Below are 243,429 nucleotides of genomic sequence, written 5' to 3' on the forward strand. Positions count from 1 at the left end.
GCGCGGCCAGGAGCTCGGCGCGGGCCTGCTCGGGGAAGAAGCCCTCCCCGGCCATCTCGTCCCGGAAACAGTTGACCACGTCCTGCTTGTCCAGCAGCAGGAAGGGCACCACGGCCGCCGCCTGCCACAGCGGGTGCCCGCGCACCAGGAGCGCCTTCAGGCTGGCGCGCAGCTCCTCGTCGGCGCGGGCCCGGTGCGCGCGGTCCGGGTGCGGGGCCGGCGTGCGGGACGCGTTCTGCAGCACGAAGCGCGTGACCTCCGCGCCGCCCGCGCTGCTGAGCAGCACGTAGACCGCGTTGTGGAAGCGGTGCGGGCGCTGCGGCTGCAGGAGGCCGTGCAGCTCATCCAGCAGCGCCGGCGGCATCAGCTCCACCTCGTCCAGCACCAGGAGCGGCGTCTTCTCCTCCGCCTCGGCCCGCGCCACCACGTCGGCCACGTGGCGCGCCAGCTCCTCGCGACAGGCCTGCGGGGCGCGCGCCGAGGGGCAGTGGTGCCGCGCGTGGTACTGCACCACCAGCGCGCTGTCCTCCAGCACCGCGCGGAAGTGGCGCGCCAGCAGGCGGCCCACGTGGCTCTTGCCCACGCCGCTGGGCCCGTGCAGCGCCAGGAGCAGCGGGCGGCTGTGCACGTGCGTGGACAGGTAGTCCCGCAGCAGCGCCACGAGGCGCCCCACGGCCGCCGGCTGGCCGAACACGGCGCGCTGCAGCGCCTTCTCCAGCCCGTCCAGGTCGTAGCGCAGCGCGTTGTCGTCCAGGTTCTCGATGGCGTTGAGCACCTGGAAGCCCACGATGGCCACGAGCAGCAGCAGGCAGCTCTGCGCTCGGCTGTGGCGCTCGGCGCGCGGCCGGCAGCGGCGCGAGGAGTCGGGGTAGAGCACCACCCGGCTGCGCCGTCGCTTCTTGCGCGGCGTCCTCGAGGCCAGCTCGGTGGGGCCGTCGAAGGTGAAGAACTGCGGCTGGTCCGCGTCCGCGCGAGACACCGGGGCCCCCGAGTCCAGCCCCGGGCCCGGCGTCAGCGGGCGCCGCTTGCGCAGGAGGCACACGCGGCGGCGCAGGCGGACCACGGCTCGCAGCGGCGCCATCACGCTCGGGCCGGGGGCGCGGGGAGCCGCGGCCACGGGCTCCGGGGCCCCGGGCTCCGCGCTGGGCTGGCCGCGGTCCATGGCGCAGGGGCGGCGCTCCGCATGCAGGTCGCCCTCCCTGCAACAGGAAGACGGGAGGGTCTCCAGACTCCCGCCCGGTGACCAGCACCGGGGCTTCTCCCCGAGAGAGCTCACCCGGTGGGCGGCCTGGCCTGTTCCGCCCGCGGGGCCAGAGGGTCGCTCGGACCAGGAAGCAGCTCCCCGCGGGGCCCCATGCAAATCCCTCGCGTCCTCCCGTAAACAGCCGGGCCCAGAGGAAGTGGCCAGGGTGGGGGAGGGGACGCCGCTGGGGCGGCTTATCCGGCAGCCCCCCGCTTCCTGGAGGAGGAGGCCGGGCGGCCGGGCGCCCGATTAGGGGTGAGGATGGGTCACAGCCGGACTCCGCCCCCGACCGCCGCTCCGCCAGGGCCCTCCGAGGACCAGCCGCTGAAGCGCTGGCCGAGCACCCCCTGGAGTTGGGACGCCCCACACACTCGGGGAAGGGTGGGTCTGGCCGGAACTTCTGCTTTTGAGACTGAGCCCCAGCCCTGTTCCCAGGCTGAACCCAGGCCTCCCAGCCCAGCGCCCCCCAAGATCCTCCCAACACCCCTCCGTGAACACTGATGGAGGTGCGGCCGGGAGCCCCCCGAGGTGGGAGACGGACAGCAAGACAGGAGCAGGAGGAAAAGGGAAGAGCCACTGAGATAGCTGGAGAGAGGCGGGGTGCAAACCCCTGGCCCCCAAACCACCCCATACCTGCAGCTGCGTCAGGCCAGGCTCCTGCCGGACCCCAGCCCCCCAGGGCAGCCCCTGCCTGCGCCAGACACAGCCTGCGACTCAGGAAGCAGGAAAGGCTGGCTTCCTGGGAGTCGGCGGGTCAGGGGCTTGGGGCCAGCTCAGGCCGCAGGCAGTGGCACCTGCGGGTCCCCAGGGAGTGTCCAGCGCGGAGGAAGCCGGGGAAAGTTTCCGCTTCTACGCAAAGGAAGTGAGTCAGAGGTGTGTCCAGGGCGGGACTTGGGCTGGACGGAGGCGCCAGGCGGGGAGGCCGGGCTGGCTCGTCCTGGTCCCCTGACCAGTGGGTCCCACTCCCCTTAGCCCTGCGGGCCCTGGGCATGGCCTCCACCGGGACCCTGGGGGCACTTGCACCTCCATCTGCCTCCAGACACCGAGCACCCAGGACATCTCTGGCCCCCGACCCTCACAGGCGCCCGGTGGGGGAGGGGAGCCCACATCCCTCCCTGTTCTCCCCCCCAGCCCTTCCTTCCCCTTCCCTGACCCCAAGCGGCCCCCAGAGCAGGGCTCATTTCCTGTTCCCCCTCCCTCCCTCCCCACTCAGGTCACTGCCCTCTCGGCCTCCCAGGCGCTGACCTGCTCAGCTGGCTGCTCCCTGCAGGCACCCGCAGTACCCCCTCCACCTGGGGGTCCCCAGTGCCGTCCACCCAGATAGATGGGGCCTCCCATTCCTTCCTCTGGGCTGGAGGAGCCCAGCTTCATGGACACGTCTGTCCATCTTGACCTTGAGCCTCAGGGCACCCAGGGGTCCAGTCTGCTCCCCGACTCCTCCCTTAGCTGGGCCCACCTCCCCGATTCCCCGAGATGGAAGCAGCCCCCACAGAGCTGCCCGCGCCCACAGGGCCTGCCTGCGCCTGGCCCCACCCCCTCCAGCCACTTCTCCCACTGGGTCGGCCCATCCGTGTACAAACATGTATTTCTTTTAATATTTTTTTCATTGCAGAGGAAGGAAGAGGGAGAGAGAAACATCAGTGATAACAGTCATGGATCGGCTGCCTCCTACACCCCCTACTGAGGATCCAGCCCCCAACCCAGGCCGGTGCCCTGACCAGGAATCGAGCCCTGACCTCCTGGTTCATAGGTTGATGCTCAACCACTGAGCCACGCCAGCCGGGCTAAACATGTATGTCTTCCATCTTAAAAATCCACACACAAGCAAGCCCCGGACCTGCCCCACTGTGCCTTTGCTGTCCATGGCCCCTCCCCCTCCCTGCAGAGCTGCACCCGTCAAGGTCACTGACTTCCGTGGACCAGGACCCTTGCGTGTCACTGCTGGGGGGGCAGTGTCTCATCTGGGGGCCTCCAGCCACGCCCAGACCTTCCCGGCGACATGGCCCACAGAAATGGACAAGGTCGGACCCGGTGCTATAGCTACCCCCACCCCTCGGCACAGAAACGCGCACCCACTTTTACCAAAACGCTTTTATTTACACACGAGTCACGGCGGACGACGCGGACCCTCACCCGCTGAGTGCACCTGCGCAAGGAGCACACCTTTCCCAGGGTAAACGGAGGCAGCAGGTGGGGCCTGGGCAGGGGCACCCTCTGCCTGGGGTCCCAGTACAGTGGCCTGTCCACTGTTAAACACGCAGGAGTCCTCAGAGGGCCAGGCTGACCAGCAACGCTGCTAACCAGTGCCCCACGCCAAAGCCCGGCCCCATGGCGAGCAGGGGGCTCCCCCGACTGCGCCCGCAGGCCCCACAGTGCACACCCGCGCGAGGCAGAGCTCACAGCCCGAACGGTCCGGGCCCACGCACACGACTGTCGGGTCAGGGTGGGCTGAGGCGTGGAGGAGGCACCTGTCCAGGGGACCACCCTGGGCCTCAGCGCAGCCACCACCCGCCATGAGCACCGCTCTGCCTCCAGGCGACACGGGTCCCGACGATCCCAGGCCATGGCCTCCCGGGGAGGTGTCAGAGGCCGGCCGGGGCGGGCACGGCAGGGAGGGGCAGCTCCAGGGCCGGGGGCTCGGCGGCCGGGGCCGGGCTGGGCTTGCGGTGGTCCAGCTGCTCCAGCTTCTCGCTGAGCTGTGAGTAGAGCTCCTTCACCGCTTCGCCGCTCTGTGGGAAGCACAGGGTGTGGGCAGGCCCGGGCGAGATCGGGGCCCCCCAGGGTGCGGGGCAGGGGCAGCACCCACCTGGCCGCTGGGTTCCAGCACCTTCTGCAGGGCCTGCAGCCTGGTGGGCGCTACACGGTGGTGCAGGTGGAGGAGGAGCCGCAGCACGTGCCGCTGCACGTTCTCCTTCCTGCGAGAGCCAGTGGGTGGCTGCAGGGCTGCCCGCCCCCCCGCCCCCGCCCGCCCAGCACTCACCCTGCCCAGCGGCGCCCCCGTACCTTGGGGAGGCGGTGAGCAGGAAGCCGTCGAAGAGGCTGCTGCAGAAGTCCTCCAGGGCAAACTCCTCGGCCAGCAGTGCCAGGTTCCCCGTGAGCAGGTGCAGGAAGATGTCGCCGAAGGCCAGGTCGCTGAAGGTCTCCACTGCGGGCACAGCAGGGTCAGCCCGCCCTCGCCCACCTTGCTGGGCTGACAAGGGCACCCCCCTGGGCAGGGGCACCCTCTGTCTGGGGTCCCAGTACAGTGGACTGTCCACTGTCAAACACCCAGCCCTGAGCCAGCGAGGCCATGGGCCCGCCCGCCCGCCTGTGGGAAGCTGATGCTCCCAGAATCCCCTTCTCCCTGACGCAGCCTGAGCTTGCTCAGGGTCACTGGAAGGGGTCCACTCAGACCACGGTCTCTTCTTCCCGCTCACACCCCACCCCCACCCATCCTCCCAGGGACGCGGCCTCCTCACTTTCGGGGGCTCCCTGATGTCGGGGACCTGAGAAGCCGCACCCCCTTCCTTAGGGTTAAGGTGCCTCCCACCACCTGGAAAGGACTCTGACAACAGGTGATGCGGGCAGAGGGTCTGAGAGCAGAGAGCAGAGCTCCTCGCTTTTTACCACAACTTCCAGGAGACTGCACTTGGGGGGAAGCCAGCTGGCTGCAGGAGGCGGGGCAGTCACAGGGGGGCGCGGGGGGGGGGGCCATCACGGGGGGGGGGGGCAGGGCGGCTCGGCGACCGCACTCACCGAGCCCGGGCAGCAGACGGAGGAGTGCGTTCTTGTTCCTCTGCTTGGTGATGTGCAGCACGTAGTAGAGCCCCACCTCGCAGGCCATGCGCTGCTCCTGCAGGAACCTGGCGGGAGCACCCGCCTGAGGAGCACGGCCCCAAGGAGCGCCCGACACCGGCCCCCAGGCCCCAGCCCCAGCCCCAGCCCCAGCCCCAGCCCCAGCCCCAGCCCCAGCGGTACCTGGTGAAGCTCTCGGGAAGGGCGCTCGGGTAGGCGGCCGGGGCCCTCTCCTCTGCCGGGAGCTTCTGGTCCACGTTGAAGGCGTAGTCGTCCACCACGAAGGACATGAGCGTGGGCAGGAACTTGGTGATGAGCTCCACCTCCTGGGGGACCGGGAGCTCAGCCGGGCACAGCCCCGCCCGCCGCCCCGCCCACCTGCCCTCGGCCTCCAGCCCCCGGAGTCCCCTTACCATCCTGGGCTCCTTGAAGACCTGGCTGTCGATCATGTCCCAGGCCCCCTGGCCCAGCGCCAGGAGCCTGAGCAGCAGCAGCAGATCAGGGCTGTCCTGCGGAGAACGGGCCTCAGCGCCAGCTCCCCCGCTGCTCAGTGGGGTGCTGGCCGCCCCGGTCCCCTCACACGCCCTGCCCCCGCACCCGAAGGCTGCCTGTGGCCAGCGCGGCACACTCACCCTGGGCAGCGTCTCCTGGCCGACCAGCTCCTGCAGGTGCCGGACGGTGCTCAGGGACAGCGTATTGATGGCGAAGGGGTCACACAGGATCATGGACAGGTCCCTGCAAGGAGCAGCATTCGTGGAAGCTGCGGGCCAGGGAGGGCGGCCCTCCACGGGGAGGGAGCCACCCCTCTGCTCTCCTTCCCCACAGTTTGAAGCCTGTCTCTAACTTAGGACACTGAGGAGTCAGAAAGTTCTTAAGGGAATTAAGCCATGTTTGGTTCTGGGGGCCTGACCCTGCCGCGTCCCAGAGACATCACAGGCGGCCCACAGCTGCAGAGCCCGCCGGGGCCCGGCCGCAGTCCTGTCTCCACCGTGGGGCGGGGTGCCCGGGCCCCCTGGACACGCTGGAATCCCCACCACCGCAGACAGAGCGTGCTCATCTGGACAGTGGGCAGGACCCGGGGGGGGCTCCACCAAGGGCCAGCCCTCACCCCAGGACTTGCTCCTGACCCTTCTTCACTCCGTCGAGAAACCCCTGCAGCTCCCGCGCCCGCTTGCTGTCCACGAAGCGCTCCCGGATGCAGGCGTCCAGGCACCAGGTGAACTGCGGGAAGCAGGTCAGCGCGTGAGGGGGCCCTGCTCGCCCTCGGCTCTCGCTCCCAGGCCTTGGAGGGTCAGGGCCCCGCGTCACCTCGCCAAGACCCGGCTGAGGGCCAGGACCTGTCCCAGGAGCAGGACGCAGAGGCAACCAGGACTGGGTCCCGCCCACCTGCCCGGGTGTGGGAGACGATGTCTGAGTTTATTCTAAAGGCCCCCTCTCTGGAGGCCCCACTGTGGGGCCTCAAAGTGACCCCGTCTCGGCTGCCCAGCACCCGAGGGGAGGAGGGCGGTGCAGAGCCCGGGTCCCAGAGCAGCCTGAGGCCCGAGAGGGGAGGCCCAGGCCCGGAACGCCTGAGGCTGCAGAGGCATCCAGGGGGGCGCCCCAGCACTGGGGGAGTGAGGGGGAGTGACGGACGGGCAGGGGAGGAGCTGTGGCCAGGGACGGCCCTCCCAGCGATTCAGCGGGGGAGGCAGCAGGGCTGCGCAGACTTGGTGGTCAGGTGGGGGCAGCCCGAGCCGAGGTACCAGGGCCTGCAGCCACCAGGGAGGGGAGACCAGGGGGAAGGGCCAGGTGGGCGGGCACCTTGTGGCACGGGTCCACCGAGCAGATGTCGCCCACGTCCAGGTCGTGCAGGGACATGAGCAGCTCGGCGCGCAGCGTGCAGTAGTGCACGTTCCGCGTGCGCAGGAAGAGCGTCCGCAGGAACTGCAGCACCATGTCGTACAGCTTCACGTTCTTCCCCACCATCTGTGTCAGCTTCTGCACCACCTGCCAGAGACCCGGCCGCGTGTCACACACGCCTGGCAGCCCGCACGCCGGCCGCGAATCCAGCAGGTCACCCCCGGCCGCGTGTCACACGCCTGGCAGCCCGCACGCCGGCCGCGAATCCAGCAGGTCACACGCGGCAGGTCACCCCCGGCCGCGTGTCACACACGCCTGGCAGCCCGCACGCCGGCCGCGAATCCAGCAGGTCACACGCAGCAGGGCTGAGGGCATTTCCCAAACCTGAGAAGATGCATAGATGACTGCCTGGGGGGACAGCTGAGGGCATCTTAGTCTACGTGCTATTGCCTCCTACTGGCCGAACACCTGAAGAGCCGTAGGCAAATTCTGCTAATCTGACAACACCTCTGTACACTAAACCTTGTCTTTGATATGTGTATCTGCTTTAGGACAATCTGTGTTCATGAAAATCAAGGGTCCAGAGAGACAGGAGAACTTGGTTCCTTTAGCTAAGTCTTCTCTGGCTCCCCAAAATGCCTTCCAAAATTATGTTTCGTCTCTGGACTCTAGTCATTTACACGCAGCCCTCCTCCAGACTCCTGAACCCTTCTAGATGCCGAGAAACACCACCGGCACCACACGACCCCAGCATCACTCAGGGCCACGGCGGCACTCAGGGCCACGGCGGCACGCAGGGCCACGGCGGCACGCAGGGCCACAGTGAAAGGAAGGGCCACACGCCCCTCCTACTTTGGGCTGGAAGTCTCCTCTCACCGGACCCTGGTCTGTGTCGGCGGCAGTGTTTCTGGTTCGTAAGGAGGTGAAGCCCAGGCCAGGCCCACGGGGTCCCTGGAAGGCCACCGGCCTGTGACCTCGGCTCCACCCAAGGCCCTGCCCACCCAGTGACGTGGGGAGACGGCCCCCCACCGAGGATGGGTGAGCTTTGCCCTTGGCCACGACCCAAGTCCCTGCACCCACGTACTGGGCCCCTCAATGCCACGTGCCAGCCCTGACCTGGGTCCGCCCAGCCTCAACTTGAAAAGGGGCACAACCTGGGCCACAACCAGGGCTGCGAGGCACCCACCCCGCGGGCCCCGGGGCAGCGGAACGTGCAGGAGGGGCCTGGCGTGGAGGGGAGCGAGGAGGAAGGACGGGAGACGATGGCAGACACAGCCTAAGGCCCTGCTACCCCAGGACGGGCGGGGGGCGGGGCGGGGGCGGGGCGGGAGGGGCAGAGCGGGAGGCGGAGGGCGGCGCAGACCCTCTCGGGAGGACCATCAGACCATGCCCTACCTCCCACCAAACACACACACTCCAGGTGAAAGCGGCGTGAGCGAACTCCACGGACACCAGCGCCACTCTGCCCGCCTCGGGCCGCCGGTCCCCACACGGGCCCCCCTCCTGGAACCCAGGCCGGCACCTTAGCGACCCCACCTCACAGGAAAGGCCTCTCCACGTGGCTGCCAGCCTCCAACCCTCCCCCGCTCCCCCGCGGGCCCTGGGCTCTGGCCACGCGGCCTCCATCGCCCTCAGCAAGCCCCGCCGGCCCTCGGCCAGGCCCTGCTCACACCTCCCGGCTCCCCCGCCACTTCCCGTCCTCACCGCCCTCGCCGCCCGCCCAGCCCTCAGTGGCCAGCACATGGCAGTCACTGCGTGGCGTCGGCCCCCCATGAGACCGAGCGCCCCACGCAAGCGCCCTAAGCCCCCGGGCTGCTGAAGGGCCCAGGCCCCTATGGCAGGCAGGCGGCACTGGAGAGATGTCTGTCCAAGCAACTGATGAGTCAAGTCCTCCCAGAGCAGAGAGGACACGCTGAGCGAAGGGAACGGGCTGGCCACCGGCAGAGTCCAGTCCGACACCGACAGGCCCACCGGGCGGTGAAGCCGTCCCGGGGGCAAACCACCCGCACACTGGGGGACACTCGGGGGGGCCGCGGTCCCCCCCACCCCCCCCCCCCCCCCGCCGCCTCACCTCGCCCTGGCGCCGCGTCCGGGGGGACGGGCTGAAGAAGTTGTGCAGCACGGACAGCTCCGCGCTGAAGAGCGCGCGCTCCTTCTCCAGGATGTACTGCTTCAGCAGCGGGGACACCTCGTCGCCGAACAGCGCCTGGTTGTCCTGCCAGATCTGCCGCTTCACCTCCACGGCGCAGGCGCGGTACAGCTCCTTGTCGGCCATGACCAGCTTCAGCTTCTTCTCGGGGACCTAGGGGACCAGCAGGCGCCCCTGAGCCGCGTGGCCCAGCGTCTGCTTCCAGGCCGGTCAGTGGGGCCGGCCGCGCGGCTCAGGGGTTGAGCATCGACCCACGAACCAGGGGGTCACGGTTCGATTCCCGGTCGGGCACAGGCCCGGGTTACGGGCTCCATCCCCAGTGGGGGACGTGCAGGAGGCAGCCCATCCGGGACTCTCTCTCATCATTGCTTTCCTATCTTTCTCTCCCTCTTCCTTCTACTCTGAAATCAATAGAAATATGTTTTTAAAAAACCGGACAGATCAATAGGCCTCAGCACCACGCCCCCTGGCGGGAACCTCCGGGCCAGGCTGCGGTGCTGCCCGCTGGCTCTCACCTTGGGCAGGTGTTTCATGACGCACATCACCACCGGCTGCAGCGAGGGCATCTTCACCAGAGAAAAGCTCTTCTCCAGCAGGTCTTCCAGCTTCTTGTACCTGGGAGACGCGGGGGGCAGGGGGCTGAGACGCGGCGCAGGACCAGTCGGCTGAAGGCACAGCATCCACAGGCGGGACCCGGGGTGGGGGGGGGGGTGAGGGGGGCAGTAACCGAGGGGACCGTAAGTGCTGCGGGCCGTCCCCGCGGAGGGCGCCGCACTGCCGCCTGCACCCACCTCTCCTCCGCCTTCCCCTCCGCCGCGATGGCCGACACGCGCTCCAGCAGCTTCTCGCGCAGCTCGTCGAACACGGACTGGTGGAACTCCAGGCGCGGCGTCCCGTGCAGGTCCAGGAAGGGCAGGGCCGACTGCAGGGAGGGCAGCAGCACGCCGTTCTCTGTCTGGGGAAGCAGAGGGTGGGCGCGGGGTCGATGCTGCTCACCCGGGGCAACACAGAGAGCACAGGGGCGGCCCCGTCTGGCCAGGCCCCCGGACGCGCCGCCGGGGAGACGGGAGGCAGCGGCGAGGGTGTTCCCAGCGGCGCTGGTTTTCACGACAAAGCCGCCCAGACGTCCGTCCGTGGGCACTGGCTCGGGGCACCTGGTCCCTCCGCCCCGGGGAACGGAGCAAAGGGAGCAAAACCCGCCCGCGGCCCCCGCGGCCCCGCCCCCACGGCCGGGCCCCGCGCCCACCCACCTGGAACTGCTCGATGGCCTTGAGCGGCTCCGTGCAGTTGGTGAGCGTCTCCTTCAGGTCCTCGCCATTGGCCACGCCCAGGTCCTGCAGCCCCGCGAACAGGGCCGAGGCCCCGGTCCCAGGCCGGCTCGGCGCCCCATCCCCACCGCGCTCCGCCGGCGCCGCCGCGGCCGCCGCAGGCCCCCCGGCAGCCCGTTCGCTCGGGCCGCGGGGGCCGCCTGAGCTCCTCTCCCCGGCGCCCTCCAGCTCGGCAGGTCCCTCCCGCAGCGCGACGCCGCTTGGCCCAAAACCGCCCCCTTCCGCCCCGCACCGCGGGTCCCCGGCTAACCAGCCCGGCCGGGAACGCCTGCGCCGCGCGGAGGTTCCTAGGAGAGGAGAGGGCCCGCTGAGCGGCTGCACACGACCGCAGTTGGGCCCCGCCCGGCCCCGCCCACTTTTCATGGCCCCGCCCACCGCCTTCCTCGGGCCGCCGCTTCCCCCGCCCCGCCGCGGGGTCGGGGCACCGGGTTGCCGCCCGCCCTCGGCCCAGTCCACCCGGCTGGGCCCGGAACCACCTGCGAGGGACGGTGTAGAGGGCGCGGCGGGCGGGGGCGGGAGGAGGCGTTTCTATGAACCGCAGAACTGACATTTTTGCCGGGTATATTTTTTATTATGAAGAGTCCTGTCGCCGCCCTCACAGCGGCCTCGGGACGCGGAGAAAGGATCTCATTAAGCGCAGAGACCTAGACGGAATCGGGAGGGCCCGTGGGAGGAGCTCGCGGGTGGCGTCATCGCGAGAGCCCTAGGGGCGCGTCAGCTCAGTGTCGCCCCAGCCCTTCCCCAACTTCCGCTTCCGGTCCGTCCCACCGCCGCGGGCTCCGCCGGCTCCCGACTCGGGCCTCCCGGGGGCCCCGCTCCCGCTATGTCGGGGCTCCTGGGCTCCCCTCCGGAACCGGTCGCGGCTTCTCGCTGAAGCCCCTGCTCGTCCGTCTGCCCCGATCGCTCGATCCCACAGTCACCCCGTTGCCTTGCGGGTCAGGCTGTTGGGAGAGCTTTGGGAATAGGGGGCGTCCGTGCTGAATCCCGCGAGCCTTCGTTTCGGCCCCGGGCCGGACTGTGTTGCTGAAAGCGTCCAGCGGTTGGCCCGGCTCCCCGGACCCTGCCTCCGCACGGGCTGCTCTGCCTTGGGCCTGCGCCCCCCAACCTTCCACCCCCACCCGCGACCAGGCCGCCTGGAATCTGACCTTTGGCCCTCGCTCTAGAGAAGTGTCCGAAAAGTGGGGTCTCGGTTATCTAAGTATTTTAAGGCCGCCCCTCCTCCAGGAACTCAGGTTTGAAAGATGAGGCCACGCTTCAGGGGCATGTTTCACTAAATGGACAGATCTGACCTAAAGCAATTCAGAATGCAGTGGCCACTGTGGGAAACCTTGGAGATTCCCAAACTTTTTTTTTAATTGATTCTACAAAGAGGAAGTGGGGGAGAGAAATGTTGGGGTCCAGCCCCAGCAGGTCCAGGGTTTCCCAAAGGTGTGGACGGAGTCGGCGAAGAAGGAATGACACGGAGACAGGGTTCAGATGACCAGCATGGCCAGCTTCTCTTTTTATTCTCCTGTTACATCTGTATTTATACCATTTGATCCTATAAGCATGCCTCTATAGTCACATCATGGTATGTTTTGGGTCCTCCCTTAACCTTCTACAGTTCCTTGTTTCATGTCCGTAGTTTCTTATCTGACCTTTGCCAAAAATCCCATCTCCATCTAGTTCTATTCCAAAGGTTAGGGCGTTTGTTATCTCCATTCCAAGGTCACTACTCTACTGTTCTGTTAAGCTACAAGGAAGTAACTGAAGGAGATTATCCTAAGTAAAGATTATGTAACTTAGTGATTGTTCGTAGTTAAGGTGATTAACTACCCGCCTGGCACTTAGTTGAGGGGTTTTTACTGATTTATTCCCTTCCTTAGTCCTGTTAATCCCTATCTCCAGGGAAAAATCCCCACCTGGGGGAACAACCTTTCTCGGGGAAGGGGGTCTGGTTATAACACATAGTGCTAAGAAGGGGAGCAAACATATTAAGAACAGTATGCCATATACGCCAGGTCCCTTGAAACATACGCTGTGCAGATGTTTCTTCCCTGCTGCGACTGTGTCAAGCAGCGAGGATGGACCGGCCTCCGGCAGAGAAACAGCAGTTGGCTGCTTCCCGAACTGGGGACGGAACCCACACCTGGGTATGTGCCCTGACTGCGAATGGAGCCTGTCCAGCACTCAGGACAACCTCCAACCACCTGAGCCACATCGGCCGGAGCCCGACTCACTTTCTTACAGTAAGGGCGCTGAAACTGGCAAAGATGAGAGGGATGCCCATTTCCAGCGGTAGTTTGAGGCTTACAAACATTACCTAGAATCTGAAGTTGCCTCTTTGCAAAATAAAGTCTTAGCATTAACAGGGGCAGTTGAGCTTTTAAAGGGGGGGGGAGGGGCCCTGGAAACAGACACTAGGGTGGTGAAGGCTTGAGGCGAGGGGTGAGGGGGGTCTAGAAAGGGTCAATGGAGAAAAGGGGACGTACGTAATGCTTTCGACAATACAGATATTTAAAAAATGAAGTCCCTGCCCTGGCTGGTTTGGCTCAGTGGATAGAGCATTGGCCTGTGGACTGAAGGGTCTCGGGTTCGAGTCAAGGGCACTTGCCAGGATTGCAGACTCCATCCCCAGTGGGGGGCGTGCAGGAGGCGGCCAATCAGCGATTCTCTCTCATCATGGATGTTTCTATCTCTTTCTCCCCCTCTCCCTTCCTCTCTGAAATCAATAAAAATATATTTTTTTAAAAAAAAAACACTTTAAAAAAAAATGAGGTTACTATTGGCATGTGTTGCTGTTTTTAAGGAGGGGTGGCTCCAGCGCAGCGCTGCCTTGCCCCTCACCCTCACTCCATGTCTCAGGGACCAGCTCTGAGCCCTCGGGCCCTTCGTCCCCGGCGCCATCTCCTGCGCCAGCTGACCCTCCTCTACCTGCTTCCTCGCCTCCAGCCTCAGGCGCCATTCTCCGAACGTCATGCCCTCCGAGGGTCCCCACCGGCCTGCGATTTCCTACGCTCCCTGCACTGGCGCTGAACGGCCAGCCGTCGCCGGGAACCCCGCGGTGCCCCAGGAGCCTCACAGACTTGCCGAAGAGTCTGACATGGACATTCTGACCACCGGCCGGGGCTCCTGGTCTGTGTCAGCCAGTTCACTTGCTCGTCTGTGAAGGCGTGCTGGGCATCGGTGGAGGCGTGTTGTAACCATCCGGAAAGGGATCGAGAAAAACAAACCTTGTCCGGCTGGCGTGACGGCTGGTTGAGCACCATCCCCTGCCACTTTGACTCCCAGGCAGGGCACGTGCCCAGGTTTAAACACGTTGTTGGTAAAATCCGAGAGGCCTGGCTGAGACCTCGGGGGGCAATCCCAGCGGCCTTTCCCGGAGCCTGGGGATCGGGGCTCAGGTCTGACTTGCAGCCGGAGCCCCAGGAACCCGTGCGTGACTGTTATCATCGACCTCAGCTGTGGGTGTTTTTCTGTTTTTGTTTGTTTGTTAATTCTCACCTGAGGATAATTTTCCATTAAATTTTACAGAGTGGAAGGGAGGGGAGGGGAGAGAGAGAAACATCAGTGAGAGAGACACATCAATTGGTTGCTTCCTGCACGTGCCCTGACCAGGGCGTGGGGGATGGAGCCTGCAACCAAGGTATGAGCCCTTGACCTGAATTGAACCCAGCACCCTTCAGTCCGAGGTCTGATGCTCTATCCACTAGGGCTGACCTCATGTGGTTTTTAAGAAAATTCTGGCCCTGGCTGGTTTGGCCTAGTGGATAGAGCATCATCAGTGTGTGGACTGAAGGGTCCTGGGTTCAATTCAGGTCAAAGGCACATGCCCAGGGTTTGGGCTCGATCCCCAGTAGGGGGCGTGCAGGAAGCAGCTGATCAATGATTCTCTCCCTCTCTGACATCAATAAAAATATATTTAATAAAATAAAATAAAAAGGCCAGCATGGAGTGGGAAACCATGTCCACTACAGATTTAATTTGGCAAGTGGCTTGCTCGCATCGAAGATGAGGCACCTGAAAGAAAAAAACTGTTAAAGTTCCTCCTTTTCGGTCCAGCCAATGAAGGCCCCTATCCAAAACCCTAGTTTCTACTATGATGGCAGAGAGCCCAGACACTGGAAAAGGGACTGTTACAAACGTAAGCGCTCCCAGGGGCCTGCAGCCCCCAGCCTCCCTCCTCCCCAATTCCTGGTGACGGGGCTCAAACACCACAGGCTCTTCCCGCCCCGCCCTCTTCATCTGCTCCGAGAAGCCACCCTGCAGATGGGGGTCCTCTCCTTGGCCTGTGAGAGCCCCGCCCTCGCCCCCGAACGCGCGTTACAACAGGGCCCAGCCCTGACTTCCAGGCCCCTCCGCAGGGACTTCCTCGCTCCTGTTCCGCGTGCTCGCCTCGCCCGCACTCACCCCATTGCGCCCTTTCCTGTTCCCGAACCAACCTGGTTGGTGAGGCGACACCCGTGGATTCTGCTTGGCGCCGACAGAATGCTGCTGCGGGAGGAAACGGAGCACAGCCGTCCGAAGCTCCCCGTCCCAGGTCCCGCCAGGCGCACGCCCTGCCTGTGCTCCGGTGGGCGTGCCACAGACCGGGGCTGGCAGTGGGAGTGGGCACGGGAGGGCTGTCCTCTTGTCACCACGGGCATCGACCCTGAGGTGGTAGGCCCTCTGGCCGAGGCTGTGAGTCCTGCGATGCCAGACGCTCACAGGCCCGGCGGGCACTGCCTGCTCTGCCCGCCTCGCTGGGTTCCCTGTTGCTAAGCAGGCCGGGCCCTGACCCAGCACCTGCAGTCCCTCCAACCCCTTCTGGTGAGCCTCCATCCCACCAGCCCAGTCCCCACCCCGTCCTCTGCATGGGCCTTGGTCCCCAAGCTTCGCTCTGCGAGGCACCCCTTCCTGCAGCCCAGCACGCTGGCGCCCATGCTTGTGCGCCCTTCCCGCTTCTTCCCCAGGAAGCCCTCCTCAGCCCAGCCTTCCTGCCCTCCAGCCTCTTGCTTTGAGCCCTCCTAGGGTTTGCTGGCGGGGCAGCTATGGGTGGGGCTTCCGGTCCCCCCACCCTGGGCCAAGCTCCCAATGCCAGGGCTCCCACAGCTCACTGTTGCCCCTTGGCCAAGCTGGTCAGGCCCAACAACTACAACTGATTGCCTGGGGGGGCTGGGACTCAACTCGACCCCCAGCTGGTTCACCCCGAGAGGTCCCAGGTGAATGCACTAGGACTCCCTGGGCCCTGGCCTCCCTGCAGAAGGGTTTATGGGCCCCATGGGAACCGCTGCTGCCGTCCGCCATGGGGCCTCCCCTAGGTAGGAGGGCAGGCTGATACCCTGATGGCCAAGCTACTGCAACAGGACAGGCCCTCACCGGGGAGTCCGGTGGCTGTGGCTTGGCCTGCATGGCCCTGGGCAAGTTGTGGGTCTGTGGGCAGGGGCTGGGGTCAGGGGGGCCAGGCCCTGACCAGGTGGTCCTCTGGGCCCTCCTAGTGGCTGTGCAGCTGACCTCACCTCAAGATGGCAGTTCAGGGAGTCTGGCCCCCAGCTCTGCCAGTTTCTCAGCTCAGCAAGCAGCCTGGCTCTTGGCTAGACTGGTAGCCTGCCGGGCTCCCCGAGTGGGGGTGTCCTGTTGTCCCCAGAGGGACCCCTCCCATACTGTCTCAGGCCAGGAAGTCTCAGGCTGCCCCCACCGTCCTGGAGAGGAGAGCAGGTAAGGGGAGCAGCGGGAGCCCCTGCCAGGGAGACAGCTTCAGGGCAGCCAGGGCACGACAGCTCAGCTCGTAAGCACCAACAGCATCTCTATGTAGCTTGGTGGGCAGGTGGGGGCCGTGGCCCTCCTTGTCCACAGCGCACAGAAGGGTTAGCCGGCCAGGAAGGTGGGTCAGAGGTGCCCAGAGGGTTAGAAGCCCAGGCTGGGGGCCCCGGGCTTCAGAGGGAGGCGGGTCCGGGTGATACCTGGCCGGCCGCTGTGTCCAGTGGGCGCTACAGCGTGCAGAAGGGGCCTGTTTCATGGCGCTTGGGCCTTCGCACGCCCTGGATGACCACTCCGGGCGCCGAGGGGAAGCTCGCGTTATAGCCATCCTCCACGTGGTAAGCGGCGGGGCCGGGGCTGCGGGCTGCAGAGGGAGAAGGCAGGAGCCCATGCGGCTACGCGCTCGCCACTGCCCAGGCCCCCCCGCCCCGCTCCCCTCCGAGGTCTCCTTACTGGAGTTAACCCAGGAGGCTAACGCGCGCGAGCGGCTCAGGGAGAAGGCGGGCGGGCGCAGGCTCTGCAGGCGGCACCCGGGAAGGATGTCATAGGTGTTGGGGCTGGGGCGCTTCTCGCCCGGGGGCGGCAGAGGGTCCTGCCACGAGGGCCGGGCACTGCGACCTGCACCCCGGGTCCGCAGCAGCCCCAGAGGCGCGCGCGACTGGGCTGCCTTCGGGGCAGGGCGGCGGCCCTCGAAGCTGATGGCTGGGAAGGCGTGACCGCTGAGCTGAGGGTAGTCGGCGAGCGATGGCCGCTGAGGGCAAGGAGAGGGCTGAAGCCCCGCCCACCGACCCACAGGCCCCGCCCACAGGCCCCCTGCCCCTCCCTCACGATCCCGTCCCCTTCCCCCAAGGCTCCTCCCACGCCCCACCCCGCCCAAAGGCCCCTCCTGCCCCGTCCCTCACAGCTCCGCCTCCTCTCCCTAAGGCTCCTCCCACTCCGCTGCCACAGGCCCCGCCCCTCCTACCAGGCCCCTCCTAACCCCGCCCCCTCTTCCCAAGGCTCCTCCCTCTTCGGCCTCACAGGCCCCGCCCCTCCCACCAGGCCCCTCCTGCCCCGTCCCTCACAGCCCCGCCCCCTCTCCCCAAGGCTCCTCCCTCTTCGGCCTCACAGGCCCCGCCCCTCCTACCAGGCCCCTCCTGCCCCGTCCCTCACAACCCCGCCCCCTCTCCCAAGGCTCCTCCCTCTTCGGCCTCACAGGCCCCGCCCCTCCCAAGGCCCCTCCTGCCCCGTCCCTCACAGCCCCGCCCCCTCTCCCCAAGGCTCCTCCCACCCCGCCCTCACAGGCCCCGCCCCCGCAGAACCTCCGGGCCCGCGCCCCACCTTGGGCCCGCGGTAGCAGTCGGCCTTCTGCCTGAAGGGTCTCTCACTCTGGAACCACACCGTCTGCCACGCCCCGCGGCCGGCGTCCTCTGCAGGGGGCAGTGTCATTGCGGAGGGAGGCTGGGGGTGCGGGCCCACGTCCAGGACCCGGACCCGAGCGGCGCTGGGGAGCGCGCAGGGAGGGGCACGCACCGCGGGCGGGGTGCTTGCGGCCAATGCTGAAGTGGGGGTGCGGGGATGTTTCGCGCACCGAAGCATCGGGCACCTGGTACGTGGTGGGGCCGGGGTAGTCCAGGTCCTTCAGGATTGGGGGGCGTCGCTCCAGCCCTGGCAGGAAGCAAGCTCTGGGCCTGGGTCCTCCCAGCAGGTCCCACCCCCTGCCCTGCCCCCTCAGACCAGACTGGCCCCCCCACTCACGCGGCTCCTTCCGGTCCCCGGTACAGGTCAGCCAGGGCTCCCGGAGGGGGCCCACGTGCGTCCTGCGGCCCTCTGGGACCTCCTGCACCGCCGGGGGCCACATCTTCCCGCAGGCCCAGGGGCAGGGGCCCCACCATCCAGCCTGGGGCCTGCAAGAGGGCAGCCTCCGTCCACGCACAGCCGGCGCCCAGCCGCTGCAGCTGCCCACGCCCCGCCCCGCCCCGCCCCCCAGCCTTCGCCCTCGAAGTTACCGGATGGGCTCCCGTCTCAGCGGGCCGTGGGTCCAGTGTTTGCCTCCATTCATGTAAAAGTTTGCCAGGAATTTCACAGCCTTCTGGTCAAAATTCATTTGTCAGTGTCTCTGGCTGCCTTTCTTGGGGACCCCACCAGGCTCTGTGACCTCAATGACCTGTCATGCCCGTCCCCCCCACCCCCACCCTGTTGCCGGGAATTCCAGGTGCAGCCCTGGAGGGGCTTTGGCCATAGGATCCCTCCCCCTCCACTGACCTGCCAGGTGGGTCACCCTGGGGCACCTTGGCAAGTAGGATCCCTGGCCTGCCTGGCTTAGTCTCCTCCCCCTCCTTCCGCCCCCCTTCCTGCCCCAACCCTTCTCTTTGCTGGACTCCACTCTAGCAGGGGTTCTGGGTGGACCGACTCCAGCCGTAGATAGGACAGGGCATGGGCGCTATGCAATGCCCAGCTGCACAGGGCCAGCTGGGAGGAAGCATCAGGGAGGCCTGGGAGGTCAGGGAGCTCCCTGGAGAGGAGGTCCCCTGGAGATCCAGGCCTCAGAAAGGCCAGGCAAGGCCCCTGGATCTGAGGGGCCTGTGCTGACCCCAGAGGCAGTCTGGCCCCGGTCGCCTGGGCTGAGGTGTGGGAGCCTGCATCTGCCTGGGGGCACGGAGCCAGAAAGCGCACAGATGAGGGGGGCTGCCCAGGCCGAGGTGCAAACGAATAATGACCCCGACTGAGTGTGAGCCCATCTGGGCACCACGCCCTCCAAGTGCCCTCGCAAGCTGACCCGCTGGCCAGCCCCAGCCCTGGCCTTGGCCTCACCCACCGGCAGGACCTGGTCAAGCACATCTCCTCCCCTGGGCCCTGCCCAGCCTGACTGTCCTCCTGTCCGGACTCCTCCCGTCCGGCGCGGGGCCTGCCTGGCGTGGGAGGCATCCGGATGGAGACTCGCTGGGGAGACGGGATTCAGCCGGCGAGCGCTCAGCCAGGCTCTGGGCCCTTGGGGTGCACAAAGTAACCTGAGGGCAGAGGCCACGGGTGTGTGTGAGCAGAGCCCTGGCGTGGGGCATTGGGCGGGCTCCCGGTTCTCTCTGGCAAGCACCGCCAGGGTGGGTGACATTGCGCGCGTCTTGGGCTAAAGGCCTCTCATTCCTTAGGAGACGTTCCTACGAGTGGAGGCAAGGGGCCCCGGTGTGTTCCCAAACTGCTTTCCAGAGGGCACCCACCCGAGGAGTGTTGATCTGATTCAGATCCACACCCCCCCCCCGCCCCCGTCTATACGTTTATGGACTCCCCCCCCCCAAGACCTCACATTCTGTGTGCATTTTTCTGTTGGGAGGCTGCTTTTCCATAGTTTTGTCATGTAAGGCTTTTTATACTGATATCCTATCTGTTCGTAACACTTGTTATAAATCCCCCCCACCCCCCGCCGTTTCTAGCCTGCCTTTTAGTACTGCTTATGCCGTTTTTTGACATGTCCTTGAACCTGCTCATCTCTCTCTTATATTGTGTTTGTATCATTAGAAAGTCCTGCCTTACCAAAAGGAAAGAGTCCGGATTTGTTTAAAATGGAAAACAGCGCCAGCTCCAGGGAAGACGGCCCCTCGCCGCGGGACTTATCACCGTGCCCCTGGAGCTTCCGCGCCTCTGGTCTGAGAAGGGGACTTGGGGTGCACGGGGTTCTCTTAGCCTCACCCTGGGGGCCACTGGCCTCCTGAGGGGAACCCTGGCCCCAGGCTCCGGCAGGGCCAACTTGGAACCTGGCTGCAGCGATAGTCCCCGTTCTCTGGACCCTGAGGTCCTCGGCATCACTCCTCCCAGCTGCTGCTGTGGGCCTGGTGTTCCACCTGTAAACCGGGCCCTCCCAGGGCTGAGGACGGGCCTGGCCAGGGCGTGCCCAGGGCTGAGGACGGGCCTGGCCAGGGCGTGCCCAGGGCTGAGGACGGGCCTGGCTAGGGCGTGCCCAGCAATGGGGCTTCCTCACAATGGTTGTCAAGCAACAGAGACTCCTCCCAGCGAAGCAGCTGGCCAAGAGGAGGGACCACACAGCAAAGGTGTGTTGAGGCAAGATGACAGCTACTCAGAAACACTACCTCTTCACGCCGGAACCCCACTATGTGCCAGGGTAAGCACTGGACGCCTGCAGGGGGCTGGGGCGCGGCTCAGGCCAGCGGTGAGGGCACCCCAGAGTGGGTCTTCAGGGAGCGGGCAGGACCAGGCCTCCCCTCCCTGCTGGCGGTGTGAGTGCCATGGCAGGTGGGCAGCATGTCACGAGCAGAAAGCTGGGGCCAGCCAGCAGCGGGCGGAGGCTGGTGGGAAAATGCCTGATGCTCACACCATAGTGCTCCACACTCTAAAGACGAGAGATAAGCACCCAGACGCCAGGCCGCCTCACGGGGCAGACCCCCTGTAAACCCCGACCACGCTCTCCGTGGAGTGTGCGCACCCACACACCACGCTGTGCTGTGAGCCAGGAAAAAGGGGCCAGGAACCAGACCTAACTTCCCAGTAGTTCTGGGGGCCAAGGTGGGGCAGGAGAGCCTGAGGAGGGAGGGCTCTGAACCCCCACTACCCCCGCAGCCCCCCCCACCCCCGCCCCAAGGTATGCCCACAGCACCTCCCACATGGTTAAGTGTCACTCAGCTCCGCCCTCACTTCCACCAGCAGCCCTCCTGCCTGCCTCCCAAATCCTGGTCCTGTTCCCGGACTCCTGGCCTCCTGGGTGGCAAAGTTCTGAGGCAGGTCCCTGCCAGGCCTTCCTGTGGCACCACCTCGCTGTGTGCAGCAGGCCTCCCGGTGCCTGGGCAGGACCCTGTCGCCAGCCCCGTCCGTGCGTCCAGGCATTCCGTTCCGTCGCCTCTGCCATCTGTCAGCCCCTTGCTGCCGTCCGATGGTGGTGGCGACACAGCCTGTTCGGTGCTTGGCATGTGCTGCCCATCCAGCCTCGACAGCCACGGAGCCCCCCGTCTCTGTGCCCTCCATCCTGAGGTCCAGGTCGGGTACCTGGCCTGGGACTGACGGGCTGGCTCCTGCCCTCGCCCACTGGCCCTGCCTCCCCCTTTCTTCTCTCCCCACCCCCAGCTATGCCGGCTTCTACCCGCAGCTGCGCTACCAGGTGGGGAACACCTACGGGCGGACCACGGCACAGCTGCTCACAGACCCCAGCGTGCAGAAGAGCCCGTGCTCCGTGCTGTCCCCCATCTCCAAGCCCAAGTTCGTCGAGGACTTCAGCAAGCCCCAGCCGCCCTTGATCCCCTGCCGGGACCTGGCCGAGCCCTACATCCCCCACTACACGGGTGAGCCGGGGCCCCGCCGCCCGCCCCTCCGCGACTCCAGCCCCGCTGCCGCTCACGCTGCCCTGTCCACAGGTCTGAAACCCTTCAAGAACTTCGAGGTCCTGGGCCAGTTCTCCCCGCAGCTGGCGGAGGCTGAAGGACTTCCGGGCGAAGAGAGCGCGTGCTGGCAGGTCCCACTGCCTCCGGGCTTCATGCCCTACCCACCCTACCCCCCGTGCCCACCGGGCAGGAAGGTGGACTCTGGGGACCTCGGGCACCCGGGCTTGCGTCTGGCATATGGGGAGGAGGCCTGGAGGCCCACCACCCCCCTCCGAGAGACCCCTGGGCAGCACCAGGTAACGGACACTGGGACCAGCCTCACCCCAACAAGACCCGGGTGGAGGTGGGGGTGGCGGTGGTGACCCACCCCCTCCTGTCCCAGCTGTACCACTGCAGGAGGGATGAGTGCCCCAGCCCAGGGCACCAGCAGGTCGAGACCCTCGACGTAGCCAGGTTCCACAGACTGCCCCAGCTGGACCACCCCAACCTGATTCAACGCAAGGCCATCTCAGGTGGGTGCTGGGCCTGGGCGGGAGGACACCCAAGGCCCGGGGGCCCAGCAGGAGGGTGAGAGCAAGGGCTGCCCACGTTTCTGCGAGGCTGGAAGTGCCCAGGAGCACATGCCTATCTGGCCCCAACATGGAGGTGCCCACGGGACGGACTTCCCGGGCACTGAGCAGTGGGCGGTGGAGGGGACCGGAGGTGGCACCAGACCTCTTCCTCCCCAGGCTACGCTGGCTTCATCCCCCGGTACGCCTGGGTGATGGGGATGAATTACCAAAACGGGGTCACACAGGCCATGGACGAGTTTGACAAAAGCCAGGTACGAGGACAGCAGCCCTGGGCCCACCCCCTGGGACTGGGTCCCCACCCCCAGCAGGGTCAGGGCAGCCTCCAGACCTGGTGAGGAGGGGATAAGACCCCCAAGCATTAACCACTCAAATAATGTCAGCCCCGCCCACCGGGCACTTGCAGCTGGCTACCTGGTGGGGGCAGCCCGCCGGTCACACCTGCCCTTTCCCCAGTTCATGTCTAGAAACCCCATCTGTGCCCTGGGCAAGAGGCTGCCCCAAACGTATTGGCCCAGCAACACCATCTACAACAGCCAGGGCCTGATACCCTTCTACATGGGGTTCATACCATGTGAGTGCGGGGACCACTGGGGCGGGCAGGTGGTTGGGGCCCCTTCCCCCTGCTGCTCCACAGGCACAGGGCCAGCTGGGTCTCCCTGGAGTCCCTGAGGGGGACGGCCCAGCACCCCTTCCCCAGCGAGAGCCTCTTGTGCAGTCACAGAGAGACCACCTGCCCCAGGTTCCCGGGGCCCAGGGCAGCCGCAGTGCCTCAGCCAGTGCCCCTGGCCCGGGTGAGTGGCTCAGCGGGCCCTCCCCTCGCAGACATGCAGGACCACTACGGGATGACCTTTGGCAACAGCACCCGCCAGGCCTACCGGAAGGAATGCAAGAGGAAGCACCAGGCACTATGAAAATGCTTTAATGGTGTCTGTACAACTCAGATGTCAAGACAGGAAGGAGAGCAGTGCACACAGTGAGACAGGATCATGAGGACAGGCTGAGAGTGAATAAAGAGTTCTCACGCTTCCGGTAGCAGGTGCTCTAGGCCACCTCCTCCTCGGCCTCCTCTTCAAACTCGCCCTCCTCCTCGGCCGTGGCGTCCTGGTACTGCTGGTACTCGGACACCAGGTCGTTCATGTTGCTCTCGGCCTCGGTGAACTCCATCTCGTCCATGCCCTCGCCCGTGTACCAGTGCAGGAAGGCCTTGCGCCGGAACATGGCCGTGAACTGCTCGGAGATGCGCTTGAACAGCTCCTGGATGGCCGTGCTGTTGCCGATGAAGGTGGCCGACATCTTCAGCCCCCGCGGCGGGATGTCGCACACGGCCGTCTTCACGTTGTTGGGGATCCACTCCACGAAGTAGCTGCTGTTCTTGTTCTGCACGTTGAGCATCTGCTCGTCCACCTCCTTCATGGACATGCGGCCCCGGAACACGGCAGCCACGGTCAGGTAGCGGCCGTGGCGCGGGTCGCACGCGGCCATCATGTTCTTGGCGTCGAACATCTGCTGGGTGAGCTCGGGCACCGTCAGGGCCCGGTACTGCTGGCTGCCCCGGCTGGTGAGGGGGGCGAAGCCGGGCATGAAGAAGTGCAGGCGGGGGAAGGGCACCATGTTGACGGCCAGCTTGCGCAGGTCGGCGTTGAGCTGGCCGGGGAAGCGCAGGCAGGTGGTGACCCCGCTCATGGTGGCCGACACCAGGTGGTTGAGGTCCCCGTAGGTGGGCGTGGTCAGCTTGAGGGTGCGGAAGCAGATGTCGTAGAGGGCCTCGTTGTCGATGCAGTAGGTCTCGTCCGTGTTCTCCACCAGCTGGTGGACCGAGAGGGTGGCGTTGTAGGGCTCCACCACCGTGTCCGACACCTTGGGCGAGGGCACCACGCTGAAGGTGTTCATGATGCGGTCGGGGTACTCCTCCCGGATCTTGCTGATGAGCAGCGTGCCCATCCCGGACCCCGTGCCCCCGCCCAGCGAGTGCGTCAGCTGGAAGCCCTGCAGGCAGTCGCAGCTCTCAGCCTCCTTCCGCACGACGTCCAGGACGGAGTCCACCAGCTCGGCACCCTCCGTGTAGTGCCCCTTGGCCCAGTTGTTGCCGGCGCCACTCTGACCTGCAAGAGAGGGCAGCGGGTCACTCTGTGGCCAGGCACGTGTCACCCGTAACCCCTGGGCCAGAAAGGCCAACCATCCTGGTGCGAGGTGACACAGCTCACCCTACAGGTAAAGCAGGTGGACCCCCACTAAGGCAGCCGCCTGCCTCGTTAAAAATTAACTCCGGGGTTGAGCTGAGACGCTTAACAATAAGCCGGCCCCTCCCACTCGGCCCTGCCAATTCCCAAGGACAGATGAGCCGCCACCGAGCTCTCTGCGGGGCGATTACATCGCCGCTCGCCCCGCCCGGACAGCTGGGCCTCCCTCCCAAAGCGGCTTTGGGCGGCGGATTGAGTGACGCGCAGGGGAGGGAGGCCGGCCGGGGGCCCCGCTTCCGCGCCAGGTACAGGGGACCGGGACCTCCCTCTGCGGCGCCGAGGGGGGTGACCTTGGGCGCCCCTTGACCTTCCGGTCCTCCTGGCCACCCAGCCGCCGTCCGCGACTCACCGAAGACGAAGTTGTCCGGCCGGAAAATCTGCCCGAAGGGCCCCGAGCGCACCGAGTCCATGGTGCCCGGCTCCAGGTCCACGAGCACAGCGCGGGGCACGTACTTGCCACCTGGGGGGGCGGGAGGGCGTCAGGGCGGGCCCGGCCGCGGGGGCGGGGGGGGGGGTGCGGGGCGGGCAGGGGACGCGAGGGCTCACCGGTGGCCTCGTTGTAGTAGACATTGATGCGCTCCAGCTGCAGGTCGCTGTCCCCGTGGTACGTGCCCGTAGGGTCGATGCCGTGCTCATCGCTTATCACTTCCCAGAACTGCGAGACGCGGGCGGGCCGGGCTGAGTCACGCCGGCGCAGCCCGAGACCGGCCCCGCCCCGGACGGGCGCGGTCTTCCCCTCCCCTCGCCTCCCCTCCCCCTAGGCCTCCCACTCCCCGCTGCCGGGCCGGTCCCCGGAGGACCCGCGCCGGCGCCCCCGCCCGAACTCCGGGTCCGCACGGGCCCGCAATGCGGGGGCGCCGCCCGCCCGCCGCCATCTTTCCCGTCCGCCCGGCCCGCCTGGGAGGTCCGCCCGCGCTGGGCCCCCGACGCCCGCCCCTCACCTTAGCGCCAATCTGGTTGCCGCACTGGCCGGCCTGCAGGTGCACGATCTCCCTCATGGTGGCAGCGGCGCGGATGGAAACACAGAAGCAGGAGCCGAGCAGCGGGCGCGCAGAATGCTACAACCGACGCTCCGCCGCCGTTTATATACCCGTAGCGCCCGCCTCCTCCAGCTTCCCATTGGGCTGCCAGAACGAGGCTGGCCAGCGGCCTCGTTTGATTGACTGCAGCCCCGTCAATCGAGCCGCCGAACGCCCGCCTCCTCAACTCCGCTCGCTGTTTATTGGCCAGGCGAGGCCCCTGCTCTCGCTAGTGCAGGACCCCCCATCGCGCTGCGGCGCTCAGCCCATTGGGTGTTTCAAATGATTGATTTGTCCCCTCATTGGCTGGCCCCGGAGAGCACGCCGCCAGGCCGGCGCTATTGGCCGCGCGGGGCCAGCGTCCTGGTAACCGCCGCAGTGCCGCGGGCGCGCGCGGGCTGGAGGGCGCGCGCGGGTGCCGGGCCCGCGGGGCCGAGGGCGAAGGCGGGCGCCGGCGGGAGTCTCGGGCAGTACCGACGGGGCGGCGGCCCGGAAGCCCCGGTGGGCGAGCGCCTCCGGAGCGCCGCTGCCTGGGGCCGCCGCGTAACGAGGACGTGCGTGGCCCCGGCGCCATCCTGCGGGGTTCGGAGCCAGGCCCGGCCGAGACGAACAGGGCTCGGGGGCCCGGGGCGGCGGCTCCGGGACGGGCGGCGGGGACAGTAGGGTCTCCGCCAGAGCCGCTGAGGGTTCGGGCTCTGCGCCCCTCCCCGCGCTGCGCCCCTCCCCGGGCCATTTGCCCGCTAGGGCGGCGGTCAGGTGAGGGAGCACGTGGGCCCCGCGCGGGGGCGGGGGCGCGGCGGGGAGGGGGCAGGGCGGGTCCCTGCCCGCAGCCCGCAGCCCCGAGCTTGTTGTGGAGACTGCGCTGGCCCGGCTCCCGTCGCCTTGGTGCCTCGGCCCCAACGCTACGCAGCTCCGTGGAGACTAGGGCGGCGCCCAGACCTCCCCGGGCGCTGGCGCGGGACCTGCCGGCTCCGGCTCTGCTGCCCCGGCGGCGCTAGGCATCTAGGCGGGTGCAGAAGCTCCCCGGGCGCCGAGCTCGGCACCTAGCAACGGGCGGAACTGGGAAAACAAGGCCTGCCCCCGGGTCACCTTGCGGCCCCCAGCAGAGAGCGGTCCGGCTGTGCAGGCCCGGTCCGGACCTCCCCCTCCCCGGGCTCGTTGCCCGCCCTGCGGGGCCAAAGGGGGAGCCAGCGGGGACATCCCGTATGCAGGAAGCCCCCAAGGCGCTGCGGTGCTGACTCGCATCCAGGCCGCACTTGGGCTTCAGCTCCGGGCCCAGAAAAGCAGCAAAACCAGAACCAGCTGCATTGACTAATGACCCCCTGGCCGCACCAGGCGATGGAGGACGCACCTAGAGCCATGCATCTCCTGCAGGACCCACCGGGCCCCCTCAAATCCCCAGCCCTAGAACAAGCCCCTTACCGAGGGCTCCGCCTGCTCCCCGCCCCCCCTCCCTCCTCCCTCCTCCCTCCTGGGCGCCAGGGCCCTTTGGCCTCTGTAACCCGCTTCCTGAGCCCATTTCCTCCGCGGCTCACGGCTGCCTCTGTGACTTTGCAAATAAACTTTCTCCTGGAGGTTGAGTCTGGCGTCTGAATTCATTCTTAACCAAACTCGAGTACGGAGGTTGCTGAGTCAAGGTCTGACCCGACTCCAATCACCGGCGACATTCTGGTGCCATTTTGACACCCACACAACCAAGGTTTGGCGGGCCCGCCGACAAATGCCTTTACTTTTATCTGCTTATGTTGGGGGAAGGGGGGAGGAGCAAAACTTCGGAAGGAAAAACGTTGAACACGTGGTTGCACCTTCACTGTGTCGCCTTGACAGCCATAGGCTTGTCATACTTAACATTTACAGAAGAAAAAGCACAGGTCACACCTTAGATGGGCCCTGCACGGTTTTCTTGGGGGTGGCCACCGGGCCTCTCTGGATTCTGAGTTTGTTTTTGTTTTTGTTTTTTAATATCTTTATTGATTTCAGAGAGGAAGAGAGAGGAGAGAGGGAAACAGTGATAACAGAATCATTGATCGGCTGCCTCCTGCATTCCTACTGAGGATGGAGCCCACAACCCAGGCATGTGCCCTTGACCGGGATCCGAACCCGGGACCCTTCAGTCTGCAGGGTGATGCTCTATCCACTGAGCCAAACCAGCTAGGGCTGTTTTGTTTTTACTATATTTTTGTTGATTTCAGAGAAGAAGGGAGAGAGAGGAACATCACTGGTGAACCATGGATCTGCTGCCTCCTTTGTGCCCCCCACTGAGGATCCAGCCCACAACCCAGGCCTGTGCCTCGACCAGTAATCGAACCCCGACCTCCTGGTTCATAGGTGGATGCTCAACCACTGAGCCACACCAGTTGGACTGTTTTTTGTTAGTTTGGTTTTTTTCTCAACTTCTTACCCTCCTTGGTCCCCCAGCGCAAGGGTGTTGGGGGCAGTGCCTTGCCACTCCTCTCGCTGGTGGGCATGAGCTCTTGGCCTGCACTGCACACAGCGGGCAGGAAGTCGTGGCACGCTGCGGGATCACAGTGTTCCCTGCAGCAGCTTCCTCTGTGGGTAGGCCGTTGGGACAGGCGGCCCATGGGGCATCACCCCGAGCGTCCCCGGGGGAGGGGTCTGCAGCTGGCTCCTCAGCCCTGCAGGCACCAGGCCCAGAGAAGCAGCTAAACCAGACCCAGCGGTTCTCAACCTGTGGGTCGCGACCCCTTTGGCGGTCGAATGACCCTTTCACAGGGGTCGCCTAAGACCATCCTGCATCTCAGGTATTTACATGACGATTCATAGCAGTAGCAGCATGACAGTTATGAGGTAGCAACGAAAATAATTGTATGGTTGGGGGTCACAACATGAGGAACTGTATTTAAAGGGCCAGAAGGTTGAGAACCACTGCCCTAGCCGATGCCAACCAGTGTCACTGACTAATGACCCCCTGGCCGCATCCATCAGTAGAGACCAGGACGCTGGGCAGACACACCTGGAAAGCTGATGACTATTCTAGTGGGATTCACCCCTGTCGAAGGGCAGTCAGGCCACGGGGGCCTCAGACCAGGCCTGTCCCCACAAACAGGCCAGGAAGGTGGGCTGGGCTTCTGTTGACCACAAGCCATGGCATGTGAGGTGTGCAGGGTCACTGCCTGGACCCTGGGTCCTCCCGGTGCCCTGCCAAGTAGCCAGCTTACCTCCCAGCAGCGTGGCTGGCCCTGGCTGCAGCAGGGAGGCCACTGAGAAAGGGAGGCGTTCAGATCTCCCCCCACACCCCCCGTGAGCTAGGCAAAGCCCTCCCCAGGCTGCGTGGCCTGAGACCCCACTGGGAAAGGCTCCCTCTGGCCAGTGCCCACAGGGCTGGCCGCTCAGTATGGCACCCCCACTTTAGGGGAACAAAGGAGTGGTGTGTCGCCCGCCCAGGAGTGAGCCCCAAGCTCTTCCTGGCACCAGGTCGTTGGCCTTGCCCCTCCCATTGCCCCGTCCAGGGAGAGGGACCCTCCCTGTGGTCCTCGGGCCTGAGCCTGAGGACTGTGGCTGCTGCGGTGGCCGGGCTGGTGGGCCCTGCAGGTCTCTCCCTCGGCCAAGGGTGTTCCTGCCACGGTGGGGAGCCTTGAGCCGGTGGGGGCCTGTGGCCAGGGGGGAGGCTGGGCGCAGGGGACCCGGCGGGGCCGTGGGAGTGCGGGGCGCCCGGCCCCCGGCAGCCAGCAGCTGTGGAGACATCCACAGGGGTGGCTTTGTCTGCTGGTGGCCATGGTCCCAGTGGGAGGGTGTGTTACCTCTTGGCGGGGCAGCAGGCAGACAGTCATTTGTGGCCTCAAAGGACCTGGCGGTCAGCCTTTGTTGGGTGGCCTCACCTGCCCCGGAAGGAGAGGTGCACGGGGCACTGTCTTCCCCCTCACTGCCTCCCCATCGCCCCGGGGAGCTGGCCAGGCCTGCCTCTCCCCAGGGGACTTCCATCAGAGGGCCCGGGAGGCTAAGGTCAGACCCAAAGGAGTGTCCTGGGGTCACAGAAGTGGGGGGAAGCCAAACTGGGGTGCACAAGCCTGCTCCAGGGGTCGTGCTCCCACCAGGCCCCCCATGGCTTCCAGAATAGAGGCCACTCCCCTTGGTGGGGTGCACCCAGGCTCAGGAGGCCGAGGAGCTTGTTGGAGGAGGGGGCCAGGGCTCCATGGAGGGGGTGAGGGACAGAGGACTTGGGGGACATGGGGGGGGGGCGGTGCTGAGGGAACCTGAGGGCCAGAAAAAGGACTGGACCTTAAGTAACAATGGCTGGCCCTGGCTGGGAGCTCAGCTGGTTAGAGCGTGGTCCTCATACACCAAGGTTTGGGGTTTGATCCCTGGTCAGGGCACACACAAGAGTAACCAACGAGCCCTGGCTGGCTTGGCTCAGTTTCTATCTCTCTCCCGATTCTTTCTCATCACTGATGTTTCTATCTCTCTCCCTTCCTCTCTGGAATCAATATAATATATATAAAGAAGTAACCAATGAGTGCATCAGTAAGTGGAACAACAAATCGATGTTTCTCTCTCCCCCTTCCCCCTCAATTCAATAAATTAAAAAATTCAGTGACAATAAAGTAACGATGGGTGGGCCTGGGCCATGGCCTCCCCCATCTTCCTGACCACGCCCACCCCCCCAGTCCTAGCAGCACCCCTGGACCGGGAGCCGGGACCGGCCCCAGCAGCTGACTCCGACCAGGCTCTCCCCGCTCAGTGCACGGGCTGGGGGCGAGGGCGAGGGCCGGACTTCGCGAAGCTTCCTTTCCGCTGGCGGCTGGGGGTCAGGCTGGAGGGGCAGGAGGCCCAGGAGCCTCCCCGGTGTCTGGTGACAGCCGCCCGCAGACAAACCTTCCTGTGTGGCAACCGGACGCGCCGCCGCGGGGAGGGCAGGGAGCCCCGAGGGCACAGCCCCTCCCGGCAGGTGCCGCCCCAGGTGAGGGGCGCAGCGCCCGCCTCCCGCCGGGGCAGGGGCGCTCACATTGCGGGTGGAGCCTGGGCGGGCGCAGCACCTGCTTCCGGTTAGGTCTCGGGCTGCGCCACCCCGCGACCCGCAAGGCCGTCCCGGGGGCCCTGCCTGCAGCCCTGCTCCCTCTCCGCCCGGCGCCCGCCCCGCCCCGCCTGGAGCGAGGAAAGCAGAACCGGGGGGGAGGGGGCAGGGCGCCTCGGGGTCACCGGTCCCCACCTCACTGCCCTGCACACCTGCGGGCTGGGCGGCTCGTGGGGCTGGACGGCGGAGGACTGCCTGCGCCCCTCCCCGCGCGCCTCCTCCAGGCGGCGGGCGTGGGAACCGGGCGCCCCTCCCCGCACCCGCCTGGCAGGGCCCAGCCTCCCGGGACCTCAGATCGCCCCGGACCCGGGGAGCCTTCACGCTCCCGGCCGCTCCTTGGTGTCTGCTGTCCCCCGCGGCCGCGAGAGAAGGGGTTCCAGCCCAGGGCGGGGGGGGGGGGGGCCCTGCGCGTCCACACCGGCTCCTCCGCGGCCCGGCCGCTAGGGGGCCGCAAAGACGCTGCTCCCCCCCTCCCCAAGGGAGGGGTAGGGGGCCCCCCCGGCAGGGCCGTCGGGGAGAGAAGACACCCACACTCGGGTCCCAGGCGTTTATTTGCGGAGAAGGCGAGCCCGCTGACTCCAAGTCCGCAGCTACGGGACCCCCGGGCGCCCCGCGCGCAGTGCGGGGCGGGGACCCCTCCCCGCTCACAGCCGCTGGGAGGCCAGGACCTCGGGGTTCTCGTAGCAGTGCGCCTCCTTGGCGGCGGCGGGCGGGGGGTTGCAGGCCCGGCAGGGGCAGCAGCGGCCCACGAGGCGGTCCCACGGCTCCAGGGAGCGCAGCCAGCGGGGCAGCCAGGCCCAGGAGCGCAGGGCGCGCGGCAGCCAGGCCGGCCGCCGCCGCTGCAGCACGTTGATCAGCGCGACCAGGAGCAGCAGCGCCGCCACCGGCCCCGCGACGCCGGCCAGCACCGCGGGCCCCGCCAGCGAGAGCCCGAAGGTGGCCAGCGGCAGCAGCAGGAAGCTGAGCAGCAGGTAGGCCACCGCCACCCAGCGGTAGCGCGCCGTCAGGTCTCCGAAGTGCTTGGCCAGCGGGATGGGCAGGCGCAGGACGGGCACGACGTACCACAGCAGAATGCCAGCCACGTTGAAGAAGAAGTGGATGAAGGCCACCTGGGGGCAGGGGGCAGGCAGGGACGTGACTCGGGTCCCCTGGCCCCCCAGGCTGCCTGCCCCCCCCAAATGGTGCTGAGTCCCAAGTCAGCCTGGGGTCCTGCTCCTGGGCGGAGACGGGCCACCTGGGAAGGCAGGGTCCAGCTCGGTGTGGGCATGCGCCTCCTGCACTGCCCCCGCTTTTGGGGGAGCACCTGCATGGCTCCCACTCCCTTCCCCCGGCTGCGTAGCTTGCCCACGCCTGGTGCCCAGTGACCCTCATCCCTCGGTGGGCTTGGCCACCAGCCCTGGGCTCTGGCCGGGCTGCTGTGAGGGGAGGTGCAGGGCCCTGCCCGCCAACCCCCATCCAGGGGCTGCTGGACTGAGGAGCCGAGCTGGTGGGCACCGTCTGGAGGGCTCCCTGGAGGGAGGCGGAGCAGGGCCCGCACTGGCGGGTCCGAGTGGACAGGTGGGAGGTGGCGGGGGCCTGGGCTTCTCGCCTCCAGTGGGCAGCAGCCCAGCAAAACAGGACATTCGGAGCTGCCTGTCTGGGCCCCCAGGTGGGGGCAGGGAGGAGGGACACTCGGCCGGAGCAGTGGACCCTGAGAGAAAGCAGGACTGGATGGGACGGGAGACAGGGCAGAGCTGGGGCCGGGGGTGCTTCCTGGAGGCCTGCGGTGCCCAGCACAGGGGGTGCACCTCTGAGGGGCACAGCGTGTCATCCGGGGGACCTGTTGGGTGTAGGTGATGGGGGCACATCTGGAGGTGGTGGAATAGGGGGCTCCAGCCATGCAGGGCCAGGAGGCCTGGAAGGAACAGAGCCGGGGCACAGGGTGGGGAGGGGGGGGACAGAGAGAAAGGTGCAGAGGACATCCCAGCACTGCACAAGGTAGCAGGGGAGGAGAAGCGGGACTGGGGGGTCCCCGAGATGCCCACCGGGTCCCTGGGGCCCAAGGAGATGGCAGCTGGCCTGGGCAGGCAGATGGAGGTGGGTCCCGGAGAGCTGGAGCCGTGGCCAGCGCGGGGCAGGCCTCAGCTTCCTGTGTGCAGGGCTGGCTGTGGGGACTGGGGTGCCGGGAGGGGAAGGACGGGGGGCAGTACCTGGAGAGCGCTGGACAGCATTTTCGGGGGGCTGGCCAGAGCGGCCAGCAGAGCCGTGGTGGTGGTTCCGATGTTGGAGCCCAGTAAGAGGGGGTAGGCCCGCTCCAAGCTGATCACCCCGACCCCTGGAGGAGCAGGAGGTCACGGCGGGGCCCACGTCCACGCCCCACGCCGCCCCCCCCGGGTGCCGGCCCGGCGCTCACCCATGAGCGGCACGATCGCGGCCGTGAAGACGCTGCTGCTCTGCAGCACGAAGGTCATGCCGGCGCCCACCAAGATGGCCAGGTAGCCGCTGAGCCAGCCGAACGGGAAGGGGAAGTCTGCGGGGGGAAGCGCGGTCACCCCCCGCCCGGCCTCTCAGCCTCGCCTGCGCCCCGCCTTGGGCCCTTGTCCGGTCCACGCACCCACCACCCACCGGCGTTGATGACGGTCCGCACGGCCTGGGCGATGCGGCCACGCAGCACGGAGTTGAGCAGCTTGACGATGAGCACGAGGCAGGAGCAGAGCACGAGCAGGGAGCCGGCCAGCAGGATGAGGCCCACGGCCAGGTCCGAGAGCGCCGTGCCCGAGAACAGGTGGTGGCCTGGTGGCGGGGCAGGGGAGCAGAGGGTGAGCAGGGCGCCGTGGCCCTCGCGGGGCGGTGGGGGCTGGGGCGGGGCCAGGCCTCACAGGGCAGCTGCTCCCCGGTGGTTGAGCCATTCGTCTCAGGGCAGGGGCCTGAGGTCGCCGTCCCGCAGTCGCTGCTGTTTCCTGGGATCTGCGGGCACAGGCAGGCGGGCTCAGGGCGGGCTCGGAGCTGCGGGGCTGGGCCGCTGGGCGGGCGGAGGGCAGGGCAGAGGCACCTCACCGTGGGCTCCCTGGCGCCACACCAGTGCTTGATGAGGCTGCTGTTGGTGGCGTTGTGCGTGGCGCTGTTGGCAATCGCGTCAGCGTCCAGCTGCAGACAGAGGGGTCGCGGCCCTGAGCTGGGCTCTCAGGAACTTGCCGGGAGCTCACACCATGGCAGGGCCCAGAGCCCCCTCCTCTGTCCCCTCCGCCCAGGCCGGGGGCCCACAGGGCCTCCGAGGGCAGCCCATCCACACCTGCACGATGAGGTGGGTGAGCGGCTGCGTCAGCACCTTGAGGATGTCGGGCGCCTGTGTCCCGGGCTGCAGGCTGACGGCCTGCAGGGCCAGCTCGCTGAGCCTCTCCAGCGGGGCCACAGCGGTCTCCAGCGGCAGCAGGATCAGCACCGTGAGCCAGTTGAAGATGCCGTGCACCGCCGAGCCCCCGAAGGCCCTGCAGCCGGGGGGGGGGGGGGGGGGGGGAGGGGGCCGGCGGGGTCAGCTAAGGCTGGCTCCAGGGTGGCCCCGGCCCCGCCCTCCCGGCCACTCACCTCCGGAACTCGTCCCGGTCCCCCGACTGTGCCATGGAGACCAGGGTGCTGGTGATGGATGTGCCCACGTTGACACCCATGATGATGGGCACGGATTCCCGGACGTGCAGCACTGTGGGGGGCGCATGTCAGCCTCCCGTGCCCCCCCGACCCCCACCCAGGACAGGAGGGCACTCACAGTTGGAGGCCACCATGCTGACCACGATGGAGGAGGACGTGCTCGAGCTCTGGACCAGCACCGTGACCAGCACCCCGATGACCAGCCCGGCCACGGGGTTGGACAGCACCACGTTGTCCTTGAAGATGTCCCCGGCCACCTTGCCTGTGCCCGGGGGAGAGGGGCGCTGAGGCCCAGGCCTGGCTGCCGCCCCCCTCCCCCCGGCCCGGCCGCCCCTCCGGCCACTCACTGCCCAGCAGCTGGAAGGCAGAGCTGAGGATGTCCAGGGAGCAGATGAAGAGGTAGAGGCTGCCCAGGAGCCCGCAGGCCTTGAGGAAGCCCAGCAGGACCCGCCGGACCCTGCCGGCCACGCTGAGCTCTGCGGACACAGGGCGGGTTCCACAGCCAGCCCCGTCCACCCTGCCTGCCAGCCCACCTCCTCACCCCCACCTCCCCCCACCCGGGCAGGGCTGGGCAACCCCCCTCCCTGCTCCTTTGCAGAATGGCCAAGCAGACAGCCCCGGAGCCTCCCTACGGCCTCGCTGCCAGCAAGAGGGGGAAGAGGGTCCCTCACTGGGCAGGAAGGCAGCTGAGTGCAGGGACGAGGGTCCCTGGGGTGCTGGTCTGCGGGGTGGGTTTCCTGTTGGACAAACCCCCTCCCTGCTCTCCCCCCCAGGGCCCTCTCCCTGCTCAGACCCTGGGAGCACAGCCCCACATGGCCGGTTCCCGGGCACCTCCTGACCTACCTTTCCAGGACTGGCCCGTGTCCTTCAGCTGGGGCAGGGCCCAGGGGTCCACGGGCCCCTCCTCCATGGCGGGGGCAGGGCTGGAGGTCCCTGCCGGGGCAGGGGCAGGGGCAGGTCGAGCCAGGGACCGAGCTGTGTCCTGTTCACCCCCAGGTGGGGGCGGGTGGGGGTGGGGAAGGCCATGCACAGGGGCCTGGGGTGAGGGACAGAGGCAGGAAGTGGGAGGGAAGAGGGCCCTGACCAGGGTCGTCCTGAGCCCCTCCCGCCTCCCCAGAGCCGTGGGTCCAGGGCTGGGCCCTGATACCTGTGTTTCCTAGACTCTGGTCCACCAGCCCAACCGTGTCCAGAGTCGGGGGGCTGACCTGGCCACCGGGGAGAGAGCTCCGCATGGATTCCGGGCAGGGACAGACCCAGGCCCAAGCCCGGATCTGCGGGGGGGAAGGCAGGTCAGACCACCTCTTCCCTCTGCGCCCCCCCCCCCCCCGGCCCCTGGGTCCTGCTGGCCGGGGTGACCTCCCGTGCCCGCCCCACCCCATGGCTATAATGACCTCAGGCGGCTGTCAGGAAGCCCAGTTCAGTTCGGGGGCAGAGTTGAGCCCCGCGGCCGGCTCCCTCGCTGTCCGGCTGGCAGCAGGCCTGGTGGGTGGCCCAGGGCAGAGGGTGCTGAGGCTCGGCCGGAAGTGGCTGGGAGCCTGGAACCCGGGACCTCTTCTGCCAGGTGTCACCGAGGCCATGGCGATGACTTAGACTTTGGCATCTGATACCAAATGGTGCCATCTCCTCTCGATAAGGGCCCCACCCCCGAGGAGGGGGCAGGGCAGGGAGCGTCGGTGCCGGCTCCGCCCCGGGCTCCCCCTCAGCCCGTGGGGTCTGAGGCCCCCACCCAGCTCTCCGCCTCAACTCCCCCTTCCCCAGGCCCGGTCCTGGGGGGCTCGGTCACCCTCCCTCCTGCTGGCACACAGGCCGGTCCCTGTCCTGGAGGTCCCCCAGCCCTGGCTCCCGTGTTCCCCGCGCCCCTCCTGTCCTCGAGGCTCCTACCTGTGTGGGTAGTGAGGGGCACCTGTGGGGAGGAGACACAGGCGGGCTCAGCCGCAGGTCAAAGATCCACTGGGCGCCCACATGACCTGCCGTGGGCTGAGCCGCATTAATGTTTACCCAGGAGCGAGGCCCCCGGGGGTACCCCGCGGAGCCCAGGCACCTGCCTGGTCCAGGTCCCACTGTCCCCCGGGCCAGGTCCAGGGCATTGTGTGGCTGGACTGGCCCTTCGTGCTGGCCCTCCACAAGCCGGTGCCCGGGTGACACTGTGACGGGGACACTGCCCGCCCGGGACGGAGCGGTGTGCTGAGCGCTGGCTGGGGGGCCCGGGGGCCTGGGGAGGTCTGCCCGCGCCCTCAGACCTTATCTGGGTCGGCTTGTCCCTGCCCGGCAGATGGTGGGAGGGAAGCCCTTTGTACTAGTCGGGCGGGGAGGGCCGGCCTGGGGTCATCGGTTCAGACCTGGCTCGGGCCGGGCTGGGCCAAGCTCTCTGCAGGCTGGGTCCGGGGTGGCCAGCAACGGTTAGGGTGTCAGCTCCCCAACTGCAAGCGGAGGGAGGCGGGGGGGCACCCCCCAAGGCCATGCTCTGGCCCGGCTCTCCACCCGACCCCGCATGGACCCCGAGGCCTGGCCCAACCCTCTCTCCACAGCTGAGCCCTGACAGGCCCCTTCGCTTGTGGGGTGCCTCCTCTTGGGGTCACTCCCCTTCAGCTCCCTCAGGCCAGGCCTCCCCAGGGGCCTGCTGCCCCGCACCTGCCCTGCCCGCCAATCCCCGAGCTGGGGGACTTTGCCCAGGAGCGGAGCAGGTTTCTGAGTCTTCTCAGCAGATTCCCGTGTCCCGCCCCTGCCTGCCACCCAGCACCCGGGCGCCTGGCGTGCCTCCCGGGGCTCCGCGTGCAGCTCCTCCCCCGGGCGGGGGTGTGGGAATGTGGTAGCCCAGCCTGGGGGTGTCTGGGCCCATAGCCGCCAGCAGCTGCTGTGGCCCCTCCACTGGGTCTGTGTGTGGCCACTGGGGGGCAGAAGGCAGCTGAGGGCCAGGCAAGGCCCGGGGTGGGCATGGGCCTGCTGGGCTGTGTGACCTCGGGCAGGTGCCCGCCCTCCCTGGGCCTGGACCTGGCCCTCTCCTCCGACACTGTCCCAGTTGGGACTCCCCTCACGGAGCAGACACGGGGCAGGGGTTCAATGAGCTTGTTGAGTGAAAACTCCAGACTCCCTTGTGGGCCAGGGACGCAGGGGGCGGCCCCCCCTCCACGCCCGCCGGGACCTCCGGGAGGGGTCAGGGAGGAGAGGCGCGCTCAGCAGGGCCGGGCTTGGGGGCCCGGGATGCCCGGCGGACCCTCCGAGCTGAGTTAGGTCTGGGCGGGGCTACAGACTCCAACAGCAGCCCCCACCCCTGCACCCAGGCCAGCTCGGGGCCTGGGATCCCTGCGGATGGGCCGGGCAGTCACCATGCCTGGCGAGCCTCACGGTCCTGTGGCCACAGCCCCCGGCCTCAGGCTGTGGCCCAGGTGTCCGTGGGGGGCGGCACCCGGGACCCTGGGTCCCCAGGCTGTTCTGGGCGGGCTGCGCCCCGGCGGAGGGTCCGAGGCCAGCGCCCTGCCAGCAGCCGCCACCCTGTCCCAGGGGCCGCCGTGGCCGGAGCTCAGACCCCGGGGCTGCCCGGGGGGGCCCAGCAGAGGTGGCCGCAGCCCCAGCAGCAGCAGCTGGGCTGGGGGAAGCGGGGCTGGGGGCCCAGCGGGGGGCAGAGCACGGCGGGCTGCCGAGTGACCGCCGGGCCGCCTTTGAGGGGCGCAGGGGGCCGGGGCTCCACGCGGGGCGGCTCCCGCTCGGCCTTGATGGCCAGGAAGGCGGCCAGGTCCAGGTCCAGCATGGCCACCCCTCCGCGGGGCGTGGGGGTGCTCTGGCGGCACTGCGGGCAGGGGATCCAGCGCTGCTCGTGGACGGGCGCGTCCAGCCTCCGCACGCACGCCTGGCAGAAGGTGTGGCCGCAGTACAGGCGGCGGGGCAGGCGCCCGGCCAGGTCGTAGGCCGAGTAGCAGATGATGCAGTCGCCTCGCCGGATCCCAGCGGCTATCCCCTCCTCCGAGGCCGGGGGACCCTCTGGCTGCAGCATCCTGGGGGAGGCGTGCGGGGAGCTGACAGCCACCCCGCCTGCCTCTGCCCCCGTCCTGCCCGGTCCGGGCCCTGGCCCGGGGAGCCCACCCCAGAGGACAGGAGCCCAGGCCGCTGCAGACGCCGGGGTCCGGCTGCAGCCTGGGTCCCCGGGGCCAGTGTCCTGTCCGGCTGCCTGACCCTTTCCCATGGCCCTCCTGCCGGGCCCCAGGCCCCACCACCCAGCCTGCCAGGGCCCAGGCCTCCTACCTGCATTCGCTCTGCGGGGCGACTGTGCCGGCCGGAGGGTGGCCGGGGGTGGGGGGACCCAGGGCGCCCTGCGGCTGCCTCCGGGGCTCACGTTACGGCCGAGCCGAGTCAGCAGGAAGGCAGGTGGTGGCTGTGGCGGGCGGGCTCCCCTTTCAGCCACAAAGCACCTGCAACTGGATCCACCGGCACCCCCCCGCCCGCCCCCCCTTTCGTGCCCAGACCCAGCTCCACGAACCCCCAGCCCAGGCCTGGCTTTGCTGCTCCTCCAGGCCCATCTTCCCACCTGCTTCACCCAGACCCCCTCCCTGCCCCCTCCTCACACTCTCCCTCTCACACTCCCCTCCCAGCTAGAGCAGCTTCCTGGTCTTAACCTGATGGGGCCTGTTCATCTCCGTTCAAGCATCGCCTCCTCCAGGAAGCCTGCCAGGACCCCACTGGCCCAGAGCCCTGGGGGCCCTGCTCCGCCCAGTTCAATCACAGGGCGAGGGTGCGTGTCCATGGGGCCAGCGTGTTCATGCCGGCCCTCATCCTGGGGTGGTGCCCCGTCCCGAAAGGCCCCAAGGGGGTCCCCACACAGACACATGGACACCCAGAGGCAGCCCTGGACACTCCCATCAGGGCCACCGCCGCCGGGGCCCCCTAGGGACTGGGACACAGACGCGGCAGAAGGGGGTGAGTAGAGAAAGGCTGAGACGGGTCAGGACCCCCAAGACCCCCTCCTGGATGGGAGGAAGCCAAAGGCCAGGGGGCCCCTCGCCCCCATCACTCTGGCATGTGCAGCCTCTTGCACTGACCCGACAGGTTTCTGGGGCCGGCCTGGGTGGGGGCCGGCCGTGGGGCAGGGGCCAGGAGTCTGGCACCCCGTGTTCCCGCACAGTCAGGCCAGTGACATGTCTGTCCACACCCATGCGGCCAGTCACCATGGGTCAGGCAGGCACAGGACCTGTCTGTCCTGCGGGGCCAGCTCGACTTCCTCCCTCAGCTCTCCGCCCAGCCCCGGAAACATCGGGGTGCTGGGTGCCGGCCTCCGCTGACTCCTCGCCCCGGCATCCTGGCCTCACCCCGCAGTGAAGCAATGCCGGGCTTCGCCGCGGAGCTGCCCGCACGCCCTCCGACAGGCATGCCGTGCTGCATGCAGACAGGGAGGGGGGGTTGGGGGGCTGGACGACGACAGGGGCTCCACAGGGCCTCCCCCAGCCAGCACCTTTGCGGCCCGCCTCCTCCGGGGAGCCCAGGCCCTGGAGTCTGGACAGGGCGGAGCGGCGTGGCCTGGCGCCCCAGGGCAGATGTGCAGGAGTTGGATGTTTCGTGGGAAGAAGAATGCCCGGGGCGTGACTCACAGTGGCGAGCAGGGCTCGGTCCCGGCTGCCTGAGCTCCCACTCCCAGGACCTGCCAGCACCAGTCCCACCCCCTCCTTCCCACCAGCCGGGTCCTCCTCCTGGGGGCCTTTCTTGGGGCTGCGTTCCCCAGATTCCAGGCACCGCCTCCTGTCGGACCCACAGATTGAGGTGTGTCCTCGCTTGAACCCAGGCCTGGCCAGGACCGGGGACACACGCCGGCCCCTGCTGCCCAGCCTCAGGGCAGACCCGTGACCTGCAGTGCAGGTCAGAGCCTTGAAGCCGTGGCTTCCCTGCTCCCAGGCTGTGTGCCTTCCAGCCTGGGGTCCCCTCCCCGAAAGGAATCGCCTGAAGAAAGCGCACTCTGCTTTATTACCCGGCTCGGGCCTTGAGGGAGGGGTCGGGGGGTACCCGGCTGCCACACGCCAGCGCCCAGGGCCCCCTTTCCAGAGGCCCGAGCTGAGCTGCTGGCCTGGGTGGCACGCAGGTGTCCCTGTCTAGAGTGGGAGGTGGCCGGCACCCATGTCGATGGCCCAGCGGGTGCCTCAAATGTCCATGCGCTGCCAGGGCCGCTGGAGCAGAGTCCGGCCGCAGCCCGGGACGGGCCGGCTAGGAGACGACGCAGCAGCAGCTGTGGCAGCGGCAGAAGCGCGGGCAGTGGCAGCAGGAGCAGCAGGGGCAGCAGCAGCAGTGGTGGGCGATGTCGTCGCCGCGCCCGATGGGCGGCAGGCCACTGTAGGTCAGTCCCGCCGGGCGCCCGCTGCAGTAGGGGTTGCCAGGCTGCTGCCAGGACAGCTGGCCCTGGACAGGGGCGGCCCCCTTGGCCCCCTTGGCGCCCTTGGCCCCCTCGATGGGCTGCAGGAGGCGGCCAGGCTCCAGGGCGCAGGCACCCCCAGACAGAGGCTGCAGCTCTGAGGAGCAGGGGGCTGCCCCCAGCTGCTGCTCCAGGTCCGGCCGCAGGTGAGCCCGGGGGATGCTGATGTGGGTGTAGGGGTTCTTGACCGCCATTTCGTGGGGGTCCATGGCCCGGCCTGGCAGGGTGGGCAGAGCAGACTGTTGGCTCGGTGGAGGGACAGTGCCCACCCAGGGAAAGCCAGGCTGTGGAGATGCCCGGGTGCCAGGCCTGCGTGTCAGTGTGCGCGTGCCTGGGCTGCAGCAAGCGTGAGGGCCCGTCTCCAGCCGCCCCCAAGTGGCAGTCCCCTGGGGGAGCTGGGAAAGGGTAGGGGGGGTCTGGAGACACAGCAGAGCTGGCCCTACCGGGGTGCCCCAGAGCAGGGAGGGCCCAGGACCCACCTGGAGTGGCAACCGCAGTCTGTCCTCTGGTCCTCCCAGTGCCTGTGAGCTGAGCGGCTGGCGGCTCCCTTTTCCCTCCTGGGGAGGGGCGGGGCCATGGGCGGGCCTCAAAAATGGGGTTCCTGAGTTCCCAGGAGGCTCGAGCTCCTCCAGCATAGCGGGCACCCACCCTTCCTTCTCGGGGGCGGTGGCCACGGCCCGGGCTCTGAGGGGCACGGCCAGCCGGGGTGACTCAGCCTCGACACATGCCAGGCACGTGCTGGGCCCAGGAAGGAGGCCAGGAGGGGAGCTGGGGTCATCCTCAGGCCCCAGGGGCAGGTGGCCATCACTCGCCCTCAGAGCCCCTGCTTTTCGGTGCAGCACAGCCTCTGCCCCGGGCGAGTCCAGAGCTGGTGGAGGCGTGGGCTCCGGAGGGCAGGGGTGGGGAGCGTCCAGCCCGGGGGCCGTGGGTGCCCGCGAGGCCACTCGGTCTGGCCCTGCCGGGGGGTTAGGGGGAGTTATTGACATGTCTGAGCGGGCAGAGCGCGAGTTCTTCAGCTGGCGATCTGTGTGGCCGCGCATGACGTCATAAATACCAAATGGCTCCTCGGGAGAAGGCGCCCGCCCGACTAAGAGGCTTGCCTTTTAACTGATAAAAAAACTGATTTACACACTTTTGCTGATAAAACTTATCTTGCAACTGGCGACACGCGCTTCCTACCCCCAGTGACATTCTAGTTCCCTGCTGAGACCAGGGTCCCTCTGCGGGGAGGGGTTCTGGGGCCCCGAGTCCCCCTCCAGCGCCCCCCTCGGCCCTCGAACCCCTCCCGCCTCGTCTGGAAGGTGGCACTGAGCACATGCCATGCAGGGTGGCTGTGTGCGGGGGTGACAACAGAGGGCAACACTGTGAACCCCAGCACGGGCCAGCTCCCCCTGGGGGACCCGGCGCAGTGGGGTGCGGCCCGGACCCGCACCCCCAGTCCTCGGTGGCCGGGGGAACCCCCAGGAAGGGCGGGATCAGATCAGACGTGGCCCAGGGGCCAGGGTGGCCTGCGTGGGGCCGGTCGGACCGGTCGGGACACGAGCTCTCCCGATGCAGCATCCGATCCCGAGGGGACCAGGCCCGCGGCCTTGAACTTCCCCGGCCCGGAGCGGAGGCCCGTGCGCAGGCGCCGCAAGCTCCGCCCCCCGCTCCTGCAGGCCCCGCCTCCGCGGCGAGGCGGCCAGCCCGCATGCGCGACACAGGCCGGAGGCGGCCGGTGGGAACTTCATTCCCCAGAAGCCTCAGCGCTCGAGGGTTTCCTTAAAGACCCGGTTCGGGGTCTGCTGGGCCCGGACCGTTCCGAACCCGCCTGGGGCCGCCCCAGCTCTGAACGGCGGAGCTCGCGAGGCGCGGACGCGGGCGGTTCCGGCGGGGCCTGGAGGGGCGGGGCCTCGCTCCGGGGGGCGGGGCCTCTGCGGGGGCGGGGCCTGGGCTGTGCGCGCCCCGCGGGTCTGTAGGGCAGATGCGTGGAGTTCGAGGCAGAGGCTGGGCTCGCGCGTGTCCGCTGGCCCCGCTGCCTCCTGGCTCCCGCTCAGGCCAGAGCCCCCTGAGGCCGTCCCGCCCCTCCCACACCTGCTCCTGCGGCCTGACCGGAACTGAGGCCTAGACACTGGCCGACAAGTCCCGCCCCGGGCCCCTGGGGCCCTCCTCCAGCCTGATGTGCCCACGGGGCTCCTCTCCGGGAGCACCGACCTCTGGGCGCGTTGCCCCGAGGACCTGGGCACCCAGGTGCGGCCTGGCCCACGCGGAGGTGCCTGTGGCCCGAAGGGGCTGGGGCCGTCCAGGTCAGAGGCAGGCCCAGCGCGGCCACGGGGCGGCAAGCGCCTGCGTGCGGTCCGCTGTCCTCCCTGCCACCGAGGGCGGCCCCCCCCCCCCCAGGCCCAAGGGGAACAGGGAAGCCGGCCTGGGGAAGAAGCAGAAAGGAATGGGGCTTCCCGCGGGGTGGGGTCAGGCGAGCACTCAGCAGGTGACGGCCGGCACGTGCACGTGCCGCCCGAGGGATGCGGAAGGCCACCCCGCCCTGGGGAGGTGTGTGTCGTCTGTCCAGCTGTTTGACCGTCCACATACCCCGCCCTCACCCACACACCTGTCCAGCGTCCTGGCCTGGGGGACTTCTCCCAGCTGGCCCTCCCCCGCCCACTCCTTCGGTACCTGCGCCCCTGCCCCCTCTAGGCCGCACTGCCCTCAGCCTGCAGCGCTGGGCAGGTGCGGGTGCACCTGGAGCGGGACCCCAGGGCGCTCACCGGGGCCTGAGCGGAGGGACAAGCAGAGAGCCTGCCTCGGGGGGCGGGGGCCACAGGCGGCCCCAGGCTGAGCTGGAACCAGCTTTCCGGGGACCACCCCTGGGTCCCGCTCCTTCCCCCCCACCCCACCCCCCGCCCCGAGGCCTGGGCTGAGAACAGATCTCCCTTCGCCATGGGGGTCCGGGCGGGAGGCTTGGCCAGGACTCCGGTCCGCCAGGCGGGGACGCGGCGGGGGGGACTGGAGGAGGGGCGACGCAGGACTGGCACCCGCACGCGGTGCGCGGGCGAGGGGTGACCCCGGGAGCGGGCGCCGGGCCCTCGGCGAATCGAGGGGCGGCCGAGAGCCTGGCTGGCCCCGCCCCGCGGACCCCGCGCGGGTCCCCAGACGGGGGGTGGCGCTGCGGGCGCAGGCGGGCGCCGCGCGCACTGCGGTCCCCGCGCCTCCGCCGCAGAGCGCGCCACGCTCCGCACGCACCTGCCGCCGCCGCGCCGCGCCGAGCCCGCTCCCCGCGCCCCCGGGAGCCGCCGCGGCCGCGCCATCGCCCCAGGTCGCCGCCGGAGCCGCCGGGCCGAGGCGGGGGCGCCGCACTCGGGCCTGCCTTTGAGACAACCTCCGCGGCGGCGCGCGGCTCGGACGCCAGGCTGGGGCAGGTGAGAGCGGGCGCGGCGGGCGGCCCCGGGCGCCACTCGCCCTCCCGCCGCGCGGCCGGGGGCGGGACTGGGGCGGGGGGTGGGGGGGCTCCGCGCCCGGAGAGGGTCAGGGTCAGAGGTCGGGCGCCGGGTCTTTGTGCCGGGCGAGGGCGGCGGGCGCTGCGCTCACGCTGTCTCTCACCTGCAGCTCGGGCCTGGTCCCGGCCTCCTCCCCGCTCCCGCCACCGCCGAGCCTGCGGCCCGGGCCCGCCCGCAGCCAGGGCCCCGGCTACCTGCCTTCCGTGGGCACCCTGCCCTGGAGCCATGGGGCCCACCTAGCCCCCGCCTGCCCGGATGGCCCAGCCGGGGCGCTGCTGACCGCGGCTGCACGGAGAGCCCACCCCAAACCCCCTCGCCGGCCTCCGCCGCCGGAGACCCTGGGTGAGGCCCTGGGCCGCACCTGCAGCCCCAGGCAGCCTCCCGCACCCCTCTGCCCCTGCCGGCCCCCACCCCCCCCCACCCCTTCCTCCTCCTCCCCGGACTGGGCCGGAGAAGCCACTGTGGCCACCGGGAGGGGCCCTGCCCCCCCAGCTCTCGCCCATCGCCCCCAAGAGTCCTCGGGGAGGCTGGGGTCCCCACCAGGCCTGGCGGGACCAGGATGCTGCCCCTGCTCCTCCCCCCCGGCCCCACCCCACGCCCCCTCCCACCTTAACACCCTGTCTGACTGGAGACAGCCGGATGCCGGCTGACCCTGGGCCCGAGGCGGGCAGCGGCTGGCCGGGCCTCCTCATGTCCTGCCTGAAGGGCCCCCATGTCATCCTCAAGATGGAGGCCATGAAGATCGTCCACCCCGAGAAGTTCCCCGAGCTGCAGGCGGCCGCCCCCTGCTTTGCACCTGCGCCCCGGCCCACCCCAGCTCTGGCACCCAAGCGCGCCTGGCCCTCAGACACGGAGATCATCGTCAACCAGGCATGTGGGGGGGACATGCCTGCCTTGGAGGGGGCGTCCCGCACCCCGCCCCTGCCACGCCGGCCCCGCAAGGGCAGCGCGGAGCTGGGCTTCCCCCGCGTGGCGCCCGTGGACGAGGTCATCGTGAATCAGTATGTGATGCGGGCGCCTGGCCCCACGGCCTCGGGCCCCCCCACCGTGCCGTCACCCGCCGCCGGGGAGCCCCTGGAGTGTCCCACCTGCGGGCACACGTACAACGTCACGCAGCGGCGGCCCCGCGTGCTGTCCTGCCTGCACTCGGTGTGCGAGCAGTGCCTGCAGATCCTCTACGAGTCCTGCCCCAAGTACAAGTTCATCTCCTGCCCCACCTGCCGCCGCGAGACTGTGCTCTTCACCGACTACGGCTTGGCCGCGCTGGCCGTCAACACGTCCATCTTAAGCCGCCTGCCGCCCGAGGCGCTGACCGCCCCGTCTGGTGGTCAGTGGGGGGGTGAGCCCGAGGGCAGCTGCTACCAGACCTTCCGGCAGTACTGCGGGGCCGCCTGCACTTGCCACGTGCGGAACCCGCTGTCCGCCTGCTCCATCATGTAGTGCCCGCCCGCCCGCCCGCCCGCCGTCCCTGCCACCGCCTGCGGTCGGTCCTCGCGCTGCAGCTTCAGGGACCGGCCCTGCCCCATACTCCCTGCCCCCTCACCCGACACAGCTTCTGGCCCCCACCTGTGTGGCATTGTCGCTGCAACAACTTTGCCATTAAAACTCTGCCAAAGTTTGCATCTTGTCCCTGGCCTGCAGCCGCTGCTGTGGCCTACACGCAGGGCCAGGGTGGGCACCAGGGACTGCAGCCCAGACGGGGCGGCCCAGCACCGCGTGGTGTCAGCCTGCTCCGCTCCCTGGCCAAGCCGGGCCAGGCATGCCGCTCAGGTGATGGCCTGGCTGTGTGCATGTGTGTGTGTGTATGTGTGTGACCGTCTCACACACCTGTGCAGAGCCAGCTGCCTGTGTGCGCCAGGCAGGGATGTGCAGGCAGGTGTGCAGAACGGGCCCAGCTGGGCGGAGAGGACGCTTAGTGTGCAGTAGCCACTGGCCGTGGGGTGGCCAGATGGGGGACCGCCTGACCCCCCTGAGGTCGTGTGGGAAGGGCTCTGAGCCAGGCTGACCGGGGTGGGCATTTCTGGCCAAGACGATGGAAGGGAACAAGGACCTAGGACAGTGATGGCGAACCTTCTGAGCTCAGCGTGTCAGCATTTTGAAAACCCTTACTTAACTCTGGTGCCGTGTCACATAGAAATTTTTTGATATTTGCAACCGTAGTAAAACAAAGACTTATGTTTTTGACATTTATTTTATATATTTAAATGGCATTTAACAAAGAAAAATCAACCAAAAAAATGAGTTCGCGTGTCACCTCTGACATGCGTGTCATAGGTTCGCCATCACTGACCTAGGAGCTCCGGTCTGGCCCTGGCACGACCTGGGTTTGGAGGACGCTTGGGCGTAGCAGGGCCGCTGGACAGGACAAGGGCACGGAGGGCGGCACTGGCGGCAGCGGTTCCAGCGGCTGCGGCTGTTTATTGAGAAGCGTTTCCCGGGCAGGCACCCGCACAGCACGTCACCAAGCCCGTGAGGCGGTGCCGGGACTGGCTGGGTCCGTCCTTCAGGTGAAGGTCCCGGCTCGACAGCACGGGCTGCCGCCGGCGGGGGGCCCGCACCGCGCTCCGGCACCAGGTCCTGGCTGGGCCTCTGTCCCTTGTCATTGGGGGCATGTGCCCGCCCTGGCCACGTGTGGCGCCCCCTTGGGTCCCGAGCTGGCTGGCAAGGAGGCCCTTTGTGGGCTGAGTGTGCAGAGCAGGGGCCTCTCCTCTCGGCTGCCCTGACCTTCAGGGAACACACATGGGCTCTTATCTGGGACACGGGCAGCCCCTGCCAGGGCCCCACCCTCTCCAAGGAACGGACGCACTGCCAGGCGCTGTTCACGTGTGTCCTCAGCCTCTCGCAGACATGCTGGGTGCGGTGGGGGAGGCCGTCAGCGTGGTGCCTGTCCCCGAGGGGAGCTTGGGGCCCTGGCCACGATCCTCTCCAGCCCGGTCCTGGGGCCCCATGGGCTGCTGTCTGGGCAGCAGGTGGTCTGGAGTCAGGGGCTGCAGAGGCTCCTGGGTGACCCTGGGCCCAGTCTTGGGTCTTGACGGAAGGCGAGGCCTGGTCGGCCTTGGATCCTTTGCTTGGTCATCAGCTCAGGGCAAGGTGCCCCCCAGCCCAGGCCCCAGGCCCCAGGCCCACAGGACGGGGCCGGCTGCGCCTCCAGGCGGTGCAGGCAGAGGCTCAGTGGCCGGCGCGTTCCAGCAGCACGAAGAGCAGCCCCAGCAGCATGAGTGGCGTGAAGACCAGCAGCAGCCCCAGCAGCTCGAGGCCCAGCAGCCCCAGCAGCACCAGGCGGCGGGTGCAGGGCCCCCGTTCCCGCAGGGCCCAGAGCCGGGCACCCAGGCAGGGCGGGCAAGGGAGGAAGGGCAGGCAGCCCTGGACGCCCACAGGCCCCGCCAGGAAGCGCAGCTGGTAGTGGTGCTCCAGGGAGGCCCAGGCCCCCGGGCCCCGGTGGGGTGGTGCGGGGGGCGCCGGGCTCGGGGGCCGTGGGGGCCCGTCGGCCTGCAGCAGCTCCTCCTGCAGCCGGCAGATCTCCCACTCCAGCATGGGCGTCTTCTGGCGACACAGCGGGCAGCGCACGCGGCCTAGGTCGGCGCTGGGGGCCGAGCCCAGCAGCTGGTGCAGGCAGCCCGAGCACAGGCTGTGGCCACAGTTCAGCAGGGCCAGGCGGTGCCCACCGGGCCCGTAGGGCTCTGTGCAGATGGGGCACTCCTCCTCCTCTTCCTCCTCCCCTGTGGGCCCAGCCCAGGGGTGGGCTGCCGCTGTGGTCCCCAGCAGGGGCTCGCTGTCCGGAGACCGGGCACCCCCAGGGGTCCCCAGGGCCTGGCCGTCCACCCTTTCCTCTGCCAGCACTTGGCACAGTGGGTCCAGGTGCTCAGGACCCGGGGAGGCTGAAGGCGGATGGGGGAGCCCCGAGCTGAGGTCAGCGGGGCCATGAGTAGGGTCCCCGGGGCAGGAGTCAGGATGGGGGGAGTGGGACCCCAGGGCGGCAGTGGGGGGTGGGGCCGTGAAGGTCACTGTGGCCCTCGGGCCGGGTAGCGTCTGGCACTGACCTTGCAGCAGCCACTGCCTCCTTGGGCTCCTCGCCCCGACGGGAAGTGGACTCCCTGGGGCCTCAGCACCGGGCCAGCTTCAGCCGCTCCTGGGCCCACACAGGCTGTCCCACTGGGTCCGCCCGAGCCCGGCACAGCCACCGCTGACCCGTGTCAGCACCCGACTTAGACGATGGGCTCCAGGCCCGCAGTGTCGGGAGGCCGGCCTGCCCAAGTGCCCCAACAGGAATTTCCTTGTCCCGGAAGGCCCATCCCAGGTGGTGACAGCACCTGCCTGCCCGCCCCCTCCTGGCTCAGGCCACACCCTCTTCCTCCTGGGCCTCAGGCTGCTGCTCCCTGGACTGAAGGAATGGTCCTTACCCGCCTAGCCAAGCACTCCCCACACCCTTCCTTTCGGGGTCCTCTCCAGACTGCCCCCTGCCCCGTCAGAGCCAGGGCAGGGCTTGTACAAGGTGGGCAAACAGCCCCACCCACCAGGTGAGAGTCAGACACCAAAGTGTTGCAGCCACAGTGCTGAGCCGTGGCCCCGTGTCCCCGCCAGGGCGGCTGTTCCTGTCCCAGGAGCTGTGGGCCCACCCCCGCCTGAGGCATCGGCACAGCATGAGAACCAACAGGCCAGAAGCAGCACCTGGGCCTGACGTTTATTGCTGAGTCTTCGTGGAACCAGGCAAGGATGGTGACTCGTCCCACAGGCCCGGGAACCTGAGGGCTGGGGTGCGACCCAGGGCAGAGGAGGGGGAACTCAGCCCTCCCGGGGACCCTGCACCCCCAGATTCCTGTGCCGTTTGGAATCTGGCATCTGGGGGAGCTCCCTGGCGCCCATCAGGCTAGGATGCCTTCCTGGGTCACCCCCTGAGCAGGACCTAACTGGGGGCCAGTGGGAAAGGCCAGCTGGAGCCAGGGACACGGACGCGGAGTGTAGGCCCCGACGCGTGCGGCCGCACAGGGGAGCTGGCCGTCGCCCACCTGGGGTCAGGCAGGGCCAGCGCGAGGGACCGGCCGGCCGGCAGCTCCTCAGGCCCACGTCTCGGTCTGAAAGCGCAGGGTCCGCTGCAGCTGGGCCAGGTAGGCGGTGGCCTCAGGGCCCGAGAGCCCCCCCTCCTCCCGGAAGACAGACTCCAGGGCTTCCGACACGTCTGCGGGCATGTCCTTGGCATTGCTGGGGAGACAGGCCGGGCGGGCTCAGTGCCGCCTGGTGCCCCGAGGGCTGTGCCCGGCCCCACACCCAGGCTCACCCCGCGCCCAGGCTCACCCCGCCAGGTAGAAGCAGGCGCCTTGGCGGTCCAGCAGCTCCCACACCAGCGGCCCTTGCTCCCGGAGCCGGTGCTGCACGTACACCTTCCGCTCCTGCAGGACGCAGGATGGGTGGGTGAGTGCGCTCTAGCCCCGCCCCGCCCCCACCCTCCGCGCACACCCACCTGCTCCCGGGAGAAGGCTGTGACCAGGGTCAGGCAGCCCCTCTTCTCCAGCTCCGTCCACTCGGCCTCCCAGTAGAAGTCCTGGTCCCGCCAGCGGCAGCCGAAGAACAGGAGGTTCCCTGGGGAGGGGCAGGGCCTTGAGCCTGGACTTGCCGCGGCTCAGCCCGGCCCCGCCGGGCCCTGCACCCTGTCCACTCACCGGTCTGGCCCTGGGCCACTCGCTCCTGAACGGCTGCTCGGAAGGGGGCCACGCCGGTGCCGGGCCCCACCATGATCACAGGCGTGTCTGGGACTTGGGGGAAGCTCAGGCCCCCAGGCCTCACCCACAGGGGCACCCGGACAGGGCCTACGGCGGGAGGGAGGTGGCGTGAAGAGGCTTGGAGGGCCAGGGCCCTAGCTGAGCCCACCCCTACCTGCTGAGGAGCAGGGGTCACCTTGCCCAGGGTCCAGGGACGCCAGCCACGAGGAGCAGAGGCCCCGCCGGGGCTCCTGGAGGCGGGTCCGATACTGCACCACGGCCACGAGCACCTGCAGCCTCTCGGGCTGAGCCTGGGGGAGGCGGGATGGCGGGCAGGTTGGTGGGGGCGGGATGGTGGCACCTGCCCATCCTGAGCACCCAGCCTCGGAGGGTGAGCCTGGGGAATGGGATGTGGGTGCCTGCCCGCATGGCTACCTGGCACGCCCCCAGCCCGATGCCCAGCCCCAGCGGACGCTCACCAGCAGAGAGGAGGCAATGGAGAAGGCACGCGGCCGGATCGGGGGGATGAGGTCCAATAGGTAGTCCGGGGGGATGGCCGCCGCCGTGTGCGGGAAGTCACACAGCACCTGCACAGACACGGCCTCAGCAGGGCGGCGGCCAGCAGGCCACGGTGGCTCCGGCCCAGGCGGCCCACGGCCCCCCCTGCTGCCCGCACCTCCAGGGTGGTCCTCCGGGGCCGGTGGCAGTACTCGTGCAGGGCCTCCTGGCCGGCGGCAGAGCTGAACTCCAGCAGCTTCTCCCGCTCGAGCGCGTCGGGGGACAGGCAGGCCAGGAGCTCGAAGAAGGAGCGCCGCGGCACGCGGGCGATGTCCAGGTGCTGGGACACGAGGTGCCGCACGGAGCAGGGCTGGGGCAGCCGCTCGGGGCAGGCGACATCTGAAGCAGGGAGAGGTGGTGGTGGGGGCCAGGACCTGGGCGAGGGTGGGAGTGAGGGGGGCGGCCGGCCCGCACTCACCTGGTTCCCGCGGCTGCAGTGTGAAGTGCTGGTCAGGGTCCAGGCCCAGCACCTGGCAGAAAAGCTGGACGTGCCTGGCCGTGTTCTCGGGCTGGATCAGCACCACGTCGCCGGCCACAAAGCTGGTGGGAAGCCAGGGAGGGTGTGGGCGGGGGCGGGGGGCTTGGGGTGGAGGCGGCCACAGGAGAGGAAGGCCAGCGTCCAGAGGGCTGGGCCTGGGGCTGAGGTCGCCGCAGCCGGGCTGCCGGGGGCCTGCTGAGGCTCTGGGAGAGGGCCAGGGCCCTCACCACGGCCGTGCCCCCCCCCGCCCCCCCCCCCAGGTGCACAGGACGGACTCCGCACCTGAGGCCCGAGTCCGCGATGTCGAACTCAATGAGACGCACGTCCTGGAAGTGGGAGGGGCCGGTGACCCGCTGGTTGGTGACCATGCGCGCCAGGAAGGGCCGCTGCTCTGAAGGGGGGCTCGGGGGGTCTGCCTGGGCCGCGTGCGGCTCTGACGGGCACGGCCCCGGGGCCTCCTGAAGGAACCGCAGGGTGAACTTGGAAGGCAAGCTGGGGGGGGGGGGGGGGGGGTGCCCGTCAGACCCGCAGGCCTGGGAGGCCCCGGCGAGGCGGTGGCCAGGCCGCGCGGGTGCACCCGCGGGCCCCAAACCAAAGCCCACACTCACGGGACTCCAGGGGGGATCACGCCGAGGTCAGGGGGCACGGGGTACAGCCCCAGCACCTTCTCCCACAGCGAGTGCAGCCAGGGGTCGATGGCACCATCGGGCCTGGACAGAGGGCACGACGCTGTCTGAGGGCACTGCTCAGGGCTGCCCTCCCGCCCGGGGGGGGGGGGGGGCGCTCGCTCCCTGGCACACTCACCCCAGCTCGTGCTGGTCATCGCCCAGGCAGACAGGCAGCAGGGCGGCGCCCCCCAGCTGCAGCAGCCGCCGGTGCAGCTTCTTGGCCACAAAGTTGAACCTGTGCAGAGAGGGAGGTCGCTGCGGGCACCGGGCGGGAGGTGAGGGGGCGGCCCAGCCAGCCATGCGGGCAGCGGGGGCAGCCCCGCGTCTCCCCATCTCCCAGGGTCGTCTGGCCTCGGTGCAGCTCCCTGAAGGAGCCCTCCCGGGGACGCCGGAAGCACGAGGGGCACAGTCACCATGTCCCCCTTTTCTCCAGCCCGAGCGAGCGCCTCCTCCCACGGCCTGGCTTTGAGGCGTGGGACCCCCTCAGCCCTAACCCTGCTGGACGGTCAGGGTTCTGACCCGTGACCTGCTGCCACTTGCAGCCTGAACGTGAACCCTTGGTGTTCACTTGGGAAATAACCCAGAGCGACACTGCCCCCTGCTGGGACACGCTCTGTCCTGAAGACGCTGAGAAAAACGGGAGAGGGTTACACTGCCGGCCGGAGTGGTGGCCACGGGGGCTCCTGGGCCTGCGGCCCTTTGCACCCACTGCCCATCCCCCGTGCCGACCTCTGCACTGTTTGCAACCAGCCGAGGGTCTCACGAAACGTGTTTCTATAAAAGCGGGGCAAGAGCTGGCTGTCCTGTCCCCTGTGAACGCCTGGTGCTGGGTGCCGGCAGCCCTGGAAGTCCCCTGGGTGCCCGACCTGGGCCCCGTGTCGCACCCCGCCCATCCACAAAGGCGCCCACACTGGGGAGCCCCGGTGGGGCGAGGGCCCAGGGCTGTGGCCCAGCCTGGCAGGAGCCCGGGAGGCTGGGGTGCCTATCCCTCTCCCAGGACAGCCCCCCGGCCAGCAGCCTGGCGCCCCGCTCACTTGGCGTAGGAGGAGTCCCCGAGGCCCACGACGGCGAAGTCCACCTGGCAGAGGGAGGTCGACGGCAGGCTCTTCCGGAACAGGAACCTCCAGAAACTCTGCCGCCAGAGACCGGGGTCAGGGGCGGGGGGGGGCTGGTCCGGCCTCCCCAGGGCCCGCTCACCCGCCCCGGCGCTGACACGGACCGCCTGCCATTCCCTCAAAAGGCCAGGCATGTGCAAGAGGCAGGGAACTGCGAGGAGGCCGCCCCAGGGCCGCTGTGGGGCGTGGGCTCCCCTCCCGCCGGGCTTCTGGGGGGGGGGGGCAGGCTGGCGCGGAGGGAGGGCCACCAGGCCTCGCTGGGCGGGCACTGTCGCCACCCGGCTCCTCCCTGGGTCCCTGGAGGCTTCTCGTCTCTTCACACGAGAGGCCCACGTTCCGGTCCCCCTGGGGGCTGAGCCGTCCTCACCTCGCCCCCCTCCGCAGCGCCTCCCTTCCTCTGGGCCCTCCTGGTGGCTGAGCCACGGGAGGGCGGGAGCTGCGAGGGCGAGGACCAGGGTCTGCAGAGCTGCGTCCGAGGCACAGCCTCCAGCACTGACCCGGCCCTGCCGCACGGGCCTCCCCCACCGAGGCCACGGGGTGGGCCGGCCCTGGGCCTGTGGAGGCACAGCTTTGCCCGCTGGCCCTGGACCGCCCCTCTCCCCAACCCCAGCACTTGGCTGCCTGGCCCCGCGGGCACCCTGCCTGCCCAGCCTCCCAGGCGCTGGGTTAAACCCGCGGAGAACCTCCCAGCGCACTTCCTGCGCGACCAGGGGAGGCGAACCCCTTTGGCCGAGGCCGGAGCACGCACACCGGCCCTCCCCGTCCAACCGGCTGCGGGAGAACCTGGGCTGCCACGGCGTTCCCCGGATCCCGGAGCCTGAGCTTTGTTCTGAGGGTGGGGGGCGGGGGGAGGTCACTGCTGGGGAGTCGGCGACCCTCTCAGCCCTGCTGCCCCCACGAGGACGTGCGTCGGTCGGGAGGCCTTTGGGTGCCCCGTGGGCCCTTCCTGGCACCCGAGGGCTCGGGCCGAGACCTGTCCTCGGCTCTGGGACGGTCTGTTCCTTTCCCTGACAACCTCCTCCCTACGTTCTCACCCCGCGGCTCCGGGAGTGAACTCGGAGCTTTAACCTCTCCTTCCTCTTACGTTTTGTTACTTTTGGAAGAACGTCTCAACTCCATCTTTACCAATTTCCCCGGCGCTCTTTCCGAGCCTGCGTCTCCCGTGCGGGCCGTGGGGCCGAGTGTCCCTCTGCGGGGAGCCCGCCCGCGGCTCTTTGCTCCCCTTGGCCCGCCCCTCACGGGGTCGCCCCTGCCGTGGGCGCTGCTCTGTGGCCTGTTTGTACTTAAGAAGCTGAGAGCAAAGCCGGAGCCGGGGCCTGCGTCACCCACCCTCGTCCCGGCGTGCTCATCGTCACCTTCGCGCTCTTGGCTTCCCACGCTGAGCCTGCGCCTCTGCCCTGACGGCCCAGGGGGCTGATGGGAGGGCACCCACCCCTCCGGCCCGGGCCCTGCGTCTCCCACCCCACCTCCCCTCCTGCCTTTGATCCCCGCCAACCTGCCTTCTCTCCTGTCTGAGGAGACCCTGTGCTGGGGTCCTGGAGACGCCCTGAGTCTCCAACATCATCCCCACCCCATCTTGTTCCTTCCTCTTCGGCCACTGTTCCCCACCAGCATGTCCCCTGGCCGTGTCCCTCCCATCTTATAAAAACCTTCCTTTTCACCCCTCAGCCCCAGGCACAGTCAGAAGCCTTTCTGGGTTCCTAAAGGACTCTCTCCACCCTCTCCCTCCCTCGTTAGTTGCCTGTCACCCTCTTATCCAGCCTCCCTCCCCGAGAGCCTTTGAAAGGGCTCCCCCCAAGGTCACCAGTCCCTTCGCTGATAAGCCCCACGGATGCCTCCAGGCCTTATCTCGCTCCATTTCCGCGCAGCTCTGAGCAGACACCTTCCTCGGAAGGCACCTCCCTCCAACACCCACCTCCACCCAGGACCCTGGCCGGGGCTCCAGAGCCACCTCACGTCTCCACCTGCACGGTCCCAGGCACGGGGCCCTGGCTGGTCTATCTCCCCGTGGGCGACTGAGCCTGAATCCCTGTCTGGATCCCACCACCTTCTTTCTCATCTTTGAAACCTGTTTCACTCTGTGTCCTGTCGAGTCTACCTTAACGTCTCTGGGATGCGTCCACTTTTAGTCTCTTACCTGCGCCGGGTACCCCCACCCCCGCACTGTCCTTGCTCTCCTACAGCCCCCCACCCCCCGACAGGTGGTGGTTTCGTTATGACTGTCACCTGTGAGGCCCGCAGCCCTTCACTCAGTCCCCCTGCTCACCGTGACTCTGCTCCCTCCTCCCCAACACGTGCCTCGGCTCTGTCATCCTGAACCCCTGAACCCCGGTTCGCTCTTCCCAGAGGCGGGGTGTCTCTCTCCTTTGCACGGGCTGCCCGCTCTCTCCTGGGGCCTGGGTAGCCCCCCTCCCCAGGACTTCGCCTACACCCACTCTCCCCAGCGGCTTGTACTTCCTGGCCCGTCACCGCCTGGGAAACCCATTGCTTCTGCTTTGCCGTTGTCTCCGTGCGGGTGGAAAGTGGCCACTGGCTTCAGAGCTCAGCTCCTAGCCCTGGGTCATGCTGGAACTACAACGTGTGCCCAAATGAGGGCTAAAGATCGGAGGGTGTTCCCGGAAAGTCAAACAGTTTCGAGATACACGTGAGACCCAGGCGAGATCACACAGGGCCCGGGACAGCAGGAGGGGAACGATGGTGCCCTGGGAAGAGCGTATCTGGGAGGAACCCAGAACCCCGGCCCCTCTCACATCCACAGCTGCCGGGCAGCACTGCTCTCAGACCCCCCCCAGGCACTGACAAGGGGGTGAGGGCCAGGGCAGGGGTCTGCGCCCGAGCACGGGCGCCTGGGGCAGCCTTACCTTCATGTTGTCGGGGGGGTCTCCTTGGCCTGTAGTTGCACAAACAAATATCACCAGGGGCTCGTGAATCAGATTCACCTCAACAAGGAGACACACGTGTAAGACCTCCGGCCGCGGTGACCAGGCAGCCCTCCCGGCCGGGGTGGGGCAGGCAGGGCGGCCCTTCCTACTGCCCCGCTTCGCTGGCTCTCCCCCCGGCGCCCTGGCTTCCCGGCGGGGCACTGCCGGCTAAGCCTGCCGCTTCTGCTTTGGTGGCTCCGCGGGTGGAAAGGTGGCCTCTGGCCTCACAGCTCAGCTCCTAGCCCTGGACCGTGCCCTGCAGGCGGGGCACAGGGACTCGGGGAGACCCGCGGCCGCCGGCCCCCTTCCCCCGGGCCCCCCGCCCCCGCCCCCACAGGAGGGGCCTCACGCCGAACGCGGCGCCCCGGCTGCCCGGTCTCCCCGCCGAGGCCCAGGGAGCCCTCACCACCGGGTAGGAATCCAGGGCTTGCACCCGGCAGTCCACACGCCGACGCCGGGCCTCGCGGCCCAGCCGCTCCGCCACATCCTCGGCCGTGCCGGTCTGGCTGCCGAACAGCACCAGGAGCCGTGGGCTCGGCATCGGGGGGCGGCGGGGGGGGGGGGGGGGAACACGACCCGCAGATTGCCCCGAGCGCCCCGGCGGCCGGGAGCGACCCCGATTTCCGGCTTCCGGCGTCGCCCGGAAGTGACGCGCTGGGGCCGCGTCCGGCGGGGCATGGCGTCCGAGCGGGCCGGGCGTCCGCTGGCGGCCGGTGCCGGGTCCCGGGCTGGGGTCGGGGGGTCGGCGGCGCGCCGGGGCCGAGGAACGGGGCAGGCGGGGCGCTCGTGGCCTCCGGTTCGCAGCGGCGGGCGCCGGCGAGGCCCGCGGGGAGAGGAGGCGCGGCCCGGCGGGTGAGACGCTCGGCCGGGCCCGGGCCCGCGCGCCGCCGGCGCGATGCTCTTCTCGCTCCGGGAGCTGGTGCAGTGGCTGGGCTTCGCCACCTTGGAGCTCTTCGTGCACCTGCTGGCCCTGCTGGCCTTCTCCGTGCTGCTGGCGCTGCGCGTGGACGGCCTGGCGCCCGGCCTCTCCTGGTGGGACGTGTTCGTGCCTTTCTTCGCCGCCGACGGGCTCAGCAGCTACTTCACCACCATCGTGTCGGTGCGTCTCTTCCAGGACGGGGAGAAGCGGCTGGCCGTGCTCCGCCTCTTCTGGATCCTCACGGTTCTCAGCCTCAAGTTCGTGTTCGAGATGTTGCTGTGCCAGAAGCTGGTGGAGCAGACGCGGGAGCTCTGGTTCGGCCTGATCACGTCTCCCGTCTTCATTCTCCTGCAGCTGCTCATGATCCGCGCCTGCCGGGTCAACTAGCCTCGCAGAGGGGCGGGGAAGGGAGCTCTCCGCAGCCCGAAGGCTGGGCCCAAAGCTGAGGGCCAACCCCGGAAGGGTGAGGACCCGGTGTCTCCCGCCGCACCCGGAGGAGAAGTCTGGGTGGGACCGCACCTCCAGCTTGTACCCCGCCGAGGGCTCTGTGCCAGTCAGGTCTGAAACTGCTCAGCAGGGAGGAAAAGAGCAGCCCTGGTCCTTCAAATCGATGTCCTGTGATTTCATGCGTTGAATAGCAGCATCTGAACGGAGACCTTGCGGAGGACCCCAGCGTGACAGGCCTGCACTCCTCCGGCAGCTGGAAACTGCGTGTAAGCAAAATGTCCTCGGGGGCTCAGTGTTGTCCTGGATCCTGGGAAGGTAGCCCGTGTGCCAAGGCTGCAAGGCCGGCAGCATCACTGACCCCGGAGCTCACCGTCCCGTTCACCCAGACAAGACCTCCTTCGCCGTTTGAGCTCCGAGCGTAAAGCAGCTTGTATCCTCCCCTTGCCACCGGGGAAAGGATGGCCCTGTCTTCGTCCCAGCCAAGGCCCCCAGGAAGGTGTCAGACAAGCATGATCGGACCGGCCTGGAGGTCTGTCACCTGAGAAGAGAACTTCGCTGTAAAAGCCCTGTCCCAGGACATTGCAGTGTCACCACTTTTCCCGCCACCTGGTGGCCAGCACTGTCAGCGCACCTGCGAGGGGAAGAGGTGCAGGCGGTCTCAGCTCCCATTCGTTGGCCTGAGGTCTTTGGTTTGGTACCAGTCAGGTGCCACATGAGGACCTTTGCTGAGATAAAAATAAAATAGAATGTTTTGCTGAAAGGCAGTGGTGGCCTGACCCATTGGGAGTGAAATCGAATGAGCGCCGAGACGCCCCCTCCTGTGTGCTGTGGGTGGTTACAGAGCTGAGGCTGTAGGAGGGCTGGGACCTGCTGGAGCTTGGGGGGGGGGGGGGGGGTGCCGGTTTCCCTCAGAGAATTCCCACTTCCTGCCTTGGGAGCCGCATGAAGACATGGGGTAGGCCGGTGTTGAGAGCCGAGTGAGTAGTTTGTGGCATCAGAGCCTTGGCATCCTGCCGGTGTGTGGTCTTTGTGGACCTGGCTGACACTGTAGAGAGCGTCCACAGGTTACGGCCTGAGGCCCGTCTTTGTACTGATCCTTAAAGGGGCGTGAAAACAGAAGAACGTTTGACAGAAAGCCAACGTGCCTGCCGTGTACAGGGTCCCCGTGTCGGCGCTGCCGGTCTTGTGGGTAAGATCGTTCTTCGTTCCAGGGGGCTCTGCTGAGCACTGTAGACTATGTAGCAGTCCCCGGCCTTTCCTCGCTAGATGCCAGTGGCATCTCTCGCTTGTGACAACCAGAAGTGGGTCCGGGCATTGGCACGTCTCCTGGGAGAAAAGGCTGTCCCTGGTGAGGACCAGCGGGTTAAGACGTTTACTGTCTGGCCGTTTACAGAACAGGTTGGTGGGCCCTTGTTGTCGTGCAGCGCTGTGACCTTTCGCCGAGGACGTGTGTGTGTGTGTGTGTGTGTGTGTGTGTGTGTGTGTGCTGCGGGGCCGCTGAGATGCTGGAGCTGGAGACAGGTCTGGTCTGGTCTGAACCACAGCTGCAAAATGTTTCCTACCCAGGCATGACCTAACTTGTGCCCAAGCCAAATACAAGCTGAACGTTTGGAGTGAGTTTCCTTTTCTGTTTGTTTGTTAATCTTCCCCTGAGGATATTTTTCCATTGATTTTTAGAGGGGGGAAGGGAGAGAGAGACGAGAGAATCATCAATGCAAGAGAGAGACACATCGATTGGTTGCCCTCGCACACGCCCCCACCTGGGCAGGGGATGGAGCGGGCGACCGAAGTACATGCCCTTGGCCAGAATTGAACCCGGGGCCCTTCAGTCCCCAGGCTGACCGCTCTTTCCACTGAGCCAAACCACCTAGGGCTGGAGTGAGTTTTCGATTCTTGTTGTTTCTAGGTTGCCTGTTTTGTTGTTCCCGTTTTATTCTGTTAGTTCGGAATTAGGGAGTTCTGTTGCTGTAGAAGTAACGAGAATAAGAAGGTTTACTTTCCTTTGGAAAGGTGATTCACCGCCACGGCCTCCAGAAGCTGAGGGGCGCCTCAGGGTGGAGCCTGCCCGGGGCCTGGAGCTCCTCCCCTGAGGACTGCTGCTGGCTGCAGGCGGGTGGTGGAAGGCAGGCGACACCTGCTCCCCAGTTCCCCCTTCTCCCCTGAGTCCAGTGGACCCAAAAGGACGTGGTGGGCCCATAGGGCAGCGGTTCTCAACCTGTGGGTCGCGACCCCTTTGGGGGCCGAACGACCCTTTCACAGGGGTCGCCTGAGACCATCGGAAAACACATCTATAATTACGGATTGTTTTTGTGATGAATCACTATGCTTTAATTATGTTCAATGTATCACAATGAAAGTGGGGGTCACCACACACGAGGAACTGCATTAAGGGGCCGAGGCATTGGGAAGGGTGAGAACCACGGCCATAGGGGAATACGCTTTCTCATGGCAGGAGGGCGGGGAAGCTGTGTCCTCAGGGTCAGCGGGGCCCCCCAGCCTTGGGATGAGGGGTTCAGTAGTAGCGTGGGGAGGTAACAGGGCGCACACACGGCCTGGCTTTTGTGGCCCTTCGGGCGTGAGAGCTTGTGTAGGGGAGGAAGTCTGTCCGCTCTGGTGCCTCCTCGCAGCTCCCACGCTCCTGGACGGAAGTGTGGGTGGGATAGCGCTCCTCCCACTGGTCTGAGCAGCACAATCAAGTCCTGAGGAACCGACTCCTCAGCCCTGGCGGGGGCCCCGCACTAGCATCTCCGCCAAGTCCCGCGGGGACGGAGGGCCGCAGGCGGGCAGGCATGGACCAGGCGGGACTGGTGTGCAGCCTGGGCATCGCCCACAGGCGCGGGGCGAGCCTACGGGTCCTGGTCCCGGGCAGGTCCTCCCTCCACGCGCTCTCAGGGGGGAACAGGCGGGCTGGGCTGGGCTGGGCGCTGGCACCAAGAGGAAGTTACCTGGCCGGGCCAAGGTCGACCGCGACACCGGGCCCCGGGGTCCAACTACCGAGGCCCGCCAGGACCCCGCCCCCGCCAGGCTCTGCCCCCGGGGCACCCAGGGCGGGGCGCAGAGGCGGAAGTGAGGGCCGCCAACGAGCAGCGCGAGGCGTCAGGGGCGTGTTCAAAGGGGCCTTCCCCAATGGGAGCCGGCGCCGGCGGCGGACGCTATCCAATGAGATCCTGGGAAGGCGGGGTCCGGGAGAGCCTTCTCCAATCCGCTCGGCTAGCCATCCTTTCCTGCCATAGGTGGGGCTGCCGGGCGTGGGGCGGGTCTCAGGGCGCCTTCCCCAATGGGCGACGGTCGCGGGAGGGGGCGTGGCCGCTGCGCGAGGCCTACCGGCGGGCGGCTGCCGCAGTTCCCAGCGCGCGCTGGCTTTGGCGGCCGCTCCGCAGCATGGCCGGCCTGGGGCGGCCGGGCCCGGGGCCCCGCGCCGGGATGCCCGCCTGGAAGCGGGAGATCCTGGAGCGGAAGCGGGCCAAGCTGGCGGCCCTGACCGGGGGCTCGGCGCCGGGGGCCGGGGCGGACGCGGCGGGACCCGCGGAGCCGGCGGGCGAGCGGCTCGTGCTGGCCGATAGCCTGGGCCCGCTGTGCGAGAACCCGTTCATGCGGCTCGAGTCGGAGCGGCGGCGCGGAGCGCGGCGCGGCGGCGGCGCGGGCGCGGGAGCGGCGGGGGCGCGGCCGGTGCAGCAGCTCCTGGAGCTGTACCGCCGGGTGCCGGGCGTGCGGACCATCCGCGCCGACAACATCCTCATCATCGAGTCGGTGCCCGGCTTTCCGCCCGCCGCTCCCGACCCCGCCACCGGCCTGGCTGCCCGCATCCGCGCCGCCGAGGTGCTTGTGTACGAGGCGCCGCCGTCGCCGGGCCGCGTCAGCCGTCTGCTCCAGAAGTTCGACCCGCCGGCCGCGCCGCGCCGTCGCGGGAGCCCGGAGCGCAGTCGCCCCCCGCCGCCGCCGCCGCCCCAGCCGCCTGCCCTCCGCCCGGCCGCCCCGCGCGTGGGCGAGCGCGCCTCCTGCTTGGAGCCCGAGCGGCGCGGCACCGGGCCCGGCGCCCGGCGCAGCGACTTCTTGCAGAAGACCAGCAGCAACTCGTTCACCGTCCACCCCCGGGGCCTGCACCGCGCGGCGGGCGCTTGCCCGCTCCCCAACGGGCCCGCGGCCCCGGAGTCCCCGGCCGGCGCTGCCAATGGCATCGCGGGCTCCGGCCTTGGGCCGGGCGAGTACAAGCCAAAGGTGGAGTCGGGGGAGCCTCCGGCCCGCCCGCCCCCCAGCCCCGGGACCCCCAGTGCCACTCCAGCCTCGCCCCCGGCCTTGCCCAGGCCCAGCCCTGCCAGTGCCACTCCCAGCCAGCGCCGCTGGGTCTCCTCGGCCACCAGCGCCAATGACTCCTTCGAGATACGGCCGGCCTCCAAGCCCGACATGGACACGATTCCCGCGGGGGACCTGCAGGCCCGGGCCCTGGCCAGTCTCCGTGTGAACTCCCGCAACTCCTTCGTGTTCGTCCCCAAGCGCAAGGCCACCGGGGCCCCTCCGCCCCAAGGGAGGCGGCCTGTGCGGCTGCCAGAGGGAGAGGCCGTCCGGGCCTCCCAGCGCCCGCAGCGCGGAGCCCAGCTGGTGTCTGGAGCTGACGGTGCACCCGTGGGAGAGAGGAGCCCCTTGGGGGTCCCGGAGGGGGCCTGCCCCAGGCCAGCCACTGCCCTAGTGGACCAGGCTGTCAGGTGGCAGAGGCCATCCTCGCCGCCCCCATCCCTCCCGGCGGCCGCCGCCGAAGCTGAGCCTTCCCAGGGCTTCGGGGCGTCCGGCTTGGCCAAGAATGGCGGGGAGCCCGGAAGGCCAGGGCTGCCCGTCACCTTCATCGATGAGGTGGACTCGGAGGATGAGGACCCCCAAGAAGCCAAACTGCCCTGCTCGGGGGCCAGGGGGCCTCCCCGGTACCACCCATCGGAGCTCCTGCACCAAGGTGGCAACACCTTCACGGTGGTGCCCAAGAGGAAGCCAGGGGTCCTGCTGGCCAACGGGGAGCCCGGGCCACTGGAGGCTGAGGAAGTGGAGGTGGACCGCCTGTCGGAGCCCCCTGCTGTGCTGGGGACCGGCCTGAAGAAGCGTTACCCCACCGTGCACGAGATCGAGGTGATTGGCGGCTACCTGGCCCTGCAGAAGTCCTGCCTCACCAAGGCTGGCTCCTCGAGAAAGAAGGTGCGTGTGTGTGTGTGTGTGTGTGTGTGTGTGTGTGTGTGTGTGTGTGTCGGGGGGGTGGGCGGGGGGAGGTCGGGGTCACCAGCCAGGACACCTGGCCTGGGAGGGCGACAGCTTCAATGGAGACCAGAGGAGAGCTGGGGCTGGGGGATCCCTGACCTGGGCCCCAGTAGAGCCCCAGTAAACCAGGGGCTGTGGGCACAGCTTGCTACTCGGCCCGGAAAGGCTGGTGTGCAGGGTCGGTCCAGCCCGCGCCTGTGTTGGTTCTGAGGCTTTGCCTGGAATTGGCGGGCAGGGCTGTCTCCTGAGGTCCAGCTTGGAGAGCAGTGTGAGCCTGTGGCTCCACCTGGCCACCAGGTCACAGCGGGGTGGCCCCGGCATGACCTGGACTCCCCGCCGATTCAGGCAGCAAGTGCCAGGACGGCAGGGGGAAGGGGCGGGGGACTGATTTGCGAGGGGCTGGAGCCCTGCCTCCCCGGTCAGCTGAGGGGCTCTCAGCCCCCCAGAAGGCACCCAGCCCGCGCCCGGTGGGACCTGGTCTTGGGAGAGTGTTTCCGGAGCTCCTGGTGTGCAGGCTTAGTCTGAAGCGGGGGGGTGATGCTGGGAGAGGTGAGGACACCCCACCTTGTTGGGGGCAAGGGCTGAGGGCAGAGACCCAGTCCAGGGCGGGAGCCTCATTCCCTAAGCCTTGCCCTGCCTGGTGGCCTGGAACCCTCTGGGCACAGGACTACGTTCCTCAGATTCTTCTGGTCACTCGATCACCTGCGTCGGCCCGGAGGCAAATTCCAGGCCAGCTCCCGTGACCCTCTGGCAGGCAGCGGGCAGTGATGGCCTCTCCCTCAGCTGCTGGGCTCTAGGGCCCTGAGGCCCCTCTGCTCCAGCCAGTTTCCCTGGACAGGCCCCCTCCTCTGTCCGCTGCCTGGCGTGGCCTTGGCACTGCCTCGCCTCTCCTCCTGGGGCCATCCTCCCCTCCTTCCCCGTGAGGGCACCTGTGCTCCTGCCAGCTCCCAGGGCTGGGTCAAGGCACCCACGCCTGGGGCCACAGGGCATGATTCCCCCCCCCCCCCCTTCCCCATCCCCTCCCTGCTGTTCTCCTTCCAGTAGCGGAGGATCCACCCGGTAGCCATGGCCACCAGCCCCACCCATACTGGCAGGCCCTCGCTGCCCCTCCCTCCTTTGCTTTCTGACCCTTGACCTCCACTAGAACTGGAAGTGAAAGCACTCCCTGCTCTGTAGATGACAGTGAGGTCATGGGCTCATGGGTGGTCCGTCCCCAGAGCTGTGTGGAGCCTGGCTCCTGCCTGGGGCTGGAAGGCTGCCGCCTGGAGCCTGTTCAGCCCACCCCCAGCTGGACACAGAGCATGGGGGTCACTCGTGGGTGAAGAAGGGAAGGCCGGGGCCTAGGGCCAGCAGGGCAGGAAGAAGTGACCAGAGGAAGCACATCTGGGCTTTGTGCCATCCTGAGGGGTCCTGGTCCAGATGGATGATGCCAGGCGTGACCGGGTGGCCTGGCTGGTGCCCTGCCGGAGCAGCGCAACCTGCTGGCAGCGACTTCCTGCCTGGGATGCCCCAGCTGCCCTGCCCAGGAAGGGCCAGGCTGATGGAGGGTGGGGTGGGGTGGGGGGTGGGGCTGCCCAGCTCTCAGAGCACCCCATCAGCCTTGAGCTGCCCCTATCTCTTCTGTCTGTGGTCCCTGGGGGCCCCTCCAGGCCCTGGGCCCCTGGCCTTGTCCTCACCTTGACCACTCCAGCCAGCCTGTGGTTTGCTCACTGCCCTGCTCCCTCATCCCCTGCGGGGACACGTGGGCTGCAGGCCCGGAGGACCTTGGGGCTGACCGTGCACTCTGACCCCCAGTGGCTGCTGACCTGGGCAGTGGAGGGAGGTGGTGGTGCCTCTTCCAGGGCCGGTTTGGTGGGTCTCGAGGGGACTCTTGGAGCAGCAGGGTTTGGGGAGCTTGCCCCTGGCTGGCACCTCCCTGGAGGGTCCTGTGCCCTTGTGTGGCTTCAGAGGGCTCCAGCTCTGCCCTGGGTGCACCGGGAGGCCTGCCTGGCGGGCACATGTCCCCACTTAGTTATCTCTTTGCAGAATCACAGATGCTCTATCGCTCTCCCTGAGGGACCAGGGGTGGCTGCTGCCGGGCTGGGCTGCGGCCTTGATCCCTCACCCCGCCGGCCCCAGGCCACGGGTGGGGCTGGCCCTGAGTGCTCTGCCCACCTCCCATGGGATCCCCTGGCCTCCACTCTGTGAGGTGCCGCCAGGCCAGGCTCCTGCCTGTCTGCTGGCTCCATTCCCTCCTCTTTCTCTCTTCATCTCCTCACCTGCTGGTCCTCTGCCCTCACCTCAGGCTGGTGACCGCCACCCCAACACCCCCACCCACTGGCGTGGCCTTGGCCCTCAGACCCGAGGTACCACTGCTGCCACCTCCCTGCCAGGGTGCAGCCCACACCCTCCTGCCATGTGGGGTGGGATACCAGGTGCCTGGCTTTGCCTCTCATCCACCCTGCCCACCCCACCCAGCTTCCTGCAGGTGTCCCCCTAAGATCGCCCTAGAACCCAGACCCGGGGGCAGGTCTGGACCCTGCTCTGCTCAGCTTCCCCCCCTCACCCCCCCTGCCCGCAGGGGATCGGCCCTGGGCTAGGGCTGCACTGGACTCAGGGGCAACCCTCCAGCTGTGGGAGTTACCTGGGCTGGGTGGGGGATGGGACCCAACAGGTGTGTGGAGAGTGAGGGTGGGGCCCTCATCCCAGCTGGGGCTGGTTGAGCCCAGTCAGCGCAGAGTCCAGGGTGGCTGTGCGTGGGTGGGCGGGGCCAGGGGCACAGAGGCCCAGTGAGAGTGGGAGGGGGGTGAGCCGGGACCCACCTGCCGGCTGGCTGCGGGCAAAGTCCCCAGAGACAGGTGACTGGGTGTGTGCAAGTGCCAGCCCCTCACTTCCCTCCTGCCTCCTGGCGTCTGGGGGTGGCCCCCAGCAGCATGAGTCACGGGGCATCCTGTGACCTGAAGACAGGCACCCACAGAGGGGGGGCTGGTGAGGATCCTGGAGACCGGAGGGGCCTGTGAGCACTGCCCCGCCCCCACCCGGCCAGCCTGTGCCAGGCTCAGGCCTGCATGCGCCCAGCCCCCAGCCTCCCGCTAGGAGCCAGTCATGTGGACTAACGAGGGCAGGCTAATCCGGCCTGGCCTGGCACTGGTCCTTCCTGTGTCCTCAGCAGGGGGATGGGCTGGAGGACTCAGGGCCTTCAGAGACAATGCCATGTTCCCAGGGTGCCTGGGAGCCCTGGTCCCTGCCTGGGGCTCCTCCTAGGGGATCTCTCGGAGGGCTGGGCGCCATCCCCAAGCCGCCTGGCGGTAGGTGGACATCTGTGGGCTCTGCTGATCACCCGAGCCAGGCCTTGCCCTTGGCTCCCAGGGACAGGAGCAGCAATCTCACTCCTGGCTCTGCCCTTGCCCCATGTCTGTGGGTGGCTGGGCGAGGGGCAGGGGGCCAGGCCTGGACTTGCCCAGCAGGTGTCTGTGAGCCAGGCTGAGTTGGGGAGCCCAGAGCTGGGTGGGCGGGTGGGGTGCCAGCCGAGCAGGGCTCCGAGGGAGGAGGGGGGAGCGGGCAGTGTGTGTGCCCTGGTCCTGAACGCTGGTGGTCCTGCCTGTGTCCCTGGGCCCCACGGCTCTGTGCTGGGGGCCGGCTCCAGCTCCGGCTCCTTCCAGGGGCAGAGGGGAACCTGAGCTGGCTGCTGGTGTCCTGTGCCCGGGAGTTTAATATTTCGAGCTCCAGCAGGGCTGCTTCCATCTGCTGCGGGCGGGTGGCCGAGTATTCATTACCGACCGGGCGGCCCACCGTGCCCAGCAGGCCTGGGGGCTTTCAGCTCTGGTGTGAATTCTGGAGTCTGTGAAGGGGGCAGGGAGGACAGGGCACTGACCCTGCACTGGCGCTTGACTGGCACTGACTCAGTCCGTAAAATGGGCGACGGCACCTGGGGCTGCTTTCCTGGTGCTGGCGTGTGGCAGCCCCTGGCTTTCTGGCCCTGGGGACCCGGCCTCGGGTGCGCCTGGCCTTGCCCAGCAGTGTGGTCCATGCTGAGTCGGGTGGGTAGCATGTCCAGGTGCCCACAAGCTGGACCTGATGACCTTGGCTCTGGAGGGAGGCCCCAGCCAACAGCGGCTTTTCTAGGAGCTGAGGAGGTGGGGCCCCGGCAGCCTGCCCTGGACTCTGCTCCTGTGCGGGGCCAGCGAGTGGGAGGAGGTGTGGCCAGCGCTCTGCGCCCTGAGAAGGCTCCCTCTGACCCTGTGAGCTGCCTGAGGCTTCTGGAGACCCCCAGGGTGCTGGCTGGGCCTGGTCCCTGGGGGGTCACTTGGGGTGAGGTGACCCTGGGCCTGGGGGCCTGCAGACTTCAGGTGGAGGGTCTTCTCTGATGAGGGGCCTCCATCTCTCAGCCTCTGAAGGGCTGATGGCATGTCCTGCCCAGCTCAGGTCTGACAGCCCCCCCTGCTCCTGGGGGTCACGGTGCCACTGGGTCCAGCGGGAGGACCCTGGTGGCCAGGCATCTGGTGGCGGCGCAGGCCCTGGCTGATGTGCCTTCTGCCCCCAGATGAAGATCTCCTTCAACGACAAGAGCCTGCACACCACGTTTGAGTACCCATCCGAGAGCTCCCTGGTGCAGGAGGCCCAGGCGGAGGCCGAGGGCGAGGAGGAGGAGGAGGAGGAGGAGGAGGAGGAGGAGGAGGGCAGCTCCGGCCTGAACGGGGCAGTGGAGAAGCCCCTGGCGCTCTTCCTGCCCCGAGCCACCTTTGTGCACAGTGTGGCGCCCGACAGCCCTCGCCTGCCAGACGGCAGCTCAGGTGAGTGCCTGCCGGGCCAGGTGGACAGCCCAGTCGGTGCCTGGGCCACGTCCACACGTTCATGTGTCCACGTGTGCCCTTGGCCTGCAGGCCTGTCCAGCTACACTCCAAAGCACTCCATGGCCTTCAGCAAGTGGCAGGAGCAGCCTTTGGCCCAGGCCCCGGGGGAGGTGGAGCCCTCACTGAAGGAGGCCATGGTGAGTGGGGCAGGGAGGGGGCCCAGCATCGGGTGGAGGCAGGTTTCTAAGGCCTGGGTGGCCCCACTGACCGCCTTCTTACCCCTCAGCTCACCCCCGCCAGCCACAGCGACCTTTCGGACTTCCGCAGCGAGCCAGCCCTGTATTTCTGACGCCAGTCCCACCAGGATGGCCAGGCTCCACCCTCATTCTGCAAACGCCCTTCTGCCCTGCCAGCTCTGCTCCCCCGAAGCCCACCCCTTTCCTGGGGCCTCAGAACCATGCCTGGGCCTGGGCCGCCAGAGGCCACTCCTTCCCTGGGGGTCTCGCCCTGCAGCCATGATTTGGGGGCAGGGTCCTGCTGGCAGCCATGCCCAGTGACTGTTGGGTGTGTCCAGGGCAAAGGACTGACTCAGCTGCCTGTCCCCTGAAGGACTACAGGCCCCTCAGCCCCCGCGCCCCCACGTCTGAGCTCAGCCTCCTTTGTGATGAACGGAAGTCTGTTCTTACCTCTGATGGACTCAATAAACAGCACTGGACCTGCCGCCTCCTCGCATGGTCCTTCACCTGAGAACGGGGCTCGGCTCCACTGGGGTGCTGGCAGCGGAGAGGAGCCCACATAGGGTGATGGGGCCCAGCCTGGACCTCTGTGCCTGGGGGGGACCCCCACACCTCGTAGGGCTGCTTCTCACTCCCCACAGCCCGTTGCCCTCCCAGCACTGGCAGTGGGCCTGCTCTCGGGCTGGACTTGACCCAGGGGCCGGGCCGGCATGCCGTGGGCTGGGTGTTGTGGATGTTGGGTATGCAGCGGTTTCCCTGAAGGGCCAAGAACCTGGGGAGGGACCAAAGGGAGGGCGCCTTGGAGCTCCCGTGGGGTGGGTGCTAGCAGCTGGCAGGGGAACCCAGCGGGTCCTGGGAGGTGAGGGAGATGCAGAGCTGCCTGCTGGGTGCAGCCCCAGGCTGGGCTCGGCTGCCTGCCCAGCTGTATCCGGGAGCCAGGGCCACTTAGTCCACACCTTGAGTGGGAGGTTGTCCCCCTGGGGAGCCCGGGCTTGGGAGGGAAGAGTGTTTTCCTGGGGGGGATAGGCCTGGTGTCTCTGGACTCTCAACCTATGTACTTGGCAACCTCCCCACTCCCCCCGCAAGCAGCCGCGGGACCCGACGGGCTGGCAGATGGACCCAGAGAGGACGAGGGCTGGGCCACAGGCACCTGCAAAGCCAGAGAGGGCATGCCTGGTGGGTGGCCAGGGACGGTGGGGAGCAGTGAGGCCGTCAGGCTGAGCAGGATCTGGAATCAGCTGAGGCACAGTCCTTGCTGGGCGACTGGAACCCAGGACATCTCCCTAGGTCAGGCCTTATGCAGACACCAGGGTGCCAGGAGCAGCACCAGCAGGCAGAGCCCTCGGGGAAGGACAGGCTGCGTGGGCTGGAGTCAGGGGAGGATCACAGGAGATGCTCAGGGGCACCCTCAGCTCTGTCTCCCAGGGCAGAGGCCCTCCCCACAGAGGAGCCCCACTCTCCTGACGGAACACAGGCAGCAGGGGGCGTGGTTCTTTATAAAAACAACCTTTATTGACAGTCATAGGCCACTAGGGCAAGCTCTGAGGTGAAGGAGGGCCCTGCCCGTTTGCCTAGCCTGGGCACCTGCTGGCTGGGGAGCGTGAGGGGACTCCCGAGAAGCCGAGACTAGCTGCAGGGCTGTCCTGCAGTCCAGGGGGTATGAGGATTCAGGCCCGAGCAGGGCTGACCCAGAGCCCGCACCCCCACTGCCTGGGTGAGTGCATGGACTGGACCCTACGGGGGAGGCTGTACCCAGGGGCAGTGGAGGCTGGGGGCTGCCACCTGAAGGCAGCTGCTGCCATGAACAAGGCGTTTTGCAGACAGACTTGCTGGGGACGGGCCGTCGGGGAAGCAGTGGAGACGCCCTGCCCACCTGCAGCCTGGTCAGCTCTCCTTGCCTGCACTGCCCTTCTGCTCCGAGGCTGTGGCCTTGGTCAGGTTGCCCGCCTCCCTCTTCAGGACGCTAAGCAGAGTCTGCGAGCTCTCCAGGATCTGGGGACAGACACACGGGGTCCTGCTGAGAGCTCCCACAGCCAAGTACCCCCAGGGCCCGGCCCAGAGGCAGCCCTGCCACCGCCCACCCCAGAGTCTCTAGCCCAAAGCCCCTCCCTCACACCCAGGAAAGCGCGTTCGCTCGGGCCCCTGCTGCCACTCGCTGCTCCGGGACAGAGCACGAGGCTCCACGGACAGCCACACCCTCACCCCCCGCGGGCCTGGCCCGGCCACTCCTGTCACTTCTGCTTGGGGGGCCCCGGCCCCGAGCCCACCTTGAGATAGGCGGCCTCCGTCTCCGCGATGGTCCGGTCGAACTCATTCCGAGAGGCGATCTTGCGCGCCAGGTTCTCGTTGACTCGGGCCAGCTTCTCGGTCAGCTGCCGCACCTCGTTCTGCAGCCGCTGCTTCTCCTCCTCTTCCTGCTGGATCTGCCGGCACAGCTCCTCGCGCTTCTGGCACAGCTCCTCGATGCCTGCGGCGCGAGGGGCAGGCTGTGGGCGCGGCAGGGGGGCGCACCCCACCCACCCCGGACCCGCTGCTTCGTAGGACACGGGGGAGGGCGCCTGCCACGAGCCACGCCGACGACCCGCCTGCCAGGGACTCGGGGTTCAAGGCACCGCACGAGACCGCCGGGCCGGGGCCTGCAGGCAGGACGGGCTCGAGCCTTAAGTTTGGGCTCCCTCCGCCGACGGCTGTGCGGGGCCAGGTCCCAACGGCCCCGCGCCGGCCACCCCCGCACCGACAGGACCACAAACGCGGCCGTGCGCTGGGGCCGCCAGCCCGCGCCCCCCGCCGCCCGGGCGACGCGCCGCTCACACTTGACCAGCTCGTTGTTGTAGTTCTGCAGCGCCGCGCCCTGCTGGGTCATGTCGCCGCCCGGCCGCCCCGCCGCCCAACCGCCGCCGCCTGGCGCCGCCTGCTACGTCATCGCCGCGCGCGCGCCTGTACGTCATCACCGCGCGCCTCATGTGCGTCATCACCGCGCGCGGCGCTGGGCAGCTCTGGGAGGCAGTGGGCACAGATGGCGGCGGCGGCGGAGGGGCCCCCCGGGCCGGCCCAGGAGCTGCGCGGGGCCTGGAACACCGTGAGCACCGGGCTGGTGCCGCCCGCCGCGCTGGGGCTGGTGAGGCCGCGCGGGTTGCCGGGCCCCTGCGCGCTGCCTGGGGCTGCGTCCGCCGCCCGCCGCGGTCCTGGCTCCCTCCGCGGCGCAGCGGGCCTTCCGCAGCCTCTCCCCCGCCTGTCCCTGCCCCCCCTGCCCCTGCCCCGGCCTCCCCACCCGCCCCCGGCCTCCCCACCCGTACGCCGTGCTCACCGCTGTCCCGCCCGCTGCCTCCCAGGCGTCCTCCCGGACCAGCGGCACAGTCCCGCCGAAGGAGGAGGAGCTGCGGGCGGCGGTGGAGGTGCTGAGGGCGCACGGCCTGCACTCGGTCCTGGAGGAGTGGTTCCTCGAGGTGCTGCAGAGCGACCTGCAGGCCAACATCTCCCCGGAGTTTTGGAACGCCGTCTCCCAGCGCGAGAGCTGCGCCGACGAGCCGCAGTGCCTGCTGCTGCTGCTGGACGCCTTCGCGCTGCTGGAGAGCCGCCTGGACCCCTACCTGCGCAGCCTGGAGCTGCTGGAGAAGTGGACCCGCCTGGGCCTGCTGATGGGCACCGGCGCCCAGGGGCTGCGGGACAAGGTCCACACCACGCTGCGGGGCGTCCTGTTCTTCTCCACCCCCAGGACCTTCCAGGAGATGGTGCAGCGCCTCTACGGGCGCTTCTTGAGGGTCTACATGCAGAGTAAGCGGAAAGGAGAGGGGGGCACGGACCCTGAGCTGGAGGGGGACTTGGACAGCAGGTATGCCCGCCGCCGGTACTACCGGCTCCTGCAGAGCCCCCTGTGCGCGGGGTGCGGCAGCGAGAAGCAGCAGTGCTGGTGCCGCCAGGCCCTGGAGCAGTTCCACCAGCTCAGCCAGGTCCTGTGAGTACTCGTGCCCCGTTGTTCCCCACCCCTGCTTGCTCCCCTGGGTCCCGCTGGCCTCTGCACAGAGCGGGCGAGCTGGCCGAAGTCTGCCATCTGTCCTCATGGCCATGGCCGTGGCTGAGGGAGGCTGGCCAGGATCCTTGTGCTGTGAATGTCACACTTCCTGTCCTGGACGCAGGCGTATCTCTCGGTCATTCCCACTAGCCCGGCTCCACGCTTTGCTTGGTTGAGTCTGCAGGACTCCAGGTGCCTGCGGAGTCGGCCTCTGCCTTGTGTGGCTCCGGGGGAGGGAGACGTGCGTCCTGCCCGGTGGCTGCGAGAGGGTGACTTGCTGCTTTTCTCTGTAGCACAAGTTGGAGGTGAGGCGGCACTTGGCCACGCAGGTGCCTCTCCAGTCCTTTGAAGAGGAAAGGCCTTGCTGTTGGAGCCGGGTCCTGGTGTGTGGCCCTCCAGCCTCTCTGGCCGCTCGGGACGATTCCGTCCCGTTGAATGAGGTGGCAGCAGGGTGGCCGACAGGCAGAGTCTTGTAGCTGGAGCCGGGGAGTGCCCTGTGCTGCCAGGTGGGGGGCCCTGAGGGGTTCGTCCCAGGTGACGTCACACAGATCAGTCCTTCTCATCTCTTCGTGGGTCCCTTGGCCATCACAGACAGGCTTTGGGCTGAAGGCCCCCATCAGTGGCAGCTGTATGTACATGGCCGTGGGGGCCATTTCTGGGAGATGAGGTTTGACCCCGAGAGCCACACATGCTGTTGGCACGGGACGGCCAGTGTCCCAGCCCAGGCAGCGAGGCCAGCTGGGGAGGGTGGGGTGCCGGTGCTCTGTCCTCCCAGCGTCCCCGGGCACAGTGGCGGCGTCCCTGCCAGGAGGGTCGTGGGGAGGTGTGCGCTGGGGGTGGGGCGTGTGCGTGCGTGTGCTCTGCACGCCCCACAGGCACGGCTCTCCTCCAGGCACAGGCTCAGTCTGCTGGAGCGGGTCAGTGCCGAGGCCGTGACCATCACGCTGCACCAGGTGACCCGGGAGCGGATGGAGGACCGCTGCCGGGGCGAGTATGAGCGCTCCTTCCTGCGGGAGTTCCACAAGGTAATGGCCCCCTGGGGCATGTCCCCTGGACAGGCGAATGGGTTTCTGGCAAACTGGACACGCTGCCAGAATGTGGGGACCTGATGAGCCGGCCTCGCTTGGGCTGAACGGGTTGAGCTGTCCTGGTGCCAGGTGGAGGCAGTCCTCACGGGCTGCTTGGTGCCAGCATGCTCAGCGGGTCGGTGTGAGTCGCGTGGCTGGAGGCAGCGCCCGGGTCTGGTGTGTCCCAGTGAGGGGCCTCGGGGCGCCCACACTGTTGGGATATGGTCTTGGACTCTGCTCTGGGTTTCGTGGAGGAGCTGGGACCAACCATGAGGTCACCCAGCTGCTCCCACGTTCTAGTCGTCCTCCCCACCATGTCGCAGTGTCACTCCTGCCGGTGCCGATTAGCTGCGATCGGGGCGGGTGCGAAGCAGCTGAGTGGTCTGAGTGGCCGTGGCCTGGGGGCCTGGCTCGGGAAGCCGTGCTGCCCAGTGCAGTGTCGGGGGGTCTTCGCGGGGTGGGGCGTCTGTGGGGTGCGGGGGGGGGGGTCCTGGTGGGTGTGGCGGGATCTCTGGTAGAGATCAGAAACGCTCACTACACCTTGAGCGGCTGCACGTGGGAGCTGGCTGCGTGTGGTCCCTCTCGGGTGGGGGTCAGCCCGTCCTCTGCCCCTGGTCCGGCTGCTGTTGCGTGTGGAAGGGGCAGGGGGTGCGTTGATGGTGGGCCTACGACGCCCCCTTGGGGCCGTCCCCCTGCTGATCTTGATGTGCTTCCGGCCCCCAGAGCAGGCGGCCTTACGGGGGCTGCCGACAGGGAGGCTTGTCCGCCTCTGCTCCGGGCCCCCCGCCCACATGTGCTCTCCCAACAGTGGATCGAGAGGGTGGTCGGCTGGCTGGGCAAGGTGTTCCTGCAGGACGGCCCCGCCCGGCCCGCGTCCCCCGAGGCCGGCCCCACGCTGCGCCGCTGGCGCTGCCACGCGCAGAGGTTCTTCTACCGCACGTACGCCGGCCTGCGCATCGAGGAGCTCTTCAGCATCATCCGAGGTCGGCCGCCCGCCGGCCCTGAGGGTGGTGAGGGCACCTGGGCTGCATTGTCCGGAGCAGAGCTGTCGCCCTGCCGCCCCCCCGCCCCCGCGGCTCCCCGCTCCAGGGTGGACTCCCCAGCCCAGTGTTGGGCTTTGGTGGGGGACTGTGCCTCTGGTGGCCAGCCCTCCCCCGTGGCCTCACAGCCCTGCTCGGGCCCAGCTCTCCAGTGCCCCGGCGGTCTGCCCTGCCGGGCAGCTGCCGTCAGACCTGTGGGCACGTGAAGGGTAGCGTAGCTCCGGTGGGTGTTCCTCGTCTCAGGCGTGGGCGTGGCCGCTCACCCTCCAGGCCCCGCCGCCTGCGTGTGCGTCTGTGTGGGTGCGAGGGCCGGCCTCTCCCTGCAGACTTCCCCGACTCCCGGCCGGCCGTGGAGGACCTCAAGTACTGCCTGGAGAGGACTGACCAGCGGCAGCAGCTGCTCGTGTCCCTCAAGGCTGCCCTGGAGACGCGGCTTCTCCACCCAGGTATGGGCCGACCCCCCATTGACCTCCGGGCCCAGAACCGGAGGCGAAGAGTCCACTCTCCCAGCCACCTACAGGCCCTGGGGGGAGGTGGGTAAGGAGCAGTATTGGGGGGCTCTTGGGGGTGTTGGCCTGGTGGTGGGGTGGTGCCCAAGTCCCCGGAACAGACTGCTTGCTGAGGGGGGCGTGGCTCAGATCTCGGGCGTGCAGTCACCTGGCCCCTGCAGATCCCCTGGCTGGCCGGTGGCCACCCTGGGTGCTGCCGTCACCCTCAGCCTCCTGTCTGGGCTGTAGGCGTCAACACGTGTGACATCATCACCCTCTACATCTCGGCCATCAAGGCGCTGCGCGTGCTGGACCCCTCCATGGTCATCCTGGAGGTGGCCTGCGAGCCCGTCCGCCGCTACCTGAGGTGAGTGCTGGGGCTCCCCCAGCTCCCGGGGGCCCTGCTGCTCAGGGACACCAGGCCCCGCCCCACCCCGGTTCCAGCACAGAGAGGTTCCTCCTCTGACCAGGCCCCAGGCTGATGGGCGGAGCCAGTCCGCAGTGGGGGACAGACTCGGGAGGGGCCTGAGCAGGGCGGGGCTGGGGCTGCGGGTGCCTGCTGCTGCCCTGACTCGCACCTGCAGCCTGCGGCCTGGAAGGGCTGGCCCTGGTCACCTGGTCGTCTCACTCCTGCCGCTCCCACAGTCGTTTGTTTTACTTCATCCTGTTTTGTTTTTTTGGGCCAAAGCCTAACGCTTGTCTCTGACCTGCGGGCGGGACTGGCTGTGGGGAGGGAGCAAGCACCGAGGGGTCAGGGGGAGGGGGAGGGGGAGGGGGAGGCCCCTGAGGCCCCTGCGCCCCTGGCAGGACGCGGGAGGACACGGTGCGGCAGATCGTGGCCGGGCTGACGGGGGACTCGGACGGGACCGGGGACTTGGCCGTCGAGCTGTCCAAGACGGACCCGGCGAGCCTGGAGACTGGCCAGGACAGCGAGGACGACTCCGGGGAGCCTGAAGACTGGGTCCCCGACCCCGTGGACGCTGACCCAGGTCCGCAGCCCAGCCCCACCAGCTTGGGGGGCGGGGGGGGGGAGCCTGCGTGCGGGAGGGTCTGGCTGCTCTGGTTTCCAAGTTGTTGCCACATGGCCCTGAGGCTTGAGGGGTCAGAGGTCAGTGGCCTCCCAGCCCGGCGCCCGTCCTGCCTCCCTGGCTCCGCGGGGGCCTGTCGCCCTGAGGTGCCGGCAGTGACCCCCCGTCTGCAGGGAAGTCCAGCTCCAGGCGGCGCTCCTCGGACATCATCAGCCTGCTGGTCAGCATCTACGGCAGCAAGGACCTGTTCATCAACGAGTACCGCTCGCTGCTGGCCGACCGCCTGCTGCACCAGCTCAGCTTCAGCCCCGAGCGGTGAGCGCCAGGCTGCGGGCGCAGGACCCGGGCGGCCCGTGCGTGGGCTGCTGACCCGCGTCCCTCAGGCCAGGCAGGGGCTGCCCGGGAGGCCGGGAGTGGCCCGCGGTGGGGGCGCCGGCGCCGTCCTGAGCCCCGTCCTCCTAGGGAGATCCGCAACGTGGAGCTGCTGAAGCTGCGGTTCGGCGAGGCCCCCATGCACTTCTGCGAGGTCATGCTGAAGGTGGGCGCCCCTCCCCGCCCCCCCTGCCCGCCCCGCCCCCACCCCCACCCCCCCAGCCTCTGGTGAGGCCCCCATGCACTTCTGCGAGGTCATGCTGAAGGTGGGCGCCCCCTCCCCTGCCTCCCCCCACCGCCCCCACCCCCGGCCTTTGGTGAGACGCGGCCCCCCCCCCCCACCGTTCCCCCCAGGACATGGCCGACTCCCGCCGCATCAACGCCAACATCCGCGAGGAGGACGAGAAGCGGCCCCTGGAGGAGCAGCCGCCATTCGGGGTCTATGCCGTCATCCTGTCCAGCGAGTTCTGGCCCCCCTTCAAGGACGAGAAGCTGGAGGTGCCAGAGGACATCCGGGAGGCCCTGGAGGTCTACTGCAGGAAGTACGAGAAGCTGAAGGTACTGCCCGCCGCGGGGCTGCCCGCCGGGGAGACCTGCCCCCGGCCCAGGTCTGCCGCCCGGGGCCTCCGACCCCCAGGGGGCTCCCACCGGCGGGGCTGTAGGGCAGGATTTCCAGTTCTCGGCCTTGGAGCCCGTGTGCTGCTGCCGCCTGGGCTCAGGTCCTGTGTGCGATGGGGCTGCCCGGCCTCCCGCTCGCTGTGGGGGTGGTGGAGGGACTTGGAGCAGCGCTCGGCCGCCACCCCAGACGGGGACTCAGAACAGCAGGATTGTTGCCTTCGTTCTGGCTCAGGGTCCCAGCCAGGGGTCACAGGGCATCGCCCCGAGTCCACAAGGGCCCTCCTGCCTCTCCTGGCTTCTGGCGCCTGGTGCAGGCGCCGCCCTCCGCCGTGCGGCCCCCCGTGGCTCCTCCCGCCCCGTGCCCAGATCTCCCTCTGAGGGCACCAGTCACTGCTAGAGCGATGCCCTGATTGCGTCTGTAGTGACCCCACTTCCAAGTGCGGTCGCCTCCTGAGGCCCAGGGTCAGGGCGTCCCCTCTCTTAGGACCCCAATTTGGGCCCCTAAACGCGTGCCTTTCTCACATGCAGCAGCCCCCAAAGTCTTACTCCTCCAGCTCCCACTCAGTTCAGAACCTCACTAAACAGCAGCTCAGAGACCCGCTCTCAGCATCAGCTCCCACCCGAGTCAGGTGAGGCTGAGGCCTGGGCACTTCCTCTTCCGCCAGGAGCCCTGAGCGGACGGGCTGCCTGCCCGCGCCCGTGGGGAGGGGGGCACACGCCCTCGTTCCGACAGGAGCACGTCTGACGCCGGGCTCTGAGGCTCGAGGCTAATGGTGGGGTGCCGTCCTCGGCTCACGGGGGGCCCCTGCCTCTGGCTCTGCCTGCCGAGCACTCGTCCGCTGTCTCCCCTTCAGTCCAGGCAGCCTTTCCCCGGGGAGCAAATTCTCAGAACCTGTGGCCTCCCCCCGGCGTCCACGGCAGAGCCGGCGCCCGCACGTCTGGCTGGCTGGCTGGTTGCTTCCACCGCACAGCCAGCTTTGGGCCCCACTCGGGCTCACAGGCGTGCCCTGCCCGCGGGGCCCAGTGCCGGGTTCCCTCTTCCGCCCTCGGCCTGGGAGTCTCAGCTCAGCCTCCGAGCTCAGCACCTGCAGGTCTGCTTCCACCCAGCGCCACCAGCAGGGCCCGCCCCTCCCCTCCCTGCTCCACGGCATGTCCCTCGTTCCCGCAGGCTCACGGCGGCCTGCACTGTCCGTGTGTCTGGCACCTGTCCCTCCGGCAGTCCGTGCAGTGTGCAACTCCGTCGCTCCCCACCCCCTCCGTGGCCACGCCCTGTGTCAGCATTTGTTAGAGCAGCGCCCCCTCCCGGGACCCTGACCTGTCCCTGTGGCTGCCACAGCAGGGGGTGGTCTGGAAGCCGGGTGACCCCGAGGGTCGGGCCCTGTGCCCTCGGCTGTGGGAGGGATCGTGCCGGCGCCTCTTGGCTTGTGGCCACGTCACTGTCTTCATGTGGCTTTCCCGTGTCTGTGCCTTGTGTGTCCTTCCTCTCACGAGGACACCGGTCATGTCATGTGAGGCTCCCCAAGATGAGCTCGTCTTAACCAGTCACACGGGCAGCGGCCTGTGTCCAAGTTGGATCCTGGGGTGCAGCCACCCGAGACCCAGCTCGGCCTCCGACAGCGTCTGTGGCTGGTGCTCAGTTAGATGGGGGGGCCCAGAGCCCCGCCTGCCAGGCTGCCTGGGGGCGGGCGCCCGTCAGGCCTCTGTGCGCTGGGCCAGGTCTCGCCCGCCCTCCGCAGGCCATGCGCACCCTCAGCTGGAAGCACACGCTGGGGCTGGTGACCATGGACGTGGAGCTGGCCGACCGCACGCTCTCCGTGGCCGTGACCCCCGTGCAGGCCGTGGTCTTGCTGTACTTCCAGGACCAAGGTGAGCGGCCGCACCTCGGCCGGCCTGACGCTGTCGGGAGGGTGGGCAGGATTTGGGCGGCGCCTTCCCCACGGGGCCTGGGGCTGACGAGGCAGAGGTGGGGGTCTGGCCCCGCCCGCCCACCGTGCCTGGCCGCCCGCCCCCAGCCAGCTGGACCCTGGAAGCGCTGAGCAAGGCGGTGAAGATGCCGGTGGCGCTGCTGCGCAGGCGGATGGCGGTGTGGCTGCAGCAGGGCGTGCTGCGCGAGGAGCCCGCCGGCACCTTCTCGGTGGTGGAGGAGGAGCGGCCGCAGGACCGCGACAACATGGTGCTCATCGACAGCGACGACGAGAGCGACTCGGGCATGGCCTCGCAGGCCGACCAGAAGGAGGAGGAGCTGCTGGTGCGCGGGCGCGGGCTGGGCGGCGGGCGGCGGAGGGCGGGGCCGAGGCGGCCGGCTGACGCGCGCTGTCCCCCAGCTCTTCTGGACGTACATCCAGGCCATGCTGACCAACCTGGAGAGCCTGTCGCTGGAGCGCATCTACAGCATGCTGCGCATGTTCGTGGTCACCGGCCCCGCGCTGGCTGAGATCGACCTGCAGGAGCTGCAGGCCTTCCTGCAGAAGAAGGTGCGCGACCAGCAGCTCGTCTTCGCTGCCGGCGTCTACCGCCTGCCCAAGAGCTGCAGCTGACGCCCCGGCCCCTGCCACGGCCTCAGGATGGACAGTGGCCCCTGCCCAGCCCCCATGCCCCTGCTGCTTCCCCCAACACCCCCCCCATGGCCTGTCCTCTGGCCCCACCCCTGCCTGGTCCCCAGAGAACAGAGTAAAGCAGCTGGTTCTCGTCCCTCCCTGTGCCGCTGGCTCTGTGGGCCCCTCGTGACCTTCGGACGCATCTCCCTCCCCTTGGCGGCCCCCCTCGGAGCAGGTGAGGGAGGGAGCCCCAGGGGAGGCCAGGCTGCACACCTGCGAGTGGGCTCTGCCCGCAGCAGTTCTTGCCCGTGGCCATGCCTGAGGCCCTCAACCAGGCGGAGGGAGCAGGCCTGGCTTGGGAGCCCTCGAGCCACCCCACCCGCCAGCCTCCATCTCCAGCCTCACTCCTCTGGCCTCGGGAAGGAGCCTGCAGTGCCTCCCTCAGCCCGGCCTGAGGGTCCAGCCCCCGAGTGCTGCACAAAGAGTCCCGGGCCGCTGCGGGGACTTGTGGGTCTAGGACCGTCAGGCAGGCAGGTGGCCACACACCCCTGCTGAGCCGGGACCTTCCTGCATCCCCAGCGGGAGGGGCTGCCTCCAGGCGAGGGGTGGCCGTTGGTCCCGTCCCACACTCAAGGCCAGCGGCCGCAGGAAGGCCCCTTACCTCCACCCCCGACGCGTGGCCAGGGCGCACCTGGGCCCGGCGCACAGTGCCAAGCAGGAGCCCAGCGCCGCCTCCCCGCGCAGCGCCCAGAGGAACCTGCGGTCCCAGGAGGGGGAGGTGCGGACGGGCCAGGTCCGGCCTCGGCTGCCCTGGGCACAGCCTCCGGTGCCAAAACAGGCAGGACCCGCTCGAGCCTGCACTGCCCCACAGGTGACCAGGTCCCTTCAGAACAAGGGTGCCCACTGTCCAGGCCTGGAGCCGTCGCTGCCCAGACAGCCCCGTGGGTCCCACGGGCCACCTCTGCACAAGGCCGGGCCAGGTGGCATTTCCGACTCGGGACCCCTCCTCTCTGAGAACTCTGCCTGCCACGGGCTCTAGGGGGCAGGGTGGGGTTGGGCTCAGAGCTCCAGCCTTGGACGCTTCCTGGGCCCCTGCCTGTGCGGAGCCGTGGTCAGCAGAGGGCTTCCCGCTCCGAGGCCCAGCGGCCCTGAGTCTCCCGACAGCATCTGCTTGGCACTGGACTGGGTGCGCCTTTGTCATCCCAACCAGGATGCAGACCTGCCGGACCGGCCTGGCGGGTGGCAGTGCCAGCCCGGGCACAGGCCACCTGCACACCTGCCCTGCGTCTGTGAATGAGAGCGGTATCACCCGGTGTCTCAGGTCACAGCATCACTCGGCAGGTGTGGAGGTGTCAGGAGCTGCCAGGAGGTCCCCAAGGGCAAGAGGGGGAGCGCCCGTGTCGGGTCAGGGAGGTCCCAATGACCCGGGGCCAGCTGGAACCCAGCCATGCCTCCCCCAGCCTGTGGGTCTGCTGTGGGCGGGCACTTCCTCCTGCTGCCTGGGTGTTGGCGGAGGGGCCAGTGTAGGCGGGTGGGGAGGAGGCCAAGGTTAACCCCGACCGTGCCAGCCTGCAGGCGGGTCCCCTGGGCAGTGCTCGCCTGGGCTGCAGGGGGCTGTGCAGGGACCAGACCCTCTGAGGGGCGGGCAGGCAGCCCCAAGTGGCAGCTCTGGCTTCAATGACATGTTTAAGCCGGAGCCCAGGACACTGCCTGCAGCCATTTCTGAGCCGCCCACCTCTGGAGGAGGGTGGCCTGTGGGCAGTGCCTCCCACCTCCTCTGGGTGATTGGGGACCCACTGTGGGCCCTCCAAACCTGGGCATCACTGGGGTATGGGCCGGTCCCTCCCCCAAACAGCCAATGCGAGGGCAGTGGGCACAGGGCCACTCCCTGGCCATCCTCAGCCCCTGCTTGTCCGGCCCTGGCAGGAGGGCGGTGACCGGTCACCAGGCCCCACCCGAGTGGCTGCCGTCCTCCTCAGAGAAGCGCCTGGGAGCCGCTGTGTGAGCTGCCCGGTCCGGGGGGCACTGCACCCCCGGCCCAAGTGCAGGGCCCGCCCCTCCCCCTTTCCCATGCAGGGCTCTGGTCCCTCCCCACTGCCCCTCTAACCTGACGGGGACCCTGAGGGTGACTCCCAGGCCCATCCACCCTGCCTGCCCCACCCCCACCCCCAAGGGCGAGCGAGGCTCAGGCTGAGGCCCTGCCCCCACCCTCCCTGCCTCAGGGCCCTACTGTGAGGTCAGCGCCTGCCGCTGAGTTCCGTCCAGAGGTGTGTGTGGTCAGGCTGGAGGCCGGACATGGCCCCCTGGCCGCAGCCTGACTTCTGCCTGCTTGGCAGCCCCCTGGGCCTGATATGCTGGTCCCTTTTGATCCCGGCTGCAGGTGCTGCTCCTGCCCCAGCGCCACCCTCGCCAGGGCCCCTCCTTGTCCCAGCGGGCCCATGTCCCAGTCGATGGCCACCAGGGTTGGGGGTGGCTGGGGGGTCCTCACGGGGGGCTGACGATGGCCCCTGGGCCCCGGCCCCCTGGCCCCTGTCTCTGCAGCTGGAAACCACTGCGACTGCAGCCTGGGCCTCAGCCGGGAGGCCCTCATTGCCCTGCTGGTGGTGCTGGTGGGCATCAGTGCCAGCTGCTTCTTTGCCCTGGTCATCGTGGTGGTCGGCGTCATCCGAGCCAAGGGGTGTGTGAGCCCCACGGCCGGGGGGAGGGCCCCCCTGCCTGCCCTGGGCCCTGGGCCCTGGGCCCTGGGCCCGCCAGGAGAGGGGCCTCCTGCCCCCAGGACAGGATGTCACAGGGGCTGGGCCTGGCGTTCCCAGACTGGGCTGGGGGAGACGCGGGGGGCGGTGGGGGGGCACCTGGGCTCCTGGAGCGCAGCCTGTTCTAGGATTCACACCTGCCTTTGTGCCCCCAGTGAGACATGCACAGGAACCATGGACAGCAGGTGAGTGTGCTGGGGGTACCCCTGGGTGAGGGTGCGCTGCTCCCTGTTCCCTGCTCCCTGCTGGGGGGCACTGACCAGTCCCTGGGGCCCAGTTTGGTGCAGGAGGACCACCTGGACCTGCAAACGGTGCACGTGGAGTCCCACCACATGGACGCCAACCTGGAGCTCTCCCCAGAGGACCAGGGCCTGGTCACCATTCCCATGGACCCTGCCCAGGCCCTGGAGGAGCCTCTCTGCCCACCGCTGCCTGAGTAGGCGGTGGCCGCAGGGGGAGGGAAATGAAATCCTATTTACTGTTCTGCACTGTCTTCTTCATGCCCTGTGGGCATTGCCTCTAGTCGGGGAGGGTCTTTGTGCGCCTCTGTCCCCACCTCTGTGATGGGGTTGGGCCGCATAACTCCAGGCACCTGGGGGTCCCCCTCCCCATGGGCTGGGAGCCACACCCTGGTCCTCTACTTCCCCCAGCGGAGCCTCAGCCCAACCCTGTAGCCGGAGTGCCTTGGGCCCCGCCCAGCCCAGCCCTCAGAAAACCCCGGGGCAGGGAGGGAGTGGAATCGGCTATGATCATTCCCAGGTGTCCCTGCCTGACCCACACGGTCTCCTTGAGATTCCAGGAAAGTCCTTGGGGTGGGGTGGGGCAGGCCTGTCTCCCCAGCCTTAGGGAGCAGCCTCCCTCCACCGCTGGGCCTGTCTCCCCCCCCTCTCAGCATCACCCCCTCCAGCAGCTCCCCAACCCCCGAGCCCCCACATGTGCTCCTGCAACACCAGTCATGCACTTGGGGGAAGAAACATCCCCACTTGGGGGTGGGGCTGTGTATCTGCACAAGGGTCACTTCACTGAGCCCCGCCCTGGCAGAGACCCGGTGAGGAGCCGGGCACACTGGGTCCCATTGCCATTCGGTGCGTCGCCTCCCTGGTGGCTGTTGTGGGGTCCGGTTGCTCAGGCCTCGGAGGAGCTCAGGGTGTTGGGCGACGCAGGAGGCGGGGACACCTCGCCTGAGCCGCTTCTGGCTCGGAGCCAAGAGGAGCCGGCAGCTCCGGGACAGGTGGCTGGCAGCGCTGGGCCCTGGCCATGTGCCTAGCGCCCGCCCTAGGCCGGCCCGGCCCTGGGACAGGAACTGCCGGCGTTGGGGCGGGAGAGTTAATATTTGTGCCGCACAGAAGGGACCGACGGGCTCCAGGAACACAAGAGCGGAGCGGCGGCCTCTCTCGGCAGGTCCCACGGCTGCCCCCATGCCGAGCCCCTCTTCCTCTTGGCCGCCGCTCTGGCTGCTGCTGCTGTGGCTGCTGCTGCTGTCGCCGTGGCCAGTCCGGGCTCCAGCACCTGCAGCGGCCACCCCGACGGGGACCCAGATGGGAACCCCAGGCTCCCGAGCCTGCCCGGAGGCGTGCGCGTGCGCACCGGGCGGCCAGGTCAACTGCTCGGGGCGCGCGCTGTCCGAGGTGCCCGATGGCCTGAGCCCCCGCGCGCGCGACCTGCTGCTGGACCGCAACCGCGTGCACACGCTGCCGCCCGGAGCCTTCGTGGGCGCGGGTGCGCTGCTGCGCCTGGACCTGCGCGAGAACGGCCTGCGCTGGGTGCACGCGCGCGCCTTCTGGGGCCTGGGCGCGCTGCAGCAGCTGGACCTCGGCGCCAACCAGCTGCAGGCGCTGGCGCCCGGCACCTTCACGCCGCTGCGCGCGCTGCGCAACCTCTCGCTGGCGGGCAACCGACTGGCGCGCCTGGAGCCCGCGGCGCTGGGCGCGCTCCCGCTGCTGCGCGCGCTCAGCCTGCGGGACAACGAGCTGTCCGCGCTCGAGCCCGGGCTGCTGGCCGGCCTGCCCGCACTCCGCGCGCTGCGTCTGCGCGGCAACCCCTGGGCCTGCGGCTGCGCGCTGCGCCCGCTCTGCGCCTGGCTGCGCGCTCACCCGCGGCCCGCGCCAGGTGAGCCCGGGGGGCGCTGGCGGGACGGGGCGGCCGCCGCTGCGGCCCGGCCACTGCGTAACGCCGCGCCCGTGTCCCGCAGAGGCCGAGACGCTGCTCTGCGTGTCGCCGGGGCGCCTGACACTCAGCCCCTTGACGGCCTTCCCCGACGCCGCCTTCAGCCGTTGCGCGCAGCCGCTCGCCCCGCGGGACCTGGTCGTGATCTACGTGCTCGGGCCCCTCTCCTTCCTCGCCAGCCTGGCCGCCTGCCTGGCGCTGGGCTTGGTGGTCACCGCCTGCAAGGGGCGCCGCCAACTCGCCTTCGCCCGCGCCCCGCGGAGACCTCCGAACCCCAGCCCGCGCGGGGCCCCGCCTGCGGACTCTGGGAGCCCCGCCGCCGCTGGGATCTGAGGGGGCGCCGCTGCCCCAACCTTCCCCCACCCCTCGCGCTCCTCCACGCTCCTTCCAGGCGTCAACAAGCAACACAGACCGAGCTGTTCGTGACATTCTTTTAGGCATCATCACTGCACACACTGGTCGGGGGAGCGGTGCGCTGCGCTCCGGGCTCTGGGGGGAGGTCAGCGCGCATCCGCGCACAGGCTGCAGGGGAAGGCACGCGCGCACTGGGACACGGACGGCTGGGCCTGTACAAAGTGGCGGGCAGGGCTGAGGGCAGCCCCGAGCCAGCGATGGGAAGCCGTCCTGGGCTGCATGCCGGAGGCGGCGAAGGGAGGCGCAGTCAGTCTGGAGGAGCAGGTCGGAGGCAGCGGGAGCCCCAGGGAAGGGCTGCCAGCTGGGGAGTCGGGGTCTGCAGTCGGGGAAGGGCAGGGCCGATTGGCAAAAGGGGTCCAGAGGAGAAGGGGGAGGTCAGAAGAGGAGAGGGTGGAGCCGCGGCTGCTAGGAGCCGCCAGGGGCCACAGGCCCCCACTGGGGCACTGGGCGTGGCTGGGGAGGAAGGGGGCTCGGTCTCTGCTCCCAGCCTCTCTGCCTGGGGCCAGGTTCGCCCCTCTCCCTGCTCAGACCCAGGCCCTGCCTCTGCCCAGCCAGCTCAGCTCTGGCGCGCCTGGTCCAGCGGGGCGGACGGACGGGCAGGAGGCCGGGCGGGCAGTCTCGGGCGTGTGGGCTTCCCTCAGGGCTTCCCGAGCAGCAGGACCCATCAGTGTCCTTGGCCGGGCTAATGGGCAGGTGGGCGCCTCCGGGGGCCTCACACCACGGTGCTGACCGAGGGATCTGAGAGGTTGAGCGGGCCCGTGATATCAGTGGGATGGTACTGCTGCAAAATAGAAATACACAGACAAGGCGGCCCATTAGCCCGACACTCGGGGGCACACGCGGGGCCTGGACGGGTGGACCAGCCGGCCGGCCGGCGGGCAGGCGGGCGCGGCCTGGGGGAGGCTGAGGGTGCTCCTCCCCCTGACCCCGTCGTGCTCCGGGACTCTGCGTGGGCCAGGCCGCTGTCCCGTCCGTCTGTCTGTCTGTCTGCGGGGGAGGGGGGCAGAGGAGGGCGGGCAGGGCGTCTCAGCTCTCCCTATGACGGGCACACATCTGCAGCTGGCCCTCCTCCCTCTCAATAGCGCGTCGCGGCAGCACTGTGTCTTTTTGGTTTTGCAAAGCGCCGCGTCCACCCCCGGTGCTCTATAAATAAGAACCAACAATCAATACCCGCTGGCCCCGCGGCCACCAGGGACCCCAGCCCTGAGCGCCCAGTGCCACCCTGGCCCGGACCGGCCACAAGACAGGGGCAGAGGATCTCAGCAGCCGGACCGACCCCCCATCCCAACAGAGCCCCCCGCCCAGGCCTCCCTCCGAGCAGGTGCCCAGCCCGTAGCCGAGTGGGAGCTGGGCTGCCCTCCCCCGCCCGCCCGGTCTCCCCAGTCACCCCGGCAGCGAAGGGCCAGGCCCAGATGCCATAGGGGGCCAGAGCTGGCCTGGGGGGTGGTCCCTGATGCCCAGGGAGGCTTGGGTGAGGCCTCCTATGGGAGTGTGTCCGGAAAGGCCCTGTGAGTCTCTGAGCTGCACCTGAACCAGGTGGGGGGAGCCTGCCTGCTCTGGGTGGGGGTGGGGGAGCAGGACTCAGTGACGCCCACCAAAAGCAGCTATCGCCTGTGGGACTTTTGTGCTCCTTGCAGCTGCCTTCCCAGCGTGCTGTCTGTGGGGGACACCTGCACCTCTGGACTGCGCACCCCCCTCCTCTCCCTGCTCGCCTGGTGGTGCCCCTGGCTTGGGCAGCCCAGCCTGCGCTCCAGCCCCACCGACTCACTACCTACCCACCAGCCCTGCACCCAGCCCCTGGGGAAGAGCAGACAGGCCTCATGGGGGGGGGGGGTTTGGTGCCCTCTGGTGGCTTCACCTTGAATTCACATTGTGCCACGCCCTGGCTGTGTCCTGGGGGCCTGCCCCTCATCCTGTGCAGGGGGCAGGATGCCAACCCACTGCCACCTTGGAGCAAGCTCCTGTGGGCTCAGTCCCTGCACGGCCCCCTTCCCACCTGGGACCAGGGTGTGCCTAGCAAGACTGGGTCCGTTTGGGAAGCTTTTGGTCCAAATGCGCAGAGTTTGTGGGGACAAGATGCCCAAGGCGGGAAGGCAGGGAGCCCTGGGCTCAGGCAGAAGGCCTGGCTCCGACGTGGCCTGGGGGTCTGGAGCTGAAGTGGGGGTCCCCAGGGAGGCCTTCCCTTCCTGGCCTCTGTCTGGGGGCCTCTGTGCCCCACGCTCTGGAGCCCACCCCACCCATCCTCACACTCTCTGGGGGCAGCCGGTACGCCTCCTGCGGGGCCCCTGCTCCGCCTGGGGTGGGAGCTGCCCGCTCTGGTCCAAGCCACTACCTGCCTGAGGGTCCCCTGTGGCTGGGGCCTGTGCCAACTCCAGGCCCCAACCGTCCACCCAGAGGGAGCCAGGCCCCGCCCCCAGCCGCCCACACAGAGACCACATGGAGGGATGCAACAGGCATGGCTCTGGTGAGACAGGTGAGACAGGTGTCTGGGTGGCGGGGCCGGCAGCCAGACAGATGGACGGATGGGACGTCACAGCCACCCCACCACGGAAGTCGAGGGCAGCGGGCCCCCGGGAGAGACCGAGAAGCTGATGTGACAGTGAGGTGGTGCGGCCACCTGAGGTGTGAGGAGCCCCGGACCGGGCGGCTCTGGGCTCCCAGGGCCCCGGGCGTGGCCCCGAGACGTGAGGCTGACTGGCTGACCAACAACATGACACAGCTTCCAGATGGCGCGTGGCGTCATGGCATGGGGGGACTAACGCAGAGACACATGGGGACGAGGACCCGTGAGGGCCAGCGGGGAAGAGGCCCTGAGAGGGGCCCAGAGAGAGAGAGAGAGAGACCTAGTGTGCTGAGTGAGTCGAGATGAGGGCAGAGGCCACAGCGGTTGGGATGGGGTGGGTAGGGTGGGATGAGAGGGAGGGGGAGGGCACGCCTGATGCACGGGACACAGACACGCAGGGGCGAGAGAAGAGTCGGAGACGGGACTGGGCGTTCTTCCCCTTACCGTGTCTTTGGAGGACCTACGTCTCTTGAAGCTGGAAGCCAGGGTGGAGGTGATAGCCCTAAATGTGGCTTTCTTTTTAGGGTCGGGCTCTGCTCTACCACTCTTTCTATCCTAAAATGAATATGTATAAGCGATTAGACAGCTAAGGGGGACGGCCACACCTGCCCTCGCCTGCTCCTTGGGGGCCGCTGGCCGGCCGCTCGGGCCCTGCTCCTGCCAGCCTCCTTGCACCGGGCCGCCGGACCCAGAGCCGGACCCGCGCAGGCGGCCTCAGCTCCTGCCCGGGTCGGGCCTGACCTTCCTCGTGCTGGGGCTAGACTTGGGGGGTCCCGTGTGGCTCTCTTTCCGGGAGGTCGCCTGGCTCCCTGGCTCTCAGGTGTCCCAGGAGGAGGGGCCCTCGGAGCACGGGAGGACCTGCCCCTCAGGCTCGCCGGCCATCCTGACCCCCGAGGGCCCAGCAAGATTCAGGAAGGGGCCGCGGGGCCAAAGGTGGGCGTCCAGATGGATTGGAGCGATAGACAGAGGCAGCTCCCGGGACCCTGGCCTCGGGTCTGATGGCCAGGCTGGCCCTGTGCCCGCCAGTAAGAGCAGCGACCGGGTCCTAAGAGCAAGAGGGGGCAGATGAGAGGTGGGGGGGCTCCAGCAACCACCCCCCAAGGCCCTCCCTCTCTGCTCTGCCAGCTTCACCCCAGGACACAGACTCTGGGGAGGCACCCAGAGAAAGAGAAGAGATGCACAGACTGACCTTGGACCGTGGGCAGGAGCCACGGCCTCTGCCAGCCCCACTGCCTGCCCCGCCCCAGGTGGGCATGGCTGCCCCTCACGCAGCCTGCCCCCTGCTGGCAGCAAACTCCCACAGACGCGGCCTGGGCAAAGGCAGGGCCAGCTGGACCCCTATGGAGCACAGGACATAGCAGGCAGCAGGAAGGAGGCCCGGGGTGCTGAGGAGGGGTGCGGGCGGCGAGGGCGGAGAGGGCAGATGCGTCTTAGACTCACGTGCTACACCCAGGTGGGTCCCTGTCTTACCCTGCCTCAGTTTGCCTTCCTATGGGATGGGCGCTGGCGGGCGACTCTGGAGACAGAGAGGCCAGGCAGAGGCTTGGAGCAGGGCACGTGGCCTCCCTCGGCCTGGCTTGGCAGTGGGCAGCCACCTGCAGGTGGCCCCCTACCGACGCGGCCCCTGGCTGTGGCTCCTAGCTCCAGGCCTGCTCCCACGGGCTCCGGGAGCCAGGGCCAGCGCGCCGGCCTGTGGGGATGGAGGAGGGCTGGGGCCGGGCTGGGCCGTGGGCACCAGGCCTCGGGGGGTGGCCGCCCTACCTGCAGGTTCTTTCTCCACACGTTCACCGCCGCGAAGGCCAGCTGCATCTGCTTCCGGCGCGCATCCTTGTGTCGCTTGTAAGCGATTTCGATGAAGATGAGGAAGATCCCCGCCACGATGCCCCCGGCCACGAGCATGAAGACCCCTGTGGGCCAGGCCCCGCGCCTCAGTGTTGGCTGGCTGGGCTGCCGCTCCGGGGGGACCCCCTCCAGTGTCTCCAGGGGCGCTCAGGGGAAACGGGGAGACGCACCTGCCATGTTCTCGAAGGTGAGAGTAGCAGGGGCATTGCTGCGCGAGTCACACTCCTGGTACCGCACCCACGTCTTGTCCAGGTCTTCCATGAAGCCGTTCTCATGGGACCTGGTGGGCAGGCAGCAGTGGGGCTGGAGCCCGGGCGGGGCGGGGCTGATTGGGGGCGGGGTCTGGGCGAGTTGGGGGCGGGGCCCGGGCGAGTTGAGAGGAGGGGCGGGGCCTGGGCGAGTTGAGGGGAGGGGCGGGGCCTGGGCGAGTTGGGGCGGGGCCTGGGCGAGTTGGGGCGGGGCCTGGGCGGGGCCGCCTCTGCTCCGGATCGGAGGCGGCGGCTCTCCGAGAGCGAGGAGGGGCGCGGGCGAGGCTGACTCACTTGAGGATGGACAGGGAGACGTTCTGCTTCCAGGGGCTGTCCTTGCGCATCCCGATGCCGAAGCCGGAGCGGAAGAACAGCTCGCCCGTGGTCACCAGGTCGCACTTCTGCGAGGCCTCGAACTCCAGCACCGCCGAGTCCCAGATGAAGGCGTGCAGTTTGCTGCAGGCAGGGGCGGGCGTCACGGGAGCCCCGCACAGTCGGGCGACCCTCGACCCGCACGATCGCATGCCGTCCCGCCAGCCTGAGCCTCCTATCTGTCCCCACCCCATGGTTCCCACCCGCTGGGACCCTCGCTTTTCCTTTAAGGGTGGACGCCTGCTGGTCCAGTCCGCCCCCACGTGTCCCGCACGGCCCCGCCCCTCACTTGTCCCGCACGGCCTGGATGGCCTCGGCCGCGCTCTCGTAGTTGTGCTTCTCCATGTGCCGGTACATGGTGCTCAGCTCCACCTGCCGCCGGAAGTAGATGTCCACCGAGCTCTGCTTCACCGTCGCGTAGATGAACTTGTCCGAGGGGTTCCTCAGCTGCGGGTCAGAGGCGGGCTCGCGGCTGCTCCCCAGCCCCACTCGGCGACCCCCGCTGACCTCCCGCCTCCGCCCCCGGGAGGCTGGCCTCACCCGCGGGTCGTTGATGCCTGTGATGCGCTCCTCGGGCCGGTCCAGGACCAGGAAGGCCGCCAGGTTGGCGGTATAGGAGGCCACGATGATCATGGCGAAGCCGGCCCACACCATGCCCAGGATGCGCGCGGAGAAACTTCGGGGGGCGCCTGTGGGCAGAGACCGTCAGCGATGCGCGGGGCCGGTGGGAGGGCGGCGGCGCAGGACCCGGCGGGCGGAGCGGGGCGGGGCCTGACAGCCTCACCTTCGCCGATGCCCGAGTTTAGCAGGACGCCCCAGGAGAACCACATGGCGGAAGACAGGGTCAGCGCGTCCTCCTCCTCCTCCTCGCTGTTCACCTTGAACCGGCCGAAGGGACTGCGGGGCGCAGAGCGCGGGCGGGAGAGGGCGGGAGAGGCAGCCCCGCCCCGCCCTCGCCCGCTCCGCCCGCCCCGCAGGTGGAGGGTCCGGCCCCCGGCCGCGCTCACCTGAAGCGGTCCAGCAGGTACAGCATGACGGCCACCACGTGCACCGACAGCCCCACCAGCAGCCACAGCGTGCTCTGGAAGGGCTGCATGAACGAGTCCAGCGTGCTCCGCGGGATCTCCTGCGGGCGGGCGCGCGTCAGCGTCAGCGTCAGCGTCGCGGGGCCTCCCAGGACCCCCCTCCCTCCCGCCCGGGGCCCCTGCCTACCTTCTTGACCAGAATGGTCAGGCCCTGGTACTTGAAGGGCTTGGAGAACTCGATGTACTGCGCGCGCTCATTGTTGATGGTCAGTGGGGCCACGATCATGTCCGCCTGACCGCTGAGCAGCTCGCCCATCATCCCGTTCCACTCCTTCTTATTGCTGTTGTTCACCTGTGGGGGACACAGCCGCCGGTGGGGGTGCGGGCGCCACTGGCCCCACTCGCGAGTCAGGCTCCCGCCCTAGTGCACCTCCTGGTCGCCCGCTCCAGACTCCGCCCAATCTGAAGGCCCCCCTCGCTCAAGACTCCGCCCAACAGGGAGGTCCCGCCCACTCCAGATTCCGCCCAATAGGAAGGTTCTGTCGACTCCTGGCTCCGCCCAGACGGAAGGCCCCGCCCACTCACGACCCTACCGGTAGCAAGACCCTTTGCACCCGGAAGGTCCTGCGCGCCCCCCGCGCCCCCCGCGCCCCCTGCGGCCCCGCGTACCCGCTCCTGCGTGCCGAACTTGCCGTCGGCCACCAGGTGCACCTCGTAGGTGAAGTTCATGGTCCGCGCCAGCTTGATGAGCAGGTCGATGCAGAAGCCGTAGCAGCACTGAGGCACCGTGTGACGCGCTGCGGGGAGGAAGGGGCGGTGACCACCGGCTCCCCTCCGAGCGGCCCGTCCCCGGTGCCCGCCCGGCCCCCGCTCACGGCTGCCCGGCGAGGTGTCGTTGGGCCCCGTGCAGATCACTTTCTTGACAGGGTCCCCGTTGACGGTGGACTCCTCCTTGCACGTGCCGTCGCTCATCGTGGGCTTGACGTACACGAAGGGCTCCTGGTGGATCGTCACGATCTGGGGGGAGGCGGAGACCGGGTCTGGACCACTGCCCTCGGCGGCCGCGGGAGGGTGGGCGGGGGCGGCGCTGTCCTCTTCTCAGCGCCTCCGAATCCCAGACCCTGACGTTTCCCCGTCCTGCTGCTGCTCTCTCTGGGGCCACCAGCCACCGCCAGCGTCACCTCCCCGCTGCGCTCAGGAGGGGCCCAGGCTCAGCACCCAGAAGGCACCCGGCCTAAAACAGCGCCTGCTCTTGGCCGCTTGCCCTTTGGGTCTCGGCTCACAGGTCACTCCCTCCGTAAAGAACCGCTGGGATGTCCAGTCTGTCCTGGGCACGGTCTCTGACCCCTCAGGGATGAGGAACTCCTGTCCCAGCCCAGAGCCTGCCCCATGAGGACAGGGTGCTGTCCCTGACCTCCCCTCAGAGCCCGCACCGGCCCCAGGGCCCCAGTCCCTGGTCTGACTGCTCAGCCTCCCCAGCGGCGGGCCTTGTCTGGCCATCCATCCTCCCTCCCTGTGTCCCCTGCTGACGCCACCCTCGCTCCCACGCCTGCCTCTTCCCCGGGGGCTCACTGGGGCTCAGGCTGGGCTCGCCCCTCCCCTCCCTCCAGGGGCTTGTGGGCTGGGGGTGGGGAGGGCAGATCCGGGCGGGGGGGGGGGGGGGCGGTATTGAAGCGGAGCCCGCGGCGCCCTCTGCTGGGACCTGGAGGAGCCTGGGCCGCGGGGGCGGGCGGGCCCAGTCAGGGCCAAGGGCAGCACTGGCTTTTCCCCAGGGGACTGCGAGCCCCTGAAGGAGCTCGGTGAGTTTTTAAACTTTCACCGTGTTTTTTTCTTAAACAGCAATACATGTTTCTGCTTTTTAAAAGTCAGCGGAGCCCTGGCTGGCGCGGCTCAGTTGGTCTCATGAACGGAAATGCTGCCGCTTCAATTCCCGGTGAGGGCACACCCAGGCTGGGGTTCAGTCCTGGGTCGGGGTGCACACAGGAGGCAACAGATGGATGTTTCTCCCTCTCCCCCTTCCTCTCTCTCTGAAACCACTAAGAACATATTTAAAATAAATAAGTGAAAATCAGTGGGGAAAAAAGTAAAAAGCTGGCAGCCCAGGTGGGACCATCTGACCATTGGTGTTTTCAGACTTTCCAACACGTGGTGCCTGGACTTCAGGGGAAGCCCACTGGCCTATGGAGGAGGGTGTGCCCTCCCCTCAGGCAGGTGCTGGCCAAGGGCTCGGGTGAGAGGCCCTGTGGGTGGGCCCAGGACACAGGCAGGACCGAGGGCAGGGCCTGGGACACTGGGAGGAGGTGGTTGGTGATCTAAAACACTGGCCTGGCCCTGGCTGGTGTGGCTCAGTGGATAGAGCGTCGCCCGCTGCTGAAGGGTTCTGGGTTCGATTTCAGTCAAGGGCACATGCCCGGGTTGCAGGCTTGATCCCCAGTAGGGGGCGTGCAGGAGGCAGCCGATCAATGATTCTCATCATCGATGTTTATATCTCTCCCTCTCCCTTCCTCTCTGAACTCAATAAAGACATATTTAAAAATTGGACCTTCAGGAGAGCCTCGCAGGAGGGAAGGGCCAGGAACGAGCCCAAAGTCTCTGGGTAGCATCAGGCCAAGGAAGGGCAGCTGTGAGGGATGAAGCCGTGGGGGGGGGGGGGGGGGGCGGGAGGCGCCCAGAGGCCCAGGGAGAGTCCCGGGGGGAGTGGCTCCCACAGGGAGGCCAGGGTGGAAAGGACAGTGTGACCGGGCGTGGCAGGAAGCTGGCGTGGGGCTGGCGAGGCTCTCCCACAGGGGAGATGAGGAGTGTGGAGGTGGCAGCCCTGGCACCAGAGCTCGGACAGAGCGCTAAGGCTGCATGAAGCCCACAGGGTGCCACCCCTCTGCCCTGTGTCCCCCAGCAGCTCGTCCTCAGAGAAGTCCTGTCCCTCACAGCTTCCCCGGATTTAAGTGGGGAGAGAGCCACGGGGTGGGGGCTGGCAGCCCCCCCCCTCCCCCCTGCCTCCGGGCTCCCTGTGCGGAGCCAGGTGTGTGCTGGCGGCCAGGTGCTGTCCAGTCCCCACTTCCTTTGGGCACTTTGTTGGCCGCCCTGTGCCCTCCTCTGGGTCTGAGGGGTGGAGGGAGTGTCCAGGGTGAGGGTGCTGGGCGGGGCGCGGGCCCCACCTTCAGCCTGGTGGACATCTGGTACCCTCGGGGTTTCTCTGTCTCTCCGCCCGGCCAGATGATCTTCCGGTCGTTGGGGATGACCTGGGGGTGGGAGTATGAGATGGAGGGTGGCCACGCAGGGGTCTTGGCCCCAGGACCCTAAGGCCCCAGCCCCCACCCCCTCATGACCCCCACCTACATGGGTGCCGTTGTAGATGCCCACTTGCACCAGCTTGCGGTTCTGCAGGTTCATGATGCTGTAGTTGGCGAACTTCCGGTCACCGTCCTCATTGAACTCCACGCGGCCCGTCACCCCTTCCGCGTACTTGGAAGACATCAGCACTCTGGGGGGCAGCGTGGGTTCCACTTGACTGCTGGGGGCCTCCATTCCCGGCCTCCCGCTCAGCCTGACCCCGCCTCCCGCGCAGCCTGACCCCGCCTCCCGTGCAGCCTGACCCCGCCTCCCAAGCAGCCTGACCCCGCCTCCCGCACGGCCTGACCCCCCCCCGCCCCCCCCGCCCCGTTTCCCCTAGCAGCCTGACCCTGCCTCCCGCGCGGCCTGACCCCCCCTTTCCCGAGCAGCCTGACCCCACCTCCCAAGCAGCCTGACCCCGCCTCCCAAGCAGCCTGACCCCGCCTCCCGTGCAGGCTGACCCCGCCTCCCGCGCGGCCTGACCCTCCCCCGCCCCCCCCCCGCCTCCCGTGCGGCCTGACCCCGCCTCCCGCGCGGCCTGACCCCGCCTCCCGAGCGGCCTGACCCCGCCTCCCGCGCGGCCTGACCCCGCCTCCCGCGCGGCCTGACTCCGCCTCCCGAGCAGCCTGTCCCCGCCTCCCGAGCGGCCTGACCCCGCCTCCCGCGCAGCCTGAGCCTAGCCTAGCGGCTCCTAGCCGCTGCCCCAGTCCCGCAGACCCTGAGCTGTGAATCCCGCGGGTGGCGCGCAGGTCTGCCTGCACCTGGTGGACAGCACACCATGGCCGCAGAGCAGCTCCTCGAGCCAGCCCGGTGCTGAGGGTTCTCTGTGGGCTCGGATCTATCCTCATAGCCCTGTCCTCGCTTTACTGCCAGAAAGGACACAGGGTGAGGTCCTGTCTGTCCGCGTGTGCATGTGGCATACCCAGCGGGGCCATCGGTGTGCACACGTGATCCTTGGTATGCAACCCCATGCACGTGCGTGTGGCATGTGTGCTTCATGCCTCTGAGTCTGTGCACATGTGTGTGCACGCGTGTACATATGCCCTACATCTGCAGCTGTGTGTGCTCCTGCTGTGGACACGGTGGGCTGTGGCTCTGCGTGTGCAGCTCAGTGCTTGCTACTCAGGGGGTGGGATCTAGTGATGGGCTGGGCCTGCCCACCTGAGGGCCGCGAATTAACTCCTGCCCACTGCGGCTTTCTGCTTGGGCCTGTGGCCCGCCCTGGCTCTCTCCCTGCAGGTTCGGGTGCCATCCCTGGTTCCTTTACTGAACGCCTGGAAGCGCCCGGTCCCCACCTGCTGCAGGCTGTCAGCCACCCGGGGAGTTTCAGGGTTGGTTGCAGTGTTAAAAGCTGGGGGCAGGAGCTGTGGAGGCAGCGACAGGGCCGTGGTGTGTGTGGGAAATGGGGGGGATGATTATAACAGGGGAGCAGGGGGTGGAGGGGAGGAGTGGGGACAGAGGGACCTGGGGTAGGTGACTGTGTCTGTAGCTTGTGGGCAGCCGGCTGAGCTGGACCAGCGGAAGAGCCGCTACTTCCACCTCCTAAGAGCCCTGTCCGCCTCCAGAGCGGCCCCGCCCACTCAGAGAGGCCCCGCCCACATCTCAAAGAGCGGTCCGCCCACTCAGAGAGGCCCCGCCCACATCTCAAAGAGCGGCCCCGCCCACTCAGAGAGGCCCCGCCCACCTCTTGAAGAGCGGCCCGGTTTTCCAGATGTTGGTGTTGCCCACGCAGCCCCGCGGCGGGTCGGTGATGTTCTCCTTCTCCAGGAGCTCGTGCACCGCCTGGGCCACCACGCCCACCGCGTCGCTGATGTGGGCGGACTCGTTCTTGCCGTTGATGAGCTGCAGCCCGATGATGCCTGGGGCGAGCGAGGGCTTAGAGCCCGTGGGGAACCCCGTGTGGGAACCCCACCCGCCGGGGCCAGAGGGGCGCAGCACTCACCGTCCGGGGCGTAGCGCAGGGCGTTCCCGGAGATCTCGCGCTCCCCCACCAGCCACACGTACCCTGACCCCGTCATGTTCAGCATCGCGGCGGCGCGGTACACGGTGGCAGCGTCGTCCTCGCTGTGGGGCAGAGGGGGGTGACGGGCCGGGACTCCCGCCCTCCCCGACCCGAAGCTGGCGGGCGGCTCCTCTCGGTTCCTAGGTCCTCCTCCTGTCCCTGCCCCTCCCCCAACCCCTCCCCTGGAAGGCCAGCCCTGCTCCCCCCCCCAGCCCGTATCTGGGCCAGGGGACCCCACAGAGGTGAGGCGCAGACCCTAGAGCTTCCCAGGCCGCTCTTGCTGGCCCCCTGCCCTTGCCCAGCAGGGTCAGGGGAGCCAGGGTGGCAGTGGATCATTTTCTATTGATCGCTCAGCCACCCGTTAGGGGGCACTGTTCTAAGTGCTGCACAGGGGGCAGGCATTAGTACTATCCCTGTGTCAGGAGGGGAACCTGAGGCACCCCGGGCACGTGAGTGGTGCTGAGTGGCTGAGTCAGGCCTGTGCCTGAACCGTTCACTCGGGTGCCCCTGCTCCTGTGACCTCCTGAACAAGCCACACGACCTCTGGCTCCCATGTCCGCACTGGAGTGAGGGGCCGGGGGCTCTCCAGGTTGGTCGGGTGCTGGGGGGACCCAGGGCCTGGGAACTGCCCTGAACAGCACAGCGGAAGCCACAGCGAACAGGAGGGCTGCTTCTCCCTTCCGGAGTCTAAGCAAGCAGCCGTGCCCTGCCTGCCACCCGGGCTGGGACCACTGGCCAGGCAGAGCACGGGCCCCGCCTGGGGACACACGTGCTCCTGAGACGTCAGGGCGTCCTCATCCCCATGGACCTGGCCCCTGGTGGGCACTGTTCCCGTGTGTGGGCAGCAGGTGCAAGGGAGGTGGACAGATGCCCGAGGGCTGAGCTGTTGTCCCATGGCTGACCGTGGAGACCGAGGGGGCCCTAGGCTGCCGAAGGGGTCTGCCCGGATTTCCTCAAGGATTAGCTGGTGAAGGTCTGAAAGCCTTCGCTCTCAATGACAACAGTAGCGCCCAATGGGAGCAACGCCGAGCAGGGCGGCGTCACACTGTGGCCTAAACCAGAGCATTCAGCCACGATCACCGGCAAAAACAAACTGTGCCTGTCGGGACGCGGGTGCCCGCAACGCCTGGCAGGGCCTGTGCCGGGCAGGTGGAATGACACACTAAGCTGGCATCGAGTAAATGGTGCATCAGGAAAGCAGCTGTAGACAAGCCTGGCCGCGCCATCACACTGGCTCATGGAGACAGCCGACTGCGGCAAGAACAGTCCCAGCCAGAGAAGGAATGTTTGGAACTGAATTCTCTGCACTTGGTAGAGAATTGGTAAAAAACAAAAAGTAAGATTGGCTTGATGAGGTTTCTGTACAAAATGCAGGAAGCAGGAGCCAAAATGTGTCCGGTTGGAGCGCCAGGGTCAAGAAGACTGGTGCTGGCACTGCCCAGGGGACGGCCTTGCCGCTGGGCTTCTGGGGCTGAGGGTGCTGGGGCTGGCCTGCCCTCTGCGGTGGGACTGGCCTCTGCTCCAAAGAGGCCAGCGTGTGAGGGGAGGGACCCTGCCACTCCTGCCAGCCCAGAGGCCTGGCCTGGGTGGATTCACGAGGGTGCTGGTGGGTGGTGGTTGCTGTGAGTGCTGAGCCTTGGTGGGCAGTGTACCTGCCTGTGAGGGGTGTATGCATGTAGGTAGCATGTGGTATGGTCCATGTGATCATGCACACAGCACACACACACATGTGTGTGCTACCATGGAGTACATGCATGTACTTGCATATAGGTGTGCACATGACCGTGTGCCTATGTATTCATTCGTGTGCGACGTGCCTGCATATGCACACATGCAATATCTTGTGTGCACATGTGATGGTGTCTATATGGTGCCGGTGTGTGAGCATATGCATGCATTAAATATGATGTGTATGTTGCACATACACATGTCTATAGGTGTGTGCATGTGATGTACACACATGTATACCATATGTGCATGCTGTGTGTTTATATATATATATGTGCATGTGCAGTCTGTGAGAAAACACGGTGTGCATGTGTGACAATTATGTGAATATGTTGTTCCTGTGCACACATGCATGCATGTGTGTGCACATAGGTGTGTGTGTGTGTGCGCGTGTGTGGTGTGCGTATAATGTATATACGTGTGGTGTATAGGGTGTGTGCTTGCATGCGTGTGGTGTGCACATAGTTCCCGTGGGTGGCTCTATGTGGGTAGTGCATGTGCCGCTGTCCGCTGTGACCATGTGCCCTTCTCTGGGCGGACCTTTGTCGGAGCCACAACTGGCAAACTGGTCCTTGACCCTGGGGCCAGTGACACAGGACAAGACCCTCTCAGGGCGTGTCTGGGGCCTTCCCCTTCCATGCCTGCAGCGCGTGGGCAGGGTCCCAGTGACCAGAGGGGAACAGTGGCGAAGCCCCCCCGCCCCCCGCTGGGACCTGGGTGGGGTTCCGTAGATTGGCTTTGCCTGTGGCTCTCTGGCTCGTGTCCTGGTGGCCACTCTGATTACAGTGTGTGGATGGGGAGGCCTAGGTGGGTGCGACCTTGGCCTTTGCAAACATGCGCCACTGTTGAACAGCTGTGTTTTGGGGTCACGGCTTCCTTGGTTTGCTCTGACCTGGATGAAGGGCCTGATCTAGTCACCTGTCCACTGGCCTGTCTGCCCATTGGTCACCCACCCAGCCACCCTCCACCCACCACAGCCTCCCGATCTCCCTCCAGCCCTGTGACCAGTGAGAAGTGTCACGAATAGGGAAATAAAGGAGGGGTCCAGGCGGGACTTACTCTGGGCAGGACTCTCCCTGGGCGGGGCTTGTCCTGGGCGGGGCTTTCCCTGGGCGGGGCTTGTCCTGGGCGGGGCTTTCCCTGGGCGGGGCTTTCCCTGGGCACGACTCTCACTGGGCGGGGCTTTCCTGGGCGGGGCTTGTTCTGGGCAGGACTCTCCCTGGGCGGGGCTTGTCCTGGGCGGGGCTTTCCCTGGGCGGGGCTTGTCCTGGGCAGGACTCTCCCTGGGCGGGGCTTGTCCTGGGCGGGGCTTGTCCTGGGCGGGGCTTTCCCTGGGCGGGGCTTGTCCTGGGCAGGACTCTCCCTGGGCGGGGCTTGTCCTGGGCGGGGCTTTCTCTGGGCGGGGCTTGTCCTGGGCGGGGCTTGTCCTGGGCGGGGCTTTCTCTGGGCGGGGCTTGTCCTGGGCCGGGCTTGTCCTGGGCAGGACTCTCCCTGGGCGGGGCTTGTCCTGGGCGGGGCTTGTCCTGGGCGGGGCTTTCTCTGGGCGGGGCTTGTCCTGGGCGGGGCTTTCCCTGGGCAGCTAGGTCCAGGTTGGGCTTGCTCTAGGTGGGTTTCCTCAGGGAGGGGCTGTGTGCCCTCTTGGCTTTGCCTGGCGGGTCTTTAAACCCTTCTCCGAAGCCCTCCCCACGGGGCCCAGGGTTGGATGGTCAGCGTGGGCAAGTCACTCGTGACTCTGAGACCCATGTTCGCCACTGTAAGGGGGGGGTTTAGCACCCTCTTTTTGTACCTCTGTGGGTGGGAGTGGGCGGTTTCTGCTTCCAAGCCCCGGAGCCCTGGTCGGCCCTGCCCTGTGACCTGCCTGGGCAGCGGGCACCTCGCTCTGTGCCCGAGGTGGGCTGACTGAGTGTGCAAATGCCCCCCGCCTGGGCCTCACACTCTCCTGCAGGCCAGCAGCTGTGGGGCGTGCCTCTGGGCCGATGGCCCTGCTGCTTTTCTGCCCTGGACCGGAGCCCAGGAGCATCTGCGCGGGGCAGGCAGCGGGTGGGCCCAGCACACACTCCTGGCGGCCCCTGGGCTCTTCTGGGGGCCTGGACTTTCCCTCCCCAGAAGGCCCAGCCACTGGCAAATGGGGAGATTGTTACTGTCGGCTGGTCCCTGAGCGGGAGGTGTGGGGCCGGGCCCTGCAAGGACAGCCTGGTTCACTGTCCCTAATGCCCCCTCCCCGGCCGCCGCCTCCAACCGCTCCAGGCCTGTCCCTGCCTCGGGCCTTCCCGCCTGGGCTCACCGGACACCCCATCCTCAGGGCCCCTCCCTGAGTCCAGTCCCAGAGTGCAGTGTTACCCCATCGGCCTTCCTAAGGGCTGGAGCTTGTCCATACCCCACCCCAAAGCCCAGCTCAGGGCGGTGGCAGTGGTGACTGGGGAAGGGAGAGAGAAGGCAGGAAGGATGGACGGAGAGAGGGCGCCCCACCTGCCAGGTGGCCAGGTCCCCAGGTCCCCAGGCCCCCGTGGAGGGGCTCTCTTTGGCAAGGGCACTTGGGAAGCTGAGGCGCAACGGTGCCCTCAGCCCCGCCCAGGGGCAGCCGGGGTGCAGTGGGGGAGGGGCCGCCCAGCCTCACCTGGCGGAGAGGATGATGACCCTGGCCTCCAGCTCCCGCGCCTCCATCAGCAGGGCCGTCACGTTCTTGGTCCCCGGGTCAAACTGCAGCACCTTCTCCGCCTGTGGTGTGAGCAGGAGCGTTAGCCGGTGGCCGGGCCGGGGACATAGCGCCTCAGGGGCGAGAGTTGGGCCGCAGCCACTAGGAGTCCGAGGCAGCTCCGCTAGGGCTGCTCGGCCTGCACCTGCCACCTGCCCTGTCCACTCGCCTTCCTGCCGCCTGGCCTGGCCTGACCTCGCTCGTCCTTCCTGCGCCTGCTCGCTGGCCTGCGCTGCGCCTGCTCTCGGACCTCTCTCTCCACCTGTCACTTGGTCCTCTGTGCGCCGAGCATGCAACCGGGTGGGCCGAGACGCAGAGAGCGTGCAGCGGACGGAGCCTGGACGAGGTTTGGAATGCAACTGGGAGCAGAGATGGGGCGGACTTGGCCCAAACCACGGGAGCTGCTCTCAGGCCCGATCCACAGGCCCCTGCAGAGTGGCCCGGACCCCAGCAGGCAGGCGGGCGGCTGGACGGACGGGCTCCCTCCTGGGTTCCGCGAGGAAACCCCGGGGGTCCCAGAGATTCGCATGCACCTCCCGAGGCGGCTCCTCCGGCAGCGGCCGCTCTCACGCAGGCCCGGCCGCGGCGATGGGCCGGCCAGGGACCCAGGCTGCCGCTCCTGCCCTCTCCTGCCTGCGGCTGCCTCTCTGACCTCGCTCTCCTCGCTGCTCGGCCTGCGCTCGCCTGGCCTGGGCCGGAGACGGCCTCTGCGAGGCGCCGGGCCGGCCCCTGCGGTGGGTGGCGTGCAGTCCATGCATATATACCTTGGGTCCGCGCTTGTTGTCATAGGACAGTTGGTCGAGGTTGTCATAGTTCCTTTTTTTACTCTGATGAATAATGTGCACAGAGAAAATATGCAGACACAGAAGAAGATTATAAACGGTTGAAAATGACGGCGCTAAAGCAATCACACCACCTCCTCGGGCGTCTGCAGATGGGCACGTACCTGGAGCTCGCAGACACCTGGGCCCCGGGCGGGGCCGGGGCGGGGCGGTGCTGGGGGCGGGGCCTGGGCGGTGCCGGGGGCGGGGCCGGGGCGGTGCTGGGGGCGGGGCCGGGGCGGTGCTGGGGGCGGGGCCGGGGGCCACTGAGGCTCCGGCACGAAGCTGTGCTCTCGAAACCAGTCATGCGTGGGAGAAAGGGCGCCCCTGTTCCCGCCCATGCCGCACGGATCCCGTTGGGGGCCCCCCTGCCACCCCCCGCCATGCACCTGCTGTGCCCCATGTCAGTCCTGAGTGGGGGGTGAGCCGCCTCTCCCCGGGCCCTGCCCTGACAGCCCGCCTCCCGCACCCTCCCGTGGGCCGTTCTAAGGGGTCCGTGTTCTGTGCTCGCTGACTGGGGTGCACACACCCACTGCCCTCTGGAGAGCGAGAGGGGTTTGTGTACACGTGTGCACAGGGGTGGCAGGCACGTGCCTGGGAGCGTGAGCCTGCGTCAGCCACAGGGCGGGTGTGTGTGTGTGTGTGTGTGTGTGTACGCGGGCACATGCTTGTGAGCTGGTGAGTGAGGTGCCCGAGTGCCCGGCGGCCGGAGGGGAGGGTCTGGCGGGAGGTGTGGAGTGACTGGGTGGGCCTGTGAGGGTGGGCACGCGTGGCTGGTGTGGGGGGTGTCTGATGAGTGTGAGTGTGCCCCGGGCATGTGAGTGTGTGTGGCCCTGGTGGGCTCGCCCGGAGGACCTGCCTGCCAGGTGTGGGGCGCTGTCTCGGGGGTCCCCCAAGGCCCTGGCAGCCAGCCCTCCCTCCCAGCCTCAGCCGATCCCCACAATAGGAGCCCCCAGGCCCTCTGGGTCCACTCTCTGGCTTCAACCCCCACCAGCACCCACTATTCCCTCAGGGTCTCTGGCGCCCGGGGCCCGGGGTTGGCACTAAGCCTGTGACGCCCTCTCCGACTCGCAGGGGACATGCTCCCCCACCCCCTGGCCTGCCTCCCTCCCTGTCTGCCTCCCTCCCTCTCTGCCCAGCGTGGCCTCCACCCCCCGGGCCGGGGCCCAGCGCTGAGGGCCAGGCTCTGCGCTGGGGCAGGCTCCCCTGGGCCTCTGGTGAGCGCCAGCTGGCAGTGGGCGGGCAGTGAAGAGATGGGGGTCACCTGGACCCCCAGAGATTGCCGCAGCCCTGCAGCGTGGGGGCGGGGCTGGGGTCAGTGTACCCCAGAAGCAGGTGTCACTTTGGTCTCCAGGCGGAGCCAGCCCTGTGGGGGGAGGTGAGACGAGGGGGCTGGGGGCCTGGTGGGGGTTGGGGTGGCTCGTGCCCGGGGACAGGGGTCTGGGGAGGGCGATGGCGCTGTGAGGTGGAGGCTGCGGCGAGTGGAGGGAGGGGACATGAGTGGGGGGCAGCAGGGAGGTAGCGGGCCCTTTGGGAGGGGTGTGGCATACGAGGCCATCCCTGAGCAGGGCGCCCTGGGGGAGGCCGCTGGGGAGGGGGCAGGAGCGCCCCAAGTTCTGAGAGTGGCTGGGGCGAACTGCAGGGGCAGGAGGGAGGGTCCAGCCGGCGACGGGCAGTGGACCCAGGAGGGGCGGGCGGGGCGGGGTGTTTGCGGAGCTCCAGGTGGTCCTGCCTCGCCCGCAGGGACGGACACAAAGGAGATTTGGACTAAATGGCAGAAGCGAGTGAAATGAGCCGAGGACAGGCCGGGGCGGGCGCCGGACGAGGTGTGTTGGCCATGCAGGATGGAGAGAGAGACGGCGGGCAGCGCCCGCCCGCGCCCACCTTGGACTCGCGCTCCTCCAGCAGCGTCTCCAGCCGCTTCTGCGCCGCGCGGCCCTCGTGGTCGTCGCTGACCAGCAGGATGATGTGGTTCCAGCTGTAGACGCGCATCATCTCGAACCAGACGCTGGACTGGTGGGAGTAGGGCGGCACGGTGCGCAGGAAGCTCAGGTGGATGCTCTGAGGGCGGGTGGGCGGGCGGGCGGGTGAGGGCGCGGCTCCCCCTGCTCCTCCCTCCTCCCTCCTCCCTCCTCCCTCCTCCTGCACCAGCCACACGTGCCCAGCAGCACCTCACGGTGCCGGCAGGTGTGTGTGGGATGAGCCCCCACCTCCCCACAGCCAACCAGCTGCCGCCACTGGACGACTTGGGCTCAGAAAGTGCTCCGCAAGCCCGACTCCCGGTGGCGTGGCTCAGGGGTTGAGCACCAACCTATGAACCAGGAGGTCAGGGTTCAATTCCCGGCCAGGGCACGTGCCCAGGTTGTGGGTTTGACCCCCCAGTGTGGGGTGTGCAGGAGGCAGCTGATCCATAATTCTCTCTCATCATTGATGTTTCTCTCCCTCTCCCTTCCTCTCTGAAATCAATAATATCCTATATTATAAAAGGCTAATATGCAAATCGACCGAACGGCGGAACGACCCGTCGCTAAGATGCGCACTGACCACCGGGGGCAGACGCTCCACACAGGAGCTGCCCCCTGGTGGTCAGTGCGCTCCCACAGGGGGCGCTCCACTCAGCCAGAAGCCAGGCTCACAGCTGCCTCGCCCACCTCCTCAGCAGTCGGACATCCCCCGAGGGCTCCCGGACTGCAAGAGGGTGCAGGCTGGGCTGAGGCACCCCCCTCCCCCAGTGCACGAATTTCGTGTGCTGAGCCTCTAGTATATATATAGTGCCCCCCGACATTGGGCCTCTCGACGATCCCCACTGGGGCTTCCCCGGGGCCTTCCCAACGTCAGGCGACTGGGATCTACCGGGGAGGCTGTGCCTGCTGGCCCTTCCCGGCCTGACTCGCCGGCTCATGATCTCCAGGGAGGGAAGAGGGAAGGGGCTCCCCCCTTCTCAGCCGGGCCCTGGTCTGTCCAGGCAGCACTGGCAGCCCCATTGGTGTCTCTGCGACCCACCGAGCTTGTGGTCCTCTGAGACCTCCAGATTGTTTTCCACCTGCTCCCCCTTGTGGCCTGGGGCAGTGCCTTGGAGCCCCAGTGCAGGAATGCCCCTTCAGCCCTGTTGGTCTTCCCAGTGGTTAGAGCGTCGGCCCACAGACCAAGACGTCCTGGGTTCAATTCCTGGTCAGGGTACATGCCCTGGTTGTGGCTCGATGCCCAGTGCAGGAAGCAGCTGATCAATGAGTCTCTCTCATCATGGATGTTTCTATCTCTCTCTCACTCTCCCTTCCTTTCTGAAATTAATAAAAATATACTTAAAAAAGAAAAAAAGGATGGCCCTTCAGCTCTCGCTGGTTTGGCCAACTGGTTAGAGCTTTGGCCCACGGATCCAAGGGCCTTGGGTCCAATTATCAGTCATGGGCATGGACCTGAGTTGCAGGGTCCCGGCCGGGAGAGAGGGGTGCGGGAGGCAGCCAAGCAGCATGTGGCTCTCACGTGGGTGTTTCCCGCTCTCCCCCTCCTCTCTCCTCCTACTCTCTCTGGACATCAGTGGGGAGGGGAATCCTCGAGGGTGGGTTATAAAACAGGAACAAGAGCGCCGTTGCCTCTGTCCGGCATGCACCAGGCCCAGGGCGGCACGGCGGCAGCTGGGGTCTTGGAGTGGGGTCGAGCCAGGCCTCCAGCCCATGTCAGGCACCGCTTGGCTGCACATTGGGACCAGGAGTGGGGCCGGGGCAGCTGGAGACGTGGCCATGACGCTGGCCTCACGCTGGACCAGAGAGGGGGCCACGGTCTGGATCTGGGCTTGGGGCATGTGGTGGGCGGGGCTTGTGCCCTGGGAGCCGGCCCCCCATCCCTCCTCTCCCTCTCCCTCCCCCCTCGTCCCCCCTCCTGCTCTCCCCAGAGGTGTTTCTCCTCTCTGCAGCTGGAGGCTGGTGCCCAGGGACGAGGAGGCAGGGGAGGAGCCCCACCTCCCACAGTCCAGGGACCTCTGCTTCCGGGCTATGGTGTCTGACCCTCTCAGCGGGCCTTCCGCCGGGTGTGTCAGTGTGTGTATGAGCCTGTGCTGGTGTGAGCGTGCGTGTGAGTGTGCATGTGAGTGTGAGTGTGCTGGTGTGAGCGTGCGTGTGAGTGTGAGTGTGCATGTGAGTGTGAGTGTGCTGGTGTGAGCGTGCGTGTGAGTGTGAGTGTGAGTGTATGAGCCTGTGCTGGTGTGAATGTGCATGTGAGTGTGAGCATGCATGTGAGTGTATTGAGCATGTTCTGGTGTGACTTTGAGTGTATGAGCATGTGCCAGTGTGAGCGTGCATGTGAGTGTGAGTGTATGAGCATGTGCTGGTGTGAGTGTGAGTGTGAGTGTGCATGTGAGCGTGTGTGTGAGTGTATTGAGCAGGTTCTGGTGTGACTTTGAGTTTATGAGCATGTGCCAGTGTGAGCATGCATGTGGATGTGTGTGAGCATGTGCTGGTGTGAGCGTGTATGTGGATGTGTATGAGTGTGGGTGTGTGCAGGTGTGAGAGACTGTGGATTTGGTTGTACCCGTGAGTGTGTGTGCGTGCGCATTGCTGTGCATTGCATGGGTGAGTGTGTGTGGGTGTGGGTGTGTGAGCTTGCACAGCTGCATGTGCTCGTGTATCGCCCTGTGTTCCGTGAGCCTGGGCCCCTGGTCTGAGCACCTGCCGTGTCCCCCCGCAGGCAGCTGCCGTGGCCCTGGGCATGGCGCCGTGGGAGCCCTGGGCGTGGCGCCGTGGGAGCTCTGGGCACCGTGGGCCTCAGCACAGAGCTCAGCACCGGGCGGCCCAGGGCGAGGCTCACCTTGTCTGAGTAGATGGACATGCGGGTGGTCAGCCCCAGCACGGGGATGCGGTAGAAGCCGGCGGTGTAGGAGACGGGGGTGGGGGTGAAGTGCTCATTGGGAGTCGGGGGGTGGCTGACGAGGATGGCATAGACCTGTGGGTGAGGGACAGCGTCAGTTTGAGTGTGGGCGGCCGGGCCCTGAGCCGGGGCCATGGCCAGCAGGGGAGGGCCGGGGGCGCCATCTGTGCGCACACAGCACGGGGTGCACACCCACCAGGCAGGACCCAGAACCCCCTCTGATATCAACAAATCACAGGGGTGAGGCAGAGGCAGAGCCAGGCTGGGGTGGCGCTGAAGACACACAGGGAGGCGACAGGCCCTGGCTCACGCCGCCCCCTCCCCAGGCCTCTGGCCGCCCTCACACTGCAGGGGCCGCCTCCAGTGTGTGCTGAGAGGGAGGGCGAAGGCCCCACCCGGCCATACAAGTCACCCCCAGAGTGTGCTGGGAGGCGGTTGGTCCCGGACGGGGCGGACAGCCACCCCACACCCTGTCCCTCATCCGGCTCAGGGCTGGCGCTCCAGGGGCCGGGCACCACTGAGGGGCCGGGTGAGGAGCTCCCCGAGGCCTCCAGGGGCAGCTGGGCTCCCTCAGTTTGAACGAGACCCAGTGCCCAGGCTCAGGGGTCGGGGAGGGGGGCAGACGGCTGGGCGGCTCCACGCTGTCCTCACATGAGAAGGACCCATGTCGCCCGGCCCGCTGCTCAGGGGTTGAGCGTCGACCTATGAACCAGGAGGTCGAGGTTCGATTCCTGGTCGGGGCACAGGCCTGGGTCGTGGGCTCGATTCCCACTGGGGGCGTGCAGGAGGCAGCCGATGGATGATTCTCTCTCATCATTGATGTTTTTCTCTCTCTCCTTTCCTCTCTGAAACGGAAATAAATAAATACGTGAAGGGCCTGTGCCTGTCCCAGCTCTGCCTTCCCCTCTCTGAGCCACACAGGCCCCTGCTTCTGCGAGCGGAAGGGTGGTGTGCACTGGCCCCCATGCAGGCAGCGGCGGCCGTGGGCTCACCTGGCCCACGGGGCGTGCTCAGCGAGGGACAGCGATTGCTGTCACCTCGGCGCATGGGGCTGGCTGTTCTCTGGGGAGACAGTGCCCAGACAGCAAAATTGTGAGCTGCAGGGGTGACCCCCAGAAAGGGCCCCACCTGGACCCCTGACTGCTCCCCCCACCCTCCTGCACAGAGCGAGTAACGGAAGGAGCGCCCCCGGGCGGGCATAGGAGTGGCCATGAAGGAGGGAGGGAGGGAGGGAGGGAGGAAGGGAGGGAGGGAGGGAGGGAGGGAGGGAGGGAGGGAGGTTTCTAGCACAGCTCTGGCCCGGCTTGGGCAGGTGAGCTGCTGGGACTGGCCCCCCTCCCTGGCCCTCCCTCCTCCCTCCCCACCCCATTGCACCAGAGGTGCCCGGTCAGTGTTGGCATCGGCGTGTGTGTGTGTGCGTGACATGAGGGTGTTTGGGAGCGTTTGCCAGGGGTGCGTGTGCACACTGTACCCCAACGCCTGTGTTTAACGGACATGTGGAGGGGTCCCGGAGCCTGGCGTGTGTGAGCAGGTGTTTGCGTGTGCCCTGGGTGTGCCAAGCAGCGTGTGGCGCATGCGTGCGTGTGTCTGCGGCGTGGCGTGGGGGCAGGTGGTGTGAGTGTGTAATGAGTGTGCCCTGCGACATGAGCTGGTGTGAGTCCCTGCCCCCTGCAGACACGGGTGTGTAGGAGGCAGGGTCCAGAGGCGGCCCTGCTCTTACATAAAGGGCTGCAATGCGGCGATCCCGCGGCCTCATTGGCATTCAGCGCCCGTGCCCGGCGGATGGCTCCCAGCGCGCCACCCTGAGTCGTGTCCTCCCCCGCAGCCTGGCTGCCTGGCTCCCCTGCTGTGCCCGCTGCCTCCCCCGCCCCCAGCCCCGCTCCTGCCCTCCAGCACCTGGCATTTCCCAAAACAGGCAGACCTGTGGCAGAGGCGGGGAAGGAAGGGAGGGAGGAGGAGAAGCCGGAACAATGATGCCCCGGGCGCCTCTGCTGCGACCCGGAGCCCCCACCCCCACCCCCGGCCACACACACACACACACACACACACACACACACACACACACACACCCCAAATGCCTGTCACACGGCTGCACACGCTGGTCAGGTCCTGGAGCCCTTCTGAGGGGTCACTGGCCACGGTGGCAGGTGCCCAGTCGGTGCCCAGATGGGGCGCCGGCTGCCAATGAATCCAGCCCTCTCCGGCGGGAGGTAGCCGATGGGGGTCCTCTCCGCGCCAGAAGGAGAAGGGCTGGAAGGTGGACGGAGCTGGGACGCAGAGGGGCTGGAGGAGGTGGGGGTGGGAGGGGGGAGCTGGCGGTGGGCGGGGCGCACCTGGCTGGAGATGAGGTCCTCGCACACCGACAGGGCCATCTGGATGGCGTTGGGCTTGTGGGTGACGGAGGTGGCGTTGAGCTGGATCTTCCAGGCGCCGTGGCGCTTGTTGGCCTGGTTCACGGCCTCGCGGAACACCTGCTCGTGCTTCCGCGTGCTCAGCACCGCGCCGATGTTCACGATCTTGGGGTCGCAGGCGGCGCGGGCGAAGGAGCAGGAGAAGAGCAGGGCGAGCGTGAGCAGACGCATCGTGCTCATGGGCGGGCGGCGCGGGCGCGGGGCCCTCGGCGCATCCCCGGCCCCAGCGGGGCGCCCCGGCCGGCCTGCGCGCACCCGACCCCGCGGGCGGGGGGCGCCAGGTCCCCGGGAGCCTCAAGCCCAGGGCGTCCTCGGGAGGCAAGGGGGCTCCCGAGCCCTCGGCCGGAGGGGACCGTCCTGGGCGCTCGCGGGTTCAGGCTCAGCGGCGGGCGCTGTCCGCGGTGCTGACGCGGGTCCCGGGGTGGCTCCCGCCGCCTCGCGCGCCGAGGCCGGTGCGGATCCTGACGCGGCGGCGGCGACTGCGGCAGCTGCAGAGCCTGGAGCGGGACCCGCGTCTCTGCCCCTCCCGCCGCCCCCGCTTCCTAACGCGGAGCTGAGGGGGCGCCTCCCGCGCCGGAGCGAGCGCTGCGTCTGCGAGCCTTTGCCAGCGCGGGGCGCGCGGGGGAGCGAGGCGGTGCGGGTGCGGGTGCGGGTGCGCGCGCTCCGTGGAGCGGTCGCGGGGACAGGGCCTGATCTCTGCGCGGCCTGCGGGGAGCTGAGTGCAGGAACCTTCCCGTGTCACCGTGCGCAGCCCCGGGTGCCAGGCTGTGTGTGTGTGTGTGTGTGTGTGCGCGCGCGCGCGCGCGCGCGCGGGCACGAGTCCTCCTCCACGGTGATATTTCGGGACGGATTCTGGGGCTCGAGACCCAGGGGTGCGGAGGGGCCTAGGCCACGTGCCCCGGGAGAGGGTGGGGGGGCTCTTCTCCAGAAGCTCACACAGGGGAAGAGTCCCCATCTACCTGGCATTGTGCCTTGGACACCCCTCCCGCCCCCCAAAGGTTGGGGAGAATGGAAGGATGACAGACTGACTGCCCGGGTGGAGCTGGGCCTCCCAGCAGAGTCGGGGGTCTGGCCCCATCCCCGTGGGGGGAGCCCAAGGCCAGAAGTGGCGTCGGCAGCAGGTGGGACTAAGGTTAGACTCCAGGAGGCACTGCCCAGGAGGGACCTGCGGGGCAGACCTGTGTCTTCTGCTTCCGCTCCCCCCCCAGGGCCCCTCCTGATTCACTCCCCACCACCCCCGTCCTGCCTCTCTCCAGAGCCCCTCGCCTCCCTCTGGTCCCCGTGATCCTAATTCTCTGTCCCCTCCACTCCCAGGCCTGCTCCCCCATCCCTAACCTAAAGGATAACTGAAGCTCCGCCTCTGCCGTGACATCACCGTTTCCAATAGCAACTGAGGCTTTTGCATTCCCAACAGCAAAAGCCCCCGGTGGGACAAAGCGGGCTGTCCCTACTCCTCAGTGACGCTCTGAGCGGGGGCGAGGGGAGGTCCACGCCTGGTCCGCGGGCACCCCCTCCCCTCCCACCCCCTGCAGTTCTCACCACCAGGCTGAGCCCCGAGCCAAGCGCGGGCGGGCGGGAGGCAGGGGCTGCAGCTTGGCGGCTCCCTCTCCAGCCCTTTCTCCTCAGTGAGGGGAACCCAGGCCTGGGGGCGGGTGGGCCACATCTCGCTGCAGCCCCACAGCCTCTGTCTGGGATCGAGGGTCACAGTGGGGAGACCCCCAGCCCCCAGCCCTGAGGACGCTTACTGTTCCCGGGGCTCACAAGAGGGCACGTGGGGTGCGCTCAAGGGCCCAGAGCTGGCGCTGTCTCCAGAGGCTCTGTGGCCCTGGCAGGTCACAGCCTGGAGGCTGCCTGCGTGCAGGGGGTGGACGGCCAGGGGTCAGCCAGCACGGGGGGGAGGGGGGGGCTGAGGCCGCGCTGCGGGCCTGTCTCCTCCACCCACCCCCACTCCTCCAGTGGGAGCTCCACTGACCTGGAGCAGCAGTTTCTAAACATCCAGGAATCTGCGAGCTGGTTGTCATGCAGCGGGGAGCCTGCAAGTGGCCGGTGGGAGTGTTTAGCCAGGGAAGCGGCCGAACCCCGCACAGCAGGGCCCTCTTTCTGTCAAAACGGGTTGGTCAGCACCCCTCCTCCCTCCCCAGGCCCGGGTGCCGCAGCTTTTGCCTGGAGCCCCTTGCAAGGTCCCCAACACCCAGGGGAGGGTGGAGGCCGTGCCCGCACCAGGTCATGGGCTCCTTGCAGGAGTGCGGCTCCGTGTTGAGATGGAGGCTTCCTCCACCCCCATCATGGCTTGGGGTGAACTAGAGAAAGCCTTTAAAATATATATATATGTATATTTTAATTGATTTCAGAGAGGAAGAGAGAGGGATAGAGAGGTGGGAACATCAATGATGAGAACCATTGATCAGCTGCCTCCTGCACGCCCCACACTGGGGACCAAGCCTGCAACCTGGGCATGTGCCCTGACCGGGAATCGAACCTGGGACCCTTCAGTCTGCAGGCCGACGCTCTAACCAGTGAGCACACTGGCCAGGGCTGGAGAAGACCTTTGACTGGCTGCCCTGCTGTGACAGAGGAACTGGCTGAGACAGGGACCCCTCTGAATGCTGGGGAAGCAGATTCTGTGGGGAGGCCCAAGGAGACCTGGGGTGTGGCCTCTGCCCCAGGGCTCCCCATGGGAAGGTGGTCTTGGGGTGCACGGCCACCCCAGTGCTGGCTCATTCTGCCCAACAGCACGCGGAGGGACCTGCTCCCGCCCCTCCCTCACTCCAACCACCAGGGCTCCAGGAAGGGCTGTCAATCATCAACACAGCTCCTCCTTGGCCTCAGCCCATTGGCTGAGGGATTGTCACATGACCCAGGCCGACCACTCAAGTTCTTCCCCAGGATTTTAGCCAGTTCGGAACCTGGGACAAGAACCCACTTCTGCCTCCTCTGTGGGGGGGGGGGGGTGAGTCCCTGGGGACGGGGCTCATGAGCCGCCGGGAGACACACTTCTGCCGAGAGGTCGGGCCGAGCAGATGAGCAGGAACGAGGCTGAGACACCTTCCCCACGGCCGAGCCCCCTGCTGCGAGGGCCCACTCCAAAGGGGGTTGGGGGGTGGCTGGCTGCAGCAGGCCTGATGGGGTCTCTGTTCCCTGATCTGGGGGGACCCGAGGGCCTCCCGACCCAGAGCAGCTGCAGACCCCAGCGGTGCTGTCTCCCCTGCCCTCGTGCTGACGTCCACGCACACCCTGTCCGCACGCCACTGCCTGCCCCACCACGGGGTCCCTCCGTCGCCGCCTTTCCAACTCCCCTTTTCCCGGGCGGCCATTTTCCCAGCTTCACAGGGTCCCCACACATCCCACGGGGGCAAGACCCGCCACCTTTCATTCACGCCACCGACATTTCCTGAGCACCTACTGTGTGCCGGGCGCGGCCCTAAGGGCTGGGGCTGCAGCAGCGGAAGCGTTAGGCCCGGCTCATCTGGCCAACAAATGTGGGCCTCTGACCACTGCGTGCGCCTCACGTGCTCAGAGGACAAAGCGGCCAGTGGGTGAGCCACGGCCTCGGAACCAGGTCAGGGCTCCATTCCGGGTCGGGGCTCAGGCCCGGGTTGCACCTTGACCCCTAGGAGGGGACGTGCAGGAGGCCGCTGACCCGTGATTCTCTCTCATCGTTGACGTTTCCCTCCCTCCCCCGCCCCCCTCCTCTCTGAGATCAGTGAAATGTGTGCAGGCTTTAAAGGGGAGTGGAGTGAGGGGAGGAAGCCCGCTCCTCTCCCACAGACCAGCGACGCGCTGGGACCTGTTTTCGCTGCCTGAGCTCAAATCTAGGGCCTTGGCTTCAAGACCTACGACAAAGGGTAACCATCGTTTTATTTCTGACAATTGCCTGTTACAATCAGCCAGGGCGCCGGCCGGCTGAGCCACCGTCAGGTCCAGGCCCAGCGGCCGTGGCCGGACGGAAGGAAGTCACACCGGACCCAGCGGCACGCAGCTGCGAGCACACACGAGAGTTTAATCCACAAAATCCCGCAGCGGGACCCTCAGTGTCACCCGCCACGCCCTGTCCCGTGGCTTCGCTTTGTCTGGCCTCGGCCTGACGGCGGAATTTGGAAAAACCGTCGGCCGGTGCTTCTGAGACCCGGGAGGTTCTGGGCGAGCTCTCCTGCGGGGCGGGGCACTTGTGTGAGTCCCAGTAAAGGTGCTCCTCCGCCCCTGCCGCAGGCATGGAAGCAGCTGTCCCGGCTCCAGAGGAACGCGATCCTCTCCGCCCTGGCCTTCCTGCTGTGCTGCGGGCTCCTGTCCTACCTCAGCGCGGCCGACCCGTGGACAGGTACCTGCTCCGGGGGCGCCGGGGCAGCGGAGGGCCGAGGCGGCTGCAGCTGAAACTGGCCAGGAGCCGCGAAGGGCGGGGAATGGGCACCCCCCAGGTTAAGAGGGGCGTGGCGTCCCCCGCCTCCTGGCTGGACACGGGCGTTGCTGCCAGTCCTCTGGCTGCTCCGGGGTCTGCCGTGGGCAGGTGTCCGCCCGCTGCCCTGCGGTGGAGGCTCGCGGTCACCCCCCACCCCCGTGGTTCTCAGGACCCGCGCTGCCCTGTGTCCGGAAAGGACGAGAGGGCGGCCGGGAGCCGGGAGGGGCAGGGAGGGGTCCTCCCCACGTGCAGACACCCAGGCAGCGCAGTGGGGCTGTGGGTGGGGAGGCGGACGGACAGCCACGGGCTCGGAGGAGGTGCTCGCCCTCGGCTGTTCTTGAGCGCACAGGGGTCCTCGGTGAAGCAGCAGGAAGCGCCGTCTGGGTGTCCCCCACGGAGGCTCTGAGGTCCTCGGGGCCTGGGCGCTGGGCTGAGGAGGTTCTCTGGTTCAGCCCCGAACGGCAGGCCAGCGGAGGAGCAGAAGGGGAGGCCCGCACACCCGCCCGTCTTGCCGGCTCCTCGGAAGGCAGATGCCGACCCGGGACAGGGCCCGCGGCTGCCGCCTCAGGTACCTGCCATGAGCCGGTCAGGCTGGCGCCGGCTCCGTGCCAGGGGCCTCGGGACAGGATGCAGGGCTCACACCGATGGCGAGGTTGTCTGTTCCCGCCGTCTGACGGGCGTCTCACCCCCATGCTCCTCCGGGTGGGTGGGCGACCCCGGGGAAGGCAGTGGCGGGCCTTCCCTTTGACCTCCGCTGCGCGCCTGCTGGTCCCGGGGCCTGGGTTTGGGGGTGAGCAGAGCAGACTGTCCTCTCCCTGGGCCTGGGCCTGGGCAGCCTCCCTGAGGACAGGACCCCGAGCAGCACTGGGAGGCTAGGGACCCCTGAACCTGCAGATCAGAGCGCCCCACACAGACGCGGGGACAGGCGGCAGGAGGAGGGACGAGGCGGTGGACGAGGCTCCTCAGGGACAAGCCCGCCAGGTCGGTCGGTCGGTCGGTTGGTCATCAGGTCCCAGGAGCTGCAGTGAGCGCTGGGCGGAGCCTGCCTGAGGCGTCTCTTCTGGGAAAGAAGAAGGGAGACAGCGTCTGGCGCCGCCGCCTGGAGCCACGCCGGGTTCTCAGAGGAACCTGGAGCACCAGCAGCAAAGGGAGAGCGGGCACGCTGGGTGTCATGGCAACAGGAGCCTCCGGGCACCGGGCATAGCCTCTGGGAGGAAGGAGGACCCCCGGGATGGATGGGAGGACGTCCCGGCCGCTCGTCGCACCAGGATCCGCAGCAGGACGTGCTGGAAACGCTCCTGAAACTCAGCAACGAGCAACAACACAGGGACCTTCCCCCCGGGGCGCATCGCCGCACGAACCACGCAACACGCCCGGGACCGCGGCCACTGCGGCCCAGCGGGTGCGAGCTGAGCGCACAGGGCCCACGTGGGGACCCGGGTCCCGATTCAGAAACGGGCGAGCACCTCGATAGCCAGGCCAGGGTGGCTGCGCGGCAGCCTGTGAACCAGTCACAGTTCCACGCCCGGTCCCGCACGTGCCCGGGTTGCAGGCTGCATCCCCAGTGTGGGGCGCGCCGGAGGCAGCCGGCCCATGATTCGCTCTCATCCTTGTTGTTGTTAATCGCACCCGAGGATATTTCCCATTGGTTGTTAGAGAGGCCGGAGAGAGAGGGAAAGACAGAGGGAAACACACCGACTGGTTGTCTCCTGCACGCGCCCCGACCAGGGCCTGGGTCAGGGAGGAGCCTGCAACCGCGGTGCGTGGCCTTGACCGGAATCGAACCCAGGACCCTTTGGTCCACAGGCTGACGCTCTATCCACTGAGACACACCGGCCAGGGCTCATCTTTGGTTTCTCTCTCCCTCTCCCTTCCTTTCTGAAATTAATTTTTTTTAAAAATTTTTTTAGAGGGACGCGCCCTAACCGGTGTTGCTCAGTGGATAGAGCGTCGGCTTGCGGACTGAAGGGTCCCAGGTTCGATTCCGGTCAAGGGCATGTACCTTGGTTGCGGGCACATCCCCAGTGGGGGGTGTGCAGGAGGCAGCTGATGGATGTTTCTCTCTCATCGATGTTTCTAACTCTCTATCCCTCTCCCTTCCTCTCTGTAAAAAATCAATAAAATATATTTTAAAAAATAAAAGGAGGGATGTTCTGACACACGCTAAGACACACGTGGACCTTGAAGACGTGATGCTGTGAAACAAGGCAGACACCCATACCCCGCCCGTGAGGTGGGCAGCGCGGGCGGACCACAGACACAGCGGACCACAGACACAGCGGACCACGGACACGGGCGGACCATGGATGTGGCCGGACTACAGACACGGGTGGACCACGGATGCGGCCCTGCGAAGGTGTCAGACAGCGGCCAGGTCGTCTGGGCCGATGACCTCGCTTTGGAAAGGGATGAGGAGGGCCAGCTTAAGGTAACGCTTTACAAGGGGAACCGGGTGGGTGGGGTCCCCCCCTCCTTACCCTCCGTTGCTGCCGCCTGGAGGTCTAAAAGGACAGAGCAGGTGTGCTGGGGTCCAGGTCCGGCTCCCAAATCTGCGAGCTGTGGAGGGAATTAGGCCCCAGGCTTTGAGGGGAGGCTTGAGGGGAGGCTGTGGACCCCCAGATGCACCCCCCCCCCCGTGCAGGGCTACCACGTGGGGCAGGACCGTCCGAGAGGGACCAGGACACTCCTTCCGGGTGACCCCTGGATGGAGAGCTGCTGGGGCGCCCGCGGGGAGCTGCGGGCCGGTGCCTGCGCTGAGGGGGGCTGGAGCTGGAGCAGGAGCAGGAGCAGTGAAGGGGCTGCCGTCCGGGGTGGAGGCTGCGCGTCCTCGTCTCTGCCAGGCCCCCCCTCTGCCGAGGCCTCGGGCCCCGAGCGGGCGGCTGCCTACTTCACGCAGGACAGGCAGCCCTGGGCGCAGCCGCGGGGACACAGGAACATGGACACGGGGATGCGGGGACACTGGATCTTGGAGACACAGAGACGTGAGGAGGGGGGCACGGGGACGCGGGGCAGGGGGCACGGGGACACGGGGACGGGGGGGCAGGGGCACAGGGCCAGGGACGTGGCGACAGGGACACAGGGGTAACGGCACAGGGACACGGGGACGCAGGGCCGGGGGCAAGGGGGCTGGCACACGGGGACGGGGACGTGACACGGGGTACATGGGGCGCCCGGGGGCACGGGGACCGAGACACAGGAGCAGGGGCACGGGGTCATGGAGACACAGGGGAAAGAGCAGAGTGACGGGCACCCAGGGACGGGGCCCCGGGGGCACGGGGGGTAAGGGGAGCACGAGGACACGGGGACGGAGACACAGGGACAGAGGGACATGGGGACACAGGGGCAGGGGGAGCAGGAGGACATGGAGACGGGGCCGCCGGACAGGGACTGGGGGCCCCGGGGGGCGGGGGGCCAGGGGAGGGCCACGCCCGTGGCTGGTGTGATGTGGGCGTCATTGTCATCAAGCCGTTGCCTCAGTGACGGCCTTGGATTGGAACAGCCGGACAGTGGCCCACCCCGTGGCCAGCCCCCAGCACCCAGCCCTGTCCCCGCACCAGGCCGCCCGGGCTGGGCAGAGCCGGGGTCACGCTGGCCAGGGGCAGCCTGGGGAGGGGGTGTCGCCCCTCCCCTCTGCAACTGGGGGTGGGAGCTCTGCGGTTCTGGCCCTCACCCAGGCCCTGGACTGGGCGCTGGGCAGCGGGAGGGGCCTCTCTGTCCTCAGGCTAGTCCGCCCCCCAGGCTTTCAGCAGTGACGTTCTGGCTGCCCCACCCCTGCCCGGCCCCACCCCTGCCCGGCCCCACCCCTGCCCGGCCTGGCCCCTGCTGCCCCTGGACCAGCTCCTTCCCAGGGCAGCTGCCCGCGGCATGGGCACCCCACCCCCACGGTCCAGGGCTCCCTCCCCCTTGGCAGCCTCATCCCCGCCGCCCGTCCCCAGGCCTGTCTGCAGGGACCGGGCCCAGGACACCTCCGCGTGGCCGAGGCCGGTTCGGGGGGACTGGTCACTCCTCCCGCCGACGCCTGGCACGAGCAGGACCCCTCGGTGACCGGCGGGGAGCGGGGCGCGGGGCACAGGCCGGATCCCAGCAGCCGCCGCGCACGGCCCAGTCCCCGCGCCCAGCCCGAGCCTCCGGCGGCCGCGCCCGTCTCCATGGTGACGCGGGGACAGCGGAAGCGGGAGGACGGCCAGCCCCGCCCGCCGGTCACGTAAGGTGCCTGCCGGTCATGTGACCGCCCGTGCGGTGCCCGCGCCGCCGACATGGGCTCCCGGTGTCCCCTGGCGCTGCCCGCGGCCCTGGCCCTGCTGCTGGCGCTGGCGCGGCCCGGCTTGGGGGCGGCGGGGCGGCGGGGACCCCCTGCGGCCCCCCGCGCCCCGGACCCCGGCTTCCGGGAGCGCTACTTCGAGCAGCTGCTGGACCATTTCAACTTCGAGAGGTTCGGCAACCGGACCTTCCCGCAGCGCTTCCTGGTGTCGGGTGAGTTGCGGGGACCCCCCCCCCGCCCCCGCCCCCGCCCCGGCGGCCCCGGCTCCGGCTCACCCTCCCGCTCACCCCGCAGACCGGTTCTGGAAGCGGGGCGAGGGCCCCCTGTTCCTCTACACGGGCAACGAGGGCGACGTGTGGTCCTTCGCCAACAACTCGGGCTTCATCCTGGAGCTGGCGGCGCAGCAAGCGGCGCTGGTGGTCTTCGCGGAGCACGTGGGTGCTGGGCACGTGGGTCCCGGGCCGGGCCCTGGCAGCCCCGGGCGGGTGGCCACGGCGGGCCGGGGGCGGGGGCGGGGGGCCTCGGCGGGTCACTGTCCCGCCCCCGCCCGCAGCGGTACTACGGGAAGTCGCTCCCGTTCGGGGAGCGGTCCACGCAGCGCGGGCGCACGGAGCTGCTGACGGTGGAGCAGGCGCTGGCCGACTTCGCGCGGCTGCTGCAGGCGCTGCGCCGGGACCTCGGGGCCCAGGACGTCCCCGCCATTGCCTTCGGCGGGAGGTGGGTCCTCGCCGCCCCGTTCTCTCCCGGGACCCAAGGGCCTTAGACGTCCCAGGTCCTTCCGGGCCGGGGCGGGGGAGCAGAGGGGAGGGGCTGGGAGGCGCCCCGGGCGGCAGGGGCTGAGTGTGGGGCCCCAGCCTGGATCTTGCGTCCCGACCAGCTACGGGGGGATGCTCGCCGCCTACATGAGGATAAAGTACCCCTACCTGGTGGCGGGGGCGCTGGCGGCCAGTGCGCCCGTTGTGTCCGTGGCGGGCCTTGGCGACGCCTACCAGTTCTTCCGGGACGTCTCAGCGGTGAGTGGGGGTGAGGGGGGCGGGGGCTGGGGTTCCAGGGGGGCTGGGGCTGGGGTCCCGCAGCAGCCCGGCTGCAGCCACCTGTCCTTCCTCCAGGACTTTGAGGGCCAGAGTCCCAAGTGTGCCCAGGGCGTGCGGGACGCCTTCCAGCAGATCAAGGACTTGTTCCTACAGGGAGGTGAGGAGGCCGCCCCCCCCCCCCCACTGGCCAGCAGCCCCCAAAGGCCTGCCTTACCCCCCAACCCCCCCCACTCCTGTCTGTATTCCCCCTCCCGGCCAGCAGCACCCTGTCCCCCAGCAGCCCCCAAAGGCCTGCCCTGCCTGCACCCCTTCGCGGCCCACCCACCTCCTGCAACCCCCCAGCAGCACCCCCCTCCTGGCCAGCAGCCCCCAAAGGCCTGCCCTCCCTGCAGCACATGACACGGTCAGCCGGGCGTTCGGCACCTGCCAGCCGCTCTCGAGCGGGAAGGACCTGGCCCAGCTCTTTGGGTTCGCCCGGAACGCCTTCACCATGCTGGCCATGATGGACTATCCGTACCCCACCGACTTCCTGGGGCCCCTGCCCGCCAACCCTGTCAAGGCAAGGACTTCCCCCCATCGCCCCCCCCCCCATGGGTCCCGGCCAGCTTCCCAGGATGGTTGATGCCAACCACACGAGGGCCCCCACCCCTCACAGCCTGGGGGCAGGGCAGGGCGAGCGGGAGGGGTGCAGGTCTTGGGGATCTCCGGCTGAGGCGCCCCGCTGCCCCCCAGGTGGCCTGCGACCGGCTGCTGAGTGAGAGCCAGAGGATTGCAGGCCTCCGGGCGCTGGCAGGTGGGTCCGCCCTGGGCCCTGGGCCTGGTGCCGAGAGGGGGCCCCAGTGTTGGTGTGGGGATCCCAGGGACCTCGGGGCCCAGGATACCCCACCACCCCCACCTCCCCCATGGCCCAGCCTGGGGCCACTACCCCAGGGGCTGTGGGAGGTCTCGGCCGGGAGGGCAGGCACTGCTGGTGCAGACTCGGGGTGTGCCCTCCTGGGCACACAAGACCCCAGGGTCCTGAGCGGGCAGGTGGGGGGGGTGTCCAGGCACCGGCTCAGCACCCTCTCCCCAGGGCTGGTGTACAACTCCTCCGGCACGGAGCCCTGCTACGACATCTACCTGCAGTACCAGGCCTGCGCAGACCCCACCGGCTGCGGCTTGGGCTCCGACGCCAAGGCCTGGGACTACCAGGTATGGGGGGGCATGGGACTGAGGGGTGGGGGGCCAGGGACTGTGGGGAGGGGGGCTGGGACCACGGGGTGGGGGGGCCCCCTGGGACCGCGGGGTGGGGGCCCGGGACCGCGGGGTGGGGGGCCGGGACCGCGGGGGTGGGTGCTGAGTGAGGCTGCCCACAGGCCTGCACGGAGATGAGCCTGACCTTCTCCAGCAACAACCAGACGGACCTCTTCCCTGCGCTGCCCTTCACGGAGCAGCTCCGCCAGCAGTATTGCCTGGACACCTGGGGCGTGTGGCCCCGGAGGGACTGGCTGCACACCAACTTCGGGGGGGGCGGTGAGGCTCGGGCTGGGGGGCAGCTGAGCTGGGGTCTGAGCTGCCTGCCCCACAGCTCACTGAACTCGGGGCCCCACCTGGTCCCCCCAACCTACTCTGTCCCTTCCAGACCTCAGAGCCGCCAGCAACATCATCTTCTCCAACGGTGACCTGGACCCCTGGGCAGGGGGCGGGGTGAGTCCCTGTGGGGCTCCCCATGGGGCTGCGAGCTTCCAAGGAACCTGGGCCTGGGCCACACCCACACCCGGTCTGCACCTCCTCACCCTCCTGGTTGATAGGTCACCTCTCCTCTCCAAGGAGGCCAGTCGAGGCTGCACAGCCTCCTCTGGTTACTGCTCTAGCTGCACCCCCAGCTGGCACGTGCAGCCTGTGCAGGGCTGGGGGCTGGGGGCTGGGGGCTGGCTGCCGGAGCCCCCTCCCCCCCGCACACCTGACGGGTGTCTGACTGACAGATCCAGAGGAACCTGAGTGCCTCCGTCCTGGCCATCACCATCCGAGGGGGAGCGCATCACCTGGACCTCAGGTACGGCCGCCAGGAGGGAGGGTGCTGGCCTGCCCGGCCCCGGCTGGACCTGGCCGGGCTGCTGACCCCGCCCCGACCTGCTCCTCAGGGGATCGCACCCGGCAGACCCCCCGTCCGTCCGCGAGGCACGCCAGCTGGAGGCCACGCTCATCGGCCAGTGGGTGGAGGAGGCCAGGCGGGCGCAGCACGGAGTCTCCAAGGCCGAGGGGCGCTCCCCCCACTAGGACCGGCGAGGACTCCAGGGTGGGCGTGCTCGAGGGGGGGCTGGGCAAATGCAGGGGCCTCGCCAAGCCCCATGGGGGAGGGACAGGACGTGGAGCACGCATGCCCAACCTTCCCCATCATCAGTCACAATAAAACAGTCCTGAACCCCCAAGTTTGCTGTTTATGGGCGATGGGGGCCTGCTTTCACGGGCCAGCTGAGCTGTGACACCAAACACCGAGGCCACCCCAGCGACTCCACCTCCCTTCTCTGCTGTTTTCAATGTCACCACCACCAAGGGTGCTCCCCAGGAGCCCCGCCCCTTCCCCCTCCCGTCCATCTTTGGAGGCCCTGGGCCTGCAGGAGCCCACCCTCAGCCATGGGCCTGCATGGGGGGGGGGGCACTTCAGGGCCAGGCCTGCAGCTTTCCGACCTCGGAGAGGCGGGCTGGGCCCTGGGCCTGCGGGGAGTCAAGGGCACGCGTACATGTCCGAAGGCCCAGGCCCCGGCCCCTGGGAGCCCAGACCTTGGCAGAGGTGCGTCTCCTCGGAGAGGCCTGGCTCCAGAGCGAAGGGCATTTCCTAAAGATGCTGAGGGCAACGGGCTGCCAGCTGAACAGGGCGGAGAGGGCCCTGGGGGCCGGGACCCAGGCAAGGCCGGGGGTGGTCTCTGTGGAAACGAACCGTCAGGGACCCAGGCAAGGCCGGGGATGGAACCGTCAGCCCTGAGGTGGGAGCTGCGGGAGGGGAGGGGCCCCCTCAAGACCATGTCCGGGAAAGCAGCACCTGGGGTGAGAGGTGCCAGCGGGTCCTGAGCTCAGCGGACGGGGAGGGTGACCAGCCCAATGCCCCGCCCACCCCATGCCAGGTGCGCCCGCGCGCGCGCGCACACACACACACAGCAGCGCGGAGCAGATCTACTTTATCCCGAGTGAAGGTCCGTCCCATCGGGAGGCCGGGCGCAGGGCACACCTGCCCGCCGCCCCGTGGGATCCCTGAGTCCAACACGTAAACAGCACAGCCAGCCAGGTGCCCCGGTCAGTGGGGCCACAGACACCCCGCAACCTCGGACAGGGCCACAGACAGACCCCGAGGCCAAGCTGCACTCTGGTCCCTCGCTGTTGCCCTGAACATGTGGGCCTGGGGACCCCGAGGCTGGGCCCCCCGAGGCCTGTGCGCTGGCTGGCAGGATGTCCAGGTTTCAGGAATGTGAGCCATGATCCGAGATCCTCAGGAAGGAGGCGGCCCGTGGACGGGACCCCTGAGCACAGCGCTGGTCTCCCTCCTGGTCCCCGATGATGTCCCGAGGGAACCACAGCTGGGCAGACACCTGCTGCCCGCGGCCAACCCAGCGCCTCACAGCCCGGGTATGGCCCGGCCCAGCTGCCTCCTGGCCTGCTGTCCAGCTGGGCCGACACCACACGGCCAAGGTCAAAGGAGGGTGGGCCTATCCAGGGCCAGGGCCCTGCTGCCAGGCCCCTCCAACACCAGAAGTGAGACCCCAGGGCAGCGCCCCATGGACCCGCCTACGCGGGGGCCCAGATGGGCAGGGGGTGGGCCTCGGTGTTGAACACGTAGGAGTCCAGGCTGAGCAGCTCCATGTCGTCAGAGAAGAGCAGGAACAGGTACTTGAGCGTCTCCCCCAGGAAGAAGCTCTCCATCTTGTCCCTGGGCTGTGGGTTGTGCGGGTCCTGGACGTTGCTGATGGAGGAGTAGCCGCCCGAGGGGACCTGGAAGAGCCGAGGCAGGGTCACTGCGTGGGCACAGCCCGCTCCCTCCTCTGGGCGGCGGCACGGCCCGGCAGGGCCTGGAATGGGGTCACTGAGGGCCCCCGGGGACGGGCTGCCCCGGGTGGTTCCAGCTGCCCCGTGACTGACGGGAATGCTGCCTCCAGAGCCCGCGGAGGCCTTGCTAAGGCCTCTCCCAGCTCCGCCCAGCACCGAGGGCCCTGGGGAGGGCGTGGCCTCTGTGCTGGGGAGGGGAGGGGCCAGGGAAGGGGCGTGGGCGTGGCCGGCCCCCAGCGCTCACCCGCGTGTAGGCGTTGAAGCTCTGCAGGATCTCCCAGCCCCAGTCCTGGTAGGTGCGGTCCCCCGTGAGGCGGTACAGGTAGAAGAGGCTCTCCACCGTCTCGGGGCGCAGCAGGTTGTGCCTGTCGGCCGGCTGGGGGCACAGGCGGCGTGAGGCCCACACAGGGCCCTGGGCCGCCCGCCCTGCCCGGCCCCGCCCCACTCACCTTGACCTGCACGTCCTTCTGGTCCTTCTGCGCGTGCAGGTTGAAGTGCGCGATCTCGGGGCTCAGCCCCGTCGCCATCTGCTTGTTCATCTGGTAGCAGGTTTCCATGAGCGCCCGGGCCAGGTCCATGTGGTCAGCGGGCAGCCCGTAGTGGGCGCCCAGGGCCAGCGTCCCTGGCAGGAAGCACACCAGGTGGTCCTGCAAGTGAAGGGCCTCCTCACCACCGCGGAGCCCGCCTCCCCGTCCCAGGAGCCCTCGGCCTCCACGCCAGGAGCAGGACCCCCGTGGCCCAGCAGCCCGACCTGGCCTCTCCCTGGGCCCCAGCCACAGTGATCCCAGCTGCCGGGGGTCAGGTGCCTGTGGCCCTCTCTGGTCACCCCTCCCCCCACCGTGGGCACAGCCCAGGCCGGGCAGCCAGTCTGCCTGTGGCCCTCACACTCCTGGGCCACCCCCTCCCTGCTCTCTCCTGGCCCTAACTCGGGTCCAGACACCGAGGCGGGGAGGCCGGCCCTGCCTGCAGCACACGCACCATCTTGGCGCTGAAGCGGCCGTGGGCGAGCTCCCCCACGAAGGTGAGCTTGCTGGGCTCCGATCTGCGCAGCAGGTGCCTCCTGATCCCCTCCACGGCCTCCAGGTAGTCGTCCCGCAACCTGGGAGCAGGCCCGGCCTCAGTCCGGGGGGCGCACGGCCCGTCCAGGGGCAGGCCCCGGGGGTGCTCACCCCTAAGGGCTGAGGCTGGCCTGGGGGTGGGGCCTGGGGTGGGTCAGCCGTGGGGCAGGGCAGTGCCTTCCACTTCCCAAACAGGGTGGTCCCTTCCCACCTGCCCAAGCCCTGGAGGGCGGCTCCCTGATGGGGAAGCCCGGGGGGAGGGGCAGCCACGCCAGTCCCGTTCCCGCCCCCCCCCCCCCCCCCCCCCGTGTCTGGGTTCCCCACACCGAGGGCTGCTGCATGGTAAGTGGAACCGCGGAGGGAGCCCAGGTGTCCTGGCGCCCTCTCTCCAGGGGGGACTCGGGGGCTGCATCCGCCCCTCCTCAGGGAGGGAGCTGGGCCCGCAGCCCGACCCAGACCCCCCTCGGCACCGGCTCGGGCGGCCAGGCCCTGCCCTGGCCCGTGCTGTGCTGAGAGGAACTGGTCCCACGGGCGCCCAGGGCTGGGGCGGCACAGCGGCCTCACCGCGCGTCCTGCCGCCGGCCCTGGATCCACTGCTTCAGCAGGCACTCGTAGTAGCTGTCGGCCCGGGCGCCCAGCGTGAACACGCCTCCGTGGGTGAAGAGGCCGCTGTGCGTGTTGATGAACATGGGCACCAGCCCGTCCTTCTTCCCCGACAGGGAGTGGACGTGCCGGGTCACCTCCTCCGCGGCCTCCTGGGCAGGCGGGGGAGGGGGTGAGCGAGGGCGCCGGGCAGCCAGAGGGCTTGGTGCCCTCCGCCCTGACCATCCGTGCCCCGGGCAGCAAGGCCTGTGTCCTGGACGCTGCTCCTTGGCCATTGACCGGCCGGCCCACCCTCACAGCGCCCTGCTTGTCTGCAGGCATGGCCGCCTTGGGGCTGGCCTGTCCTCTGGGCGGGGGGGGGCCCTGCAGGGACGTGCCTGAGGCGTGAAGAGAGGCAGGGGCTGGCGGCCCGGGACCGGTGCCCCACTGTCGGCACCCGCTGCAGCGAGCCAGGGGCTCTGCCAGACACCAGGCCTTACCTGGAATTTCTTGACGCCCGTGAGACGAGAGAGCTCGCGGAACTCCAGCTGGATGCTCGTCACCTCGGCCACCGTGCTGTCGGACGTCCACCAGGGCGGGTGGGCCACGCCGGTGCCGATGTTCACGTCGGAGTACGGGATCTTGGAGGGCGTGCGGAACGCCGGCATCAGCCGGTTCCCAAAGTCTTCCTGAGGCACACACAGCGAGGTCAGTGCTGGCGCTCAGAGAGGGCGTCCCCCCCACAGCGCGGACCGCCACCCGCTCCCACCCTCGGGAGCTCGCCCTCCACGCAGCCAAGGCGCTGGCTCCGAGCCCAGCGTGTCCCTGTGGCTGCAGCGGACGGGCATGCACTCGGGTCAGCTCCTGCCAAGACAGACGAGTGGGCGGGAGGGAAGGGGGTGGAACAGCCCCGCCCAGAGCCCCCGGAGAGAGGAGACGGGCCCCGGCGGGCACGCACGGCTTTCTGCAGGAAGAGCGCGTCCCCCGTCAGGTGGTAGGCACTGAGCAGGCCCCCCAGAATGCGGATGGTGCTCTCAAACAGGTTCACGTCCACGTCCTTCTGAAACTGCAGCTTCTCGGACACCCACCTCCGGGCTTCTCCGAATTCTAGGGGAACGGGAGAGGGAGAGGGCACAGGACACGCTGGCGGGCCCAGCACTGCCCTCAGGCCTCCCACCCAGGCGACACGTGTGCTCCTGTCCACCTTTCTGCTGAGGGTGCAAAGGCAGGAACCCGAGTCTTCGGGTCCGAGCTGACCGGCCAGGTGCGACCGGGGAGCCACCTCAGCCGTGAGCACAAGCGGTCGGCGTCAGAGGCCATGGCACAAGGACATGGGGTGGCTCAGCGGCGGCCTCCAGCCTTCTCAGCCAACGTCGGTTTAGAAATAACCGATGACGCCTAGTCCCAGTTTGCCCCCAGCTGCGACACAAGGTGGACATTGAGGACGGTTCCGGGTGCTGGCAGCTACATCAGACCACGTGCCACCTCCCACTCGGGCCTCCCAGCTGCAGCAGGAACCCCGGCGGGAAGGCCGCTGGGCGCCCACCAGGGTCCACCTGGCTCTCGGCAGGGGCCTCTCGCTGCCCTGAGTGCCCCCGGGACGCCTGGATGGGAGGTGACAGAGTCCCCACAACCAGCACGCCCGCTCCTGGCCCCCAGGGAAGGAGGCACGTTGGCGGACACGGCAGGCGGACCTCCGGGCATGCGCGCCCACTTGCCCACCGTCACATGCGGGCGCTCGGCGGGAGCTGGGGGACGGGTACCTTTCTTCAGACCCAGGATCCACATGGTGTCTAGGGAGTCGACCAGCGTGAGGCCGAGGCCGAACCACTCGCTGAAGGACTTGGACACCGGCTTCAGCTCGTCGTGGCCCCAGGCAAACGCGCGGTACCCGGCCCAGGCGTGGCGGAAGGCGTCCACGACGGCCTGCTGGCGCTCGTTAGGGGAGGCTGTGGGGGAGGCGGTCGGGGACAGGACCTGGTCAGGGGGACAGTCCCTCTGGGGCCCCAAGCAGGGAGGCTGAGGAGCCGGGGAGCACTGTCCAGGGCCACAGCGGGCAGCAGGAAGGTCGGGGGACGGCCCCAGAGTGAGACCCTCAGAGCTGGGCAGGGCTGTGGAGGTGGAGAGGCGCTGGGGCCTCACAAGGCAGCTCGGACTCATGTCCACCAGGCCTGTCCCGTCCACCTGCCGGGCCACAGGGAGCCCCGGCGAGCAGAGCATTTCAGGCTGCAGACCAGTCACACTGGCTGCGCTGGCAACGTGGGCGCGGAAACGTCCACCCTGACGGGTGTTGGAACGAGGACCCGACCACCCGCCTCTCACGACCCCGCACCTGGCGTCTTCCAAGAGGAGACGCGTGAGGTCCGAGTGTCACTGGCTTCACACCACGTGTCCGCTCTGTGGGGCAGAGGCCCACAGCTCTGCCCTCAGGCCACACGATCAGAGTCCCCGACAGGCCTGGCCGCCAGCCCAGCTCTGGGCTCCTGCGTCCTTCCCCAGAAGTGCCGGCACCCAGGAGGCCCCCAGCCACGGTGCCTGAATGCAGGCACCCACGCGGCTGCCCACATCTCTCAGCCCTGGGAGCTGCCACGGGCGGGAAAGCAAGCCTCCCACACGCATTCCCGTTGCCTCAGCCTGGACATGGGGCACCGGCCTCAAAAGGCCCCTTGCTGCCTGGCCGGTGTGGCTCAGTGGCTGAGCATCGGTTTGATTCCCGGTCAAGACACCTGCCCAGATTGTGGACTCAATCCCCAGCAGGGGCTGTGCAGGAGGCAGCCGATCAATGATTCTCTCGTCAATTATGGTTCCACCTCTCTCTCTCCCTCTCTTTTCTCTCCATAAAACACGTTAAGAAAACAGGAAAGCCACGCGTCGCTGCCTAAGCTCTGAGGAGTGGGTGCCCTGCGTGCTGCGGCCCCACGGGGATGGCTGGCACTCTGCCCTCGCCAGGGACGCATCTGTGTCCACGTGCCCTCGCCAGCAGGATGCCCAGGTGGGGCCCAAGAGGGCGCAGGGGGCCTCACCTCGTTGGTTCTGAATCCTGGGGGCCTGCAGAGAGGGCCGGGCAGGGGCCTCTGCCTTCCTGGAAGGCGCCTGGGTGCGTGGCTCCGGCTCAATCACTGCTCCCCGCCAGCTGCAGGGAGAGGAGCGTCAGCAGCCCAGGGCAGGGCCGGCGAGGAGGGGCGAGATGGGGCGCAGTCCCCTCCCCCACACCGGGCCCCCTGCAGGATGGGCACGAGTTGTCCCTTCAAAGGGAAGGCACAGGTCTGCCAGGTGCTGTTCCCTTTTGGCTCCTTTTCCAGAAGAGACGCCACAGGCGGCCCCCGCCCGGCCCTCCCCGCGGCTCCGGGTACCTGACGACCGTCCCCGGCGGGCCTTCTCCCTGGCGAGCCTCGTCCGCCGCCTCGTCCCTCCGGCCGTCCTCCTGCCGCCTGTCCCCCGCGTCTCTGTGGGGCGCTCTGATCTGCAGGTTGGGGGGGCCCCGCCGCACGTGCCTTTGAGGCTTCTGGACGAACGTCACAGGGAAGGCCACAGTGAGAGGAGCTCCCTGCCCACCGGCTGCCATTCCGTCCACCGGGGTCTCTCCCATCAGACCCGACCCCCAGGCTGTGCACACGCTGGGCTCTTCCTCCTCACAGTGACCCGCCGACTGAGGGGCCTTTCACCCCATCTTCTGCCCCTGACCGACCTGGGTGGAGACTGCACACGGCTGGGGCCCTGGGTGAGGGCTAAGCCCTGGCTGGCCCCTTCCGCGTCCAGGCCCTGCTGGGTCTCAGCCCCCGACCTGCTCTCAACTCTCCCCAGAGGCAGGCCCTCAGCCTCCCAGTGCTGCTTGGGGTCCTGTCCTCAGGGAGGCTGCCCTGGCCCAGGCCCAGGGAGAGGACAGTCTGCTCTGCTCACCCCCAAACCCAGGCCCCGGGACCAGCAGGCGTGCGGCCGAGGTCGAAGGGAAGGCCCGGCTCCTCTTTCCCCGGGGTCGCCCACCCGCCCGGAGGAGCATGGGGGTGAGACACCCGTCAGATGGCGGGAACAGGCAACCTTGCCATCGGTGTGAGCCCTGCGTCCTGTCCCGAGGCCCCTGGCACGGAGCCGGCGCCAGCCTGACCGGCTCATGGCAGGTACCTGAGGCGGCAGCCGCGGGCCCTGTCCCGGGTCGGCATCTGCCTTCCGAGGAGCCGGCAAGACGGGTGGGTGTGCGGGCCTCCCCTTCTGCTCCTCCGCTGGCCTGCCGTTCGGGGCTGAACCAGAGAACCTCCTCAGCCCAGCGCCCAGGCCCCGAGGACCTCAGAGCCTCCGTGGGGGACACCCAGACGGCGCTTCCTGCTGCTTCACCGAGGACCCCTGTGCGCTCAAGAACAGCCGAGGGCGAGCACCTCCTCCGAGCCCGTGGCTGTCCCCGCCTCCCCATCCACAGCCCCACTGCGCTGCCTGGGTGTCTGCACGTGGGGAGGACCCCTCCCTGCCCCTCCCGGCTCCCGGCCGCCCTCTCGTCCTTTCCGGACACAGGGCGGCGCGGGTCCTGAGAACCACGGGGGTGGGGGGGTGACCGCGAGCCTCCACCGCAGGGCAGCGGGCAGACACCTGCCCACGGCAGACCCCGGAGCAGCCAGAGGACTGGCAGCAGCGCCCGTGTCCAGCCAGGAGGCGGGGGACGCCACGCCCCTCTTAACCTGGGGGGTGCCCATTCCCCGCCCTTCGCGGCTCCTGGCCAGTTTCAGCTGCAGCCGCCTCGGCCCTCCGCTGCCCGGCGCCCCCGGAGCAGGTACCTGTCCACGGGTCGGCCGCGCTGAGGTAGGACAGGAGCCCGCAGCACAGCAGGAAGGCCAGGGCGGAGAGGATCGCGTTCCTCTGGAGCCGGGACAGCTGCTTCCATGCCTGCGGCAGGGGCGGAGGAGCACCTTTACTGGGACTCACGCCGCGGGGCCTCTCCCACGGGGACAGCCTCGGGGCGGACGGGGAGGAGCTCAGGAGGTCCCGCCGCAGAGGTTCCATCGCTGCGGGACGGGGGCGGCGCCCTCGCGGGGGTGACCGGCTGGGCCCGGATGCCGGGGCAGAAGGCACCGGGGCAGGTGAGACGGGGCGGGAAACGGACGTCGAGTGCACTTGTGTCCGCACATGGGCCGCGGGGAGACCCCGCAAGGCGTGTGCAGGGCTCCGGCCCCGCGGACCTGCCCAGATGCGGCGTGTGGACGCCCCGCGGCCGCCGGGGACGCACCGGGGCTTAACGAGGCCGCGCTCCTGCTCCCGGCCCCGCAGGAGCGCGCATCCGGGACCCTCAGGTTTCCGCTGGGAACCCGCTGGGGGTGCGGCCGCCCCGTTCGGCGCCCTCCCCCGCCCAGGCCGCGGAGCTCGGCCCGGGGACAGTGCAGCCGGGACCCGCGCCCCCTCCAGGGCCAGCGCCTGCACCTCCAGCCCGAGGCGGCGCGCGGGGCGGAGACCACGGGGTCGCGGGGCGTCCTCACCCGCCAGCACGAGCGGCGCCGCCGGGTTTTGCTGCCGTCGTCGCGCTGGTCAAGGCTCAGCGTCACGGAGATGAAGTCCCGCCGCGGTGCGGGCGGCGCGGGCGGATACATGACGGCGGCGGAGGCGGCCCGGGGGACCCCGCCCGCGGGCGGCGTCAGGAGGCCGGGCTGTGCGGGGGGCCGGCGGCTCTGATCCCGGGACACCCGCGGGCAGCCATCGCAGCTCGGGCAACACCCCGCCCATCGCGCCCGCCGCCAATGCGCGTGCGCCGCGCCCTCGTAACCCCACTGCGCGTGCGCCCGACTTCGGGTTGACGTTTCCGGACACCTGCGTCTGTTTACTCCGGCGCCTCGATGTGACGTCACACCCGCGACGCTGGCGCTGTTCTGCGCCTGCGCACCTCTCGCCTGGGTGTGGGCGTGGCCTCGGCTGGGAGGCGGGCCGAGCCGTCAGCGTCCGGCCGGGCGCGCGTTGTCCGGTTTTCCCCGTAGCGGAGCCCGTGTGCACCCAAGTCCTGCGGTCAGTGAAGAGCGGCCGGCCGCTCCGCCACCGTGGCGCGGGGCCGGGGCGGTGCAGCCACCTGGATGGAGCCGTCACCGCCAGGGCGACCCGCCGCGGGGTTCCCGCCCCTCGGACCGGCTGGTCATGGGGGCGCGCTCTTCCACTCGTAGCAGAACCGCCCGCTGCTCTCGGGACCCGCTCAGCCCAGGGCCCGCCGTTGCTCCGGGCAGCCCTGCCTGGGTGCCTGCACGGTGCCCGCCGCGTGCGGGGCCAGCTCGGCCCCTCACTGGTTGGAGCTGCCCCAGGGCGCTCCTGCCGCCTTCCCATCCCCTCTCTTCTAGGGGCCGCCGCTCAGGCCCCTGCAGGTCTCATCCCGCACGCAGCTGTGCGGGTGGTGCCGGCGACGCCCCAGCATCCCTCCCTGCCCAACCGGCTTCCAGGGAAGCGCTGGCTCCTGGAGGATGCAGGTGCAGGAGGGCGCGGTCACCAGCCTCGGCCTGAGGACCAGGGCCCCAGCCTGGAGCTCGTTCAAGGCGCAGGTGCCGGCCCACTAGGTTGTTGCAAGCCCGCCCCACCCGCAGCCTGGTAGGGAGCTGGGCGGAGCAAGCAGAAGGGGCTCCTAGCTGGCCCAGGGCAGGTCCGGCTGATGGACTCCTGGTGCTGTTCCCCCCACACATGCTGGGCCCACACTGCTCTCCAGGCCGGGCTGGGCCAACCGCAGCACGTGTTTACTGCGACTCCCCCGCCACCTCGTGTGCAAAAAAAATCAAGAGTCTGGCCATGTTTCCAACGCAGTCGTTTCATTAGCTGTTGTCTGGGGTGAGAGATAAAGGCACGAAGATCTGTGTGGTGATGGGACCATCCAGCTCCCAGAACAGAGTGGACAGAGGGAGGCACATGGGTGGGAAGTGCACGTGTCCTGGGGTGGTGGCGTCCTGGAACCCCTGAGGCTACCAGTGTCACGGGAAACTCCGTGAGGGGTACCTGGGACCTCTGTGCTCTTCGAAACTTCATATGAAAATGTGTGTGTGTTTTAAGGGAGCTGTTTCCATCGTTTGCCCAGAAAACACGACTCATCAAAGAGATTGTGCCGTGTCCTGGGTTCCAGTTCCGGTCGCGAGCAGCTCTGGGCAGGATCCGGGACCTGGGCCTCCGCCCCTGGGCCCTAGGCCCCCCCTTGCCTGTGGAGCCGCTGAGATGAGGGTCCTAAGGCACATGGTTTGGTTTTGAGGTTTGCAAGCGCCTGGGAGACCTGGGCACGGCCCTGACGCCGCCATGGTGCCCAGGTGCAGACGCACAGGAAGCCACAGCCCACGCCAAGCCCCTGAGAAGTCAGCGCCCCCGACCCTGCCCTACAGCACCCTCACCCTGGGGGCCCGGGGTTCCCTGCGGGCCTGTAGGGGCTGTGGAGGGAGGGCAGGGGACCCGGCTTAGCTGCGGCTGCACTGCGAGCTGCTCTTCACGTCAGTGGGGAGGTAGATGCCCCTGTGCTGTGTCCAGAGGGGAAGGAGGCGCTGGGGCCCGGAGCAGTAAAGCCAGGACCAGCTGGCTTCCCCCGGCCTCAGCCAGGCTGTGGGGGTGCGGGGAGGGTGCTGTGGCCCCAAGTACGGAGGCTGCGCCTGTGCCCCTCTATAGAGCAGGGGAGGGGTGTGTGAGCACCAAGATCAGAAGCCGCTGGCAGACTGGGTGAGGGAGGGTGCCCCCCATCTGGTTCAATTCCAGATTCATGACCACAAAGGAGGCAGGGGGTGCTGGTCCCACAGGTTCTAGGGGGCAGCACCTAACCCTCAGCAGCTCAAACCAGAGGGCCGAGGCCTCAGAGGGAACGGAGAGAGTTCGGTCCCCGGTGCCGCCAGCCCTTCACGGTGAGGAGTCAGGCCCTTCGGCTGGCAGGCCGGGCTGTGTGCCCCCAACCGCACCGTTACTGGTTCAGCTGCCAGGAAGGGGGGAGCCCCCCTAAAGAAGTCACCCATGGGGGGGCAGGGACCCTCCTCTCCTTGGGTCTGTTCATCTGTAGAAAAGCCGGGTGTGGCTGGGGCTCCCCAGGGAGGCCACTGCCCCGTCTCCGCTCCCAGGCAGGGCCTGCTGCTGTCACTCAATGAGGCCACACCTCCCTCAGCCCCACAATCCAAGGTCCAGAGTCCCTCTGCCTCCCGCCTGGACCCCACACCCAGGACTGGGGCCCACAGAAGGCCTGTGGTCATTGTGTCTATGGCAGCCGGTGAGGGGACAGGTCCACCCTCGCGGAGTAAGGCAAGGCTCTTCCTTCTGTGTCCCATGGTCGGGAAGGGCGCAGCCGCCTGAGCTCCGAGCCAGAGCCCCGGGCCAGGGCTGCACCCACCCGCCTGCGGACCCTGGGGGCTGGTGGGCTGAGCGTCACGGCTGCAATGCCCTGACGCGGGTCTCATCCAGGAGGAGTGGGGACTGGAACTCGCGGCCTCGCAGGTGCTCCTCCAGACCCTGGAAAGAAGCCAGGTGTCCACCTCTTGGCCCCAGGAGGGGTCCCAAGGCCCCAATTCTGCCTGGAGCTGGAGAGGGGCTTCCAGGAACAGGGCAGGTGTCACCTCAGGACCGCAGGCAGCAGGAGCCCTCCCAGCAGGCAAGGGCCAGAACTCACCCCGAGGGGAATGGCCAGCACACCTCACTGAGGCCGCTGCCCGGCTCTTCTCCCCACCCCCCCAGGACCTCGAGGGCTCCACCCCACCCCCATCTCACGTCCAGGAAGGTCCTCTGCAACCTAAGGACCCACTGACCCCCCCCACCCCCCACCCCCGGTCCCGGTGAAAGGAGGCAGAGCTGCTGTTTTCCACCCACGGACTCACCTCTCCCCGACCGTCTTCTTGCCCTGACCAGGCAGGCCTGACCCCACAAGAGCCCAGACGCCGGGCGGCACTCACCTCTCCAGAGTAGGACACCAACGGCGAGATCTCACAGACGGCCGGGGGCTCGCCACCACTGGGCAGGCTGAGGGGGCCGCTGGTCAGCATCGGCTCGGGGTACGCCCCCCGCCCCCGCCCATGGGAGCCGGCCTGTCCTGTGTGGCCCAGCTGACCACCACACGCCCAGCTCCCCACAGTCCTTTTCTCGGTCATCTCTCTGCCAGGACACCCAGAGCCCTGAGCACGCTGCCCCCGCCCGAGTGACAGGCCCCAATTTGGGCTGGGACCCAATCCCCTCCCTGCGGCACCCCTCCCAGAGCCTGGGACCCCAGCTTCAGGTGCTGGCTGTGGGCGACCGAAGAAATAGAAATCGAATGTTCTTTCCTTTCCTGGCCCTAAAAAGCGACCTCCCTTGCCGCTTTCCGAATGCCCTGCCTGGGTCCTGGCTTCCAAGCTCACGAGCAAGCCAGGTGAGGCTGCACGCTCCCCCCTTCCCCGGGGCCCGAGCAGACCTTCCCCGGGGCCACCCGCTCGGGGTGGTCACTGTTTGGCCGAGCTGGGCCCGCCCTCACCTGGCCAGCTCCGGGAGCCGGGCCCCGTGTGCGTCCACGAACTGGGCCCCCGCCTGCAGGGCCCAGCGGAGGTGCTGGGCGAGCAGGGCCCGCCGGGCCGTGGTGGGGCTGTCCCTGTCGGCCGAGTCAGCGTTCTTCAGAGGGGAGAACTCCTCCTCCCGCAGCACCTCGAAGGCCACGAAGTTCCTGGCGGGGGAAGAGCCGGTGACCCACGTCCTGGCTCACGGACCCCATTCCGGAGCAGCAGGCCCCAAGAGGGCCCGTGGTGAGGCCTGGCATCCTCCCCCAGAGCCCCAGCACCCTGACCTGGAAACCGCGGACGAGGGCTCAGGAGGGGCCAGGGTTCCCCCAAAGTCCACGGCCCCCAGTGTTCCCTACGCCCCCCCTGAAGGGGGCTGCTTCCTCTGACCGTCTCCCCGAGACCTGCCTGTAGCCCCCCAGCTCCCCACTGCGAGGGGGCGCCCCCACCTCAGCCTCCACATTCCCGCCGCCCAACTGGGCCTGGGAACCCCCACCGGAGCGGGAGGGAAGACAGACAAAGGAAATGACTGCGGCCACTGACTCAGCAAACGGGAACACGTCGAACACGAACTTCTCCATCTTTATCCCGTTGGGTCTGAGCGGCTTCACCAGATTCCCCTCCTCGTCCACGTATGGGACCGTCTTCACAGCCACGTGCGGCTGCAGCAAGGGCTCGAACTCCCTGCGGGACGGGGTGGGGGTGGGGCGAGGAGGCAGGCGCAGTTCAGACAGGACCCCTGAGGGCTCCCAGCCAGCGGGGCCAGTGGCAGGTGGGTCCTGCGGGCACCCGGTGGTGGGAGCTGAGCAGGTCCCTGGAGGGCACAGGTACCCTCGCCATTCCCTGGCCCGAGAGCCAGGCGCCCTCCTCCCTGCCCAGGTGATGTGGCCCCTGGGGCAGAGGTAGTGCCGGGGGGACACAGAAAGAGCGACAGCCACCTGGCCAGAGCCTTGCCCGCCGCCGGGCTCTCTGGGGCCTCTGATTTCCCTATTATTATCATTATTACTTGTTTAAAGGCGAAAAAAATTTCTTTTTATATATGTATATTTTCATTGACTCCAGGAAGGAAGGGAGGAGAGAGAGAGAAACATCCATGATGAGAGAGAATCATGGATCGGCTGCCTCCTGCATGCCCCGCACTGGGGATGGAGCCCACTACCCGAGCCTGTGCCCTGACCAAGAATCGAACCCTGACCTCCTGGTTCATAGGTCGACGCTCTAGCACTGAGCCCCGCCAGCTGGGCCCGCTGGCTTCTTTAAACGCCAAGAACCTTTCCCCACGGCAATCCACCGGCCAAGCTGACCACGGCCCACCCTGCTCAGGCCGGCCCACCCTGCTCAGGCCGGCCCACCCTGCTCAGGCCAGCCCACCCTGCGCACCTGGTGGCCGCCTGGAGGAAGCTGCGCGTGAAGAAGTGGTTGCAGATGTTGCCTGCGCTGTAGAGCAGGCCCCCGCCGGGCGCACGGAGCCGGGCGGTCTCGGGGCTGATCTCGCTGTACTCCACCACCTGGGGGGCGCCGTCCACCAGGCACACCACGCCCACCGGCTCCTCGGGGTACGCCTTCTCCACCACCTGCAGCCAGGACAGGCGCGCTGGGAGCCGGGGCAGGCGGGCACGCGGGTCGGGCGGTCGGGCCGGGCGGGGTGCGGCTGCGGCTGGAGGCTGGCGGGCTCACCTTGGCGCCACAGTCCGCGCCCTGCAGCACGCAGAAGCCGACGAAGACGGGGTCTGCCAGCCGCACCAGGATGTTGTCCACGCAGTACACGTGCACGAACTCCACGCCCCGGCGCGCCATGTCCTCCAAGATCTGGTGGTCGGCCAGCGCACAGTACAGGCCTCCGTTGCCGTCTGCGGAGGGAGAGGGGGGCGCCCCGTGAGCGTCCAGCTGGGCCCCAGCCCGCTGTCCCGGCTGGAGGCAGGAGGCCCTCGCCTGGGGCTGGACCTCGCGCCCCGAGGTGCTCTCACTACCCACGGAGGCCTGCGGCTCTGCCCGTGACAGACGGGAATGAGGCCCGACAGGGAGGCCGCTCTCCCAGAACCACACAGCCTCAGGCAGCACATCCCCGCGGGTCCCAGCCTCCTGCCCCGCCGTGCAGGCCGGGGGGTGGGGCGTACCTGGGGCCATGGCCACCTTGTCTTTCCGCTCCAGGATGGCCCTGCCGTCGAAGGTCACGGCGGGCAGCATGCGCTGCTCAAACATGACCACGTTGCCGGGGTCCAGGTGGAAGAAGCCATGCTCCTTGAAGAACTCGGCCGTGGGCCCCAGCGTGAACTCACTCGTCATGATGTACCTGCGCGAAGGGCAGGCCGAGCAGGCCGTGAGGGGGGCCGGCCCGGCGACAGGGGCTGGCATCGGAGTCCCTCTGGGTGGGTGCTGGGCGCTGTCCAGGACTATGCGGGAGGGTGTGGGGCAGAGCCGGGCGACATGGGGGATCCCTGGGGCCAAGGCCATGCGGGGAGGGCGCACGCACCAGGGCACAGTGCAGCGGGTCCCATGGCGCTCGCCAGCCAGCTGCTCCACCCGCCGGATCCGCTCCGCCTGCAGCTGGTACAGGGTCTTCTGGCTGGGCAGCCCCACCTGGTACATGCCCTTGGGGTAGGTCACGCCCAGGCGGGTGCCCTGCCCACCCGCCAGCAGCAGCACCGCCACCTTGTTCAGGGCGATCTGGCGCAAACCTGGAGGCAGGGGTGCCGTGAGGAGACGCCAAACCCGCCACACAACCACCCCTGCAGTCAGAGCCAGCCAGGCCTGTGGGTGTGTGGGGGGGAGGGGGGGCGCTGAGCCTTCTGAGAGCCACATTCCCAGGGACCTGCGACCTCACCTGGCCAGGACCCCACCCCAATCCAAGCCGCCCTGACACTCCCAGGTTCTATGATGTCCTCCTGGGATCCTTCCAACCTGGATCCTTCAGAGGGAACCCGGGGTCTGACTGATCTACTTGGCCTGCGTCTCCCCCACCTTAGCCCGGCCCCCAGCTGTGGGGGGCGCGGGGCAGGGTGGGGCTGAGCCGGCGACTCTCCACGAACACCCGCCTCACCTCCAGGCCGAGAGGCCAGGAATGCGCCCGCGCCAATGTGGGTGTGCAAGGAGGGTGTGGGAGTGTGCAAGCCCGGGGTGCCCTGCTGCCAGGGCGCCTGTGGGCGGGGCACTGGCCAGCCGGGGGTGCGCATGCACAAAGCACTGGGGGGCTCCCCGCCGCAGTGGAGCCTGGAGTGTGTGAGCGGGAAGGAGACTTCACGAGGTAACAAACTAAACTCCACGCACAACCTCCCTTCCGGCCGGACCCCGCCCCGCCCCGCCCCGCCCGGGCCTCCCGCGCGCCTACCTTCCTCCTCCCAGAGCCGCCGCGTCTCGGGGTCGCTCCGGACGGCGCTGCCCACGCGCTCGGGGGGCAGGGGCCGCAGACGCGCGGCCAGGTCGGGCGGGGGCCCCGGGGGGCGCGCACAGGCGGCGGCCGCGCGCAGGCAGTGCTCCCGCAGCGCCTCGGGCTCCAGCGGCGCCAGCTCGGCCAGCAGCGCGGCGCGCGGCCCGGGCTCCAGCTCCGCGCAGAACCGCAGGAGGTGCTCCTGGCCCGCGCGCCGCAGCCGGGCGCGCACCGCCGCCTCCGAGGCCATGTCGCTGCCGCAGCCGCCGAGCCGGCCTCGAAGGCCCTCGTGACCCGCGCGGCCCCACCGGCGTCACGGGACCCGGCGGGCGGTGCCGGCCCCAGCGCCCCGCCCAGGCCCTGCCCCCGAGATGCGGGCCCCGCTGCGCCCCGACTCCGCCCTCCCGCCCAGCAGGACCTCTGGGGTCGCTCTGAGCTCAGGAGCCGGGCCGGGCGCCAGGAACGCCAACTAAATTCCGTTCAAATACATCCCCTCTGCCCACTGCCCGGGACGGGGGCGCTCGACGGGGGGCGGGGGCCGGGAGAGGCTGCTCCTGCCACGTTTGCACGTACTAAGGCGCCTCGCGGCGGGACCTCAGCCCCAGAGGAGGCCAGACTCGCGGCTGGACTGGCTGCGGAGGGTGGACCAGGCCCCAGCAAGGCCACCCTGCATCCCTGGGAGGTCCTCCTGGTCCCCCTGCGACCAGACCCGCCCGCAGCCGCCCCTGCCCGCCTCGCTGTCTGGCCAATAGCTTCTGTTGGTGACCTTCCTGGGGACAAGCATCAAAGTCCCTCAGGCCATGTGGGGACAGAACCCACTTTTAGAAACTAGTTTTCTTACTTAAAAGTAATTTATGTGATAGGGGCAGAAACAGACCTGGGGCCAACTGGCTTGCTGCCTTCCTGCACCCCACCACCCCGAAGTAAACTCCCGGAGAGAGGGGCTGTCCGCTCACTGCCCTGCGGCACTGACCCATGCCCGCCCACAGGAGGAGGCAGTTAGTGCTGTTGGCTGAATGAATGGGTGTTGGTCCCAAGCCCAGCAGGGGGCTGGGCCGCGGGGAGGGCTCAGGGACGGCTTGCTGAATGAATGAATGAATGAATGAATGGCCTGCGGCAGGTGAAGGGCAGTTTGGGGCAGATGGAGGTGGAGGGTGTGTGTGGGACCAGAGAGGCCTGCACCGGACAGAGGCCATGGGGACTCTTATCGCCCGTGCACCTGTGCCCTGGAAGCCAGGTGTCACGAATTTGGGGCCTGCCTTGGCCCGGGCGACCCCCAAATCCGGCCTCCAGGTGGGAGTGGGCCTGTGAGCAGAAGGGTTTGGATCATTGGGACGGAGTAGTCAGAGGCACCTGCAGAACCGAAAGGAAAGGAACTGAGCCATCTGGGCAGACGGGTGCCCACAGGCGGGTGTGCCAGGGAGGCAGGCTGTCTCCTGGGCCACCTGCCAAGGGCAGATCTGTGGCCTAGGAGTCACTTTCCCGTTGCCCGAAGGCCTCATCCCAAGGGTTCCGGGGAGCAGGGCCCAGAGCAGGCTGGGAATGGCCTGGAGGAGGAAGTGATCAGAGTTGGGCTCCAAGAACACAAGGGCCACACCTAAGTCCCACACCCTGAGCCAGGGGCCACGGGGGAGCCCACAGACCAAGGGTCAGTGGGGCGTCAGACTCCTCTGCAGGGTGAGCTTGGGCTCTCGCCGGTCTGGCCCCAGCACTGCGGGCTGCACTGGCCTGGGCTGCAGCAGCAGCACCTGCCGGCCGCCGGCTGCCGCACCCTCCACAGAGCCCGTCCCAGCCCTCCCATCCCCAGGCCTCACCCTGGCTTGGTGTCCCCCCTGAGGTTGGCGTTTCCTCTGTGGCCTCCAGGATCAGGTTCCTCTTGTGTCGGCCGTCTGTCCACTGAGCACCCACTGCGGACTGGGCTGATGCTGGGCCTTGGGGTGCCCCCCTGGCTCCCAAAGAGCACAGGGATTCACGGGGAGACCGCCACCTCAGCAAGGAGAAAGCAGGCTTTGAGGGTCAGGGTCAGGGCACCTAACCCGACTTAGGGTGGGTCAGGGACCAGAGGGCGTTTTGAAGTGTGCCTGCTGCAATCAGCCAGGGGAGGGCATTCCTGACGGGAAAGCCACATGGGTAACGGCCCAGAGGTGAGGGGATGCCAGGTGCCCTACGCATGGGAGGGGGGGGGGGGCAGAGGAGAATGCTGGGAGCAGAGGAGGCGGGGAGGGACTGCAGGGCAAACGCTGGAATGCTCCCTGGGTCTGTGGCCAGTCCTGCATGAAAGGGGGAGCCAGGGCAGGCAGGGGAGGACTCCAGGCTCCCAGCGTTCCAGGTCCCCTAAATTCCTTACCGCACAGGAGCTCTGGCCTTTGAGGGGCGCCTCCCAGGGGAGAAGTGGACCCAGGATACTCCCTGGCTACCCTTACAACCTGAGACACAGGCACCAATACTTTGGGGCCCAAGGACAGAGGCCCAGGGAGGTGGGCCAGCCCGGCTGGCCGGAGAGAGGCCAGCCAGAGGGCCAAGGTGAATCCCGAGCCAGGGTCTGCCTGGGGCGGTGTCTGGCGACTCTTCACTGATTTACCCCTGAGGGTGGGCAGTCTGCCTAGAAAGCAGCCCATGACGCGTGAGAACGCTGGGTGGCTAGTGCGGGGGACGTGGGGATGTCTGGGGAGACTGAGGCAGGGGGCATGGGGACCTGGCAAGCCGGCCAGAGGCAGAGGCTGGGGCAGGGACCTCGGGGGCTGGGGAGAGCCGGTCACCAGATGGGGATCTGGGGACACAGGAAATAGTGGCTTTGTCCCGCCACAGGCAGGAAAGGCCAGGCCGTCCCCAGGGTCCAGGGGAGGGGCCGGCAGCAGCAGGGACAGAGAGGCCTCTGTGAGGGGAAGCGCCCAGCTGGCTGGAGCCCACAATCCTCTGGGGGCCCGCCTGGCACAAGAGAAAGGGGCCCCGGAGTTGGCGGTGTCCGTGCGGGGACCCTCGGCGAAGAGCGCCCAGGGGAGCAGGAGGGAAGGTGGGTCCCTGGAGGGGTGCGCTCCCCCCACCCTTACCCCTTGCAGGCCACCTGGGGACAGGTTTTGTGCTGAGTGCCCGGTCCCGCCCCTCGGAGAGGTAGGCGAGCAGCCAATCGGAGAGGAGGGAGCCGCGGCGAGGCCAGGACGGGGGGGGGGGGCGGGGGGGGACCCGCCCCTGCCGCCCGGGCCTCCGCGCGCCCCCGGCCCCTCCCGGGAAGGCGGCAGGAGCGGCCGGGGCGCGGGCCCCTTCGCAGGAAAATCAAACCGGGCTGGCGGCCTCGCAGCCAATCGCGGGGGAGATGGGCCAGCCTCGGCCAATGGCCGCCGCGGATGCTAATGAGCGCTGACGCCACGCGGAGGCCCATTCAAAAAGTAGCCGCTATTGTCGGCACGGGCTGCGTGCGCCCGCCGGGCCCCGCCGTCGGGCCGCGCGGGGACCCAGCCGGGGGCGGGCCCAGGACGGAGCCCGGCCGGCAGGCCCATGGCCGGAGGCGCGATGGCTGAGCCGGGCCGCGCGCCGCCCGCCGCGCCCGGCACCGAGGGGCTGCCGCGCGCCTTCCTGCAGAGCCTGCGCACCCTCTTCGACATCCTGGACGACCGGCGGCGCGGCTACGTGCACCTGCGCGAGATCGAGTCCCGCTGGCGGGGCGCCGACACGCGCGAGCTGCCCCGCGGCGTCCTCGAGGGCCTGCGCCAGGTGGCCCCGGCCAGCGGCTACCTGACCTTCGAGCGCTTCGTGGCCGGCCTGCGCGCCTCGCTGGGGAGCGCCGACGGCGGCCCGCGGGGCCCGGCGCGCGCCCCGGCCCGGGGAGGCGGCCCCGCGCGGCCCGGGGGCCAGCCGCCGCCGCCGCCGCCCCCGCAGCGCCTGGTGTTCGCGCCCGCGGAGGAGCCGCGGACCGTCCTGGAGAGGAAGCCCCTGCCGCTGGGCGCGCGCCCCCCGGCGGTCGGCCCCGGCGGCGCGGCCCGGAGCCTGGAGAAGCTGTGCGTCCCGGCGGAGGCGGCGCCCGGCCTCGCGGAGCCCGAGCGGCCGCAGGGCACGGCGCTGGAGCGCAGCCCGAGCTCGGACGCGGGTGAGTGCCGGCGGCTCGCCGGGTGGCTCCTCGGCCCGGGCCGCAGCTTAGACCGGAGCCGGAGACGTGCAGCCCGGGCATCCCCCACCGGGGGCGGGGCGGGGAAAGGGGCCTCCGCCCGTCTCTGCGCTCAGGAGCCAGGGGCTGGGCCGGCCCTCCCCCCACCACAGCGAGGCCACCAGGAACCCGCTCGGTACCAAACAGGAGCCGGGCCTGGGGACAGCATCTTCTGAGAGGGCGTCTCCACCTCAAATGCCTGCCCTACACCCGGCCCTCGGCCTCCTGCTGTGACTGCTGGGCGGCGGCCTTTCGCCTCAGTGCAGGCGAGAGAGGGCCCTCTGCCTCCTAGTCCTTCTCAGTCTAACCGCTGGCAGGAGGGTTCGGCCCCTGCGCCCAGGAGGCAGACCACAGCCTCTGGGGGTGGCCAGCAGGCTCCCGGCCTTGGGCAGGGTCGGCGATGGCTGAGTGCCCCCGCCTGCCCGGGAGCAGGACCTGCACTGTGGCTGATGGGCTCCCTCGGGGGCAGCGTCCAGTGGGGGCAGCGTCCAGCGCTTTCTGTGCCACCCGCTGCTTGCCAGCCTCGCTGGACTCCACCCCTCTCTGCTGGACTCCACCCCTCTCTGACTGGCCTCCCAGCTGGAGGTCTAGGGTGCTGTTGGGTGGGGACTGGGAGCCGCCTTGGACTGGATAGTGTTACTGGGCCCAGGTTTCCTGGGGTGTGTCCCCCCCACCCCCAGCCTCCCTCTGCCTGCACCTTCCCGCCACACAGCACTGCAGGCTAGAACGTGAACCCTGGGCCTGCCTGGAGCATGAGCAGGGCTGGCTGGCGGCCCACACGCCACCTGTGCCAGCCTCTGGCCGTGCCCCTGCCAGGCACACCTGCACCCACTACTGGCATCACTCGCCCACTCCCACGGCCTCTAAGATGAGCTGAGGAGGTGGGTCGTGCGAGGGAGCCCGGGGAGGGGCCCCCCACACCACACCCCTCCTCCCCTCCCGGGAGCCCTGCGCAGGCGCCCCGTCCCCCACGGCAGCCGACTGGCCGCAGGACGCTCCCACGGGAACCTGGGCTTCCAGCAGCAGGTGGACGGAGAGCTGCAGAAGCTCCTGTCGGGGTGCGTGCACCTTGCCTGTGCACAGCGAGGGCTATGCTCACGGGATCCCCCCACCTGGGAAGTTAGGCCCCCCCAGCCACCCACGGCCCCACATGTTCCCCGCTTTAGCTCGCCCTTTAAGGCCCGGCTGCAAGGAGGGGAATGGAGAAGCCCAGAGGGCCCCCCTCCCCCGGTACCTGCAGCCTTTCAGCCCCAAGGTGGGCACTGGAGGTGCAGAGACAAGCTGGGCAAGCCCTGGCCCCTTAGGGAGCTCACGCCCTGTGCATGTGTGTACACACGTGTGTCATGTGTGGACATGCATTTACAGGCCCCAGGCCTGTGTGAGGGGACCTGGTGGGAGTCAAGTGGGGACAGAGGTGAGGGGTGGGCGGGGCTGCACTGATACGGGGCGGGGCCGAGAGAGGCTCCGAGTGGCCGATGACCCCAGAGGCGGGCAGGCCTGGACGGAGCTCTGCGTTGCTGGGGTGGTGGGAGCGAGGTCGGGAGGGGCCCGGAAGCCAGGCTGTGGGTGGAGCTTCCTGGTCAGGCGCTCACCTCTGCTGCAGGCGCAGTGACCTGCAGGGCCTGGGAGCTGGGTGTGGGGGACCCCCGGCGGGCCCCCCGAGCCCGGGGCGAACGACGGAGACACACCATCACAAACGGAGTGGACTGTGAGCTGGTGAGCGGGGCCCTGGGGCACTGGGACTCTCCATCTTGCCTGGGACTGGTCTCCTGGACCATCCACTGCCTGGGTGGGGCGGCCAGGCCTGGGTCCCAGGGGTGGCCTGTGACAGGAAGGGGCTCGGTTCCCAGCACCTCTCCACCCCGCCTGGAACCGCCTGAGGCATGGAAGGGCCCAGGGTCAGGGCAGGAAGCCCTCAGGGAGATGGGGCCTGGGTGTGCCGTGGCAATGGGCTTGGCCCCTCTCCACAGCTGCCCCTGCCCCAGCCTGGGCCCCAGGCTCCCCGCTTCTGGGTGGGCCCAGCCACCAGCGTGTGCTCACCGCTCGCCTCAGGAGGGGGCGCTGAGCTCCGGACCGTGGCCCCGTCCCCTGGGGAGGCTGGTGTGGAAGGCTGGACCCCGGGGGGAGGAACAAGGCTGTGCCCTTGCCTGGGAGGGTTCAGGTGTAGGGCGTCCCTGGTGCATGCGTGCGTGTGGGCCCCACCACGTGTGTGCACTGACTGGCACGTGTGCGCCCCCGCGTGGCAGCTGAAGCAGATGGCGGAGCTGGAGCAGGAGAAGGAGGTGCTGCTGCAGGGTCTGCAGATGATGGCCCGGGGCCGAGACTGGTACCAGCAGCAGCTGCAGCGCGTGCAGGAGCGCCAGCGCCGCCTGGGCCAGAGCCGGGCCAGCGCCGTGAGTGACACTGCCCATGCCAGGCAGGGTGACCCTCCCCCCCAGTGACACCACCCAGGCTCCGCACCCCAGGCTGCGTGGGACTGCCTTCTCTCTTCAGGGTGCAGCGGCTGTCCCTCCACCCAGGGTGCTGGGATCCCCCACAGCAATGCTCCCCGACCAGCAGCACCTCAGACTCTGGGTTCTGAGCAGGAACTTCCGGGGGCAGGAGGGCCACCTGGGGGGACCCCACAAGGCCTGGCGGCTGGTTCCGGGCTGGCCCTGCTCTCTGACCACCCCTCCCCTGCTTCCTTTTAGGAGTTTGGGGCTGAGGGGAGCCCCCGCCCGCTGGGGCGACTGCTGCCCAAGGTGCAGGAGGTGGCCCGCTGCCTGGGGGAGCTGCTGGCTGCGGCCTGTGCTGGCACGGTGAGTGCCCCGGCCCCCACCCCCAGAGGCTGAGCCAGGGATGCCAGGCCTGCCTGACTGTGCCCTCCTGTAGGCTCTGCCCTCGGCCTCCTCGGGGCCCCCGTGCCCCGCTCTGGCCCCCACCTCACCCCCGGCGCCTGGCTGGCAGCAGCAGACCATCCTGATGCTGAAAGAGCAGAACCGGCTCCTCACGCAGGTGAGGTGCGTGCGGGGGGGCCGGGGGTGGCTGGCCGCCTGGCGGGCCCTGACTGCCGCCCACCTGCCAGGAGGTGACGGACAAGAGCGAGCGGATCACGCAGCTGGAGCAGGAGAAGTCCGCCCTCATCAAGCAGCTGTTCGAGGCGCGCGCCCTCAGCCAGCAGGACGCCGGGCCTCTGGACTCCACCTTCATCTAAGGCCACGGGCAAGGACATGGCCTCTTGGCCGGACACTGGCCCTAGATCCCAGCCTCAGGCTGACGACCACCCGGCTGGCCTGGACACGGCTCTCCCGCCTCCCAGTCTGGGCCCCCAGCCCCAGGTGGAGGCGGCAGGTGGGCTGGCCCCAGGGTGCCCCTCCATCCTGGCCTGGGCATGGGGGCTGACCTGGGCCAGGGCTCTGTTGTGCGGGCTCATCCTGAAGCTGCAGCCACCGGTCAGTGGATCCCTCTTCCCGTTTGCCAGGTGTCCGCCGGCCGTTTTATCTCGTTTTATCAGGTGTGGGCCGGTCTGCCCAGTGTTTCCAGCTGGCCCGTCTCCCCTCCCCCTGGCAGCCGCAGTAAAAGGTCCTGGGCACTCCGGGCTGCACTTCTGACAGCAGCCAGCAGAGGGCACCACCTGCGTGCTGGTCATGGATCCTGAAGCCCCCACCGAGGTCTCCCGTGGGGGCTGGGACACCTGAGGGCCAGCAGGTCACCTCTCTCAACCCAGGACGCCCCGACTAGGGGCCCCTCAGCAGGAACAGATGGAGGGGGTGGGGGGTGGCTCTGACAGGGGATGGGGTCTGCCTATACCTGGTTTCAGGGACCCCCCGGGATGGATGGAGGTCCTGGAGTGGGGCTGGAAGGATGGCCTGCTTGCCCCTCCACACAGACTCCGGGCCCTAAATCAGCATGGCTTAGCCGTCATCCCTCCTGGCCCAGACCCAACCCAGGCAACCCACAGAGCAATCTGACCTGGCTCAGGGCCGCGGGGCCCCCAGGCACCCTGGCCAGGGCGGGCTGTGGTCACCAGTGGCTCCGGTGTGGCCCTCACCAGGGATCCCAGACGAGCCGTGAGGGGCCTGGTGGGCCGAGCACCCCCGCCAGGCATGCACCCCACCTGCGGCCTCCTTCCCTCCGCAGCTTGGCCCCAGGGCTAGGCGGGGAGACAGCCTGTTGCTCAGAAAGGAGCTCAGGGCTCAGAAGGAGGCTGGGACTGGTCCTCCAGGGAGGGGGGCAGGGAGCAGGTCCGAGGGCGGGACAGTCCGGAGGGCACCCAGGCAGACCTGCAGGGCACCCATGCCAGCCCCGAGGGCCTGCCCACAGGACTCCCCAAGTCTTCCTCTTCCATGGTTCTTGGATCTGCCCCTCCCTCTCATCCCATGACCAGTCCCCCAACCTAGACCAGGCCCTGAGCCCACCCTCTCTGGGGGTCCTTCTGCTCCCCAAATGCAGCCTGTGACACTTCCAGAACTGGAACCCACAGTCCCCTGCTCCAAATCCTCCCGTGATCCCAGCACTTGCAGACCCAGCCCCAGTGCTGTGCCCTGACCAGGAATTGAACTGGTGACCTCGTGCTTCCTGGGTCCAGGCTCGAGTCCCCACCCAACCTTCCGGTTTCGGGCTGTAGCTGTGCAGCCTGCCTCCCACCTCTGGGCTTTGCACATGCTGTTCCATCTGGAACGTCCCGCCCCGCCTCCCCTGGCTTGCTCCTCCCCGGCCCTCCAGGATGGGTCAGAACGGCCAGGGATCTGGGGAGATAGGACCCAGGTCTGCCCCGGGGGCTGTCATCAGGAGACCCCCCACGTGAAGCTGGCCCTGAGGTAGCAGGGAGAGCCTGGCTGCGCGAAGGAGAGGGAAGGCGGCTCCGCGCCCCGGTGTTCCGTGCAGGTGCCGTCAGTTGCCCGTGTGGCCCTGCGGCCTCAAGAGCAGGATCTCAGGGGTCCCCGGTTGGCAGGGCCAGGCCACCGGCAGAGGCAGACACCTGGAGAGGCCCCTCAGGCTTGCAGGGTGGTGTTCAGGGTGGGGCAGCCCGGGCCCTGTGCTGAGGGGGGCCCTGGCTTCCCCACTAGATGCCAGAAACAACCAGAATGTGTGACACTTGGGGGGCGAGGGGGACCCCAAACTGCCCCCATGAGAACCTCTGCCCCCAGAAGAGCAAGTGCCTTCAGGCTAAAGACAAGTTTTCCCAAACACAAGGAAAGGCCCCGCCATGGCAGCCACAGAAACAGCAGACTAGATCCCCAGGTGTTGGGAGTGTCAGGATGTAAAATAACTTATATGTGTAAGGAAATAAAAGGCCCTTGTAAATGTGAACAAGGAGTAGTCTTTGGTTTCTTTCTTTAAAATAGGTTTTTATTGATCTTTCAGAGAGGAAGGAAGAGGGAGAAAAACATCGATGAGAGGAATTCATCCATCGGCTGCCTCCTGCACGCCCCACCATGGGGGTCGAGCCCGCAACCCCAGCGTGTGCCCTGCCCAGGGATTGAACCGGTGACCTCTGGCTTCCTGGGTCCGTGCTCAACCGCTGGGCCACGCCGGCCAGGCACTGTGCAAGGTTCTCAGGGGGAAATTTGCCACCTCGAATTCAAACCCCGACTGGGATTTTGCAAGAATGGAAAAATACAGTCTCATTCCATTCCAGCAACAAAGAGAGTGTCTATCCAGCTTGGGTCAGTCCCAAGGCAAGACGAGTTAAATGTTTTAAATGTGTTGTAATTCACAACATGAGCAAAGCAAAGGAGAAAATACGCCTGCAAGGAATTCAGAAGAAAACATGCAACTGTACTCGGTTCATGTTTGTGAGAAACTTGGAAACGCATTTACACGAAAGCCCTCAGCGAACGGGGTGGGTGGTGGAATGTTGAAGGCCTTCTCCCCTGATCAGGAAGACACTAGTGATGCTTTTATGGGCAAGGCTGTCCAGACTTTTACTGATAAAGCCTTAGAATGATTAAGAGTTTAATAAGATGCTGGTTACAAAATGAGTTCAAAAAAGGCCATTTAATTACTACAACCAGCAAAAACAAAACAAAAACAAAACTTAGAGAATGTCATTTAAAACTAAAACTATGTTCCAAGTACTAAATCTAAGAAAAAAATGTGCGAGACCTTTCAGGAGAAAATTACTTCAAACTTTTTGTTTTTTTTAATATATTTTATTGATTTTTTACAGAGAGGAAAGGATAGAGATAGAGAGTTAGAAACATCGATGAGAGAGAAACATCTATCAGCTGCCTCCCGCACATCTCACACTGGGGATGTGCCTGCAACCCAGGTACATGCCCCCGACCGGAATCGAACCCGGGACCCTTCAGTCCACAGGCCAACGCTCTATCCACTGAGCCAAACCGGTTACGGCCAAACTTTTTTGAGAGACCTACGAGAAAACCTCTGTCAATAAAAAAAACCCTGGTTTTGGACAAAAGACTCCATGTTTAAAAGGTGTTCATTTTCCGCCCTGGCCAGGTGGCTCGGTTGGCGCACCATCCTGCACACCAAAAAGGTGTGGGTTCCATTCTCCATCAGGGCACGTACCTCGGCCGCGAGTTCAATCCCCAGTCCCGGGGCACAAGGGAGGCAGCCAATCAATGTTTCTTTCACATCGATGTTTCTCTTTCTCAGAATCGATAAAAACATATCCTCAGTGAGGATTTAAAAAAATGAATGAATGGCCCGACCCTGTTTGGCTCAGTGGATAGAGCGTCGGCCTGCGGACTGAAGGGTCCCGGGTTCGATTCCGGTCAAGGGCACAGGCCCGGGTTGTGGGCTCGGTCCCCAGTGTGGGGCGTGCAGGAGGCAGCCGATCCATGATTCTCTCATCACTGATGTTTGTATCTCTATCTCCCTCTCCCTTCTGCTCTGAAATCAATACGATTTTTTAAATAAATGAATGGATGCATAAATAATGTTCACTTCCCTCAATGGGTGTATAGATTCAATGTCATCACAGTTGAACTCCTAACCGTTTTTCCAGGCATTTGGGCAAGTTGTTCCAAATGGTCATGGCAGAGCTGAGGGCGCCAGGAAAGAAGAGGAGAGGGAACGATTCCGATTCCGGGCGCGTGTCCTGGGTGGTGGAGCTGTGACCTCCGGGCAGACAGGCCGTCACGTGACGCCGCACGGGGACAAGGGCTGGGACAACCGGTTCTCTAGACGGAAGGCGGAAACGGGAATGATTTCTGCAAAAAGCCCGTCCAGGTGGACCCCAAGGCCCGCCGTCAGCAGTAACTGACCTTCCAAAGTGTCTTCAGACCCCGTGGCCGTCCATTCCCAGGAGACCCCGACGGGCAAGGATGGAGCAGGACGCAGACACATCTGGACTGACAAGGAGCCGCCACGGTTCCCCGGCCAGAGGACTCGTGTCCAGGGCACAGGTGACCCTTGAACAGTGTAGGGTGGGGGCGCTGCACCCCCAGAGCAGTGAAAACATCCGTGTGTAACTCTGACTCCACCAACATGTGACCACCGAGAGCCCGCTGCTGACCCCAGCCTCCCTGATGACACAGTCGATTAGCGTGTGTTTTGTATGTCTACTATATACTATATTCTTCCAAGAAAGTAATCTAAAGAAAAGACAATGTTATTAAGAAAGTCACGGGGTCCCAGCCGGCGTGGCTCAGTGGCTGAGTGTCGACCTGTGAACCAGGAGGTCACGTTTTGATTCCCAGTCAGGGCACGTGCCTGGGTTCCAGGCTCGATCTCCCGTGGGGGGCGTGCAGGGGGCAGCCAATCCGTGGTTCTCTCTCATCATTGATGTTTCTGTCTCTCCCTCTCCCTTCCCCTCTGAAATCAATTCAAAAAACATTTTGTAAGGGGAAAAAATGTCTGCTCCCCCAGGACAGGTGTGGGGGCTCCCCGATGCCCACAGCACGGGGTCCCCTGTGCCCACTGAGCCTGTGGTGCCCAGGCCGACAGGCAGGCTCAGCAAGCGTCTGTCGAATGAGCACATGAGCCTCCCCCCTGTGTAGGCGTTGCAGCCACTGGACACTGTGGTTTCCAGTGGGGAGACTGAGGCAGAGGCAGCCAAGACCAGTGAAGGTCCCTGCCCTTCGAGGTCTGTTCCCGTGGAGGGGGCTCCTGGACCCCTCTCCGAGCCCATTCCTGCGGGGGCCAGGGCCAGGGCCGCACATCTGGACCCCACCCACGGAGGTTCCCCACGGCTGCCCAGCCCACGGCTGCCCCGCCGGCTGGGCTCCTGCCAGGGCTGCCCCCCACTGGAACCCCCACTGCCCACCCGCTTCCAGCCCCCAGCCCCCGGAGGACGGGGGACTCTCCTCGCCGAGGATGGGCCTTCGCACGCGGCTCCTGGGGGAGAACTGGCTCCCTGCCTCCTTCCCAGGCTCCTCTGGGCCCTGGGCCACCAGCTGGGCCCCCCCAGGGCCAGTCCCAGCTCCGTCCTCCGGGCCTGCTGGGGCTCCACCAAGGACAGCTCAACTCAGGGAGCCCTGCTGGGGCTCCTGGGCGGGGTGGGGGTTCTGGGGGGCAGCCAAGGGGGGCCAGCCTGCGGCGCCTGCCTTTCATGCCCTTTTATGGGCCGCTGGCTCCTCTGGGCTGCCTTTGTCTCCTCCTTTCAGCCTCTTGTGCAAGCCTCTCCCTCGCTGGGCTTTCTGGGGGAAGAAAAGACGGGGGAGGGGGCATTGGGGGGAGGGTGCTGGCGGGGAACCCGCCTGGAGCCCTTTGCGAGCCCCACCCCGGAGGCTCTGCTGGGGCTCAGCCAGGCCCGGCTCCCTCCCTTCCCTCAGGGCCCCGAGTGGGAAGAAAGGCTCCTTTGCTGGGCCCGTGACCCCAGACCCTCAGCCCAACTGTGCCCGCCTTTCCGACCGACCCGACTAGGGGGTTGCCCCTCACCCCCATCAAACGCTGCCCTCTGACCCCTCCCCTGTGGCCCCGCTCCCGGTGGGTGGTCTTGCCACAGAGCTCCCTGCCACTGTCCACTGCGTCCTTCCTGGGCTGGAATTCCCAGTCCCCCAAGTGCATGAAGTGGGGTGGCCCCTGGCCAGGGAAAGGGCATGTGGGGGGTCAGAGCACAGAGGCCGGGGCTTCTGGGGGTGGAGGGACCGAGCTGGTTCCGGGGCTGCTCAGCACTGGCCACCCCGGAGGTTTCTCGGCCTCTGTCCTCCCCTCGGTCCTGGGGCCCCTGGGACCCAGGTCAGGCTTCACGCCGCTGAGCTGTGAGCTCCCCGCGCCCCGAGGGCAGCCCAGCCGGGGGCAGGGGCCAGCTCAGCGTCCCTGTCCCGGTGCCTGCAGCCAGGGCTCGGTCAGCTCCGAGGCTGCTGGCCGCTTCTAGCCGGAGGGGCGGGTGGGACCCAGCCTGCCTGGGGGCCAGCCCAGCCCAGCCCTAGGCAAGGCCTCCTGCCCAAAGCCACACCACGACCCCCCTCCCCGCCGAGGGATGGCGGTTCTCTGGGTCCTGCCCCAGGGGAACCCCGGTGTCCACAAGCAGCCCCGGGCAGGCCAGTCCTTGGGGTCAGCGGGCAGGTCAGCGAGTGGGACCCGGGCCGCCCGGCGGGGATGAGCCTTTAGGGCGGGAAGGAGGGTAGCAACAGCCGCAGGTGCGCCCGGCGCCGGGAGGGCAGGTGACTCCCCGCAGCGCCTCTCACCTGCGCCGGGGGAGCCCGCCCGGGAGCGCGGTGGGCGGGGCGTCCCGGTGGGCGTGGCCAGCGAGCCCGTGCGGCCCTCGCCCCGCCCCCAGCGCCTACCCCGCGGCCCGGGCCTGGGCCGCCCGGTTCCCGCCGCCCTGCCGTCCGCGCCGGCCCGCCGCTCCGCCCATGGCCGGGAAGCTGCTGTCGCTGCTGCCGCCGGCGCTGCTGGCCGCCGCGGGCCTGGCCGGCCTCCTGCTGCTGTGCGTCCCCACGCGCGACGTCCGGGAGCCGCCCACCCTCAAGGTGCTGCTTGGGCACCGGGCGCGGGGCGCGGGGCGGGGAGCGGGGCGCGGCGGGGTCCGCGCGGGGCCGGGGCAGCTGCGCTCGGGCGGGCGGGTGGAGTCCCCGCGCTACGCGCTCCGCTCCCGGCTGGGCCTGGGTCCCCGGTGCCTGGCGGCGCTTCCGGGGAGACGCGGTGCCGGAGCCCAAGTTTGGAAAGTGCCCGCTTGCCGAACCCGGACCCCCCGGGAGCCGTCAGGGGCGCTGGTGAAGGGCTGTTCCCTGCTGCCCGATGCGCCTCAGGCTCCAGACCCCGGACCCCGGACCCCGGCTGGACCCGGGCACCCACCGGGCACATCAGTTCAGGGCTCAGCCTGGACCTGGTGGGCCGGCCCGGGTCCGGGGAGGCCTCCCCCCTCCCCGGAGGTCCTGCCAGTGAGCAGCTGCTCTCGAGGGGGCCTGGAGTGGGGTGGGGGTGGGGGGTGGTCAGACCTGGCGGTCCCGTGGGGCGGGGAAGGCTTGGCGTGCGCGCGGGATGGGGCAAGGGGGTGCCCCAGATGGCCGTGGCAGGAGGGACGCTCCGAGCCAAAGGCCTCCACCAGGCGGGGTGGGGGGGCCGATGGGCCGGCCGGCTGGGCTGGCAGGAGTCCTTGGTGTGGGGAGGACTGGGGCGGCCCCTCACCCCCAGCCCCGCCCCGGGCTCCAGCGCCAGTTCTCCGTCCCTCTGCGGGTTGGAATCCAGGCCCTCGGGGGCAGGTGCAGGGAAGTGGCACTTGCAGGCTGGGTGCTGGTTTCACTCTGACCTGCAGGGAGGGGGGCGGACGGCCGAGCCCCTCAATTCTGCAGGCCTGAGGGCTTCACGGCCCAGGCTCTGAGGCTGGGGCAGGGCAAGGCGGGGACCAGCCTCCCCCCCTTCCCCCCGGGGCCCTGGCTTCCTCATTGGGGCCCTGGCTTCCTCATCCTCGGGGGTGGGCTGAGATCTCGGGGACTGGGATGGGGGGGGGGGGGAGCCTGATGCTTCCTCCTGCAGCAGCTTCACTCCCCGGCCGGAGCTCCGTCCCCAGGACAAGATTCTGAAAGTGGCCGGTCCTGGGACTCTGAGCTGACCCAGCTCCTGAGCGTGTGGTCGCCAGGACGGCCCTGCCCGCCGAGGGAGGCGGCTCCTGGCCGGTTCTCCCCCCACCCCATCCGTGTCACTGAGGCGGTCCTTGGCCTCAACACAGGGTGGGGTGGGAAGTGGGGCAAGGGATGGCCTCAGGCCCCTGGCTCTCCCCTGAGGGTGACCCACACCCTACCCCCAGTACGGCATTGTGCTGGACGCCGGCTCCTCCCACACGTCCATGTTCGTGTACAAGTGGCCAGCGGACAAGGAGAACGACACGGGCATTGTGGGCCAGCACAGCTCCTGCGACGTGCGAGGTGAGGGTCCCCGAGCGCCGGGTGCACCCCCGCCCGGATGCCCACGCCCTGTCGGCCTCAGGTCCCTCCGCCGGGTGCTGGGTGGGCCCGCTCCAGGCAGGAGCTGCAGGAGCCCCCACGGGGAGGCTGGGTCCTGGGCCTCGGGGGGCTGTGGGCACTGCCGTTCTAGAAAGGAACCCCGGGGAGCAGTCGGAAGGGCTGGGCCTGGCCCGGCCCAAGAGGGGCTCCGAGGAGCTGGCGGGCACTCCCCCTCGGGCAGGACCCTGGGAGGCCAGGCCAGGGGGGCAATGCCCAGTGCTTTGTCCTGCACCTGTGCACACACCCTCTCAGGTGCAGCCTCAGAGACTCGGGGTGGCACGCGGGTGGCCCCTTTGTCTGTGAGCATCTTTGTCCTTAAGCTGCCACCTGGTTTGGGAGCCCTGCCCCCGCCCCGCCCCGTTGGCCCCCCTCAGGGCTGGCCACCAGGCTCACACCTCCCTCCAGGTGGGGGCATCTCCAGCTACGCAGACAACCCCTCGGGGGCCGGCCAGAGTCTGGTTGAATGCCTGGAGCAGGCGCTGCGGGACGTGCCCAGGGAGAGGCACGCGGGCACACCCCTCTACCTGGGAGCCACGGCGGGCATGCGCCTGCTCCAGTGAGTATGCCCGCCCCTGCCCCTCCGGCCTGGGTCCCCACAGCAGCCTGGGCACAGGGTGGGCCCCAATGCCCTCAGCGGCAGCCCTGGGCGGGGGGGCCCTCTTGGCCAGCACCAGGGACCCTAGGATCCTGGCCAAGGGGACCCCAGGATTCTGGCCAAGGGGACCCCAGGATCCCGACCACGGGGACCCCAGGATCCGGGCCACTGGGGACCCCAGGATCCCGGCCAAGGGGACCCCAGGATCCGGGCCACCGGGTACCCCAGGATCCCGGCCATGGGGATCCCAGGATCCGGGCCACGGGGACCCCAGGATTCCGGCCAAGGGGACCCCAGGATTCCGGCCAAGGGGACCCCAGGATCCCGGCCACCGGGGACCCCAGGATCTCAGCCACCGGGGAAGAAGCCGCTCAGAGGCCTCCCTGTCCGACAGTCTGACCAGCCCAGAGGCCTCAGCCAACGTGCTGGCGGCCGTGACGCACACGCTGACCCAGTATCCCTTCGACTTCCGTGGTGCCCGAATCCTGTCAGGCCAGGACGAGGGAGTGTTTGGCTGGGTGACCGCCAACTACCTGCTGGAGAACTTCATCAAGGTGGGCCCCGGGGCCAGCCCCCGAGCAGGGTGCGAGCGCCCAGCCCCGGCTGACCCGGCCTCCACCCCCCACAGTACAGCTGGGCCGGCCGGTGGTTCCGGCCGAGGAAGGGGACGCTGGGGGCCATGGACCTGGGAGGCGCCTCCACGCAGCTCACCTTCGAGGCGGCCAGCCCCGCAGAGGACCCGGCCAATGAGGTCCAGCTGCGGCTCTACGGCCAGCAGTACCGCGTCTACACCCACAGCTTCCTCTGCTACGGCCGCGACCAGGTCCTCCAGAGGCTGCTGGCCAGCGTGCTCCAGGTGCCCACGCCCCGCCCCCAACCCCTGTGCCCTGCCGGAGGGAGGGAGGGAGGGGACGAGGGGACGGGGCCACGGGCACAGGGCAGAGCCAGACAGCCGCCACTCTACCTGGGACCCACGGCAGGGAGTGACCCAGCGTGGGCCAAGGCTCAGTGGCCGGGGGAGGGCCTGGGGAGGGCCAGGCGAGGGAAGCAGGGCCAGGGCCAGACCTCAGAGGGCCTGGAGGGCCTGGCCAGGGGTTTGGTGTTCGCCAGGGGCAATGGGGCGCCATGAATTGCTCCTGGGCACAGAAGTGACGTCACCAAGCGGGCTGGTGGGAGATCCATCAGGCTGGGGAGGCCCCCAGGGTCCGGGGGTGGGCAGTGCTTAAAGTGGGGTGGTGAACCCCCACCTTCACCGTCTCCCAGACCCGCCGCCCTCACCCCTGCTGGCCGCGGGGCTACTCCACTCACGTGCTGCTCCGGGACCTGTACGCGTCACCGTGCACCGAGGCCCAGCGGCCCCAGGCCTTCAACAGCAGCGACAGGGTCGGCCTGTCCGGGGGCGGCGACCCCGCCTCCTGCCGCGGCCTCGTCTCCGGGCTCTTCAACCTCTCGTCCTGCCCCTTCTCCCAATGCTCCTTCAACGGCGTCTCCCAGCCGCCCGTGGCCGGGGACTTCATCGTGAGTCCGGGACGGGGATGGGGGCGGCTGCCCGGCAGCGCCCAGGCCGGGGCTCAGGGTGACCGCACGCCCGCAGGCCTTCTCCGCCTTCTTCTACACCGTGGACTTCCTGCGGACGGCGATGGGGCTGCCCGTGGCCACGCTGCAGCAGCTGGAGGACGCCGCGGTCACCGTCTGCAGCCAGACGTGGAGTGAGGTGAGGCCAGCCGCTCGGCCCCCCGCGCCCATTCGCTCCAGAAGTCGAGGGGAGCCCAGCTGGCGGGGCTCAGTGGTTGAGCGTCGACCTATGAACCAGGAGGTCACGTCCACGGGCCAACGCTCTGTCCGCTGAGCCAAACCAGCTAGAGCTGGGCCTTCGTCTTTCTACCCGCATTGCCGTGTGTGCGTGTGTGCGCGCGCGTGTGTGTGTGCATGTGTGTGTGGTGCAGCACCTGGCTGGCCACCCATCACCCCACCACCTGGGGCTGGGACCTCCTGGTAGCCGGGGCCTAACATCGCCCACCTGTGTCCCAGCTGCAGGCCCGGGCACCGGGGGCAGAGGCCCACCTGCCCCACTACTGCCCCATGGCCATGTTCGTGCATCAGCTGCTGAGCCAGGGCTACCGCTTCGACGAGCACGCCTTCAGCCGGGTGACCTTCCAGAAGAAGGTGGGCGCTGGCAGGGGGGCCGGGGCGGTGGGGGGCCGGGGCGGAGGGAGGCCTCCGGGCTGCGTGGAGGCTGAGGCTGTGCCCCTCACCCCAGGCCGGGGACACGGCGGTCGGCTGGGCGCTGGGCTACATGCTGAACCTCACCAACATGATCCCCGCCGACCCGCCGGGGCTGCGCAAGGCCACGGCCTTCAGCTCCTGGGTGGCCCTCCTCCTGCTCTTCACTGCCCTGCTCCTGGCCGCGCTGGTCCTGCTGCTGTGCAAGGCCCGGCCCGCCAAGCCCCCCGGCGCCATCTAGGCACCTGCTGGGGGCGGCTGCCCCGGCCCCGTGTCCCCTGTCCCTCACCTCACCCCACACTCAACATCGCTGCCCTCAGCAGCCAGGAAAGCGGGTGGGGACTCCAGCACCCACTCCCACGGGCCCGGGGTGGGGCAAGGGCACACGATCCAGCCCCTGCAGCCGGCTCATCACAGGCCTCCTGCCCCTCCTGCCACTGAGGGTGGGGCATGCCGACACCCACAGCTGCAACCACAGGTGGGCCTCGGGGAAGTGGAGCCTCTATTCCTATCCTTGGGGCCCTCAGACCCCCCCAGCGGGTATGTGTTAGGGGAGGGTCTGCATTAGGGGGAGGGTCTGCATTAGGGGGAGGGTCTGTATTAGGAGCCCACAGGCTGGGAGCCGCCCTGCGCCTACTTGTAACGTTTTGTAATAAAAAGTTTGTCCTAAAGCAGTGCCTGCCCTCCCTCCCCACAGCTGTGCTGGCCACGCAGCCCCTCCCGGTCCCCAGGGTGGCCCTTGGCTCTCCCCACTTCCTCTCCGCGTCCAGACCTGGGGCGGCGCTGGCCACGGCCCCCTGCTCGGCGGTCCTGGCCTGGAGCAGCTGCTGGCTGGCCAGAGGCCCTGAGGCCCTGGAGTCGTCTCCGGCCAGCAGAGCCCCTGCAGCACCCGACCTGCCTCAGTGACCGAGGCCAGACTGCAGGCTGCGCCCGGCTGAGAGTGGGCCTGGGGTGGGGGTCGGGGAGTGGAGATGTGAGAGGGCAGGTCGTGGGCAAGGCAGGCGCCAGGGTCCAGGCGGCGCTCAGAGACTGGAGGACGGGGCAGACCCTGAGGGGGTGGGAGTGGGGATGTGGAGCTTAGGGAGGGTGGGAGGGGTGCTGGGCTCCATCTCCGGGAGGGAGGGGCCTGGTGGAGAGCCTGGCTGTAGAGCCCAGGGGGGGCCAACGGAGCCAGCACACCTCCTGCGGATGCTTTTCCACACCCCAGACCCAGCTGCACCCGCCTGCGCTCCTGCCGGCCTCCCCTGAGTGTGGGAGGCTGGGGAGGGGTGGGGAGCCTCATGGGGAGGCGTGGGAGGCGTGGGGAGGCATGGGGAGCCGTGGGGGGGGGGCTGGGAGGTGTGGCTGCGTCTCCTGCCTACCTGGGCTTTCCTGGGAGGTGAGCTCAGACATTCTGTCTGGTCAGGCCTGTGTGGGAGGATAGCATCGCTGTTTTGCTCCCCCCACCCCGCACCCCACCACTCCTGCCAGTTTGTGAGCCGTTTTGTTTGTTTGTTTGTTGCTAATCCTCACCCCAGGAAATTCTTCCACTGGTTTTGAGAGAGAGTGGAGGGAGGTGGAGAGACACACGGATGGGTTGCCTCCCGCACGTGCCCGACCACCGGTGGGTCCAGAGAAACACGCCGGCACAGGCTTAATGTTTCTGGAGCCCAGACCCCGGCCCACCTCCGGGTGCTGGCTGTGCCGAATGGGGGCTGCAGCGCTCCCTGGAGGGGGTACAACCGAGGGCGCCCCTGGGCCAAAACGGAACCCGGGACCCTTCAGTTCACCGGCTATCGCTCCATCCACTGAGCCAAAGCGGCCAGGACTTGGGAGCCCTTTTGAAACCCGAGGGCAGCCGGCCCCATCCTGCGAGCCCAGAGCCACCGAGGCCTGAGGGGGAGCCTGGGGTTGGGGGCCATCCTTGCTCCCTCAGTGGCGTGAGCTGAGGGGAGTTTCCAGGTGGGTGGGGGGCTGTGCTCTCAGGAGGCGACCGGTGGAGTGCCACCCGGTGCTTGCTTGTCCCGGGCCCAGGGGAGGAGAAGCCTGTCACCCGGGCACCGGGCACCGCGGACAGCTCCCGGCGGCTCCCGCGGGCTCTCCCAGCAGCTCCAGGCCCCTGGCCCCCTGGCGGCTTCAGTGCAGAGCAGCTCCCTGTCCAGGCCTGGTGCCGCCAACGGCCTGGTGCTGCGCGTGTCCCAGTGCCAGTGCCGGGTGCAGCTTTGGGCACAGCTGTGCGCGCCTGGGCACCTGTCCACCCGTGCGCGCCTGGGGTCCCTGTGTTCCTGGTCGCCCGCGCCGCCAGACCCGCGCATGTCCCAGTCTCCAGTGGGTGGGGACGGAGTGCGAGTGGGCAGCCCCTCAGCGCGGGAGTGCGGGGCGGGGGAGCGCATGGGGTGGGATCCCATCTTCAGCCGGATTTGTGGGGAACAGAGAAGGTCCCCGCCGCAGAGGCCTCAGAGGCTGAACACCCCGAGGCCCAGAGAATGGGGGACCCACGAGAAGTGGGGGAGGGGGAGGGGCGCGGAGTGGAGGCGCGGTCCCGCCCCGCAGGTGGGGCGCGCAGGCGCACTCCCCGCGCTGCCTCCCGGCGCCGCGCCCACAGCCGCGATCCTTTGCCGCAGCGTCCGCGCCGCCGCCTCTTGCCTCCCGCTCCTCCCGCTCCTCCCGCTCCTCCCGCTCCTGCTCCGCGGCCGCCGCCTCCTCCGCCTCCGCCCCCGCGGCGCCGGGAGCCCGCGCCCAGCCCGGGCGGCGCTGCCATGCTGCCCCCGCGGCGCTGAAGGATGGCGACGCCCGTGCCCCCGCCCTCCCCGCGGCACCTGCGGCTGCTGCGGCTGCTGCTCTCCGGCCTCGTCCTCGGCGCCGCCCTGCGCGGGGCCGCGGCCGGTCCCCCGGGTGAGCGAGGGCGCTCGGTGCGGGGCGCCCGGGGGCGGGGGTCGTGCGCGCGGCGCCGCGTCCTCCCAGCGCCGCCGCCCTCGCCCGGCCGCAGGCCCCGCAGGCCAGGCCCAGCGCGCGGGGTGGGGCGCACAGGCCGGGCCGCGGAAGGACTCCGCTGGACGGGGCTCGTCCCGGGATCCTGGTGGCCAACGCGAAGTCACGCGCTTCTTGTCTTTGTCCGTGAGCCTGCCTGCCTGCCTGCCTGCCTGCCTGCCTGTCTGTCTGTCTGTCTGTCTGTCTCGGGGGGGCCCAGGGCCTGCGCCTGCTGTCAGCAGCTCGTCCTGTGCGCGCAGCTGGCGTGCGAGTCTCGGGTTGCGCGGCGCGGGCCTGGCCCGGGTCTGCCCTGGGGCCATGGTCACAGGCCTGCGGGGTGCTGGGCGCGGGCCTGCTTTGCTGCCGTGACCAGGCCTGACAGTTCCCAAGGTCTCTGACCGCTCGACCGACCGACCGACCGACTGAGGGTTAGGGTCCTGTTCTGGCTTCAGTGGGGGCAGGAGGGGCTTCCGGTTTCAAGCTTCCTCCCCACCCTCTGCCCTGGAGGACCCTGCAAGCTGCCTTCTGTGCTGGGGTCTGGGGTCTGAGAGCCAGGAGCCCGGGGTTCCTGGGAGACCCTCCCTGCTTCTCAGATGGGCACCGAGGCGCCAGGCGGGGGCGGCCTGCAGGGCCCCGGGCCCCCGTGGGCCGAACTGGGACACCCTGTGCCCACACATCCCCTCAGTCCTCCTGGCGCCCCGCAAGGAGGTGCTGTTCTGAGCCCGTTTTACCGACGAGCAAACGGAGGCAAGGTTACGGGGCTGGGATGCTGATCTGGGCAATGTGGTCTGTGTGTGGCTGGAAGAGGCCAGAGCAGGCCGGCTTCCTCCTGGGCACAGCACCCCTGGGTGGGGGCTGGCATGGCCAAGACCGAGAGAGGTGCCTGAGGAGGCCTGAGGGCAGAGGCTGCCAACTGACCGCCTGGCTGCAGGGCCCGCCGGTGGGGCCTGCTGAGGAAATGGGCAGCAGCCATGCCGCCCGGCTGCTCTTGCCTGGGTGCTCACCCAGCTGTGGGGTGGGGTGCCAGCCACTCTCCAGATGCCATTGTCCCCGGAGCCTCATGCGCCCTGAGGCCGGAGGGGGGACTGTCCCAGGCCCGACAGGCAGCGGCCCCCTCCTCCTGGGCTGGGGGCTGGGAGTGTAGGGAGGCCCCTGGACACAGGCCCTGGAGCCAGGCCGGCCCCTACCCTTGGCCTGGTGCACTCTGCGTTCTCGGCACCAGGGCAGGGAGTGGAATGCCTGGTTCCCGGGCACCCAGCGGGTGGGTGGGGTCCAGGCAGACCGGCTGGCACAGGCTTAATGTTTAACGAGCCCAAACCCCGGGCCCAGCTCCTGATGTTGGCACCTATGACCCAGGCTGTGCAGAACGGGGGCTGCTGGCGCTTCCTGGAGGGGGTGCCTACAGCCAGGATGCGTGAGTGTCTGGTTACCATGGAAACCGAGTCAGAACGGCGAAGAACCGAGCTGGACCTTCCCCGGCCCCTCACGTCACCCTGGGCCCCAGGGCCCTCCTGCAACGCGAGGGCCTCGGCTGAGAGGGGTCCCTGACCTCCAGAGGGACCCCACCCTCCCTTCCCCAGCAGGGTCGGCTCTCCTGCGGGGGTCCCACCGGCTCTGCTGGCTCCGGTGCCCAGTGGCCGGGCCGGTGTCCCAAGCCCCAGGACCTTTCTCAGCTTTGAGACAATTCACCTTTCACTTTATTTTATTTATTTTTAAAAATATTTTATTGATTTTTTACAGAGAGGAGGGGAGAGGGATAGAGAGTTAGAAACATCGATGAGAGAGAAACATCCATCAGCTGCCTCCTGCACACTCTGCCCTCAACCCAGGTACATGCACCTGACCGGAATCGAATCTGGGACCCCTCAGTCCGCAGGCCGACGCTCTATCCACTGAGCCAAACCGGCTAGGGCAATTTACTTATTTTTAAATATATTTTTTACTGATTTCAGAGAGGAAGGGAGAGGGAGAGAGAGAAACATCAATGATGGCCCTAGCTGGTTTGGCTCAGTGGATAGAGCGTCGGCCTGCGGACTGAAGGGTCCCAGGTTCAATTCCAGTCAAGGCCACACGCCCGAGTTGCGGGCTCCATTCCCAGTGGGGGGCGTGCAGGAAGCAACCGATCAGTGATTCTCTCTCATCATTGATGTTTCTCTCTCCCTCCCTCTCCCTTCCTCTCTGAAATCAATAAAAATATATTTTTTAAAAAAAGAAAAGAAACATCAATGATGAAAGAGAATCATGGATCGGCTGCCTCCTGCACGCCCCCTACTGGGGATCGAGCCCGCAAACCCGGGCAAGTGCCCTGCCGGGGAATGAACCCTGACCTCCTGGTTCATAGGTTGCATCTCAACCACAGAGCTGCGCTGGCCAGGCCAGTTCTGCATCAGAGGGGAAACCGAGGCAGGCAGGGCCACTGGCTTCCACTCCCCGTGTCAGGATGGGATCTGTTGGCTGTGTGTGGAGGACACGGGTCTGGGCCCCACATCAGGAACTGGGCCAAAGTGCCCGGCACCCCTGGCCCCTGGCAGCGGTGGTTTGGGGAGCAGCGCCCCCCCCCCCCCACACACACACCTCCAGCAGGGCCGTGCAGCCCTCCACACCCTGCCTCTGGCCTTGTATCCAAAGCAAGTGAGACTGGCCGCCTCCATCCAGGTCTCCCAACCCAGCGGCTCCTCTGCCCGGGGGACAAGCTGGAGGTGGGACGTGGGGGCGTGACTGTTCTAGGCCGGGCACCTATGGGCACCTATTCCGTCGTGCCCCCGGCTCTGCTCGCTCGGGCTGCGGGCTGGCAGGGCAGGGTTAGGAGGGCAGAGTTGCTGTGCGGGGGGGCGGGGGGTCGCCAGCATCCTTGGCTGCTCCTGAGCCAGAGGGAGCCCTGAGCCCCCCCCTCCCCGGGGCTCCCCGTCTGGCCAGAGGCCTGCTGTGGGCACCCCGAGACCAGAGGCAGGATGTGGAGGCTGAGCGGCCCTGCCCGGGGGAGTCGGTCTGTCGGTCAGCGAGGGTGTTTCCGTCCGGAGGGCTGGCTCCCGCTGGGGAGTGGACCCTGGGGAGTGGGTGGGGCCGGGAAGTTCCGATAAGTCGCCGGCTGTTTGTCTTCCTGGTTCCGCTCCCCCAGAACAATGGCCAGAGCCAGGCCGGCGGCCCTGGGGTGGGGGAGGCGCCTGGGACAGGGCTGCCTCTGGGAAGGCCCTGACCCTGCCCTGCCTCTGCTTCCTTCCCAGATGGGGCCACCTGTCCTGGGAGCCTGGACTGTGCCCTGAAGAGGCGGGCACGGTGCCTCCCAGGGGCTCACGCCTGTGGGCCCTGCCTCCAGCCCTTCCGGGAGGACCACCTCGGGCTCTGCGTGCCCCGGGTGCACCGGCCTCTGGGTACGGGAGCAGGACACCCCCCTCCCTCCCCCGCCCGACACATCGCCCCCAGCCTCTGCTCCCCGGTCCCTGAGCTCTGTGGGATGCGGGGACGCTCATGGCACCTCCCAGCAGCCTAGCGATCCTTCCCAGAGGGCTCCGGCCAGAGCCTGGAGGCAGCCGGTGGGAAATGCCAGGCCTGGTCCCTGCAGAGTCTGCCCCACCCCCAGCACCCATCGGGTCCTCTCCATCGCCCACTCCTTCACTCCTTGTGCACCGGGGGCGCCCCACTTGCCAGCCTGAGCCCAGAGGCTGAGTGGGTCCAGATGTGGTGGGCAGCGCCGAGGGCTGCGAGGGGCGCCGGGAGTCTGAGCTGTGGGCGGGCTCCCGGGGGAGGGTGTTCCTGGCAGTGGGGGGGGGGGCGGGCTGAGACCCATGGGCGTCTGCTTGGAGCCTGTCTGGCCTGCGGAGCCCACCCCAGGGAGAAAGGGGCCAAGCCACCAGGGCCACCCGGAGCTGCCCACCCTCCCGGTGGAGGTGTGGGGGCAGGGTGGGGCCGCTCCCCGCTCCGGGGGAGTCACGCCTTCTGGCAGAGAAGCGATGGGATGCACTGATGTGTTGTCCCAATGCCCTGCCCACCCCTTTGTGGGTAATGGGTGGGGTCAGGGGCACCCCTGCCCTCCTCCTGGCCTGTGCGCACTCCCCCAGCACCTCCGCCCCTTGCCCCGCCCACACGTTTCCTGGGAATGAGGCTTCTCACACAGGGCTCCCCTTCAGTTGTTACCATGGCAACCCAGGATGACAAGGGGCAGCTGGGTACCAGCCCAGTCCTCAGGCCGCCAGCGCCTGGGGGACCAGCTCCAGGATGGAGTCACCTTCAGCCGGGGCTGCTGGGGCGGGGCTGGGGCTCCCCGCCTGATGGTCCCTTCTCCTCCCAGCGGGGGGTCCCCCCCAGCCCAGACTGGAAGATGACATTGACCTCCTGGCCCAGGAGCTGGCCCGGCAGGAGGCAGGGCGCTGGAAGCTCACGGCCCTGTCCCAGCCGGGGGCGCCCCTTCGGTTGCTGGAGCCTGGTGAGAGCCCCCCATTCCCCTCCAGCCCCCCCTTCCCGTCTCCCCACCTCCCGACCCAGCCCCGTCCTGTTATAACGGCCTTCTCTCTGCAGCAGCCACCCTGGGGCTCTCAGCGAGAGGCCAGGGCCCCGGCCTGGGCCTCCCCTCCACCCGGGGAGCCCCCGCGCCCACACCCCGCACCTCCCTGGGGTCTCCCGTGTCGCCTGGGCCTGTGCACATGTCGCCCCTGGAGCCCCGGGCTGGGCGCCTGGACGGCCTCGCCCTCGGTAGGTCTGGCGGGCGGGAGGCGGGGCTGCAGCGGGAAGGCGCCCTCACCGCCCTCTCCCTGCGCCCTCTCCTCCCGCAGTGCTCATCTTGGCCTGCTCTGTGGCCGGCGTGGCCGCCCTGGCTGTGGCTGCTTTCTGCTGGTGCAGGTGAGCAGGCCGCGGGCAGGTGGGGGGGCAGGTGGGGATGCAGGTGGGCAGGCCGTGCCCCGGGGTCTCAGCCTCGCTCCACTCCCCAGGCTCCAGCGAGACATCCGCCTGACCCAGAAGACCGACTATGCAGCCCCCCAGGCGACCAGCTCCCCCACCACGCCCAGGATCTCGGTGCGTGGCCCGGCCCCACCCAGCTCGCTGCCCAGCCCCCCCCCGCCGCGGCCTGACCCTCCCTCCTGCCCCCCTTTCCCCTCCCCCACAGCCTGGGGACCAGCGGCTGGCGCACAGCGCCGAGGTGTACCACTACCAGCACCAGAGGCAGCAGATGCGGTGCCTGGACCGGTGAGATGCCCCCCCTGAAGGCACCCCCACTCCAGGCCCCGCTGATCCCACCCCCAGGCCCAGCTCACCTACCCCAGAGCCCACCGCCCCGACCCCCACATGACCATGGCCAAGGAGTCTGAGCCTCCCCCCACCCCCCCACCCCCCGCCTGGGCCCCTGGCCCCTGAGGGTGGGGAGCACTGGCCGTGCGTCCCACAGGCATAAAGAGCCACCCAAGGAGCTGGACTCGGCCTCCTCGGACGAGGAGAATGAAGACGGGGACTTCACGGTGTACGAGTGCCCCGGCCTGGCCCCGGTGAGTGCAGGGGTGGGGCGGGGCGGGGCTCACCAGCTCCTGGCGGGCACTGCTGCGCTGCCCACCCTGCTCCCTGGGCCGCTGAACACCCGCCTTTGCCCTTTGCAGACGGGGGAGATGGAAGTGCGCAACCCGCTGTTCGACCACTCCTCGCTGACCGCGCCCCTGCCGCCACCGCCGCCGCCGCAGTGACAGGCAGACCGTGCCCACCCCCTGAGGACCCCACAGCGCACGGGTGGGAGCCAGGGACCTGCATTTCCCAATAAAGAAACCGCGTTCTGACCCTTGGCCGTTCTTGTGGCTGGACTGGGGCGCCCCCGGAAACCCCTTGTGGGGACAGGACACCTCTGTTCCCCCTGCATCTGTCCCCTAGGTGTGGACCCCCAGAGGGGGGCGGGGGGGCACCCTGAGGCCAGCCTGGACGGGGATGCGGGAGACAAGCCCCTTAAAGCGCTTTCAGATCTGGACTTCACTGCTGGAGACACACCCTCGGCCTCTGGGGTCACGGGGGTGGGCCTGAGGCCTCAGCCACCCCAGAGAGAGGGGCACCACTGGGCCCTGCTGGGGGCGATCCTCGCCACCCCATCCTTCTCCTCTAGGCCTCACCCCTCTGACACGTCTGCCTCAAGGGGGGGCGGGGGGGTGCAGGGCCAGGCAGATCTGGAGTTGCTGCTGCCCCCTTAAAATCCCTTCCCTCGTATGACATAAAGGGCTGGGTAGCCCGGCGGCCGGGCTCAGTGGGCGAGCGTCCACCTAGGAACCAGGAGGTCACTGTTCAGTCCCGGTCAGGGCACAGGCCCGGTTGGGAGCTTGACCCCCAGTGTGGGGCTTGCGGGAGGCAGCCAGTCCATGATTCTCTCTCGTCATTGATGTCTCTATCTCTCTCCCTCTCCCTTCCTCTCTGAAATCAATCCTATATAATAAAGCCCTAATATGCAAATTGACCGAACAGCAGAACGACCAGTCGCTGTGATGCGCACTGACGACCAGGGGGCAGACGCTCCACGCAGGAGCTGCCCCTGGTGGTCAGTGCACACTGCTCAGCTAGAAGCCGACCTCTCCCGCCTCTGCTAAGTCAGTCGGACATCCCCCGAGGGCTCCCGGACTGTGAGGGCGCAGGCCGGGCTGAGAGAGACCCCACCCCCCCACCCAGTGCACATATTTCGTGCACCGGGCCTCTAGTAAAAACATATTTGAAAAAACAACCCAGAAACTAAAGTAGCCATTAGAAAGAACCCGTGAGGCTCCTGGGGGTGGGGTCTGGAGATCGCGGGCCCGCTGGCCCTTAGGTGATGGGGGCAGCCCTGAGCGGACGGGGGGCCCCAGAGGAGGGACAGGTGGGGTCGGGCAGGGGGTCGGGTGGGCCCTTGCTTAGAGCTAATGGTTGTTCCAAAGCAGCAGGCTTCTCGGACCGGAGCCCACCCAGGCTGGGACGTCCCTCCTGCCCCGGACCCCTGGCCTGTGGCCTCGGGCTGGCCCTAAGCCCTGGGAGGAGGCGGTGCCAGGGGCGGGAGCCTGGGTGGGATGAGGGTGGGTGGTGCCCACTGCCATCTCACATGTGCCATCAGGGAGGTAAACGGGGGTGCGGAGAGCTGCAGGCCTCCGGGCAAAGGTCGCCTGGCACCCGGCGGGTCTGGCCCAGGCCCGTCTGTCTCGCCGGCTTGATCCTGCAGACCCGGAGCCAGGAGGTCCCGGGAGCTCTGGGTCAGTCCTTGGGGTCCTGACACTCACCTTTCCAACCTCCTGCTGCCCCGACCTGGACAGAGCAGCCACCTGTATGTCCTGTCTTCTCCCTCCTCGGGGCCCCTCCCTGCCCCCCGAGTCCCTGCTGCCCAGCAGAGAGGGTGCCCGTCCAGTGGCAGCTGCTATGAGAGGAGCCGGCAGGCCTGGGGCAGGGGAGTGAGCAGGGGCTGCGGTCCTCCGGGCAGGGGGCCTCCCTCAGCCCAGGGCCTGGCACAGGCCCGAGCAGCTCAGCACCTGCTGCCCGCCTGGCTCCCAGCGGCTCATTGGCCCCAGGCTCACTCAGAGCCAGCCCTGCTTTTAAAAATGTATATTTTTATTGATTTCAGAGAGGAAGGGCGAGGGGGAGAGAGAAACATCAATGACGAGAGAGAATCAACGATCGGCTGCCTCCTGCTCGCCTCACGCTGGGGATCGAGCCCGCAACCCGGGCGTGTGCCCTGACCACAGGCCGGGGGCGTGGGGGGCTGCCCTGCGGCCAGGGTTTAGGGCTCAGGGAGGCCCTGGCGCCACAGGGACTCCGGAGACCCCAATCCTGACCAACCCCGGATTCTGAGTTCCCCGGCGGCAAACCTGCCCCCACCCCAGGAGTGGGTCTTGGGGCTCAGTATAGAACAGGAGGGGTGAGCCAGAGTCAGGCACATCTGGGAGGTCCCGGGGCTCCTCACGGACAGGCTGTGGCTCTGTCCCAAGCCTGGGAGCCGGGGGGAGGGAAGGCACAGGAGGGGAGGGGCTGGCGCCTGCAGGACACCCTGGGCCCAGGTGGCCCCGTGGCTCCTGGCACCACCCAGTGCTGCCCCCTTGGCTGCACCTCAGCCTCAGTGCACCCACCTTCCTGAAGGGCGGCCCTGAACCGCACCCCCCCACCCCCTCTCTCCTCCCCGAGAATAACTTCCCTCTGGCTCCCTCTGCCGCCTTCACTCCTTCGGAGCCAGGCAGCTCTGGGGCACGGCCGCCAGGGGGCCCCGGGCACGAGTCTGCACTCTGCCCGGTGCAGGCCAACCCCCCCGGGGCCGCTGGGCAGCTGGGCGCTGGCCCTCTCTCCCGGGTGCCGCTGGGTCTGGGGCTGCAGTGTGTCGTCTGCCAGGGGTGGTGACCAGGGGGCAGCTGCCCGCCCTCTGTGTGGGCCCAGCCCCTGGTTTCGGCTGCAATTGGAGCCCCCGGGGAGGGCTCAGCGGCAGCGTGACGGGGGTGGGGGAGCTGTGAGCGGAGTCGGGTGCCGCCTGCACCCCAGTGCATCACGAGGTCGGGGAGGAGCTGGCACGAGGGGCCCCCACTTTCCCTTTGACTCAGGCCTCTCACCTCTCTCCAACCAGGGCCTCTCGTTCTGACCTGTTTCTGGGCCAAACCTCGAAGCCCGTTTCACAGCCGGCGGGTTCCCACGGGCCCACGACGGGCGCAGGCCCTGATGGGGGGGCGGCAGGGCCAAGGCCGCAGCCCCTTTCGCTTCCACCCAGGAAGGGAGCAGGTGGTGGGTGTGGGTGAGGCCCGTGGCAAGGGTCCAACCAGCCTGGCCTGGCAAACAGGAAGGGCAGAGGGTCAGGGGAGCAGAAACCAGCCTGCGGCGGGATCAGCTCCTTCCGTGCCCCTGCCGCCCGCCGGCGCGCCCCGGGGAGAAGCAGCGGCTGAGCCCGGCCCGGAGCAGGGCGTGGCTCCCCTGGGTCCCCTGCCAGGAAAGAGGTGCCCGGGTGGGGCCAGTGGCCGGGTGCCACGTCGGTCATCTCCCTAAACACAGGGGCGACTGGAGGGCAGGGGCAGGTGACGGCCACTCTCTCGGAGCCGGGCCCGGCTGCGTGGCCACTCCTTGCGCCCGCCAGCCAGATGGCTTCCGACAGACCCCACAGCCCCCCTTGCTCTCTGATCTTGCACAAGGCCCTTCTGGGGGTGCGGAGCCTCCCTGGGACCAAACTGCCGCCTTCCGGACTCGCCTGCGGCCCCTGGGTCTGCGGCGGGCTCCCTGGGTCCCCGATGGCAGCGGGGGCGCTGGGGGGGCCAGGACGGCCGGGCAGGGGGAGGCCCGGCTCAGCGGGGACACAGCCCCGGCCCAGGGCTCCTGGTAGCTGTTTCCAGGACCCAACGGGCCTGAAGCCTCCCGGCCACGAAGCGCGGGGCCCGGATCTGCCTGCACGTCCAGGACCAACACGCCAAAGGGCACCAGCTCGGCCCCACGGTGCAGGCGGGGCGAGGGGCGCCTGCCATACCTGCGGCTCAGAAGAGCCCCAGCGAAAGGGGAAGGAACTGGACCTGCAGGCGGGACCCAGGCTGCCGGGGGTGGGGGAGGAGAAGGCTCTGGATTCTCGCCTTCCTCTTCCTGGAGCCGTTGCCAGCCCCCTGCCCGCCCGCCGGCCGCCAGCGCCAGGACACAAGGACTCCTTCCCTTTCCAGCCTGGAAAGCCCCCTCCCTGCCCCCCCATCCTGAGCTGCGGGCCTGGAGGAGGGGCCTGGAGCCCCCAGCAGCCTTCCCCTTGCAGGACCCGCCCCCCCCCCCTGCTAGGGGTGTCTATGGATGCGTGTCCTGGGGGAGGAGGCCCCGCAGCCCCCCTGGGCTGGCCCAGCCTGGCCGCTGCCCACTGGGGGGGGGGGTGCCAGGGCCTCGCCTGGGCAGACACTCTCAGGACCCCGGTCGGACCCCTCCCTGGGAACCCGCGTGCTGGCACAGGTGTCCTGGAAGGTTTGGGTAGCGGGGGGGGGGGGGGGGGTGGCCCAATGAGAAGCAGCAGGAGAAACCTCAGCCTCCGGGCAGAGAGCTGAGCGCAGCAGGTCTGCAGGGTGAGGGGCTGGGAGCCCACAGCCGCCGGGTGCAGGCGGTGAGCAGGGGAAGTGGGCGATGCCACCGTGGGAGAGGGGTGGTGCTGGCCTGGGGCTCGGTGGCCTCCAGGGAAGCATGCCTGCTCCCCACGGGCGCCCTGGGCCTGGGCGGTGGGCAGCCCTTCTGGGGGGGTTACCTTCACCCAGGGTGGCCTCCCCTGCCCTGAGTCCAGCAGGGGCACGGGATTGGGTGCAGCCTGGCGCCCCCTGGCACCACCTACCTGCCAGCCAGAGGCCTGGAGGAGAGGTGGGGTGAGGGTGGTGGTTCATGTCAAAGGTCACCCCCAGGGTGGGGGCGGGGCGGGGCGGGGCTGGGAAGACACCCCATTTCCTCCCTGCCGGGCAGATGAAAGAAGTGCCCTCCCAGGTGCAGCTGTGATTGCAGGGTGCCTCCCCGGCGGGCGGGCGGCGGCCGTGATTGCAGGACCCGGGTCTGCTGGGTGACCGACTCTGGGAGCCGCGGCTGAATGATGCCGGTGAGTGTCTGGGGCTGTGGGTGAGCCGGGAGACGGGGCTGTGGGTGAGCTCGGGGAGACAGCGCTCTTCCTGTGTCCCGTGCAGGGCGTGGCTGTGCCCAGAAGCTGGGGGCCCTGGGGGGCCTGGTCTGGCGTCGCCCTGCTCTCGGCCCTCTGGCTGCTGTGGCTGTTCTGGAGGGCTCCTGGGGGAGTCCCCGCGCCCCAGCGCACGCTCACCATCCTGGTCTGGAACTGGCCCTTTGCCCACCGGCCCCCGGAGCTGCCCAGCGACACCTGCACCCGCTACGGCATGGCGCACTGCAGCCTGAGCACCAACCGCAGCCTGCTGACCCGCGCCGACGCCGTGGTCTTCCATCACCGCGAGCTGCAGACCCGGCGGGCCCGCCTGCCCCTGGGCGAGCGGCCGCGGGGCCAGCCCTGGGTGTGGGCGTCCATGGAGTCGCCCAGCCACACGCGTGGCCTCGACCGTCTCCGAGGCGTCTTCAACTGGGTGCTGAGCTACCGGCGGGACTCGGACATCTTCGTGCCCTACGGCCGCCTGGAGCCCCGGGAGGGGCCCGTGCCCCCGCTGCCCGCCAAGAGCCGGGTGGCCGCCTGGGTGGTCAGCAACTTCCAGGCGCAGCAGCGGCGCGTGCAGCTGTACCGGCAGCTGGCGCCCCACCTGCCGGTGGACGTGTACGGCCGAGCCAACCAGCGGCCGCTGTGCGCGGACTGCCTGCAGCCCACCGTGGCCCGCTACCTCTTCTACCTGGCCTTCGAGAACTCGCAGCACCCCGACTACATCACCGAGAAGTTCTGGCACAACGCCCTGGCGGCTGGCGCCGTGCCCGTGGTGCTGGGGCCCCCGCGGGCCTCCTACGAGGCCTTCGCGCCCCCCGACTCCTTCGTGCATGTGGACGACTTCGGCTCGGCCCGCGAGCTGGCCGCCTTCCTCCTGGGCATGAACGAGAGCCAGTATCGCAGCTACTTCGGGTGGCGGGAACGGTTTCGTGTGCAGCTGTTCAACGACTGGAGGCAGCGCTTCTGCGCCATCTGCGCCCGCTACCCCCACCTGCCCCGTGACCAGGTCTACCAGGACCTTCAGAGCTGGTTCCAGGCCTGAGCGCTGCTGGCAGTGGCAGGGGGGAGCGGGCGGGGTGGGTGGACAGCCAGGTGTTTCAAGCAAAAGCCGGGCATCTGGCTCCCACAGGCAACCATCCGGCTAATGTGCAGGCTGGAGTCAGAGGCCAGGGCGCAAGGACGAGGGAGGAGCGGGGCAGTCTGGGCAGGCTGCCTGGAGGAGGAGGCATCTCTGGCGGAGGCGAGAGCGGCGAGGGAATTAGTGGGGTGCATGCTGTGGAGGTGGATCAGAACAGAGGCCACTGAGAACCCTGCCCCCAACCTTGATCAAATCGTGGGTAGGTCAAGGCTGTCCCTGGACATGGCGATGCGGGGACATGGGGCTGAGACAGGCCCGAAGCAGGGTCCTATGGTTTGTGGGGGCAAAACCTGTCCCCCCCCAAGCCTCCTCTGTACCCAAGGTCCCTTGGACCAGGGTGCCAGCCACATTGCCCACTCCGACCACGGTTCCGGAGCCCGGTGTGCAGCCTGGAGCTGGCCGGGGCATGTGCTGGCCGGGCCAGGCTGCTCAGGGCTTCTTGCAGCCCCAATCCACTCGGGAGGGGCCAGCGACAATAAAGAAACACAAGACGAGGACGGCACGTGTCGCCTGTGGGAAGCACAGGGCCCCACGGATCTGCCACCCCAGCCACACAGGCCTCCTTGTCCCTCCAGGGATCCGCCCGCGCCGCCTCAAGGCCTCGCACTCCCTCTGCCTGAGCCGCCCTTCCCTGCAAACTCTGCCCACTCCCCCTGTCCCTCCAACCCCCGCTGAATGCCTTCGAATCAGAGGGCCTTCCCTGACCCCCCAAAAGACCCCGTGGCTGGACAGCAGGGGCGAAGTCAGCAACCTGGCGGGGGGGTTGAAGATGCCCCATTCTCAGGCGCGGTCTGCCTGGTGACGGGGATTCCCTCTGCCAGGCGGCTGGCGGCAGCAAGGGAGCCCCCCAGCCCCCCTGGATGCTCCTGTAGCTTGGCAGCCCTGCGGCAGGCAGCTGAATGATAAGAGAGGCTGGGGTGCCCACAGGAACCCCAACAGCTCGAGCAGCTGTGATAGGAGATCAGGACTTGTCCCTGCCCCAGGTGGGGCAGGAAACTCCCCTCCCCTGGCAGTGGCTTGTGGGAAAGGCCTGCCAGTGACTTCCGGCCCTGACCTAACGCACCCCATGTGCTGACCCGGGAGAAGGAAGTGTCCTCAGGGCCAGAGGGTGCGGGGGGGGGGGGTGAGGGATTGTGCCCGCCACCTGCCCCAGCTGCCCCAACTCCCACTTCATAGAAGGAGCTGGGAGGGGCTGGGCGCTGCAGCTCCCCACCCCCAGGACTGCCCTTCAGTGCACGTGTGACCTCGATGTGCACCCCAAATGCTGGCCATGGCATGACCCACCCTTCCCGTGCACAAGTGGGGAAACGGAGGCCGGGGAGGGGCACCAGAGCCACCACTGGCTCCCAGGGTGCAGGGGCTGGCCTGCCCTCTTCTGCCCCCTGTTGGCCACCTGGGGAATTGCCCCTGCAACCTCCCCAGCCGGCCCAGGCAGCACCCCTGACCAGCAGGCGCCAGACCACCCCTGCAGACTGACTCGCTGGTCCCAGACGCCCTGTGCTGGGCCGGCTGCCCTCGGATGTGGCGAGAAAAACGAGCCATGCAGAGAGGCAGCCTCCGTTTCCCCGGCACCTGCTGCCAGGGCAGCGCCGGCCCTTCCCTTCTTCCCGTGACCGGGGAGCAGCGGCCCGGGCAGCGCCCAGCCAGGCCCGTCCTGCCACTTGGTCGCCCAGCAGCTCGCTCTCCAGGAACCGCTGGGCAAGCTCGCAGGGGTGGGCCGGCCGCACCCGTTAAGGGGCGCGGGGGTGGGGGTGGAATGTGGATTCCTGAAGTCTCCAGGGCGGAGGCGACTTGCACGGGCGGGATCTCCATCCAGGGCGCCATCGCCCCTCCCCAGCGAGGCACCGGCCCCACTCCAGCCGCAGGGGCCGGGCGCTGACTTCCCTGCCCCTGGGGCTGCGAGCGAGGCGGGCGGAGGCCGTGGCCGGGTGGGGCTGAGCCTCCCGCAGCGGCCCCCAGGGCGCCCTCCGGGCCAGTCACCTCCTGGGGCGCCTCCACCGGAGGGGACGGAGGTTGCGCGCGCGCCTGGCGACCCGGGCGCAGAGGTGCGCCCCGGGATCTGCGTGTGGACGTGGGCGTTCACATCACGCCTGGCGAGGCGGGCGGACGGCGGGCGCCGCGGCGCCTTTAAGCCGGGGCGGCGCGGACCGGGCGGGCGCGAGTGGCTGTCGCCGTTCCGCGGGGCGGAGCCAGCGCGGAGCCGGTCCGGACGCGAGACCCCGCCCCCGCGCGGGGGATGCCGAGCGGCGCGGCGCACGGAAGGGCCCGCGGGGCGCACGGAGGAGCCGGCCGGGCGCGGAGGCCGGAGCGCGGCCCCGCCGTCGCCATGGGCTTCCTGCACCAGCTGCAGCTGCTGCTCTGGAAGAACGTGACGCTGAAGCGCCGGAGCCCGGTGAGCGCCCGCCGCGGCCTGCGGGCCTCCTCCCCGCGCACCGGGCCGGCGGCGCGCTCCCTCCCCGCGCGCACGGGAGCGGGCCGGGCGCGCGCGGACCCCAGGCGGGCGCGGGGGGTGGCGCGATGGGGCGACGGGCCGCAGCCCCCTCCCAGGCGGGCCCCGCGCGCCCCGGCTCCGGCCTGGGGGTAGGGGGACCCCGCCGTGCCCAGCCCGCCGCCCGCGCCCGCTGACATTCGCGGCGCTCGGCTGAGTCACCGGCGCCCTCCGCAGCGCTCGCTCTCCGGGGCCAGTCCAGAGGCAGGGGACAGGCGGCCCCGCGACCTGGGGTCGCAGGGGCCCTGGTGCCCAGGACGGAGGGCTGGGCTGGGCCTCGATTCAGCTCCGAGGCTCCGTGGTCTCTGGGCCCGGCCCCCGAAGCCCCTGCAGGGACCTGCGCTTCCCTCCCTGCACCGTCCTCTGCCCTTGGGCCGCCTCCCCGCCCGTGTCCACCCCCTGGCCCCAGTGCTTCCTCCCCCCGGAGCGTCCCTGTGTCCCTGCACCCTTTTGTCCTTTGGGGAGGCCTCCCGAGGCGGATCCACTCTCTTACCCCCGACCCAGCCTCCTCGGGGCCGGGGTGCTGTTTGGAGTTGTGACTGTGAGGGCTCAGGGCCGGCAGCTGTCAGGACGGAGCCTGGGTGAACGGCCGGGTGGTGTGAATGGCGTCATGCTGGCCCTCCCCGACCGACCGCGCACCAGGGAGGCCCGGCAGGCAGCTTGGGTTTCCGAATGGGCCCTGGGGACTCTCCAGGCCGAGCCCGGAGCAGGCCAGGGTCCCGAGAGGGGCCTGAGGAGGCACCCTCCTGCCCACCGGGGCCCAGGAGGCTCCCCTCTCGCCTGGCCCTGGGCCCTGGGCTGACAGCTCCTGCACCATGGGAACCGGGGCTGCGGACCGGGCAGCGCGGCCCTCATCACCACGGCCTGGGGCTGGCAGGAGTCCCCTGGGCACCTGGCCCTGGCCGAGAGCCAGGGCTCGGTACAGTCCCTGCCAGGCCGCCTGGGGCTGGCTGCCGCTGGGCCCGGCCTGCAGCCCAGGTAGCCTCGGGCAGCTGCCCTGCCTCAGGTTCTGGGTCACTGCGGAAGGCAGGGGGGCGGGCTCAGGAGGAGACGGGGGGGGGGCTGGGGTGCATTAGTATCAGCCCCCCCAGACTTGGCAGGAAGGCCACCCCCCCCAGGGGCTGCTGGGAGCAGGGGCTGGAATGATGGCCCCTGCATCCACGGGGGACCCCAAGGCTCCGGGAAGGGAGCAGTGGCTTGCGGGGCACCTGGCCAGCAGGTGGGAGGTGCCCACTGTCCTGTAGGCAGGAGTGGCCCCACCTGCTAGGCGGGCCTCCCCCAGAACCCTCCTGCGCCCCTGCCCCACGCGGCCCAGGGGCTGGGCAGACCGGGTGGGGTCCTTGGCCTGCGGTCGCTGGCACAGGTGAGAGGCCTCCCTGGCTGGCTCCGTGGGTTTGGGGCTGGCTGGATGCGGGGCACGATCCCACTGGTCCCCCACTTCCCTTCGGCGTCTCGCCCTTCAGAGTGGACCCTGGGCTTGGCCAGCAGAGTTAGCCCCTCGTGCTGTGTGCCTGGCCCGGGGGTGTGGCCTCGCCCCTCTTAGCGATACGGGGTCTCCCCGGGGGCCGCAGGATGCTCTGGTGGAGGGACTGGCAGCACCTCCATCCTCAGGTCTCACCTGTTCTGCCCTGGACCCAGCAGGAGGGGCTCAGGCCTGGGGTGGGCACCCAGGCTCCAGGGACAACATGGGGGCACTGGCATGGTCTCAGGAAGAGCCCCTGAGTGGGATGCCCAGGTGGGGCTGGACCGGTGCTGCCTGCCTGTAACCAGACGCCCCTCTAGCCACCGCCCTCAGGCAGGCCTCTCCTCCTCCTCCCAGCAGCCTGTGTGCAGCGTTGCTATAGCGATGAGGAGGCAGGAGGCCTGTTGCTGCAGTTCCCCTCGGGAGGTGCCCCTGGCAGGGCGGGTGTGGGTGGGGCCGGCGGGCGATGACCCCGGCCTCCGGAGTGGCCGCTTGCACACAGCCGCCTCGCTCTGTGCGCCCGCAGGTGTGCCGCACGCGCCTGTCCCCGGCCCCGTGGGTGCCCCGATGTCGCCCGGGCCAGCCCTGGCTGGGGGAGGGGTGGAGACTGGCACGGCTGGGGCGGGTGCTCCGGGCCACAGAGCTCTATTGTCAGAGGACAGTAAACACAGCAGCAGCCGCCCGCCCGGGGTGGGCTCGCACCCTGGGCCGGACGGAGCGCTCGGGAAGGGGCTCAGAAGCCTGTGTTTGGGTGGGGGGTGAGGATGAAGGAAACCTGGTGCTTCTGAGAAGAGCTGGGTGGGGCCAGGGCGGGCCCTGGGGCTGGGCAGGGGTTCCCCCAAGCACAGCTGGCCTGAGACCCTCCTCCTCGCCTCCCCCTCTGAGAGCCTGTGGGGTGGGGGTGAGACACTGACCCCTTCCACTGACCAGGAGACATGGAGCCGGGGTCCCTGGCAGTTCCCACGCTGAGTGGGTCCTGGCGGGCTCAGCCTGCTGCCCAGCCTTGGGTGGCAGGTGCCGCTCCCACCTGAGCCGCCTGGGGTGAGGGGGGCTGGGGACTGGGGGCTGACAGAGGCTCAGGCCCCCTCAAGCCTGGCCTCACCTCTCTAGGCCCTGCAGGTGGGGAAGAAGAGCTGGGCGCATGCGTGGGTCAGAGTGGACCACAGCTGGCTGACTGGCCCCTGCTGGCCTCAGTGTGTCTGGGGTGGGAGACCATTTCTCACTTGGGCCAGACAGACAGTACTCGCTCTCTTGCCCTTTGGAAAGGCCTCTAAGGGCCGGGCCGGCCGGGCTCAGGGGTTGAGCATCGACCTATGAACCAGGAGGTCTGGGCTCCATTCCCGCTCGGGGCACAGGCCCGGGGTGCGGGCCCCATGGCCCCCAGCGTGGGGCGGGCAGGAGGCAGCCAGTGATCCTCTCTCTCCTCTGAAGTCAATGAAAATGTGTTTAAAAAAAGAAAGAAGGAAAAGGCCTCTGAGGAAAGGCTGACGGTGGCCCCGGGGGAGCCGTGGAGGCTGGCGGCGCTGGCCTGGCGGGCGGAGGGGCGGGCAGGTCCCGTCCCCCGGCCGTGGCTCACGCCCTGCCCCTCGCAGTGGGTCCTGGCCTTCGAGCTCTTCATCCCCCTGGTCCTGTTCTTTATCCTGCTGGGGCTGCGGCAGAAGAAGCCGACCATCTCTGTGAAAGAAGGTGAGGCCGCGGGCTGGGCCCGGCACCGCTGTGGGTGGGCAGGCAGCCCTCACCGCACCACACGCATGTCCTGTGTGCACGTGACCACGTGTGTGTGTCCCGGATCCCACAGCCCCCCCCCACTCCCCGATCTGTGAGCCTCACCCCTGAGCGGTCCCGGCCGCGCTCGTGGCTGGGCTCCCAGGGGATGTGGCCGCCACGGCGACACGAGGTGTCCTCACTGTTCTCCTCTGTTCTGTTTCGCCCCTCCCCCCGCATGGTCTCTGTCCTCCTCCGCCGCCCGCATGCAGTCAGTAAGTGAGCGGCCGCCTCCTCCCTGGCCCAGGCGCAGGATGGTTTTGGGGGGCCTCCTGGTGCGGCTTGAGCACCCCCCACCCCCGCTTGCATTAACAGCCTTTCCCGGACCTGCTGGGTCCTGCGGAGCCCCCCGGCCCACTGGCAGGGACCGCTGGCCAGGGGGAGGGGGAGGGGTGCCGGTGCACAGGGCTGGGCCTCGGGGCCAGGCTCCCGGGGTTCCTCTCTCTCTGGGGGTGCCTGGTGCTGTCTTGCAGGGCTGGGGTGCTGGGGCTGGGGCGGGGGCCCCAGACATTCTCCCCTCAGACCCGTGTGGGCTCCTGCATTCCCTCTGCTAACCGGCTGGCCACAGAGGTCAGAGGTCGCTGCCCAGCAGGGGGCTCACGCGCTCCCCTGGGCTTTGTGGGTCACGCCTGTGTTCTGGGGGGAGGGGGGAGGGCGTCCGGGCCTTGGCTGGCCGAGGGAAGAGGATGCTCTGGGAATTGTGGGGAAGGGGGTGGTCAGGTGCCCTTCGACCTCTGACCTGCTGGGTCATTTGCACCTGAACTCTCGGCCCTCTGTTGCCCGTCTGCCGCCTGAAGCCGCTCCTCCTTCCTGACTGTCTATACGTTTCTCTCCTCGGCCTCTGTCCCCCCCCCTCCCCTCCTGTCCCCTCCCCCCTTGGCCTTCTCACCTGCCCTGTCCCCGCCAGCCTTCTACACGGCAGCCCCCCTCACCTCCGCCGGCATCCTGCCCGTCATGCAGTCGCTGTGCCCGGACGGCCAGCGGGACGAGTTCGGCTTCCTGCAGTACTCCAACTCCACGTGAGCCCCCCGGCCCCCCACCTCCAGCCCCACCTCCCCACCCCACCCCACCCCGCCGGGCGGGCGGGCGGGCGGCGGTGGCTGACCCGGCCCCTGCTGCAGGGTCACCCAGCTGCTCGAGCGCCTCAATCGCGTGGTGGAGGACGGCAACCTGTTCGACCCCAAGCGGCCCAACCTGGGCTCGGAGCTCGAGGCCCTGCGCCAGCACCTGGAGGCCCTCAGCTCCGGGCCCGGCACCTGGAGGAGCCGCCTGGACAGGCCTGCAGGTGCGCTGGGCCGCCCCCTGCGTGTGGAGTGGGGCCCGGGCCCAGCTCTGGGGTCAGCGGGTGACTTCCTGCCTCGGCCGGGACGGGCCCTCGTTCCGTCTACACTGGGGTGTCGCAAGGATGTTTACCACACGCGGCCCCTGGCGGTGTGGTCGGGCGCTGACCTCTTCCCGTAGACGGTCACGTGGAAAAGTGGCAGCAGCCGACACAGCAGGAGCCGCCCAGTGCGAATGAGTCAGGATTATACCTATTTTTTGGGTCAGATCAGCAAAAAGCACATGTTTGGTGCCGCAGGGTTTCAGCCACTGCTTTGGGCCACGCGGCGAACGGGTTGAAAACTGCTGATCTGAACTGTTCCGAGCTCCCAGGGGCCCCGCCGCGTGGCTGAGCCGTGGGGCCGGGCGCTTGGCCCCGAGCCGGTCCACCTGGCCCTCAGCCCCGCCCTTCTGCCTGTCCAGTGTCCTCCTTCTCTCTGGACTCGGTGGCCCGGGACCCACAGGAGCTCTGGCGTTTCCTGACGCAGAACGTGTCCCTGCCCAACAGCACAGCCCACGCCCTGCTGGCCGCCCAGGTGGACGTGCCCGAGGTGAGGCGGGGAGCCTGGCAGCGAGCGCGTGTCAGCCCGTGGGGGCAGCTCCTGGCCGGGTGCTCTGCTCTGCCCTCTCCTGGCGGCCGGGCTGGGGTAGGGGACGTGCTGGGCTCAGAGGTGGCCCTGGGCCTGGCTAGAGACCCCAGCCTGAGCCGTGCCCGCACCCCAGGTCTACCGCCTGCTCTTTGTCCCTTCGCCCGCCCTGGACGCGGAGTCAGTCCTCCCCCGGGGTCCGGAGCCGTGGGGCCGCCTGCAGACCAGCACCCTGTCCCGGTTGGAGGTGAGGGGCTGTCGGGGGGAGGAGGGGCTGCTGCCTGCCGCTGGGTGGGTGTTTCTGCCCCGTGGGTGCAGGAGGGGCCTGGGCTTGTGGCTGGCATGGGAGGGGGAAGGCAAGATGGTGACGTGTATCTGCCCTGCCCACTGGAGAACCTGTGAGCTCAGCCCTGGCACAGTGGGTGGGCAGCAAGGCCTGAGGCCGGCTTGGGCCAGGCCTTGGTTCCTCTTGGTGGGGCTCCTCCCAGCCGCTCTCCCGCACCCCCAGGAGCTGCTGGCGGCCCCCGCCCTCCTGGAGCGGCTCACCTGCGCCCCAGGCTCCGGGGAGCTGGGCCGGATCCTCACAGTGCCCCGGGGTCAGCAGGCGGCACTGCAGGGCTATCGGGACGCGGTCTGCAGTGGGCAGGCCGCAGCCCGTGCCCGGCGCTTCTCTGGGCTGGCCGCCGAGCTCCGGAGCCAGCTGGACGTGGCCAAGATCGCCCAGCAGGTGAGGAGGCCCTGCCTGCCAGCTGGCCCGCGGGCGGGTGCGGGGCCGGAGGAGGCGCTAGGGCTCCTGCAGGGTCCTGGCTGCACGGGCGGTGGGGCGTGCCTGTGCCCGGGCGTCCTGCACCTGGGCGATGCCAGGCCTCACCCCCTCCCGCCCCGTGTTCTCACCCTCCGTCTCTCCCGCCCCCAGCCCGGCTCCCTCACCTGCAGGCTGCAGACTCCCTCAGCCCCTCTTCCCGCCCACCCCCGTGTGGGTGTCCCCCCTGTTCCCCTCTGTCCCCAAGTGTCCATCAGCCCCGCCCCTGGTCCCTGCCTGTGCCCACACACCCCTGTCTCCCCAGCTGGGCCTGGACACCCCCAGCGGCTCAGCCCCCCAGCAGCCGCCACCCCCACGGCAGCTGCAGGCCCTGCTGGAGGACCTGCTGGAGGCTCAGAAGGTGCTGCAGGACGTGGACGTGCTGTCGGCCCTGGCGCTGCTGCTGCCCCAGGGCGCCTGCGCCCACCGGGCTCCCGGCCCCCCAGGCGGTCCTGGCGGGGCAGCCAACGGCACGGGCTCGGGCTCCAATGCCACGGCGGAGGACGGCGCCCCGTCCGCTGCGGCTCCGGCTGCCTCCCCCTCGGAGGCCCTGCAGGGCCAGTGCTCGGCCTTCGTGCAGCTCTGGGCCGCCCTGCAGCCCATCCTGTGCGGCAACAACCGGTAGGTGGGGGGCCGGGGAGGGAGCCCGGGTGGCCAAGGCCCCCCCACTGCCCTGCCTGGGTGCCCCGCCCCCCTCCAGGCCTCACTGGGCACCTCACTGAGACCCTGTCTCATGCCCCACCCCCACCCTCACGCCTGTCCCCCACCCCCACCCTCACCCTCACACGTGTCCCCCCGGTCACGCGTGTCCCCCATCCCCACACGTGTCCCCCACCCTCACCCATGTCCCCCACCCTCACGCGTGTCCCCCCTTCACGCGTGTCCCCCCCCCACGCGTGTCCCCAGCACCATTGAGCCGGAGGCGCTGCGCAGCGGCAACATGAGTTCCCTGGGCTTCACGAGCAAGGAGCAGCGGAACCTGGGCCTCCTGGTGCACCTCATGACCAGCAACCCCAAGATCCTGTACGCGCCCGCGGGCTCGGAGGCCGACCGCGTCATCCTCAAGGTGCGCTCCGCTCTGTCCTGGGGTCCCAGTCGCGTCGCTCTGGAGCGGGAGGAGCTGGGGTGGGGGGGGTCCCAGGCTGGGATCCCACAGGGTGGTGAGCCCACTCAGGCTCCGTGGGTGATGGAACTCGGGGGCGGACCAAGGTGCAGGGGGATCCAGGGCTGGTGTGGGCAGGCCCTGGCCTGGTGGGTGTGGGCAGGGCCCTGGCCTGGCGGGTGTGGGCAGGGCCCCGTCAGCGCTGGTGCAGATGCAGGAGAGGCCACAGGCGGCAACCTTCCAGGGCAGCGTCCAGTGGGCCAGAGGGGGCCAGGCAGCTGGTGGCGTGAGGCTGGCTGAGGGCATGGGTCCATGGCCAGCCCAGGGGAGAGGCCCCGCCTGGAGCAAGGAGAACCAGGGCTAGAAATGGCCCAGGACGAGATGAGGACCAAGGGTCGGGGCTGCTTGAGGGCTGCACGGGCAGGGGGCTGAGGACGGAGCCGGGGAGGCAGGGGAACAGACCCAGGCTGCCCTGGAGCGGGGGCAGCGGGCGGAGCCAGAGGCAGGGTGAGCTGCGGAAAGGCAGGGAGGGGGGGACTGGCAGTGCCGGTGCCGCTGCGGGGGAGGGAGCGGAGCACCCTCGCTGGCGGAGCCCTGGCGTGAGCCCCATGCCCCGTGCCCTCCCCTCTGCAGGCCAACGAGACCTTTGCCTTTGTAGGCAACGTGACCCACTACGCCCAGGTCTGGCTCAACATCTCGGCGGAGATCCGCAGCGTCCTGGCACAGGGCCGGCTGCAGCAGCACCTGCACTGGCTGCAGCAGGTGGGGCCTGGGCGGGGCGGGGGGGTGGGGGGGCGACGGGGGGGGGGCAGCAGGCGCCCACTCTGTCCTGGGTGGTGGTGGGCCTGGGCCACCCCCCGATCCCGTCTTGACCTCCAGTACGTGGCGGAGCTGCGGCTGCACCCCGAGGCGCTGAACCTGTCCCTGGAGGAGCTGCCGCCGGCCCTGCGCCAGGACGGCTTCTCGCTGCCCAACGGCTCGGCCCTCCTGCAGCAGCTGGACACCATCGACAACGCGGCCTGTGGCTGGATCCAGTTCATGTCCAAGGTGGGCGGGTGGGCCGGCCCCTTTGAACCCCGCAGGTGCCCGGGCCGGTTCCGACGATGCCCCTCCCCCAGGTGAGCGTGGACATCTTCAAGGGGTTCCCCGATGAGGAGAGCATCGTCAACTACACCCTCAACCAGGCCTACCAGGACAACGTCACCGTGTTCGCCAGTGAGTCAGCCCTGACCCGGCTCCCCGCTACCCACCTGCAGCTCCACCTGCTCCCCCTCCTGCTCCCTTTCCTGCAGCTCCACCTGCAGCCCCTCCTTTTTCAGTCTCTCCCACCCCAGCCCCACCCCATACCCTTTACCCCCCCAAGACCCCGCCCATCACAGTTCCACCCTTCACACCCCTTACCCACTCCTGTCCCTTCCTGCCCTGGGCAGACCCCATCTCAGGTCTTGCCCCGCTTCCACCCTCACCTGCCCCTGGTTCTGCCCCAGGCGTGATCTTCCAGACGCGCAAGGACGGCTCCCTGCCGCCCCACGTGCACTACAAGATCCGCCAGAACTCCAGCTTCACCGAGAAAACCAACGAGATCCGCCGGGCCTACTGGAGGCCGGGCCCCAACACGGGCGGCCGCCTGTACTTCCTCTACGGCTTCGTCTGGATCCAGGGTGAGGGCCGCCCCGGGGCCCGGGTGGCGGGGGGGGGGGGGGGGGGGGGAGGCCCCCTGCACCGGCTGACGGCCGACCTGCCCGTCCGCCCGCAGACATGATGGAGCGCGCCATCATCGACACCTTCGTGGGGCACGATGTGGTCGAGCCGGGCAGCTACGTGCAGATGTTCCCCTACCCCTGCTACACGCGGGACGAGTGAGTGCGGCGCCCGGGCTGGGGCAGGGCGGGGGGCGGCCGAGCCCACCCCTCACGCTCCGCCCCCTGAACCAGCTTCCTGTTTGTCATCGAGCACATGATGCCGCTGTGCATGGTGATTTCCTGGGTCTACTCGGTGGCCATGACCATCCAGCACATTGTGGCCGAGAAGGAGCACCGGCTGAAGGAGGTGGGGAGGGCAGGGAGGGCGGGGGAGGGCGGGGGAGGGCGGGGGAGGGCGGGGGAGGGACGGGGAGGGCGGGGGGAGGGGGAGGCGGGAGCGGGCCCCTCCCTCCCCAGCCCCGCCCAAGGCCCCCTGCGCCGCCCTCCCGGCAGGTGATGAAGACGATGGGCCTGGACAACGCGGTGCACTGGGTGGCCTGGTTCATCACCGGCTTCGTGCAGCTGTCCATCTCCGTGACTGCGCTCACCGCCATCCTCAAGTACGGCCAGGTCCTCATGCACAGCCACGTGCTCATCATCTGGCTCTTCCTGGCCGTCTACGCCGTGGCCACCATCATGTTCTGGTGAGAGCCTGAGGCCAGCAGCGGGCTGGGTGCCCTGGTGCCCGCCCAGAGAGTGCAGAACAGCCCGGCCCAGAGTTCCCCGGGGCCCGGCAGGGACAGCCCAGGGCTTCCGGCTCAGTGCCGGGGGCGGCATGCCGGGCCGGGTCCGGCTGACAGCGTGGCTCCCCTGCCCAGCTTCCTGGTGTCCGTGCTGTATTCCAAGGCCAAGCTGGCCTCGGCCTGCGGCGGCATCATCTACTTCCTGAGCTACGTGCCCTACATGTACGTGGCGATCCGCGAGGAGGTGGCGCACGACAAGATCACCGCCTTCGAGAAGTGCATCGCGGTGAGGGTCCTGGGCGGGGCGGGGCGGGCGGGGGGGGGGGGGGTGGGTCTGGCCCCCGTCCCGGCACTGACTCGGCCGTCCCCTCAGTCCCTCATGTCCACCACCGCCTTCGGCCTGGGCTCCAAGTACTTCGCCCTGTACGAGGTGGCAGGCGTGGGCATCCAGTGGCACACGTTCAGCCAGTCGCCCGTGGAGGGGGACGACTTCAACCTGCTCCTGGCCGTCACCATGCTGGTGGTGGACGCCGTGGTCTACGGCGTGCTCACCTGGTACATCGAGGCCGTGCACCCAGGTACTGCCGACCCTGGGGGGGGGGGGAAGGGGGTGGGCGGCGGCTCCCCGGAGGGGGCATGGCCCCTGGCCCCTGGCCCCTGAGCCTCCCCTCCTCTTCCCGCCCCCAGGCATGTACGGGCTGCCCCGGCCCTGGTACTTCCCGCTGCAGAAGTCCTACTGGCTGGGCAGCGGGCGGGCGGAGGCCTGGGAGTGGAGCTGGCCCTGGGCCGGCGCCCCCCGCCTCAGCGTCATGGAGGAGGACCAGGCCTGTGCCATGGAGAGCCGGCGCGTGGGTGAGCGGGCGCCCGCGGGTGCCGGGGTGGTGGCTGGGTGCGGGGCCTGGGCGCCTGGCGCTGACCTGGGCCTGGTGCAGAGGAGCCGCGGGGCATGGAGGAGGAGCCCACGCACCTGCCGCTGGTGGTCTGCGTGGACAAGCTCACCAAAGTCTACAAGAACGACAAGAAGCTGGCCTTGAACAAGCTCAGCCTGAACCTCTACGAGAACCAGGTGGTGTCCTTCCTGGGCCACAACGGCGCCGGCAAGACCACCACCATGTGAGTGGGGGGGCGGCCCCCCTGGGGTCCCACCGCGTGGGAGGCGGGTGGGCGTCCTGAAGGAGGCGGGCTGTGACCCGCCCCTCGTCCAGGTCCATCCTCACGGGCCTGTTCCCGCCCACCTCGGGCTCCGCCACCATCTACGGGCACGACATCCGGACGGAGATGGACGAGATCCGCAAGAACCTGGGCATGTGCCCGCAGCACAACGTGCTCTTCGACCGGCTCACGGTGGAGGAGCACCTCTGGTTCTACTCGCGGCTGAAGGGCATGGCCCAGGAGGAGATCCGCAAGGAGACCGACAAGTGGGTGGGGTGGGGCGGGGCGAGGCCGGGAGGGAGGGCGGGGGCCCTGGTGGTGGGCGGGGTCTCGTGGGGCAGGTCCGGGGTGGGCGGGGTCTTGGAGGTGGGGCGGGGCCTGCGTGGGGCAGGCCCAGGGTGTGGGCGGGGCTCTCGTCAGGCGGAGGTGCCCACTGCCCGCCGGTGCCGGTTCCGTCCAGGATGATCGCGGACCTGGAGCTCTCCAACAAGCGGCACTCGCTGGTGCAGACGCTGTCGGGCGGCATGAAGCGCAAGCTCTCGGTGGCCATCGCCTTCGTGGGCGGCTCCCGCGCCATCATCCTGGATGAGCCCACCGCCGGCGTGGACCCCTACGCTCGCCGCGCCATCTGGGACCTCATCCTCAAGTACAAGCCGGGTGCGTGGGGCGCCGTGCGGGGCGGGGGGAGGGGAGAGGGGGAGGGTGCCCCTGGCCCGCCCGCCCTTCCCTGACCCGCCCCCGCTCCCAGGCCGCACCATCCTGCTGTCCACCCACCACATGGACGAGGCCGACCTGCTGGGGGACCGCATCGCCATCATCTCGCACGGGAAGCTCAAGTGCTGCGGCTCCCCGCTCTTCCTCAAGGGCGCCTACGGCGACGGCTACCGCCTCACGCTGGTCAAGCGCCCTGCCGAGCCGGGCGGCCCCCCAGGTCTGCGCGGGCCCTGCGCCCCAGGCGAGGGGGGGGCGCACCCTCACCTTGCCCGCAGGCCCGGGATGCCCGGTCCGGCCTGGCTCGCCCTCTCCCCAGGCCCCCATCTTACCTGCTGGACCCTCCTAGGGGCCCCCCGGCCCCCCAGTGAAGCCCCCGTCTCCCCTCCCCTCCCAGACCCGGGACTGACGTCCAGCCCCCCTGGGCGGGCCCAGCTGAGCCCCTGCTCAGAAGCCCAGGTCTCCCAGTTCATCCGCAAGCACGTGGCCTCCTGCCTGCTGGTCTCTGACACGAGCACCGAGCTCTCCTACATCCTGCCCAGCGAGGCCGCCCGGAAAGGGGCCTTTGAGCGCCTCTTCCAGGTGTGGGGGCGTGGCTGGCGGGGGCGTGGTGCGTGGAGGGCGGAGCCTTGGAGGAGGGGCGGGGTCAGTGGTGGATGGGGGCGTGGTCCGTGGAGGGTGGAGCCTTGGAGGAGGGGCGGGTCAGTAGCTGGTGGGGGCGTGGTCCGTGGAGGGGCGGGGTCAGTGGCTGGTGGGGGGCGTGGTCCGTGGAGGGCGGAGCCTTGGAGGAGGGGCGGGGTCAGTGGCGGGGGCGTGGTCCGTGGAGGGCGGAGCCTTGGAGGAGGGGCGGTAGTGAAGGGACTAGGGGCCCGCCTTCTGGCCTCACCCAGCGCTTTTCCCAGCACCTGGAGTGCAGCCTGGACTCCTTACACCTGAGCAGCTTCGGGCTCATGGACACGACGCTGGAGGAGGTGTTCCTCAAGGTGTCGGAGGAGGACCAGTCCCTGGAGAACAGCGAGGCCGGTGAGAGGCCCCCCCTGCGCCCCGCCCCCCAGGCCTGGGGCTCCTCACCCTCTCCTTGGTGGTGGCCAAGGGTCCTGAGTGGGGGGTCAGCCTGGGTCGTGGCTCCTGGGTGGGGGTGAGCCTGGGGTGGGGCTCCTGGGTGGGGGTGAGCCTGGGGTCGGGGTCCTAGGGAGCTGGCCCCCCGAGCCCGACCTTCTGTGCAGATGTGAAGGAGTCCCGGAAGGAGGTGCTGTCCGGGGCGGACGGCCTGGCCCCCTTGGGTGAGGCCCAGGCCAGCAACCTGGCCAGGTGCGCCGAGCTGGCCCGGTCCCAGGCCTCGCTGCAGTCTGCATCCTCCGTGGGCTCTGCCCGTGGGGACGAGGGAGCTGGCTACGCCGACGTCTACGGCGACTACCACCCCCTCTTCAACAACCTGCAGGACCCCGATAACGTCAGCTTGCAAGGTGGGGGGCAGCCAGGCGGGGGCCGGGTGGGGTTCCCGGAGGGGGCGGGGGCGGGGCGGCCAGCTCAGCCTCTCCCCCATGTGCAGAGGCTGAGGCAGAGGCGGAGGCCCTCGCCAGGGCGGGCCAGGGCAGCCGGAAGCTGGAGGGCTGGTGGCTGAAGGTGCGCCAGTTCCACGGGCTCCTGGTGAAGCGGTTCCACTGCGCCCGCCGCAACTCCAAGGCGCTCTCCTCCCAGATCCTGCTCCCCGCCCTGTTCGTCTGCGTGGCCATGACCGTCGCCCTCTCCGTCCCCGAGATCGGTAGGCTGCTCAGCAGGCAGAGGGCATCGGCTGGTGGCCCACCCGGTGGGACTGTGGCCTGCCCGCCTCCCGCACACGTGGGGGACCCGCCCGCTCCGTCAGGGCCTGGCCTTACGTCTGAGCCTGGCGGGAACACCTGGGGTTCCGGCCTCCCTGGGCCCAGGCCCAGCTCGGACTTGACGGGTTCTGGGAAGAGGGGTCTGGCCCGGCTGCGGACCTCAGTGGCTGAGCACCGACATAGGAACCAGGAGGTGACAGTTTGATTCCCCGTCAGGGCACAGGCCCAGGTTGTGGGCTCGATCCCTAGTGGGGCGTGAAGGAGGCAGCGATCAATGATTCTCTCTCCTCGTTGATGTTTCTATTTCTCCCTCCCTCTTCTTCTCTCTCTGAAATCAATAAAAATATATATTTTTTTTTAAAAGGGGGGGGGTCTGGGCCCAGGGCGGCAGGTGGGCAGCCAGCACCTGCTCAGGCTCCCTGCACCCCCCCAGGTGACCTGCCCCCGCTGGTCCTGTCGCCCTCCCAGTACCACAACTACACCCAGCCCCGCGGCAACTTCATCCCCTACGCCAACGAGGAGCGCCGGGAGTACCGGTGAGCTGCCCGCCAGGTGGCCACGTGAGCAGGGGCCCGGATGGAGCGCCAGGACGGGTGGGCACTCAGCTCCCCCCACAAACTCAGGCTGCGGGTCCCCCCAGGTTCCAGCTGTCCCCGGACGCCAGCCCCCAGCAGCTCGTGAGCACCTTCCGGCTGCCGTCGGGCGTGGGCGCCACCTGCGTGCTCAAGTCTCCGGCCAACGGCTCCCTGGGGTCCACGCTGAACCTGAGCAGCGGCGAGTCGCGCCTGCTGGCCGCGCGGTTCTTCGACAGCATGTGCCTGGAGTCCTTCACGCAGGGGCTGCCCCTGTCCAACTTCGTGCCGCCCCCGCCCTCGCCCGCGCCATCCGACTCCCCCGTGCCCCCGGACGAGGACCTGCCGCTGGCCTGGAACAGCTCGCTGCCGCCCACGTCCGGCCCAGGTACTGGTGCTCGCGGCTGCCCGGGGGTGAGGGGTGGAGCAGCCCGCTGACCGCCGCTGTGCCTGCAGAAGACTGGACGTCGGCGCCCTCCCTGCCGCGCTTGGTGCGGGAGCCCGTCCGCTGTACCTGCTCGGCCCAGGGCACCGGCTTCTCCTGCCCCAGCGGCGTGGGCGGGCGCCCGCCCCAGGTGCGGGTGGTCACGGGCGACATCCTGACCGACATCACCGGCCACAACGTCTCGGAGTACCTGCTGTTCACCTCCGACCGCTTCCGGCTGCACCGGTGAGCCGGCGGGCGGGCGGACAGGTGGGCGGGCGGCGGCAGGGGAAGGGTCGCCACCCTGGCCCGGGCCTCATGCTCCCGACCTCGTCCAGGTACGGGGCCATCACCTTCGGCAACGTCCAGAAGTCCATCCCGGCCTCGTTCGGCGCCCGGGCCCCGGCCATGGTGAGGAAGGTCGCCGTGCGCCGGGCGGCCCAGGTGAGCACGCGGCCGGCCCCGGGGATCCCGCCCCGACCTGAGGCCTGCGGGACCCACAGGCTCTCAGGGTCTCTCTGTGCCCCCAGGTTTTCTACAACAACAAGGGGTACCACAGCATGCCCACCTACCTCAACAGCCTCAACAACGCCATCCTGCGCGCCAACCTGCCCAAGAGCAAGGGCCACCCGGCAGCCTATGGTGAGCGGGTGCGGCGGGCGGGGCAGGGCGGGGCAGGGCGGGCGGGCGCCGGGCAGCCCCTGAGGCCGTCCTTCCTGCGCAGGCATCACCGTCACCAACCACCCCATGAACAGGACCAGCGCCAGCCTCTCCCTGGATTACCTGTAGGTGTGGGGGCCGGGGCGGGCCTGGCGGCAGGGCCAGGCGCCGGGCAGGGCTGAGAGCCGCCTCGACCCCCCAGGCTGCAGGGCACGGACGTGGTCATCGCCATCTTCATCATCGTGGCCATGTCCTTCGTGCCGGCCAGCTTCGTGGTCTTCCTGGTGGCCGAGAAGTCCACCAAGGCCAAGCACCTGCAGTTCGTCAGCGGCTGCAGCCCCGTCACCTACTGGCTGGCCAACTACGTGTGGGACATGGTGCGCCGCTCATGGGGTCCCCTTGGCCCTCCCATCACTGTCAGCTGTCAGGCCCTCACCCTGTCCCGGGTCCTCACCCTGCCCCCAGGCCCCTCACCCTGTCCCAGGCCCCTCACCCTGTCCCCAGGCCCCTCACCTTGCCCTCACCAGTCCCCCTGCTCTGGTAGCTGAACTACCTGGTCCCGGCCACCTGCTGCATCATCATCCTGTTTGTGTTCGACCTGCCGGCCTACACGTCGCCCACCAACTTCCCTGCCGTGCTCTCTCTGTTCCTGCTCTACGGGTAAGGGGCAGCGGGGGGGGGGGGGGGGGAGCCCGGGGAGGCGGAGGGGAAAGAGGGAGTGGGAATGGGGGGCCAGGACGCGGGGTGACCTGTCTGCTTCTTGCCTGCAGATGGTCCATCACCCCCATCATGTACCCAGCCTCCTTCTGGTTTGAGGTCCCCAGCTCAGCCTACGTGTTCCTCATCGTCATCAACCTTTTCATCGGCATCACGGCCACCGTGGCCACCTTCCTGCTGCAGCTCTTCGAGCACGACAAGGTGCCCGGGGGCGGGTGTGGGGGGCGACAAGGTGCCCGGGGGCGGGGGTGTGGGGGGGCGACAGGGTGCCCGGGGGCGGGTGTGGGGGGCGACAAGGTGCCCGGGGGGTGTGTGGGGGGCGACAGGGTGCCCGGGGGGCGGGTGGGGGGGGCGACAAGGTGCCCGGGGGCGGGTGGGGGGGGCGACAAGGTGGCCAGGGTGTGCAGGGTGTGGCAGGCTGAGGGCTGTGGCCCTGCCTGTGACCCTGTGACCCCGTGACCCTCCAGGACCTGAAGGTCGTCAACAGTTACCTGAAGAGCTGCTTCCTCATCTTCCCCAACTACAACCTGGGCCACGGGCTCATGGAGATGGCGTACAACGAGTACCTCAACGAGTACTACGCCAAGATCGGTGCGGGGCGCGGGCCTCCCTGGGGGGGGGGGCGGGGGGGGCGAGGCCTGTGGGGTGGGGGGAGACGTGTGCTCAGCCCCAGAGGTCGGGGGCGTGGGGTGGGCGGCAGGGGGGTGGCGAGGCCCCAGGCCCGGCCCTGAGCTGCAGCCCCACAGGCCAGTTTGACAAGATGAAGTCCCCGTTCGAGTGGGACATCGTCACCCGGGGGCTGGTGGCCATGGCGGTGGAGGGCTTCGTGGGCTTCTTCCTCACCATCATGTGCCAGTACAACTTCCTGCGGCAGCCGCAGTGAGTGCGGGGGTGGGGGGTGCGGGGGTGGGGCGGGAGCGGGGCGGGGGGGGGGGCGGGGGGCGGGGAGGGGCGGGGACAGGGGCACCGCGGGGCGGGGGCTGCACACCGCCCATCCCGCCCAGGCGCATGCCCGTGTCCACCAAGCCGGTGGAGGACGACGTGGACGTGGCCAGCGAGCGGCAGCGGGTGCTGCGGGGGGACGCGGACAACGACATGGTCAAGATCGAGAACCTGACCAAGGTGGGCCTCGGGCGGAGGTGCTTTGGGGGCGGGGTGCCGGTGGGGGGCCCGGTGCTGCCTGCGGGGCGGAGGTGCTTTGGGGGCGGGGTGCCGGTGGGGGGAGCCCCGGTGCTGCCTGCGGGCGGAGGTGCTTTGGGGGCGGGGTGCCGGTGGGGGGAGCCCCGGTGCTGCCTGCGGGCGGAGGTGCTTTGGGGGCGGGGTGCCGGTGGGGGGAGCCCGGGTGCTGCCTGCGGGGCGGAGGTGCTTTGGGGGCACCTCGGGTGGGGCCGGCCGCTCCGCCCGCTGAGAGGCGTCCCCCGCCAGGTGTACAAGTCCAGGAGGACCGGCAGCATCCTGGCCGTGGACCGGCTGTGCCTGGGCGTGCGGCCCGGCGAGTGCTTCGGCCTCCTGGGCGTCAACGGCGCCGGCAAGACCAGCACCTTCAAGATGCTGACGGGCGACGAGAGCACGACGGGCGGCGAGGCCTTCGTCAACGGGCACAGGTGCTGCGGGCGTCGGGGCGTCGGGGGGCGTCGGGGCGTGTGGGGGGAGCCGGCGGCTGGCGGCCGTGCTGACGGTCTGCGTCCCCAGCGTGCTCAAGGAGCTGCTCGAGGTGCAGCAGAGCCTGGGGTACTGCCCGCAGTTCGACGCGCTGTTCGACGAGCTCACGGCCCGGGAGCACCTGCAGCTCTACACGCGGCTGCGCGGCGTCCCCTGGAAGGATGAGGCCCAGGTGGGGCGGGGCAGGCCGCGGGGGGCGGGGCTGGCTGGGGGGGGGTGGGGTCGTGGGCGGGACTGGCGGGGGCGGGGCTGGCGGGCGGGGGCGGGGCCGAGGGGCGGGGCGGGTGGGGCCGTGGGCGGGACTGACGGGGGCGGGGCTGGCGGGCGGGGGCGGGGCCGAGGGGCGGGGGCGGGGCTGGCGGGGCGGGGCTCTGACGGCTCCTCCCGCCCCAGGTGGTGAAGTGGGCCCTGGACAAGCTGGAGCTGACCAAGTACGCGGACCAGCCGGCCGGCACCTACAGCGGCGGCAACAAGCGGAAGCTGTCCACGGCCATCGCCCTCATCGGGTTCCCTGCCTTCGTCTTCCTGGTGAGCCTGGGCCGGGGCCCCGCCTTTGTTTCCGGGGGAGCCCGGGAGGGAGGTGGCGGGTCGGGTTGCAGCCGCTGAGCCTGGCGTCCCCCCAGGACGAGCCCACCACAGGCATGGACCCCAAGGCCCGGCGCTTTCTCTGGAACCTCATCCTGGACCTCATCAAGACGGGGCGCTCCGTGGTGCTGACCTCGCACAGGTGTGGCCCTCCCCCTCCTGCCTGCCCTCTGCCCGCCCCGCCCTCTGCCCCGTGCCAGCCTGTGCCCTCGCCTGCAGCATGGAGGAGTGTGAGGCGCTGTGCACGCGGCTGGCCATCATGGTGAACGGGCGGCTGCGCTGCCTGGGCAGCATCCAGCACCTGAAGAACCGGTGAGTGAGCAGCGGCGGGCCGTGGGGCGCGGGCGGCGGGCCGTGGGTGCGCGGTAGGGGGTGGCTTCTCTGGGCAGCGGGGCTCTGGCCATGGGCCCGTCCGGCAGGTTCGGGGACGGCTACATGATCACCGTGAGGACCAAGAGCAGCCAGAATGTGAAGGACGTGGTGCGATTCTTCAACCGGAACTTCCCCGAGGCTGTGCTCAAGGTGGGAGGACCCCGGGGGTGGGAGGGGGGCAGGGCCAGAGCGACCTCTGACCTCCCGATCTCCGCGCCCAGGAGCGGCACCACACCAAGGTGCAGTACCAGCTGAAGTCGGAGCGCATCTCGCTGGCCCAGGTGTTCAGCAAGATGGAGCAGGTGGTGGGCGTGCTGGGCATCGAGGACTACTCGGTCAGCCAGACCACCCTGGACAACGTGAGTGCCCGGGCCTGGGCGCCGGCCACCGGCCCGCCCTCCCATCCCCACCCCCCACCCCCACCCACCGCCTGCCCCCCTCTGCCCGCCAGGTGTTCGTGAACTTTGCCAAGAAGCAGAGCGACAACTTGGAGCAGCAGGAGACAGAGCTGCCCTCGGCCCTGCAGTCCCCGCTGGGCCGCCTGCTCAGCCTGTTCCGGCGCCGGCCCGCCCCCACCGAGCTGCGGGCGCTGGTGGCCGATGAGCCCGAGGACCTGGACACGGAGGACGAGGGCCTCATCAGCTTCGAGGAGGAACGGGTGAGCGGCCTGAAGGGAGGGCAGCAGGCGGCAGAGGCTGCGGGACGGGGGCCAGTGGCCCCGGGGACAGAGGGACCCTGCGCTCAGGACAGAGTGCACCTGGCAGGGTGGGCACGGGCGGAGCCAACAGGCCCCCTGCAGACCCTCGAGACCGGGAGGTTGGAGGGGCCTCAGCGATGGCGGAGCAGGGGTGGGGGCACTGAGCAGAGTCCGCAGCCCCTGGGTGAGGGCGGGAGGAGAGCGTGGGGAGGGGAGAGCACGCCCAGTCCTGGGTCCTGGGTCGGCACTGCTGGGTGCCGGTGCCGCCCCGAACCTGCCGTCTGCCGTCTGCCAGGCCCAGCTCTCCTTCAACACGGACACACTCTGCTGACCGCCAGGCGCTGGCTCAGGACACGCCGGAGGGAACAGAACTCAGGAGGGAACAGAACTGGGCCTGGTGCCCGCCCAGCAGGCCCTGGTGTGGGAGGTCCGGGACCAAGGGCTGGGCCAGGGCTGCCCTCCCCTCATTGTGCCAAAGGCTGGCCCGGCCCTGGGCTGACACCCTCACCCTGCTCTGCCTTAAAGCCTGGGGCCAGAGCCCTGGCTCTGCCCTGCCCAGCTCTGCCCGCCGCCCCCCCCCCCCCCCCCCGCCCCAGGGCCACCTGGGTGACAGGGCTGCCAGGTGCACCCGGCCCCCCCAGACCCGCTTTTCTTATAACCCCTGGAAGGCAGGGGCTGCGGCCGGGGCTGAGGGGGTGGTGGTCCCGGCCCGGGCACCTGTTCATTGTGCTTCAGGAGGGGGCGCCAGGACCCGCTTTCGTGCTGGGAGGTCACCCCGTGGGCCGGGCAGAGGCTGCCTCGGGGCAGTGGGCTGGTACCAGGGATGGTGAAGCCGGCCCCAGTGGCCAGGAGAGGACAGACCCCGCCTGACCCCAGCTGCCACTGCTCCCCACCCAGCTGCCCGCCTGCCCGCCTGGGCGCCGGACCTGTACATAACGCACAGATGTTTGTTTTAAGTAAATAAACAGGAAAGTCCACACAAGCGTCGTGTGTTGGGGTGACGCCCCTGGTGGCAGGCTTGTCTGCCTGTCTTGGAGCATCAGGCCTGTGGGGGGCGGGCAGGCTTCCACCCCCTGCACCCTGACACTGCAGGTGGGGAGACTGAGGCAGGGGCTGTCACTCCCCCGGCGCCCCTCAGCCTGGGCTCAGCACCCAAGACGATGGGGTTTTCATGCGTGAGGCTCGGGGCAGGCCCTGCTGGGCCGCTGTGCTCCCTGCGCCCCTGGGGCCTGTGGGGGGGGGGGGGTGCTGGGCTCTCTCCCTCTCCTCCTGGCCTGGGAGGGCCTCCGGGGGTGGCGGGGGGGGGGGGGGGGAATCTCGAGGCTGAGACCCAAGTCCAGGTAGGAGCACGTGCAAAGGCTGGAGGCGGGGTCACAGGGCCCTTCCATGGACCCCCAGGAGGCGGGGGGGGGGGGGGGTTGGCCTGGCCAGCTCATCCCTTTCGCGGGGGGGAGGGGGGGCTGCCAAGCAGCCGTGTCCCACCCATCGCTGCACTTGCCTCCCACACAGCTCCTCCGCTTTCAGAAATCGCCCCTAGGGCCTCGTGGGTTTTGAAAACCATGTTCTCGTTCCTTACTGTCGTCCTGTGAAACTTTATTGTGGCAAAAACTCGAGAGAGCGTGTCGACCGTGTGCGGCTACAGCTCTGTCACCGTTTTTATGCTCGAGGCCCCAGGCTCAGCCCCGGGAGCCCTCGCCGGCGGCTTCGTCCCTTCGGCTGGTCCCAGGCCTGCGTCCGGACGCGGCCACTTCTCCAAGGAGTTCTGGCTCCTCTGGGGGGGGGGTCTTGTTTGGCGCCCCTTCTGGGCTCTGGGCCTGCTCCCGGGCCCCCTCAGTGGGCGGAGCCAGGAAGTACCTGCTGAGGCCCTGGCACGACCCCAGTGCCCCCCACCCCCACCCCCACCCCGTCCCAGACGAGCCTGTGCCCCCTTTCAGAGCAGAGCCGTCGGGATGCTGCTGGGCAGGGCGCCTGGGGGGCTCAGGACCGGCTTCTTTTCTTTATTATTATTATTGTTATTGTTATTGATCTCGGAGAGGAAGGCAGAGGCAGAGGAGCATCCATGATGAGAGAGAACCACTGAACAGCTGCCTCCTGCACACTCCACGCTGGGGATGGAGCCCACAACCGGGGCTGGTGCCCTGACTGGGAATCGAACCCTGACCTCCTGGTCCATAGGTCATGCCAGCCGGGCCAGCAGCACACACGCTAGGCCGGGAATCGAACCCGAGACCCTTTGGTCCTTGGGTGGCGCTCTAACCATCGCGCCCTCTGGCCAGAGCCAAATCTTCCCCTTTTGTAAGGACAGCCGTGACCTCGCCCAACATAGTCCCTTTTTCAAAGACCCTCATCTCCAACACGCTGCACCCCGAGCTGCCGGGGACTCGGATTTCCGCGTATGGACTCGGGGGCAGCGTCCAGCTCGGGCCCCGCGGACCCTCCGTGAGACTGAGACGCAGGAGCTGTCCCGCAGCTGAGCGCGCCCCCGCCCCCCGCGAGTTCACAGGACACCCCGGCTCACTCCCGGCGGCAGCACCGGCTCCGGCTGCTGACACGGTCCCCAGAGGGGCCTCAGCCACACCCCCCCCTCCCCCCGCAGCGTGTGACCGCCACGCGCCGGCCCTGCATCCTGACCTGGTTCTGGTCCGTCCGCGGCGAGTGAGAGCGCGCTGCTCCCCCTACAGGGGCACGAGGGCGTTTGTTCTCCCAGGACGTGGGGGGCGCAGGCGCAGGGCCGGGGCTGGGGGGCAGGAACACACAGGGCGAGCCCCCCTGTCGCGGAGGGGCCCCGACACCCCAGCGGGCGGAGGGGAGGCGCCGAGGGAAGCTGGACCCGAGCTCCGCAGAGCCCGTGGGGTCTGGGAAGGGGCCCCGAGACCTGAGTCCCATAGGGACTGTGGCCCTGGGCAGGCGAGCAGTCAGGGCAGATCCCGCTCTCGGCCACTGGGTGGCGCTGGGTGTCCCCCCCCCACCGGGAGCGCTGGTCCTGGGGCCACCCTTTAGGGCGTGTGGGGTGGCGGTTCCCAGACCCCCCCCGAGGGTGGGGGGAGGCCCAACCCCATGGTCAGGGGCCATGGCTTCGAACCCCTTCCCGTGAGGCTGCGAGGGAGAGACCTGCCTGGCTGCTTGGTGGCGTCAGCCGGGTGGACACTGAGCCAGGCGGGTCTCCCCAGGGCACGGCTGGGCTGGGGGCCCCGCCCTGGGCAGGGGGGTCTGCCCGATGGAGCTCAGTGGGTGGAGGCACCCTTTCTGGGGGGCTGACCGTCTTGTAAGGCAGGCAGATGGGGAAACTGAGGCTGGGGCCAGGCTGATCGCTTCTCCTGCCCACTCCCCAGCTTTCTGGGCTGGGGGTCCCCGACTGACACGGGGATGTTCACAGGGGGGTGAGGTGGGGGGGGGCGGGGGTGTGTGAAGATCCAGAGCTGCCCCCTCCCAGGCTGACACCCCTCTTTCCCGGCCTCCCAGTCCACTGGTCATGGCCTCCACCCCCTGCACCCCCATGAGGCACTCAGACCCCAGCTGTGTCCCCGGCACCAGGACCAGCCCTCCCCCCAGTTCCTCCCAGGCCACACCCTCACGCTTGGACACGGCCTGCCAGCCGCCAGCACCCGCCTCCTCCGCCTCCCAGGTGACTGCGGGCGGGGCGGGCCCTGGGCCGGGAGGGGGGGGCCAGGCAGGAACCTTAAAGAGCTCCCAGGTCCCGCCCAGCGGCCAGCACTGTGGCTCCCACCATGGCCGAGACTGCCAAGCTCCAGCTCTTCGTCAAGGTGCCAGGGGGCGGGGGAGGAGGGGGTGGCTGGGGTGGGGGCTCAGGGCGGGCTGCTCTGTGGGTGCCACTGTCTCGGGGGACAGGGGGCTGAAGGGTGGGTCTCCGTGGCAGTGTCTGCGCCCCTTCCCCTGGGGTGGGTGGGCTCAGGCAGCCCTACGGGGGCTGAATAAGATGGGGTTAGCCTGAGGGGACAAGGGCCTGTGAGTCCTCCCCAAAAGGGGTAGGGGTGGCCCTGTCCCAACACCTACCTGGGCTCCTGGGCCGGGCCAGCCCCTCAGCAGGGAGGTGCCGAGCAGGCAGCCAGTGGCCAGGCCCGAGGGGAGCTTGGGGTCGGTGCCGGAGGAGGGGGGCTGGGCAGCCCCACTGGTGCCCAGACTGTGGTGCCCTCCACGGAGCTGTCAGGCCCCGGCACCCTCCCACTTTCGGGCACTGGGCGGCTGGTGCCGCAGCCTCGGTGCCCAGTTGTCCGGTGAATCATTCTGAAACCAGCTCCCTCGGCCGACCCCACCCTGAGACCAGCCTGTGGGGCCGGAGCCCAGGGCCGTGGCCTCTACCCAGACTCTTTAGGTCAGGGCTGAGGGCCAGGCCCCAGAGCCAGGGTCCCACCCCTGCCCCGTGCCCACTTCCACCCCTGCCCCGTGCCCGCTCCCAGCCTCCCAGCAGCTCTGGGGCCCTCCCTTCTCCCAGGGACCACGTCAAGGGCCCTCACCGGCCACTTGCTGAGCTCTGGCCCGGCTCCAGCCTCTTGGCAGCGGGAGGCCAGGCCCCACCCGTCGGGGGGCAGGGATCCTGGTGCACTCTCTGCCCTGACGCCCCTCCACGCCCCCCACCCGCAGGCGAGCGAGGACTGTGAGAGCGTGGGCCACTGCCCCTCCTGCCAGAGGCTCTTCATGATCCTGCTCCTCAAGGGTGTGCCCTTCACGCTCACCACGGTGGACACCCGCAGGTGAGCCCCGCCCCAGGGACCCTGCCGGCCGCTGCCCCCCGGGCCACTACCCCGCCCCCTGTGCCCACAGGTCCCTGGACGTGCTGAAGGACTTCGCGCCCGGCTCCCAGCTGCCCATCCTGCTCTACGACGGTGAGGCCAAGACGGACACGCTGCAGATCGAGGAGTTTCTGGAGGAGACACTGGGGCCCCCCGAGTGAGAACCCCGGCTCAGCAGGAGGGACACCCCCAGGACAGAGCCCGGGTGGGCGCTGTGGGGCTGGGGCAGGGGGCAGTACAAGGGCCTGACCCTCCCCCTCCCCCCTTCCCAGGTTCCCCAGCCTGGCGCCCCGCTACCGGGCGTCGGCCACGGCGGGCAACGACGTCTTTCACAAATTCTCTGCCTTCATCAAGAATCCGGTGCCCGAGCAGGACGATGGTGAGGAGGGTCAGGAGCCTTGGCGAGGGTCAGGGGGGGGGGTGGTACCTTCCAGGCCGGGTCCTCACCCAGCACCCCCAGCCTTGTACCAGCAGCTGCTGCGCGCCCTCGCCAGACTGGACGGCTACCTGCGCGCGCCCCTGGATGACGAGCTGGCCCGGGAGCCGCAACTGCAGGAGTCTCGGCGCCGCTTCCTGGATGGGGACCAGCTCACGCTGGCCGACTGCGGCCTGCTGCCCAAGCTGCACATCGTGGACGTGAGTGCGATGCGGGCTGGGTGCAGAGGGGGCGGGCAGGAGAGGCTGCCCCGGGGGAGGCCCTGACCACGCTGGCGCCCACATCACCCGCAGACGGTGTGCGCGCACTTCCGCGGGGCCCCCATCCCCGCCCAGCTGCGTGGCGTCCGCCGCTACCTGGACAGTGCGCTGCAGGAGAAGGAGTTCAAGTACACGTGTCCGCACAGCTCCGAGATCCTGGCGGCCTACCGGCCCGTCGTGCACCCCCGCTAGTGCCCCTGCCTCTGCCCCTGCCGCCACCTCCGCCCGCTCCTCCACAGCCCCACAAAGCCACCTCTGCCCCAGTGAGCACACCTGCACACCCCAGGGACCAGAAGGCTGAGGTTTTGCCTCCCCTACGCCCCCACTGCGGGCTGCTCAGATGACAGCCCAGAGTGACAGGGGCTGAGACTGATGTGGGGGGAACAGCCCATCCCCCATCCATCGGGGATGACGGGACTGGATTGGGCTCCCAAACCAGTCAGGCCAGGGCGGAGCGGCAGGATGGCCGAGGAGGGTGGGGAGCAGAGCCCAGCCGGAGCACCTAAGGGCTCCCAGCCAGTGGGTGGGGTGGCCCACATTCCTCAGCCCCACCCCAGGCAGCAGGCCACCCCCTATCTCTCGCAGGTCCTGTGTGCATGGTATGGGGTCCTCGAGGCCATGCCCTGCTGGGTGGGGGAAGAGGGGTGTGCCCCAGGGGGTGACGGAGTTCCAGTCCTGGGGAGCCCCGGCCCAACCCTGCATGGCCCTCAGCTCCTGGGCTGGCCGGGCTGTGGCGGCTGGGCCGGTTGGAGAGGTTGGCAGCTCCGCCACCAGGGACGGAGAGCCCGACACATCTGTTTACCGCCTGCGCCCACACCCAGGTGGCAGCCAGGAGTGGGGGCATGCCGGTCCCTCTCCCCAACCTCCAAGAGACAGAGCCTCGCGTGACCAGCGTTTATTGGGTGGGGGAGGGGCTTGCTCTGTGGGGGAGGTGGCGAGGCCTGGGAGGGTGCCCCTCTTCTCACCGGCCAACTCCTGGCGGGACCCCACTCTCCGCGGCAGGGTCAGAGGTCATCAAAATCGACACCACTGGCTGGTTTCTTACTGGGAGAGAGGAGGGGGTGACGTTACGGGGTGCAGAGTAAGGGCTGGGCCTTGGGCACGAGAGGGAGGGGCAGCGGGCGTCACCTTTTGAAGCCGGGGTTGATGAGCGATTCCCCGGGGCACCGCCTCCTGACCCCAGGTCCCGGGCAGCCTCTCTGAGACTCTGGGTCTGGGGGAAGCAGATGGAGGGGCCTGAATGCAGGGGGACCCCAGGGCCACCACCCCCCCTCCACGCAGACAGGGAAACCGAGTCACAGAGGAATGGGCACGCCCCGCCCCAGGCCCGGGTGAGAGGCCTCACCTGGGAGGAACTGCTGAGGGCCCCCCGGCCGCGGGCTCTTCCTGGGGCTGACGGCTGTCTCCTCTGCAGCTGCGAGGGCAGGGAGGCCAGGAATGGAGGCACCGGCAGGGGGAGCCCAGGGAGGCTGTGGGGTGCCCGCCCCGCCCCCCTCCTACCTGCCAGCTGCCGCTCCAGGCTGCACACTCGCTCCGCCAGGCCCAGCGTCAATGCCTGCAGTCGGGGGGCTGCTTCTGGGCCCGGCACTTTGGAGAGTTCAAAGTCCAGCTCCGGGGCCCCCCCAGAGAGGGTCAGGGACGCCCCATCCTCCTGAAGAGTGACAGCCACGGCTTGCCGCTGGAAGGCTGCCCTGGGGAGGGAGGGGCTGAGTGCTGCGGCCAGACCCAGCGGCCGCCGGCCTGGCCTGCCCTCCCCTCCCGCCTGGCCTGCCCTCCCTCCAGCCTGGCCTGCCCTCCCTCCGGCCTGGCCTGCCCTCCCGCCGGCCTGGGCTCACCTGAACCGGGGAGCGATGTCCTCCGCCGCACTCAGGCCAAAACGGGCTTTCTGCGGGGGGTGGGGGGTGTCACCATCTGCACGAGGCCCAGTCCCCCCAAACCTGCCCGACCTCGGGCCCCCAGGACCCCAAGCTAATCTTAGGGCGAAGCCTCAGAGCCCGGGCGAGGCGTCCAGACCCCCGGGGGACCCAGACCGCCCCTCCACCCGCGGGAGGTCCGGGAGGTCGGGCGGCCAGCCCGCCCAGGACCCGTTACCCACGAGGGCCGCCAGGCTGCCGGGCGGGAAGCCGGTGCTCCAGAGCTGCGCGGCGTCCGTCACGCTGCGGGGAGGGACTGTCAGCGGCCCCGCCCGCCGCCCGCCGCGCCCCATCGCCCCGCGGGCCCCGCCACTCACTAGAGGCTGAAGCCGCCGGGGCCCTCGGCCCCGCCATCCTCCTCCTCGCAGTAGCACACGAAGCGCGGGGGCCCCGGGCCCGGCGGTAACGTGCAGAGCGGCACCGGCAGCGGCGGCCGCGCAGACATGCTCCCTTCCCGGCACAGGGGCCCGGCTGCGCCTGCGCGGGCGAGAGGCCGGGTGGGGGCGGGGCCTACACTCGTGGGCGGGGCCTGGGCGGGGCCCGTCAGACCTCAGACCGCGTGGGGCAGGTGGAGCTTAGGGCGCGGAGGGGCATTCTCTGGGCGGGGCTGAGTCATGAGGCGGCGACCAGGGGGCGGAGCTATCTCGGGGGTGGGGCTATGGGCGTGGAGGGGCGGGGTTTACTCACGGGGCGGGGACTAGGGGCGGGGTTATATTAGGGGCGAGACTACGCCGCTGGGGGCGTGGCTTAGTGCGCGGGGCGTGGCTCCCGTGGGCTGTCGGAGCTGGGGCTGTGCAGCGCGGTGGCCCTCACTCCCCCGCGCGCCCGCCTTCCCCCCGTGAGCCCGGGGTTCCCGCCTTCGCGTGCAGATCCCCGCCCCGGCCCGGCCTGTGCCTCTTCGCCCCTTGCTGGTCCCGGCGGCCTCTCCGTGGCCTCCACGCCCAGTCTCTCGCCTCCGGGAGGTATTTCTCACGTTGTCCTTAGATACAAACCACAAAGCTTCCAAAGCTGCACAACCCACAATGCAGATGTGAATAAAGTACGTTAACCAGCGCCCAAGGCTTCCTGCACGCGCTCATCCCTCCTCCCGGCGCCACTGAGCCCGGGGTCCCCACCAGGACGTCCGCTGGCAGCCAGCACTGCCCAGGGCCCCAGCCCGCGGCCCCATCAGGGAGCCCTGCCCACCTCCTCCCCAGGAGGCCACTGGATCCGATGCAAATGGCCACCACATGGAGAGCGGGCTGAGTCCTAATGGCCTGCAGCCTGGCACCCGCAAGGGGCCTGGGTCCCCTCCTCCTGTGTCAGGGGCCCCTCGGTTCCTGCCGGCTCACATCTGGCCTCACACTGCCCAGGTCTAAGGCCTGGCCCAGGTGGGAGCATGGGGTCACTCACGTGGAGTACCCCAACTTGAGGGCCAAGTCGCCGTGAGACCACAGGCATCTTCCTGCTGTCCTTGGCGTCCAGGAAGCCCGGGTCATCCGACATCACCCCAGCCGTGTACCAGATGCCCTGGGACTGGAGGGAGGGTCCCGGGAGAGACATAGGCAGCCCCCTGCCCGAGTGCACCCTGACCTGAGGTGAGGGCGGCCCCGACCGGTCCCCACCGAGGGCCTGAGGAATTGAGGGGCCTGCTGCCTTGGGCCCCGAACGGCCGGGGGCCGGCTCAGTCCAGCCTGACCACACCGTCTCTGATCCAGAATCAGCTCCTATGGGAGAGGGCGTCCCGGAGGAGGGTCCCACCTGGCTGGCATCCAAGTCGGCCTGGACGGGGACCTGGGCCTGGCCTGGGGACACCCCGCACAGGGCCTTCATGCCCAGGAGATGTCCTGAGGCACTGGCTGGCCCCCTGGCAGACCCACTGGGATAGGTCGAGGTCAGGTTTTGGCAGCAAGGACCGGGCCCACTTCTGGCACTTCCTCCTGGGGGGGCCGGATGCCGTGTGGCAGGGGCAGGTGTGGTCCTGGCAGGCCCTCGGGGTGTTGGCCCCCGTCTTCAGCTCAGGCACAACCCCCCACTTCCCTCCTCCAAGGAGCCCTCTCAGAAGCTCACCCTCACCTCTGAACCTCACAGCCCCGGGTGCCGTGCAGGGCCCGCTGAGCTCTGCCCGGCTGGGCCTGTGGGCAGGCTGGTGCTGCTGCACATGTGGGGACAGGCAGGGCCCAGGACAGGGGCCTGAGCATGCGCCCAGCCAGGAATCTGGGTGAAGCAAGTGTGAGGGGCAGGCTGGGCGGGGACCACACCCCTGTGGGGGCCAGGGGCCTGGGGCGGGGCAGACAGGCAGGGCTGTGCTCCGAGGCCCACGGGGTGTGTGGGGGGGCGCTGCGGGCAATTCCTTGGAGCTGTGCTGACCTCTGACCTACCCCCCCCGCCCCCAGGGTGCCCTGCAGAGCAGAGCGGGTGGGGGAGTCAGGATCCCAGGGAGCGGCCAGAGCAGGCCAGGGCGGCGACAGAGGACCGACTCCAGGACAGACAGACAGGAGCCAGAAGGCTGAGTTGCTTCTAGATTTTATTGTCAGAGGCAGGATAAAGCCGAGGGGGCGGAGTGGTGGTCGGGGAGCCAGAGCTGGGACTTGGGGTCACAGAGAGGATGGAGCAGGGCAGGCGGCCAGGGCCTGAGGGCTGGGTCACCTGCCTGAGAGCAGGAGGGGAGCTGGAGCAGCAGCCCGGACCTGCCCCACCCGGGGGTCTGCAGCCCGCCCAGCGCCCAGCTGTCCAGGCAACAAGGGAGGGGAAGCCCCTCAGCGTCTCCTGCAACCTCCCCACCAGATCCCACCCCGGTCCCAGCTCCTCCTGCCTCGCTGAACCCCAGGGGAACCCCCACCCGCTGGGACTGGCCCCTGCAGGCCAAGGGCCCCCCCTTGCACGGAGGGTGGGGTGGTGGGGGAGGCCAGCCTGCAGCCCACTCACCTACTGCTGCTCCTCCAGGCACTTATCTGCCAGGAAAGACGGAGGGAAGGCGGGTGGTCAGGGCCTGGGTCAGGGCCACTCCCCCACCGCAGCCCCGGGGAGCTGCTGACCCCCAAAACCGTGACTCCATCACTCCCACCCCTCCCCCAGCCCCTGCTGCAGACCAGCTGCCTGGCCCCCAAGGCCATGGGCACTGGGCCTCGGGGAGCCCACGTCCGAGCCCCAGTGGGCTGCTGCCCCGGGTGCCCACGGCACCTGCCCCCCACCGGGCTGGAGACCCCTGAATCCTGGGGGACGACCGGGACCTGGCCCACACGCCGGGTGCTTGGTGAATCCGGGGGCTGCAGGCCATGGTGGGGGGGAGGACAGTGGCCCCCACTGTGTAAGCCACGAGGCTGCTCAGCGGGCGGTCTGGCCAGATGACCTCCGACCCTCGGCCTCCCGGAACCGCCTGCCTCTAATCTGACTGCACCCCCTCCCGGGGATTAGCGCCCTCACCCGTCTTCGGCAGGAAGACAATGTCCTCCTCTGTGAAGCCCTTGGCCCGGGCGAAGGTGGTGAATTTCTCCTTCACGGCAGCCCGCGGGGTCTGGGTGCGGCCTGGGCAGGACGGAAAGCCAGAGGTCTCAGCGCTGCCCCCCTCCGCGTGGGCGCGCCCCGGCCCCTCCCGGGGAGACCTGAGGCCAGGCTGGGGGCCGGGGGAGGGGGCGGGGGCGGGGGGGGGGGCGGGGGAGAACGCACTGTAGAGCGTGGCCATGTGGAAGCCGTGGTCTCCGGAGCCCACGGCGTAGAGCAGAGCGTACTCTCCGTAATCCGTCTCCTCCACCCACACGTCCTGCGAGCTGCCCCAGTCTGTGGACAAGATGACCACAGTGGGCGACCCTGCCCGACCTCTGGCCTTGGGAGGGGGCGGGAAACTCCCCTCTGGCTGCCTTCCCCGCCCTCCCCCTGCCTTCTGCCTGCACAGCCTGGGAACTCTGCCAGGGGCGGGGGAGGGGGCCCCCATGTTCCCCAACCAGGATCCTGGGGGGCAGCAAACACGCAGGCTCAGAAAACAAGGGGTCAGGATGCAGCCACCAGCCCTCTGCTGGTCGGAGGAGGAAGGAGACCCGGCGGGGAAGCCATCCTCCCGGGAGAGGTTGGGGTGCTGCGTGCCTGCCCGTCCAGCAGGGTAGGGGCCACAAGGTCTGGGGAGACTGGCCCGGCAGGACTGGCTCCCGGGTGGGTCCCGGGTTCTCTCCCGAGTAGGGGGCAGGTCCAGGTCAGACACTGGGAGGGCCTGCTCGGCTGGGGGTCGCCCACAGTGCGTCCCCAGGGCCCCACTCACGCAGACTCGTGTAGCTGTAGCAGCCGGGGGGGCCCGCTGGCCGCAGCAGCAGGCTCCGGGTCTCACACCGGTCTTTCCTGCGGGCAGGTCACCTTCTGTCAGGGTCAAGTGTGGGGGGTCCCTAGACGGCAGCCAGCCGCGGTGGGGCGGGCTGGGCCCTGTGGGGAGCTCTCGGCCCGCCGCCCTGGCCCCCGCCCCCGTGTGGCACCTGAGGAAGGTGGTGGTGAGGTTCAGGACGCCGTCCCCGTCCCCGGGAGGAGCCGGGGCCACCACGGCCGAGCACATGGACAGGGCGGCCTTCTTCTCCCGGAACCAGCTCGTGTTGGAGGCGAGGCCCGCGGTGAACCAGCGCCCCAGGAACTGCGGGGAGCGGCCGCTGCCCAGTCAGCCGGGACCCTCTCAGGCCCACGGGGGTGGGCACCCTGCCCCTCCATGTCCCGTGTCCAGTCCGCCCCACCCCGGGGCAGGCCTGGTCCAGCCTCCTCTGCCCAGCTCTGCCCAGTACAGCTCCTCCCTGGAGCGTGCAGCAGAGGGCGCTGGGCAGTTTCGGGGGGGGGTGGCCACTGGGTGTCTGCGACACTGGACACTCCGGGGAAGGGGCGCAGGGCGGGCGGGAGGACAAGCACCACCGCGTCCAGGGTGTCTGTGGCTGCCCTGTGGGCCACCCCGTGCGCCGTCCTGAGTGCCGTCCCTGTCTGCGTCCCCACATCCATCCGGGGCCCCATCCTGAGCTCCGAGGGGGGACTGTTTGGAGGGGTGGCTGGCGTGTCTGCGTGTTCCGTGTGACACTCGTGGACACGGGCGGTGGATACTCATCTCCTTCCTGGGGGAGGGGCAGCCCTCTTCCCAGGGACACAGCCCGGGGCAGAGAACACCCCCTTCCCTCCACAGAGCCCTGTCCGCCCTGGGGACCGGGCGGGGGAGCACCTCACCTTGTCCTGTTGGAAGTTGGGCTGCACGGAGGCCTGGGCCCGGGCCGGGGCCTGCAGGACACCCAGGGCCCCCAGCAGGACCAGCGCCAGCCACAGGGTGCGCGGAGCTGCCATTCTCCCGGGCTGAGCGGCGTCGGAGCCTGGTGCCAGCAGCGTGGGCCGAGCGGGGGAGGCCGGCAGGACTGGCGGGAGCCCTGGGAGACCCCTATTTATGGGCCTGGCTTGGCCTCCGCCCAGGGCCAAGGACAGCCCACGAGGCGCGTGATGCCGGGCGAGCAGGATTCGGTGACCAGCCCAGCGGCCGCTCGCCCCCCGCCGGCTTCTTATGTAAGAGACTCTGATCCGGACGGGCCAGGTCCTGCCCTGGGGGGCTGGGTGCGGGCAGAGGCCCCTCAGTGCCAGCCCTTTTCCAGAGCCAGAACACCCCCTGGAGCCCGGACGGGGGCAGGGGACCCCCATCCTGCCCCGGGGGCGTCCGGCCACTGCCCGCCTGGGTGTGGGATGTGCTGGACATTAGGGTGGGGGGCCCCCCTGTCACCCCCCCCCCCCGGAAGCAGAGGTGCCGGGTCCTGGCACTGCCTCCTCTCACAGCACAAGGCAGGGGGACGCTGAGGGTGGCCGTTCCCAGCCGGGGGGAGCCAGATGTTGGCCTCTGAGGAGCCCGCGGGCGGCCTGGCGCAGGGGGAGGACGCAGGGGGCTGACCCGGGCGCACCCCCAAGGGCAGCCCAAGAGGCATGTGAGCTGGGCTCAGCGGCCCAGCAGAGATGAGGCGGCCATTTCCCTGAGCGGCACCTGCCGGGGGAGGGCTGGGGGAAGGCGGCCGCTCGCCTGCTGCTCTGGACCCTGGGGTGCGAGGAGCTGGCCTCGTCCTCGGGAGGGTCCCCCAGGCCAGCCCCAGGCCAACCCGCCTCTGCCAGAGGCTGGAGAACAGCCAGGGCGGGGGGGGGGGGTCCCAGCCGCGGGCAGGTCCCCCCGCGGGGCTGGCCCTGCAGGGCCCGCTGTCTCCATCCCTGGCGGCTGCTTGCTGGCCGTGCAGGGCCTGCTGGCCGTGGGTGGGACACGCAGCAGCTTCACAGAAGGGTCCAGGGACTAACTGCACAGACACAGGCTCGGCCTTCGGGCACGGCGGCTCCGGAGACTGGCTGACCTTCGCCCGGAAGACCAGCTGGACAGGACCAGGCGGCACACACCAGTTTGACCAGTTTTGAGGCCCTTGTCGGAGCGGGCCCTGCGGGTCTGCGCACAGAGCCCTTCCCGCCCCCGCCCTGCATCTTGCTCTGCTCTCCTCTCCCTCCTTCTGAAACCCGGGCCCCGCCCTGGCGTGCGGTCAGCTGGTTGGGTGTTGTCCTAAGGTTGCCGGTTCGATTCGCTGTCAGGCGCGCAGGGGGCGGCCGTCGGTGTCGTGCTCACATCCCTACTGCTCGCTCTCCTTCTCCCTGCCTCTCTCTCTAAAAACCAATAAAAAGTCATTGAAAAAACAAAACCCCGTGCCCGGGCCGGTGGTGAAGATGGTCTTCGGGGTGGAGCCCTCTTCTCCGCAGGCTGCTGGCTCTGGGATAAACGCCTTCCCTCCCACCAGCGCCTGCCTCTCCTTGTTGGCATTCCAAGCGGCAGGGAGCCAGCCCTGGGCTCAGCATCCTAAGGGCAGGTCCACCCCTGTGGTCCCGAGGGCCCGGCCAGGCGGGAGGGAGCCCCGCCCGCAGGGGGTTAAGAGAGGGCCGACATCGCCGGGTCCCGGAGCCCGGTGCTCCGGAAGCCGCCACCCACCCCGTGGTGGCCTGGTGTTCCTGCCGGCTCCGCCTGGCACCCAGTGTTTATGTCTGCTGGGGGAGGGGCATGGGGACAGATGGAGCGACAAGGACGGGTCCGCCAGGGCCAGGCCCGGGGACAGCTGTGCCTGGACATGGCCTGGCCCTGGGGGAGGGAGGCAAGATGCTTGCAGGGCCCCAGAGGAGGCTGGGCGAGAAGAGGAGTGAGGACAGTGGGGAGGGGGTGGGCCGCCCCCCCAGGCCTGGCTCCCCCGAGCTGGGACCCCCAGAGCCTGGGCATCAGGCAGGGGTGGGGCCGCGATCTGGGTGGGTTCCTGGCTGGAGGGATGGGGTAGCAGGCAAGGAGTGGAGGGCGACGGGGGGAGGGGCGGGGGGGCGCCTGTCCTGCTTGGGCCTGGCTGGACACAGAGGAGCGCTGCCAGGTGGTGACAGGCGGGTCTGCAGTGGTTCCTCCGCCACCAGATGGGGAAATGCTGGGGGGTCCCCCTGCTTCATGTGCCCCCTCCCCATCCCCAGAAATAAGCAGGTCGACCAGGGATCGGGGCTCTGAGCGTCTTTATCGGCAAAACCATCCCTGGAGGGTGAGGTGGGCAAGCTCAGACCACGCCCAGGTCACGCCCAGGTCACGCTAAGGCCACCCCCACTCTGTCCTGAACCCCAGCAGGCTCAGCCACCGCCATGAGCTGTGCACAGACCTGGTCATCCCCAGATGGTGCTGGGAGGGCCTCTTGGGCACCTGGACCCCCTGCCCACGCCGCCCTGGGGAGGGGCCAGGCCGTGGAGGGGCACAGGGAGCTGGGGGTGCTGCATGGCCTCTGGGACCTGGAGACACACTGGGGAGCAGCCCCCGGAACCCCGAGGTGAGAGCTGAGCCCCTGAGATGCAGGTGGAGGCGGATGTGTGTGGGGACCAGAGACAAGGCCCGCCGTGCCCTGGGGTGGGGTCTGCCTCCAGGGGAGCCCAGACCCCCCCCCCGCCCCCGCCAGCCCCGGGGCAGGGGGCAGCTCGGCCAGCCTCCATGGGGCAGCCTGGGACCGTGCTGAAGGGCACAGTGGCTTCGGGGTCACTTGCTGCCCAGGGTCTCAGAGTCCTGGCCGTGGAGAGGGTGGAAAGTCCCAGCTCCCACTAAGCCGGGAACCTGAGAAATAAAACTTCCTGCAGAAAAGCTTTCTTCCTGCCAGACATTCCTCTGTCCAGCGGGAGCTTCCGAAGACACACAAAGAGACAGTGTGTCCCCAGCAGAGGCGAGGGGGGCGGGCACCTGCGTGCAAATGCCTGTGTGTGCACGTGCATGAGTGTGTGCGCATGTGTGCATGTGTGTGCATGCCTGTGTGTGTATGCACGTGTGTATGCATGTGTGCATGCATATGCATATATACGTGGGCATACATGCATACGTGTGTGCGTGTGTGTGCACGCACGAGCATGAACAGTGGAGACAATGTTCCCATGTCCCCATCAGCCCGGAAACTGTAGCTCCCACCTCGGCTGGAGGCGAGTGAGGTGCGGGGGTGGGAGGCAGGCACAGCCTCTCCTGACCGCCCAGCGAAGGGGGTGGTGGCCTTGGGCCTGTGGAGACACCATCAGGCCAAACGCCCCGTGGGGACAGGAATTTGATCGGCCGCTGGGCGGGGCGGCGGGCTTGGGGGGGGGATCTCGGCGGGACCCGCGCTGGTGGTGTTTGCACAGGTGCCTGGCCCTGCCCGCTCCGAGTGGACGGCTGCCCGTGCCCGCAGCGCTCGTGAGACGTCCCAGCTGAGTCCGCATTTCAGAAATGGGCACGACACGGGCTTTTCTCAGAAAATCAAACCTGAAGCGATTCATCGCCAGCGGCTCTGCCCGGGAGAGCGGTGCCCGCGGGGCCGTGTGGGCGGGCCACGCAGGAGGGACCCCGACGTGGTCCAGGCCCGGGACCGGGTCCCGCTTGGCCCCGCGTGTCTCCATACACTTGACCCAGAAGCCCAAGGCGTGATGCCCAAGGCACTCAAAGGGGCGTGGGGTGCAAGAGCAGCAGACACCCCGTTATGGCCACACTGGGGCTCGGGATGGGCCCGCCTCCCGCCAACCGAGGAAAGAGCAGGAAACATGTCCGCGGAGAGACCGCGCGCGCGCCCACGTGCACAGCCGCGTGACCGACAGCCGCACGCGGGAGCAGCCGTGTCCACGGACGGAGGAGAGACGGACAAACACGCGGCCTCCCGCAGCCGGACACTGTGCAGCCACGGGGGGTCCTGCCACCGGCCACACCGGGGAGGGCCTGGGGGACAGGCCGTGGGGTGCACCCGCCACAGGACCATCCGTGGGACCCACTCTGAGGAGGTCCCTGGAGGAGTCAGACCCACTGGGGCCGGGGAGGCGGGGCCGGGAGGCGGGGCCAGGCCGGAGGGGCGGGGCCGGGGGCGGGGCCAGGGTGGGAGGCGGGGCCGGGTCGGGGAGGCGGGGCCACGGAGGGGAGGCGGGGCCAGGCCGGAGGGGCGAGCCCGGGGAGGCGGGGCCAGGCCGGAGGGGCGGGGCTGGGACAGGGAGGCAGGGCCAGGGGAGGCGGGGCCAGGGCGGGGAGGCGGGGCCAGGGCGGGGAGGCGGGGCCAGGGCGGGGAGGCGGGGCCAGGCCGGAGGGGCGAGCCCGGGGAGGCGGGGCCAGGCCGGAGGGGCGGGGCTTGGACGGGGAGGCGGGGCCAGGGCCGGATAGGGAGGCGGGAGGGTGTTTCCCGGGACAGAGTCGGGGTGGGAAGAGGGAAAGTTCTGGAGAGGCTGCCCCGCACACACCGTGTGAATGTGCCCGATGCCACTGAGCTGTGCCCTCAAACACGGTGAAACGGTTAAACTGGCCCGGCCGGTGGCTCAGGGCTGAGAGTCACCCTATGAACCGGGAGGTCACCCTTGGATTCCCCATCAGGGCGCAGGCCCAGGTGAGGCTCCATCCCCAGTGGGGGGGGCGGGGGCGGGCAGGAGGCAGCTGGTCCATGATTTTTCTCTCATCATTGATGTTTCTCTCTCTCCCCTCCCCCTCCCCTTCCTCTTTCTGAAATCAATAAAAAAAATTAAAAACGGTAATATAAGTAAATTAACAATAAAGAGAAAATGATGTAATAAAGGAATTAATCCTAAAAGAGAGGGCACAGGAGCAGCTGTCAGACAAGGCGAACCCCCAGATGCCACCGCCGCACGCTCCCCCCACCCCCCAGGGCTCCTGCCACCTGCTGCCACCTTCCCACCCGCGTGGGCGGGAGTGACGCCATGTGACCTCTGGGGGGGCAGGGGGGCGTCTTCCGAGAAGAGCTCCTCTGTGCTCGGCCGGCCACGCGGAGGAAATGGCCAGCGCCCAGCCACAGGCTCGCGGGCTGTTTCCTGCTGAGTGAGTGCTGGGCAGGGACAGCCTGGCACGGGGTCACTTGGTCTTCCCACAGGTTTTCCGGTAGCGCGCCCAGTCTGAGGGGAGACAGCAGCTCAGGACCAGGAGGGCGGGAGTGGCCGCTTCCCAGGGAGCAGGAGGGAGGAGCAGCTGATCCGGGAGGGGCTGCGGCGGGAGGAGGGACTCAGTGGGAGCAGGGGGCCCAGGACGAGGGGCCCAGTGGGAGCAGGTGGCCCAGGAGGAGGGCCCAGTGGGAGCAGGTGGCCCAGGAGGAGGGCCCAGTGGGAGCAGGGGGCCAGGAGGAGGGCCCAGTGGGAGCAGGTGGCCCAGGAGGAGGGCCCAGTGTGAGCAGGTGGCCGGGAGGAGGGCCCAGTGGGAGCAGGTGGCCCAGTGGGAGCAGGGGGCCAGGAGGAGGGACCCAGTGGGAGCAGGTGGCCCAGGTGGGAGGGGCCCAGTGGGAGCAGGTGGCCCAGGAGGAGGGCCCAGTGGGAGCAGGGGGCCCAGGAGGAGGGCCCAGTGGGAGCAGGGGGCCAGGAGGAGGGCCCAGTGGGAGCAGGGGGCCAGGAGGAGGGCCCAGTGGGAGCAGGTGGCCGGGAGGAGGGCCCAGTGGGAGCAGGTGGCCCAGTGGGAGCAGGGGGCCAGGAGGAGGGACCCAGTGGGAGCAGGTGGCCCAGGTGGGAGGGGCCCAGTGGGAGCAGGTGGCCCAGGAGGAGGGCCCAGGTGGGAGCAGGGGGCCCAGGAGGAGGACCCAGTGGGAGCAGGTGGCCGGGAGGAGGGCCCAGTGGGAGCAGGGGGCCCAGGTGGGAGGGGCCCAGTGGGAGCAGGTGGCCCAGGAGGAGGGCCCAGGTGGGAGCAGGGGGCCCAGGAGGAGGACCCAGTGAGAGCAGGTGGCCGGGAGGAGGGCCCAGTGGGAGCAGGTGGCCCAGGAGGAGGGCCCAGTGGGAGCAGGTGGCCGGGAGGAGGGCCCAGTGGGAGCAGGTGGCCCAGGAGGAGGGCCCAGTGGGAGCAGGTGGCCCAGGAGGAGGGCCCAGGTGGGAGCAGGGGGCCCAGGAGGAGGACCCAGTGGGAGCAGGTGGCCCAGGAGGAGGGCCCAGGTGGGAGCAGGGGGCCCAGGAGGAGGGCCCAGTGGGAGCAGGTGGCCCAGGACGAGGGCCCAGGTGGGAGGAGGGCGCAGGCGCTACCTGGGATGTCTGGGAAGACGATGTTGGCCTCCGACAGGCCCCGGGCTGTGAGGAGGCAGAGGAATTTTCCCAGCGCCTCAGTCTGAAGCGCCCACGCTCTGACTGCAGCCCAAGACACAGCGTGGCCTTAGCCCTGGGGTGGCCCGAGTGGTGGACAGCCCCGCCCGCTGGTGTGGCCCCAGGCCCAGCACACAGCCACCCCCCCCCCAGCCCCCCCCAGCCGCGGGGAGGCTAGAGGACGGGAGGGGCTCACACAGCAGGTGGACCCTGAGAATGCTCCGGTGGCTCGACCGCCTGCGGGAGCTCGTCAGCGCGAAGGTGCCGTAGTCCGTTTCGTGCACCCACACCTCCTCGGTGTCGGTCCCGAGCTCTGGGGGGCGCAGCCCGGTCAGGGGGCCCCCGGCCAGCGCCCCTGCCTTCCTCCCCGCCCACCGTCTCACCCCTGCTCTTCTCCACTGAGAACACGCCAGGCTGGGCTGTGGGGATCAGCACATACGACCAGGTGACGCAGCGCTGGCCCCTGGGGGGAGAAGGGCAGAGGAGGGCAGGCTCCGGGGGCCTCCCAGGAGAACGCAGCGCGGGGTGGGGGTGGTGAGCAGGGCCCGGCAGGCTGGGGCTCGGCGGCCCTCCCGGGGGTGCGTGGCCACCCGTGCCTTTCAGGCCACCTGCTTCCCCTGAGCAGCCAGGCGTGAGCTCTGCCTCCTGTCGGCGTGGCTCGCCCACCCCCTTTGCAGCCTCTGCCCCGTCCACCCGCCGACCACGCCTGTGGGCCTGGAACGGGGGTGCAGTGAGGAGACAAAGAGCCCTCTCTGGGGGGGCCCCGGGAGAAGTGGGGGAGGCGGTGTGGCTGCCGGTGCTGGGCCCTGCGCCTCCCGCACCCGCCAGGCCGGTGGCCCGGCCAGCAGCGCAGGGCCTCCTGCAGGGAGCTGCTGGGTGTGCGGAGTGGCCAGTGCAGCGGGGCCTGCGGTGGGAGGCGGCTGCCCGAGGGCTCCGGGTTCCCTGCCCCCTTCATCCACCTGCAGCCGGAACCGAGCTGGTCAAGTCAGGGGCCCCGGAGTCCCAGGGCCGTGGGGGGCCGTGCTCCGGGTGGGTTGGGGCCGGACGCCGAGGGCAGCCCCTCTTGGCCCCTAGGGACACCCGGCTCCGCAGGACACGCCAGCCTCGCGTAGCGTCTTGCTTTACGTCCGAGGGACCCAGAGGCCTTGGGGCCGCTCCTCCTCTGCGGCCCCCACAGGGGCTGCCCATCAGGGCCCCCTCTCCTCCAGGGGGGGCCCTCCATCCGGGCACAGCCCCTGGTCCAGGAGGCGCACGTGACTCAAGAAGACCCATCGGCCCTGGCTGGTCTGGCTCAGTGGATAGAGCCTGCGGCCTGAAGGGTCCTGGGTTCGATTCCAGTCCAGGGCATGTGCCCGGGTTGCAGGCTTGACCTCCAGTAGGGGGCGTGCAGGAGGCAGCCGATCCATGATTCTCTCTCATCACTGATGTTTCTTTTCTTTTTAAAAAATGTTTTTATTGATTTCAGAGAGGAAGGGAGAGGGAGAGAGAGATGGAAACATCCTCCTGGGGCTCATCCCCCGGGACATGCCCTTGGCCGGATCGAACCCAGGACTCCTCAGTCTGCAGACTGATGAAGCTCTATCCACTGAGCCAGACCAGCCAGGGCATCATTGATGTTTCTCTCTCTCTCTCCCTCTCCCTTTGTCTTTGAAATCAATAAAAAATTACTTAAAAAAAACCCAAAAAAGACCAAGCGGAGCTCATGGCCTTGGTGGCCTGGAGGCGCCCTCTCCTGGGACTGGGACCCTGAGGGTGGCGGCTCAGGCCACCATCCTGTCCTGGGAGGTGAGAACCTGCCTGCACAGGGGTGAGGAGCAGGCAGAGCTGAGAGGGGATCTGGGCTGCTGGATCCAGCCGAGCCTGAAGTCCGTAAGCCCTCGGGCTGAGTCTGTGTTCTGGCGAATGCCGCCCTCTTTGGGGTCCCCCCCCCAGGGCTGGGTGTCCCAGCATTAGGAGGCCTGGGGGGCCTGAGCTGCGGGGCCGTTGGCTTCCGGGCACAGGCCGGGACCCTCACTCACCGGATCATGGCGTAGGTCACCTCAAGCTGATTTGTTTTATTTTTCTCGAACGTCGCGGTGAAAGGGCTCAGCAGGGACCTGTCTGCCCGGCTGTGGGTGCTGCCCGCCAGGCCCAGCACGAACCACTCTCCCTGAAACTACAGGCAGCTGGGCTGGCAGAGCCCAGAGGCCGAGCCCCCCTGCAGGCCCGGCCCCCTGTGGGCTGCACCACAGAGGCTGGGAGCTGGGGGCCCCTGGGGCAGGCAAGGCGGGGACCCTGGCCAGCTGCGGCCTCTCTGAGGGACTGGGGTGGTCCCTTCGCGGGGACCGTCCGGGCTGCAGCACGGGGTGCGGACCCCGGAGCGGTGGCCTCCGGTGGAGCTCAGGGGTCTCCGCGGGGAAGGGGGGTCTGAGAGCCGGTCCCCCGTTTGTGCAGGGCTGGCTGAACTGGACCCCCAGGCCTTGCCCATGCCAGCAGGGCCTGCCTCTCCCTGCATCCTGCCCGCTGCCGCCCCCTGGCACCCCTCCAACCTTGTCCACCTCGAAGCCCTGCATGATCTGGATGGTGGTCGGCCAGAACTTAGGCGGAGGGGTCATGGCCTCCAGCAGCGCGAGCAGCACCCACAGGGCACACAGAGGTCCCATCCGGCCGCTGAGAGAAGTGGCCGCGAGTGCTGGCGACTCAGCTCCCCTCCTATGGGCCCCGCCCCGCAGCCCCCCTGGGTGTGCAGCGCCACCCCCAGGCCTGGCCGCAGGGGAGTGGGTGCAGGGCCTGGGGGGGCTGAGGCGGGCCCTCCTCAGATCTGCCCACTAAAGACGGGGGGCACCTGGGTCTTGCTCGGGGAGGGAGGTGGCAGGAAATGGGGAGGTGCCTCCCAGGTCCCTGGTCCTGGCCTCCTCCTGAACACCGTCCCCCCATGTCCCCCCCAGCTCTGACCCCCCTTCCGAGCGCCAGGCCTGTGCCAGGGTGGAGGACAGAACGCACCAGGCCAGGGACATGGCCCTCGAGTCCCCAGGCGTCAGAGCCACGGTGTTCTTGCTGCAGGGACACGGTGCAGTGCCCGGCCTGCCGCACCCACGCTGCCCGCACGCCCCAACCCGAAGTCCCGCGGGTGCCGGCCGGGGGGAGGGGGACAACCTCCAGCGACTCTCAGCTCAGGGAGGGGGCCAGCTGGGCCCAGTGGGGGGGGCGCCCACACACTGTCCTGGGGCAGGAGGCCAGTCAGGGGTACAGGTGGCTCTGAGCCTGCAGGCCCCCCCCCCCGCCCCCAGCCCCCCCAGAGGAAGGAGCCGCGGGCAGTGGGCCTGTGGGTGCTGGACTCCACACCAGCTGGGAAGACTGTGTCCCCGACCTGTGAACCCCTGTCCTAGGCCACCTGCTCCCCCGCGGGGTCCCGCTGTCCTGGGCCACCTGCTCCCTTCGCTCACACTCAGCCTTGGGCAGCCTGTTTGAGCAGAAGCCCCAGCCAGACACTCAGAGAGCCCAGCCCCCAGGCCCCTCGGGTCATCCGCAGGCCCTGGGACAGGAGGGCGGAGCCCGCGGGGCGATGCCCCCTGCCTGGCACTCGCTGTGCCCGCTGGTCAGCAGTGTCTTCCAGGAGATGGACCCATGGGGAGAGAAGTTCCCGGTCATGTGACTGTTTCCCCTGACGTTTCAGAGGAACCTCACTCTCCCCCTCCCACCCCCCCAAGGCCTGGCGTCCCGTCCTCCCCCCCCCCCCCCCGCCCCACACGGCCAGCCCCTCAGCCTTGCCAGGGGACACCCCTCCCAGGGCGGGCGCCCCGTCCACAGGCGCCCTGGTGAGAGATGGGGCGCAGTCAGCAGCGTGTCAGAACGGGGACAGCGGGCCCTGCACAGGGACCCCGTCTCCCGGCCGCTCAGTACAAAGGGGCCATCGATTCCGGTGAATGGAGCCCCAGGCCCGTGCCCTCGGGCAGCGCCCGCTGCTGAGTAAGACAGTAAATGTGTTTCCGAAACAGGGATTCGCCCGGAGCTACTGCTGTCTCGCCTCCGCATCTGAACATGTGATCAGAGCTCGGGAAGCACTTTTAAAAGATATGTTTTTGTTGATTTCAGAGAGGACGGGAGAGGGAGAGGGAGAGGGAGAGGGAGGCATTGTGATGAGAGAGCGTCCTGGATCGGCCGCCTCCTGCACGCCCCCCGCTGGGATCGAGCCCACCCCCCGGGCCTGTGCCCTGACCTCCTGGCTCATAGGTCCACGCGGAGCCACGCCGGCCGGGCAGCAACTGTGCGTCTTCTCTTCCACGTTTTCTATGTCGGGACCTCGTGAGGGACCAGCAGGCGGGACGCACTGTGCTCAGGGCACCAGGCCCTCCCCCGGGGGCCCTGCCTCGGGGCCTCTCCTTTCGCTGAGTGTGGAGTGTGGGCCCCTCCTGGCAGCCGCGGGGACAGGACACCTTGGCCCGTCTCAGCCCCTCCCCCGTCTTTCCCCGCATTCCGGAAAGTTCCTCCCTACGGGCAGAGCATGCCTTGCTTCCAAGTCTCTGGCTGGTGACCCTGCCAGACCCCGGGTATCGGCTGGGGGGTGGGGGGGCTGCCTGGCTGTGTGGGGGCCCCTCCCCTGTGTTCCCAGAGCCCCTGTGCTCACCAGTCCTCCTCCTGGAGTACAGACCCCCCCACCTCTGTCCCGAGTCCGGCCACCCGCCGAGGCCGGTGCCAGCTCACCCAGACCTGGGCCCACAGCCACCGTCGCCTGGCCTCCCTGGGAGGGTCCCTGACCCACCTGGGGAGCGGTCACATGCCCCCGCGATGGCCTGAGGTGACCTGGGGTGACCTCACCGCAGGGGCCCGGGACAGAGCCAGCACAGAAAGGCAGGAGTCGGGCCAAGAAGGGTGGCGTTTAATGGGGGCAGTGCCCAGGGTCCTGGGGGTGAGGGGCAGCTTCCGAGGGTAGGTGGGTGCAGTGGAGGGTCCTTTCGGCCTCTCATCCAGGGGCTGGGTGGCCTCACCTCTTGACCTCTGCACAGAGACGGCGCTCAGCCAGCGAGACCTCGGCCCTCGCCCGCCCTCCGCGCACCGCCCAGCCGGGCCCGCCGCCCACTCACCGTCCAGGACATGGAACTGGTCAGCGGCCTCACAGAAACCTGGGGGCCAAGCAGGGGTCAGTGTGGCCAGGCAAGGCCCGCGGAGGGCGGGCAGCCACCTGGGGACATGGGGGCACTCACCATATTTGGGGAAGTACAAGATGTGGTCCTCCGTCATGTTGGCCCCCTGGACACTCTGCTCAAACTTACTCACGACCAAGTCGTCCATGGGGAGCGAGCGGGCTGTGGGACACAGGGCTCCTGGGGCACCCGCGGGTCGGGGGGGCAGGGCGCTCTGGGGACAGGGTCTGTGTGCCCACCGCCCGCCCAGCCCTGTCTGACCCCTGCCCCTCTTGTCCCCTTCCTGTCCCACACCTGGGCCTATCTGCAGGGGTGCGTCCCTGAACCCCCGATGGATTGGCAGAAGAAGGTCAGGACGCCAGGAGGGAGGGAGGGGGGGGCTGTGTGTCCATCGGGGCTGGCCCAGCTCCCCGGTGGAGACAGTGTGCACGGAGCCAGGGCGCCCACGAGGACGCACCGTACAGCTTCACCGACAGCCGCTGCGCCCGCTCCAGGTACAGGATGGCGAAGCTCTGGTAGTCCGTCTCCCCGACGACCACGTGCACATCTCCCCTCGCGCCTCGAGCTGGGCAGAGCCGGGCAAAGCCGGCCAGAGCCGGGCCAGTGAGGTCAGCCCCAGCCCCGGCCCTGCATCCCCTCCCGCTGCCTTGCCTCACCTCGGAGCAGGAAGCGGCCTGGGACCTTCGTGTCTCTGTAGAGCTGCCGAACCTGCCAGCAGATGCCATCCCTGGGAGGGGCGAAGGCACAGCAGCTCGGGCACCCGCCTGGGCAGCCCGGGCGGGGCAGCAGGACAGGCCACAGGGGGGTGGTCGGGGCGGGGGTGGCCGTGGGGCCCGTGCAGAACTCACAGCTTCTGGAAGGTGTTGACAGCCATGGCGGCACCCTGGGGCGCCACCTTCACTGCGGTGGCCTCGGCACGGTGGCCCTGCTCCTGCAGGAAGCGACAGGAGGAGGCCACAGCCACGAGGAACCAAGTCCCTGCAAACTGGAGGCAGGGGTGTCAGGGCCTGCGGGGATGGGGCTGCCCGGCCTGGCCCTCCCTACGAAGCTGGGCGAGCTGCCGCCTCCCCACCGCCCCCAGCTCCACCTGCTGGGCGTCGAAGCCAGCCTTGGGCTGGATGGCGCTGATGGGGGACGGGCGCTGGGGGGGCCTCCGAGCCCCCAGACCCAGGAAGCCAGCAGCCAGGACCAGAGTCCAGAGGAGGGCAGTCCTGGGCGGCAGCATGGCGGAGGCGGTGTGGGTGCCGGGTCTGAGCAACACGGAGGGCAGATGAACACGTCCTGGGCCGGAGTCCACTGTCCGGTGCTGCCCAGGAAGTCACGTCTGGCCCCCAAGCCCCAGCCTCCCGAGTTTGGCCTCACCCTGGACATCTGACCTCGACCCTGCACTTCCCCGCAGGGCCCTGGCGCCAGGCCCTGGGTCCAGAGTCCGAGGTGACTCTGGCTGGTCCAGGAGCCGCCACCGATCTCCCGTGGCCAGTGCTCAGGCCTTCGCATTTATCTCCGTTAAACCGCCCGCAGCTCCTTGAGGCCGGCGCTGGTCTTTTCTTTTTTTAAAATATATTTTTATTGATTTCAGAGAGGAAGGGATCGGCTCCTGGAGCCAGTTGCTAGGAGCCGACCACGGAGGGCGGCGGCGGGTCTGGAACCAGCACCCCACGGGCCCCAGCCCAGCCGGCGCCGCGCCTCCCGGCCGCCAGGGGCGCTCTTCTGGGCTCGCCGAGCGCGCAGGCGCACAGAGCGCCGGTGGGGCGCAGGCGCAGTGACGCAGCTGCGGGCGCCCATCGATGCCTCGGGGCTCGAGGCGCCGGCCTGGCGGCTGCACCGTAAAGACGCGGCAGGCGGAGCGGCGGCGGGCGGAAGCGGGTCCGCGGGCCGAGGCCGGGCGCCGGGGCGGGGGCAGCGCAGCCGGGCGGAGGCGGCCGCGGTGAGTGCGCCGGCCCCGGGGAGCGTCACCGCCCGCCCCCGACCCGGCTCCAGGGCCCGGCAGCGTCGACAGCGGCCCCCGCCCCCCACTGACCCCGGCCCGCGCCCCGCGCCCCGGCCAATGAATGAGCCGCGGCCCCGCCCCGCAGCCCCTCGCGGAGGTGGGAGGGGGCGCTGGGCGGTCCCGGCCCCGCCCCGGCCCCCGCCCCCCGCTCCGGTCCGAGGCCGCCTGGCCCGCCGGCTCCCGGGGCCGCAGGCAGAGACCCCGGGCGGCTGGAGGGCCCGGCGGCGTCGGGGGCGCTGGGACGGGCGGACCCCAAACCCTCTCTGGGAGGAAGCCCCCGCCGACGGCTCCGCAGCCTCGGGCGGCCGCAAGGTCATCGTGGCCGGAGCGCGGGGCCTGCGTGTCTTGGCCTTGGAGCCGCCGCAGCCCTGGCACCCATGTCTCTCTGGGCCCAGGCGGGGGGAGGGCAGGGGGCCCCCAAAGGCCTGCCTCCTAGCTTCCGGGTAGGGTGGTCTGGGTTCCCCAAGGCTCGCACCGCGCTCCCCCGCGGGCTGAACCAGGCGCGGGCATCGGGGACTCGCCGGGCGCTGTCCAGGGCGGCGGGACGCTGTCAGGCCCTTGGCCCCCCCCCCATCCCTGCGGTGGGTTCCCGCTGGGCGGCTGAGGGGGCGGAGGAGCGGCCCCCGGGGTGTCTCTGCTCAGCCCGGGCCCCGTCCCTCTCCTGGGTGGGGGCTCCCGGTCCTAAGTCCTCCAGGCGCTGAGGAGGTCGTGCGTGGGTTCCAGGGCCGCCTGGGCAGAATGTCACGATGGACGAGGGGGGCACACCCCTGCTCCCCGACTGCCTGGTCTACCAGATCTTCCTGAGCCTGGGCCCCGCGGACGTGCTGGCCGCCGGGCTGGTGTGTCGCCAGTGGCAGGCCGTGTCCCGAGACGAGTTCCTCTGGAGGGAGCAGTTCTACCGCTACTACCAGGTGGCCCGCGATGTGCCCCGACACCCAGGTCAGCACCGCGCGCCTGCGGCCACCAGGGCGGCTGGGTGGGCCCCCACGGCTGCCACCTACATCCCGTCCGGCCCCTGGGCCAGGCCTGGCCAGGCCGGGTAGTCAGGCCGCCCCCATGTTGGGGTGGTGACCAGCGAGCTCCAGGGGCAGGGCTGGCCCCACCACCAGGCCCCAGCAGTAACCCCCCACCCCGCCGCACTCACAGCGGCCTCATCCTGGTACGAGGAGTTCCGGCGGCTCTATGACACGGTGCCCTGCGTGGAGGTGCAGACGCTCCGGGAGCACACGGACCAGGTCCTGCACCTCAGCTTCTCCCACTCGGGCTACCAGTTTGCGTCCTGTTCCAAAGACTGCACCGTGAAGGTGAGGGCCGCCCAGAGCTGGGGCTGGGGCTGGGGCTGGGGCAGGCCCCCCCTCGACACAGGGAGGGGAGGGCCGGCCGTGGGTGAGAGTGCCAGGTGGCCTCATCCCCGTGGAGAGGGCAGGTCAGGACCAGCCAGGCCCAGAGGCTGGACTGGAGAGGCCAGAGCTGCCAACAGGGAGGAGGGTCCCGCTGGAAGCCTGCTGCTCCAGACCTGAGCCTGGGCACCCGCCCCTGGGCACCCACCCTGGGCTGGGCTGACGCCAGGAGCAGGAGCCCCTGGCGGTGGTTCCTGGGCACCTGCGTGGGCCGGACGGCCAGGGCTCGCGTGTCCCGTGCTGCCTGACCCTCCGTGCCCCCCACAGATCTGGAACAACGACCTGACCATCTCGCTGCTGCACAGCGCGGACATGCGGCCCTACAACTGGAGCTACACGCAGTTCTCCCAGTTCAACCAGGACGACTCGCTGCTGCTCGCCTCGGGGGTGTTCCTGGGGCCCCACAACTCCTCCTCCGGGGAGATTGCGGTCATCAGCCTAGGTGAGCGCGGGCCTGGGGCGACTGGCCCAGCCCCAGCCCCAGCCCCCTGCCCCCAGCTTCTTCCCACTGCCCACCGCCCTCCCGTAGCCCAGCCCCCGCTCCTCCCCAGACACCTTCGTGCTGCTGTCCCGAGTGCGCAACAAGCCCTACGACGTGTTCGGCTGCTGGCTCACCGAGACCAGCCTCATCTCTGGCAACCTGCACCGCATCGGGGACGTCACCTCCTGCTCCGTGCTCTGGCTCAACAACGCCTTCCAGGTGAGGGGCAGCCCCAGGTGAGGCGGGCGGCCCCAGGTGGCAGTGCCACTCCCCAACTGCCGTCACCTGCCGCCTGCGCCCCCCACACCCCCAGGATGTTGAGTCTGAGAACGTCAACGTGGTGAAGCGGCTCTTTAAGATTCAGAACCTCAACGCCAGCACCATCCGCACGGTGATGGTGGCCGACTGCGGCCGCTTTGACAGCCCTGACCTCCTGCTGGACACCAGCGCGCCCCCGGGCCGCGTCTTTGACCTGAGCAGTGATGGTGTCGACGACGAGGAGGAGGCAGCGGGCCCGGCCCCGCGGCGCACCGAGGAGGGCTGGCGGCGCCTCCTGGGCGGGCTCCTGGACGCCCGGGCTCAGCCGCCGCTGGCGGAGCGCATGCTGGAGACCAAGGTGGCGGAGCTGCTGGCCCAGGGCCGCACCAAGCCCCCCGAGGGCCATGCGGCCTGCGCCCAGCACAAGCTCCTCATCTTCACCACCGGCTGCCTCACCTACTCCCCGCACCAGATCGGCATCAAGCATATCCTGCCGCACCAGATGACCACGGCGGGGCCAGTGCTGGGCGAGGGGCGAGGCTCCGACGCCTTCTTTGATGCCCTGGACCACGTGATCGACGTGCACGGGCACATCGTTGGCATGGGCCTGTCCCCCGACCACAGGTGCGCAGGGCGCGGGGCGGAGGGGCGAGGGGTCTCAGGTGTGCGCACGCCAGTGAGCAGGGTGCCCTTTCCCAGGTACTTGTACGTGAACAGCCGCGCCTGGCCCAGCGGCTCTGTGGTGGCCGACCCCATGCAGCCGCCGCCCATCGCCGAGGAGATCGACCTGCTGGTGTTTGACCTCAAGACCATGCGGGAGGTGAAGCGGGCCCTGCGCGCCCACCGCGCCTACACGCCCAACGACGAGTGCTTCTTCATCTTCCTGGACGTGAGCCGGGACTTCGTGGCCAGGTAGGGGCGCCGGCGGGCGGTTGGGCGGTTGGGCGGCGGGGCCGGCGGGCGCGGGGCTCATCGGCTCGTCGTCTCGCAGTGGGGCTGAGGACCGGCACGGCTACGTCTGGGACCGCCACTACAACATCTGCCTGGCCAAGCTGCGGCACCAGGACGTCGTCAACTCCGTGGTGTTCAGCCCCCAGGAGCAGGAGCTCCTGCTGACAGCCAGCGACGACGCCACCATCAAGGCCTGGCGCTCGCCCCGCACCGTGCGCATCCTCCAGGCCCCCCGCCCGCGCCCCTTCTTCTCCTGGTTCGCCAGCCAGAGGCGCTGAGGGGCGCGCCCGAGGAGCACGGTGTCCTCCGCTGCAGGACCCGCGGAGGCTGCTGCCCAGAGGGCGTGGGGGCAGAGGAGCCCGCAGCAGCGATGCCTGAGGAAGGAGGTCCGCGGGGCTGCAGGAGTGGACGCTGGACCCCACCACGCTTGTGCACACAGCACCTCCCACGGCCGTGACACTTAGCTCTCGGGCGCCCGGCGGCTTCCTGGCTGCTTGGGGTGCACAGGACACGGGGAGCCCCACCCTTCACCCACCCCTCTCCCTAGGCCTGGGCCTGGGGACGTCAGCACGACCCTCCCCCTCAGCTGGCCCTCAGGGGCCCTGGGGGGTGGTCAGGCCCACCCTGGCCCTGGGAGCCCAGGGTCCCCTCTGGTGGGCGATGCGGGCCAGCCTGTCGCCGGCCCGGTGGACTGCATGTCACTAGTCACCCGTTCAGGACCCGAATAAACAGCTGGCAGCAGCACACTGCGTCGTCTCTGCTAACAGACGCAAACCCCCAGCGAGACGCTGAGCACGGCGCACGCACGCACGGCGCCTGCGGAGTGAAGAGCGGGAGCTGTGGCTGCGGGAAGCGGTCAGAGCGTCTGGCCAGGATGAAAGCTCAGCAGGCCCGGGCTGGAAGGGAGCTTGCTCAGCCTGAGAAAAGGGCTGGCCCAGAAAACCCGCAGATAAGATCGCACTCGGGGTGACAGGGACTGCCCCCCGGGACGGGAACAGGCAGTCACAGCCCCCTACCTGTTCCCTCTCACCGTGGAGCAAGGCAAGAAAGAGAATGACAGGGTGCAGACACTGTCCCTTCTCACAGGTGACAATTGTTTAGGCATGACACCCCCCCCCCCCCCCCCCGCACCTCATCCCCGTCCACAGACAAATCCAAGGACCTCCTGGAACCAGAAAGTGGGTTCAGGAAGCTGACAGGATGTGCCTATAGCACAGCAATCAACCAGGTCTCCAAACAGAAATAGACCAAAACGAAACCAAAATTTAAAAATCAAGCCCTTTTACATGAGCTAAAAAGAAAGACAGGCTAGGCGGAAACCTAGCCCAGCACGTGAGGGCAGCACGTGCCCCTGCAGAGCGGTGGTGACTGGGCCCACAGGCCCACAGGCGGCACCGTCCTCCTTGGGGGCGACTCGCACAGGGGCCCGCTTTCCCCAAACGGGTCTACAGGCCCGACAGCCCAGCCAAGGCCCCCTGGGCTTGAATGGCTGCGGACAAGGTGCTTCCTAGATGCACACGGGTCTGCAGAGGAACCGACGCAGCTGAAGCGATTCCGAGAAACAATGAGGTTGAAGAGCCCCGCATGGAGGTCTGGTCACGAGGACAGTGGTGCTGGTTGCGTCCATGGGACACGCACACACACGCAGCAGGTGAGCCCTTCCCAGAGGGAGAGTCCGGAGAGGGGAGGTCGCAGTGACGTGTGTGGCCACTCGGTGGGCGTCACCCAGCGAGTGCTGCGGGACAACGGGCATCACTGGCAGAAAAAATGAGCCCGGACCACCCTCACCCCGTGAGGACCACACGCTCCACGTGACCTGCAGCCACACGCTCCAGAGAGGCCGCCGCACACCTGCGCCCTGGCGCCGGCACAGGTGCCCAGACACCGCCTGTTGGAAAACTGGGTCCACGACTTCAGCGAAAGTGACTTCTGCTCTGAAAACACTTCAGGACGGAAAGAAACCAGACGAGAAGTAGTTACAAGTCACACCCCCAGCACTTGTGCCTGGACTGCATCACGGCAGCAGGAAGCCCGGCTCAACTTAAAATGGGCAAGAGAACCGGACAAGTCACCAAAGGAGACGGTCACCGTTGTTAGACATTAGGGACGTGCACCTTAACGCCAGACGGACACCATGCCTGTTACACATGCACGCGCGCGCGCGCACACACACAGTGCCCGCGGGGACCAGCAGGCACAGGAGCTGCCACTGCACGGGTGAGAACATGGGGTGCAGGTTGCCTCAGCCCCCGGGCTGCACCACCCAGCAGCACAGGCCAGGCTCCCAGTCCTCCCCTCGGCTTGGCGGCGGAGGCTGAGGCAGTGCTGGCAGGCGGGGCGCCCTCCAGGTCTCACAGAGTGGCCTCGGGTGGGGGGGGGGTCCCTCTCAGAAGGGCACTGATCCCATCATGGGCCCCGCCCTCATGACCTAGGCACCTCCCAGCACCTGCACCCGGGGGTCAGAGCGTCAGGCTGTGACTGTGTGTGTGTGGGGACACGCAGACTCCAGCAGCGGCTCTGGAACACGGTTTCAGTTTATGAATTTAAACTCGCGTGTGGCCTGGCAGCACCGCACCCGAGAGGAAGGGACAGTTATTGGGGCAGGTCATGCCCGGCGTGCAGAGCAGCTCCATCCAGAGCCGCCCTGGGCCTGTGCTGAGCTTGGACGCACTGGGCCTGGGAGCATGGAGACAGACCAGGCGCGCGCGGCCTCCTGGCCCTTCCAGGCCTCTGCCGCCTCGGGACCCGCGGGACCATCCCTGTGGGTCACAGGCCGTGGCTGTGGATCCCAGGACTGGGACCTCCTGCTGCCGCTCCCCTCTGGCCTCCCTTGGCCCTTTCTACTCTCACTAACTGTTCTGAGCCGCCCGCTGGGCGCACAGCCGCTGCCCATGGATTTGGCCGTCCTGGACATTAGAGGCAGCAGCGCACAGCGCGGCCTGGGGCTGGCTCCTCGGAGCAGAGTTCTGAGGGTCCCGTGGCAGGAAACCCCCTCACTTGCCACCAAACACACATGAACACACGCCAGATACAAACGCCAGCATCACGCCCAACGTTACCGACAAAACTAAAGCCAGCACGAGGGCGTTTCAGCCCAGGGCAGCAGCACCGTCCAGAGGAAGGCCGTCCAGCGATCGAGTCTGAATGTCCATCTGCGCCACCACGTGGTGCCATGTGCCACCAGGGCCAGGGCCGCCCGTGCCAGGAAGGCTTTCCAAGCCACGGGTGCTCAGGACCCACCACCCGCTGAGGAATGGCCAGACGGGGCGCTCTCAGAGGTCCGGGGGGAGCAACACCTACTGGCAGTCAGTCCCCACCAAGGCCAGGCGTCCAGGGGCCCAGGGACCTCATGGTCCAGTCGGGAGGGTGGCCTGGCAGTCAGCCCGCCCGCCGCATGGGTGCCAGCACCACAGGGTCGAAAGCCCAGGAGGGAGCAGCTCCCACCGATGGCCGCCTGAGCCTCACACATGCACCGTTTGTGGGTAAACCACAAGGGGATGTAAACAGCCGCTGGCGAGGGCCAGGTGGAGCTGGGGGGGGGGGGGTGCTCTGGGAAAGGCCACACAGGCCTCAACTGCTCTGCCTCGTGTGGGCCCGGGAGGCGGACACGTGCTTACGGCTTCAGTCTCTGTGCTTTTCTGCCCTTTAACTTCTCAGGGGAGACAAGTGAGTGTCCAGGGCAGTCAGAGCGCGGTTCCCTCTGAGGACGCCAGGCAGCCCACCAGCCTGACTCACAGGCCTGGAGAACAGGACACCCCTTGCCCTCACCCCACAGGCTGAGGCCTCCTGGGGTCAGTCCCCCAGAGAAGTCCTGGATCAGGGGGAGAGGGCGCCCCAATGCTGCTGTCAGTCCCCAGACACCAACGAAGCCACTGGCTGCTCCCAGCAGGGACCCCGCTCGCCCCACACGGTGGGGTCAGCCCAGAATGGGGGAAGGTGTGGTCCTGCCCTCCTGGGCAGATCTGAAGGAGGAGCCAGCCAACAAAGAACATTCCAGAAGAAAGAACAGCTGCCTTCCCAGGCCCATAGGCACGAGCTGAGCATCAGGGAACCACAGAGCCGCTCAGGGTGGAGATGGGCTGGGGGGCCAGGAAGGAGCCCCAGCGAGGCGGGAGCCAGTGGACACCACTCACCACAGGTGAACGATTTAATGACTTCCCAGCTCCACGGGCCAGCGACACGTCTCGGGGAGACTGACCGTGGCCTGCACGTGCCCCTGGCAGTGGGGGATGTTCTCAGGACGAGCCACCGCCCAGCCAGGCTGGCACACAGGTCCCCGCAGAGCCGCGCAGGCCCCAAGCTGTCCTTGTCTCCAGAATCCACGGGTGGGACAGGCACTGGGCCCCTCACGGGGGTGACTCCCACGCGGCCCGCCTGCTCTCTGCTGCCTCATCCGGAGCTCCTGCCGCCTGGCCAGGGCCCCGAGCACCCACGGGTGGCCTGCAGGGCTCTCCAGGCGCCCGGCCCAGCAGGACCTGGGGCCGAGGGCCCCCGGGAGGCGCTCTCTCCTGGGGGTAGACGTGAGCACGGCTGCCCACTGCCGTGAGGCTCGGGCCCAGCACGGTCGCTGTCACCACGCGCGGGCCAGGTGCCCTGGCCCTGACCCCAGGGGAGGTGCTAGAGCCCCGTCAGGTCCACGATGGCCTTGATGAAGATGGCGTCGTCACGCACGTAGGAGTTCTTGGCCTCCATCTTGGAGACAGGGCAGAAGAGGGGGCAGCCGCTCGCAATGTTCATGTCATTGACCGGCCTCTGGAAAGAGGACGAGGTCACGTCGGGTCTGAAGGCGTCGATCACGTGCTCCCGGTTGTTCTGGTCAAGCAGCATGAGGGTCACCTAGGAGGAGTCCCGAGGGGCAGGGTCAGCCCCCGCCCCCCCGCCCCAGTGACTGCCCATTCTGACGTTTTCTGTCCGAGGACACCTGGGCCCCTGAGACTGAGCCGAGCGCCACGGACCTGCATCCATTCCTGGGTTTGCTAAGTGCGTCCAGCACACCTGCATCCCCAGCCACAGCCACGCCAAGGACCAGCCCTCCCCGAGAGGCACCGTGCTCTCTGCTCCGCCCCCCCACCAGTTCTGTGCTGGCCTCGCCCCCAAGCCCCCCACCCCTCAGGCTCAGGGGCGCTCCCACCACAGGAAGGGCTCTCCCGGGCGGGCGGGCGGCATCTCACTGGGCAAGTGGCTGTAGAAGCCGGTGCTACCAGAGCCACAGCGACAGCACCACGTGCACGCCCGAGGCCAGGAGCCCAAGAGCCAGTCCCGACACCCTCGCCCCGCAGGCCCCGGGCCCCCGGCAGCCGCAGGGCAGTTTGCGTACCTTCTGGTTGAAGGGCCAGCGCAGGAGGGCGTCGTGGGGGCCCTTCATCACCACGAAGAAGAGGGACAGGTGTGTGCCACGCCCCGTGCCGTCCCCGTTGAGGTACACGCGCAGGCACATCTTGTAGCCGTACCTGCTGGTGTAGAAGGCTGCGGGGTGGGGGGGTGTGGAGGGGTGAGTAGGGGCAAGGCCCACCCGCCACCTCCCCACACACTGCGCTCCAGGGGCACGAGAGCAGCCAGCAGCGGGCATGGGGTGCCACAGGAGCAGGCCTGGCTGGGGAGTCCCACCTGGCGCAGCTGCCATGCCTGGTGGCCACGCTGAGACGGCGTGAGTGGCTGCAGGGGGCCAGGAGCCCAGTGGGGGCGGAGCTCCCACCACAGGAGGGCTGGTCACTGACGCCTGCTCTCAGGGAGGCACAGCGGCTCCTGGCCTCAGCGGACGGGAGAGACTCAAGGGGGGTTGAGGGGGGAGGACGGGGACATGGGGACGCAAGTTCCAGACGGCACCTGGTGAGAAGATGGCAGGGGTGCGGCCGGCCACGGCCTCCTGGCGCTTCCTGGTGAAGTCGGAGATCTTCCAGACGAACACGCCGTCGAAGGCGGACGCCTCCATCTCACGCACCTTCTGCTCCAGGTCGGCCATTGCCAGGTCCTTCAGGCCGATGCTCCTCTCCAGCTGCTGCACCTGGGGGCCGGGGAGCCCAGGCGGACACGGGGATCGTGGGCCTGTCCCCGTTCCCGGGGGCCCACTCCCCCCTCCCGGGAAGGTGCTATGAAGTCACCTCTCCCACCTCTCCCAGCTCCCGTGCTCCTGAGGCTGCCCTGCGCCAGCCTCTCAGTCTGGCTCCGGCCCACGAGCCCCTGGCCCCCGGCCCCAAGCGGGAGGCTGTCCGGACAGAGTGGGGGCGCGTCCCTGGCCCCTCTGCCGAGTCGGTGGGCAGCGAACAGGTCGGGAAGGGGCTCTGCAGAGGCCGAGGCCGCGCTGGAGATCGAGGCGCTGTCCGCACCGCCCCGGCCGAGCACGGCCCTGGCCCCGGGCACGCACCTTGTGACTCAGGGCTTTAATCCTGTCCTGGTCCAGCCGGTGCTGCCGGCCGCAGGCCTCGGCGGTCATGGCCACCCGCTCCACCTCCCGGTTCAGCACGCAGACGATGTTCTCGAAGGTGGCCGTCTTCTTCTCCAGGGCCTCGCACCGCCGCAGCAGCTCTGCTGCCCGGGGCGCCTCCCAGCCGCCCGCCTCGCCGGGACCCAGGGGCGGGCGCTTGGCCTCCAGCAGCACGCGCAGCAGCATGGTCAGGTGCTCGCGGAGCCGCTGCAGCTCGTGCTCCTGCTGCTTCTCGCTCTCCACCTGCAGAGACAGACCCGGAGCTGGCCCGCCGCCCGCCCAACGAGCCTGCAGGTCGGGGCCGTTCCCGCCGTTGGCCGATCGGGTTTCCCTCGTCCCCGTCGGGAGCCAGTCGCTGGCTCATGCTGAGCGGCAGGGAAGGGCGCGCCGCTAACAAAGCTGTTCCGTCCAGTGCAGCCCCTTCCCAGCCTGCACGACCCCTCAGCGCAGCTCCAGGAGAAACAGTGGCCTGCAGGCGAGGCCCTCAGACAGGTCTCCAGGGCCGGCGGGCGGGACAGCAGGAGCCTGTCGCTGTGCTGCGTGGGTCTGGGCCAGGCGAAGCCTGAGCAGGAGCCAGATCCAGGCGTGTCCTCTGACCACCGAGGGCCCGGCCTGGCAGGCCCTGTGCCAGGGAACCGGGTCTGAGCGGCACGACCAGCACCAAGTGCACAGACAACAGGCGAGCAGACAGAGCAGGGGACAGAAGCGGCTATCCCTGTGCCGTCCTCAGAGGAACACCTGAGAAACGCTGCCCGTCCTCATGGGCCCAGGCCCTCAGTTAGCTGGGGTGGGGGCGGGGGGACTCAGGGAAAGGAGGGCGAGGGGCCTGTGAGCTGCAGAGACCGGCAGTGTGCCATGTGCAGGGGGAGGCAGGCGGGCCCTGGGGTGGGAGGTCAGTGTGCTGGAGGGTGGCCAGGCCAGTGACCACGGCAGAGACGAGGTCACACAGGAAGAGCTGTGTGGGCCGCAGAGGTGAGGGGGTGAGGGAGGGAGGCGGGGAGGCAGGTGGGGTCCGGGACCCGTTTGCGCCCAGGAAGAATGGAGGACCTTCACGCTCACTGGACGTGACGAGGGAGAAGAGTCCAGAAGACCCTGGGCTGTGGGCAGCGGGGCCGGGCAAACCAAGGTGCTCCTTTGGGTGAGGAGCCGGACTGGGTGTGGCGGAGCCTGGGATGCCCCTGGTGTCAGGGCGGGGCCACCAGCAGGTGGCGATCAGCAGAGCAGCCTGGGCCTGAGCCCGGGCACCTGAGGGCCAGGCGTGGAGGCCAGGCAGTGGGGTAGGTGCAAGTGAACAGAAGCCCACGGGGCCGCTGGAAACCAGGATCAGGAAGGTCCCACGTATGGGAGATGGCGACACCCAGCAGGCCTGCTCACCATCTCAGGGCAGCCGACGTCGTGGAACCGGCAGGGCAGCGGGCACTTGCCGCACGTCCTGAGGTGGCTCTGAAACTGCAAGGAGGGACATCAGACGCGGGCTCGTGGCTGGGGCCCCGTGCACGCGGGTCTCTGCCCACCCCCCACCTCTTCACTGTCGTCTGCCCAAACCCAACAGCCCATTTCCAAAGCCATGATGCACACAGACACGCACACCCAACACAGGTGCACACTCACACAGGTGCACACTCACACAGGCACACTCACACAGGCACATGCACACACATGCACACACGCACACATGCACACACGCACACACATGCACACTCACACATGCACACACACACACACACGTCCGTGCACGGTGGCCATCACCGAGGCGTGTACAGCCTGGGCCAGTCCTCAGGACGCCGTGGGACCCGCTCCGGCGCCACAGCCTGGGGGACGCAGTGTCCGAGGCCGGGGGGGTGGGGGGCACCAGACCCAGCAGGGTGGGGCTGGTGCAGGAGGACAGACGGACGGACGCTCCCACACGGAGCAGCCACGGGACACCTCAGGGGCCACTCCGGCGCCACCCACAGGGGCCTGGGAGCAGCACACCCGACGCTGTCACCAGCAGCAGCAGGAGAAACCCCGGCGAGGCAGAGGGAAAGGGCAAAGGCACAGCGCACCCCGACCTCCGACTCCCAGACAGGAGACGGGCCGAAACCCGCCGAGAAGGGACAGGGGCTGCGCGACCTCCGTCCAAGGTCAGAGAAACACCAATGGACCGGAAGCCACAGTGCTCAGCGGGCGCACGGGGGGGGGCGATGCAAACCCCAATGCCCAGACCCGTTCTGACCCGGCACCAGGGCACGGCCCCTGGGCGGGCGTCTGAGTGGACACACCGTGGTGCCCTCTGGCTTCTCACAGCCCCTTCTCCTGGTTCTCTTTGGAGCCAGGTGATCATCTCACAGAACCGCTAAGGACCACCTGCGCGCGGAGCCAGCTGACAGCCTCACACGCAGAAGGAAACAAATGACGGAGTGGCACGCTGGCCGCAGCCTGTCCGCCCAGACCTGCCGACGCCCCCAGCGCAGCGCCCGCGGTGCCGCCCTCCGGCCTCCCAGCCCGGCCCGCATGTCAGGACGACTTTCTGCAGCAGAAAGAACTACAGATGCGGGAGGTAACAGCCGGACACTGACCGGGACGAACCCCTGGTGAGTTTTCTCTTAAAGCCCAGCCAGGTGCCTGCCGCCTGCCCTGAGCCTGAGCCGTGGGACGGGGGACAGAGGGGGGGGCGGCCTCCCCGCCCCCTTGAGCCTCAGGAAGGGCCCTGCTGCTGCGCGGGCCTGTCTCCATCCCTGAACGCTGAACAGAAGAGTGGCCACAGGGGACCCCATAGGCATCGCTTCTCCCTGGGGCACCGGGTAAACCCAGAGCACGCAGCACGGGCCCTCGTGGCCGAAGCTCACGCCATCTTCCTGTCTCACAGGGGCAGGGATTCAACTTACTTTCTCGCGTGGGACCGTCTGGCCGCAGCCCTCGCATGTCACAGGGAACTTGGGGCAGACCTCGTGGTGTGCCTGAGGGAGAAGCGGGCGGAGCGTTAGGGGGACGCTAGGCTATTGGTGCCGGGCCAGGCCTGCGCCGGTCACACTGTGCTGTGTCTGTCCTCAGCTCCAGGGGCCTGCAGTGCCCCAGGGCCCGACCGAGATGGCACGGACACTGTGGGCCTGCGGGCACCGCGGGGTCTCAGCGCTATCAGCACCTCCTCTCATCGGGCGGCTCTGCCTTCACGCCCAGCACGCTCCCCACGAACACCCCCCGCCCAGGCCCCACCGCGGGCACCGCGGGCCGGCACGCAGCACCTGCACGTCGGCCAAGCAGCAGGCAGTGTGGCAGTGCTGACAGCTGAGGCTCCTCTCGGGGCACTCCTGCTCCACGTGGCGCTCCTTCTCGCCGAGGCGGACCAGGCCTTTGCACGCCGGGCACTCGGTCAGCAGGAACGGGCAGAGTCCTTCGTGGCAGCTCTGGCAACAGAGGGAGCAAAGCGTCCAGAGAGCGCACGCAGGGCCCTGGCAGCCAGGCCCACCCGGCCGGCCGATGCCACCCCCGCTGTGGCTCCCGCTCTAGTCGACCCCGCAGTGCCCGCCCCCAAGGGCCACTGCCCAGGTGCTGAGAATTGACACCTTTGCTCGGGGTCAGAGGTCAGGACCAATTCCCACTGGTGGCACCCCCCCACCCCACGACGCCAAGACCGTCCCTCCCCGCCCCTGACCGCAGGGCCCAGAGTCTCTGCTCCAAGTGATGTTCAGGGGCCCCGGGAGCCCTGGCCACGGAGCGGGGCGCATGGGCAGCGAGGGAGACACCAGAGGGGCAGCCATGGCTGGCGACACAGGGACAAAGCCGCTGGGTGCCAGGCGGCCAGGACAGAAGGCAAGCGAGTGACCAGAACCAATGGCTGTGAGAAGGGCCACGGGGGGCAGGGCGAGGAGACACTGGGAGCCGCAGCCCCACCTCCCGGAGCTGACGGGCAGGAAGGCGCCAGGCGTGTCCGAGGGAGGCAGGTCCCAGGCTGGGACTCTCTGGGTGACAGGTGAGGAGAGGCTGGGGGCGACCCAGGAGGAGCCAGAGCAGCGGGAGAAGGACAGGGAAGGAGAGGGTGGGGCTCAGACCTGGGGAGTCAGGAACGGAGGGGACCCAAGTGAGCCCCACCTCAGGCGGCTGCTCTGCTGCGAAGGAGCCAACAGGGGACAGACACCGAGCTCCTGATTGGCGGGGAGGGGGGGGCGGGGCCTGGACGTGTGCTGGGAGCCAAGGGGGTCTGCCAAAGACCGGAAGCCTGGCTGGCCACAGGGAGGAGGGGCCCGGCCCCAGCGGAACCGCCCACCCCCTGCTCGGGCCTCTGGGCTGTGGACGGCCTGCCCCGCCAGCACCGGAGGCAGGGCCCCGCCCAGGCCACGCTGGGAACTGAACCCGAGGGGCCTCCGCAAACACCTGCGCAGCAGCACGGCCAGGGCCCCTGTGCTCTCAGCAGGTGACTCCTCGGCCGGCTGGGCCGGCGCGCCCATGAGCCAGGAGGCCACGGTGCCATTCCCAGGCAGGGCGCGGTGGGGGCGAGCAGGAGGCGGCCCGTCAGTGGTTCTCTCTCATCACCGATGCTTCTCTCTCCCTCTCCCTGCCTCTCCAGGATGAATAAAACATTAAAAACAGAAAGAGAGACAAACCCCTGGGGGGCAAAGCGCCCTGGAGAGGGCGGGCCCTGCACACGGGACGAGGCACCCAGGCCCCCGGGCCGTGTCTGCAGCGGGGACCCCGCCCACCGCTGCACGGGCCATGGGCTCCATCCGCTCCCGTGGAGACCTCCGGAGCAGCACACGGCAGAGGAACCCCAGTCGACGTCCAGGCCAATGGCAGAGGTGGAGCGCCCGGCCGGCTCTCCTCCCTTCGGCGGCCGTCCCCAGCGTGTCCTCTCGCTCCAGAGCACCCAGCAGGCCGCACCCACACCTCGCTGAGCTCTCAGGAAATGCGAGACGTCATCGCAGAGGGTAGTGTTCTAAGGCCACACAGGCTCCCCCCTTTCCACAAGCTCATCTGATGCGCACGAGCATCTCACAGCGCCACCCCCTGCGCAGCAGCCTGAGGCCGCCGTGCCGGTCAGCAGTGCGACATCAAGGCCACGGCCAGCGAGAGTCCCCGGGCAGCACCGCCTCCCACATGACCGGGCCCAGCACTCAGGGACTTTCCGGAGCCGGGGGCAGCCAGGGACTTCCCAGCGCACGCCTGCAGCCGTGGCAGGAGCCCAGGACTGGCTGCCCTGCCAGAGCCCAGGACGCCGTCGCCCACACCACGGGCCTGGAGGCGGCAGAAACCCCAGAGGCCTCAGCGGTGGGGGTAGCCCGCCTGTCCCCAGGGATCCCCAGTCTCTCAAGAGACAGCACGGCACCCGAGCTCCTGCCTCCCAGGGGAGACGCTGACCCCGAGGCCTGGAGGCCTGGCAGTGACAGCCGAGGGTCGGCGCAGCATCACCCGTCTGTGCAGAGGCGCCAGTGGCCTCTGGGCGGCCGAACTCCGTCCACAGGCAGACATCTCTCACTCCCAGAAGGCACAGGGGGTGAGCTCCTCTGGCAGAACACAGCGGAGCCCGGAGACCATGTCAACGGTCCATAGAGGACCGCACTGCCGCACGCGCCGGAGGCAGAGGGGAGAGCCCCCAGGAACCAGGCTCCCCACGCAGCCCCGACGGCCGCCGCCCCCCGTCCACACCGAGGTGGCTCAGTCCCAGCCTGTGGTCTGGGCAGCCCTGACAGGGGCTCACCTAACCATGGAGACCCGGGCTCCACACAAATAGCCCAGCCTCGCCAACGGGGGCTGCCCGGTGGCACCAAGGCCTGTCCACTCTGACCACAACCCGCCCCAGCCCCCGGCGGCCACTGCACCTCCTGAGCCAGCCTCCTGCAGGCCTCACGCCCGGGGGCCCTCTAGGCTCTGCCTCTGCGTCCGCTCGTCTCGCTGAGCCAATGTCCTCCAGGTCCCCCACCCTGGACAGGGCGCCTGCCTTTTTTACGGCTGAATAGTGTCCCGTGGTGGACAGGCCACCTCAGCTGGTGGACACTGGGCCACCGTGACCCTTGTTACAAGTAACCCTCTGCAATGTCGCTGTAAAGGGCATTCATCAAGAGAGGGGACCAGGAATTGGCCTAACCGGTGTGGCTCAGTGGATGGAGCGTCGGCCTGCGGACTCAAGGGTCCCAGGTTCGATTCCGGTCAAGGGCATGTACCTTGGTTGCGGGCACAACCCCAGTAGGGAGTGTGCAGGAGGCAGCTGATCGATGTTTCTAACTCTCTATCCATCTCCCTTCCTCTCTGTATAAAAAATCAATAAAATATATTTTTTAAAGCCGAAACCGGTTTGGCTCAGTGGATGGAGCGTCGGCCTGCGGACTGAAAGGTCCCGGGTTCGATTCCGGTCAGGGGCATGTGCCTTGGTTGCAGGCACATCCCCAGTGGGGAGTGTGCGGGAGGCAGCTGGTCGATGTTTCTCTCTCATCGATGTTTCTAACTCTCTGTCTCTCTCCTTTCCTCTCTGTGAAAACTCAATAAAATATATTTAAAAAAAAAATTTTTTTTAAAAAAGAGAGGGGACCAGGCCCTGGCCAGCAGCTCAGTGGTTAGTGTCAGCCTGAGGGTCGCAGGTTCAATTCCTGATCCAGGGCACGAACCTGGGTTGCAGGTTCATCCCTGGCCCCAGTCAGGGCTCGGGGGGAGGCAACCAATCAATGTATTTCTCTCTCATCAATGTTTCTCTCTCTCCCTCTCCCCCCGCCCTTCCATTCTCTCTAAAATAAAGGAAAAATATCCTCAGGTGAGGACCAACAACAACAAAGAGCAGTGACCAGGCGCCTGGACGACCCGGGCACCGCTCGGCCTCCACGCCCATCACACTGAACCCCCAGCATGCGGACAGAAGACACAAGGCACCTGGCCTGGCAGACAGGCCCTGGGGGAGATGCACCTGTGACCCAGGACAAATGCGCAGGGGACTCTGTGGTTTCCAACATCAACACAACTCGGAGTAAGAAAGCGTTGGTCTGAAGACGCAACAGAGCAGTCCCACCACCGAGGGCTGGCGCCTGCACGCTCCGCACCCGCTGCAGCGGCTTTCGGGCAGCACATGCCCCCCGACACCCCGGAGTGGGGGCTGCACCCATTCCACAGATCAGGAAACTGAGGCCACCCGCCGGGGCTCCATGGAAGGGTCTAGGTTCTGTGCGACTGGGTATCTAAGCGGGCACATTAGAAGTGCCAGCTGCCTCTTTCACAGACGTCCGACAGATCCACGCGGTAGCATCACGCAGGCCCACCTGGCACCACGGCGTGTGGGCGGGCAGGCCTACCTCGTACTCTTTGAGGGTCCCCTTCCAGGTGCAGCCATCGCTGGGGCAGATGGCTGGCAGGCTCTCCACCTCCCTGCGGGCAGCATTGTCGGGGAAAACCTGGGGAGACAGCGACCCTGTGTGAGCAGCCTGCAGCCGGCCCCCTGAACCCAGGTCCTGCCCGCAGCCAGTCCAAGCAGGAGCCAAGCGGGCACCTCCAGCTGCTGAGGGGCATCCACCGCGGGTGCTACGAAAGGAAACGCAACGTGTTTTCTGTTCGTTTGGGTGTTCAGCCTCAGGACCCCTTACCGAGCTGCTCTCCAAAACCGAAACGCCTTCTTCGTATATGCCCTCGTGCACACAGGCAGCGCAGTTCTGGGGCCCGGAGCTGGGGAGAGGGTGCTGCATGAGACCTGCTGCCCAGGACAGGCGGCGGCCCACGCCACTTAGCACGTCAGCACCGCCCCCGTCAGCGACAAGCACACTGCGGTGATGTTCAAACGTTCAGAACGGAGAGAAGATCGCTCCTGTGACGTCACCCACAAGGGGAACGAGGCGCGCCCACTCAGAGGCAGACCCCGGAGCAGGTGTGGCCCGCCCGCCCGCCCCGTGCCACAGCGCCCTGCCTCACGACTCGCCCAGCAGGCGCGACACACCCACCGCCAGCCAGCGCTGCACTGGAGATGTCTGTGCGCACGTCGGCCACAGGCTGCCCGCAACCACCCGCACTAACGTAAGCTGACCTCCACCCCACACAGTGCGCCTCCGCTCAGCTCCACCCAGCCCTGCAGGGTCTCAACTCCACCCTCATCTGCAGTGAACCTGTGCCCTCAACGAGGGTTACCTGCAGCACAGCCTGCCCGAGCCTCCCTGGCCGGCCAGCCCTGCAGCCACCGCCCCTGCCCCCTCCGCCCGCCCCGCCCCGCCCCACCCCTACCTGAGGATGCTGCTCAGGCAGAAGGAGCAGTAGCGGTGGCCACACTGAGCCTGGAAGGGCCTGCGCAGGACGTTCTTACAGGCGGAGCACAGGTACTTGTCCTCCAGCTTGGTCCCCAGGAGGGTCGTGGAGAAGCCGGGCTGCAGCACGTCTAGGGAGCCGGGAGGGGTCACGCTGGCCGCAGCCATGGAAGTCGCGTCCCCCGAGAACGCCAAGCCCTGAGGAAGAACAGAGGCGTCGAGGCAGTTGAGAGGCGGCCGGCTCCACAGTCATCCTCCGGGAAGTGCCGACTGGTGGGCATGACTTTGACAGGGTCCCATCTGCCACCACAAACTTGGAAACCAAGGCTTAGCAGGTGTGGCGACCTGCCCACGCCACATGGTTGGCGTCCGCCCGCCCACCCGCAGCGCCTCGGCCAGTGGGCTGTCCTCCCCTTCCCGCCAACGCGAGTGCCCGGCGGTGCCCGGCCTCCTGAGGGTCCCACACGAACTCCAACACGGCATGGACGGCCTCTACAGCAGGTCGTGCACCAGCCTGCAGTGCCCAGAGGTGGCCACACTGCCCAGCTGCCTCTCCCACACCAGCCGGTGCTGCTACTCTGCCCCTGCCAGTTGCCACAGCCCCTCTCCTTTCAGCAGGCTTTGGGCAGGGCACCTCCAGCATCAGAGATCTGAAACCGCACATGGGACTCACTGTCCGACACCCACAGCATCAAAGGCCAAAGAAACGGGAACTGCTCCCCTTGGGAAGGGGCAAGCGCCCGGTGCCTGAACGGGAAGCACTGTCCCCCCCAGGACCGCTCCACCCGGAGGCCGCAGCCCTGCAGACTCCGCTCCCCCTCCGGCCGCGGCCCCAGGCGTTAGGAAACGACGCCCCTTCCCAGCAGAGGGGCCTGCACAGAGCGGCCAAGGCCCGTCCTGGGGCCGACACCACAGGAAACAGCAGCCGGTGGGGTGCCGTCGGGCAAAACCACTTAGAGACTCCGAGTCTGGACTTGGCACTCTGAGGCCTCGCACCCGGCGCACCCTGTGCCGAGGTCGCAGCTCACGGACACGCTAGTCTCTCGCTCACTCGACTGCAGGCCCCGCGCTGTCTGCACACGGAGCTGCCTGGGACCCTGGACGATCCACCCGTCCACCCACGACGAGGTGACCTCGTCCTTCTCGCCCACACGCCTCAGACCCGGAGGGCGCGGAGGCGGCCCTCAAGAAGAAACCTTTCGGCGGAGGATCTAAACCCCAAGTACTGATGTGCCAGGAACACTGGCCGGGCGCCGTGGGGGTCCCGGGTGACCTGCCCCCCTCATGGGAACTAGGCCTCAGGGCACCCCTGCAGGACACACACGCTTCCCCAAAACACGCTCCAGACGGAGCGCGCTCCTCCCACCACAGCCTCGCCCTCTGCGAATGGGCGTTTCTGCCCGATACAAAGCAGTGCTCACGGAGGAACGTGGGTTCCCTGGCGTCAGGGTCGGGCAATGCCGCCCTGTGGAGAGGGGCACGGGATGCAGCACTTGGGGGTGTTTGTTCCTCTTCCCAGGTCCTGGCACAGAGCTCCCCAAGCCCTCGGGCTGCCTGTGTGAGGGGCCAGAGCAGCATCTGTCAGTCACAGCCCTTCCACCAGCCGGCCCACGCGGCGGGGAGCGGGCTGCAGATGAGTCCCCAACGGCCAAGGAGGTGACCAATCACGCTCATGATGGGGCCCCACAAGCCCCCAGGACGGGTCGGAGAGCTTGGGGGGGGGACATGTCTCTGTGCGGGGAGGGCGGGGAGCCCCCACCCCTGCCGCTGCAGGCAGCTCCCTTGCGGCCGTCACTCAGCCTTTCCCAGCAGCTCTGGACGCGCGGTGGGTGTGTCAGAGGCTCCGGCTGGGCACAGGCTGGGCACAGAGCAGAGACGTCACAGCGAGGCCCTGGGAGCAGCAGCCTCAGGGCTGAGCGGGGTGAGGGGCTGGGGCGGGAGGGGGGAGGGACACACCAGCCGCCCCCGCCTCCACTGGGGAGCGAGTCTGCAGCTGGACACGTGCCCTGACCTCTGGGTGGAAGGTCGGGGCTCAACCACTGGGCCACACCGGCCAGGCCAGGACGAGGCTTTAAGAAAAGCACTTCTTAGAATCGTGTTCGTTTGAAATTCAAGCCACAGTAACTTCTGCGGCGTGAACGTTACAGGCAATAACGCCGTTTTCTTAAAAAAGAAAAACTGGGGCGGCAGCTCAGGGCTGGGGGGCCCTCCCCGAACACCGTCACTGACCAGGCCCGGGCCTCGCTGGGCGGGGTCAGGGCGCCCACTCCCGGCTCCGCAGCAGCTGTCCTGCCGTCTCCCCGCGTCCATGGCGACCCCCCAGGCCCCAGGCCCGGGCAGCTGCCTCCATTCCCAGCCGCCGCCAGGCCTCACCACCCCTCGGCCGCCTTCATCAGCGGACCCGCCAGGCTCCCCGGGCCCGAGAGGGACCCCCCAGGCCCTGGGTCGGCCTCCGCTCAGGCCGCGGGGGCGGGGCTGCAGGCTGACCAAGGGGCTCCTGGGGACACCCCGCCAAGGGGGGGCTGAGCGGACCGCGGGGGGGCCGGGGCCTCGGGACAGGCTGCGGGGGCAGCGGAGGGAGAAGGCGCCCCGCAGGTTCGGCAGCTCCAGGTCCGAACCCCAACAGGTGGGAAGGCCCGTCTGCGGGCGGGAAGCGGCGGCCCGGCGGGGCAGGTGAGTCTCCCCGGGGTCGGGACGGAAGGAAGGGGCGAGACGCCACAGGCCGCCGCGACGCCGGGGAAGCGGGATGCCGTGACCCCGCGCCGTGATCCTCGCACCGTGGACCCCGCGCCGTGACCCCAGGCCGTGACCCCGCGTGGTGGACCCCGGGCCGTCACCCCGAGCCGTGACCCCGCGTGGTGGACCCCAGGCCGTCACCCCGCGCCGTGGACCCCCGGCCAGGCGCCCGCGGGCGTTCGCGAACTTTCCTGCGCCGGCCCCGCTCCGACTTTCAGTTTCCGGTTCCCCCGCCCCGAGAAATCCCCTCAGGCCCGCGGGCGGCGGCGAACCTGCCTCCCCGTCCTGCCTCCCGGCGCCGCGCCCCCGCCCAGACCGCGACCCCCGACGTCGATCCCCGCGGTTCGACTCACCAACGGTCGCCGCGCGCCCGGAACTGCACGCCCGCCCGCCCTGCTGCCGCCGCCGCCGCCGCCGCCGCCGATGCCGCGGACCCGCCCCGCCTCCGACCTGACGAACTGACATAAGAACCTATCAGGAACGCGCAGGGAGCCGCAGCGGGCTCTGATTGGTCAGATTTCCCCCCCGCCCCTCTTCGTGCCCGCTTTCCTGACGGACAGACACAAGAGCCTACCAGGAGCACGGAGGGAGCCGCAGCGGGCGTCGATTGGTTGGCGCTGCCGTGACGTTACCTCATTCATTCCCTCCGGGGTTGCTCCGAGCAGAGCCTGCCGGGCGCCCTCGCAGCTCTGTGTCCACGGAGCTCCGTGCGCCCCGGGAGGACGGGAGGGCGGGAGGACGGCAGGACAGGACGCCCGGCTCAGCGCAGGCCCTGCGTGAGTTATGTTTGTAAGACAACACGAAAAGTCTCCGCTCCCTTAAAGGGTCTGAAGGCGACAGGTCTCCTCTCGGGTAGGTTAGTGTTCTGGAACTAAATAGTGGTGATGGATGCCCGACCTTACACATGTACAGATAACACTGAAATGTTTGGTTTAATGGCGAATTTTATACGAATTTTACCACCAACAAAACCAAAAATGCACAAACTATGGCCTCCAGACACACGGAAATGTGGAACACGCAATGGAAACATCTGGAAACAAGGCAGGGGTCTTGCCCAGAAAGAAAGGAGCAGCGCCGGGAGTGCTGACCCGAGGCCAGCATGCTTCTCTCGTGGCAAGACCCAACGGAGGGTCTCTCACTGAGCGCGGGCATTGCTCAGTACCTGGCAACCAGCGCCTCGTCTCGCACCAGCGTCCGCAGGGAACTGCATTCTTCATTGTGCGGAAAAGAGCATGGAGACTCAGAGGTAAGATTCTTCTCCCTGGTCACACAGCACACCCAGCACCTCCCCTCCAGGGGACTCATCCGGAAGAGCAGGCAGGCGCTTAAGCTGCGTCATGTGACCAGTCCACATGGCGTGGGAAGTGCTTGCATCACGCTGTGTCCGTCATGACTGGGTTTCCAAGTCGGAATTTCCCTGAGAGACAGCAGCCCGGCCGCCCTGCCTCTGCTGCACGCTCCATGAACCCCAGGCCGAGCTGGCCACCAGCAGCCGAGGAAACCTCCCACGGGCAGCTCGTGGCCAGGCGAGCTCTCAGGTGTAGGAACGCTTCCCCTTTGAGAACCCTCCGCTGTGAACTCCCTGCAGGAAATGGTTCTTGTTGCAAAGAAGAGGTTCCGTTGCACGATCCGGAAACTGCCCGCCTGCCTCTGCAGTGATCCCGGAGGGTCACGCCTCCAGAGCGGGGGCCAGGCAGGAGGGCTGACTGGAGCCACCTGGTCCTGCCCACGTCCAGAGATTTCTCCTGAGCCAGGTCTCGGCTCCCGGGAAGGCAGCCAGCTGCCTGCGGACGTCACGGAAACGATCCCGGAGGACTTGCCGGTGCTTCTGGCGTGAAAACGCTTTTGCTTATCGGAAACATTTCTGCTTTCGCAGGGTCTTCCCGCACACGCACGCATCTATGTGTTTTAATTTGACTCTGATGACAGCCTGCCAGGTGAGCGGAGTTGAGAACCGAGGGAGAGGGAGCGTGGGTGGCAGGGCCCTGACCAGGAAGTGCCGCCCCACCCCCGCCTGCCAGCTCTGAAGGGGTGACACCCCCAGCCTGGCAAGCTGGAAAGGGGTGACTCACTCTGGCAGCTCAGGGGATTCCCAGTCGGGTTCCTTCCTGCCAAAAAGAAAGCGAAACTCAGCCCGCAGCCACAGCAGGGAGGAGCCAGGAGGCCCTGGGACAGCCCCGTGCAGCCCTGGGAGGGGGCCAAGGCCGGGGTCTCAGCTCAGCAAGTGGCAGGGCCGGTTCGGGCCTAGAGCAGCGTCCTGGCCTCAGTGCCCCCCCAGAGGAGGGCATGGCCTGGCTGCAGATCAGGGTCAAGGCCGTGTGGACACGGCTGCTGGGGCCTCCCCTGCCGACGGTGAGCAGACCAAGGTGGGAGGGGGGCTGCCACTGCCACCTACTCTGCCTGGAGGCAAGCAGCCCGCCCCCCTCCTGCCTCTGGAGCCCACCCTGCCTCCTTTGTTTTCCTTTCTCACCTTGGCATCTGTGCCTGACAGGGATGGCTCCTGAGGTGCTCACCTCACATCCGTTACTCACTCAGGCCTTTGGAGGACAGACACCAGCTTGCACAGGAAACAGGAAGGGTGATCTGGGTCCCCACTCAGGACCTGGACATGGGACACCCTGCATGTGCCGCTCCCGCTGTGCCCAGAGCCTCCCAAGGCGGGGCCGCCTCACCAAATACAACCCGCTCCTCTGCCCCCCGCCCCGTCTGCTCATTTTTCAGACATTTTAAGGTCAACCCCAGGCAGCAGCTTCTGAAAGAAGCCCGTTTCACTCTCACTCGGCCGACATCTGAGAGGCACGCTTCCAGGAGGGCCGGGCCGCCAGCTCTGCCCCAGAATTCCCCTGCACCCGGGCCAGCCAGCAGGGGCTCCCCCTCCCGCCTCCCCCCAAAGTGCAGAGCCGGGCCACCCTCCCTGAGACGTCCCCTGAGGGAAGGAGAAGACACGGGGGGGGGGGGGGGGGGGGCCAAGCCACCCCACCAGCACCCGTGCTCTGGGACCAGGAGGTCGCCCAGAACTGCAGGGAGGGCGAGAGGCCCAGCGGGGAGGGTCTGCCGGGGCCGGCCACTGGCTGGGAGCCCAGCAGGAGAGCAAGGGCGCACAGAGCTGGGAAGGACAGCTCCGTCCAGCTGCACCCCCTGTGGACTGAGAAGGACATGCAGTAACAGAAGTGGGCCTGTTCCCCATTCACCACCCCATGCTTCTGGGAACCACTGACGCCATCACCGGTTCAAACCCCGTCTGTGCAGCACAGAGGGCACTCGGGAGGCTCTGGGAAACGCCACAGTGCCCAGAGGAAAGCAAAGAGGCCCCACATGCCCTCGCCCACAGACCAGCGCGGCCAGGATTCCCAACCAGTGAACACCCACCTCCCCTCAGGCCACGTCAGAGCACAAATGCCATCCCACACCCGGAGCCAAAGGCCGGCAACAGCCTCCCACGCAGAACTGAAGCTGCCCAGGCTGTCCGCACCTCTGCTGCGTGGGGCCTGGCCTTTGCACCGGCCAGGCGCCCACCTGGACCAGCTCCCCACCCCCCCCCACCCCCCAGGTGCCTGGCAGGCCTTAGCGTCTGGGGAGAGATAGTCTTGCTCCGGTGGCCTGTTGTTGAGGGGGTCCCCCCACTCGCCCCAGGTGACTAGAATCGGCTTGTGTGCCTGTGTCCTTCCCCGATGTGGGTCCCTGAGGGCAGCGGCCTCTGGGGCCTCATTCTGGGCCCGTTCTCATTGGATGGAGAACCAGGGGCCCGGCTCCTCCTCCCCGGCACCGCGGCGGGCCCGCGCGCGCCACCTGCCGGCGGAGGCTGGGACTGCCGGCGAGCCCCGGCGCAGGCACCCGCACCTGCTCGCTGCCCGCACCTCGCTCCGACCTCCTCGCTCCGAGTCTGCAAACCTTGAGAGGCTCCGCTCACACTCAGCTCAGCAAGAGAGGTCACCTGGCCAACGTCGGCCTCCGCGGACACTCCTTGGCCCACCACTGCCGCCCGCCGCAATGGTGCGGCCGACACTCCGCAGCCCAGCTGGGGCCTCTGACCTGTTCGGCCTCCTGCCCGCGGTCCTTGCTTCCGCAGGCCAGGCCCATACCTGACTCCTGACCAAAGGCCAGGGGGGACGGTGGCTATCCTGGCAGACACCCACAGGGTCTGAGGGCACCTGGACCATACTCCCCATCTCCAGGCCGGACCCCACCTGGGCAGACCCGACACCACACAGCCCATGCAACTTCTCATGCTGGGGTGCCAGCCATGCCCTGGGAGAGAGCCTGGCAGTGGGCTCACCTGGCTAAGTGTTGGTTACATTGGCTGAGAATATATTTTTTAATATGTTTTACTGATTTTTTTTTTTTTTTACAGAGAGGAAGGGAGAGGGATAGAGAGTTAGACACATCGATGAGAGAGAAACATTAGTTGGCTGCCTCCTGCACACCTCCTACTGGGGATGTGCCCACAACTAAGGTACGTGCCCTTGACCGGAATCGAACCTGGGACCCTTCAGTCCGCAGGCCGACGCTCTGTCCACTGAGCCACACCGGCCAGGGCTGCTGAGAATATCTTAACTGCAGTGAGGTGAGGGCACTGCCTCTCCTGGGCAGACTCCTCTGTTACTCTCCTTGGCCCCCGGGACGCCGTGTGGAAATAAATAGGACCTCAAATGAAGTTTGGGAGGGTCTGTCGGGGGAGTTCTTCCACCCTACCACTTGGCACCCAGCACCCCAACAGGTAGAGACACCTACATCTCCAACTGATGTTTTCTAAGTCCCTACCCCAGTGGGAGGAAGACTTTCTCCCCGCCTGGCAACAGCTCAGCCAATGAGAGGCTGTTGCAACGCAGCGATGAAAAGCCACTGCATTTTGAACTCCAAGTTTCCGCCAATGGACTCCTTGTTGGCAACGGCCCCTCCCAACTACCCTCTTTCCTCTATAAATGCAGTCTCCTCTCCTTTGTTCTTGGGACCTGCCGGTTTGCCCTAGGCCAGCTGTCGGCAAACTGCGGCTCACGAGCCACATGCGGCTCTTTGGCCCCTTGAGTGTGGCTCTTCCTAAGCCTTCGCAGGACCCTAATTAAGTTAATAACAATGTACCCACCTATATAGTTTAAGTTTAAAAAATTTGGCTCCCAAAAGAAATTTCAATCGTCGTACTGTTGATATTTGGCTCTGTTGACTAATGAGTTTGCCGACCACGGCCCTAGACTAACGTCCTGAATTGTGATTCTTTTGTTCTTCTTTTTTTTTTTAATTGATTTCAGAGAGGCAGGGAGAGGAGAGAGGGATAGAAACATCAGTGATGAGAGAGAATGATGGATCCACTGCCTCCTGCCTGCTCCACTCTGGGGTTCCAGCCCACCACCCAGGCACGTGCCCTGACCTGGTTCATCATAGGTCGGCGGGCTCTTTGCTGTCCTTGAATAAACCCATTTTTTTTCTAGCACAATAACTTTCACTCAGGGGAACTTGAGATCATTTTTTTGCGGCTCACAGTCTTGCTGGCCTGCCCTGGGGTAGGTATGTCTACGATGGCTGCCAACTGCCCCCCCCCCCCCCACAGTGCCCAGCACTGGACGTGTTCCCGAGTGGAGAAGAAACAAGGTCTGTAGGAGGAACCACAAGTGAGTCTGTCCAAATTCTTCCCATCATGCAACGTGCAAAATTGTGAGTGGACTCAGGTCTCCCCAACCCCTGGGCAGAAGGAAACCCGTCTCTGACGAAAGCAGCCTGTAATGCAGGATTATGATTTAATACTCCTTATGTTGCTTTTCCTTTTGGGTGGGGTTGCCCTTATCAGAACGCCTGTATTTGTGCAGCAAACACCTACCTGTAGGAATGCTATCGTGAGCACTTCGTGCAAAGCCCCGAGGATTACCCAAACCAGGGTCAACACTAACAGTCAGATACCGATTTGATCAGACGTGCTAGAGAAATCGGAATCGCCCCTCGGTTCTTTCCATAAGACAATCTGCAAAGTCATGATGTGCGCATTCAGAGAACACAGCCAAAAATGTAAACAAAAGCACCAGACATGCATTTGTTAATCCATACAAATGTTATTTTTCTAAATTGTGTGATATTTGTGGCACTTGTCAGTTTTTTAACTCCGCCCCCTCCATGCCCTCTCTGCCCCTCCACGCCCCCTCCGACCCCCTCCGCCCCCTCTTATACAAAACTATCGTAAAATAGCCCTAGCCGGTTTGACTCACTGGATAGAGTGTTGGCCTGTGGACTGAAGGGTCCCGGGTTCGATTCCAGTCAAGGGCACATGCCTGGGGCTCGGTCCCCAGTGTGGGGCGTGCAGGAGGCAGCTGGTCAATGATTCCCTCTCATTGATGTTTCTATCCCTTTCTCTCCCTCTCTGAAATCAATGAAAATAAAAAAAAAAAACACATTACTGGCCGAACCGGTGTGGCTCAGTGGATAGAGCGTTGGGTCGGCCTGCTGACTCAAGGGTCCCAGGTTCGATTCCGGTCTGGGGCATGTACCTTGGTTGCGGGCACATCCCCATTGGGGGGCGTGCGGGAGGCAGCTGATCGATGTTTCTCTCTCATCGATGTTTCTAACTCTCTATCCCTCTCCCTTCTCTGTAAAAAATTAATAAAATATATTTTAAAAAAACATAACTGTGAGATATTACAGAATTGTCGTAAAGGAATCTACATTATACAAAATATATAAAAATGTCTCCTTCTCTAAGTTTGGTTTTTTATCTTAAAGCGAGTCCTGCCCCACATTGTGTCTCCGCGTCCCGAGAGCACGAGCCCAGGAACACACCAGCCTGCAGCCTGGCCCAGCCCCACAGCAGGAGGGACCGGCGCGCAGACACTCCCTGGCCCGTCTGTGGGCGCGCACCCGAACCCCTTCCCGAACCCCTTCCGGCACCGGGCCAGGCCGGGCAGGGCTGAGCCAGGCCCATCCCCAAAGGTGCCACCCGGGAGCGCCCAGCCCCCCTCGTTGGCCCAGAGGCCGAGACCTCCCTCCGCTCATCACCCTCCTTCCCAGGCACCCCCGTCTCTCCCTGCGCACAGCCCCCCACCCTCTTCCTCCCGGGCCGGCTCCCTTCCCCCCACCCGCGCCCCCTCCTCTCCAAGCTCCCCCTTCTCACGACTCCGGCCTGGCGCACAGCACCCGGATCCGCGTTCCTCCTCCCGCCCCTCCGCGCCCCCTCCCCGCCCCCTCTGCACCTCCCTCCGCCCACCTTCCCCGCCCCCTCGCGCCCCCTCCGCGCCCCCTCCCCGCCCCCTCTGCACCTCCCTCCGCCCACCTTCCCCGCCCCCTCGCGCCCCCTCCGCGCCCCCTCCCCGCCCCCTCGCGCCCCCTCCGCGCCCCCTCCCCGCCCCCTCGTGCCCCCTCCGCACCTCCTCCGCGCCCCCTCCCCGCCCCTCGCGCCCCCTCCGCGCCCCCTCCCCGCCCCCTCGTGCCCCCT

The 243,429-nt window shown here is 68.5% G+C and overlaps 34 protein-coding genes and 1 long non-coding RNA gene across 59 annotated transcripts in view; 15 read left to right on the top strand and 20 right to left on the bottom strand.

Annotated features, from left to right (window-relative positions):
* The window catches only part of TOR4A (torsin family 4 member A), a 2,440-nt gene extending 196 nt beyond the window's left edge, over positions 1–2,244 (bottom strand). Inside the window, exons 1-2 of the mRNA XM_059658586.1 lie at positions 1,877–2,244; positions 1–1,199 (exon numbers count right to left, since the gene is read on the bottom strand). The exon at positions 1–1,199 is cut by the window's left edge and continues 196 nt beyond it. Of these exons, the coding sequence (XP_059514569.1) occupies positions 1–1,162 (1,162 nt within the window). The 5' untranslated portion in view covers positions 1,163–1,199; positions 1,877–2,244. The remainder of the gene's footprint in view (positions 1,200–1,876) is intronic.
* Positions 2,245–3,319: 1,075 nt separating this feature from the next.
* NELFB (negative elongation factor complex member B) lies at positions 3,320–10,696 on the bottom strand. The gene is made up of 13 exons (XM_059656246.1): positions 10,256–10,696; positions 9,797–9,960; positions 9,521–9,620; positions 8,928–9,158; positions 6,818–7,003; positions 6,126–6,238; positions 5,650–5,752; positions 5,431–5,526; positions 5,201–5,343; positions 4,979–5,085; positions 4,247–4,388; positions 4,050–4,158; positions 3,320–3,972 (listed from the first exon to the last, which is right to left on the bottom strand). The coding sequence occupies exons 1-13, from the start codon at positions 10,694–10,696 to the stop codon at positions 3,826–3,828; spliced, it is 2,082 nt and encodes a 693-aa protein (XP_059512229.1). The 3' UTR covers positions 3,320–3,825.
* Positions 10,697–14,739: 4,043 nt separating this feature from the next.
* On the bottom strand, positions 14,740–17,987 carry STPG3 (sperm-tail PG-rich repeat containing 3). The gene is made up of 5 exons (XM_059658587.1): positions 17,789–17,987; positions 17,564–17,698; positions 17,372–17,460; positions 16,505–16,802; positions 14,740–16,415 (listed from the first exon to the last, which is right to left on the bottom strand). The coding sequence occupies exons 1-5, from the start codon at positions 17,889–17,891 to the stop codon at positions 16,282–16,284; spliced, it is 759 nt and encodes a 252-aa protein (XP_059514570.1). The 5' UTR covers positions 17,892–17,987; the 3' UTR covers positions 14,740–16,281.
* Positions 17,988–20,091: 2,104 nt separating this feature from the next.
* CIMIP2A (ciliary microtubule inner protein 2A) lies at positions 20,092–24,078 on the top strand. The gene is made up of 7 exons (XM_059658589.1): positions 20,092–20,147; positions 21,104–21,318; positions 21,391–21,653; positions 21,740–21,869; positions 22,086–22,180; positions 22,383–22,500; positions 22,752–24,078. Exons 1-7 carry the CDS (start codon positions 20,092–20,094, stop codon positions 22,838–22,840), a joined length of 966 nt encoding a protein of 321 aa, XP_059514572.1. The 3' UTR covers positions 22,841–24,078.
* On the bottom strand, positions 22,833–25,268 carry TUBB4B (tubulin beta 4B class IVb). Its single transcript, XM_059658588.1, has 4 exons — positions 25,111–25,268; positions 24,716–24,824; positions 24,519–24,629; positions 22,833–24,031 (listed from the first exon to the last, which is right to left on the bottom strand). The coding sequence occupies exons 1-4, from the start codon at positions 25,165–25,167 to the stop codon at positions 22,971–22,973; spliced, it is 1,338 nt and encodes a 445-aa protein (XP_059514571.1). The 5' UTR covers positions 25,168–25,268; the 3' UTR covers positions 22,833–22,970.
* Positions 25,269–30,753: 5,485 nt separating this feature from the next.
* Positions 30,754–35,887, bottom strand: SLC34A3 (solute carrier family 34 member 3). Its single transcript, XM_059658604.1, has 13 exons — positions 35,236–35,887; positions 34,992–35,115; positions 34,688–34,777; positions 34,192–34,320; positions 33,963–34,106; positions 33,785–33,896; positions 33,492–33,687; positions 33,257–33,346; positions 33,079–33,166; positions 32,825–32,992; positions 32,613–32,729; positions 32,410–32,534; positions 30,754–31,329 (listed from the first exon to the last, which is right to left on the bottom strand). The coding sequence occupies exons 2-13, from the start codon at positions 35,074–35,076 to the stop codon at positions 30,865–30,867; spliced, it is 1,809 nt and encodes a 602-aa protein (XP_059514587.1). The 5' UTR covers positions 35,077–35,115; positions 35,236–35,887; the 3' UTR covers positions 30,754–30,864.
* Positions 35,888–35,949: 62 nt separating this feature from the next.
* RNF224 (ring finger protein 224) lies at positions 35,950–38,297 on the bottom strand. The gene is made up of 2 exons (XM_059658618.1): positions 38,084–38,297; positions 35,950–37,836 (listed from the first exon to the last, which is right to left on the bottom strand). Exon 2 carries the CDS (start codon positions 37,833–37,835, stop codon positions 37,365–37,367), a length of 471 nt encoding a protein of 156 aa, XP_059514601.1. The 5' UTR covers position 37,836; positions 38,084–38,297; the 3' UTR covers positions 35,950–37,364.
* Positions 38,298–39,775: 1,478 nt separating this feature from the next.
* Positions 39,776–40,959, bottom strand: CYSRT1 (cysteine rich tail 1). The gene is made up of 2 exons (XM_059658620.1): positions 40,715–40,959; positions 39,776–40,452 (listed from the first exon to the last, which is right to left on the bottom strand). Exon 2 carries the CDS (start codon positions 40,442–40,444, stop codon positions 40,031–40,033), a length of 414 nt encoding a protein of 137 aa, XP_059514603.1. The 5' UTR covers positions 40,445–40,452; positions 40,715–40,959; the 3' UTR covers positions 39,776–40,030.
* A 2,953-nt stretch (positions 40,960–43,912) lies between these two features.
* RNF208 (ring finger protein 208) lies at positions 43,913–45,328 on the top strand. 2 transcript variants are annotated; one of them, XM_059658615.1, is made up of 2 exons: positions 43,913–44,050; positions 44,435–45,328. In XM_059658615.1, exon 2 carries the CDS (start codon positions 44,435–44,437, stop codon positions 45,146–45,148), a length of 714 nt encoding a protein of 237 aa, XP_059514598.1. In that variant the 5' UTR covers positions 43,913–44,050; the 3' UTR covers positions 45,149–45,328. The 2 variants fall into 2 exon arrangements, with proteins under 2 accessions (XP_059514598.1, XP_059514597.1); XM_059658614.1 differs by lacking the exon at positions 43,913–44,050 and having other exon boundaries at positions 44,202–45,328.
* A 550-nt stretch (positions 45,329–45,878) lies between these two features.
* On the bottom strand, positions 45,879–48,571 carry LOC132211750 (uncharacterized). Its single transcript, XM_059656247.1, has 2 exons — positions 48,531–48,571; positions 45,879–47,825 (listed from the first exon to the last, which is right to left on the bottom strand). Exons 1-2 carry the CDS (start codon positions 48,569–48,571, stop codon positions 46,877–46,879), a joined length of 990 nt encoding a protein of 329 aa, XP_059512230.1. The 3' UTR covers positions 45,879–46,876.
* Positions 48,365–55,767, bottom strand: NDOR1 (NADPH dependent diflavin oxidoreductase 1). Of its 2 annotated transcripts, none has more exons than XM_059658606.1 (14): positions 55,551–55,767; positions 55,085–55,113; positions 52,143–52,240; positions 51,245–51,343; positions 51,049–51,150; positions 50,723–50,932; positions 50,381–50,502; positions 50,081–50,301; positions 49,884–49,991; positions 49,601–49,715; positions 49,366–49,512; positions 49,167–49,285; positions 49,001–49,095; positions 48,365–48,907 (listed from the first exon to the last, which is right to left on the bottom strand). In XM_059658606.1, exons 2-14 carry the CDS (start codon positions 55,088–55,090, stop codon positions 48,763–48,765), a joined length of 1,587 nt encoding a protein of 528 aa, XP_059514589.1. In that variant the 5' UTR covers positions 55,091–55,113; positions 55,551–55,767; the 3' UTR covers positions 48,365–48,762. The 2 variants fall into 2 exon arrangements, with proteins under 2 accessions (XP_059514589.1, XP_059514588.1); XM_059658605.1 differs by having other exon boundaries at positions 55,085–55,162; positions 55,551–55,685.
* Positions 55,768–55,827: 60 nt separating this feature from the next.
* On the top strand, positions 55,828–57,270 carry TMEM203 (transmembrane protein 203). The gene has a single exon (XM_059658622.1). It carries the CDS (start codon positions 56,040–56,042, stop codon positions 56,448–56,450), a length of 411 nt encoding a protein of 136 aa, XP_059514605.1. The 5' UTR covers positions 55,828–56,039; the 3' UTR covers positions 56,451–57,270.
* A 2,533-nt stretch (positions 57,271–59,803) lies between these two features.
* Positions 59,804–67,018, top strand: TPRN (taperin). The gene is made up of 4 exons (XM_059658601.1): positions 59,804–61,691; positions 66,274–66,523; positions 66,614–66,720; positions 66,810–67,018. Exons 1-4 carry the CDS (start codon positions 59,892–59,894, stop codon positions 66,870–66,872), a joined length of 2,220 nt encoding a protein of 739 aa, XP_059514584.1. The 5' UTR covers positions 59,804–59,891; the 3' UTR covers positions 66,873–67,018.
* Positions 67,019–68,249: 1,231 nt separating this feature from the next.
* SSNA1 (SS nuclear autoantigen 1) lies at positions 68,250–69,692 on the bottom strand. The gene is made up of 3 exons (XM_059658623.1): positions 69,571–69,692; positions 69,027–69,226; positions 68,250–68,751 (listed from the first exon to the last, which is right to left on the bottom strand). The coding sequence occupies exons 1-3, from the start codon at positions 69,620–69,622 to the stop codon at positions 68,644–68,646; spliced, it is 360 nt and encodes a 119-aa protein (XP_059514606.1). The 5' UTR covers positions 69,623–69,692; the 3' UTR covers positions 68,250–68,643.
* Positions 69,693–69,720: 28 nt separating this feature from the next.
* Positions 69,721–78,073, top strand: ANAPC2 (anaphase promoting complex subunit 2). The gene is made up of 13 exons (XM_059658602.1): positions 69,721–69,838; positions 70,092–70,714; positions 71,664–71,796; positions 72,647–72,821; positions 73,205–73,324; positions 73,616–73,733; positions 74,174–74,355; positions 74,568–74,709; positions 74,857–74,932; positions 75,121–75,324; positions 77,121–77,250; positions 77,397–77,632; positions 77,709–78,073. Exons 1-13 carry the CDS (start codon positions 69,776–69,778, stop codon positions 77,919–77,921), a joined length of 2,415 nt encoding a protein of 804 aa, XP_059514585.1. The 5' UTR covers positions 69,721–69,775; the 3' UTR covers positions 77,922–78,073.
* Positions 78,074–80,040: 1,967 nt separating this feature from the next.
* On the top strand, positions 80,041–81,158 carry TMEM210 (transmembrane protein 210). The gene is made up of 4 exons (XM_059658621.1): positions 80,041–80,301; positions 80,463–80,598; positions 80,830–80,859; positions 80,952–81,158. Exons 1-4 carry the CDS (start codon positions 80,217–80,219, stop codon positions 81,112–81,114), a joined length of 414 nt encoding a protein of 137 aa, XP_059514604.1. The 5' UTR covers positions 80,041–80,216; the 3' UTR covers positions 81,115–81,158.
* Positions 81,159–81,821: 663 nt separating this feature from the next.
* LRRC26 (leucine rich repeat containing 26) lies at positions 81,822–83,280 on the top strand. The gene is made up of 2 exons (XM_059658613.1): positions 81,822–82,783; positions 82,866–83,280. Exons 1-2 carry the CDS (start codon positions 82,093–82,095, stop codon positions 83,171–83,173), a joined length of 999 nt encoding a protein of 332 aa, XP_059514596.1. The 5' UTR covers positions 81,822–82,092; the 3' UTR covers positions 83,174–83,280.
* Positions 83,258–107,474, bottom strand: GRIN1 (glutamate ionotropic receptor NMDA type subunit 1). 11 transcript variants are annotated; one of them, XR_009447770.1, is made up of 22 exons: positions 107,077–107,474; positions 104,684–104,818; positions 101,765–101,941; positions 99,824–99,886; positions 98,982–99,082; positions 94,577–94,698; positions 94,319–94,493; positions 92,641–92,785; positions 92,460–92,543; positions 90,180–90,321; positions 89,974–90,101; positions 89,492–89,656; positions 89,287–89,405; positions 89,064–89,176; positions 88,820–88,968; positions 88,569–88,726; positions 88,202–88,363; positions 87,830–87,939; positions 87,579–87,724; positions 86,262–86,372; positions 84,181–84,397; positions 83,258–84,035 (listed from the first exon to the last, which is right to left on the bottom strand). XR_009447770.1 is itself a non-coding variant. In XM_059658592.1 (21 exons), the coding sequence occupies exons 1-21, from the start codon at positions 107,332–107,334 to the stop codon at positions 83,967–83,969; spliced, it is 2,832 nt and encodes a 943-aa protein (XP_059514575.1). In that variant the 5' UTR covers positions 107,335–107,474; the 3' UTR covers positions 83,258–83,966. The 11 variants fall into 11 exon arrangements, 10 of the variants coding, with proteins under 10 accessions (XP_059514575.1, XP_059514574.1, XP_059514582.1 ...); XM_059658592.1 differs by lacking the exon at positions 84,181–84,397; XM_059658591.1 differs by having other exon boundaries at positions 83,258–84,397.
* Positions 107,475–111,134: 3,660 nt separating this feature from the next.
* LOC132212614 (uncharacterized) lies at positions 111,135–115,808 on the bottom strand. Of its 2 annotated transcripts, none has more exons than XM_059658617.1 (3): positions 115,514–115,808; positions 114,028–114,106; positions 111,135–112,610 (listed from the first exon to the last, which is right to left on the bottom strand). In XM_059658617.1, exons 1-3 carry the CDS (start codon positions 115,806–115,808, stop codon positions 112,556–112,558), a joined length of 429 nt encoding a protein of 142 aa, XP_059514600.1. In that variant the 3' UTR covers positions 111,135–112,555. The 2 variants fall into 2 exon arrangements, with proteins under 2 accessions (XP_059514600.1, XP_059514599.1); XM_059658616.1 differs by lacking the exon at positions 115,514–115,808 and adding an exon at positions 114,198–115,458.
* Positions 115,807–119,256, top strand: DPP7 (dipeptidyl peptidase 7). The gene is made up of 12 exons (XM_059658608.1): positions 115,807–116,023; positions 116,106–116,245; positions 116,365–116,528; positions 116,689–116,824; positions 116,921–117,002; positions 117,238–117,404; positions 117,578–117,638; positions 117,918–118,036; positions 118,201–118,357; positions 118,467–118,531; positions 118,810–118,880; positions 118,969–119,256. Exons 1-12 carry the CDS (start codon positions 115,807–115,809, stop codon positions 119,102–119,104), a joined length of 1,515 nt encoding a protein of 504 aa, XP_059514591.1. The 3' UTR covers positions 119,105–119,256.
* Positions 119,257–119,985: 729 nt separating this feature from the next.
* MAN1B1 (mannosidase alpha class 1B member 1) lies at positions 119,986–128,217 on the bottom strand. The gene is made up of 13 exons (XM_059658607.1): positions 127,968–128,217; positions 127,272–127,380; positions 126,628–126,743; positions 125,859–126,010; positions 125,529–125,638; positions 124,269–124,454; positions 123,464–123,612; positions 123,006–123,194; positions 122,488–122,678; positions 121,844–121,964; positions 121,315–121,512; positions 121,110–121,241; positions 119,986–120,811 (listed from the first exon to the last, which is right to left on the bottom strand). The coding sequence occupies exons 1-13, from the start codon at positions 128,076–128,078 to the stop codon at positions 120,608–120,610; spliced, it is 1,968 nt and encodes a 655-aa protein (XP_059514590.1). The 5' UTR covers positions 128,079–128,217; the 3' UTR covers positions 119,986–120,607.
* A 1,031-nt stretch (positions 128,218–129,248) lies between these two features.
* UAP1L1 (UDP-N-acetylglucosamine pyrophosphorylase 1 like 1) lies at positions 129,249–135,622 on the bottom strand. Its single transcript, XM_059658609.1, has 9 exons — positions 135,268–135,622; positions 134,413–134,617; positions 134,057–134,232; positions 133,617–133,789; positions 133,320–133,513; positions 132,483–132,623; positions 131,921–132,106; positions 131,367–131,433; positions 129,249–130,929 (listed from the first exon to the last, which is right to left on the bottom strand). Exons 1-9 carry the CDS (start codon positions 135,554–135,556, stop codon positions 130,846–130,848), a joined length of 1,515 nt encoding a protein of 504 aa, XP_059514592.1. The 5' UTR covers positions 135,557–135,622; the 3' UTR covers positions 129,249–130,845.
* A 2,821-nt stretch (positions 135,623–138,443) lies between these two features.
* On the top strand, positions 138,444–145,005 carry SAPCD2 (suppressor APC domain containing 2). Of its 2 annotated transcripts, none has more exons than XM_059658611.1 (6): positions 138,444–139,390; positions 141,051–141,163; positions 141,694–141,840; positions 142,138–142,245; positions 142,319–142,446; positions 142,512–145,005. In XM_059658611.1, exons 1-6 carry the CDS (start codon positions 138,802–138,804, stop codon positions 142,516–142,518), a joined length of 1,092 nt encoding a protein of 363 aa, XP_059514594.1. In that variant the 5' UTR covers positions 138,444–138,801; the 3' UTR covers positions 142,519–145,005. The 2 variants fall into 2 exon arrangements, with proteins under 2 accessions (XP_059514594.1, XP_059514593.1); XM_059658610.1 differs by having other exon boundaries at positions 142,319–142,441.
* Positions 145,006–149,105: 4,100 nt separating this feature from the next.
* On the top strand, positions 149,106–154,272 carry ENTPD2 (ectonucleoside triphosphate diphosphohydrolase 2). Of its 2 annotated transcripts, XR_009447771.1 has the most exons (10): positions 149,106–149,310; positions 150,588–150,705; positions 151,189–151,339; positions 151,773–151,932; positions 152,007–152,234; positions 152,642–152,896; positions 152,973–153,092; positions 153,410–153,544; positions 153,639–154,141; positions 154,176–154,272. XR_009447771.1 is itself a non-coding variant. In XM_059658624.1 (9 exons), exons 1-9 carry the CDS (start codon positions 149,194–149,196, stop codon positions 153,840–153,842), a joined length of 1,488 nt encoding a protein of 495 aa, XP_059514607.1. In that variant the 5' UTR covers positions 149,106–149,193; the 3' UTR covers positions 153,843–154,272. The 2 variants fall into 2 exon arrangements, 1 of the variants encoding a protein (XP_059514607.1); XM_059658624.1 differs by having other exon boundaries at positions 153,639–154,272.
* A 1,894-nt stretch (positions 154,273–156,166) lies between these two features.
* Positions 156,167–162,309, top strand: NPDC1 (neural proliferation, differentiation and control 1). 2 transcript variants are annotated; one of them, XM_059658625.1, is made up of 9 exons: positions 156,170–156,475; positions 159,775–159,921; positions 160,839–160,973; positions 161,066–161,239; positions 161,320–161,386; positions 161,476–161,560; positions 161,652–161,731; positions 161,931–162,027; positions 162,136–162,309. In XM_059658625.1, exons 1-9 carry the CDS (start codon positions 156,364–156,366, stop codon positions 162,217–162,219), a joined length of 981 nt encoding a protein of 326 aa, XP_059514608.1. In that variant the 5' UTR covers positions 156,170–156,363; the 3' UTR covers positions 162,220–162,309. The 2 variants fall into 2 exon arrangements, with proteins under 2 accessions (XP_059514609.1, XP_059514608.1); XM_059658626.1 differs by lacking the exon at positions 161,066–161,239 and having other exon boundaries at positions 156,167–156,475.
* A 3,540-nt stretch (positions 162,310–165,849) lies between these two features.
* FUT7 (fucosyltransferase 7) lies at positions 165,850–168,895 on the top strand. Its single transcript, XM_059658627.1, has 3 exons — positions 165,850–166,574; positions 166,922–167,051; positions 167,137–168,895. Exons 2-3 carry the CDS (start codon positions 167,043–167,045, stop codon positions 168,151–168,153), a joined length of 1,026 nt encoding a protein of 341 aa, XP_059514610.1. The 5' UTR covers positions 165,850–166,574; positions 166,922–167,042; the 3' UTR covers positions 168,154–168,895.
* Positions 168,896–170,449: 1,554 nt separating this feature from the next.
* Positions 170,450–190,556, top strand: ABCA2 (ATP binding cassette subfamily A member 2). Of its 3 annotated transcripts, XM_059658630.1 has the most exons (49): positions 170,451–170,641; positions 173,792–173,885; positions 174,176–174,238; positions 174,871–174,982; positions 175,085–175,248; positions 175,707–175,834; positions 176,007–176,117; positions 176,379–176,597; positions 176,938–177,293; positions 177,579–177,738; positions 178,408–178,536; positions 178,654–178,821; positions 178,893–178,989; positions 179,262–179,435; positions 179,531–179,633; positions 179,709–179,823; positions 179,970–180,160; positions 180,335–180,485; positions 180,573–180,777; positions 180,887–181,051; positions 181,132–181,312; positions 181,405–181,617; positions 181,812–182,008; positions 182,100–182,282; positions 182,460–182,644; positions 182,965–183,085; positions 183,289–183,528; positions 183,615–183,827; positions 184,319–184,421; positions 184,526–184,845; positions 184,914–185,127; positions 185,220–185,325; positions 185,412–185,523; positions 185,606–185,666; positions 185,744–185,918; positions 186,086–186,201; positions 186,312–186,459; positions 186,726–186,849; positions 187,005–187,137; positions 187,263–187,380; positions 187,684–187,862; positions 187,951–188,092; positions 188,314–188,448; positions 188,544–188,647; positions 188,725–188,817; positions 188,925–189,027; positions 189,099–189,236; positions 189,329–189,535; positions 189,870–190,556. In XM_059658630.1, the coding sequence occupies exons 4-49, from the start codon at positions 174,918–174,920 to the stop codon at positions 189,903–189,905; spliced, it is 7,101 nt and encodes a 2,366-aa protein (XP_059514613.1). In that variant the 5' UTR covers positions 170,451–170,641; positions 173,792–173,885; positions 174,176–174,238; positions 174,871–174,917; the 3' UTR covers positions 189,906–190,556. The 3 variants fall into 3 exon arrangements, with proteins under 3 accessions (XP_059514611.1, XP_059514612.1, XP_059514613.1); XM_059658628.1 differs by lacking the exon at positions 174,176–174,238 and having other exon boundaries at positions 170,450–170,641; XM_059658629.1 differs by lacking the exon at positions 174,176–174,238 and having other exon boundaries at positions 170,450–170,641; positions 184,917–185,127.
* Positions 190,557–193,196: 2,640 nt separating this feature from the next.
* Positions 193,197–197,987, top strand: CLIC3 (chloride intracellular channel 3). Its single transcript, XM_059658639.1, has 6 exons — positions 193,197–193,338; positions 194,177–194,286; positions 194,357–194,482; positions 194,598–194,704; positions 194,786–194,961; positions 195,055–197,987. The coding sequence occupies exons 1-6, from the start codon at positions 193,303–193,305 to the stop codon at positions 195,211–195,213; spliced, it is 714 nt and encodes a 237-aa protein (XP_059514622.1). The 5' UTR covers positions 193,197–193,302; the 3' UTR covers positions 195,214–197,987.
* PAXX (PAXX non-homologous end joining factor) lies at positions 195,901–197,428 on the bottom strand. 7 transcript variants are annotated; one of them, XM_059658636.1, is made up of 7 exons: positions 197,252–197,428; positions 197,117–197,177; positions 196,857–196,906; positions 196,522–196,712; positions 196,367–196,435; positions 196,150–196,234; positions 195,901–196,061 (listed from the first exon to the last, which is right to left on the bottom strand). In XM_059658636.1, the coding sequence occupies exons 1-7, from the start codon at positions 197,377–197,379 to the stop codon at positions 195,983–195,985; spliced, it is 663 nt and encodes a 220-aa protein (XP_059514619.1). In that variant the 5' UTR covers positions 197,380–197,428; the 3' UTR covers positions 195,901–195,982. The 7 variants fall into 7 exon arrangements, with proteins under 7 accessions (XP_059514619.1, XP_059514620.1, XP_059514618.1 ...); XM_059658637.1 differs by having other exon boundaries at positions 195,901–196,065; XM_059658635.1 differs by having other exon boundaries at positions 196,367–196,712; positions 197,252–197,387.
* Positions 197,988–199,423: 1,436 nt separating the features above from the next.
* PTGDS (prostaglandin D2 synthase) lies at positions 199,424–202,293 on the bottom strand. The gene is made up of 7 exons (XM_059658641.1): positions 202,101–202,293; positions 201,377–201,528; positions 201,169–201,245; positions 200,583–200,693; positions 200,340–200,441; positions 199,842–199,867; positions 199,424–199,566 (listed from the first exon to the last, which is right to left on the bottom strand). The coding sequence occupies exons 1-6, from the start codon at positions 202,212–202,214 to the stop codon at positions 199,842–199,844; spliced, it is 582 nt and encodes a 193-aa protein (XP_059514624.1). The 5' UTR covers positions 202,215–202,293; the 3' UTR covers positions 199,424–199,566.
* Positions 202,294–207,178: 4,885 nt separating this feature from the next.
* On the bottom strand, positions 207,179–211,102 carry LCN12 (lipocalin 12). Its single transcript, XM_059656248.1, has 6 exons — positions 210,989–211,102; positions 210,479–210,615; positions 208,844–208,923; positions 208,657–208,773; positions 208,404–208,505; positions 207,179–207,299 (listed from the first exon to the last, which is right to left on the bottom strand). Exons 1-6 carry the CDS (start codon positions 211,100–211,102, stop codon positions 207,259–207,261), a joined length of 591 nt encoding a protein of 196 aa, XP_059512231.1. The 3' UTR covers positions 207,179–207,258.
* Positions 211,103–213,290: 2,188 nt separating this feature from the next.
* C8G (complement C8 gamma chain) lies at positions 213,291–214,952 on the bottom strand. Its single transcript, XM_059658644.1, has 7 exons — positions 214,671–214,952; positions 214,432–214,568; positions 214,240–214,310; positions 214,041–214,148; positions 213,644–213,745; positions 213,524–213,562; positions 213,291–213,437 (listed from the first exon to the last, which is right to left on the bottom strand). Exons 1-7 carry the CDS (start codon positions 214,806–214,808, stop codon positions 213,424–213,426), a joined length of 609 nt encoding a protein of 202 aa, XP_059514627.1. The 5' UTR covers positions 214,809–214,952; the 3' UTR covers positions 213,291–213,423.
* A 419-nt stretch (positions 214,953–215,371) lies between these two features.
* On the top strand, positions 215,372–219,404 carry FBXW5 (F-box and WD repeat domain containing 5). Its single transcript, XM_059658642.1, has 8 exons — positions 215,372–215,510; positions 216,297–216,512; positions 216,720–216,877; positions 217,241–217,415; positions 217,525–217,673; positions 217,768–218,336; positions 218,412–218,624; positions 218,704–219,404. Exons 2-8 carry the CDS (start codon positions 216,320–216,322, stop codon positions 218,939–218,941), a joined length of 1,695 nt encoding a protein of 564 aa, XP_059514625.1. The 5' UTR covers positions 215,372–215,510; positions 216,297–216,319; the 3' UTR covers positions 218,942–219,404.
* A 3,392-nt stretch (positions 219,405–222,796) lies between these two features.
* On the bottom strand, positions 222,797–236,465 carry TRAF2 (TNF receptor associated factor 2). The gene is made up of 11 exons (XM_059658643.1): positions 236,366–236,465; positions 233,257–233,474; positions 232,629–232,707; positions 232,341–232,439; positions 228,312–228,473; positions 227,955–228,026; positions 226,462–226,536; positions 225,028–225,330; positions 224,490–224,667; positions 223,981–224,129; positions 222,797–223,499 (listed from the first exon to the last, which is right to left on the bottom strand). Exons 2-11 carry the CDS (start codon positions 233,442–233,444, stop codon positions 223,281–223,283), a joined length of 1,524 nt encoding a protein of 507 aa, XP_059514626.1. The 5' UTR covers positions 233,445–233,474; positions 236,366–236,465; the 3' UTR covers positions 222,797–223,280.
* A 475-nt stretch (positions 236,466–236,940) lies between these two features.
* On the bottom strand, positions 236,941–239,518 carry LOC132212632 (uncharacterized). Its single transcript, XR_009447772.1, has 2 exons — positions 238,529–239,518; positions 236,941–238,123 (listed from the first exon to the last, which is right to left on the bottom strand). It is a non-coding gene; the product is annotated as an uncharacterized LOC132212632 (long non-coding RNA).
* Positions 239,519–243,429: the final 3,911 nt, after the last annotated feature.

The sequence above is a fragment of the Myotis daubentonii genome, chromosome 11 (assembly GCF_963259705.1).
Source record: "Myotis daubentonii chromosome 11, mMyoDau2.1, whole genome shotgun sequence".
NCBI lineage: Eukaryota > Metazoa > Chordata > Mammalia > Chiroptera > Vespertilionidae > Myotis > Myotis daubentonii.

Coding starts and splice junctions, on each gene's coding strand:
- NELFB (XM_059656246.1), bottom strand. CDS start 10,696: ATGAAAAGTGGGCGGGGCCGGGCGGGGCCCAACTGCGGTCGTGTGCAG. Junction 6,239..6,817: donor CGGTGGACCCGTGCCACAAG/GTGCCCGCCCAC, acceptor TGCTTCCCGCAG/TTCACCTGGTGCCTGGACGC. Junction 5,527..5,649: donor GCCAGGAGACGCTGCCCAGG/GTGAGTGTGCCG, acceptor CGTTCTCCGCAG/GACAGCCCTGATCTGCTGCT.
- STPG3 (XM_059658587.1), bottom strand. CDS start 17,891: ATGTGGCCCCCGGCGGTGCAGGAGGTCCCAGAGGGCCGCAGGACGCAC. Junction 16,803..17,371: donor ACTGCTACCGCGGGCCCAAG/GTGGGGCGCGGG, acceptor CCTTGCCCTCAG/CGGCCATCGCTCGCCGACTA. Junction 16,416..16,504: donor AGCCTCCTGGGTTAACTCCA/GTAAGGAGACCT, acceptor CTCCCTCTGCAG/CCCGCAGCCCCGGCCCCGCC.
- CIMIP2A (XM_059658589.1), top strand. CDS start 20,092: ATGACAGCTACTCAGAAACACTACCTCTTCACGCCGGAACCCCACTAT. Junction 21,319..21,390: donor CTACATCCCCCACTACACGG/GTGAGCCGGGGC, acceptor CCCTGTCCACAG/GTCTGAAACCCTTCAAGAAC. Junction 21,870..22,085: donor TCAACGCAAGGCCATCTCAG/GTGGGTGCTGGG, acceptor CTTCCTCCCCAG/GCTACGCTGGCTTCATCCCC.
- TUBB4B (XM_059658588.1), bottom strand. CDS start 25,167: ATGAGGGAGATCGTGCACCTGCAGGCCGGCCAGTGCGGCAACCAGATT. Junction 24,825..25,110: donor GCAACCAGATTGGCGCTAAG/GTGAGGGGCGGG, acceptor CGCGTCTCGCAG/TTCTGGGAAGTGATAAGCGA. Junction 24,032..24,518: donor GCCGGACAACTTCGTCTTCG/GTGAGTCGCGGA, acceptor CCTCTCTTGCAG/GTCAGAGTGGCGCCGGCAAC.
- SLC34A3 (XM_059658604.1), bottom strand. CDS start 35,076: ATGCGGAGCTCTCTCCCCGGTGGCCAGGTCAGCCCCCCGACTCTGGAC. Junction 33,167..33,256: donor GTGGCGCCAGGGAGCCCACG/GTGAGGTGCCTC, acceptor CTGTGCCCGCAG/ATCCCAGGAAACAGCAGCGA. Junction 32,730..32,824: donor GCGGACCGTCATCAACGCCG/GTGGGTGGTGGG, acceptor TTCCCCCCGCAG/ACTTCCCCTTCCCGTTCGGC.
- RNF224 (XM_059658618.1), bottom strand. CDS start 37,835: ATGCTGCAGCCAGAGGGTCCCCCGGCCTCGGAGGAGGGGATAGCCGCT.
- CYSRT1 (XM_059658620.1), bottom strand. CDS start 40,444: ATGGACCCCCACGAAATGGCGGTCAAGAACCCCTACACCCACATCAGC.
- RNF208 (XM_059658614.1), top strand. CDS start 44,348: ATGCCGGCTGACCCTGGGCCCGAGGCGGGCAGCGGCTGGCCGGGCCTC.
- LOC132211750 (XM_059656247.1), bottom strand. CDS start 48,571: ATGGGCGCCAGGGAGCTCCCCCAGATGCCAGATTCCAAACG. Junction 47,826..48,530: donor CAGATGCCAGATTCCAAACG/GCACAGGAATCT, acceptor GAGCGGCTGAAG/CTGGCCCGGTGCTGAGGCCC.
- NDOR1 (XM_059658605.1), bottom strand. CDS start 55,685: ATGCCGAGCCCACGGCTCCTGGTGCTGTTCGGCAGCCAGACCGGCACG. Junction 51,151..51,244: donor GATGACCAGCACGAGCTGGG/GTGAGTGTGCCA, acceptor CCCTCTGTCCAG/GCCCGATGGTGCCATCGACC. Junction 48,908..49,000: donor GCCTGCTTCTACCTGGCGGG/GTGAGCCTGGGC, acceptor CTGTCTCCCCAG/CAATGCCAAGGACATGCCCG.
- TMEM203 (XM_059658622.1), top strand. CDS start 56,040: ATGCTCTTCTCGCTCCGGGAGCTGGTGCAGTGGCTGGGCTTCGCCACC.
- TPRN (XM_059658601.1), top strand. CDS start 59,892: ATGGCCGGCCTGGGGCGGCCGGGCCCGGGGCCCCGCGCCGGGATGCCC. Junction 61,692..66,273: donor CTGGCTCCTCGAGAAAGAAG/GTGCGTGTGTGT, acceptor TTCTGCCCCCAG/ATGAAGATCTCCTTCAACGA. Junction 66,721..66,809: donor CCTCACTGAAGGAGGCCATG/GTGAGTGGGGCA, acceptor CTTACCCCTCAG/CTCACCCCCGCCAGCCACAG.
- SSNA1 (XM_059658623.1), bottom strand. CDS start 69,622: ATGACCCAGCAGGGCGCGGCGCTGCAGAACTACAACAACGAGCTGGTC. Junction 69,227..69,570: donor CAACAACGAGCTGGTCAAGT/GTGAGCGGCGCG, acceptor CTCGCGCCGCAG/GCATCGAGGAGCTGTGCCAG. Junction 68,752..69,026: donor CGGAGGCCGCCTATCTCAAG/GTGGGCTCGGGG, acceptor GTCTGTCCCCAG/ATCCTGGAGAGCTCGCAGAC.
- ANAPC2 (XM_059658602.1), top strand. CDS start 69,776: ATGGCGGCGGCGGCGGAGGGGCCCCCCGGGCCGGCCCAGGAGCTGCGC. Junction 70,715..71,663: donor CACCAGCTCAGCCAGGTCCT/GTGAGTACTCGT, acceptor GCTCTCCTCCAG/GCACAGGCTCAGTCTGCTGG. Junction 73,734..74,173: donor CCCGTCCGCCGCTACCTGAG/GTGAGTGCTGGG, acceptor CGCCCCTGGCAG/GACGCGGGAGGACACGGTGC.
- TMEM210 (XM_059658621.1), top strand. CDS start 80,217: ATGGCCCCCTGGCCGCAGCCTGACTTCTGCCTGCTTGGCAGCCCCCTG. Junction 80,302..80,462: donor CCTTTTGATCCCGGCTGCAG/GTGCTGCTCCTG, acceptor CTGTCTCTGCAG/CTGGAAACCACTGCGACTGC. Junction 80,860..80,951: donor ACAGGAACCATGGACAGCAG/GTGAGTGTGCTG, acceptor CCTGGGGCCCAG/TTTGGTGCAGGAGGACCACC.
- LRRC26 (XM_059658613.1), top strand. CDS start 82,093: ATGCCGAGCCCCTCTTCCTCTTGGCCGCCGCTCTGGCTGCTGCTGCTG. Junction 82,784..82,865: donor TCACCCGCGGCCCGCGCCAG/GTGAGCCCGGGG, acceptor CGTGTCCCGCAG/AGGCCGAGACGCTGCTCTGC.
- GRIN1 (XM_059658591.1), bottom strand. CDS start 107,334: ATGAGCACGATGCGTCTGCTCACGCTCGCCCTGCTCTTCTCCTGCTCC. Junction 89,657..89,973: donor AGTTCGGCACGCAGGAGCGG/GTACGCGGGGCC, acceptor TGTCCCCCACAG/GTGAACAACAGCAATAAGAA. Junction 86,373..87,578: donor TGTGGAGAAAGAACCTGCAG/GTAGGGCGGCCA, acceptor TATTCATTTTAG/GATAGAAAGAGTGGTAGAGC.
- LOC132212614 (XM_059658616.1), bottom strand. CDS start 114,713: ATGTACCCCGTGTCACGTCCCCGTCCCCGTGTGCCAGCCCCCTTGCCC. Junction 114,107..114,197: donor GGACGGTCCTGCCCCACGTG/GTAGCCCTGCAC, acceptor TTCCCTCCACAG/CTCGCAGATTTGGGAGCCGG. Junction 112,611..114,027: donor CCAGGCGGCAGCAACGGAGG/GTAAGGAGGGGG, acceptor CTTCTTTCCCAG/AAGAGACGCCTCAGGCAGGC.
- DPP7 (XM_059658608.1), top strand. CDS start 115,807: ATGGGCTCCCGGTGTCCCCTGGCGCTGCCCGCGGCCCTGGCCCTGCTG. Junction 118,037..118,200: donor CCAAGGCCTGGGACTACCAG/GTATGGGGGGGC, acceptor GGCTGCCCACAG/GCCTGCACGGAGATGAGCCT. Junction 118,881..118,968: donor GCGCATCACCTGGACCTCAG/GTACGGCCGCCA, acceptor CCTGCTCCTCAG/GGGATCGCACCCGGCAGACC.
- MAN1B1 (XM_059658607.1), bottom strand. CDS start 128,078: ATGTATCCGCCCGCGCCGCCCGCACCGCGGCGGGACTTCATCTCCGTG. Junction 127,381..127,967: donor GGCGCCGCTCGTGCTGGCGG/GTGAGGACGCCC, acceptor CCCCTGCCGCAG/GCATGGAAGCAGCTGTCCCG. Junction 121,242..121,314: donor AGAAGGACGTGCAGGTCAAG/GTGAGTGGGGCG, acceptor CTGTGCCCCCAG/CCGGCCGACAGGCACAACCT.
- UAP1L1 (XM_059658609.1), bottom strand. CDS start 135,556: ATGGCCTCGGAGGCGGCGGTGCGCGCCCGGCTGCGGCGCGCGGGCCAG. Junction 134,618..135,267: donor GCGGCTCTGGGAGGAGGAAG/GTAGGCGCGCGG, acceptor CCCTGCCTCCAG/GTTTGCGCCAGATCGCCCTG. Junction 130,930..131,366: donor TGGTGTCCTACTCTGGAGAG/GTGAGTGCCGCC, acceptor GCTTCTTTCCAG/GGTCTGGAGGAGCACCTGCG.
- SAPCD2 (XM_059658610.1), top strand. CDS start 138,802: ATGGCCGGAGGCGCGATGGCTGAGCCGGGCCGCGCGCCGCCCGCCGCG. Junction 141,164..141,693: donor ACGGAGTGGACTGTGAGCTG/GTGAGCGGGGCC, acceptor CCCGCGTGGCAG/CTGAAGCAGATGGCGGAGCT. Junction 142,246..142,318: donor CTGCGGCCTGTGCTGGCACG/GTGAGTGCCCCG, acceptor GCCCTCCTGTAG/GCTCTGCCCTCGGCCTCCTC.
- ENTPD2 (XM_059658624.1), top strand. CDS start 149,194: ATGGCCGGGAAGCTGCTGTCGCTGCTGCCGCCGGCGCTGCTGGCCGCC. Junction 152,235..152,641: donor TGCTGGCCAGCGTGCTCCAG/GTGCCCACGCCC, acceptor ACCGTCTCCCAG/ACCCGCCGCCCTCACCCCTG. Junction 152,897..152,972: donor CCGTGGCCGGGGACTTCATC/GTGAGTCCGGGA, acceptor GCACGCCCGCAG/GCCTTCTCCGCCTTCTTCTA.
- NPDC1 (XM_059658625.1), top strand. CDS start 156,364: ATGGCGACGCCCGTGCCCCCGCCCTCCCCGCGGCACCTGCGGCTGCTG. Junction 161,561..161,651: donor CCACCACGCCCAGGATCTCG/GTGCGTGGCCCG, acceptor CCTCCCCCACAG/CCTGGGGACCAGCGGCTGGC. Junction 161,732..161,930: donor CAGATGCGGTGCCTGGACCG/GTGAGATGCCCC, acceptor TGCGTCCCACAG/GCATAAAGAGCCACCCAAGG.
- ABCA2 (XM_059658628.1), top strand. CDS start 170,486: ATGCCGAGCGGCGCGGCGCACGGAAGGGCCCGCGGGGCGCACGGAGGA. Junction 180,161..180,334: donor GTGGCCACCATCATGTTCTG/GTGAGAGCCTGA, acceptor TCCCCTGCCCAG/CTTCCTGGTGTCCGTGCTGT. Junction 186,202..186,311: donor TCTCTGTTCCTGCTCTACGG/GTAAGGGGCAGC, acceptor TCTTGCCTGCAG/ATGGTCCATCACCCCCATCA.
- CLIC3 (XM_059658639.1), top strand. CDS start 193,303: ATGGCCGAGACTGCCAAGCTCCAGCTCTTCGTCAAG. Junction 194,287..194,356: donor ACCACGGTGGACACCCGCAG/GTGAGCCCCGCC, acceptor CTGTGCCCACAG/GTCCCTGGACGTGCTGAAGG. Junction 194,705..194,785: donor GGTGCCCGAGCAGGACGATG/GTGAGGAGGGTC, acceptor CAGCACCCCCAG/CCTTGTACCAGCAGCTGCTG.
- PAXX (XM_059658632.1), bottom strand. CDS start 197,379: ATGTCTGCGCGGCCGCCGCTGCCGGTGCCGCTCTGCACGTTACCGCCG. Junction 196,713..196,856: donor GACATCGCTCCCCGGTTCAG/GTGAGCCCAGGC, acceptor CTCCCTCCCCAG/GGCAGCCTTCCAGCGGCAAG. Junction 196,066..196,149: donor ATCAACCCCGGCTTCAAAAG/GTGACGCCCGCT, acceptor CCTCTCTCCCAG/TAAGAAACCAGCCAGTGGTG.
- PTGDS (XM_059658641.1), bottom strand. CDS start 202,214: ATGGCAGCTCCGCGCACCCTGTGGCTGGCGCTGGTCCTGCTGGGGGCC. Junction 200,694..201,168: donor CTACAGCTACACGAGTCTGC/GTGAGTGGGGCC, acceptor TCTTGTCCACAG/ACTGGGGCAGCTCGCAGGAC. Junction 199,868..200,339: donor TGTCTTCCTGCCGAAGACGG/GTGAGGGCGCTA, acceptor CTTTCCTGGCAG/ATAAGTGCCTGGAGGAGCAG.
- LCN12 (XM_059656248.1), bottom strand. CDS start 211,102: ATGGGACCTCTGTGTGCCCTGTGGGTGCTGCTCGCGCTGCTGGAGGCC. Junction 210,616..210,988: donor AGGGCTTCGAGGTGGACAAG/GTTGGAGGGGTG, acceptor AGCTGCCTGTAG/TTTCAGGGAGAGTGGTTCGT. Junction 208,774..208,843: donor CTCAGTGGAGAAGAGCAGGG/GTGAGACGGTGG, acceptor TGCGCCCCCCAG/AGCTCGGGACCGACACCGAG.
- C8G (XM_059658644.1), bottom strand. CDS start 214,808: ATGCTGCCGCCCAGGACTGCCCTCCTCTGGACTCTGGTCCTGGCTGCT. Junction 214,311..214,431: donor GTCAACACCTTCCAGAAGCT/GTGAGTTCTGCA, acceptor CGCCCCTCCCAG/GGATGGCATCTGCTGGCAGG. Junction 213,746..214,040: donor GCTGTCGGTGAAGCTGTACG/GTGCGTCCTCGT, acceptor TGTGTCCCACAG/CCCGCTCGCTCCCCATGGAC.
- FBXW5 (XM_059658642.1), top strand. CDS start 216,320: ATGGACGAGGGGGGCACACCCCTGCTCCCCGACTGCCTGGTCTACCAG. Junction 216,513..216,719: donor CGATGTGCCCCGACACCCAG/GTCAGCACCGCG, acceptor CCGCACTCACAG/CGGCCTCATCCTGGTACGAG. Junction 218,625..218,703: donor AGCCGGGACTTCGTGGCCAG/GTAGGGGCGCCG, acceptor GTCGTCTCGCAG/TGGGGCTGAGGACCGGCACG.
- TRAF2 (XM_059658643.1), bottom strand. CDS start 233,444: ATGGCTGCGGCCAGCGTGACCCCTCCCGGCTCCCTAGACGTGCTGCAG. Junction 226,537..227,954: donor AGACGGTCCCACGCGAGAAA/GTAAGTTGAATC, acceptor CCCTCCTTGCAG/TTTCAGAGCCACCTCAGGAC. Junction 224,130..224,489: donor CCCTGCCATCTTCTCACCAG/GTGCCGTCTGGA, acceptor CCCACCCCGCAG/CCTTCTACACCAGCAGGTAC.